The 288,358-nt window shown below is 44.1% G+C and overlaps 5 protein-coding genes and 1 pseudogene across 7 annotated transcripts; 3 read left to right on the top strand and 3 right to left on the bottom strand.

Moving 5' to 3' along the window:
- Positions 1-71,027: 71,027 nt before the first annotated feature.
- Positions 71,028-162,339, bottom strand: Otoa (otoancorin). The gene is given in 35 exon segments (XM_042054085.1): positions 71,028-71,098; positions 73,022-73,208; positions 76,002-76,099; positions 76,609-76,745; positions 77,267-77,409; positions 87,365-87,520; positions 92,033-92,220; positions 94,503-94,632; positions 97,680-97,773; positions 100,976-101,166; positions 102,118-102,253; positions 102,602-102,675; positions 104,115-104,232; positions 104,887-104,945; positions 107,712-107,855; positions 108,362-108,385; positions 108,388-108,531; positions 111,769-111,984; positions 115,538-115,661; positions 119,758-119,897; positions 123,479-123,579; positions 129,046-129,149; positions 133,751-133,986; positions 136,539-136,670; positions 139,516-139,603; positions 141,287-141,314; positions 141,432-141,462; positions 141,554-141,582; positions 142,447-142,541; positions 154,706-154,891; positions 156,538-156,741; positions 157,695-157,879; positions 158,198-158,437; positions 161,294-161,535; positions 162,039-162,339. Coding segments are annotated over 35 exon segments (4,776 nt in total).
- A 445-nt stretch (positions 162,340-162,784) lies between these two features.
- Positions 162,785-203,297, bottom strand: Mettl9 (methyltransferase like 9). 2 transcript variants are annotated; one of them, XM_038322303.1, is made up of 5 exons: positions 202,893-203,297; positions 189,904-190,094; positions 185,106-185,315; positions 182,769-182,953; positions 162,785-163,504 (listed from the first exon to the last, which is right to left on the bottom strand). In XM_038322303.1, the coding sequence occupies exons 1-5, from the start codon at positions 203,055-203,057 to the stop codon at positions 163,302-163,304; spliced, it is 954 nt and encodes a 317-aa protein (XP_038178231.1). In that variant the 5' UTR covers positions 203,058-203,297; the 3' UTR covers positions 162,785-163,301. The 2 variants fall into 2 exon arrangements, with proteins under 2 accessions (XP_038178231.1, XP_038178223.1); XM_038322295.1 differs by having other exon boundaries at positions 162,785-163,507; positions 202,893-203,295.
- Igsf6 (immunoglobulin superfamily member 6) lies at positions 165,109-176,171 on the top strand. Of its 2 annotated transcripts, XM_038322324.1 has the most exons (6): positions 165,109-165,215; positions 168,650-169,009; positions 171,050-171,159; positions 171,932-171,982; positions 172,292-172,369; positions 174,764-176,171. In XM_038322324.1, the coding sequence occupies exons 1-6, from the start codon at positions 165,128-165,130 to the stop codon at positions 174,818-174,820; spliced, it is 744 nt and encodes a 247-aa protein (XP_038178252.1). In that variant the 5' UTR covers positions 165,109-165,127; the 3' UTR covers positions 174,821-176,171. The 2 variants fall into 2 exon arrangements, with proteins under 2 accessions (XP_038178252.1, XP_038178245.1); XM_038322317.1 differs by lacking the exon at positions 174,764-176,171 and having other exon boundaries at positions 172,292-172,646.
- A 9,096-nt stretch (positions 203,298-212,393) lies between the features above and the next one.
- On the top strand, positions 212,394-212,493 carry LOC119806056 (annotated as a pseudogene).
- Positions 212,494-218,353: 5,860 nt separating this feature from the next.
- LOC119825706 (transmembrane protein 180-like) lies at positions 218,354-256,658 on the bottom strand. The gene is made up of 7 exons (XM_038346798.1): positions 256,424-256,658; positions 249,695-249,870; positions 247,190-247,912; positions 237,770-237,924; positions 234,342-234,425; positions 232,093-232,215; positions 218,354-218,486 (listed from the first exon to the last, which is right to left on the bottom strand). The coding sequence occupies exons 2-7, from the start codon at positions 249,842-249,844 to the stop codon at positions 218,354-218,356; spliced, it is 1,368 nt and encodes a 455-aa protein (XP_038202726.1). The 5' UTR covers positions 249,845-249,870; positions 256,424-256,658.
- Positions 256,659-257,201: 543 nt separating this feature from the next.
- Positions 257,202-285,477, top strand: Cdr2 (cerebellar degeneration related protein 2). The gene is made up of 5 exons (XM_038348150.1): positions 257,202-257,381; positions 269,246-269,358; positions 281,473-281,621; positions 281,863-282,027; positions 283,728-285,477. Exons 1-5 carry the CDS (start codon positions 257,306-257,308, stop codon positions 284,587-284,589), a joined length of 1,365 nt encoding a protein of 454 aa, XP_038204078.1. The 5' UTR covers positions 257,202-257,305; the 3' UTR covers positions 284,590-285,477.
- Positions 285,478-288,358: the final 2,881 nt, after the last annotated feature.

Genomic DNA, 288,358 nt, shown 5'->3' with positions numbered 1-288,358 from the left:
CATCCTGTGAAGAAGCAGTGGAGGCTGCTCTAACGCAAGACCACATTCTGAACTAGGACTACGAAAACCCAATCCACAGACCAAGTCTCAGCCACCATTGTTCTTGTAAATGAAGCTTTATGGGAGAACCAGATTCTTTCATGCCTATGGCTCTTTGCCTCTCCTGGAGCCGAGCAGAAAAGCTACAAGATCCATACGGGCTTCAGGGCCTGAAATATTACTACCTTGACCTTTGTCAGAGAGGGGAGTGTATGCCAATCCCCTGATCCTACATCACCCTGGGCATGGTTCCTCATAACTCCAGCTTCTTCAAACAGTCTGCATCCTCTCCCCTCTCACACACGCGCATGCACGCACGCACGCACACACACACACACACACACACACACACACACACACACACCTGTTCTGGTCACTGTCTGAGTCACCAGGACTCTTGCATTTCCTAAATACCCCTGGCTCCCACAGCTTGCCTGAGGAGACCCCGTCATTCCTTCTCCTATACTGGCTCTGCAGTTGAGAGGAAGTGTGGAGCTAAAGACGAGGCTAGAAGCCAGACCCTGAGTTTCTGGTGCCTTCAAGCTCAGTTTCCTGAGGGAATTAATCAGAGGACTGGGACAGGGACATTCTCCCTAAGCATGGTTTCTTGAAAAATCTGAATGTTATCTATGGAGACAGCTTTTGTTTCTACCCAAACATAGTCCTAACTATATGACATATACCACAAGTATAATTTCCTTTTTTTAATGAAAAGGTGTGCAAAGATGGAGGCCAAAGGTCACTGTTGGGCATCTTTCCCAATTGCTCTCTCTCCACCTTATTTTTTGAGACAGGGTCTCTCTCAGAAGCTGGAGCTCACAGAGCTGACCCGTGAGGGGTCTTCCAGTCTCAACCTTCCCAGCTCTGGGATACAGGCAGGTGCCACCACTTGAAGCTTTCTCACACAAATTCTGGAGGATTGGGCTCATGTCCTCACACTTGCAAGGCCAGCACTTTCCAGACTGTGCCTTTTCCCCACCACATCACTCAAGAATGATTTCTATCCCATGGCTTTTCCCTGGAAGGAACTTACAGAAACTCCACACAGCCAGGAGAAGGGGGAATGCACAGTGTTATGGTTTGGAGCTGTGCTGTCCCCCAAAGGTTGTGAGATAAATGTTTGGTCATAGCGTGCAGCTCTATAGGACTTGGTAAAGTCTTTATGAGATAGCGGGCTTATGGAGGAAAGAGAAGTCACTGGGCACTTTGCCCATGAAAGGGCTGTAGGACCCAGCCCCACCACTTTCCTTCTATGCCTTCCGGCTACTGTGGCATGAGCAACTCTGATCTTCACCATGATTCCCACTCCTGCTTCTCTGCTCTGAAACTGGCCCAAAACAATAGGGCCAAGTGGCCAGGAACTGAAGCCCCTGAAGCCTTCAGTCAAAAAGAAACAGCTCCTCCTGAAGTTGATCTCTCAGTCATTTAGTCCCAACTACTGCAGATTGCTAGGGTTATCCTAACGACCATACACTCATGCCCCAAAGCCAACAACAGATGCAGACGTCACAATCAAACACTGGAGTCCTCTGCCTGGCCAACCATTGAATTCAAACATGTCCTCTTTGCTTTCTTTTTTTTTGTTTTTGGTTTTTTTGAGCCAGGGTTTCCCTGTAGTTTCTAGAGCCTGTCCTGGAACTAGCTCTTGTAGACCAGGCTGGCCTCGAACTCAGAGATCCGCCTGCCTCTGCTTCCTGAGTGCTGGGATTAAAGGCATGCGCCACCACTGCCAGGCTTCCTCTTTGCTTTCTTTAAAAGACTACAAGTGTACCATCTATTTTTCTATTCTGCACTTCTTTTACTGGTTGGCATAGTAAAGCAAGGCAGGGAACCTGTGGAATGCTGGTCCTGAGCATAACTGCCATGATCATCTTAATCAGGGTCCCTGTGACTCTCTGCAGGAGACTCTTGGCAAGTTTGAGCCTGTTGGCATTCCTTCAGAATAAAGAAGGCTGGCGAAGGTCATGAGACCCTCTCCCCTTCTAACCACTCCTTCCAATTCCCTGTCTCCATGGCTGTTCATGTTCTCTAGGGTGCTACAGTATACAGAGAGGGGAAGGGACCCCACTACACAGTATGATGAAGTCATCTTCCATGTGGGGTGGGACTTTTCATGATGCAGCAGTCTGGGGGTCCCTCCTGCAAGTTACCCCTCACCCACACTCCTTCAAGCATGTTGGCAGAGCCTCGTCTGAGACAAACGGACATTTGTTCATGACTCTCCAGGAAACAGTCTTTGACCCACTCACCTGGCCATGACTTCTAGAACCATGCGGTGTTGTTTTAATTGTTAGAGCTTTGTAATAAACTGTTGTGTATTGCAATCCACTTTTCTCAAATTATTCTAACTGAACCATAGAGTTAATTTATTAAGCTACTCAAAATGGAAATACCACATGTTGTCTGTCGGCTATTTTTAGCATGATTTGAATCTCTAAATTCTTTATGTTCCAGTGCAGATGACTGAGCAATCTCTTTGTGGATTTAAACCGTTTCTATTGCTCGGGAAGTGGTTATGGTTTCCTTCATGCACTTGTCATGTTGCAAGCAGTCTGGTTATTTTAAATTTTGGCATTACCGCAATGGTTATCTAGTTATTGACTTGCAGGTGGCCAGCTCCTAGCCAATCACTATACTCACAATTCCCATGGAGGTTATGACAAGAAATCACATCACTTGTGAATTATATGCTGAACTCTTTTTAAAATTTGTTTATTCTTATTTGTGGGCATGTATACATGTGTGTGCACATGTATGTGCATGTGATAGTTTTTGTTTGTTGTAGGCATATTTAAGTGTAGTACAATTTGGAAAAACATTTCCTGATGGAACACAATTCCCTGTGCACAAGGAGGCATAGTTACATTGCCATTCTTCTCAAAATACATGTCAATTCTCCCATGAAGATGGGTTTTAGAGACAGGCTACATGTGCTATCTTCAGCCTAGGGGAGGATATGGTGGTGCTCTCCATCATACAGATAGCGTAGAGGTCATTTGGGCTGTTAGCCACCTCTGATCCTGGCTGTGGGAATGAGGGGGAGCCCTTGGACATATGATAACACGAAGGTCACGTAGACTCTTAGCCACCTCTAGTCCTACTGTGGGAGCTTTGTATGGTCTGACCCTACAGATAGCACAGATCCTTAACCACCTCCATTCTCAGTCTTCTGGATGAAAAAGCAGGTTATAGATCTTTTCCATAGAAGAGGTAATCCTGTGTGTTTAACATTCCTGGTTTCTCTAGGGCTTATCTGAGTGAACTGGTCTTTGGGCTCCCAACAATACTTAGGTCATCATGCTTTTACCTGCTGAGCCCATCTCCCTGACCCTTTCTGATGTCTTGTTTCTCTATTATGCCATAATTTCACTAGCATTGGGCATTGGTCAACAGTTTCACAATATGTAAATACATATATGATAGTATGTTATTTAATGTGTATGACTGTGGTAGCGATGTGGGAAGTCCTTATGCATATGTGTTGTATTTATTGGTTAACGAATAAAGCTGCTTTGGCCAATGGCAGGGCAGAATATAGCCAAGCTGGAAGAGATATAGAGAGAGAGTAGGCGGAGTCAAGGAGACACCATGTAGCTGCTGAAGGACAGAGACGCCAGTAAGCCACAGCCTCGTGGCAATACACAGATTAATAGAAATGGGTTAATTTAAGATATGAGTTACCTAGTATTATACCTAAGCTATTGGCCAAGTAGTGTTGTAGTTAATATAGTTTTTGTGTGATTATTCAAGTTTGGGGGGTTGGAAATGAAAGTACAGTCTCCAGCTACAAAATGGTGGTTCGAAAGAAAATCGCCCCCAAAGGGAGTGGCACTATTAGGAGGTATGGCTTTGTTGGAGTAGGTGTGGCCTAGTTGGAGGAAGTGTGTCACTGTGGAGGCAGGTTTTGACATCTCATATATGCTCAAGTTATGCCCAGTGTGGCAGCTCACTTTCTGTTGCCTGCAAGATGTAGAACTCTCAGTTCCTTCTTCAACACCCTGTCGTCCTGCATGGCACCATGTCCCACCATGATGATAATGGACTAAACCTCTGAACTGTAAGCAACCCAATTAAATGTTTCCTTTATAAAAGTTGCCCTGGTCATGGTGTCTCTTCACAGCAATAGAAACCCTAAGATAATACATAACAACAATATGACAACAATATACTATAACTAAGTACCATGGGCTAGAGGGTGATTAAACAACAAAAGTTTATTTTTTCATGGTTCCAGAGGCTGAAGTCCAAGATGAAGCCTAGTGAGGTTGTCGTCTCTGAGGCCTCTCTCCTGGACTTACAAATGACTGCCTTCTCCTGTGTCTCCTTGTGACCTTCCCGCCTCACATTTTGTGTGTGAATTTCCTCAACTTGTAAGGACAAAAGAGACCCTAATGGCCATATTTAACTGGATAAACTCTTTAAGCAGACTACCCCAGTCACTTACTTGGGTACTTGAGGTTTAAGACTTCAACGTATGGATTTGAGGAGCACAATTCTGTCCACAGCAGGGAGCATCTTTGTCGATGGTATAACTGCATCTTCAGTTTCCTCTTCAAGTCTGAAGTGTGCTTAGGGTTAAATGATACATTTTATCATGCTTCATTCAAATTCCTAAAAGGCTTCGTGTCAGAAATGAACCTCAGGTCTATTAAAGGCCTTTCAGAGCCTATTGACATAACCATATGAAGTATTTTATGAATAGATTTCCTGTTATAAAACAATTCTGGCTCTACACTTAAGATATATAGAGACCCTACAAAACGACAAGAAAAGAATTGTTTTAATCGGGTATAAATTAAGCTAAGACTATAAACAGACAACTTAGGCGAAAGGAAACAGACAGTAGAAAAATCTCCACTTCACTAGTAATCAAGGAACTGCAAATTAAAACGGGCATCAAAGCCCATCCCACACAAGAGTCAGCAAGGTGTGGGAGGCAGAAATACCCCCTCCTGCGGCAGGAGGCTCTCTGCTGCAGCCTCATTCACGCCGTGGGTGGGGAAGTGTACACATTTGCTCTAGCATTGTTATAACAGCAGCTAAGAAAAGAAGCAACCTACACTTCTGTCTCAGTCCACGCTGCTATAACAAAACACTGCAAACTTGGTGGCTTATAAGCAACAGAAGGAGGCTGGAAGGCGGGCGTCAGCCTAGTCAGTTTCTGCTGCGGAATTCCTTCCAGGCTGCGCACTTCTGCCTTCTCATTCTGTCCTCACATGGGCGAGATGGCTCAGGAGTCTATTTGGTAAGTGCATCGATTCCATTCGCGGGAGCTCTCCCTTCATGGCTCAGTCATATCCTGTGTCAGCTTTATGTTGCGGTAACAAAGTACCCGAGTTAAGTGACCTAGGAGGAGGAAGGGGTTTGGGGCTTGAGATGGCAAAACTTTCAAAGCAGTTATGGAGAACATAATTGTTCAGCCCCATTTCTTTGGAAATATCACACCAGGAGCATCTGGAAGAGAAGAACAGCTCATTATGGTAATCAGAAAGCAGATACAGGTCCTAATATACCTTCAGTGTCATGGCCCCAGTGGTCCACTTCCTCCAACTAGGCCCCACTTCCTGTAATTCCCAACACATCCCAATATCTGGGAATGAAGCCTTTAACACGTAAACTTTTGGACTGACCAGATCCAAACTATAAAAGCCCCAAAGTCCCCCCCCCCCCAACTCCTAATGCACTGTTAGGGCTTCAACATAGTAATTTGAAGTAGACATAAATGTTCTTGACAGAATAATGTCCACATATGCGATGGATAGCTTTAATGGGCACCGTCACACACCCCAGAGTCATCTGAGGGTCTGAATGAGAGACATCTGCACTGGATAGCCCTGTGGACATGCCTTGCAGGAACTGTCTTAATTAAACTGGTTGACATGGAAACACCCAGCCCAGTTGTGGGCAACACCATTCCCTAGGCACAGGGTTCAGAACTGTATGATAGCTGAGAAATTGGGCTTAGTACAAGCAAGGGAACAAGGGGGCATGCATGCATTCACTCTCCCTCTCCCTCTCCCTCTCCCCCCCCCCCTCCCTCCCTCCCTCCCTCCCTCCCTCCCTCCCTCCCTCCCTCTCTCTCTCTCTCTCTCTCTCTCTCTCTCTCTCTCTCTCTCTCTCTCTCTCTCTCTCTCTCTCTCTCTCTCTCTCTCTCTCCCCTCTTGACTATAAATGCAATGTGACCAATTTTCTCAAGTCTCTGCCACTGTGACAGACATTTCCATGGTGATAGAAAAAAAAATTACCCTCTTTCTCCCCTAAGTTGCATTTTGTCAGGGCATTTTATCACAGCAACATAAATAAAACTAGGGAAACATGTTTTTAAAACTAATAATTGCATAAATATGGAGTATGGATAAAATGAATTGGCTAGCTCTCGAGTCAGCATTGGTGAATCTCAAAATCATAATCCTGAGAGAACAAAGCCACGGCATACAAAATCATGCGTGGCTAGACAGTCGTGGATATTTATAAAAGTTTCAGGGACAGCAAAAAACATAAACTGGAGGGATAAATATCAGCTTCAAAGACCCGATGAGCTCTGTGTTTTGCAAGGGATGGGGAGATGAAGGGAGAAGGGAGACATAGAAGCCAAGAGCTGTTCAGAGAAGATGAATGAATTCATCTATAAGATTTTATTTTCTTTCTTTTTAAATAAAACGATCTGCAGAAGAAAGGGTTTTGCATTCCTAGGACAAATCCTACTTGGTCATGGTGAACGATTCCATTAACACATTATTGAATTGTTTGCTGCGGGTTTGTTTATGGTTTTCATCTAGTACCGTGGTCGCCTTTTCGCCCCCTTTTCCACTGTAGTCTTCAAGATTGGATTTCAGGCTTGTGCTAGGCTCGTAAAATGAATTAACGGGTTTTCTATGCTTTTCTATAATCTGGAACCATTAGCTGAGTCTTAAAAAAATATATCTTTTATTAGAAAATCCAAAGGAAAAAAATTAGAAAAATATCTATGCAAAGAGGCTGCTTCAGATTTAACACTTGTAATGTGCATTTTACATTTGTATGGTTTTTTTTTCATTCAGACTGACTCCTTTTTTATAAGTCTACTTTTGTAATTCGTATTCCACAAAGCAAATCTGTGTCATTGCAGAGAGCTGCACGTGGTAATGTCTTGGCTTTCTAATCTCTCACAGGCCTCCAAAAGCGCCTCATCGCTGATAATATTGCTTGTTTTCCCCTCTTGAGCCAGTTGGTTAGAGTACCAGCTGAGCTGTGGGGTTTCTTCCCAGAACCACCTCTCTGATACATTCTCTCTTTTCTGCTCTAAGATCTGTGGGTTTCTGCTTTGTTCCTTAAAGACTGATTGTTCCAGATTCCTTTTAAAGTTTTTGCTAATTTTCATACCTCTTGATTTTAAAGCTTGCCTCATTTCTTTATCTGCGACAGTAAACAGCGATCTGAGAGCCCTGGCTGTATCTCGCATGTTCTCGTATGTTTTATTCACGCTCTCATTACTCACTAAATGATGTTTGACTATATGTTTTATTTCTCCTTAGACTCGATAATTTCTTAAGAGATTATTCTTTTTAGTCCATTTCTGAACAGTAATGGTGTTCAATATAAGTGTGAAGAGCACAGACTAGGAGCCCAAATCAAAAGGATGTGTTTAGCATGGTGCCTGATACTCTATAAACCCTCAGTAGGTCCCTACAGTTTGGTTGGCTATAAACAGGCTGTTAACCATGAGGAATGGTACTGACTCCTTAGTTAATATAATAACCTAAAATAACTGAAAAGAAGCAATTCTCCCCCCAACTTGTGTCACATGAGGTGTCTACATGTTATTCTTAGAGACCATGATCAACAGTAGGTACTGTTGTGGTTTGAATAAGAATTGTCACCCATGGGCTCATGATCCCCAGTTTTTTGTTTGATTGGGTTTTTTTTTTTTTATGGTTATGGGACCTTTAAGAGGTGGAGCCTTGCTGGAAGGAAGTATGTCACTCTGAGGGTGGACTTATAGCCTGGCCCCAATTTCTGTTCTCCTCTGCTTCCTGAGTCCTCAAAATGTAATCCTCCAGCCTCCTAGAGAGCAGGCCAGCTGTTTTAACTTTGCTGTGCCTGTGCCTTCCCCGCTGTGATGGGTTGTATCCCCTATGGAACTGTAAGCCGGAGTTAGCCCTTTTCTCTAAATTGCTCTTGTTAGACACTCTGTCACAGCAACAGAAAACAGTAACTAATACAAAAGTATTTACGGTAATAGAGTACAGTACAACAGTAATTAATACAGGAGAAACAAAGTAACTAAAATACATTTGACTGACTGAATCCATAAGACTTGGTTTAATATTTTTTAATAATCAGGGCCAAATCCTCCCACCATCCCTAAGAGAACTACTAAGAACATAGTATATATCATTACTCACACTGAAAATGCACCTCCCCAGTGTGCCCAGCATGAATAAGGCCATTCCACCATGGCCAAGCAACATAGCTAAACTAGTCAGTAGGTGCTATTCTCAACTTTCCAAGAAACACACCTTGACAAAGACATGCAGATCAACTACAAAATTTAGGGTGCTGGGGCCACAATATGACTCAGCAGGTTAAGGAACTTGCTGCTAAGCCTGATAACCTGAGGTTAATTCCCAAAACCATACAGTAGATGTGTGCCATATGTGTATGTATATACACACACATACACCTAGGCACACAAGACACATAAATGATTCTATTTTTTAAAAGATTTAACATGCCCCTCTGTACCCTTCTAATTTCTTATGAGAAAACAGTTAAAATTTGGCATATATATTTATACTTAAAGGAAAATTCACTGCACATATATAATATATATTCATATGTGTAATGAATTTCCCTTTCAAACTGCATTGGCACTACTTGTGTTGTTACTCTAAACGTCCTCGTGCCTTCAAAGTCGCTACTATGAGGGCTGGAGAGAGAGCTCTGCAGCGAAGTGAGTGGACTGCTCTCCCAGAAGACAGAGTTAGACTCCCAGCAGCCGTGCCAGATAGCTCACAGCCACCTGTAACTCCATCTCCAGGGGGATCCGATCCCCATGGCCTCTATGGGCACCTACCATCATAGGCACATACACACATAAATGTATGTGCCCACACACATACATTTAAAAACTAAAGACAATGAACTAAAAATACAAAATAGCTAATGTCAGCTATTCTGTAGTTAGCATCTCTTGTTTTTCCTGACTTTATACGAATAGTCGTCCATGAAGAGTCACAAGGAAGATCTCCTACTTAAAACAGATTCTTCAAAATGAGGGTCATACGATACAAATTTGCTTGACAGGATAGGTCACATAGGTCTGACCTGTTCCCAATCACTGCATAAATTTTTAGAATACAAAAATACTGTGATTTCTTCAATAGTCCATGTTTTTGGATAATTTCCTTTTTTTCAGAATCTTGCAAGTTTTAGCTATTGGCAATAGATGGATTTCTATTGAATGTTTATTTTCATTTCCATCTGAGCCAAAATACACACACGTTTTGCATTTCGGGAGCTCTGTTCAGGTTTTTTTTTTTCCTTTGACAGTCTAAAACAATCCCTATTCATACCCGCAAAGGGGGAGACACTTCATTCTCTCTCAATGATCACAGTCATGATTATGAGTCATTTTGATTTGGGCCAAGCTAATGAATTTCCAGCGTGATCTCACTGTGGTTTTGATTTGCATTCCCCTTCCTCTCATAAGAACAAGCATAACATAATTTGCATATTAGCTGTTTGCATTGCCTTGTCTGAAATTGTCCACTCCTTCCCTTTGCCCATCTCTTTATTGGATTTTTTTTTTTTTTTTACATTTTTAGAATGTCTTGTAGATTGAAAGTTTAGCCCTGGAGCCCTCTGGGAATCTTCCTCAGAATGGTCTACATCAGGGTAGGTATTTTCCTGGGGTTGCTGGTATGAAAAAGCCTGGGAGGGAGCCGTTTTGCTACCCTGTGAATAAAGCTGATAAAATTAATATAGAGAAGCAAGGCAAAACAGGGTAAGACAAAGAGCTACTGATGCTGTTTAAAGACATGGATACAGCCAGACCTGAAACTCCAATGGTTTGGGCACTGACTTTTCAAGTTATAAGATCTAATAAGTTTCCTCTGCCGCTTGGGACCCAAACCTACAGTGTCGTTCTAGTGTTAGCTCTGGGTACAGGTAACATTTGAACTTTCCTTATTGTAACCCTTGGGTTTCTTATGACATGGGGACCTGCAGAGGTTTCCTGACAGAATAGCAAGCAGCAGTTCCATGGGAAGAGATCATGGGGCCATGTCTAGCCTGTAGGTCACCAGAGAGAAACTGAGTCTCTGCAGTTACTGGTTTATGAGCTGTACATAGACTGGACACACTCAGGTGAAGCACAGCAAGATAATAGGGACAGGCCCATGCTGTAAACCACAAATCACACCTGGTGTGTTTGTGAAAAATAACTCCCTAGCCCACGGGTGTGCCAGAGCACAGGCTAGCTCTCCATGGAACCGTCATAAGATTGTTTGCTGTCTTACCATTAGCCATGTATCATAGGATTAACAAACAGGGCTGCAAGGGAAAGGAGGTGCTAACACCTTGTGCATTTTAAAGCTGTGTAAACTCATCAACAGAGAGGCCTCACGGTGTCTGGTGCAGCGATTCCTAGTCTAAATAGACAGGGATCTGTTTGATATTGGGCGCTAAGAGATTAACCAGACTTTGAACGTACTACCAGAAGGTTCCAAACACCACCTCTTTTGCATGAGATAGAGACACCTAAGACCACAACAGTCTTTGCTAACATTGATCATGGGCCCCTTGTGTGCCATTCATTGGGGGAAACTCTTTGAACGTTCCTTCATTATCTTTGTCCGTATAACAACCTCTGTAACTCAGGTACCAGGGTTTATAAGACAGCCAAGCTCGTATATCCGAGGTTCTAGATAGCAAGATGAGGTATGTTATGTTGAAGTAACAACAACAAACCCTCAGCATCTCAAAGTCTTAACTAATCTTGCTTCCTCTGCATTACACAGTCGGCACAGCCAAGTGGAGATGGGTAACTACATATATATAGTTTCCTATCCATCCACTTATGGATATCTAGACTGATTCCATGTCTTGGTTCTTGTGAATAGTGCCATAATACACATGAGTGTGTGTGTCTCTATTGGTCCTGACTTGGATTTTGACAAATATCTAGAGTGGCATAGCTGGGTCTGATGGTAGTTCTAGGTGACTTTTTTTCCTTTTGGAAGAAACTTCATACTGTTTTCGGGAGTGACTGAACCAGCTCACACTCCCTCCTGCAGTCTGTCTGCTGTAGTTCAAATGCAGAATGTCCCCCGGAGGTTTATGTTTTGAGTCCTTCTTTCCACACCTGCTGGTGCCATGTCGGAGAACTGTGGGGGAGGTGTGAGAGGTAGGTCACTAAAGACGAGCCTCTGAAGGCTCCTGCCCTGCCCTGGTCCTCTGCCACATAAACAGTCGGTGCTGCCGAGGTCAGCAGCCATTAGCTGAGCAGACCATCAATGCCTTCCCACTATGACAGCCTCCAACCCTCAGAGATCATGAGCCCAAATGAAATCTGCCTCCCTTAAGATGCTTCTGTGAAATATTTTTATCGCAGTGAAGCAAAAGTCTTTGCTACAGTTCCTCTCCCTTCAGCCTCACCGCGTTTTTTGGTGTTTGTTTTCTTGATGCTGCTGTTCTGATGGCTGCTTCCTCTCGCAGTTCAGTAGACATCAAGACCCCTTGTATGTTTTCAAAACAGGAAGAGGAGAGGGATTTAATCCATCTGTGTCTGGAAAGAAGGGAGCTGGGCATAAAACAGCAACGGTACCCACAATCACAGAGTGCTGGCTGGTCTGGTCTCTTCTCCAAAGATGTCATGACTGGGAAGAATTCTGTTCCCTCTCTACCAGGTGAAACCTTGAGACTTGAGCATCTCTGCCTAACCTCACCTTTCTCCCTCTCCCCCCCCCCCATTCTGTTCTCTGATGCTCTTGTGATTCTCATCTTCTCATTTTGTTTTAGTGGAACTTTGGGCTCCCGGACACAAAGCTCTTCTAAAAGTCCATGTTTGCAACAGCGCAAGGGCAGTTTGGGCTTTCTTTTTCTTTTTCTTTTTTTTTCCAAGGAAAGTTTAAAACCCTTCATTCTGTATTCAGGAATAAATGAGAAGTGGTGTTATTTATAATTGGCTCCCTCTAATTCAGACTAAATGTAGATTAATCCTAATTGATAACACATAAAATTTAATTAAACCTTAATAAAGAACCTGGGAAAGAGTCCTCCACAGATGATATCAATGGTAATGTTGGCTGCTGCACGCTGCAGCGCGAGAGATAAAATGGCAATGTGCGCAAGTGTTTCCAGGACTTTGTGAAAGTCCAGGCGCAGGTCATTACCTCAAACCCAATGTTCATTAAAACCATGGACAGTCTGAGAGACGGTGTTCTCCGCACGGCTCTCTGGGAAGAAGTTTGGACTGCAGGAATTCCTTAGGCCTTCTTCATCACCTCCCCACTCTCCTAGGCCAGCCACAGGCTGCTCGGGTTCCTGACCTTGAAGCCACCTTGAGTCCTTTCTCCGAAGTTGCTGTCACAGCCTCCGTGTAGGCAGACAAACCCCACCCAACCACAGATCTTGTTGCAGAATTCAATTAATACAGCAGCATAAACATCGCGTTTCTGATCAATGTCCCCAGCTCTGTAACATTGTTATTTCATGTGCTCACGAAGATTTTCATGTGTTCAGGAGTGATTGAGAGCCGATCGCCGTGGTCGATCACTGCAGAATCTAATTAATTAAAACCCGAATAGAGAATGCAGCCAGAGGCAGGGCTCTGCCCCCCAGGGACAGGGCTCCTGCCTTTGGAACAGGAGCAGTCACCCCAGCAGCTAAGTGGGTCAAAAGCTAATGCAGGCTCCTGCAGAGACCAACAGGCTCCGCTGAGGAGAAGGAGGAGAGGGTGGTGCCCACAGTAGCCTGTGCAGTGTAAACCTTGCCAGGGAGACAGCCATTCTCTGCCCACAGCTGCTGGAGAGATGTCTTACTTTGCATTATAATCCCAAAAAAGGCAGTTTTTTAATTGGTGGGGGGAAAATGTTAAATACTTTTCAGGACTTTGTGTTTTAAAATTCTTCTCCTGGCTTTGAGGACTCCTTCTCTTTGGTCTATTTTTCCTCTTATTCATTCTGCTTAGGCCATGCATAGCTAAAATCCCATCGCTCAAAGTCTGAGGCAGGAGAATTTCTGTGATTTTGAGGGTAGTCAGAGCTATAACAAGACTTGACTTTTGGGGAAAAAAAATGAGCTAACAAAAAACTATGATGTCCTTTCCTTCAAAAAGTTAATTTTTAATTTTGTTAGATTTTTTTTAAATTTTATGAGTATTTGTCTACATATATGTATGTGCACCATATGTGTTCCTGATGTCCAAAGAGATCAGAAAAGTGTATCAGATCCCCTACAGCTAAAGTTGCCAACAGTTGTGAGTCACCGTGTGAGTGCTGGGAACCAAACTCAGGTCCTCTGCAAGAACGGCCAGTGCTCTCAAATGCTGAGCAGCCTCTTCCGACCCCTCTAATGAGTTCTTAATGAATGCTTACTAGGTATAAGTACTAAGTCCTAGCAGAGGAGAGAGAGAAGTAAACAAAGTGAAGACACACACACACACACACACACACAGCTTATATTCTGGGAGGAGGAGACAGGCAATCAGCAGTAACTTAACAAATAAGTTAAAAATAAAATATGGTACAAGGGGTAAGTGCTGAGCCAAGACAGGACCACACACAACAGCACCAGAAACTGGGATTTCGGAGGGATTGGCCACTGCTGTGTAGACAAGATGATCATGAAAGGTCTCCTTTTCCAATTTGTGTCCCCTTAATCTCCTTTTGGTGTCTTATTGCTCTAGCTAGGACCTCAAGAACTATATTGAATACATATGGAGAGAGTGGACAGCCTTGTCTTGTTCCTGATTTCAGTGGGATCGCTGGGAGTTTCTCTCCATTTAGTTTGATGTTGGCTGTTGGCTTGCTGTATATTGCCTTTATTATGTTTAGGTATGTTCCTTGTATCCCTGCTCTCTCCAAGACCTTCATCATGACGGGATGTTGTATTTTGTCGAAAACTTTTTTGCAGACAGTGACGAGGAAGCAGAAACTCAAAGGAGAGGAGAAACATGTGATCACCCAGGGCAGCACTGATGGAAAGAGGGACAAATGGTCAAGAGCTCTAGGCTGATAATTGCATAATGGGCTCAAGAAACAGTACATCAATCGCTGTGCTTGCAGTGGAGCAAGCAAGGGGAGATGGTGACCAGTAAGAAGGGGCAGAGCACATGGTGCCTAGGTCACTGGAGAGATGTCAGTCTGTACCTAAGCGGCTGTAGTCACTGTGTCTACAGTGGCTCCAGTAAGAGTAGCATTCATAGAGGTGGGAGAAGCAGCTAGATTCTAAATATATTTCAAAGGTAGATCTGAGAGGAAATACTTGGAATCTGCCTGTAGGGACAGAGAAGAACAGAAGTTCAAGGGCAACTTCAAATGCTTTAGCTTGAAGAACTGTGAGGCAAGAAGACACCCTACCCACCCAACCCCAAATGTGCCCAGACAACGGATGAGGGACCTGTGGCTCCCATGGAGGACTAATGACCATGCTAACAACCACTGCATTCTCATTGAGCCCTCGTTACATGTCAAAGCAGTTTATACACACATTGTTTGAGTCCTACATCTGTGAACCACATAGGGTTCCATGAGCTACAGCTACTTGGCACCACTTTCTTAACTAGAACCCTGAAGTTTTAAAAGTTAAGTGAAGGCTGAGGGAGCCTAGCTCAGTGGTAGAACACTCACCCAGCACATTCAGGGCTCAGAATTCTATCTGTCCACAGCTCTGGGGGAGGCAAAAGGTGAAACTGTCAGGTTTACACAGAGTGTACATTTAGGGTCAAGGTTTAAGCCTAAGGTTCTATGACTGCAAAGCGTGTAGCCACAACCACCAGGGTATACTTCCTCTTTGGGTCGTTGGTTTTCCACCTGCTTGTCAAATGTCAGGGATGAGCTAGGGCACTTTCATATGTGGCTTCATTTTAGCTGTATAATAATCATGAAGAACAGAAGTACTTCTCGTGTCCAAGAAATTAACCAAAACACTCAGTCCCTGAAGCTCTTATTCAGAAACTGAACTCGTGGGAGATGTAGATAGAGAATACTATGATGTGAAAGTCCTGTCCTCTTGAAAGTAACATGTTGAGTCTCTAACCCCAGTGTGGTGTTGTCTGGAGACAGGACATGTAGGATGATAATTGGGTGGGCGTTACCATTGATATCATTTATGGAGATTTTGTGCTATCAGTTGAGATTATTCTATATTTTGTTTAAATTACAGAAAGCCAAATATAAATAATACCACTTAACATTTATTCCTGAATCTGTAAACTTCAAGTTCCATGAGTGGCCCCATCTCAAAAAAAAAAACATGAATATTGATTAAGGAAGGCAAATAATATTGACTTCTGGTTTGCACATGTGAGCACACACACATGCATGCATCCATTTATGTACCTGCACATACATGTACACACACATACATAAACACACACATTTTAAAAAAGGAAAACACCTCATGCTTCTTCCCTCCTCCCTTTTTTTCTCTCTCTCTCCCTCCCTCTCCTCCCCCCTCTCTTTCCCCGTCTCTGTCTCCCACATCTCTCATATCAGGTATAGAAAGACAGCCCTCATCATCTTAATCTTGCAAATTAGGAAGAAGAGTGTTTCTGTTATTTGACCCCTGGTTCCAGGTATTTTGTTACATGAACTTGAACTGACCTTGATAGGGCAGCTGGGATCTACTCATTTGCTCCAACATTGGCTTGGGTAGAACAAGAAACTGAGCAAAGTGAGGGTGGAGGGATATAAAATGGTCTCTGCACTTTTGGAAGATGACTGTCCCTGGGACAAAGACTAATTACTAATGACAAGCTAGATGCCTTCATCAGGCATCCCATTCAATGGAAAACTCACCCTGTACCACACGCTACACTGAGGATAGAAAGATGGACAGGGGAAAGCTCCTGGAAACATCCACCAGCAATGGAGAATGTTGGAGGCATCTGCATTTTCTGTAAATGATTTTCAAAACTTATTTAAATGCATCGTAACTGCCACTGAGCCGAGTGTCTATTCCCAGTTCTTTCCCTTAAATGTTAAAACTAAAGACAGCACTTGCCATCTGCTGTAGCTTGAGCTCTTCTCCTTTCCCCAAGGCCTCCTGACATGGTGAGCCCTGTCTGCTGCCCCATGTGCCATAGCTCACCAGTCTACTAGGAGCAGCTAGAAGCAGGCAGAGCATCTGCTGGCCTTTTCTTTGCAATGCACAATGCTGTGACCTTGTAACTCACGCCTTGCTGATGACTCCAGACTATAGGACAATCAGAGACCTGGGTCCTAGGGTGCTCAGCCCAGGCATTTCCTCATCTGGGTCTTTGAACTCCTGTTGTTTAGTCAATATATATATATATATATATATGTGTGTGTGTATATATATATATATATTTACTAAGCATATTCTGTATGCTGAACATGGTTATAGATGATACAATGGTAGATAAGACAGATGCAGGCTCTGTCCCATGAAGCAAAATCTAGAGGGGAAAGACCAACCATGAATAAGGTCACTGGCTATTTAGGAGACATACAGAACACCTCCAGAATATGTAACAGGTAGATCTAGACTGTTGTGATTCTCCTGGAGCACATTGTTTTTGAGCTAGGCATGAAGTGTGTCAGCCAAGTCTATAATCCAAGCTACACAAGAGGTTAAGGCAAGAAGATTCTAAGTTCAAGCCCTATCTGGGCAACTTAGCAAGAGCCTTTCTAAAGTTGCCTTTAAAAGTAAAAAATAGAAAAAAAGAAAAAAAGGAGGAGGAGGAGGAGAAGAAGAAGAAAAAAGAAGGAGAAATAAAACAAATGGAGCTGGTAACAAGGACTGCTGACTTGTTCAGGCAGGAATAGCAGTAGAAAAAGCAACTGGATCCAGACAGTACTTGTCAGTTTAGAGGCAACGAGAGTACAAGGGAGAGGATAGATAGAGTGAGATAGAGCAAAGAAATCTAGTCATGCATCCTGTTGGGGCATTTTAAGAAGCTCATTATTTATCCTGAAGGCAGAGGAGAGTCACTAAAGGATTTATGGAGAGACCTGACTAGGTTTGCAAAATTGTAAAGCTGAGAAAGATGGAAAACAAGAAAACAAGAATCGTTAGTGCCTTGCAGTGGTACAGATGGGAGAGAGGGTAGCAGCTACACCATCCCAGAGATGGTGGAGATGGAGGGGATAGGGTCTAGATATGGGCTTAACTATTGGACGTGGTCAGAGGGTAGATGAGGTGAGTGAGAGATGCAGTAGAATAAGCCTGGTTTTACCTTGAGCTGATGCTCCTGTCCATTTTGGAGGGTAAAAAATATAGGATTATTAGGTCTGAAAAGGAGGAAGGATGATGCTCAGATGCTCACTTCTAGAAACACTGAGATGCTGAGAGACATTCAGGAAGAGCCCAGAAAGTAAAGGCAGCCCCTCCTTCCATACAGGTCATTTATTTATTCTTACTGTCATATAAAAAGGACATTGTTAGGGTGAGTGAACCCTTCCATCCTGTGAATCTCAAGTGGTTCATGTGCTACTGTTGGAGACAAAATACAAACAGATGTACTAGGTACCCAGTGATGATGCCACACTTGTGTGTAGCACCTTGGACAGCTCCCGAGCTCCCCAGCAAATCTGCCTGCATATCCTGCCTCCTCTCTTGTTTCTTACTGCCTCCTCTAACCTCCTCAGACCCTATTTTTTGTATGTCAGTCACTTGCTATATTACCTACAGTTTGGAAAGCTAATAACACAATATAATAAGTCGTCCACCCTCTGAGTTTTGTTTTGTTTTGTTTTGTTTTGTTTTTGAAACAGGATCTTGCTATGTATTGCAGGCTGGCCTTGAACTTATGATCCTCCTGCCTCAGCCAGGAGTACTAGGAATAAAAATGTGTACCACTGAGCCTGCCTACTACTTGGTTCTTGATGTGGTTTCCCATACGACTATGAGAGTCAGAGGCAGGAGATCAATGGGGACCTTCCCAGATTTGGAGAAGGGAGAGTAGGAAGATGGGAGGGATGGGAAATTAAGCATCTGAAACCACACCCTCACAGTCTCTCTCTCTCTCTCTCTCTCTCTCTCTCTCTCTCTCTCTCTCTCTCTCTCTCTCTCTCTCTCTCTCTCTCTCTCTCTCTCTCTCTCTCTCTCTCTGTGTGTGTGTGTGTGTGTGTATGCCTGAGTGCCACTACACATGTGCTGAGTTGAGAAAATACTCACCTCCCATTTTGTTTGAAACAAGCTCACTTCGTTTTGCTGTTTGCTGACCCAGAAGTCAAGCTCTGGTCCGTGAGCCGCTATACCCACCCCCCACCTCCCCACAGGTGCACTGCGATTACAGGTGGCACTTCAGCAGCCAGTTTTTACATGGGCTGGGAGATTTGAACTCTGATCTTTGCATTTTCACGGCAAGCATTTTAACCACTGAGCCATTATCCCAGCCCCAAGAGAGGAATCTTGATGTAGCTTTAAGAAGCAACACAGAGCAATGTACATTTAAAATGCAGTCTGGGTGTAAGGACAGAGCTTGGTAGTGAATAAACACTTCAATAACAGTATTGATTTAGATCCCAAACTTCTAATTAGAAGATAAAGGAAAAAGAGGGAACATGAGCTGGTTTGTGTACTCACATACCATAATGTTCATAATATGCTTCTTTTGAAAGTGGAGATTGCTGCACAGGTTCTGTCCACAATCCAGCAGGCAATGGGTTAACACCATTTCTCAGCTTTCACTCAGAAGAACTCAGTGTCCATTCTACCTGGCCAGTGGGCCAGCTGGGAAACTGTCACTTTTTAAAACATCTATTTTTCTCCTCACCAAAAAAGAAAGTTACATTCTTTCTTAAAAACAAAATATCTTGGTGTGGCTCCAATCAGAACTGTGTGATGACTGTCCTGCTGGAAGAACTTTAGAATACCGGGTCTCAATTTCTATTGTGGTCACGACTCACATGTCAAATAACATTTACATAAAAGACCAGCTCTCATACTCTCGCCCAAATTTTCAGACGCCTTCTTCTCTGTATTCTCAGCAGGTACAAGCTGCAGAATTAGGGCTCGTCCTCAGGGCTCTCTGCTTGGTGCTGTCACAAGGCTGAGGGGAGCTGCTCCTTCTTGAAGGCCTGTCTCAGCTCCCTTCTCCCCACCCGTCTTCAGGCCTGGCCTCTGTCCCTTAATATTTCTCATTATGAAGCTCTGCCACCCTGCCTGCTTCGTCAGCACTCTGGAGATGAACACGATGGCAGATGTGTTACAGTTGTTCACGCTGTATCTGGCTCCCTCTCTGGCTTGTGGTAGACTTTCCAGGATATTTATCGCTATGCTACATGTTATTTGCAAAGTGACCCTCCTCGTTGGTTGCTGTCACAACTGTGACAACTGTCTCTGCGTGGCTACTACCACAGAGGACACAAAGCTTGTGCTCGTACAGGACTGGTAAGAGAAACATTCCTCCCAGCTGAAGGAGCAGAATCCATTTGTCTGTCTGCCTGTTCCAAGGACCCTTAACTTCCACACCTCTCCATTTTTTTCTTTTAATTATAATTATTCTTCAAAAAATTGAGCATGTACAAAAAAGTATCTGATTTCCCTTGCCCCACCTTCTCTACCTCCCTTCAAGCCCCTTCTTCACATCTGTGTCTTTTGTTTTAAGTTATGACCCACTGAGTCTAACTGGGAATGTCTGCACGACCATGGGTGTAGAAGCATCCATTGGATCCTGGTGGGCCTAGCAGCTACACAGCTGAAGTCTGTGACTCCACCCTGCCCCTAGCACCCATGGTAGCCAATAGCTCCCCAGCATGTATCCATGAGCCCTTCCTTGGCTCCTGCCTGGCTATTGAAAGGTCCAGTCGTATGCAGTCCTGCACAGCTGTTCATGATTGCATGTGGGAAGACAGCTTTTCACAGTACCTTTCTAATCATCCACTCTTACATGCTAGATATTCCCCCTTCCATGCATTCCTCTGAGCCTGAGTGATATAGATTCCTGGTTAGGGCTGAGCACATAACAGTCACTTGTTCTCAGCACCCCGAGCAGCCATGAGTCTGCATTCACTGGAGTTCACCGTGAAAACAAGCCTCTCTGCTGCATCTGAGAGCAACACTTGTCTGCAATCTAAGATGAGCATTCAGAAGGCAGTTTGACACCACCAACCGTCTACTGTTCTTGGTATCTCTATCTGCTCACATCATTATTTGATAATAAATATCCTCTTATGCTTTCAAATGTTTGTCATCTAGCAAACCATCTTGAATTCCCCTGTTTGTCTCTTGTTGGATATTAAAAGGAGTCATTCTTCCTAAAGGCACCACCATGCTGAGAAGCCAGATGAAGCATCCCAGGGATGGGCCAGAGACTAATCTTAGAAGATAATTCACATGGGACGAGGGGGTAAGCCCCAAATTTTCATGCCCTAGCACAGAGAACACTTTGTCAAGGGGGTGTCTAGTTATAAGGCAATATTCTTCCATGCAGTGACCCAGGGGCCCAGGCTCTTTCTATCTTGTGACTCCACTTCCCCTAGAGCTTTGAAACTACTTTCATTTACCTGAAGGGAAGGAAAGGAAATGGAGAAGGTGCCACTTCTTTAAAAGCCAGCACCTAGCAGGGAAGCACATCATTCCTACCCTTGTCTCGTTGATAAGAACTAATCACAAATGATGGGATGCAAGCAGAGTTGAGCCCTGTGCTTCCCGGCTGGGAAGCTGCCTCCCAATGGCAACTTGACCAAAGGCGCCGCCAGCTACCACCGTCAGGGAATTAGAAGATCATCCATCTCCCCAGAGGACAAGAACACATTCTCAGATTCATTCTTTCCAAGTCTTTAAAAAAAAATCCTGATATGGGATGTGGGCTTTTATGAAATTGTGGGGTGACTGTGAACTGAAGGGCTGTACGGGGGTGAAACCCAGGTAAACGTTCAAACTAAGCTGAGTACATACGGCCCTGATGCCACAAGCCCTGTCTGCATCTGGAAGCACAGAGAGCATCCTTCATTTCTTCGAGATAAAGTGGTCTCTGTATTACTCAGCTTTCTGTTACTATGATCAAACACCAGAGGCAACTAGCTTGCGAAGAGAAAGGGTATGGGAGCCAGTGAGATATCGCAGCAAGAAAAGGCGCTTGTCACCAAGCCAGACAACCTGGGAGCTCCAAAATCCACAAGGAAAGAGAACTAACTCAGGAGGTTGGCCTCTGACCTCTGCACACACGCTGTGGCATGTTTACATTCATGCATGCATGCACTCACAGACCACGATAATTAAATGAAAACATTAAGACAATGAGAAAGGGCACTGGGGGTTCCAGTGCAAAGCCAAGTGGCCCACTGTTTGCCACCCCTGCCACAGCAGTACAGCCTGAAGGAGCAAACCTTGGGGCCAGCCCAGGAAGCAGATGAATCGGTCTCACAAATCCCTTCAGGAGCTTTCTAAAAGCCCACAGAACCCCCAATAACATCCCCCTGGGGACCAAGTTTCAAACACATGAACCTTTAACATCCAAACATCAGCGATCCCCCTTCTTCTGTGTTTCTACTGCCCTCAGAGCATCTTTCCACTTCCTTCAGTCTTGTTTCCTACCTTTGAGGCCATCATCTACCCCATCAGAAGTGCCTGAAGTAAACTCCTAGAACCTGCATCCAATAAAACTGATATAATTTTTTTCATGCAAGTGCTACCGGTACATAATGAGCATTTTTATTTTTTGAAGTATTTTCTTTCATGGAGAAAAAATATAATTCATTCTTTTCCTAAAAAAAAAAAAAATCATAAAGAAAATCGCTAGTGGGAAAGGTTTGGCATTTGAAACCTAGTGGGAGATTTCTCCAGCAGATGGTTTAGTGACAAAAAGCTTTTAAGAATTTCTGACTAGAGAGAGATGGAGAGGGAGAGGGAAAGGAGGGAGAGAGGGAGGGAGGGGGAAGACCAGGGAAAAGGGAGGGAGATGCAGAGAGAGACAGAGAGAGAGAGTTGATATGATGTTTTAAAAGAAAGCCATTCTTACTCAAGGTCTGATGGCTCAAATGGCCTATACACTGGATCGTAGACTTACTTCAAACCTCGCCTTGCATCAGAATAGCGTGGAAAGCATGTTTAAAATGCTCACAGAGTCAGCGTGTCTGTGGGTGATGACCAGGCATGAATATTTTTTAAGCTCCACCAGTGATGGTGCTGAAACCTAGTGGCCCTTGTTGGTTTAATTTTGATAAGATTTCTAAAGCGAGGTAGCTCAGAGTATCTCAGCAAACACCCTACACTCTCTGGCACTTGTTTTTGTCTTGTCTTTTTGTTTTGTTTTTTAATTTTTGTCTGTTCAAACCTGCCAGCAGCAGGTCTTTCACCTGGGCCGTCCTGTTTCCCCAGGGACCATTTGGATGCTGTTCTTGTGATTCCTATGGGTGAAGACAGCAAGGCGCTTGATGGCTTCATTAGTAAACAAGAGCAACAGCGATCCTGGCCAATTCACCCTGAGACATCACAGAGACATCGAGAGCCTCAGTCAAATGTGGCTGCCCTGGGTTGGCATGGAACACTCTGGAAAGGACACAGGCTTTGACTGATGAGCTTTAACTTGCAGTCATACCTTTTGCTAGCTGAGAGCCCAGGACAAGTCCCTCCAATCCATTTTGTTTAATACATAATATAGGACTGGATAGTATTGGCCCGACAGCATGGGAAACGTCTGAGGAAGACCCTACTACAGAATTGGAACTGGACAGTGGCACTCTCTTTATTCTACTTCTGTGGACCATTTTTTCCCTAGAAAAGGAAAACCAACCAGAAACAACCAACAGCAGATGGCATTTCGTGATTTTTATATAGACAGGTTATGGTGCACACCTGCAGTCCCCTCGGTATAGTCAGGTGGAGCCTGAGCTGTATAACAAGTCATAGGCCAGCCTGGGCCACAGAATAAGACTTTGTGATAGATAGAAGAAAGGGACAGAGAGAGAGAGAGAGAGAGAGAGAGAGAGAGAGAGAGAGAGAGAGAGAGAGAGAGAGAGAGAGAAAGAGAGAGAGAGATGGATGGGTGGGCAAGCAGAATGATAGACACATACACACACACATGTTATCTAGAATATAATTTGGAGGCAAGTGCCTTTCTCTGCTTCCCTTCGTGCAGCATAACTAGCAGTAAATGGACTGGTACCTCTAGTCCCAGATAACCCGCAAACTGGAAAGCATCTCCCAATACCCATGGCCAACGATGAAAATCACAAGGCTGGCTTTTGTAGCTGTGACTTAGGTCATAGAAATGATTTCTGTGAGTCCAACATGGTCAAATGCAAAATTATATGGAATTCAAATGAATCACAGAGACAGGCATAAAACACCAGACTCTGAATATTATTTACCCAGCACCAAGCAGATGTTTGTTTCCAAAGCTGCAATCTCCTCTAATTGGCCGACGCTGTGCTGCATAAACCCCAAAGCAAGCTTATGTTCTACAATAAATGACAAACGCTGAGAAGAATCCTCTGTGGATTGACAGCCTCCCCTCCGGCATGCAAATTACACCGAAACTCCATCAGTAGACAGAGATAGGCTCATCTGCATGATTGGCAAACTTGTGGATAAACACACCCTTGGAGTCATTGTCCAAATTCGATTTGATCGGTTCATCTCTGTTTTGAGGGATCATTTGCTTGTTAATTTATTCATTCAGCCAACATTTATTGAGCAGCTATTCCAACACAGGCACAGTCTTCTGTTTTAGGAGCACAAAGTTGAACAAAGATCTGTTTTCTTTGGTGAAGAAAGCAGAAATAAGGCAAACAATGTAAACAAGCACGAAAGTAGAGAGGGGAGCAAGCTTCTGTGGCCATCAGAAGAATGGTCAGCTCTACCCACAGGAGCTGGGGTTGGGACCCCAGGTTTTCAAGGAGAAACATGGAGAAAGATATTTGCTGGACACATGCGAGGCCCGGGAAAGGCTTCCACAGAGAACAGCGAGGACACAAGGCAGAAGGCACAGCATCCCAGAAACCAGGAGCAGCTGGGGCTGCTGGAGCGGGAGACGTATGGGCAACTCCGCTTTCATCTCTCTGATGCACCCTCAAAGGAGGTAAAAAAAAAAAAAAAATGCTGTCCCTTTAAAGGATGATACAGTTCCATCTGTTGATATTTAAACTGTGCATGTGTGCATGTGTTATTGCAGATAGAAATAGGATAGAAAAAAGTGATTCTTGACCGGGTGTGGTGGCGCGCACCTTTAATCCCAGCATTTAGGAGACAGAGACCAGGGGATCTCTGTGAGTTCAGGGCCAGTCTGGTCTACAAAGCAAGTTCCAGGACAGCCAGGTCTACTGTCTCAGTAATAATAATTATTATAATTATAATAATAATAGTAATAATTTAAAAACTGATTCTTTTAGAAGGGGCTACTTAAACTATGGTACATCAAGGTATAGAAACACTATGGGAGGCAAATACCATACTATATAAAGAGAACAAGGACACATACACTTATATGCATGTGAGAATGTTCATAGCTACAGAAAGAACTCCTGGATGTGCTGTTAAGTGAGTGTGTGTGTAATATGTTAACTCATGTAATAAGGTAGAAAATAGGGATGTGTGCCTTTGCTTTATGTTCATAAAAATACCCTGAAGGATATACAAGAACTAATAACCTCTAGGGGCAAAGAAAAAAAGATAGTTAAGGAAGAGTCAAAGGTAAAACTTTGCAGTATATATCTTGAGTGTCATTTTTTTGTTTTTATAGTTATGTGTATGTGTATGACATGTATGTGTGTATGATTTGTGTGCATGTTTGTGTGTGAATATAGGCAAACATGTGCCACCACGTGCATACTGAGATCAGAGAACAATCCAGAGTGTCACCCCTTGCCTTATATCTTACTTGAGACAAGTTCCCTTGTTCTCATTGCTCATGATAGGCTAGCTGAGATGTTCATGTCTCTGCATCCAGTCTCACCATTAGAAGTGCCAGGGTTACAGATATGTAAGTTGTGAATAAATCTTTAATATTTTCACAAAATAAATGATAAATATGTAAGGCAATAAACATGTTCATCAGCTTCACAAAACCAATGCATCCTACACCACAAATTACCCAGTCTCTCTCTCTCTCTCTCTCTCTCTCTCTCTCTGTGTGTGTGTGTGTGTGTGTGTGTGTGTGTGTGTGAAAGAGAGAGAGAGAGAGAGATTTATCCTATGAAATTTGTTTACCCAATTAAGTGGGAAAAACAGAAAGATAGAATGCCATTAATGTAAAAACACACACACACACACACACACACACACACAACACTACACTAGCTGAAAGAACTCACATCTGGTAGGCAGCTGTATCTATTCCCATCTTATCTCTATAGATAGCCTGGGGCTGTGGTCTTTTGTAGAGAGCCAGATAGTAAGTATTTAGGCCCTGCCCGTCAAGCCTCTCAGTCCTGTCTAATCAAGAATTCCATCTAAGTGTAGACACAAGTTCAGACAATGTGCAAATGAGTGATCTGTATTCCAATAAAACTTTATTCAAAGCATATGGTGAGCCATATTGGCCCTGCCATAGTTTCTAGCTCCTAATTAGAGAACTGGGTTGGGAGGTATCAGTTAAAAATTCTTTAATATTTCATTTTTTAAATTTTTATTTTATTTATTCCTTGAAAATTTCACACTTGTATACAATGTATCTTGATCTTTTCTACCCCTCAATGCCCCCTAACTCCCCGATGGCCCCAATAAACGCCCACAGTATCTCCCTCCCAACTTCATGCCCCCCCTTATATTTGTTTGCTTGAATCCATTGTGCACATGGGCATGGGGTCATCCATCTGAGAATGAGGAAGGCTTTTTTGTAAGAAGGATGGGAGTCTTTATTAATGATCCAACATAACTAAAATGTGTGTCTTCTTGGGCTGCTATTATAAAATACCAGAGAGTGGGTGGCTGAAATAGTAGATAATTGTTTTCTCACTGTCTGACAGGTACAAGTCCTAGGTGCCAGGATTGGTCTCTAGTGTGGACTTTCTCCTTGCCTTGAGGACAGCTGGCTTCTCACTGTGTCCTGCATGGCCTGTCCTCTGTGGCCAGGGAATGATGACGCATGCTGTGATATTTCCACTCCTCCTCCTCTCTCCTCTTCCTTCTCCTTCGGATGAAAGTCCTGTCAATTTTGGTCCTTTCCATTTTGACCAAATTTAGCCTAACTACCTCACTAAAAGTGCTATATCCAAACACAGTCACATTGGAAATGACAGTTTTAGAAAATGAATCAGGTGAGATGATTTGCTCTATCTTCATGAGACTCTAGAGGAGCGTGTCTCAAACTTCCTAAGGCTGCGACCCTTCAGTACAGTTCCTCATGATGTGGTGACCCCCGACCATAAAATTATTTCGTTGCTACTTCCTAACTGTAATGTTGTTACTGTTACAAATAGTAATGTAATTATCTGTGTTTTCCGATAGCCTTAGGCAAGGCCTGTGAAATGGTTGAGAAATCAGTCAAGGTGATGGTGTTCCCCCACCACACACACACCCAAATGAGGTGATACAATCTTTCTTAAAGTCTCTCCCTAGATTTTGCTAAGTTTCTCTATCTGGGACTAGCTTTTACCTATTTGTGGCTAAATCTTCAGAACTGTGTCCATGCATCCACTCCAGAGGTGAGCCGTTGCTGGAGCAGCAAGTGATGCCGGAGGCTCACAGGTTTCTGTTCTGTGATTCCCACCCATCTTTCCTCCACACAGCTATTTTCCCATCTATGCCCCAAAAATGACTGGTTTCCAGGTTCACCTGTCCTCGACACAGATCCGAGTCACGAATTCTTCCAGTGATGCTTGAACAAACAAGGAAAAGGTTCTAGAATAATGTTGCAATTTCTGTGCTGGGTGCTATTACTCAGAATAGAGAGAACAAAGGAACAGTCAGGAGCAAAGGAAAGGGAGATGTGCGTTCTCTTGAAGAGCTACGGTAAACTGAGGCATACCTAATGTGTCTCATCCATGGAAAGTGTTGAACATTAAAATTAGGAACTTGGCTGAGTGTGATGGTTTGTGCTGCGATTCCAGGTCTCAGGAGGTTGAGGCAGGAGGATTGTGAATTCCAGGCCAGCCTGGGCTACTCAGCAAGATCCTGTCTCAAGAAACATTCATCATAATCATATTCAGTTTGTCCCTAGAAAAGAACGCAAATCAAAACAAATGGGCAAAAGAAGTGATTGTTCAGTTCACAGAAAAAGAGAAATAACATCTCTTAAATATACAAACAGATGTTCAAACTCACTCGCAGCATGAGAAATGCAAGCTGGCTACCTGAACACCATTTCTCATCTCTCTACAGAAGAAAAACCTGAAAAAGGTGTTGACGCCTTTTGTTGAGAGGGGAAAAGAAGACTCCTACACTGCAGGTAAGAACTTGACTTTAGACAGTCACCGCCAGGAGCGATTTGGCATTCTAAGAAAATTAGAAATGCATGCATCCTCTGTCCCCAAATCCTACCTTGGCAAATGTATCCTATGGATATCCAGGTGCACGAGTAAGGTCAGTTAGGGCAGAGTTTCTCATCACTACATGGTGGTAATGCACGGGTGTTAGGCCAGGGTCCCTGGAGAAGCACAGTCAAGAATAGTCAATAGCCGCACATACTCACTCATGCATAGGTTTCATACTTATGGATTCAACCAATAATATATAGCAAATATTTCTAAATGCCTCTGGTGCAAACATGTCCAGATTTCTTTTCTTGTCATTGTCCCCTAAACGATACAGGCTGGTGACTAGTTTCATCCCTGACTTACTGTGACTAACTTAGAGATAACACAAAGTACACAGGAGGCTGTGCATAGGATACACAGAAATACCTGACTGTCTCATATAAGGGCCTTGAGCATCCATGGTACTTGTAGAGGCTGCTGGGAATCACACACACACATACACACACACACACACACACACACACACACACAGGAGAGAGAGAGAGAGAGAGAGAGAGAGAGAGAGAGAATAAAGATTTTGCTGACACAATTGCAGCAGCTGAGAACAGAAGACCCAGGAAAGCCAACGGTGTAAATTCCTCTCTGAGTTGTGCTCAAAGACAAGAATGATGCCCTAGTCCAAAGACAAACAGGCTGGGGAGAGAATTCCTCCCGCTTCTGTATTTGATTCAGATCCTCTATAGATTGGATGAGGCCCACCCACAATGTGGAGGGAGGTGACAATCAGCTACACCAAGCACAAAGTTAATCTCATCCAGACACACCCAGAAGAATGGTAAACCTTGTATTTGAATGCCCGCTGCCCAGTGAAGTTGACACATGACATCGATCATCCCAGCAAGTGACAGGAAGCTCCTCAGTTGCCCACCTGTAGGAATCAGCGTAAATAAATTATGGGACACCCAGACAATCAAATGCTGTACAATCATAAATTTTAAAAAAAGGAAGAAAAGAGAGGACAACGGAAGTGTTCTCTGTACCCTGTCATGGAAAAAAATCTAAATAAGAAGTAACGACTGTGTGTTTAACATTAATATTTGTGTTTTCTTATGGATACATAAAGGTTCTTTAAGAGTTGTAAGAGACGAAAAACGTGACCACTCTCCTTCAAAAGTGAGAAAAAGTCAAGTGAGGGCCATCAACACGGCAGCAGGTAAGATCCCAGGACTTGAGTGATGTAAGGAGGAAGGTGACTTATGCAGTCTGTCCCCTCCCCCCCACACACACAAGTGTGTCCCCTTCCCACACACACCAAGTGTGTGTGTTCCTATGTTGGTTCTGGGGTTGCATTATGGTTGTTGGGCATGGGGCAGGCGCTTTTACTCACTGAGTCATTTTGTAGGCTCTAACAAAGTTTTCAAATAAGCATGAAGCAGGGACTCAGAGCACTGGCTGCTCACCCTGAGGATCTGGGTTGGGTTCTCGGCATCTACATGGTGACTCACAAACATCTGTAATTCCAGTTCTAGGGGGTCCAATGTCCTCTTCTGACCTCCTTGGACACCTAGAACTCATACATACATACATACATACATACACATGTATGCATACATACGTACATACATACATACACCTGGTCCACATACAAATCTGCAGGCAAAATACTCATATATCTAAAATAAAATCAATAAATCTTTTTAAAATAAGTCAAATGCAAGACAAAGGGCTACAGAAACGGGTTTTTTTATATCATCTGGAGTTTAACTATGAAAGTATTACACAGATTTGGCAACGCTACCCTGAAAATCTGACAAAACAGTATCTCAAGTTGGAAATTTTTTGAGGGCCATCATGATACCACAAGTGGAAAAGTCCAGCCTGTGAAATGTTCATTCATGCACTATGTCACTTAAAATATAAGATTTCCTTCAGGTTATATATATATATATATATATATATATATATATATATATATAAACATGAACTTTGAGTTTAGACTTGGGTCCCTTTATCAAGATTTCATTAGATGTATGAAATATTTTCCCAAGTTCAAAACACATACAATCCCAAACATTCTGGATAAGGGTGCTTAACCTCTACCTATTCAGAAAGATTTTTAAATAACTCAGGAGAAAAGAACAAGCAATCGGTGCCAAGGTAGATAACATTTTAGAATCATTAGCACAAGGCCTGCCAGGGATAAAGTCATGAAGGTGAGGTGGCCCAGGAGGTTATGCAGAAAGAAGGGGGCAATGTGGAAAACAGACCCCGGGAAGACTCTCAGAGCCTTAAAAATAGTGCTAAGAGGTTGGGAAGAGGCAATCAGACCGGTAAAGGACAGGAGAGACGTGGGCTCCGGGATATGGAAAGGTGGCAGGAAATACAAAGTGCGGACTTAAGCATTCGGATCACTTCTGAGATGAGGTATGGAGGCAGGTAGTCTTTATTTTGTTTGCACTTTCTGCGAGAAATATATCACTTAGTTACATTTCTTCCCTGGAATTTCTTTCTCTCTTGTCAGAGCAACCTGATTTGAGATGTAAATAAACTGCAGAGATAATGCCCAAGTCTCCTCAGACTCCGAATTCTGCCACCGGCCCAGGATGGAAGCAATGATGAATGGCACGCGAGCGGCAGTGCAATCTCCTCCACCTTAATATTCGATTATCACGTCCCTCATCTTCCCCAGACCCGAGACTCCACACATTAACATTTCTTTGTTCCTTCCACAATGCTGCTATCTCCGTCCCATCTCTAGCTTTGGTTAATATTGTTCACTATTGAAATGAACACAGAAAACCAATTACCCAGGTGGCAGTAAGAGCTGCTCCCGTGCCCCACCAGCCTCACTGAAAACGGGATTCCCTGCTCAGATGCCGAGGAACCTGCACACGGATGAGGCCCTCCCTCGAGCTCCTGGGTGTGGCCACTGATGCAGTCACAAGAAGGTCAGGCAGCTTGGCCAGTCAAGTCCTTGTCAATGAAGCAGTTGAGAGCAGAGGTGCCCAGGATGCCTGAGGTCAATTGTTGAGGCTGCAGCTAAAGCTGTAACTGCATAGATCCTTAAATTCTCAATTCCTCCTGGTCTCCATTTGTAACAATAGAAACAGGCTGGGCATGGGGGTTCCCACAACTAATCACAGCTTTTTTTTGGAAGTAAGCATGAATATTTCAAGTTTAAAACCAGCCTTCAGTATATGGTAAGATCCAAGTCAGCTTAAAATACAGAGTAGGACCTGTATCAGTCAATCAATCAATCAGCCACCAAGTGGTAAATCAACACAGCGCCCAGCTGTAGGAGCACCAGTGACCTTCTACTACCAGCCAGCCCTTACAACTGCTACTAGGAGCTGATCATTTGTTCAGGATCCCATAGAGGACACGTCAGCCTCAGCCACAACGAAAAGTGATTCAGAACCAGGGCAGCTTCTAAATTCAACGGCTGGTATCCTGAAGAGAGAGAGAAGTAGAGACATAGATCTAAACACAAGAAGGAGGAAGCCACGTGATGGCAGTAGTTCCCATTGGAATGACATGGCCACAGGCCAAGGGACAGTGACCACCACTGAAAACCAGAAGAGGTAGAAAGAATTTTGCCCAGAACCCAAGAGGGGAGCAGCACCTTTCTGTCGCACTGCTTTCGGATTTCCAGGCTATACAAGCGGAGGATAAGTGTCTACTGATTCAAGCCACCCAGTGTGTGGCGTGTTGTAACAGCCACCTCCACGAAGTGTTAGGAAGATGTATGTGGTGTACAATATGTGTGACGTGTGTACTAGAGTGTGGGGCATCTCGTGGACCACATGAAAGTGTGGCACAATCACCACTGCTCGTCAGTGTTACTTCCTAGTTGGTTGCCCCATGAGCAACCAACTTAGGAGGTTGAACAACAGCAGACAGATGGGTGGATTTGTAGTCTTCTATCTTCAAGGAACATCAAGCTTCAGACTCATTAATGAGCCCAGCTCTGTCCTAAGCAGAGAGAGAGACCAGGTGCTGCAAGTGGTATGGGAGTCAGCTTTGCAGAACTAGTGAAGGAAAGGTGTTAAAGGTATATATACGAACACTTCCATAGAGTTCCAGCCCAACACAGGGAAAGAAAGCAAAATAAAAACAAATTAAAGCAGGGACTGGAGAGATGGCTCAGCAGTTAAGAGCACTTGACTGCTCTTTCAGGGGGTCTGAGTTCAAGTCCCAGCAACCATATGGTGACTCACAACCATCTGTAATGAGATCTGGTGCCCTCTTGTAGAGATACATGCAGGCAGAACACTATACATCATAAATAAATAAATAAATATTTTAAAAACAAATTAAAGCAGAAAGGAAAAGGACTTTGGGAACAACAACTAAAAAATTCTTTCCAACATTTGAAAATAATAAGCATAATTTATAACTAGATTAGGAAAGAATGTCTCTGTGTCATAGTGAAAACAGTGGATACTAGTAACACCAATAACATTTAAACATAAATCTGTCTACCTTTTGTGAATTCATACATAACCTTAATGCTGTAATGGTTGATTTAAGGACCAAGGACTGGACTGATTATCTCTTCTTAGTTTGTTTGGTAAACATTTATTTACTTTGATTTTACATATATCGATGTTTTGGCTGCATGTATGTCTGTTATAAAGGTGTTGGACCTCCTGAACAGGAGTTACAGACAGTTGTGAGCTGCCATGTGGGTGCTGGGAATTGAGCCCGGACCCTCTGAAAGAGCAGCTAGTGCTCCTAACTGCTGAGCCATCTCTCCAACCCCCATTTGTTTGTTTATTTGTTTGTTTGTTTGTTTGTTTGTTTTAAAGGAAGGTTGGCTGGCATGTAACGGCATGGGGAGGACTCAGTCACCTAAACCAATGATGGCAAGGAACTGGTAGCAGAAATGGGAGCACTCCACCTGCCTGCATGCTGTAAGCTCTTCCCTTAAAGACATCACAGCCCAGGGAGCCGTGCCCCTCCTCTCAGAAAAAACATGAACCGAAATAGACACACCAAAACTTTTGCATTTAAATTATTCTACATTGGAAATACATATCCTGTACATAAATAGAAGTTAAAAGCAATCTTTTTAAAAAGAGAGAAAGGAAAATCTTGGTCTCATTATTTTATAACTTAATTCTAAGATGCAAGGCCTATTTAAATGGGAGAGGGAGCAGATCCAAAATTGTAAATAAAAATCTTAATTCTCCCTAGCGCATCTTAATGAGAACACCGTGATCGCCTGGCGGGTAGAAGGACTGGAATTGTGGAGCCACCTTTCATGTTAGTACCAAGTCATTTTCAAAATAGCACCAAAGGTTTGGACTCTGAACCCTCTATCCAAAAGTGGTGAAATTGTCACCCCTGTTGCTCACTTTACAAAGTTAAAATGAGGCTTTATACCAGCACCAAATCCTTACACCAATGTTAAATTCATGTCCTCTGTTTTCCTTGTTTTTCTTAGATTTTTAATTTTTTTTTCCTACATGTGCGTGTACCTGGGAATACTCACACGGGTGTGCCCACCAGTGTGGGCAGACACCAGAGGGTACACCTGTGTCCTCTTGCATCGCTCGCTGCCTGCTCCTGTTCCTCAGAGGTAGGGCCTCCACATCGCAAACCAGCAACCCCTGAAAATCCTTCCGCATGTGCGGGGACCCTCCGCTTCTTATGCGGGTGCTGGGATCTGAACTCACAATGGTGGAACAAGTTCTTACCTCTGAGCGGTCTCGGCAGCAACATCTGTTTTCTCTTGTAGTTTTAATGAGGCCGAATCAGCGAGGGAAGAATTCATGAAACCATGTTCAGATTCATTTGTTTCTTTGTTTGTTTTGAGACCAGACTCACCGCGGAGCCTAGGCTAGCCAAGTACTTACTGTCCTTCTGCCTCAGCCTCCTAAGTGCTGAACTGCAAGTGTGTGCCATTAAGGCAGCATCCATTTGAAGGTGGTCTCTTGGGTGAAGCACCTCAGAGAAGTGCTTTGATGTGTCTAGGTGTCCTCAGACTCTTCACATCGAAACCCTGAGCGGGCTCTGTTGGGCTCCAATCTGTGCTAACCTTTGCTTTCCCCTCTGCTAAGTCTGAGGGGTCAGTCCCCTACAGGAAAATAATTGGGCCAAAAGAGTTTGTGACTTTTCTTCAGCAACCTTTATGGTAACTGAAGAAACTTAGGTGACAATATTTGTTGCATCCAAGTGACCATTTTTCCCCCATTATGTCCAGCAGTAACTGAATCACGCCAAATAGTTCTGGAAGGGAGTGTTTATTTCCTCGAGACAGTGCAAATTCAGGCAATATGGTATCCAGAACTTGTGGGTTTGTTCCCTGGCTGAGCCCTTATGTGTAAACAAAAAGACCATAATAGTCTGCATCCATTCTGCGACCAAATAAAATCTTCTCAAAGGGCCAGCTTTCGTGGCACTAGCCAAGACTCCTTCCAGGATTCTGGCCGAGTTTCTGTGCCAATCGTGGAAGACGCAAGGGAGCCATATGTGATTGTGAGCACACCAGCTGCGGCCAACTGCAGCCTTCCCGAGAAACATTTCCTCCAGTTAAAGCCTGAAGGAAACCAACTTCTCAGTCACTGTTTCTAAAAGGACTGAAGGAAATGGCTCCTCCAAAGCAGTCAGGATGCATTGAAAGGGTGGCTGTGGCGCCATCCTGAAAGACGTGGGTGACTTTACATCTCAGCAAACAGGGAAAGAGGAATTGCTGCCGTTCCTACTTTAAAATGGGAGTCACATATCCATCCAGAGCAGGCAAGGTTTTTTGAAAATGGTATTGCTTTGTAGGTGTCTCTACTCAAAGTCATTAACCAGGTCAGGCACCACTCGAGCGCTGGGCTTTTCGGGGCCATCTTTTAATGAGCGGATACTCTGAGGGGAGGAGAAGGGAAACACTGTAGCATGCTCCAACTTTGGGGCTAGGACTGAGGCAAGTTCAAGAGCAGCTTCATCTTTTCCTCTCAGGAGAAGCATCCATGCTTCAGGCTGCCCCTGGGTTTCTGATGCTTTTATGAGCTAACAGAGAAGCAGTTCATGTTTCGTGTAGCCTCAGTAGTCCATGAAAGAGACCTAAGTTGTGTTGTACTCTCTCATCTTGCTGCTTCCCTACTGAGCCAAGCTTGATCCGAGCACAGAGAGATTTCCATCTTCAGTTTCTGCCAATGACAAATTGATCTGGACAGGAATGAATGGCAACAATCAATTCTGCATCTAAGAGCTCACTGGGAAGGTACCCCTCCCACAGCATAATTGATTAGGATGAAACAATTCCTTAATCATGTAATTTGACTCTCAAAAACAAAAGCCTTTCCATACGTTGTTAGAGTGTGTATAGAGTATGTGTGTGTGTGTGGTGGACCAGATTTGAGGCCATAGGGTCTGGATGGGGCCTTGTTCAAGGTGAGCGCCATGAACGTTGTGAGCGGTATATCTAGTGAATGGCAGCCTTCCCCCATTCTGGGGCCATTTTCTCTTGTTCTATCTTGAGAACTGCTCCCCTGCAGACTGGTATACACTGCACACCTCTGCCCACTGGCTGGCATGCACTTGTAGGCATTCCTTGTGAACCAGCTACTGTGTGCTTCAAGCTGCATTGCTGCCTGCTGTCTATCTTGCCCTTTCAGCTGAGCTGCCTTGAACTTCTCCCAATTTCCTTCAAGTCTCCCAAACTCTACTTCACCAAACTCAACCAGAAGTTTCCATAAACAGCATTAAAGTGCAGGATGTAAGGATGGACCCTTCTCAATGGCCTTGGCCATGTGTCTTATCTTGGACCCACCTACGTTCTCAGACTGAATTGTACGTCTGGATTCCCGTACAAGCCACAACCAGCACTAGATTCAGATTGGATGGCTCAAGCTCTCTCGGTTCTTTTGTCCCTAGTCTATAGAGTTCTTAGGAAAATCTGAAAATGCTATGTCATGTTTATGACCGTTGGGTAGAGGGACATGCTGAAGACACACTGAGCACCCGGATCCTACAGAATAGTTTTACTGCTGCTGCTATCTCTGCCTATGTTGCAGTAAAGATCTTCAAACTAAAGTTACAGGGGACATACTTAGCATCCTGTACTGTGGCCAAAGGGCCACTTCCTGAAACCCAGGTGAGCAGTCATCCTGGGGAGGACCCTTCCTCTGACTAGATTAATCTGAGGCTGGATGGAAGAAGAAATTTCTAACTATAAACACCGTAGCAATACCCTTCTCAAAGCACTTATCTATGATAAAAATAAATAACTCACGAGGATACTAAAAGCTGCAACAGAGAAACCATAATTTGGCTCAACTGTAAATCTAAAGTTTGCTTTTAAAATTTATACAAAAAAAGTAAAAAGGGGTCTAGGGAGATGGCTCAGCTGGTAAAGCGCCTGCCCCCATGTAACACCCAGCTATGGTGGCATCTATCTGTAATCCCAGCATGGGGAGTGGTTGGGAGCACAAAGAGATAAGGAGATCCTGGAAACTTCCTGATGAAGGGAGCCCTTGGCTCAAAAAATACATAAAGTGGAGCTCCACCAAGGAAGACATTCAACATTGACCTACACACACACACACATACACACACACACAAGTTTAGTGGTATATTATTTGTATTTTGATAAATAAATCTTGCCTGAAGACCAGAAGCAAAGCTAAAGCCGCTAGAGGTCAGGCAATGGTGACACACATCTTTAATCCCAGGATTTGGGAGACAGAGTCAGACGGATCTCTGTGAGTTCAAGGCCACGCTGGGCTACACAAGATCATTGCAGAAACAAATCCAGGTGGTGGTGGCTCACACCTTTAATCCCAGTCCTAGGAGTCACATGTCTTTCACCTCAGCACTAGAAAGAATATAAAATGAGAAGAGAGAGGAGAGGCTTAGTCTGCTTAGTTCTCTCACGCAGCCTTGGTAGAGTAAGACTTCTTTAGTGTCTTGGCTGCTTTGCTTTTCTGGTTTCCAGGTTGAACCCCAGTTTCTGTCTCTGAGTTTTTATTATTCGAACTACACACATATGAATGCACACACACAATCAACTGAAGAGGCCACACTGGCTTCTGGAGCTCCACAGCTTAGATCCTGAAGCCTTTCACATCTACTCAGATGTGCCAGCTGGCAAACTGTCATAGCCTTCGTTAATAGAGGGTTTCAAATTATGAAATCTGTTCTGCCTTGGGACCCCACCACATTGAAACAAGGTATTCCCTATTTGAGATTTGATGAACTTTAAACCAAAAGATATCTTTCTCCTTGACCATCAGAAATATTGCCTTGCCTAAGTTCCTCATAGCTATGATGTCCTTTGCTCTGAAATATCCCTTAGTAGGGAAGGGCTATGTGGCTCCTCCTGGGAAGACATGGACAAATGTCTACCCACCCCAGATAAGGCCCTGATGACCGACAGAAGGAACCCACCCAAGTCTGCTCAATCCCAGTGCCTTTATGAGCTTACTTACAGGAGAATGGGTGAGGAAGGTTACTCACAGGCACACGGGTGACTCCAAGACAGCTGCATCACCAGAAGCATCTCACAGAGTGGGTGACAGCTCACCAAACTGCATCCCTGGAGCTTCCTGAGGAACTCGTAGACAGCTCCACACGGGAGTCTCATCTCCCTCAGCAAGTGCTTGCAGCTGATGAGGAGGGACCCCATGAGGCTTGGAACCTTGACCTGCCTGAACCTCATCGGTTTCCTCGCTTCCTGGGTCTTATAAACCTCTCTCCTCCCTCAAGAAGAAACTACACAACAGTAAGAGTTCTCTGCCTCCACTGGTGATGATCTTTGTGTCTGTCCTACTAGGGATTGCTCCTAGGCACGCTAGGCAAGGGCTCTGTGGCTTGGCTACACCTCCCTTCCCACCACACGCTAAATTACTGTTAAACTAGGTCTTTCAGGTATAAAATTGGGTTTAACCAAAACAGAGCCCCGGGGACCTCCCTGCTCCTGCTTAGAGTATTTAATAAGATCCAGTATAAGTCAAAACAAGGTATACAAAACTGCAATGCATTGTGAAGGTCTCCAGTTAGAAGCTCAACTTGACCCACTTTCCCCTTAGAAGGAAGAAATGGTGCCCCACCCTTGATCTTCACCGCTGTTCAAGGTCATGGCCACACCCATAAGCACTTAATTCATCTAACTGGCCACTGGTGAGTGCTTTGTAGTTGTATTTAGCTAAGTGTCTATTTCTCTGTGCCTATCTTAACACATGCCCAGCTAACTTTACCTTCACCATCAAAGGCATCTGATACTCTTTGCCTCGGTTACCTCAGCAGCCCTGCCATTGCACCAACTTTGCAGCAAATCTTAACCACATCCACCACAATGAATCTGCTAGAAGGCTTCTGCTCTCTGTGCCTAACCGAGGCGTCTCTCAGGAGTGAACCCAAGGCCACCACAGCCAGCCAGACTTCAGAAAGCCCAGTCAGCACAAAATGCCCTGGTCAATAGCTGGCCCCATCTGCACACTTCCCCAGACTTGCAGGGCCTCGCCAATGATCTGGTCACACAGTCTGGCCAATGGGAGGGATGTCTATCCCTCATCTAAACCTTCCTCTGGGGTAAAGAGTGCCATGAATTTCTTGCTTCATAGATGCCCAAACCAGCAACTAGCCCACTCATCCTGAATGCACTAAAGCTGTTGATGAAGTCTTGCTTCTAAGAGTCACCGGCATTGACCAGAGCTCCCAGCTCACACCTCAACACACGCAGAGCCAGCCGCTGAATGGGTCACTAAGAGGACATTTTATCTCCTTTGTCATCCTCTGGGTGTGCCTTCTAGAAAACCACAAGCTTCATTAAATGAGTTCAGGCTCAAATGGAACACAGCAAATTTGAAAACATAGGCTATGTGACTGGAAAGAAGGCTCAGTGGTCAATGCTCTGGCTGCTCTTGCAGAGGATCCAAGTTCAGCTTCCAGCACCCACATGCTGGCATACAACCACATGACTCCAGTGCCAGGGAGGCTGTGCCCTCTTCTAGCCTCCTCAGACATTGGATTCACGTGTGGTGCATATATATATGCATATATACATATACATATACATATACATGTATATATGCATATATATGCAAAAACACACTCATACATATAAAAATAGGTAAATAAATCTTTGTTTAAAAGAAAAGCTGGGCCATATTACTCAGAAAGCTCTTTCTTAGATGTCTAACCCCAAATAATTGAAAGCAGGCTCTTGAGTACACAGGGAGAGATATTTGTAATGTTAACAGCTGCTAAAGCAAGGACACAACCTCCATGTCTAAAACAGATAAATGAAAAACAAAATGGGGTATAGCAATATACAATGGAATGTATATTAAAACAAAGAACTCGCCTCTTAAAACGAAGAACTTCTACCATTATGTCCTATGTGCTGAGCTTTGAAATTGCAATACTAAGTGAGATAAGCCAGTTGGCACTGTAGCACCTGCCGCTCTTTAGCCAATGTAAATTGGCATTCTAGTTCTGAACTGAGATAACTGGATATGTATAGATATGAGAGTTCTCCTATTTATGCTTAGATACAAGGGAGGCAGATTACTTCCTGCATCAGTGGCAGATGCCTCAGACCACAGGAAGCGAAGGACCGTGATAAACAGCACTGAATGAAAACTTAGGGCATGTCCAGGTTAGTAGAGACGGTTGAGGATACTGGGTCCTCATAAACATCTGAGTACATGAATGACCTCCACTCTTTGGGAGTTGAGAACTGATCCGCTAAGAAAAGAAACACATCACAAATAATTGGGAGATCAAAAACAAGAAAGCTGCTTCCAGGTGCTTCTTCCCAACATTTGCCAAACTTTAATGATTTTAAAATAATGTTTTAAAAAGTTTTAGTAGTGAGACTTAAGGTAGACCTTTCAATGAACAGGAAGATTGGTCCTTTTTAAGACACTTTGTGGAAGAAAAATTCCAAAAAGATTAAAATTGGTGCAGAGACCAAGGAAGCATTTTTTTTCTATATCATATTGATCATTTCAAGTGGAACTGTTAGCTATCTTAGAAAAATTGTGGTTCTGAATTGCTTTCGCCTCTAACTCTGGACCTCTGTTCCTAAGGGGTTGTTTCCTAAAAGAAAACACTCAACCAGAAAATTTCAACACACCATAATCTCTCCAAAGATTCGGAAATCTCTGTGAAAAGAGCGAACGTCGAAATTGAAAAGTTTTGGCCGTGGCATTCAGGTGTGAGTGAAATCTTTCCTAGCACGTACCCCTTCTCCGTCTCTGTTCAGGCAAGTCAACTTTTCTCTCTGAAGTAAAATAAAATTCAAGTTCGCGACACGAAGCGTCTGTCCGGAGACTCAGCGACCTCCTCTCCTGCTTCCCTTTCTGGGGTGTTCCGGAGACAGCCATCAGACGCCACCCCCTGCTAGGTCGGCCGTTCTCTTCTGGTCATGTTCACATAACCTGAGTGACACCGCTGGTGTCGTTTCCAGTGGGAACTCATTAGACCGGGCCATCCCTGGGGCTTCTTTCAAGGTTCTTTTCTGAAGGATTAGTGTCCCCTCCACACTGTGTGGGGGTGATTTTCCATCTACATCAACGCCTTGTCAGTAAAGCAAAAGAAAATGGTATTCAATCTCTCAGTACGGGATCTCACTAAGTTTGCTATTTGTCCACTACGGATGGGACATTTGGGAAGCTCTCAGCCTCCCTGAGGACCTGTCTGCCACCACCACCAACCCCTCCCCGCCCCCCGCCGCTACTGACCTTGCCATTTAGTCTTCCCAAGTCCGCTGTCTGACTTCCAGACCACATCCTAGAAGGCGAGTCTGGCTCTATCTAGTCACTTAGTGATGCTGATGCAGCCAAGGGATACAGGTCCCCACATTCAGTGTTCCCCCTGGCTCCTGTGCTCTACAACACTGGGGGAATACTTTAAAGATGGCGCCCAAGTCTCCCAACTGGCTGGTCTGAGCCTGTGAAGCCGGAGGCCAGGTGCCAAGGAGAGGCCAGATGCGCTACCCTGTGATATCACACGGGAACATGGAATGCAATAAGATATGGAAAATTAGACATCTTCCCTTTCCCAACTTTCCCTCAATCTTGATTCTCCTTTAGCATCAAGGGGCTCTTCCTGCGAAGATGGGCCTTTCTGTGCAGTGGGGCACAGGACCCACCTTTCCTGAGGGCTTTTCCCATCCCACTTACCACCTTTACAGGCAGTGCCCCTTTGCTAGTTTGCTTGTGTAACTCTTCTTCTATTATTCACTTCACGTTTATTTTTCTTGGGAGGAGGAGGTGGAGTATGAATGCAAGGTTGGGGTGCAGATGACTTCTACCTTTTTTGTTTAAGAGCGTCTCTTACCGGCCTGGTCCTTCATGAGTAGGGCAGGCTAGCTGTCTAGCCAGTGAGCTCCGGGGACCTAGCTGTCTCTGCCTCTCATCTTTGTCATTGCTGGGATCACAGGTGTGTCTCACCAGTCCTGGTTTAGGAACGCAAAGGCGGAGCCTCACTCTTTCCAGACAACAGCCGTACTTCCTAGCCTCTGTTTGCTTGATGTTATTCTTCAAGCTAGCTCGTCTTTAATGGGTCTAGTCTTAACCAATAACCTGTCTGTCGTTATTCACCAGGGGAATGAATTAAATATTGCTGGGCTGATGCTGAGAGGCTGTCGGCCAGCGAGAATCCCTCCCTCCTTCTAGTCCTCCTGTGGACAGAGCATCTTGGCAGAGAAGAGAAGCAGGGTGCCTCCCCAGCACTGGAGAGCAGAGTCCAAAGTGAGCTCATGGAGAAGCAATCACTTCCCAACCAGCACACAGCACTTGACAAAATACCGTCCTAGAAGATGCCCAGGCAAGAAACGCCAGTTTGAGGAAATACACTTATGTGCGGATTTGGAGTTGGCTTTCCAGATCCCCTTAAGGCCCAACAAACAAATTATAATTTAGACAAGTCTGGGATTCTTCACAGCTCAGCTTGTGGTGCGGGTATTAGCTTCACAACTACAAACAAGCTAGGCTGTCTCTGTGAAAGCCACTCCGCGGCACCTCACTGGGAAACCTGCAGGCGCTGAAAGCACAGGGATTTCCCTGCATGTTGTCAACCAAGAGGAGCGAGTTTGACCCTCTGGGTGCTATATCATCCTCAGGAAAGGGTGCTCTTCTAGACCTTGCATAGATATCAACCAAATAACAAAGTCAGGCATGTGTTACTGAAAGTTTCCACCACAGTGGAGCAAGAATGACCTCAGCCATGGGCCCTGCTACTGCTGGCTCCAACTTACAACTCTGTGCAGTCCAATAACACATATTCCATACCTGGTTCCAAATGAATATACGCTCTCACCCATCTTGTCTCGCACTCCTTACAGTACACTCCTTCCACGGAGAGTCGGTGTAAGTCCCTCACTCCTTGCATCCAGGCTAGGTATGCAACTTGTTTAAGATAACAGAACACGGTAGAAATGATAGGTCCAGAGTGTAAGACTCAAGATCTCTCATACAGGTGTTTTCTTTTAGGATCCTAGCTCCACCTGGACAACCCTGCCCAAGCTGGCCCAGTAGAAAATGAGAGGCTACATGGAGGAGGGCCAAGGTATCACAGCCAACAGACACAGAGAGACAGACAGACAGAGACAGACAGAGTGGCAGCAGCTCTTGGATCACAGTTGGCATCACCTTGCCTTGATACTGGATCTCCCAGCTTCCACAGTTGTGAGAAATAAAGTTCTACATTTTATAATTTTACATTTTATGTCTCTGGCATTTTGTTACAGCAGCCTGTAAAAAGGGAATGAAAGAGAGTACCCAAGACCATTCTTTCTTGCCCTTATCCAGAAGACTATTAGGACTTTGTAGGTCTAGTTTAAATGCTACTTCTTCCAAGTCCTCCCTCAGTCTTCGATAAAAACTCTCTTCCCTCATGAATCTTAACGAAATGGTCTGTAATTCTTTAGCTAGCCATGGAGCTTCTTATCATCTTCCTATTCACAACTGCCTGTAATTCCAGCTCCAGAGTGCCCTCTTCTGACCTCCTGAGGTACCTGCACTCATATGGCACACAGACAGACACACACAGAGAGACAAACACACACATAGACACAAATACACAGACATATAACACAGACACAGAAGTACATACACAATAAACATATAGGCATGCATATACATACACACACACACAAACCACAAGTAAAAAAGAAAAAGAAAATCTCCCTCAAACCAATGTATGACTTCTCAAAAAAATTGCTTAATTCTTAGAGAATTTGTATTTCTATCATATCCATCCCCTCCACAGACTCCTCCTAGATCCATCTCCCCAGACCACCCAACTTTGCATCTTCTTTTTATTTGAACCCACTGAGTCAAATGTGTGCCATTCATATACTCAGGTGTATGGTCATCCACTAGGTCATGGTCAATGTAATAGGGTCACATCCTTAAAAGAAAACCTCTTTCTGTCCGTCTGTCTCTGCAACTATAAATTACAATAGGTCCTCAGCTAGGAGTGGGACTTCATGTCCACCTTCCCCCTGCATTCTGGGATCTTGTGTGGCTTGAGCTATGCAGATCTTGTGCTGTCACAGCTGCCATGAGTTCATGTGTCTAACCGTCCTCTTGTATTGAGATAATCATATTTTCCCAAACAGCACAGGAAAGAGAATATGTACCCAAAGATGTCTGGGCCTCAGCATGCAGTAACCCTCTACAGGCAGAAGGTTTAAATTGCTATCTCTTCAAAACTCCAATACAAATTGTTTCTACTCTACTCGTCTTAATATAAAATCCTATTTTTTCACTTCTTTGACATCATTTTAAGTGGTTTTTAAAGATTCAACCTCATTCGTAATAAAAGACAAGCAAAGAACTGGAGAGAAGGCTCAGCAGAGAAGAACACTTGCCGCTCTTGCAGAGGAACCGAGCTTGGTTCCCAGCACCCATGTCAGGCGGCTCATGACCACCTGTAACTCCACCACAGGCACCTGCATGTGCACATATTATTTTTTCCTCTTTTAAAAAGAAAGGCAATTTAAACCAACTATAACATGATACCTATAAAATTGGGAACAATTTTTAGTGTGATAACACACAGTTGGCAATGTTATGAAAAAATGATTCTCTGTCTTTGGAACCTTGTGGGAGGAGAAGGTAGCTGCAAAATTTGTATCCAAAATCCCAAAGAAAGTTTTCAACCAAGCCACAAGACTCTAGGAGTCCAGCTTTCTGATTCCTTGCACAGACACATGTGCAAAGATTTCCATTCCATGCTATCTGTAATAGAAAAAGACTGGACACCACTAGTGCCAATCATCAGGAGACAGGGTCCGGGAAATATTATGTGTTGACTAGGTTCTCTAAGGGCATGCAGAGACAGAATGTCAAAGATTTACTAAGATGACACCTACAAAGGAAAAAGAAAAGAAAAGGAATTGAGCAGAGTGGCCATTAAAGCATAGTGTAGATCTGCTTTTCTGGAATCAGCAAAAATTGCTTAGTAGAGAAATTGTCTCCCTGACACACACTCAGTTACTGGCTGGAGTGCCGTTCAGAGAGCACGCTGAAGCTCCACAGCTAGGCAGAACCCTGATAGATCTATCAGCTGCGGGCAGTCTGCACCCCACTCCTTATAGGGCAACTCTGAGCAAGCTCATCTCCCGGTCTGGCCCAAGAGTCACCCACAGAACAAAAATAAAAGGGATAAATATGTACTCGAAGTACTATTTGGTCGGCTGTCTGTTGCGGCAAAGAAACACATGAGGCAATCAACTTATAATGAGGAAAAGGTTATTCCGCATCACAGCTCTGGTGGGACCATTGTCCCGTTGCATTGGGGGTAACACAGGGAGAAGCAAACTGCTCACTTCATAGCTGAGAGATTAGGGTCCCATGATCCCCTTCAAGGGCACACACCTAAGGACCTACCACAAGGTCCCACCTTCTGAAGTCCCACACGTTGCTGGTGGCATCAAACACATGGACTTTTGAGGAAACACTTTTTCAAACCATAGCAATTAAGTGAGCAATAACACAAGAGAACAAAAGAGAATGCAGTATTTGGGATAAGATGGGCTGCTAATTGCAGCTGTGTGAAAACACGAGAATTGTGTGCTTTAATATGCAAATTTCACTCATAATATCAATACTAGGGAAGTGGAGACGGAAATCCCTGCCGGCCCTGGCCAGCCAATCTAGCCTACCTGGTAAACTCTGGGTCTTTGAGACACCCTGTCTCAAGAGTGGTAGATGGTATTTCTTTTTTTTCTTTTTTTTTTTTTTTTTTTTTTTTTTTTTTTTTTGGTTTTTTGAGACAGGGTTTCTCTGCAGCTTTTTTAGAGCCTGTCCTGGAACTAGCTCTTGTAGACCAGGCTGGCCTCGAACTCACAGAGATCCGCCTGCCTCTGCCTCCCAAGTGCTGGGATTAAAGGCGTGCACCACCACCGCCCGGCTCAGTAGATGGTATTTCTAAGGATGACACCCAAAGTTATCTTCTGACCTCCTCACTCACGTACACAAACACACACAAATTTCACCCACACACACATATACACACATGCATACTACATACTCATTACAAGAAAGGTCAATTTAGCATTGAGGAGATGATTCGTGCTTTTGCCAAATAAGCCTAAGGACCAGAGTTCAGATCCCTGGAAACCCACATGAAATCTTAGTGAGCATGGAGGCCCACCCACCTAGAGTTCCATCCTTAGAAGGCAGACACAGGGGATCCATAGAGCAAGCTGTCTAGTGAGACTATCCACAGCTCTGGACTTGAGACCTTGCACCTCAGGGAATAAAGGGACAGAGCGATGATCCCCAACATCAACACTGGGCCTTCACAGGCAGGCACATGTGTGCACATACACTCCCATGCTCATGTGCCCTCCCCGACACACGCCAACATGCTTATACATCCATGCACACCAAATGCACACACATGAAAAAAGGAAAGGGGAAAAGGTTAATTTTCATGTGAATTGTACCTCAATTTGTTTAAAGAAGTAGAAAATACAGGGTTACTGCTGCTTTGAAGACAAGGAAACCATGTTCAGAAGCATGTGCAGCTCTAGCGCGGACCCGTGCATGCAGCCATGAAACTCGGCGTCTGAGGTCTCCAATCAGAAGACAGCTTCATTTCCTCTGAACAGCCTCTGTGCTGCTCAAATTTCTATCCCAGTGTATAATTACACCCCCTCTTTTCAAAAACACCGCTAAAGATTTTGTTTAATTGTTCCCATGGAAGAATAAATTACTTGCCATCAAGAAAAACAAGAGATGAAAGGCTCCCTGCAAGACTGTGATTAGCAATTCACTACAGGGCTGAGCGGTCCTTCCAGGAAAGCCAGCCCCCATCAGGGTGCACTGACGGTGTCTATCACCCAAGGCTCCATCCTTCCAGGGTCAAAGCACCTCAAGGACACAGACACAGTAAAGTTCTGGAACCGCACGGCAAATATCAAAACTGGCTGGAAAGAAGAGCGTGTCTTCTTGAAATTGCCTTACCAGGTGCTGGGAGACGGCTCGGTGGATTAAGGGCTCACTGTGTGAACATCAGAGCCTGTGTTCTGAGCTCCAGCATCTACGGAAAAGCTTGAAGTGCGGCCCGAGTCTGCAACCCCAGTGTTACAGCGCGTGCACTGGTGAACTGGAGCTCACTGCCAGCCAGTCTAACCAAGGAATAAGACCCACGTTGAGTGAGAGACCCTGTCTCAAAAGCTAAGAACAATAGTAGAGGAAGACACCCAACTTCAACTTCTGCCCTCCGCATTTATGTGTATATACATGGGCGTGCACACACAAATGCATGCGCGCGCGCGCGCACACACACACACACACACAATGCTTTACCTGCTGATGATTTCTCAGCAGCAGGAGGATTGTCATGTCCTCATAGGCTGCTTTAGAGTAAGGCTCGCAAGACAGCGCCATCCTCTTTCATTAAAATATAAAGGACTGTCCGCCTGCATCTCTGCACCAAAGCACAGCTTTTGAACCCATTTGATGGTGTCACTCAATAAGGGCACCTTTTTCAACTTGGCTGCCTCTTTTTGACCCAAAAATAATTTCCACCTTTTCTCCAGCTCCAGGCTCCACCGGGTTTTTTATTATTGCATGTTCCTTTCACGGTGATTCCGAGCTGACCTTGAATGAAGAGACAGACATTTTTTTAACTGTGTTTGATTGCATTTCATATTGGACTGCTCCAAGCCCAGACTTTTCTTTGGAGTTGAAAAACTACCAGTTCTTACTTCCAAAGTCACACAAGTAGCTTTTCAATGTCTTTGCCAGTGTTTGGTTTTCTGCCGTCAGTGCTCAGATTTCTCTCGATAGAGAGACATATGGTCCGGGCCCATTTTAGCAACTCCATAATAAAACCAATTATAAAAATAAGCATCTAAGAATATCTTATGCTTTTAGGACTGACACGGCTGCTCACTCCTCAATTGCTAGTTGTGGTTGGCACTGCACTCAGCATCTCTCTCTGTGGTCAAGTGTGCCGCTGCAGACTCGGAGGCAATGTCATGTAACCACGCCGAGATTCTGAGCCGGGCGGATGGACATCCATTCATCGTGTCACACGTGATGCCAATTTCAAACTTTTGCTTTAAATTTTTATATGTTCGAGGTCAAAACGTAACTTTGACTCGGGTCATCTTTGAGAAAGCACCCTGCATAATCTTGGGGAGGCATGAAAGCAGATGGTAGAACTGCTCAGGAGGAAGAGGGGGCCAGCGTGGGGAGGGAGGCAGAAGAGGATGGCGGGTGAATGCACATGACTGAAAAGCTGTGATGAAATCCATATCTTGTATGCCAACTGAAAAACCTAATTTAAAATGATGTTAACGTCTTCAGAACTGAGGCAGGGGATTGCAAGCTCAAGGCCAGCCTGGGCTACAAAACAAGATTGTGTCAAAGAAAGAAAAGGAAGGGAAGAAGGGGGAAAGGAAAGAAGGGAAATGAAAGAAAAGGGGAGGAGAGAGAGGAGTGAAGGGGAGGGAGTATAGGAGGAAAGGGAGACACAAAAATCCACCAAGCCAGAGTTCTCAGCAATCCTATGTACTATTCATTTATTCCCTCATCCAACAAATATTCATGAAGTGGCTATTTGCACCCTCAAAGCTCTCTGAGGCCTGTAAACACAACTGCAAAGATAAAAAATAAAAACACAGTCTCTGACCTCGTGGAATTTATGATCTATTAGGGAGCTACAGATGCCAAATAAATAACCACACACATGTGTACTTTCATGCTGTGTGATGTTCCAAAGGAAACCGTGCTACCCTGAATGGGACCAGGGGCTCACTTTAATCTGGAGAGTGAAAAAAAGCAATCTTCAATGTGAAAACTGAAAGATTAGTGATTGGGTTGGAGCAAAGAGGGCGGAAATGTATTTCAAGTAGTCGGGGTGGCAAGAACGAAAACCATGAAGAAGGCAGCCAAACACGTAGTTAAGGGAATGAAAGGAGGCCCGCATGGCTCACACGGCTAGAGCACGGCAGCTGAGCATCCAAAGGACGATAGGACCAGAGAGGCCGGCAGTGCCAGCCCATGCTGGGCCTCGGCTTATGATAAGAGTCTGGGATTTTCTAGAAACTGTAAGGGAGCTTTTGAAGGTTTAATGAACACAGCAGCTTGATCAGATAAGTGTTTGTTTGAGGATTCTCTGGCTTCTGCTGAGAAAACAAACTAGGCAGGGAGCAAAAGAAGTGTGGATGTGAGCGGAGGCTAAGGACCCATCCTGTTGGGATGTTCTAGAAGCCCAGAGTGACGACAGGGTGGAGAGAAAGAAGCAGATAAACTGAATGAGGCTTGTTGGTGGTGGTGGTGGTGGTGGTGGTGGTGGTGTGTGTGTGTGTGTGTGTGTGTGTGTGTGTGTGTGTGTGTACATACACCACAACACATATGTAGAGGTCAAAGTACAACTTTATGGAGTCATTTCTCTCCTTCCACCTTAACACGGGTCTCAGGGACCAAACTCAGGTAGTCGGGCTTACACGGTAAGCACCCTTGCCCACTGAGCCACCTCACCAGTCAGAACTGGGGGTAAGCTGGTGAACTACACCACAGTTGGAAAGAGAGTGTCTGTTCAAGGGCCAAAGAGTATGGGTTAGGACGTGTGTCAAAGCTGCGAGCCCAACAGCTAACCACCGCCGTAAAGCAGTATGCCATCTGGGTATCCAGGCCTCAACTCCTCACCTCTAAAATGAGAACTCTGCTCCCTACCTTTGAAGATGGCTGAACTGACGGATAAGAACAAAGTCTGAAGACCATCACTAGTCAACACTAAGAGCCCGCACTCTTTAAGGCAGTCCATCGTCACCATCGTTGCCTTTTCCATGATGCTGCTTGCCAAATGGGCTCAATTTTTCTCTGCCTTTGTCCACCTTCTCACCCCTACCCAAATACTGTTTTCACTCCCTTCATGTGAGACTAAGGTCGCAGTCCATAAGTCCTCTGGACTGCCAACTCTTTTTGTCCAAGAGAATTTCTTCTACAACTCTGGGGAGAGCTGTGCCTCCCCATTATCAGCAAGTCTTTCAGACATTGTAGACTTTTAGTAGTTTTTAATCTCTTATTATATTACTATTATTAGTATGTATGTGTGTGTGTGTGTGTGTGTGTTTCTGTGTGTGCATATGAGTATTCATGTGTGCATGTGTGTGTGGAGGCCAGCGATGGATACCGGCTGTCTTCTCCCATTGCACCCCACCTTGTTTTTGAGACAGACTCTCTCTCACTGAACCCGGAGCTTTCTGATTTGGCTAGCCTGGCTGGACAGTGACCCACGAGTCTCAGTTCTCCAGAGATGGGACTACAGGCACCCTGGCCCCAGCTGAGCCATCTCTCCAACCTGTTTTGACTAGTATTTTGTCAACTAGACACAAGATAAGTCATTTGGGGAGAGGAACCTCAGTTGAGAAAATGCCCCCACCTATGAGCAAGCCTGTGGAGCATTTTTTGATTCATGATTGATGTGGGAAGGCATGGCCCACTAAGGGCAGTATCAGTTCTGGGCAGATGGCTCTGGGCGCTGTAAGAAAGCAGGTTGAGCAAGCCATGCATAGCAATCCAATAAGCAGCACTCCTCCATTGTATCTTCATCAGTTCCATCTTCCAAGTGTCTGCCTTGGGTTCCTTCCTGCCTTGGCTTCTTTGTAAAGAATGAGACAAAAGAAACCCTTCCCTCCCCAAGTTGCTTGTGGTTATGGTGTTTTATCACAGTATAGAAACCCTAAGGCAAATTATTTTCATCATTTTTATGGCAATATATCATATCAACTTCTTTAACTGTCTAAATTATTTAGAGTAGCATGGTTTTATCTGAGCAATTCCACACCATGAAAGTCTATAATACGTGGAGGGCTATGTATTTAATGCCTACCTCTCCCAGAAAGTGTACAAGCTTCATGTGGCCAGGGACCATTTATACTATGTTTACAGGGCCCCAGCTAGAAACCAGTGAAAAACAGAAGGCGTGGCCTCTCTGGAGCATTTTCTGGTCACCTGGTCACCGTCATGGCTGCCAGTCCAAAAATACCTGGACCTAGAGAGGTAGTTCAGTGGTTAAGAGCATATGACTCTTGTAGAAGACCCAAAGTTGGTTCTCAGCACCCATGTCTGGTTCACCACCTGTGCCTCCCTCTCCAGGGGTTGTCTAATCACTATTCTGGCCTCTGTGGGCACCCATGTACACATTGCACACACACACACACACACACACACAGAGAGAGAGAGAGAGATTAAAAGGTAATTAGTCCTCATTGCCTACACATGATTCTTAAGTAATGGTTGTTATAACAAGGCCAATCACATCAGCTACCCCACAGCAGGGAACATCATGGAAATGTCTGAAGTATGAGCTGTGGCTCTCATGGAGACAAATTGCAACTTCTTAGACCAGAAAATTCAAGGTTTGCAGTAAGCTGCTTCTGGATAACTCCTCCAGTTAAATCAATTAAAGAATTAATAAATAAATAAAGCTTAAAATCAATTGGAATAGTATTATGCCAACATCAGTTTCCGGGTTTCAGCAACATGATAGGGTTATACAAATATCACCAAGGGAAGCAGCCGGTGGGCGAAGAACATTTCTGCACTACGTTTGTATGTCCTCTGAGTTTTGGACTATTTCAAAATAAGAGATTACAATTTTCAAAACCAAATGCAGCCTTAAAAATTAATTGTGGCCATCCAACTTTGAGCACGGCAGCTTCACATCTAGATTCTTTGGGGAAGAAAGTAATACAGTTTCATATGGTATAACTGTGTCTCTGTTGATCACAGACCACAAATATGACAACAGTCCCATGAGATTGAATCACCTAGAAATATGAGAGCTGTCTTCATCAGTCTAAGTACAAGCAGTCATGTTCCGACATCTGGGACACAACCTAATGGTGCATTTCTCAGAATGGATTCTTGTCATTAAGAGATGAGTGAGAGTACTTCACGAGCCATCAAAACGGCAAAAACAGTATACAGCTCATCTGCAAAGACAGGTAGACCCAACATTATAACAGTACCTCCACTTAGAGGATCTAAGTTCCCAGCCAGTGATGGTTCATCTTGAGTGTCTGCTTTTTTTTTTTAATTGAGAAGCACCTAGAACAATGGTTCTCAGTCTTCCTAATGCTGCAACCCTCCAGCATAGCTTCATGTGTCATGCTGACCCCAGCCATAAAATTATTCTGTTGCAACTTCATAGCTATAATTCTAATACTGTTATGAATTGCAACATAAATATCTGATATGCAGGATGTCTGATATGCAACGCTTAGGGGTCGCAACCCACAGGGTGAGAACCAATGACCTAGCAGGTTAGTGAAGTATGCTCTGGGTGTATCTGAGAGGTTTTCCCAAGAGGATTAGATGCAGAGGGCACTGGCCTAATGAGTGGATTATCCCCTTGGTAGAGTCTCCTTACCATGGCCGTATTAGCAGCTGCTAGAAGATAGAAAGTGGAGTTCAGCTGGAGCAAAAAGGTTCTGGGGACTGTTCTTTGAGCACTACATCTTGGTCTGGTCCCACACAACATGGGAACTTCCCTGCTTTCCCACCGGCTCTCTGACATAGTGGATTGAACCCTCTGAAACCATGAGCAAAATAAATCCTTCCTTTAAGTTGCTTCTGTCACAGTGGTGAAACCTTAACGCACACACTGCCTATTAGTCCATTAGCAAGCATGCTGGCTGTAGTTCTCAAGTCTGTTATAGATACCGTCTCCCTGGAGTGCCCGTGCATGGCTCTTGGGATGACTGTGGGGTTTTTCCCCCAACCCATCCAGCCCCACAGTCCTCTCTGCCTTCTTCAGCCAGAACAATTCGCATCATTCTCCTATAGCCCTTGGTCCAAGTGTCCTCAAGTATATCCACGATTCTGTCCCTGCGCTTGTAACTTCCGCACCACAGTGGCACAGCAGGTGACAGAAACAACTTAGGGAAGGGAGGATTTATTTTTGCTCACCACACCAGAGGTTTTGTTTGCTGTGGCATTGGGAAGGCGTGGTAAAGCTGAGATTATGATGACAGGAATGTGTGACAGGTCCTGTTCACGTCACAACAAACCTGGAAGCAGAGAGAGGTTGACAGGAACCAGGAGCCACTATAATCCCTAAGACTCACCCCTAATGATTGACTTCCCCCATCCGGCCCCTCTTCCTGTGGGTTTGACAGCGTCCAGCTGTAGAATAATATGTGAAACACAAACCCATGGGAGACATAGCAGACTCCAGGAGGCAGTTCATACCCACAGATGACTGGAGTGGGTCGGCGCTAACACTGACGACCACGTCTCAGGCTTTCTACCCATAGTTCACTTCCTGACCACAACAGTAACCAAGCATTAAAGAGCAATAATCCTTTCTTGGACCAGCAATTCTAATTCAGGGACTCCTCTGCCAGGCTTTGCAGCATTAGGACCTGTCTCCCCCACCCTACCTTCGCTTATAACCCCACAGGAGAACCTCTCACTTCCCCCGTCTGGGGTCAGAGAAACTATAATTGAAAACGGGGTCCCTCATTTCAAGTGTTGAGGGGGAACAGTCATTTCTTCATCTACTATGGAGTGGGGAATGTTAGCTCCACTGAGCCCCAAACAAGTTCTCGAATGCTTTGAAAAAAATTATAAATCAAAGAGTGTTTGTCCATCTCTCAGCTCTTCAAAACACATGCATGCACCTGAAGCTTAAACAAAGAAATCCATTAAACAAACAAACCTAAAGTCATAAAACCCAGATTTAGAGATTTATCTCCTCACAATAATGAATATCCAATTCAGAATACCATTTTGTCTTCAAAGAGCCCTGAAGGTTCTTATCTTCGTTATCTTTCCCTGCTGTTAGCAGAAATATTACATCTTTGGAATGAATAAAAACATTATTCCCCGAGCGAAAACAGAAAGGGCTTTGAACTATTTGGGGGTTGGGGAATAAATCAACTCATAGTTACCAATAAACCAAAAAGAATAAAAAAGACTATTTCAAACCAAGTTGGCTCCTCTTACCTATATATGCAAGTGTCAGTTCTCAAATCAGCTTTAGAGTAAACAGAGACAATCAAATTCTTCGGTGTGGCACACAAGCCCCTATTCAGTTAAATGATTTAATGCTCTCTGTGGGGAGGGAGCCAAGCTGTTGATTGAGTTAACCTGAAGTGCAGCTTCTAGACTTGATGGCGGTAGACTTTACTTCTCCTATGTAATATCTTTCACCTAGGATGGCGTTCCTTATACAGTATATGCAAGCCTATCTCTACTTCATTCAAAGTTTAAAGCACTTCCTTCTACAGAATTGCTGGGTTTTATAATAAAGAATAATAGTGGATGCCCATATACTTGTTTGGTCTGGGTGTTCACTGTACAAAGGCACGGGCCAAGGTGACCAACGGGGACAAATATCCAAAGGGTCATGCTCTTTTCACAGGTTAGGCCACCTAGCCTGGCTCAGAGGTTCTTGGCCTAGAGGAAGGATGCCTTTTAATATCCATTAATCCCAGACAGAAGAGTCATTTTTTGCATTTATCTACATAATATCAAAGCAGTTTGGCAGTTCACTAAAGGAATCCTAGGTGTCTGCTATGACTGTGGGCATCACCCACCTACTGGCTGCTGCCTAAGCTTCCCACCTTCCTCTTGCAGATGGAGTCAGGCCTTGGTCCCTAGCCCTGGATGCACAGATAAAGCCTTTCCCTATTGTTATGCCTTGGGTCTCTCTCTCTCTCTCTCTCTCTCTCTCTCTCTCTCTCTCTCTCTCTCTCTTCTCTCTCTCTTCTCTCTCTCTCCTCTCTTCTCTCTTCTCTCTCTCCTCTCTTCTCTCTTCTCTCTCTCTTCTCTCTCTTCTCTCTCTCTCTCTCTATCTCTCTCTCTCTTTCTCATTCTCTCTTTCTGTGTGTATGTATGAGAGAATGTGTATGTGTGTGCATACACTAATATTTTGAAATAAGACACTCATGTTCCTGGGGTACATGTGTTAGTTCTCGCCTTCCCCCTTGATTGGCACAGGTTTCTTGTTTATTGTTGTATACAGCAGGTGAGGTGGCCCAGGAGGTCCCAGAGATTTCCTTGCTCCACTTCTTACCTGTAGAAGCTCTGGGATTCAAGATGCTCATTCTGCAAGCATGACTTTTACATGGGCTCCAGAGATTTGAACACAGGTCCTCATGCTTCCACAGTTAGTACTTGTACCACTGACTAATCTCGGACCTCCAGTATTCTTAAACTCTGGAGTTCCACTTCCAAAAATGATGAATACAAGACCCATTCTTTCTGAGTTTTCTCTTATTTAAAAAAAAATTACAGGAGAGATCATTCTCAGAATTCCCAACCCTTGACAAATAGAGGATGCTTCGCAAAATGCATTATAGAACTACAGAAAAGAGAACATCGTATTACAGCTATGCCAAAGAGCCTTAGTGTTGGCAAACTTAAAATCACATTTCTATCTTAGAGTATTATATGCAGATGACTGGAAGGATTTTTCACCTAAGTTGCAAAGTAAATTTTAGATAAGCTTGATTTTAAATATAGGACACATGGTATGTGGAGAATTGGCTTTGAGGGCTTCTAGGAGAACCTCAAAGATACAAACTGGTGTGCTTTAAAGTTTTAGAACAAATGACGATGCTCCAGAAACATGTTGTACTGCTTGCTTTTAATTGTCCACCTGACAGAGTCTATAGTGGTGACAATGATAGACAGACAGGCAGGCAGATATTGGCATTGTTAGGGATGTGGGAAGTCTACCAAGGAGCGCTGCATACATGCAGTAGATTCAGACTAGAGAGAATCTGTGCAAAGGCGACAGAGCTGAAAAGATGGGGCTACGCAAGCCCAGAGAGTTCCATTACAACCCCACGATGCTGGACATACAGCTATGGAATTTGGTTTTGGGATTTGATAGATTTGGGGTTTTGGTTTAATCATGCTTAGCCATGACCTGATTCTTCCATTTGCAATGAGAATTTTTAGCCTGTGGCATTATATATTGGAAGTGTGTAACTTGTTTTTTTATTTTATGGGAACTCACAGTCAAGAAACACTGTACTTGTTAGATTTTCTTTTAAGATTGGGAATTTTGCCGGGCGGTGGTGGCACACGCCTTTATTCCCAGCACTCGGGAGGCAGAGGCAGGCGGATCTCTGTGAGTTCGAGGCCAGCCTGGTCTACAAGAGCTAGTTCCAGGACAGGCTCTAAAAAAGCTGCAGAGAAACCCTGTCTCGAAAAACCAAAAAAAGAAAAAGAAAAAAGATTGGGAATTTCTACGGTTGGGCTGTGTTTGCATCATGAGATTCTGGGGACAAGAGGTGGAAGGTTACAACTTAAAGTGACACTTGTGTGCTGGTGTGTCAAACTTTAAAGGGGTAGAGTTGCGCTGGTTAGCTTTAATTTTCAACTCGACACAACCTGTGCTCATCCACGAAGAGAGTCTCAAGGAGGGCCTGTGTAGGTAGGTCAGGCTGGCCTGTGGGCGTGTCTGTGGAGAATAATCTTGATTCTGTTAACTGAGGTGGGAAGACTTAACTACTGTGGGTGGCACCATTCCCTAGGCAGGAGATCATGATTTGTAAAAGAGTGGGGAATACAAACATGCATGCATTAGTTCATTGTTTTTAACCGCAAACATCACAGTCACACTCCTCTCATGTTCCTGCTGCTGCTGTGACTTCCCTGGTGTGACGGACTGGAACTGGGGATTATGGGCTGAATAACGAACTCTTTCTCCATGATTTGCTTTTGTCACAGTATTTGATCACAGCAACAGAAAGAAAGCAAAGCTAGGGACACACATAGAGTACATGCCAAGATGCTGTTAACTCAGAAAACACCAGCACTTCAGAGAAAAGCCCTGAATCACTGGACTGAGTGGCAGTAGCCACACCAACTCAGGCCCTTAATTGTTTTTGTTTGGGCAACTCCACATAGTCAATCCCTGGGAGAAGTTCAGGAAAGACTCTCTTTTTAAGTGGCTTTGGAAGGAAGTGATACGTGATAAGGAAGACTGGAGAGATGGCCCCATGGTTAAGAGCACTGGCTGCTCTTGCAGGGGAATGAGTACCATTCTTGGCACTCACGCGGTGGCTCATGACCATCTGTAACTCCAGTTCCAGGGGACCCAATGCCCTCTTATGGCTTCCATGGGCACTACACACATGTGATACACAGACCAACATGCAGCAAAAGGCTCATAGATATAAAATAAAAACAAACAAAACTTCGAAGGGTGTTTTAGAAAAATAAGTATATAACATATGTTTAAGAAACCTCCTGCTAGTTATGTAAGAAGTAGAACTAAAAGTAAGGCCAGTTGTATAAAGGGATGATTGTCCTGATTTGCATAAGCCAAGAGCTAGCAGTTTAAAGGGAATTCAATTCAGCAACCTGTATGGCATCACCCTTTACTATTATTTATCAGATGTTGATATCCCCTGAACAGCTACCACAAAGTTTGTGTCCTGAACACACACAAACTTTCATTCATCAATTTCATAAGGATTTGCTGAGTATCTGTTACCACACTAACCATCCAGGTCCTGAGTATGAGCAAGGAGGACAAAAGTCTCTGTGTTTTGGAACCCAGATTCTAGGCTTGGGTGGAGGAGACACACAAGGACCCAAAAGATTAAATAAACCATCTAATAATTGATGAGGTGTGCTATGGAGAAACATAAGGCAGAAAGGAAAAACGGAATTATGTCCAGAGCACACTTTCGTATGCAGTGGTCAGAGAGATGCTGGTCCTAAAACGGGGATGAGTGAGCAAGTCCTGAGAGACCTGCTGGAAGAGCCTTGGAGGCAGAGAGAACAGTCAAGAAAGACCCAGCCCCATGGAACGAGCAGATATGAGCCATGTGAGGGACAGAGAGGAGTCTAGTATGACTGCAGAGAGATGGTATGCATTGAGTCTTGCACATAATTTTAAGAACAATAGTTCTGATTCTGAAAGCCGTGGATAGTCACTGTAAGGTTCTTAGCAGGGACCTGTTCCTTCTCCCATTTTTTCTGAAACAACACATAGTTGTCCTTGAGGGTCTGGGGGAAGGTGCAAAATAGACCATGGGTATCAAAGCCAGAGGATGCTCGAGTCCGGTGTGTACGGTGGCATGGTGACTGCATGTAAACACCTTCCCATCCTCCAGTCACCTCCAGATGGCACAGAATACCTGACAGGATGAGGATGGCCCATTCAAGTTTGCCACACCACATTAATTATGGAACGATGGCAAAGAAAAAGACTGAGCATGCTCAGTGCTGGTGTCATTCCTTGCTGCTGCTGCTGCTGCTGCTGCTGCTGCTGCTGCTGCTGCTGCTGCTGCTGCTGCTGCTGCTGCTGCTGCTGTGTGTAGCCCAGGCTGGCCTCAAACTCACTCTCCTCCTGACTTAGCCCTGCACCCTTGTGCCCAGTTGGAGGCAGTGTTTTCAAATCGTTTTCCAGCCATGACTGGTTTGCTTTGCAGATGTGAAACCCACCAGTACGGACTGTCTGATGCGCTTTGACCTTGTCATTGAGTCCAGTTTTGAAGACAGACCTCACATGAGAACAGATTGCTCTCAACTTTCTGTACCTAAACTGGATTTGTTCTCCCTTGAGACTGCTTAGGGCACAGCTAACGAGCAACACCCCCACATTCAAATTTGTCATCCAGTCTGCTTTTTAACAGCCTTAATTGAAATGCAATTTATATACGATAAAATTCACGGCGTAAGGTTTATCACTCCGAGGGTTTTCATATACTCGTGAAGGGGTACAGCTTTCAGTATAATTTATTTTAGAACATTCTCATCACCCCAAAGAGAAATTACATTCTCGTCAGCAGTCACCCCCTATTTTCTCAGCTCCTCCCCACAGCCTCTGGCAGGCAGGAGTCTATTCTTGTCTCTATAGATTAGCCTGCCATGGTCATTTCACAGAAATGGAATTGTATAACACATGGGATATATTTTGTGTCTGAATTCTTTCACTTAACATAAGGTTTTCAGGATCTACCCATTTTGTAGCCCCAATCAGTCGTTCTTTTTTAAAAACGCCTTTGCTGTTCTTAACGTGCATAAAAGCATCCGTCCATACCATCACCCTCCAAACTTCTTTTCATTCTGTAAAAACTGAAATTTTATGCCCATTAGTAAGAACCTCTATGTCATTCTCTATCCCCTCTCAAGTCTGCCTGGCTACGCTTTATACTTTTTAATTGCTAACTAATATTCCATTGTATGTCTACATCAAATTTTATTTAAAGTATCATTCCAATCTGGGATGGAAATAGGCCCTAAGGGTATGTGATAATTAGTTTCCATTACTGTTACAAAATACCCAAGAGAATCAGCTTATTAAAAACAAATTGTTCATTTTGGCTCATGTTGGAATAAGGTAACAGACCACCCTAACGGGAGCAGATGGTAGAGGGTGCCATTCACCTTATGGCCAGGAAGTGTAGAGACAAAGAACTACATCCAGGCAGCAATGGCCCCTGGGAGAAGGAGAACTAGCCTCTCCCAGGATGAGCCCCCTTATTGGCTGTCCAATGCAGAGTAATCAGCCCTAAAACCACTACACATTACCAATAAAGATAGACTCAGCCAGCTATATTTACATATATCTGTATATACACATACACACATATATATGTGTATGCACATGTATATTTATATGTATATATGTATAAATAATAACAATAAAAGAAAAAGAAGATTTTGAAGAAGGGTGGTTGGGAGGGGCAGGAGGGAGGGAAATGATAGAATTATATTTCAATTAAAAAATTTTTAAAAAGCAAAAACTTCACATAATTATTTATAATTCAGTAATATCGTCCAATATATAGTCAGTGTTCACCTTCCTCTGACTAAATGGTATATGTATGCATATATTTTTAGATAGTTAAATGCTTAAGTTATTGTTTAAATAAAGTTTATATAAAGTTTTCTTAAGTAAGAAAGAAAAAGAAAGAAGAAAAGGAGGGGTCTTACTGTCTTGGGGGATGCACCCCCAATGACTAGAAAACTGGGTCCTACCTCAAAATTCTCACCCCACCCCTACCCCCCAGTATCATCAAGCATGGACTAAGCCTTTAACACAGGATTTCGGGGGAGATTTCAGATGCAAACTGCAAGAGGCAAGACTGTGGTAGGAAAATACATAGTGTTGTTGCAGCAAGAAGCCCAAGAGAGAGCCGAGAACCTGTCACTCTCACGCGACATGGTCGGAACTGGCCACATTCTGCCGTGTGTGTGTGTGTGTGTGTGTGTGTGTGTGTGTGTGTGTGTGTGTGTGTACCCATCTCCTGGAGGTTTCTTTGCGTTCCTCTGTTTAACGGTTACTGTGATTGCTCCAGTGCACTTTATCCAACTCAGCGGCTCACAAGTTTAAAACTGTGGTGTGAAAACTTACCCCGACCCTTCTTGCAGCCTTAGGTATGTCGCAGCGCCTCTGCACTCCTGGGATCCACCTGCATGAAACGAGCCCATGAGAATCTGCACAGCAGGCACATTGCACAGAAACGCTTCTGATTCTCTGGAACAACAATTTCACAGCCTCGGTCTCTAAAATAATTCCTTCAAGTTCAACAGATACATATTCTTGGATCTCTGGCCAATATTTCCCAGAGACTTTGCCAACTAACTCTGTTTCTGCAGCAGCCTCACCTAACATGTCAGTTAAAATGCCCAGGGCTTTTTCTGTGGCTGGACCACACACGGTGTGCTGACTCGATTTTTAGCACCACACACAACGGGATGATTCAATCTTGACACCGTAAGGGCACTTGGGTTGGATTTTATTTATATGTATACTATGTTTAAGCTGTTGAGTAGTGAGATACACTAAAATTGAGAGGACTCTTTACTGAACATTTCCAGCTACCACGATTTTACATCTCTATATCACGTTCTGTCTGAAGCCGGTGGATTGTATTGACACAAAGCATGTCCCACCACTTCTGAACTTGAGGAGACTGACGGCAAGTTTGTGGGTAAAAGAAAAAAAACTTAAAATGTCAAATGGACAAAGAATCAAAAACCCAGAGAATATCACTCTTGGGCTAGGGATGTTTTCAATGTAGAGCATTTGTCTAGCATACACGAGGTCCTTGGTTCCTTCCCAGCGCTGAAAAAAATAAACAAATAGAATAGAATAGAATTCACTACTACAAGATGAAAGCCCTGCATGTTAATACATAGTGTAAGCCTACCACTCGAGGGCCTGAGGCAGAACTCAGCTACATACATACAACGACTGAATGGGAGAAAGAGAGAAATCATTCTTCAGTCTTGCCCTGTTTGACTTTACTAGGTATTTTCGCTCTGTGTTTTCAGAGAAAAGCAACGAGAGGGAGGCAACGTTTCTACAAGGGAAGAGCTAAGGGAACACAGAACTCCATGGGTTCATCAGTTGTCTCTTTGTTGTAAAGAATGCACGGTAAATTATACTTTGATTCCCATCCCCCTTGCCTCTCCCCCATGATGGACTCATTAGTAAAGTCTACACTGTGGTATCAGCTGCCAGCTTCTGTGAAAGAAATTATCTGGACACCAGCAGCCTCACACAACACCAGCGTACTGCCTCAGTCTCTGTGGGCAGGGGCTTGGAACCTGAGTCAGCTGGGCCCTCTACTTCAAGGTCTCTCGATGAGAGAGCCTCATCAAGAGACTTGACCAGGGAAAGGTCAAGCCCATCTTAGGAGACGCTGTCAGAAGCCACCTTCACTTAGGCCTTTGCCACGTGGAGACTGATCTACCAGAGTGACAAAGCAAGACAGACTGATGCCAGCAAGACAGAAGTCCTAGTCATTAGTAACCTTATCTCAGAAGTGACACTCCATCACTTTTCTACATCCTCTTGATTAAAAGCAAGTTGCTAGACCCAGCCAGAGTTACAGGAGAGCCTGAATACCAGGAGGGGAGAATGATCTAGGGCCCTCTTCAAGGCTGTCCACCACAATTACCCACCCGTGCTTTCATGTGAATAGACTGTGAGAGGACTCACTTCTAGCACAATGAGGAGCATAAATAACCTGTAATTGGGAGGTGCCCAGAGGCAGTCATTTGCAGACATCCCGGTGAGGTTTTGTTTGGGGGAACTGGGATTGTTCCCTGCTGGATCAGTTCAGGAAACACTTGGGTTAATTTGACAATTGTATTCAAAGTCATTAACTACAAGGACAGTTTCCAGTTGTCCCAGGCATAGCAGCAAGAAATTTGCATATCTATGGCATCAAAGACAAACTTAATTAGATAAAATAGGCAATATCAATTGACCTAATTTTGCTTTTATTGGGGTGGGAAGCCAGGGACATTTCCATAGTGTCTCCCTTGCAGCCTTTGAGGGTTAATTCTTTGAGGCTGGATGTGTGAAATGAAATAGCCTTCTGGAAAGAAATAGGTGTCTCGCCTCAAATTGGGTAATTGAGGGTGGTTTAGGAGGGAAACTATTTCCAGGGCTGTGGGCAAGGTGAAGAGAAACCAAGGGTGTGAAGTGCCCTGGAATTAGCAACAGCAGGGAGCTCTTGCCCACCGGGTCTGAAAGGGAAAAGGGAAGAGAGAGGGTCCTCAGACCTGGAGAGAACTCAGCTATAAAAAAAAAAGCAAGTTCTAAACCGGGCGGTGGTGGTGCATGCCTTTAATCCCAGCACTCGGGAGGCAGAGGCAGGCGGATCTCTGAGTTCGAGGCCAGCCTGGTCTACAAGAGCTAGTTCCAGGACAGGCTCTAGAAACTACAGGGAAACCCTGTCTCGAAAAAAAAAAAAAAGCAAGTTCTAGAACAACCAGGCTACACAGAGAAGCTCTGTCTCAAAACAGAGATAGATAGATAGATAGATAGATAGATAGATAGATAGATAGATAGATAGATAGATAGATAGATATGAAGGAAAGAGCTGCTCAACAAAAGAGTGACCTTCAAGGGGATCTAAGCCCCCACCCTCTCTGTCAGGGGGAAGCTGAAGGAAAAGAGACCCTGCTGTCTCCTTCTACCCTCTAACCTGCTCCTGGGTCCTGCTAGCCCATCCCAGCTGGACACCAGAAGCTAAGTAGCTTAACCAGGCTCCCTGGACAAGCAAAGGCAAGAGGGCAGAACAATTTAGAGATGTGAGGCAGGAATTATCCAAAATCTAAATAAAAAGCCAGGCAGTGTACTCGAGGCCATTTAAAATGGCAGAGGTCATAAAAACCTCTTCAAGGTATGAACAGACACTATAAGCTTCCAAAATCTGGTGTTCAAATTTGCATGGAGAAATTCAGTAGAAATTGGAGGGGCATATATATGCATGTGTGTGTGGTGTGTGTGTGTGTGGTGTGTGTGTATTTGCATGTGTGTATGTTTGTGTGTGTGTTTGCATGTGTGCATGTTTGCGTGCGTGTGTGCGCACGTGTGTGTGAGTGCGCACACGCGCACGTTGTGTGTCTGTGCCTGCCCATATGGGATGTGCAGAGGCCAGAGGTTGATGTTCAGAATCTTCCTCGGTCTCTCTCTACCTTATTTTTTGGAGACGAGGTCTCTCACTAACCCTGAGCTCACCGATTCGCCTGAGGCAGCTCTCCCACAAGCCCTAGAGATCTGCCTGCCTCTGCCTTCCCAGGACTGGTATTACAGGCACAGGCCATGCCTGGCTTTTCACGTAGGCAGTAGGAATCCAAATTTGAGTCTCCATGCTTGGACAGCAAGCACTTAACAGACAGGTCATATCCCCGACCTCCACACAAACTGCTTGTGGAATGATAATCTTCTGTGGAAAAGCTAAAGTGGCTTCCGGCAATGTTCTCAGGAGGGTCACAGTCCTATGTAAGTCCTGTGTCACCTCAGGGTGACAAAGTAAATCAGGCGGATAACTCATGGAAAGAAAGGTTCATTTGGGCTCATGGGTGCAGAGGTTTCAGTGTATGGCCACTTGACCCTTGTCTTTGGGCCTATGACACACAGCATATTATGTTAGGGAGCCCATGGCAAACAAAGCTGTTCACCACATGGTGTCTAGAAAACTAGAAGGCTCCAATATCCTCTTCAGTGGTGTACCCCCAATATCTTCTTCAGTGGCGTACCCCCACTGATCCTACCTCCTACCTCAAAGCCTGCCTTCTAAAGGGCACCACTACCTCTCAATAGCACCAGCAACTGGGAACCAAGCCTTCAGCACATGAGGACTTTTAAAGTCTAAACCATAGCAAGTCTCCACTCTCGATATCTACCCTTCCACATCTACCAAGGAAGAATTCCCAGAGCCTAGCAAGGAGCTACGCCCCAGTAAATGCTTGAAGCTGCATCATCATGTCCAAAGCGGAAGCAGAACAAACCATACATGCACTGTGTTGCTGATGCATGCACACCTGTGCAGCCAGGTTAAATCTATACATTGAACATAATATGAGGCTGACAGTAATTGATACTAATAAACTAGAACAGTTATAGAAACACAGAATAATAAAAGTCATGGCTATACTTTTTTTTTTCTTTTTTGTTCAAAATCTTTGAGCTTTTGACTTTACGGGACTTTCCATGGCTTCTCTCTGACAGATCCCATTTGCCAGCGTTGCTACTCTGAGTAAAATAAGAAATCCTTGAACACAGTCATGATGACATCACTACAATCGGTCTAGTAACCAAACTGGGTACTTGGTGAGTAATAGGTAGGTGGCATGTGCAGCATAGATACCATAGCTGGGCAAGAGGATAGTCGGCATCCTGGGCAGGAAAGAATGGGTCAGCACAAGGTCCTATGCCTCATGGAACACTAGACAATTTAAAGACTATGAATTGTTTGTTTCAGGAATTTTAAATCTCATGATTTTTGGACCATAGGTAACTAAAATCATGGGTAAGGAATTACTGTACTCCTACTCAAACCTAGAAGCATTGTTCATAGGTACAGGACTGGGCCCTAAAAGGAGAGCCTTTAGCATAACACAAGAATGATTCGAGAAGCCTGGTGTGGTGACACACGCCTTTAGTCCCAGCACTCCGGACACAGAGGCAGGTGGATCTCTGAGCTCAAGGTCTGCCTGGTCTATAGAGCGAGTTCCAGGACAGCCTTGGCTACGCAGAAAAACCCAGTCTCAAAAGGAAAAGAAAACTAAAGCAAAAATGAAAAACAAATAAGCAACAAAGACAAAAAAGATTGAAGAGTAGAGGAATAGGAAAAGAGGGGGCTGAAGAAGTCTCGTAGGATATTCGAAGGGCTCAACATCAACACTTATTAGTTCCTAGCACCGTTTTGCTTTTACTGCTTTTGCTGACACTTCACCAGCTGAGTGTGGGTGCCTGATTACAGAGACAGTCACGGGAGCTAAATTCCTGGCTGTACACCAAGGACAAAGACCACTGCGCCTGCACGAGTGCGTGAGGGGTCTTCCTGGCAAACCCCGCGGCAGGGCACTGCAGATGCCAGCTACAAGATCCGACTTGATGGTAGCGGACTGTCCTGTAAGCAAACTCCTGCCACATGAGAATACAGGCTTCTCCTGGATACCAGAATACTCACCCTTGATGATGTTAAATCAGGAGAAAGGTGAACGAAAGATGCCACTGGCTGCCCTGGGGGACTGGAAGAATCTGCCCAGCTGAGCTAGCAGACCACAGTGCAAATGTGGGTACGACTCACACCCTTGAGACCTAATTCCCAGGAAAGAAGAGCCCAGGAGAGCGGGCAAACTCACTGTCTTCTTCTGGACATGTCCAGGGCTTATTTCGCTACTTTGTCATTTGTGTGGAAATGAAGTTTGGGCCTTTTAACCCATCACAGCCTCAGATACACCAGGTCCAAATTCAAGGCCAAGATTTCCTTGGGTAGCAACCTGTGAAGCCAATCAGAGACATTCACAGAAGAAAGCTATTTGGAAGGACTGAGGCTGTGGCTCAGCAACAGAACTCTTAACTGGGGGGGTGGAGGAGGAGATGCCCCATATTCAGTATTAATTGCATTTTTTTTACTTATTTGTGTGTGTGTGTGTATTTATGACACGTACACTTACATGTTGTAGAAAAAAAACAACCTCAAGTTTAATTCCTCCTCTGGTGCTGTCTACCTTAAGTTTTGTTTTGTGAACTAAGGTCTCCATCTGGCACTCTAAAGTAGTTGGACTTGCTCTTTTTACCTGGATTCTGGGGGTCAGGCTCAGGTCTTGAGCTTGCAAAGCTAACGCTTCACTGATTGGGCCATCTAGCTAGCACTCTTGGTTCATTTCCGAATTCCACTGCTTCATATAGTTTCTCTCTCTCCATCATTTCAAGATGGCTAGCCAGCTTATTTCCCCTTTACCCTAACAGCTGAATAAAAATCAAATCTGCAGAGGCCGAGGGACTGATTGTTGGAACAGTGAGTGTTCTGCGTGGAATAGCTCAGTGGGGTTTCAGATACAAAGTCTGTGCTGGCAAAGCATGCAGAACTTTCATGTTCGAAGCATGAGTTCTAACCTAGTTTCCCTCGGGACCTGATTTCTAGGGCCCGTAGACTTAGAGATGGGAACTAATTGGGTATGGGGGGTAGTGAAGGACAGCTATCAAGTTGTATAGAAACTTTTGGAGCAGAGGAATTTAACAAGTAGGCCTCTGGTACTGAGCAGATGATGGGCGGGCAATTCAAGAGATCAAGTGTATCATTTACCCAGAAATAGGAAAGGGCCTTCCTTCCCTGTGCAAAGAACCGATACTAGAGGTATCATGGAGTTTGGGGTTAGCTGAGGCTTCATTGGACATGGCTGAGGTTACCTGAGTTAGACCTGACTGAGTTTATTTCTGTTCCATGCGCCCCTCCCCACAAAGTTACCTGAGGCATGCACATTTCAAAGTTTTACTAGACTGTGTCCTGTCTGTTCACAGCACAGTGACCAAAACTCAGATTTAGCTGGGTGAGGATATAGACTCATCTAATGAGACACTACACCTCACAGAATCCCAGTCTGGGGCCAACAGCTTGCGTGCATTATGACCCTGACAAAGGGAGCAGACAGAATGGTTGGAGCACTGTGTAAGGCACTACACAGAGGAAGTGCCAGCAGTTCTTAGAGGCTAGAAGGAACTCCCCATATCAAATCTCTCTTGACAGCTCCGAGGGGCTCCTGATGTCATTGGCGCCTCCGCCTCCGACTGCCTCATCAAAGTCCAGGAAGGGGTGAAAGTAAATACAATCAGCTTACCAGTGAGTGTAGATATGCCCATGGGTTGAAACTCAGCTCCTCTTCTGGACCAGTCAGCACCTGATGCAGTAAAGACGGGGCACATGACGAACTGCCCGTGGGGACCGAAGAGTCTCTGAAATCACCAGACATCCAAAATGGGTTTGCAGATGGGGACTCATTTCCAGGCCACACTCTAGAGATGTCCCAACCACGCATGCAGTGTGGCCTGATTTCTTATTGGTTTTTTGAAATAGGATCCCACTATATAGGCTGACCTTGAACTTAGTTCTTTTCCTTGGCCTCTGGAGTATGAGATTACAAGTGCAGGCCGTCATAACTAGCCCACAGAGCTCTTGCTTAAGTGAGACTTCAGCAGATATATATAGAGATAATGAAGTACTTTCTTAATTTTTAATTTTATGTTCTTGCATGCTTTCCCAAATAACTGTGTATCACATGTGGGCCTAGTGTCTTTGGAGGGCAGAGAGAGTGTTTAACCTTCTGCAAATAGAGTTGAAGATGCCTGTGAGTCACCAGGTGGGTGCTGGAACTGTACCTGGGTCCCCTGCCAAAGCAACAAGTGGCTCTTGTCCTCTGGGTTATCTCTCCAGCCCCAAGGACTAAGTACCTCTAAGGTCAAAGAAATGGCTACTGCTTGATATGAACTTGTCACTTTACCATGGCAGCATTTCTTCAACAAAGCCAAGTCACCCGCCCCCATACATACAGAACAACCTGTCACTGTTTCTGTGGCTGACCCCTAGGTACCAGAACTAGAGGAAAAAAGCTGAACTCAAACTCCATTCGCTGGCAGGCTGAAGCTGCAGAAGACTGCCAGCCCAGCCCAGAGCAAGCCAGGCCCAGCATCCTAGCAGCCTAAAAATGGGTGTCTGCAAAAGACCGACTGGGTGATATTAAAGATGGCTAACAACCAGGAAGGCAGGCACAGGGCCTGCCCAGTCAGAACCATGGCCAGCGGCATACCCTTCCCTGAGAGCAAACGACCTCCATCCCTACCTCTAACTACAAACCCGTTAAGAAGTGGGAGACGGGAGTCCACTGGGAAGGCTGACATTGCAAGGTGAATGGGACAGCACCTGCCAGTGTGACCTACTGCGTCCCTGCATGCGAGGGACTAGGCATTTCAGTCTGACACCCCAGGGGTCCTGCAGGGCACAAGCTAGATTTGTCTTTCTGCCTGAGGCCATCACCAATTATCTGTGCTGTGAGGCGAGCTGGCCTTCTGCCAGGAGAGGAGGTGAAGGGATTTACAGAATCTCTCTCTGATCTAACTTATTAGAGGAGTTAAAGTTGCCCATTCCGGAGGCAGCACCGCACAGAGGTGAAGAAGTCACCTCCCGGGGGCTCAGCTTCCTTGTCATGCAGAGGGGCATCATCTCAGGACACGCCCAGTCAGGTCCCGATGACAGTGAAAGAAGCTAGTAACACAGCAGAAGCCTGACGAAGTGGACTCTCCATGGGGAGTCACTATGATCATCCAGAGGGGAAGGGTGACCAGGAAGATCAGAAACCAGTGGTCAAAACTGAGGATGACTCGCAAAAGTCACAAAGTAAGCAGAGCTCAGAGAGCTCTGTGGGCAGGTGTGGTGGAGCACGCCTGTGAGCCCTGCACTCCTGAGGCAGGACTAGGAGTTTGAGGACTGGGCTACATAGCGAGACCCTGTCTCAAACACACACGCACACACACTTGCATGTATGCACAAATGCACGCACACAAATAGAGGGTGCTAGACATGTAGCTCAGTCAAGACACTGCTTGCCATGTCTTACCTGAACTCAATCCCCAAAACCCCACCTTTTATTTTTTTAAAAATAGAACCAAACGCATAGGGAGGAAATGGAAGGGAGAGTGATGGGATTATATTGTAATTTTAATTTTTAATTAAAAAAATAAGCTACAGAAATTAAAAACAATAAAATAAAATTCAGGTGTGGTGTCTCAAACTTGTAATCCTAGCTCTAGGGAGGTGGAAACAGCAGGTCTCTGGAGCTCACTTGCCAGTCATCCTGGCAAAATTGTGAGTTCCACTGAGAGACCCTGTCTCAAAAACACAGTTGGCAGCAATTGAGGGAGACACCCAAGGTTGGCCTCTGGCCTCCACATGCACATACAAGTTCACACACATGAGTGCACGCCTGCACATACATGCACCCACACACATAGAGAGATGCCAAGAGAGGGATTTTATTGTTTGTCTCTAGTTTTCCAGGATAGCCAAGGCCACCGGAAGTGGGAAGAGCTGGTAGCACCAAGGCCTTTCTGAAGAGGCTCTGCTAAGTTGCATGCCCGTGCCTGTCCACACAGCTGGTCTGACGCATTGAAACAGGGGACTGCTGCTGTCCATGAAGCAATCTATGCACAGAGAGAAGCATTTGCTCCCACTTCCCCACCAGGAGGGAAGAAAAGCAAATGGCACATCTGCCCCATGGTAGTCTTCTGGTTTACCATGTAACCATGGATGACAGTCGCCAGCATTTACAACGGCGCCCTTTGCAGGATTCCCTGGGTCTCATAGAAAACCACCACAGGCTTTGGGAGGCTCGCACTGTCTCTCCCTCCTGTCTTCAAAGGGGAATGCCTATTAAGGACTCACTAAGTAACCCAAGATAGGGGGTAGAGAGATAGCTGAGTGGTTCTGTCTTAGTTAGGGTTTCTATTGCTGTGAAGGGACACATGACTATGGCAACCCTTAATAAGAAAAACGTTTAATTGGGCCTGGCTTACAATTTCAGAGATTCAGTCCATTATCATCCCAGTGGGAAGCATGGCAGCATGCAGGCAGACACGGTGCTGGAGAAGGAGCTGAGCGTTCCACATATGGATTGGCAGGCAACAGGAAGAGAGAGTGAGCCACTAGGGTTGAGTTTCTGAAACCTCAAAGCCCACCTCCCGTGACACACTTCCTCCAACAAGGACACACCTCTAATAATGCCAAGCCCTACTCATCTATGGGGGCCTTTTTCATTCAAACCACCACAATGGCATCACAGATCCAGTTATAGGGGATCCAGTTTCCCTTTTGGCCTACCATGGGTAGTAGGAACACCCATGAGCACAGACGTACAAACAGGCAAAATATTCACACACACACACACACACACACACACACACACACACACATACACACACACAATGAAAATAAATAACTTTTAAGAGAGAGATCCAGGATGCCCCCGACTTACCACATGAGTGTTAGGAAATTTTCCTAACACGCGCTCTCTGTTGACATAAATTCCCAATCAAGTCAAATCAAAACAAGCCGAATTAAGACATATTCCCGTTTACTAGGATTCTTGTGCTCTCGGGTGACACCCCCCTATACCTCCCCCCCACCACCACCGCCCACGGGAAACCAGAAGGCCAAATGCAACCACCAGGAGGAAGGACACTTAAATACTCTGTGGGAGTGGTCCTGACCCCCACTGGGAGGTCAAGGCATGCTGGGATTTGGAGTCCAGACCAATACAACTCTCAGGCCTGGGGGCTGGGATAGATGCGAGGGGGCTGGGATCTACACTCCCAACTTAACAATGAGGAATGACAGGTTGTTGAATATTATTTTAACTAGGCAAAGATGTGTTACATTTGTTTATGCTGTGAAATATTACTTTAACTTTGTAAAGTGTTTTACATTTGTTTACGCCGCATCTGTTTAACGATGTGATGTAAGGATCTGTTACACTTGTTTGTGCTGAATTTGTTTAATTCTGTAAAGATGTGTTGCGTTTGTTTCACCTTGCCTGCCTAAGGCACCTGATTGGTCTAACAAAGAGCTGAAGGGTCGATAGCTAGGTAGGAGAAAGGATAGGCAAGGCTGGCAGGGAGAGAGAATAAATAGGAGGAGAAACCTAGGCTTGAGAAAAAGCAGAACGAGGGAAGAAGGAGGAGAAAAAGAAGGACATGCCCTGGTCAAAAATCTAGGCAGCTGCTAGCCAGACAGACACAGAGGTGGCAAGAAAGTTAGAAAAGGAAAAAAAAAAAAAAAAAAAAAAGCCCCAGCGAAAGGCAGATAAAGAGAAACAGGTTAATTTAAGTCAAAAGAGCTAGTAAGAAACATGCCTAAGCTAGGCTGAACATTCAAAACTAAGTCTCTGCGTAATGATTTGGGAGCTGGTTGGTGCCCCCCCCCAAAAAAAAGCCAACACAGCCAGTGGCTCAACAGTCACCTTGCAAATGGTATAGCTTCTAGTAGGTGGTAAGGACCAATGCTGCCCCACCCTTTCCATGGCTCTGACTTCTTGTCCGTAAGACCAAAAGAACCTGGCAATTCTAGAAATAAGTCATTCCAGAAGGATCAAGTGGGGGAGGGGAGGGGCTGAGTTTTCCACACTGATCAGAAATCGCTTCAATGATTGACACATCCAATATATTTTTATTTTTTTATTTCAACCCACTTGCCAAAGCCCAGAGCAGCTGAAAACCATGCCCTCTGCCCAAAATAAAAACATTTAAAAAGGTTAATTTAACTCCGCTGATTCCCAAGGAAACAGGAACATCTGGAAAATGTATTTAGAAATTGATTTAATGTTGAGCCATGTTAAATGTTTTAATTTCCAAGCAATGTGATGCCCACCAAAACATCAATTAGTTGCAGCAATCAGGCAGGAGTATTGGCTTCTGTTGAGAGATTCATTTATTTCAGCCCAGCTAAGTGTCAAAGGAGAACTCCATCGCACCCTGGTGCTTCAGGGAAGGGAAATCAAGCCAGACTGGAAACCAGAACATGGCCTGGCTAAAAGAGCCTCTCTCTCTCTCCCCCACTAGGGAGACGGGCTGGCTTAAGAATTTGTAAGATGATTTTTAATAATTATTTTTCTAATGCCCTGGAGTCTCCCTGCCCTCTCCGAGGCTCTTCAGGTAAAGGTCTCCCACAGTCTGAAGCAGCTTCCCTCTATATATTTCACCAGCTTCTTGCAGCAACAAACAGGTCACTCAGCATAGGGACTTGGCCATCAGAAGTAGCAGGGGACAGCCAAGCCAAAGACCCTGGGAGGTGGGCTCTCCTGAAAGCAAGCACAGGGCAGGAAGGCCTGTGAAGTTGCTGAGGACCACAGAGGATGGATGCATCGTGCCCAGCTCCCTGCATTTCTCTCTCTGCAATGGGACCTCTCGCTACAAACCTTCATTTCTTCGTCCCTTAAATGGGAGCGATGGAGGGACGGGAACAGAATGGGATCGTGTGGCTGGGACTCCGCATGTGCCAAGCCCACCTTAATCAAAGGAGTCCGAGAGCTTTTCCAAGCTACAGGTGCCTGGATGCATTGCTGGACATACTGATTCGGGAACTCTTGGGGAGGCCCTGGAATCTACATCTAAACATCACTCCCCCATCCCCCAGTGTTTAAGAAACAAGAGAAGAAGAAAGGATCAGACCCCCCAAAAAAGCGTTCACTGATTGGCTGTGGGGTAAATGGAGGAAGGGCATGTAGGGTCTTGTCCCTTTCTGATGTTGTTTCAAGAGAAAACAGGTCCCTTCCTCCCTTCAGAGGATTTGACAATGTCTCTTAACTGAGAAGTGCACTTGCCACTGGGACAGAAGCAGGCTGCATAGCTGCAGGTCTGGTTAGAGACTCAGGGCTCAGCCTATAACCAGCCTTTGTCCAGTTCCCACATAGGGTGTGGGATGCCCCTGAGGGGTATCATCAGATCCAAAATGCAGGGTGCAGAACAAGGATACAGTAAGCCTTTGAAAAAGTGCAAGGCTTGTGTAGGCTTGACTTGTTTGTGTATGAACAGACTATGTAGACAAATACACCAGGCTCTGGCAACGTCAGTTGCCCCTGGAGAGAGGAACTGGGAAACTGGGAGACGGGAGACAAAAGGGAACGGCTCGCCACACCACTCTCAGGCCTTATGTGTTTAAAGCTTACATGCTTTATCCATTTTGTGCATCATCATACAAAATGCCATATGCATTCTATGTTTCAATGAAAATCTGCAAAATATAATAAATATATCACTTGTAGCTACAGAAATTGTTAAGTCTCAAATTTGATATCCTCCGTGGAAGGAGAGGGAAAAACATGGGGTTGAAAGAAAGAGAAGGGAGGGAGACGGGGAGAGAAAGAAAGAGAAAGGAGTCCGAGTTAGGCAGCACATTCTCATTCTAGTCTGGAGTTTCAGGTGCTATTCCCTACTTGGGGTCCAGCCTACCTCCATCACCCTCTCTCTACCACACTGCCTCAGAAGCACACCCTCACTGTCTTCCCTCACCCTTATGTGGATGAATTTGTGAGGGCAAGGATGGTGCATCTGCCTTGCTCTAAACTGTCTCCCCAGAAGTACAGAGGCACAGCTAGACCAAAGGTGGTACTCACTCAAGACGAGAGTCAGGAAGATGTGAGAGAGGGAGGGCAGAGGAGAGGAGTTGGCAAAGGTCAGAAGAGAAAGCTGTAGTGTCAGGGGTAACGGCATCTGCTCTGCAGAACTGTGCCTCTCTCCCACCCTCCCTCCTCCCGATCTTGCTTAGCCCCCAGTCGCCATCATTGCCCTCCCTACTCTTATGACTTTGAGCTCTTATTGGCTAAGGCCTTGTCTGTCTTACTTGCATATCCACATTCTCAGCCCCTACTGCAGACTTAGAACACAGTAGGTACTACACAGTGGTGGATTGATACTGGACAGCAAGTAGGCAGGCGAAAGGAGCCATTGAATTTTTTTTAGTCCTGATATATTCTGATTCGGTGGATTCTGGGCCACACCCAGGGAATCTGAAGTCTTTTAAAGATCCCCTGGGTAGCTTCAAAGATGGGAGAGCTGATAGTGTTCAAAGAAAGCTTGGTGGGAGCTACGGACTGATCTTTGAAAGCAAATACCCAATGTCTATCAAACCTCCATCTTCAATCATGGAAGCCTCCCCACCTTTCATGGTAGACCAAATCTCAGAGAAGGGGACTTGAAGTGTGGCTTAGGCAAGGTCTGCTCACCTGTTGGGGACCCAGTGGAAGTAGGGCCGGCACTCACAAGATCATCCTGCCAGGAGTGAGTCTTGGCGCCATCTAGTGCCCGCTGGAGGCTCTGCAGTTGTGCTGAGCTGAGCTGCAGGCGCTGGGAGTTGGTCACCGAGGCAGCATTCTGAGGGCCCAAGGAAGCAATCTGCTCCGTGGACAGCTCCTGCAGGCAGGAAAGTCGGGACAGACCCTCTGCACACCCTCTCTGGATCTTCCAAACCTCCTTTATCTGCTCAGAGCTTCATGACTTTGTCATACCCTTGTACTGTGACCGTAAGCAAGTGTTAAACAGAAGCTGGAAGAAACGATATTGGAATCCCTGTTCGATTTGTCCACCAACAGCAGCCGAACGTCTGGCCTCTTGAAAAATACGGGAGATTATCTAAAAGTTTTCGGGGATATTAAGCCATTCTAGCTTCAAACTGAGACTTTTACCTTGAAGCAACTAGAAGTATTAAAGGGGATCTAGGTTTTCCACATGAGTGCTGTTAATGACCTTTTGCACCAGAGGAAATACTGATGAAGCCAGCTCCAGCCTGAATCCGAGCGCATAACAGTTGTGTGATCTTCAGCAAGTTATATCACCTCCCTCGGCTTCTGGACTTGCTTTGGACTGCACCCACTAAGCCCTGAGCTGAGACAAACACCTCATTCCTTAATTTGCTTCTGTCACTTTTTATTTATTTATTTTGGTCACAGCAACAGGACAAGTGACTAATGCAGCGGCCTTGGGGACAGCTGTTTATTTCCCCATGACCAGCATCCCACTGTGGTGGACAGAAAGTATCCCCATCGTTACCCAGAAAGCAAAAGTGCCAACGCTGAGTTAAGAATAGTGGCCCATGCCTGTAATTCTAGCACTCATGAGGTTTAGACGGATGGTGTTTGAGGCCAGCCTGGGCTACATACCAAGCTTAAGCAAATTGAACAATATATTAAGACATTATCTCCAAAGCAGAAAAGGCTGGGGAGTCAGCTCAGTCAGTATCCCAGCATTGGAGAGACAAAGGCGGTTAATTCCCTTGTTCATTAGCCCATCTAAGCCTTTGGCTGGACTCTAGACCAGTGTCTTAGTTAGGATTTCTATTGCTGCAACAAAAGACCATGACCAAAGAACAAGTTGGGGAGGAAAGGGTTTATTAGGCTTACACTTTAGTATTGCTGTTCCTCACAGAAGGAAGTCAGGGCAGGAACAAAAAATAGGGCAGGATCCTGGAGGCAGGAGCTGATGCAGAGACCATGGAGAGGTGCTGCTTAGTGACTTGCTTCCTATGGCTTGCTCAGTCCACCTTCTTGGAGAACCCAGGACCAGTATCCCAGGGATAGAACCACCACCCACCATGCCCTGGTTCCTCCCCCATTGATCACTAATTAAGAAAATGCCTTAAACTGAATCTCATCGAGGCGTTTCCTCAACTGAGGCTCCTTCCTCTGATGGCTCTAACGTGTGTCAAGTTGACACACAAAACCAGTCAGTACAACTCAAGATCCAGATCACAAGTGTGCCCTTCATATCTGGATTAACAAGTGAAGGATGCTGTCTCAAGGCGTGGAGCCTGGCAGCTAAGAGCATTTACTGCTCTTCCAAAGGACACAGGTTCCATTCGCAGCACCCACATGGCGGTTCACAGCTGTCTGTAACTCCAGTCTCAGGAGATACAACGCCTTCTTCTGACCTCCTCAGGCACTGCACATACGTGGTGCACAGACATACATGCAGGCAAAACATCCACACATACAAGATGAAAAGTTTTAAAAGGAAAAGGGGGAGGTCAATAAGATAGTTCAGCAAGGTAAAGGCACCTGCTGCCAAGCTTGAATACTGGAGTTGGATCCCAGAACAACATGGAAGGAGAGATCAATGGTTTCAAGTTGTCCTCTGCCTTCACATATACACCATGGTGCTCAAGCATCTGCATGTGCATGCTTTTAAATGATTAATTTTAATTTTTAAACAAAAAGGTGGACAGCAACAAAGGAACAACACCCAATGTTGTCCTCTGGTCTCTACATGCATGCACATACAAACACACACATAAAAACACCAAGGCGGCCCCCATATCATGAGAGCAGACCGTCCCCACAAACCTCTCCTCATCTTGCTCATGGGAAGGAAGTAAGAATGCTTACTGGCACTCCGCGTCCCTTCTTTCTACTGAGTCAGGCCCCTCTGGCATGTTCCATAGTAGCTCATGTGTGCCAGCATGGGCCTCCTCACACTCTTCCTCCCTTCAATAGAAACCTATCGGTATCGGCTTCTTGCAAAAGAAGTGTTCCCAGCACTGTGATCCCTGTCTGCAAATCCAAAGTCCATGAGCTCGAAAAACTGAAAGTTTAAGACAAACTAGCAGAAGTTGACCTACATTGACAGGAGGCTATTTATAGTGTATGTAGTGAGACTTGTCACAGGTGTCTTCCCAGAAAATGTGTTCGCTTGTGAATGCTCCCTCAGACACCGCTAGAGGTGTTGGGGCACTGGGGTGATCTTTACAAAACCTGGAACCTTCTGAGTTCTGAAATGTACCTGGGGGCTTTGCACAAGGATTTATGACCTAATCGCAACAGCAGAAATAGAAACTCCGTATCAGGGGCTATGAAAGGAAGGGGGCTAAAAAGAATAATGAGATAAAATGGAAATTTAAGGGGAAAAAAGAACATCTTTTAAAAAAAACACCTCAAGGTATCGTGTGAGAATCCACAGTGGACAGGCTGATCTTCTATGACTCTAAAAGGAAAGAGCTGGCTGAAAGTCCCAAGAAGCCAGGCCTGGCACCGGTTTCCCTGTAGGATCTGAAGCCAGGTTGAGCTCCCATCTATTGGGTTCTTACCTCCGAGCTTATCAGTCCTCAGGTAGCGCACAAGGCCACGCTACCTGGGTACAAAAGCCAGTACCCAAAGCTATCGGCAGAATGAGTTCCCACAACACCCATCTCTCCCTGAAGAAATGAGCACCTACTTTGAACGTCTCACCAGGCAGGCATCTTATGGCTGAGGGCTTGAAGTGAGGCATTAGTTCCTTGTCGAGCACTCGGAGCTCTGCTTTAGTTAACCCGGCTAGGGAGAAAAGAAATCACGAGTGTTGGGCTCGAGCTGCCAAAACTCCACAGTGCTGTTTTGGGTTCTGCATAACATACAGATCAGTGACTCCCAGGAAAGCACCATTCCTTAGGTCGCCAGGAAGGCAATCTAGTTCCTTAATCAACTCAGGGAAATATGTGGGTCACATTAGCCTTGACTGGCCTCCTATAGTGGGGCGTATACCAAGAAGGAGGTTCATTTACACACTTTAAGACTGAGTATAAACCTATTTAGGGGCCAGTCAAATCACATTCTAGACCAGTGTTTTTGGAACTATGGCATACACAAGAATCCCCAAGAGGGCTCATTTAAAATGTAGACTTGTGGGCACTGTTCCTGCAACTTAAGTCTTGACATCCAGATTCTACTGGAACTCCTTCTTGTTTACTTCAATGTGACCAAGGATTGTTATTTTGTTCCATTATATTTTATTTTAGTCCCGGTTTTCAACTTAAAGAGAAGGAATGTGCTCAGGGACCTCTTACCTGCGATGGTCCCAAGTTCCTGCAAGATGGAGCTGGTCCACTCAGTGGGTCTCCCAAATACAATTTCTGCTTTCTTCTTAAACCCAGCCAAGACGGGGGTGCTGCAGAGCAGCGTTCCAATTCTGGCTACCACTGTCCTGGGTAGAGAGGAGGGATCTAGTGAGTCTGGGGGATTCCCCAGTCATAAAGCAGTACACAGAGGATAAATAACCTCAGCACCTAGACGGGATCCAGTGAGTCCCACTGCCAACTTTAGCCCAGAAAGGGGGCAAAGAAAGTGGAGATCATCGATGGATGGATGGATGGATGGATGGATGGATGGATGGATGGATGGATGGATATATGGATGGATGGATGGATGGATGGATGGATGGATGGATGGATGAATATATGGATGGATGGATGGATGGATGGATGGATGGATGGATGGATGGATATATGGATGGATGGATGGATGGATGGATGGATGGATGGATGGATGAATATATGGATGGATGGATGGATGGATGGATGGATGGATGGATGAATATATGGATGGATGGATGGATGGATAGATGGATGGATGGATGGATGGATATATGGATGGATGGATAGATAGAATAGTGAATATGTAGGTAAATGGGACATTTGCCGTTTTTCACACTTGCATTTTGGTTACCTGAATTCTGAGGTCTTTATAAGTGGAATTTCAGTGGTGTCCATAGCACAAAGAATGGAACCAAGCCCGACCAGATGGAAACTCTTCAGATCCTGGATACCGTAGCCTGAATCTTCAAGGAATGCCTTCAGAATGGTCTTAGCCTATAGATAGATAGATGGAAGGAAGGAAGGGAGGAAGGAAGGAAGGAAGGAAGGAAGGAAGGAAGGAAGGAAGGAAGGGAAAGGAAAGGAAAGAAGGAAGGAAGGAAGGAAGGAAGGAAGGAAGGAAGGAAGGAAGGAAGGAAAGACAAAATATATATCTCCCAATTTCTTTATTTGGAAACCATTATGGCTTCCAGGTGACTTGGCTATCCAAGTTCTTGGGCATCCAGATCTCAATATTTCCAGTATCCAACTCCACAACTCTCCAGCAAAACCTTCTATGTCCTGCCCCTCCCTGCCTCTGCTCAAACCATCTCCTCCATATAAAACATACTCCTGTATTTCCAGCTATTAAAACCCAGACATTCCCTGTGTTTTAGTTCGATTCAAATGTCATCTCATCATGAAAAGCTCAAGCTAGAATGATTTTCCCTTCTCTCTTTTCTACAGAACTGTATCATTTTTCAATCTTTAGTTTCAGACACTAGAAATGATTTTTGCACTTAAAAATAAAATTACACAGGGTATCTCCGATGAAGTTTAAGGGTCTGATTACAGGGTCATGCATAATTCCATCAGAGAAGCTCTTCAAACCTCATGACTTGTCTCTTAGAAAACCACTCTTTCCTACTCTCCCCTCATCCCATGTAGTTCAGCTGGAGCTAGCTGCATCATGGGACCCACATGGCCTATTCTGTCCTAATCCTGTCATTTCTCTTCCTGGCCATAGTGACTGACTCTACCTACATTAGGCATATAGTTTAGCCAGGACTAAGCAAGATTTTGAATAGATTAATTTGAAAAACTTTTGGTTTTTTTCTTGAACTTGAAAAAAAATTACACAGGCATCCTTGAAATGATACATATATGTATTTTCCAGAACCCAATACCCTGAGTGAGAAGGCCTACCTATAACAGAAAGAAAAAAAAAACAAAAGAGAGTCCCTTGATATTGGGAGAGCTAGATTCCCAGCAATAGTCTTGAAGCTCCTAAATGAAGCTGTACCTGAACTCTGAATTTGAACTTTTCTGTTATGAACAATGTGGTGGTTTGAATGAGAATGGCCCCCAGAGAGTCATATATTTGAATACTTGGTCCCCAGTTGATGAAACAAGTTGGGAAGGATTAGGAGGAGTGCCCTTCTTGAAGTGAGTATATCACTGGGGGTGGGCCTTGAGGTTTCTAAAGCCCATACCATTTCCAGTTAGCAGCACCCTGCCCCTGCCTTGTGACTGTGGATCAGATGTAAGTTCTCAGCTACTATTCCAATGTCATGCCTGCCTGGTGCCATGGTCACCACCATGATAGTCATCCCCCCCACTAGAACTGTGAGTCCCCAAATTAAAAATGTTCTTTTATAAGCTGCCTGGGTTATGGTGTTTTGTCACAGCAATAGAACAGCAGCTAAGACAAACATCAATTAATTCCTGCCCTCACTCAGGTGGGTTTACGTTGAGTTTGTGGCTGCTTATTCACTTGATTTGCCTAGACTGGACCTGAAAAGGATCCAGACCAATTCCTTGGGGCTGAGCTACAAGGCTGATGAGAGCAGATAGGAAGAGATCAGAAGATGAAGATGAGGAGAAGGCATCCAAGCATGAACATCCAGCATTTCCCAGTGGGAGCAAAGGTGATGGGACATAGTCACCCTCCCTCCTTCCTCGGGGTCAGCCATCTGCATCATACAATACAAAGGTGATGCTGAGAGGAAAGGCTGAGAAACACCGCAATGCTGAAGTGGGGTCCCACTTTCCGTGTGGCTGCCGCTGTCCCATCCCTCAAGTCTATTTAATGTCTCTATTCACGGAGACAGCTATCCCTCTGGACTCCCCCACCTCAAACGGCATCCCCTTTCACTATTATTATGAACATCCCCTCTATCTTCTGTTCCCCCTGCATCACTTACTTTTTGTCTGTCTCACTAGTAGATCCCCAAAGGATCATGCCAAGCTTGTCATTGTGTTCCAAGTAACTAGCCTAAGGCCTGCTATATACTTTATGAGTGATTGAGTGAAGAAATGACCATCTAGGTGAGTGGCCCATATACATCACAGAAAAACGTATGCCTCTCTGAGAAGACATCATTTCCCAAGATGATAATGGAAGTTACAAAATAATCCCACACTAGTTCAGATTTATGTATAATAAAGGTGATTCATTTAGGGGAGACTCACAGATCGCTTTCCTAAATCACAGTCCTCTGCACAAATGAGTAACAGGTACAGAGTCTAGCAGGGGGAATCGAGAATGGGAAGCAAGAGAGCGAGTGCACACTTTGCAGCTGCATTTATAGTATAAGAGACCACGCCCAAGTAGGCTGGTATCGTAAAGGCTTTTTGCTGAAGGAACTGAAGGAGCTCCCACAGCCCCAAGACAGACTCCACTATGGTTTGAATATGAAATGTCCATATGTCAAACACTAGATCCCCAGTTGGGGCAGTAGTTTTGAAGACTGTGGAAACTTTAGAAGGCAGAAAGTAGACTACTGGGGCATGCCTTTAAAGGTTCTACCTGCTCCCCAGTGCCTCTCTTATTCTGTGCCACCAGTCTACCATGAGGTGAAGCACCTCTTTCACCACACACTACTGCTACCACCATGTTCTGCCCAAGGACATGAAGCCACATGACCATGGCCCAAACCCTCTGAAACCATGAATGAAATAAGTCTTTCCTCTTTCAAGTTATTCATATTAGATATTTTGTTGCAACAGGAAGAAACAGACAAACCAGTTGCCTATGAGTTGCCTTCAATGGTTACATAGCTTTTAGCAGCTATAGATGAGGTCGGAACACTGAATGTTGACAGCTTCAGCGGCAGCTTCAGTCTGCATGGCCCTGACTAGATGGTGATATGGGCCCAGAGTAATAAAAGCTAGCACATTGGAGATGCAGTGTTTGCTGCACCACTCAGACAGCTTTACTGTACTGCCTCGTCTACTCCCCACCACAGCCTGGTTAGTCAAATATTAAAGCTCCTTTCACAAATAACCCACTGAGGTATGAAGAGGCTAAAATGATATCCATTTGCTAGGAACTAGTAATTCTATGTCAAAAAAAAATCTGACGGAGGCTGGAGACATAGGTCAGTGGTTAAAGGTCTGCTGTGCAAGCGTGAAGATAGGAATTTGAATCTCAAGAGCCCATATTAATGTCAGGTCAGTGTGGAAGCTCACCTGTAATTCTAGCACTCCAGCACCATAGACAGGGATCCCCAGAGCAAGCTTGCTAGCTACACTAGCCAAATCAATGAGATTTGAGTTCAATTAAGAGACCTTGAATAAAATGGAGAGAGAGTAAGAAAGAGTCCCAGTGTCAATCTAGGGCACACACACACACACACACACACACCACACACCCCACAAGAAATTTTAAAACCCAGGCAATGGGACACCAAGTTGCTTGACTCTGGAAGTAAAACACAAAAATTCAACAGCACCCAGTATCTCCAGACAGTTGAGTACTAGCTAGGCAGGCCCCACCCTGCCTGGCTCCCGAGATTAGGCAAAACCAGATCATTCCGAGTGGTGTGACCATGGACTGGATTTTTCTTATTAAATCTTCACAATCAGATTTTACTAGTTGGCTCAAGGCAATTTGTGCTCCTCAAATATCATGGATGCCCATTTTCAAATGAAAGTGCAAAATTACAATTCAAATAAAATTGCCTTGAAGATGTGGTATTAAATTGTCCTTGCACCTGGAACCCAGAAAATGCAAGCTCAGCCTGCAAGGTGATAAGTCAAAATATATTTTCTTGAATGACTGGACCAGTGTATGTGTAATGATTCTGGGACAATTAATACCAACACTTGTAGGCAATATTAACCACTGAAAAATGAGTAGCTATAAGATTTCAATCTCTCTGTTCATCCCTCTGGCTTCGATAATAGTTTTTTTCCCCTTATATTAGGTTTTAAGCTGAACTATCTGATAATGTAGTTCCTCCAGGTCTGACTATTAATCTAGAAACATGCATTTAAAGGTTTGATTGGAGGCTGAAGTTGAAGAACTGACTGCAAATGATATATGCAAATGTTACGTTTTCATATCCTTTTCAAACATATTGATATATCTCGCTGCCATCCACGGGAATTAAAACTGGCGCATGGGGAGAGGGATGCTCTCACTTTTAAGTTGGATCTATTTTTTGGTTCCTTCCAGGCTGCAAATAAATTCATTTTAATATCAGGAATGGAATGTGGCGTTTCCTAAACTAGTTAAAACCAGTTTTAGAGTCAGAGAACCATGGGACTGCAGAACGTTAGTGGAAAGAACTTCAGATCATTGGGTCTCATCCTTTTCGTTCTGCAAACAATAAGATCAACTCAGAGGAAAGGAAGTGACCGTGGTTCTGGTGACCCAGGATGCTGAGGACAATGATAAAAAAGAGAAGGGACAGCAACTGCTGTTTGAATGTGGAATGTCCCTTATAGGTTCACCAGTTTGAACACTTGGTCCCCGGCTGTAGCACTGTTTGGGAAGGATGTAGAACCAATGGGAAGTGGTGCCTTGCTGGAGGAAGTAGGTCACCAGGAAGTGAGACTTGAAGCTTATAGGCTGGCCTGACTTCCTGATCTCTTTCTGCTTCCTAACCACCCATTCAGTGGGACCAGCCGGCCTCCCTCTATTGCAGATATGCCTCCTTTCAGGAAGTCACACCTTGGGAGCAAGCATAAACACATCCTTCCATAAGTAGCCCCTTGCCAGGTGTTTTGTCATAACAGTGAGAAAGGGAACTAATACAATTGTTTTCCTGACCTTTAAATATTATTGTTCGACGTGTTTTATTTTTTTTTAACTCATTTAATCCTCACGACCAGAATCTCCATATTAGCCATGCTCCAGGCAAGGCATGATTTACACCATGCTGTATTTGAAAACTGCCACTCAGAATCGTGGGGTATCACCTACAAACACCTAGTGAGAGAAGAGCCCACGCATTGGTTTTGCCTGCCCAACACCCATCCCTCTTGGCTTGACAATACCACTACTTCCCTTTCTTCAGCTACTGCGTTGGTCTTATCTTTCTGCCGTTACAAATTACTACCAACCTGGTGGTAAAAACAGATGTATTCACTTACAGTTCTGGAGGCTTTAAGTCCTAAAAAGAATCAGTAGGCTGCGTTTCATTCGAGGGCTTTGGAGAGAATGTGTTTCCTCGCTTTTTCTAGCTACTGGTTAGTTCATTCCTTAATTCAAGACCACAAAGTCCATCTTCAAAACCATGAGCCTAGCGCCTCAAAACCCATTTCCCTCTGCTTTCATTGTTGAATCATCTTCTATGGCTGTGGCATCCTGACTCCCTCTTACAAGCTCCTTATGAACACATTGGGCCCACCAGGATAATTTTATATCTCATTGTCTTTTTTAAAAAAATCTTCCTTACGTGTATGGGTGTGTGCTGGAGTATATATACATGCACCATATGTATGCAAGTGCCTGTGGATGCCCCCCCCAGAGGCATTTTCCACATCATAAGGCAGGAAAAACCAATGAATCCCAGTGATCTAGCTGCACTGTGGACATAGATCCAAGGTCAAAAAGCCAACCTTGCAAGCTACTGTCCCCACTGGTTCAAAGCTCAGCACTTACCAAATAGCAATCCACGTCTGCTGACCTCTAGAAGACGAGGGTATCTTAGCATTCATTTACTCAATACATATTTGTTATGCAATGAAACATGCATGTGTAACCATATATTTTTAAAGAAAAGAAATATGTGCTAGCCATCTTTTATGGATACAATTTCTGTACCCAGATTCTAGCCTAAGCCAGTATAAATATCACAGATATTCCCCAGAGAAATGAAATCAAACTCTTAGAATGTTTTCTCCCCATAAGAGCAGCCTCAAAGAGCTGACAATCTGGGCTTTTCTATAAATAATTATACAAAAAGATGAGAGGAGAAGCCCAAGTTCAGGAAGACCAAAACAGCTCTCATTTCAGGGGCAAAGAAAGAGGAGGAAATTGTAGAGAGAGAGTTCTAGAAATCAGCAATTATCTCTTCTTGAGTACTGAGCCCTGATTTCTATATATCAGGATGTCGGGACTGAAACCACACAGCAGGCAAGAGCCAGCAGAAGTGGTAGGCTAAGCAGTTCTTAAAGTTCATGTCAAGGTTGGAAAGAATTTTCTCTCCCGCCAGCCAGAGTGAAGAGAGACCTTGATATTCATGGGTCATAGGCAGGTTTCTTCAAAGAATCGTGTCTCAATGAAGAAGGACAGAAGGAACCATAGACAAAGATTACTTTGTCCCCAATAAAGTTCAAAAGAATGAAACAAAAAGATAAATATTACTTGCAAAAACTTATATAGATTGGAGCAAAGACTGGGTTTTTTCCCTCTTTTTTTACTGATTTTATTGTGCTCTGCATTTTTCTCTGCTCTCCTCCCTGCCTCACCCTCCCCTTCAACCCTCTCCCAAAGTCCCCATGCTCCCAATTTACTCAGGAGATCTTAAGACTGGTATTTTTTTTTAGGAACTACAACTAAGTCAAACTCTTAACAATGAGAATGTTCATATGCCCACAGTCAGTCAAATTAATAAGTGTTATTGTTTCCTTGCCTTTGGCTCAGATCAAGTGAAAAATGACGAGGTTTTCAAACACACCTAGCCCTTAATTAGGAGAAAAATCAGCCCATAGATACAGACTAAAAAGATGGTTCAATGGTGGGAGCACTTGCTGCTCCTCTGGAGGACCAGAGTTCAATTCCCATCACACACATTAGGCAGTTCATAACCCCTGTAACTCCAGCTTCAGGGAACTGATGACCTCTTCTGCCCTCCAACAGTACCTTTCTCTCTCTCTCTCTCTCTCTCTCTCTCTCCTTCTTTCTTTACACACACACACACACACACACACACACTGATGGAGGAGAGTTATCTGTCTATGTTTCTTTCATTGGTTAATTAATAAAGAAAACTGCCTTGGCCCTTTAAGAGACAGAGAGGTAGGTGGAGTAGACAGAACAGAATTGTGGGAACAAGGAAGTAGAGTTGTGGAGACGCTTCAGGCAGTCGCCATAGGAGTCTCCATGCTGCTGCTCTCCGAGATGGACGCAGGTTAAGATCTCTCCTGGTAAGCCACACCTCGTGGTACTACCCAGATTACTAAATATGGGTTAAAGCAAGATATGAGAATTAGCCAATAAGAGGCTGAAACTATGGGCCAGGCAGTGTTTTAAAAGAATACAGTTTCCGTGTAATTATTTCGGGTGTAAAGCTAGCCAGCGGCGGGTGGCGGGACGCAGCCCCGCCGATTCACACTACAGATTGGCGCCCAACGTGGTCACTAAATCCACTTAAAAACCTTGCCCGCTTGGTATCGGAAAGAAAGTACTCTGAGACCATGCCAATGGCTCACTGCTCCCTGCCTGCACCTGGGCAGATGGCGGAATCAGGCTTAGGCGAGCGGGACAGCGTTTGCGGATTCCTGCCGCCATAGAGAGAGAGGTGTTTTCAGTCTGCGCAGTGCTCTGCGCATCTGATTTGGCTGTAACTTGGATTAAAAGAGTTTCTGTGCTGCACGCTCAGTATCAAAATTAAACTGCTGAGTGCAGCTCCAATGTGGACTGCTGTGTACTGAGGCAGTAGCAGCTCTGGCTCTGCTCCGCCACGCTGAATTGTGCTGACCTCAGGCAGGAACTATCGTAATTACCATGATAACAGCGCAGTTAGGTTTGGACTTGGCTGTAAACAGGCGTACCGTATTACCCCTACCTGGCGCAACTTACGTTTTTAAGAAGTGGTTAACCTTTTTAAGAAATGCTCCTGGATAGTAAAAAATTACAGATTCACAATAGAAAAGATTCAGACATAGAAGGCCTTTAAATGGCTCACGTAGGCTTAAAAGAGAGAAAAAGAAAATATAGAGAATAAAGTTAATGCCTTCTAAAAAGGGGTAAAGTCTTTAAAGAGACAGAATAAAGTAAAGTGATAGAGTGAAAATAAGCCACGTAAAAATGGAAAATTCACAGAGAGTCTGGATATGTATTTTATTGTGTTTTCTTTGAAATTTTTGACTGTAAAGGAGCTAAAATACAGAGAGACATTTCATTATATGGGCTGCCAGTCTAGACCAGAATGGACATCTTAACGGTATGACTTCAGGATTTGGATCTAAGAACATGATGCTTTGGAAAAGAGTTTCTTCTTTTGTTTTCACAGAGGACGAGACTCTGTGGATTGCTTCTATCCCAATATGGTATGATAGACCACGCCCTCCTGAAAGGTTGCTGTGAACATCTTCAAAAAATTACTTCACTCAACTGCCAACTGAGAGGAACCTAGCACCACAGGTTTACACCATGAAAGACCTAAATAACAGCGCCCCCCATTCAGCAGGAAGCAGTTTGGAGAGAAAAACTGCGCCAATTTTCCCAAATATTGTTTATAAAATGTTTCTTTACATTTAAAGGGGGATATGATATAGAGATGAATAATTTGCAATGGTATGGATTTTAAGGTCAATTGTTATATGTATATGTATTCTGATCTTGATTAAGCTATTTGATTGTGTAGTTATTCATTTTAAAAACTGTAATGTATAATTAGGAAATATAGGTTGTTAATGGATAATCATTGATAATAGTTAAGCTTGTAGGCATGTTATTAGATTTTCTAGATTGTAGAGATATATTTCAGTTAGATAGACATTCTTCATATCTTTCAAAGACTGCAGAATATGGCATTTAATGTTTTAATAACTTAGGGTTTTTCATGACAATGAGACATGTCTGCTCCTGGCAGCACCAGTCTACTTCGAGAGGAAGATGGGCATCGAAGAGGCTACTTATTGGAGTTTGTTAGCCATTTGGGCAAGAAACTGCTCTGGCTGGACTGTTCCATAAACTGGACACAAAGAACCCGCAAGAGAGAGGACTGCTGAACTTGCCTAAAGGTGAGATGGTCTCTCAGGGTTCCTGATTCGTGAAGGATGTCTGCGAGACGTTCTGCAGGACACAGCAGAAAGTGACTGAACTGTCTTTGGAATTTTTTCTGCTTCATGGAAATGTCTGCTGGATACTGTGGGCCTGAAGCCCGAGGATGGATGCCCCAACGGTACAGGGAACTTTGGTGACTGTCCAGGCAGCGAGTTGTCTCGTCATTTCTTAGAGTTTTATAGTACTTATTTCTTGTTTACTTAGGTAGCATTGTATCCTTCTGGAGTCTTTGATGGAGTTGAAGAATAAATAGATAGTATCGGATTTCCTTAGTTATTATAAAAGATAAAATAGATTAAATATTGTAACTGTAATACTTGCTTGATAACTGTTTTGTTATATGTAATTTTGCTATGTTAAAATTGAAGCCTTTCTTTTTTGTTTAAACAGAAAAAGGGGAAATGATGGAGGAGAGTTATCTATGTTTCTTTCATTGGTTAATTAATAAAGAAAACTGCCTTGGCCCTTTAAGAGACAGAGAGTTAGGTAGGTGGAGTAGACAGAACAGAATTGTGGGAACAAGGAAGTAGAGTTGTGGAGACGCTTCAGGCAGTCACCATAGGAGTCTCCATGCTGCTGCTCTCCGAGATGGACGCAGGTTAAGATCTCTCCTGGTAAGCCACACCTCGTGGTACTACCCAGATTACTAAATATGGGTTAAAGCAAGATATGAGAATTAGCCAATAAGAGGCTGAAACTATGGGCCAGGCAGTGTTTTAAAAGAATACAGTTTCCGTGTAATTATTTCGGGTGTAAAGCTAGCCAGCGGCGGGTGGCGGGACGCAGCCCCGCCGATTCACACTACAACACACACACACACACACACAATTTTAACAATAAAAATAAATCTCTTTTTAGAAACAGACCAAGAAATGACAATAATGATGGAAGTGTTAGCAAGGACGTGAAAGAAATTATTATACACACGATAGATCCATTCAGGAATATAAAGTCGAACAGAATCAATAAAGGGGATGAGACTCTTTTAAAGATCCAGGAACATCCACCCACCTGTCCCGGGGTCCATTCCGACTGCTGACCGAGGGATGTCACAGTGTCTATAGAGCGGAGGTCCAGCTGCTCCAACTCACTCTCGTTGAGAGCCATAGCAATGTGTCCCAGGGAGACAACGTGGTGGTGCTTCCAGTGTGAGGGCACGTCCCAGACCTGTAGGCAGGAGAAACACGGACCAGGCCAGATGTTAGTGACAACACCTGCTATGGTCTATACTTAATGCCCTCCCCAAATCCATCGCTGAGACCTAATCCTGAATGTGATGGGAGTAGAAAATGGCTCAAGCCTCAGAAATAGAATTCCTGCCCCTTATAAAAGAGATCTGGAGAGCTCCCTGCCCAGTTCTACTTTATTAGGGCAAGATGCTGTAGGAAATGATTACCTAAGAGAAATTCACCCTCACTAGACATTGAATCTATCAGTGCCTTGATCATGGACTTCTTAGCAACCAGAACTGTAAGTAATAAATTCTGTTGTTTATAAATTAACCAATATAAGGTATTTTTTATATTTCAACCTCCCATAATCTGTACAAATATAAGATATTTTATAGAAGCCCAAAGAAAAAATGTATTTGAAACATAGAGTGAATCACACACACACACACACAGCTTTTTGTACCAATTCATGCCAAAAAGCCTTGCAGAAGTTGATAGTCTTTCACCAGGGAGTTTTACTTCTAAAAATTTAGCCCAAGAAAATCATGAGACCAGGGTGCAAAGCTATATGTTTAAACATGTACAAAGGCTTAAATAGGGTTTGAATATGAAGCATCCTCCCAAAAGCCCATGGGTTGAGGGCTTGGTTTCCAGCTGGTGGTGCTCCGAAGAGGTGGTTGGACCATAGTGGCATCAACCTCATTGAGAGATTAATCCATTAATGAGTTCATAGCCAAATGAACTACTATGATGTGAAAACTATGAGACGAAGAAAGTCTGGTGGGCACAAACCTTTGAAGGATAGTGGAGAGCCTCTGTCTGTCTGTCTGTCTATCTGTCTGTCTGTCTGTCTGTCTGTCTATCGTCTGTCTGTCATCACTCCCATCCCCTGGCTGCCATGAGTGAGCACCTATGCTTCATCATGCCCTCTCTACTATGATGTTCTGGTATATTTTGATCTCAAACCAAGAGCCAGCTGACCATGGACTGAAGCCTCTGAAACCATGGGCCCAAATGAGACTTTGCTCATGCTAAGCTATCTTGACTTGGGTACTCTGTCACAGAAACGGAAAGCTGGTTGGCATGAAGCATTTATAAAAATTCAAAGAACCCAAAACTAAATGACTAGCTAAATAAAGACCAGTCACAAAACACTGATGTATATTTATCTTTCTGATACGGAAAAACACATTGCTTGCAGGAAACAAGTTTCTGAATAATGAGTGTGCTATCTATCATTTTTGTAGCAGATACATGAGAACCAAGTTATCTTGTATCTGCATGTTCTGAGAGCTGCAGACACAACAACCCATACATTAAAAAAATATTCTTTTAAACATTCCATCTAGGTCTGTAGCTGGAGCTCAGTGGTAGAGTGCTTGCCTCGCTTGTACAAGGGCCCTTGTTGCTAGACCCAGCACCACCAAAGACACTGCAAATGGACTGAACGTTTCTCCCGATGTAATAGACTGCTTAGGGCTCACCTAATGATAACTACCTAAATGGAATTTACATTGTACTGTGTAGGGTGTGCTCTTCGCAAATATCACACCTTTTTATGTAGGGACTTGAGCATTCGTGGATTTTAGTACCTGTGGAGGTCCTGTAATCAGCTTTCCATAGGTACTAAGGACATCCACATGTAGTACACAAAAGAAATCTATATATTTTCCATTCATATATGTAAATCTATGTCACTTCAAATCTGACGCTAAACTATCAATGATGCCTGGTAAAACATTATCACCAGTTTTTTTCTTTATTATTTTCTGACTTTTCCTGTGTATCAGATAATAATTTTTAATCCCTGGTTATTCCACTGCCACTGATGTAATAAGCCAATCAAACCAAATTAATAAATTCAGGCTTAATGATCAGAGCAAAGCACTCCTGGGTGACCCTCAGGAGGGCGAGAAAGGTATCATACAGCAAATATACCTATGAGGTCTTAAGTAGCCTATAGCAATGATCTTGAGAAGCCCAAGGAGAGACTGACTTTAGGCAGGCTTTCTCAGTGGTGGAGTTTGAAGAGGGCAGTTCAAGGGGAGGGGCCACTGCTGGTGCCACTGAGGGTGGGGTTTTTGGAGAGGGGCAGCTCCAGGGGAGATGCTGCTCAATGTGCTGAGAGCTGGCTCTAGAATGGGGTTCCCCCAAACTGGAGAGTCTAAACATCTGTGTGTCCATGTGTTTATATGTGTGCAGACATACGTGAGTGAGCAGGTGCATATGTATGCAAGGGCAGAAGAAGGCCAGAGGTCAACCTTGATGTCTTTCTTCAGTGGCCATCCATCTTAAATGGTATGTAAGTTAGGCATTTTACAGGGTCTCTCACCCTTGCTTGAAAGTTCACCCGTAAGTTGGCTGGTCCTTGACCCTCAGGGATCCTCCTGCCTCCACTCCCTAGCTCCAGAACTACAAAGCATGATACATGCCTGACTGTTTGCCATCGATCCTGGGAATGGAACTCAGACACTCATGCTTGCATAGGAAGCTATTGCAACAGGACCCTCTCTCTTCCAGCCATAGTTTCTGACCTTTCTTTATAAGCTCAGGTTACCTGCATAAAAACCAGAAATATGTAAGAGCCAGCTATGATAAGCTAAATATGAACAGATCACCCTGCAGGAGTAGGACTCAGCCATCTATAAGTTTAATGGAGGCCTGAGTTCAGTAGTTTATCCTGAAGTCAATACTTGGTTGCAGGAAGAATCACAAGCTGAGATTACCTGAGCACCACCCAAGAACAGACCATCCAAAGGAAATGCCTAAAGTTCCAACCACTGTAGATAGGATCACCTGCCAGAACACACTCTCCAGGACACCCAAGACAAATGGTCAGGCAATCAGGGGTCCTGAACTTCAGAAACCCCTCACCTCCACCTTTACTACTATAAAAACCCAACTCTAACTGAGCTCGGGGCTCTCCATTTATTCCAGTACGTTGAACACGTGGAGAGACTGAGTTTGCAAGCTTGCATAAGATAAAGGCTCTTTTGCTTTTACATATGGGACTGGATCTCCTTGTTGGCTTTGGGGGACTTCGTGGATTTGGACATAACAAAATATAAATATAATTTTAACCATTTCTTTATCCCATGAGGGCAATGGGTTATTCTACGATCCCAACAGCTGTAATGTTCTTGGAACTTTTGAGTGTGTATGTGTGGTGCATGTGGGGGTGTTCCCAAATATGGGGGTACTGTAGGACCCAAGGCAGTGCTGCATAGAGACCAACCAGAAAGTAGACCTGAGTCTCAGTAGTTTACCCTAAGGTAATACCCAGTTCCAAGAAAGACCAGAAACTGAGACCACCCAAGCACCACCTGGGAACAGACCATCCAAAGGAAATTACTAACATTCCAACTATTGAAGATAAGGTCACGGGATGTCCCTTAGCACAGCACACACCTATCCCCTTTTCACCAGGGTACCCCTAGACAGATGTCAGCCAATCAGGGGTCCTGAACCTTAGAAATCCCTCACCCCAAACTCTGTTATTATAAAAAAAAAAACACCCCAACTGTGCTGGGGCTCTCCAATCACACCAATACGATGAACACATGGATACAAGTTCGAACTTGAATAAGAATAAAGGCTCTTTGCTTTTAAATATGGGACTCAGACTCCTTGCTGTTCTTTAGGGGACTCTGAGGATCTGGGCATAACAGGTACTTGTATGCGGTGGATGAATATGAGTGTGTGTGTGTGTGTGTGTGTGTGTGTGTGTGTGTGTGTGTGCCTGTGGAGATCAGGGGTTGGCATCAGGTGTCTCTCTCCACTGATAGAGCGAGGCAGTCTCTCACTTGAACCCGAGCTCACTGGTGTGGCTTCTTGAGCTAAACAGCTTGCTCCAGGCATCCCCATCTCTGTTTCCCAGTGGCTGGGATGACACTGGACCCTCGTACCACCAGTTTTTCAAGGGAAGTGCTTTACCCACTAAGCCGTCTCCCCAGCCCCTCAAAGGGATGTGTGTGGGTTTTTTTTTTTGTTGTTGTTGTTGTTTTTCTGGGTTTCCCTATGTAGACTTGGCTGTCCAGGAACTTGCTATGTAGACCAGGCGGACCTCCAACTCACAAAGACCTGCCTGTCTCTGCCTCCCAGTGCTGGGATTAAAGACAACATTTTAAAATGACAATGACAAACTCCTTCCAATCCTCCCCCCCCCCTTTTCCCGCTCTGGGATGAATCTGCTGCAGGCACCTTTTGGGGTTCTCCACTAGGAGGATACAAAGGCAGCGTTCTTGCAAGCAGTTTAGTTCAGAATATGCACAGACTTGATTGTCTGAGACACAGATCATCTGTGTTCTGCAGCTGCCCTAGCACAAAGGCACTAACAGTTTGCCCATTTCTCAAATGAGGAAATTATGGCCACGCCACTGAGAAGAGGCAACGAAACTTCAACAAAATGACATAGGTGCAGGGCTTCAAGTGTTCATAAGTGGAAAGAACGGGGCTGCATACAAGTGCTTGCTTGGTTTTCTATTGTTCCTCCCTGAGGCGGGCTTACCTGGATTGCCTTCTCCTTCAGGGCCATTAGCTGAGGCCTGCTGAAACCCTTCACGGCACCTAGCAGTTCCACATTCCTGATAAAAGTGTCCCCCTCCATGCAAAGAAGGGCCTCAGGGTCCCAGCAGGCATTGGCTTCAGCCAACTTGAAGATGTCATCAGAAGAGGGAGCCACAACTCCATGGCAACCTGAGGAACGTGTGCAATGTGGGGAAGTAACAAAAGAAATAGAATTGTGGGAAATGTTAGTTCTTTTTTAAACAGTAATCTTCACTAGCTGGATTCATTCACAGGAAGCAGGGTGGTGTAAAGGCTGACAGAAGGGAACCAAGGACTCGCGCCTCTGGATTTCATAGTAATGACGTGGTTAGACCCATCCTCCAAGAGGCTTCACTGTATTGCAGCTGAGCAGGTGGTATATGCCTGTAATCTCAGCGCCAGGAGAGCAGAGTCAAAAGCATCCGTGGAGCTTACCAACTCCCTAGTCTTGCCAAATCTGTGAGCTCCAGAGTCATTGAGAGAGACAGCCTTGTAGACACTCTTCCCTGGTGAGATCCAAACAAATATCTACCCTTTCTTATAGGGTTCCAACACAAAGTAGTTTGCAATTCCAGCCAAGTCCAGCTTGGGAAAGCAAAGAGTTCATTGAGTTTACAGAGTTTGAGAAAGGGGTCTCTTCCCAAAACATGGGTGGCCATGAAGAAACCATGCAACAGTGAAGTCTCACTCTGAATAAACAAGTCAGTAATAACTGCCAACCATCACTGTCTGTGACAATTAGGCTGGCCTGGCCTGTCACCTGGGCACCCTGTCCCTTTAAGAGACTGTAGAAGGAGCAGCGGAGGGCCGCTTCCCGCCACGGGCTAGCTTTACCCGAAATAATTACACAGAAACTGTATTCATTTAAACACTGTCTGGCCCATTAGTTTCAGCCTCTCATTGGCTAATTCTCACATCTTGCTTAACCCATTTTTATTAATGTGTGTAGCACCATGAGGTGGTAGCTTACCGGGAAGATCCTAACCTGTGTCTGTCTCAGAGAGGAGAGTCATGGCGACTGCCTGGGGCGTCTGCCTGACTCTGCTTTCTTTCTCCCACAATTCTGTTCTGTCTACTCCACCTACCTAATTTTCTGTCCTATCAAAGGGCCAAGGCAGTTTCTTTATTAACCAATGAAAGTAACACATAGACAAATGACCCTCCTCCATCAAGACACAAGCTCTGCCCACTCCCAATCCCCCCCTCGTCTCCATTTTCTCTCTCTCTCTCTCCCTCTCTCTCTCTCTCTCTCTCTCTCTCCCTCCCTCCCTCCCTTCCTTCTCTCTCCCTCCCCCATACCCCTTACCCTCCCAATACCCACTAAATAGACTCTCCATACCCAAGCTCTCTCCCACCTATGGGACCTGCCAGGGTCACCTCTGCTGTAAATCCTAATGCTATCCCCCATCACTATTACTGCCAGTTCTGATTAACTCTGATGCCCTTATGCCATGTCTGAGTCTGTATTTAACAAGTACTCAGTACAGATTATAAAAATGATGACACTCCTGGTAATCCTAGTGCTCAGGAGGCTGAGGCAGGAGAATTAAAAATTCAAGCCCAGCCTGGTCTCAAAAGCAGGAAGCAGAGGAAGAATTTTCCGATAATTTCCTACCATGCCAAGCCCTCTGGAGCCTGGAAGGTTTAAACTATTTCTCCCTCACAATGACCCACACAGTTCAGAATTCATATTACCCAACTTGAGAGGGTAAAACCTGAGGCACAGCTCTGCATGGTGGCTCTCACCTGCCATCCCAGCACTAGGGAGGCTGATGTAGGAGGAACAGGAATTTGAGGCTGCCTGGACCACACAGTGAGCTGCTAGCCACTGAGCTACAGAAAGAAACCCTGTCTGAGACACCGAGAGTCGGAAGAGCTTAGGGAAAGTCACACGGCCAGTAAGTCACAGACTCAGAACCCAAACAAACCTTACCAACCTGTACCATTTAGCTGCTAAGCTATGCTGATCCATTAAGATACGCCAAATTGAGGCTGTGGAGATGGCTCAGCAGTTAAGAGCACTGTCTCCTTCAGAGGATGTGGGCTCAATTCCCAGCACCCACATGGCAACTTATAACCGTCTGTGACCCCAGTTCCAAGGGATCTAGCATCCTCTTCTGTTCACTGAAGGTACTATACAAGCATGCATGCAGGCAAAATTCCCCATACATATGAAATAAAAATAAATAAATCTTTGTAAAAAAAAAAAAAAAAAAAAAAACAAAAAGCCAAACCTAATGAAAGGCCTGTCCCATGTTGACTTGTCAAACCTTCATGCCCGGCCCCTGATTTCAGATACAAGCCTGTCTTTCTTTGGCCTGTGGGTTTTGCCATTTTACCGCTGTACAAGTATTTCATCCAAGTGCCTGAGAAGGAGACACTGTTATGCCACAGGAAACAATGCCACCATAGATGCAGGGTTAAACACTCACCAAAGGTGAGGTCAGCGCTGGGGCTGTCATTACTGCTGCTCTGAACAGACTCAAAGACAGCCCAGAGGAATTCTTTGGGGGGCAACATCCCAACCATCTTGGAAGCTGTTTGTTGTAGGATATCAGGAAACTGTAGTTAAAAGAAAAAAAACACAGGAGATGCATTTAAGTCAGAGTTTAAATGGTAACACTACTTAATGCCTCAAGATGTTTTTTTTCCTTTAGAATATCTTGTTGTATAAATTTAATCCTTTACCCAACTAATATTATCTCTAATGGGGAATCCTACCAAAATGATACTTGACTTCCACAGCAACACAATAAACACTACATAACAGGCATCCATTACTTTCCACCCATCAGACTGCCAAAAATAAAATGATAATAATTAATGCTGAGCTAGATGTAGAAGGCTGTGCGTGTGAGATTTTTCCAGAACTGTTGAATGATGTGCCACCACCAAGCAATCTGATAATATCCACAAAGGCCTAAGTTTGCATGCACCTTTGCTTCAATACTATTTTAATCTTTAGCTTTCTATTTATTATTTTTTTAATGGGGGGGCAAGAAGATTGGGGGCTGACGAGAAAGCCCAGTGATTAAGAGGACTTTCAGCTCTTGTTGAAGACCCAGGTTCTATCCCCAGCACCCACATTATGGCTCACAATTATCTGCAAAAACTCCAGTTCCAGGGGACCCGGCACTCTCTTCTGACCTCCTGAGGCACAAGGCCTGCCAGTGGTGCATATACCTACACTCAGAGAAAACACTCATACACATAAAATAAAAATAGACAGAGGAGGGTTATATGTAAATTTAACTAAAGGTTAACAATGAGAGAGCTTTGGTGACCCTGGAGAAGCTTTGGTGGTGGTGCATCATTCAACAGTTCTCTTAATGGAAATAAATCACTTTGTTGAGACTGCATCAGGCTCTCTTACAAGGCCCTGCCTCACTGTTGCTCAGCCCCCAAAGAGAAAGCACCTTGCTGAGGCACCTCCCCTTTCAGAATAGTCACAGGGCACACCTGCGGCCCTCAACCCTGGACAGATGGAAGAAATGCCTATGAATTATGCAGACAATCAGGCCTGAACTCCATAGATGCTGAGTCAGACAGTCCAGCACAGTGACCACTGTAGCCTCCTCTGGGCTCTATCTGTTTATCTCTCTCTCCCTCCCTCACTGCTCCCCCATCACAGGGTCCCCAGTACAGCTCAAGCTGATCTGAAGTGTGAGATATCCTGCCTCTACCTCCAGAGTGCTGGGATTACAACCCTGAGCCACCAAGCCAGATCTCTCCAGTGCATTCAAATGTGCCCTAAGGTTCTGCAACGTTCACACACTGCAAAATCAGTCACGCTTCAGTCAAGATTGGACTACATGTACAGTAACGTTCCCACAAGAGTGAGGCAATGCTATTGGTAAGCCATTACATGCAAGCACAGCCAAGGGCCAACAAGATGGCTCATTGAGTAAGGGCATTTGCTGCCAAAGCTGAGGACTGAATTCCATCTCTGGGCTCTACATGGTGGAAGAATTGATTCCTCTATTCTCTGACCTCCACATACACACACACACACACACACACACACACACACACACACACACACACACACGCACAAGAAAAAAGAAAGGAAGGAAAGAAGGAACAGAGGATGGTTTTGTTTCTTTGTTTGCTTGTTCTTTGTTTGTTTTTGGAATGATAGCCAAGTCCTGCTGGATAAACATTTTCAGTCAAGGGGCCACATAACAACAGTGGGCCCAAGAGATGATGCCATTTGTTGCTATCAGTTTGTGTGACGTGTTCTATTCTACAGTGTTCGCTCAGTGAGAAGATCACCCAAGGATGCATGTCTCCTATGCTTCCCCAACCCTCATAACTGTATTAGTATTTGTATTATATTATATTTGTGTGTTTTTACTTTTTAAACACGTATTTATTTACTTATTTACTTGGGGGATGCCTTGCCATGGCACATGTGTGGAGGGCAGAAGACAACTTTGGGCAGTCAGGTTCTCTCCTTCTACCATGTAGGTCTCCAGGTTCAGCTCAGGTCTTTAGGCTTGGCAGCAAGTGCCTTTCGCCAATGGCCCCTGTAGTTACGATTTTTTTAATGCAAAGTGAATAGCCAAATGCTTCATATTTCTTATTATCTAGCTTTAAGAGGGATGTGTATGCACACATGGGTGGGATTTCTGAAAGGAAGCAGAGGAATCTGGGGATGGAGACTGGCGCTAATGGGGGTGGGGGGCTGGCTTTTAATCCAAGAGCCTCTGGGACATTTGGGATCTGTTTAACCAGAAGTATGTATATCTTGTCTTATTTTTAAAAGCATAGAGAATGATCCAGCAAAGCACCCACATGCCCACACTGCCTGCAGCTTCAGAAATAAAACATCACAGACATAACTGACAGGCTCATTCCTCACACTCCCACCTTGCTCCTTCCTAGATGGAACAGCGATCCCGAATTTGGCATAGACCATCCTTGTGTACGCTGCTAAACCATTCTTGCTTTGAACATGCTCAAAATTAATTTAGCTAATATTTATTCATGTGCTGCGTATCCTACCACCATAATCACTTGCGGCGTAGGGATTTTTATAACTCCATGTTGCTTCTGAGGTTTTAGCATGTTGATAGAAGGCTTTGACAACCCCGCAAGTGATTTTTTTTTAAAGATCAGATCTGCATATAACACTTGTATATCTAGTGCTTTTGATTATATGTTTGGACACCAAAAAGATGGTTTTTCTATGACTGGACAGAGGGTAGCTGACAGGTTCATGCTTGTATTGCACGCTGCTTTCTTACATTGTATCTGAAGCCCATACCATAAAGAGTGTCATTGTTTTATGATATGTATGTATGTTCATGCAACCATGCCCCTCTGGGTATCTGACCTAGAATGGATATGTGTATAAGGTGCTCACAGACTGCAATGTGTGGCATTGGCTGTCCTGACTACATCTGTGTGAGGAAGGTCTGGGGTTCATCTAGCTCAAAACTCAGCTACTTTCCTAGAGTCTTGGCCAGTTTGTGATGAAGCCAGAAACCTCTGAGCTCTCTGAGACACGGTAGACGTTTGGAGAACCACAGAGCCTGATAGGTTCTAACCAGCCACACTTTCTCTCCCTTTCAGATTCCCTCAGCCTTCTCCATACACTGCAGTGATACCTTTGTGGCCATCGTGCGCAATTCATCTCCTGAGAAAAATGCTAGGAAAGGCGCCACGTCCTTCATCGTCTCTGCTGCCCAATTCTGAGGCGGTCTAGGAAGAGACACAAGAAGCAGAGTGAAGGGCATGCCATGGGGGTATGCATGCCCTTGCATCCCATTGGCCTTCAAACCTGGAGAGGCTATCGGTTCAGTCTTCTCACATTCCTGAGCAACAAACAAACAAAAGTAGGCATTTGGCAAGACTGGCCAACCAGAATCATCCCTGGGACTTTAACTGGAACTACCACGAGGCTCTTTCTGGCTCAAAATCTATTTTACCAAGTGTCATCCCACTAGATGGATGGTAAGTTCCTGAAGGTAGGAACGACACCTGTTTTAAGAGCCACGAGCATCTCCAGTCAGTCCCCTAGGAGGAAGCTGCTGCATGCTTGGCACACGTGTGTCAGGCTCTGTCCCGGGGCCTCCACTCATGTCTGCCTCCATTCCACAGATGCCAACACTAAAACTGCTTACCCTGTCGATAACAGCAAGACGCCTGTGACAAATGACTACTGTCAAACTTTGTTCCCAGTGTTCAGTAACCGAGACAGGAGACTATGAGCTTGAGGCCATCCCGGGCTACACAGTGAGTTAGTTCCAGGCCAATGTGGACTGCAGAACAAGCTTCTGTCTCAACAACAACAACAACAAAATTGAAAACAAAAGAAATACATCGTGCTAGAGAGAGGAGTCCGCCGTGAAGAGCACTTTCTGCACTTGAGAGGGACCAGAGTTTGGGTCCCAGCACCCACATCAGGCTGTTCACAGTCACCTCTAACTCCAGCTCCAAGGGATCCAATGCCCTCTTCTGGAATCCATGGGCACCTGCACACATGCACATGCAAACATACATGTATGCCCATGAGCACATACACACACATAAAAATAAATCTTTTTATAAGCTGACATCTCAGCACTGATTGACAGCAAGGTCCTACAGAAATGTCTGGTCCACAACAGGAAATTCTACATAGGAAAGGAGAGTTCTTCTTGGCTGCAGGGAGCTCCCATTTCCCTGGATCCAGGCTTCTTCATCTTTATAATCATCAATATCAATGTCTTTTTGAATTTTGATTTCATTCATTTATTTATGGAGGGGTTGTGCCATAGCAGGCATGCGGGGGTCAGAGGACAAACTGAAGGAATCAATTCTCTCCTTCCACCAAATTATTCAGGAAATTGAATTCAGATCTTCAGTCTTAGCAACAAAACAACTTTACTCCACAAGCCACCTCCCCAGCCCATCATCAGTATCTTAACAGCAACAACAGAAAATTATGTAGAGAAACAGAACTTCTCACTCACTGATGGCAAGAGTACAAGATGGGGCAGCCTCCATGAAAGGCATTTTGATGGCTTCTTGAAAATCAAACACATCCTCAGCTAATGACTCAGCCACTGCACACTTCTACATTTACACAAGAGATCTGAAAACTTATGTCCCTAAAATATCTGCATACAAACGTTTATAGCAGCCTTAATTATAATGGCCAAAACTTGAGAGACATGGAGATGCCCTCCAGCTGGTGAATGGACAAACCAGCCCAGATACCTCCAGACAGTGGGGTATTATTCGGTGCTAATGAAATGAACTATCAAGCCAAGAAAGGACAGGAAACTTGAATGTATATTATTAGGTGAAAGAAGTCTATTTGAAAAGGTTAAATACTGAACGCTCCCACTACACGACCATCAGAGAATACAAAGCTATCAGTGGTGAGCAGAGACATGGGGATGAGGGACTGACTAGGCAGAGAAGAGGCCTGTAGAAAAGAAAAATGCTAAACATTTTTTTTGGTATTTTATCATCTTTACATTTGGGGGAAGAAAGGCCATGGCACATGTGTGAGGTCATAAAACAGCTTATAGGAGTCCATTATCTCTCTCCACCGTGTGGGTTTCATTCAGGTCGTCTGACTTGACTACAAATGCCTTTCCCCACTGAGCCAGTCACCAGCCTCAGTGTGATAGTGTGTGTGTGTGTGTGTGTGTGTGTGTGCGCGTGCGTGCGTGCGTGTGTGTGTGTGTGCGTGCGTGTGTGTGTGTGTGTGTGTGTGTGTATGTGTGTGTGTGTTTCAAGACAGGGCTTCTCTGTGTAGTCCTTGGTGTCCTGGAACTCATTCTTTTATATCAGGTTGGCCTTGAATTCGAACTCAGAGATCTGCCTGCCTCTGCCTCCCGAGTGCTGGGATTCAAGGTGTGCACCACCACTGCCTGGCTCAGTATGATATTTTAATGAGGAATATGGCATCACACATTTGCCCAAACCTAATGGATGTATACCAAGAATAAGTCCTCGTGTAAACTCTGGGCCTTGGGTGTTAATGTCAACAATGATACTAATTTGATTAGAATAAATGCATAGTTCATGGATTAGGATAAATACACAGTTCTGGTAGGGAATAATATAATACAGAAGCTATATTTAAGAAGTTGGTAGGCAGAGGAATCTCTACCTCCTCTCAATTTATCTATGAACCAAAAACTACTCTTGCCAGGTAGGGTGGTATTTACCTACAATCCTGGCACTCAAGAGGTAGACACAGGCGGATCACAATTCAAGAATAGCCTGGACTCCATAACTCAAGGCCATCTGGAACTATGTAGAAAAAAGTCTGTCTCAAAATAACAAGGACTGGGGATGTAGCCTAGTGATGGGGCACTTGCCTAACTTGAACAAGGTACTGGATTCTATCTTCAGCATTTAGAAAGAAATTCCATAATGTAATTAGTGATGTCTTACATTTAAAGTATCATATCTTGTGATTATGTGTGCATGTGTGAGTGTACCTGTGTATACATGTACACATGGGTATGAAGTCCAAAGAACAAACTTAGGTGTTAGTCCTCAGGAACTGTCCACCTCTTGTCTTTATGAGACAGGGTCTCTCAATGGCCTGCAGTTCAACAAGTAAACTCGGTAGCGTGGCCAGTGAGCCCCATTTCTCCAGTGCTGGAATTAAAGGTACATGTCACATCAAGCTGGTTTTGGTTTTGATTTTGGTTCTGAGACAGGGTCTCCCTGGAAAGCTTTGGAATCTGTCCTGAAACTCTCTCTGTAAGACAAGCTGGCCTCAAACTCACAGAGGTCTGCCTGCCTTTGCCTCCCAAGGGCTGAGATTAAAGGCTCATGCCAACACCGCCCAGCCTGCAGAGACTTCTTGTCCTTGCCTGGTGGTCTCTGTGGAAGCAACCGAGCCAGGCCACTATCATCCATCCTGCCACACCCCCGCAGCACAGCAGGCCCCTCTTACCCCCACTGCTCCAGAAGCCTGGACTTCACCGCAGCCCCCTGCTCAGAGCTGAGAGCTGTGCAGCCCCCGAGGCCGTACAGAGCAGTGGCCCAGGCTCTGGGTGAGATCCCTCTCTCAATAAAGGCGGCTGGCAGATGGCACAGGAGGTTTCCCACAATGTCCACAGTGTGCTCATCAGCAATGACACCGTCCTGAAACAACAAGGGCAAAAGATGGGAGATCCGGCTGGAGTCAGGCTGACACTCTCCATCCTCAAAACCCATTACTCTGTCTGGATCAGAATCACCTACCTTGCCACAAACCACCAAAGATGGTACTGAACCTGATGCCCTCACCCAGGGAAGCAGGCCTCCGGTGCCTGGGAACGGCAAGCTTAGCACACGCTTGGCACTCAGTAAATGGAGACTGTTGCCGTTGTAACTGCTCTAGGGATACTGTGTATTTGATAACCAAGATCAGGACACACCCCTCAGTAGAGCACTGGCCCAGAATGCACGAGGCTCTGGACTCCAGCATTAGCAACATAAGTAGGCATCTTGGTATGGCATAGGAAGCAGCACCTGAGCCTCCAGAGCTCTTTCTCGAAATGGCAAACATAGCATGTGCATGTGTTGACTGCGGGAAGGGGACTGTGGGAAGTGTTACAGACCTAGTCCACTCCATCATCATAGGACCTGTAGGTGACAAGCATTTGTGCTCTGTACAGATAGCAAAACTTCCTGGTTCCCAAGTACCGTGCCTGGGGCCCTGACACGCAGCAGTGTGCTGCCCCTTTGTGCCCGCAAGCGCTGCAGGATGCTGTGCATTTGCACCCACATTACACATGAGGATGCTGAGGTGGAGGGAGAGGCGGGTTGGCTAAAATCACGGAACCAGTTGCTGGCAAGGTTTAAAAAGAACCTAGTCCTCCACTGTAGCTGTCCAGCATTATCTCTCTGAGATGTAAGTTTCCAGTACCAACGGTCAAGATTACTCCAGACGGTAATTTCAAGGCCTGCTCTCTGAGACTCACAAGTCAGACTCCTAGCCATCACTGCAGGCTCAAGATACCACCGAGTCCCTTCCATGGCTCCCTGAGATGGCCACAGATACACCAAAGGATCAGAACAGCAGGGAAAGTGTCTCCCAGGATCTTCTCTTACCAGACACTGTTCCACCTTCCTGATGACCAAACTCCTTTTATGGGAATCTAAAACCAAGGTGTCCAAGTGTCTCTTCCCCAGGCTGATCAGAAAATGTACACAGCGAGAGGTGGGAATGGAAGCCAGGAAGCGGGACCTACAGAAAGACCAGAGGACGGTGTCTGCTCTGCACTGTCCCTGAGACCAGAGGCAACAACAGCACCAGGCACCACCCCAGGGATGTCGTGTAAGCTTGAGCACTCCAACAGACGCGCCTTGTGTCTGAGAGCAAGTCTCCTACCTATCATGCTCCAATTTAGAGACCCTGTGGAGCACTGTCTACTCAGAGCCCAGAAGTAACCCGAGACTTGCAGGTCCTGAGATGTCTGACGCGTTCTTCACCTTGTCTCTGGCTCCTTAACAGAACCCAGAGGGAAAGAATGGCAAACTTTGGGAAGCCCCTCGTCGGGTGACTGAGTCAGAAAGGGGCTCGGTGCTCACTTACGGGAGGGTAGTCAAGAGGAACGGTGGCAAGGAGGACCTTGAGACTTCCCAGTATTTCCATGCCAAACAATTGACCTACAAGGTAAGCGTGGGGAACTCAGCCAAAGAATAATAAAATCAAACACAGCTAATGCCTCACAAATGTCCATTTATGTAACAGAGTGTCTCTCCTTTAACCACTAATAGCTGAGGAAACTGAGGCAATAATAAGATGAATGTATTCATTCATGTATGAGAACAACTTCATTTATGATTACAAAAGAGTGCCATTGCATCTTAACATTCTTCAACTGTTGTGGGAATTCATGCAGCCAATAACCTTTTGGGTACCAGCCCATGAGGGCATGGTCTGAGGTGCTACGTGTAGACTGATAAATGCAGACAAAACACATGACCACTTTCTTTCTTTTTTTTTTTTTTTTTTTGAGACAGGGTTTCCCTGTAGTTTCTAGATCCTGTCCTGGAACTAGCTCTTGTAGACCAGGCTGGCCTCGAACTCAGAGATCTGCCTGCCTCTGCCTCCCGAGTGCTGGGATTAAAGGCGTGCGCCACCACCACCTGGCACATGACCACTTTCTTGGGTGGTGGTAGGAGCTCTCTTCATAGTTTCCACGGCCCACAGAGCACCACGGCTCTCTACCCTTATTGTGAGTTTTTCCTCCAGATAAATACTTGTTATCCTTCATTCTGGGCTATCATGGACCTCGTTAATTATGACTACATTTTGGCATCCAAAGTTGGGCTCGGACGCACAACCCTGAGATTAAGACTCCCATTCAACAGGTAGTCAAACATCTGGCATGTGACTAGAACAGGATATCATGTGACTATTTTTACTTTTCACTATATTTATTCATTCACGTGTGTGAGCGAGTGTGCCACAGCATGCATTTAGAGGACAGAAGACAACTTTCAGAAGTCAGTTCTCCCCTTCTGCCATGTGTGTCCCAGGGATTTGAACTCAGGTGTCCAAGCTTAACAGCAAGCACCTTTACCTGCTAAGCCATCTTCCCAGCCCTTATGCAACTGTTTTGATTTAATGATAAATATTTGTATAGTAACATACAAATACTTGTATACAGAGAGAGAGGAAACTGGTATGAATTCATGTGTTTTTATGTCACATGTATTATAAGGTACACAGGGGTCTTTGTGCTCACAGATAACTAAGGGAAACTAAAGGAAACAGCCAGGCAGTGGTGGTGCAGGCCTTTAATCCCAGCACTCAGGAGGCAGAAGCAGGTGGATCTCTGTGAGCTCAAGGCCAGCCTGGTCTACAGGGCTAATTTCAAGACAGCCAGAGGTACACAGAAAAATCTGTTTAAAAAAAATTAAAAAAAAAAAAACTAAGGGAACCTGCAATGAGATCTGTTAACTTCCAGACAACTGGAAAGGGACATGTCAATAGTACATCTGTATGATTCTGGTATAAATACCTTTAGATAGGCACAGTCAATCTAGGCCCGACCCTGGCATCAGGAGGGAGCCAGAAGCAGGAAAACACCCCCGGGTACCTGATCTGGTGAAAGCAGGGAGAAGTTGTTCTCGAAATACTGGAAGTGGGCCAGGAAGACATGGGCACTCATAGCATCGATGTGTGAACACTGCACGCCTTTCACCAGCTGCCCAGAGCTGCGAAACAAAGCAAGGACCGCTGAGAAGGGGTACGGAGGGGAGAAGGAAGGAGCCAAAGGAGGCACGCTCCACCCAACACGGACTGAGCACTAAATCGCACTAAACCATAACTTCTAACGTCCCTACAGGCTCTGAATTTCAGTATTTAGTCCCCAAAGTGTTATTTTGGAAGACTCTAGAAACAGGAAGTAGGACAGAGGCAGAGGAAGTAGGTCACTAAGGGCAGGTCTTTGGCTATATGATTACTTCTCGTCTCCCTCTTTGTTCCCTGGCCCACCATGATGTGAACATCTGTACTCCACTCTACCCTCCCTGCCATGATAGACCGAAGCCTTGGAAAATGTGAGATAAGACAAAAATATTCCTCCTTTAAGTTAAGCGCACACACACACAAACACCCATATACACGGCACACATGTGGAAGTCAGGGGACAGCTTGCAGCAGCTGGGTCTCTTCTACCACGTTTTTCTGTGGCTTGAACTCGGGTCATCAGGCTTAGCAGCAAGTGCCTTAATCCACTGAGCTATCTCACTGGCCCTTATGTGGTTTTTGGTATTTTCCCACAGCTCAGGTGTCCCTGCTTGGAAATCGGGGCTTCCCTGCAGAAGGCCTCAAAAGGCTGTTCGGACCAGGCAGCCACACCGCCCTACCTCAGGATCTCCTCGGGACTGTCCGTGGTCTTCTCCAGAAGCTCATACAGGAACAAGGCCTGGGACAAAAAAGAAGAGGCAGCAGTGGTGGGACCCAGAACACTGAGGCCCTATGTGTGTGGGAAAGTACCCTGTGGTCTCATCTCACAGAGGGGGCTGCAGAGGCCAAACACGGAACGCTGCTAAGCCAAGGTCCTCCAATCACTGAGTGGCCGAGCAATCTCAGAGATGGGCTACCACACTCTTGATGATTCTCCATACTCTATAACAGTGGTTCTCAACCTCTGGGTCGTGACCCCTTTGGGTGAGGAACTGTATTAAAGGGCCCCACCATGAGGAAGGTTGGGAACCGCTGCTCTAGGGGTTGGGTGAAGAGCAGAAGCTTAGAGTGGCAGGGTTGACGCTTTACTAGCTTAGCTTTGTGAAGCTGCTGCCCTGTGAGGGACTCTGTGTGGTCCCTCCTTGTGTGCCCATCTGCTAGCCCTGAACCAGAACAGCGACGATGATGCGCCCATCATGGACCAGAAAGTAACATGGATAAAGGAGCTCGTGCCCACAGCACACACGCCCCCTCCAACCCTCCCAGGTGAGCACTCTAGAATGCGAGAGCGCAGGCAGGGGAGTCGTTTGTTTTAAGGAATGAAATTTTACAGAATACCTAACTTGCAGAAGCGATCAAGTGCGACATTTGTCTATTTTATAGACTCTAAAACTTTGAACGTAATTCCCCAAACACAGTAAATTATGAGCCAGAGTTAGACAGAAGATTCTGGTATGTGACAGCTGAGGGCCTCAAAGCTTCCATAAAGCTGGGGAGCAGAGGAACATTACAGGTGCACTATGTACGGCCCCTGGGGTTTCCAAGGACAGTAGGCCTGGAAACCTCTCACAGGTTTCCCACTCTCAGGGGATGGAAACTCCACTAGTCCAGCTGCGGGGACAGAAATACCTCGAGGTCGTCGGCAGAAGGATGAATCTCCAAACTAAAACACCTGTTCAAGCTTCTGAACCGAAGAGTGTTTGTCACATAGCAACGGAGTGCTAGGACATTGTCCAGCCTCGTGAAAGACCCCACAGAAGATGCCCTGCTGTGTTGTTCATTTCTACATTCCTGGTCCCTGAGTGTCTGGGAACATTGTAAGTCCGTGCTTGATAAACATTCCCAGGGCCCAGAGAGATGGCTCCATGGATAAAGCGCTTCCCAGGCCGCATGAGGACCTGGGTTTGTCCCTCCCAGACCCATGTAAAAGCTGAGCCCAGAGGCACACATGTGCAAGACCAGCTCCTCAATGGGGAGATGTAAGGCAGAGACAGGGAGATCCCTGCAAACTCCTGGGCTAGGGTACTGGCTGGGTTTGTGTGTCAACTTGACACAAGCTAGAGTCACCAGAGCGGAAGGAGCCTCAGCTGAAGAAATGCCTCCTTGAGATCCAGCTGTAAGGCCTTTTCTCATTTGGTGATCAATGGGAGAGGGCCCAGCCCCTGGTGGATGGTGCCATCCCTGGGCTGCTGGTCCTAGGTTCTATAAGAAGGCAGGTTGAGCAAGCCATGAGGAGCAAGCCAGTAAGAAGTACTCCTCCATGGTCTTTGCATCAGCTCCTGCCTCCAGGTTCCTGCCCAGTTTGAGTTCCTGTCCTTACTTCCTCCAGTGAAGAACAGCAATGCTGAAGTGTGGGCCAAATAAACCCTTTCCTCCCCAACTTGCTTTTTGGTCATGGTGTTTTGTCACAGCAATAGAAACCCTAACTTAGATAGCCAGCTAGTTTGGAGTATGCCTCTGTGAACAAGAGATCTGTCTCAAATAGAAAATGAGGACTGATACTCAGGGTTGTCCTCTGACCAGCACATGCACACACCATGGCACACCACACAAACACACACACACACACAGAGAGAGAGAGAGAGAGAGAGAGAGAGAGAGAGAGAGAGAGAGAGAGAGAGAGAGAGAGATTTTAGAAGTGATCGCTGGGCTCAGTCAATAAAGCACTTTCCACATAAGCATGAGGACATGGACTTGGTCCCCAGAACCCACAAAAGTACAAAAGGAAGCAACGTGTGGTTACACTGAGTGTGAAGACAGAGGAGATCCCTAGGGCTCCCCAGACAGCCAGTCTAGATGAATCAGCAAGCTCTAGAGAGAATTGAGTCTGTCTCAAAAGGTCAAGTAAATGGTGGCCAAGAAAGGCACCTGAGGTTGACTTCTGGACTACACACACATGCACATGTGTGCATGTACACACACACACACACATTTCCCACACACATTTCCCACACACATGCAGCAGGCAAAATAAATCACTTCATAAGCAAATGAAGAGGCGTGTGTCTAACTCAACAGAAAGTCAGGGATGGTCCCATGGCCAGGGAGCAGTCTCAGTAGCACCATCTTTTCAAGCAGCCCCGACACTGGTGATGTCTACCCATAAACACATAGCGGCGGCAACATGTACAGCATGCTTCTCTCGGACTGGGCGTCCTGTGTCACCATTGTTGCCCGTAATCATCCTCATTTTGTACATGAGACAGCTGGGGTCATGTGAGGAAAAGTCCCTTCCCCTCAGCTAATAAACGGCAGTCGGGATTCATCCTCACGCCTTGTCTACCTTCTTACCACACACGGCTTTGCTTCCTGGGTTCAACAACAAGAATAGAGTGTCTTTTCAATCTGACCGTAAACAGACCATTCCCATAAAGACAAAGAGTGAGAAGTGCGTGTTCGGAGTTGGCCGTGTAACTCGCTCGCCTGTCCTGTGGGAGGCCCTGGGTTCCACTCTCCACCTCACAAAAGGAAATACAAAGTTGATCTGTGAGCCCTGCAGTCCTACCTGGCTCCTCCGCAGCTCCTTCTCCTTCAGGACTGTGGCATTGAACCGGGATCCTTTCCACAGATCAGAGAGAGACACTTCCTTAAACAGAGCTCTGGGCACCTCCACAAGGCCTGAAGCAGAGGCATCTTCTGCTTCTATCAGCTGCCAAAATTGAGAGGAAAGACAGAGCACAGACTGACTTCTGAGTGTGTCTAGACACTGCTACCCGGGCCATAAAACTTACTTGATCTGCCTAGCAATCGCATGAAGTAGGGATGGTTACTACCCCCATTTTACAAGTGATCAAACCAAGGCTTAAAATTGGTGAGTTGGAAGCTGGTCAGTGTGACTCAAACCTGAGTCTGTGTAGCTCTAAAACCCACTGTTGGAGATAGCATATGAACAGCTCCTCTAGATAGCTCGTTTGGAAAACAAGCTAGGAAAGCAAAGGGGTCTGGGGAAAGTGTAGCGTGGTTAAAGGCACTCTATCTACAAGGGAAGACACACTGCCAGGGGCCACGTGTTCTAGATTCAGAACACCCCACACACCAGCAGCTGAGATAACTCCAGCCAAAATGAACAACCCAAAGTCATGGCATATTGCCCAGACTCTGCAAAGCACATGCTCTGGTAAGCCACGTGGCCAGGATCAGACCATCACCACTCACCTTCCTGAGGATAGCTTGCTGCTTGGGCATGGTGACAGACCGGGCACATGCTGGGAAACAGGGCTTCTCAGGACCTGCCAGAGGTCCTTGTGGTCCCTGTTGTAGAAGGCGTGTGCTGACCTCCTGTGAGCAGCACACCCATCTGGCTGGCACTTGTAGAAAGACAGCACCTGGCAGAGTAAGCAGTCGTGAGGAACCAGGCATCTCTCAGACATTTCTAGGCCGCCTGATGAGGGTACTGGGATGGGTGATAGCCAAAGGGGAACAAGGTGGATGCTACACACGTGACCGTCCTTCTATCAAGAAAGAGAGTTAAATACATAATGTGAGAACCATGGTAAATTCTCTGGTGGGGACTGCTATCCTTTGCAAGTCCATATGAACATAAAAAAGTGGTGGCCCTTGGGCCATCGATGGGCTTTTGGTTTTGGTATTTGACTCTAGGCAAGAGAAACCAGCTTCTTTGTCACGGACAGCAATGGAATTGCAAACCATCTCCCTCTGCTTCCTGGAATTATCTTGCACATAAAACGTCCTCATAGACCCCCCAGAACCTCCATCAAGGTCCAGAAAAAGCCAAGGTCTTCAGAGTCCCACATAAAGTCATCGTGAACCTAGAGGAACTGAGACAAATGCTGGCCTTGGCCTTGAGTAAAAAGTTGAACATGAGTGGAACCATGGTTGTCTTCCACTGGAGTTACCCTTGCCATGATTGAAACACCGTGACCAAAAACCAAGTTGGTGAGGAAAGGGTTTATTGGACTTACACTTCCACATTGTAGTCTGACAGGGAGGAATCATGGCAGGAACTCAATAAGAGCAGGAACCTGGAAGTACGGAAGCTGATGCAGAGGTCATGGAGGGTGCTGCTTACTGGCTTTTTCCCCATGGCTTGCTCAACTCCTCCTCCTCCTCCTCCTCCTCCTCCCCTCCTCCTCCGCCTCTCCTGCCTTCCTCCTCCTTCTCCTTCCTCCTCCTCCTTCTTCTTTTTCTACCCTAAACCACCTGCCCCCCACCCACAATGTGGACCGGGCACCTCTCCCGTCAATATGGATTAATTAGAAATGCCCTACCGGCTGGAGTATGAACCGGATCCTAAAGAGGCATTTGCTTATTGAAGGGTCCCTCCTCTCTGATGACTCTAGCTTCTGTCAAGTTGACATAAAACTAAAACTAGCCAGTACAATGGCCATGGTGCCATGGTGGAGATGGCATTCACAAGCAGACTCCAAAGCAGATGTCTTGAGCTTTGCCCTCAATGTTTGCCTTCTGCTATAACTTTGGCAACTCGATCTCTACATTCTCTGTGCCCCACGTGAATAACCCCAGAAATGAAGGTTGTTAACACCATTGAGGCCATTAGGATGATAGGAAAACTAAGTTATTAAGCCACTTAGAATAAATCCCAGCATACAATAAGCACTCCATAAATGTTTGCTATTATTTTCATACTGGAATTGGTCCCAACCCAGCTGTCAAGAGCCAGTTGACATCCTAGGGAGTGACTAGGAGTGTTAACAAAAAAGCGTGGGACACCTAAGTGCTTAAGAACCAAGTCTCTGGGGCCTGGAGCCTTTTTAACTGAACCCAACATGGAGAAAACTCTCCCCACACATACTGTAAGAAGGCAGCTGCAGTGTGGATCAAGGCTCCTGCCCTCTCTACAGCCCAGGACTGAGACAAAATAGCATCACTCCTGACACCAATGTGACGGGTAATCCTACCTGCCAATCTGTTCAGAGACACCTAAGAGGTGAATAAAGCTCTGAGCATGCCTTTTAGAACATTTTCAGGGAACTTTAGCTTCCTGGCCACCAAGAGAAGAACAACCAACACTTCCACACAGTCTTTCGGCCGCGATGTTTTGCGTGCCCTCAAACTCAGAGCTAGAGAGCCAGCTGACCACAGACTGAAACCTCTAACTCCACAAAGCCAAGTAAGGCTTGCCTCCTTTAGTCTGTTTCTCTCGGGTCAGCCATGAAAATTCTGCTCTCGTGCATGCTAGGAGGTGTGTGGGCAGCCTTGAAACAAAGGAGAAAATCCTGGGGTGTGTCCAGCAAGTATCCATGGCTCCATAGCGGCTCTCCCAAAGAGCTCACAGCCTGTTACATCCCTGATGCCCTGTGTCTCCCTGTGCACTGCTCAAGTAATCTGCAGCAGTGTCGTGAGGAAGGAGCTAGTCTTAGCTCCATCTTAAAACAGGGGCACTAGGGCAGAGAGAAATTAAGCTATTGCCTAATGTCACACAACAAGTAGACGACAAAGCAAAGATTCAAACCCCGGTCACTTCCTCCACACTTCTGTAGAGTTGCTTCTGCTGGATGTGCCCATGGCTGACTGTTAAAGACAGAATGTTTGTGACCTTCCCCAAAATCCATTCGCTGACTTCTAACCCCTGTGTGATGGTAATGGGTTACAATGAGGTCACGAGATAGCTTGGTTTAGTTTTACATCAACTTGACACAAGCTAGAATCATTTGGAAAGATGAACTCTCAATTAAGAAAATGCCTCCGTTGGCCTATAGGCAAGTCTGTCTGGTATTTTATTGATTGAAGATTGATGTGGGAGGGCCCAGCCCACTGTGGGTAGTACTGCCTATAGGAAGGTAGTCTTGAGTTGTATAAGAAAGCAGGCTGAGCAAGCTCTTGGGGGACAAGCCAGTGAGAAGCATTCTCCCACTGCTCCTACGTCAGTTCCTGTCTCCCAGTTCCTGCCTTAGCTTCCCCTGATGATGGGTTGTTACCTGTAAGCCAAATAAACCCTTTCCTCCCAAGTTGGTTCAGGTAATATATTTTACCACAGAAATAGAAACCCTAAGTCATGAGATAATTAAAGTTAGACAGGGCCCTGAACTGTTAGAATTAATGCCTTTACCAGAAAAGAAAATAGGGCTGGGGAGATAGCTCTCGATAGGCAAAGGGATTTCTACACAAGCATGAGGACCCTAGTTCTGGACACACATAAAGATAACCAGGACAGTCAGCCTGTAACTCCAGCATTTGTGGTGGGAAGCAGAGACAGGTGGATCCTTGGGGCTTGCTGCCTGGCCAGTCCAGCTAAAATGGCAAGCGCTAGGTTCAATGTGAGAACCTGTCTCGATAACATAAGGTAGAGAAACGCTTAAAGAAGACATTTCAACATTCTCCTAGCCTCCACTCATATCTTCATACATAAGCATACATGTATTCACCAAGAGACAGACAGACAGACAAGCTCGTGGTCATGAAGTTCACATAAGTACATAGAAAGATGGCTGTTGTCCACAAGCCAAAACAACAGCCCTTAAGATGAGGCTTCCCAGGACTGTGAGAAGGGAAAGCCTGTTGTTTAAACCATCAGCTCTGTGGTCTTTGTTACATCACACTGACCCTCAGGCACTTGAAGAAGGGGGAAGGTTCCAGCTGACCTTTTCCTGGGCCAAGTATTTGGCAGACAAGATGCAGATCTGGCTTCTGCTCCAGCCTGTAACCTGGTTGAGGGTAGAGATGGCACTGCGCACTGCCTTGGGGGAGAGGGATTCCAGCTCACTGCTGCTCAGACCCACCACTGCATCCGACAGAGAGCCCAGGGTCTCGTTGAGGGTCTGGTTCTCTGTAGCAATGTCCAGAAGGTTGGCCTTGAGCTGGAACGATAACAAACTGGCCTGAGCCTTGACAGAAAGCAAGGCAGTGTCTCCCTCCGACCGCATCCGGATATAAGGACTCCATACCGCCCTCTCTAGATGGGGCCCAGGGACAGCAAAGCAAGGCATTCTTAGCCAGCAGACAGTTGACTGGTCCCCTGAGAATGCCTCCTCCAGGCCTGGCTATCACGTGCTGAAAATTCACTTTGGGTTTCATTTAAATATTAATGTGTTGTTAAATCAACCTCCAAGCATGGCAGGAGAAATTTTATTCCCTTGTAACTCCATCACATTTTGTGGCATCTATTTCCCTGCTGTGATCCTGAACTCTATATCCATATATTTGGTTGCTTCCCTTTTGTGAACGATCCAAGGGCTTTCTCATGGTAATACATATTCTGCATAAAAATAATTCCCAGCAATACAAGAAAAATAAAGTGAAAATCCAAACACAAGAAGGTAATTACGGAAATGAGCATAGGGCTTGGTCATAGAACAGTTTCCAAAGGTGGGAAGGAAGGGGTAGGGAAAAGGGATGGTGGAGGGTAGGAAAGAAAGGGGGAGGAAGGGAAAAGAAAGGAGGAGCGAAGTAGGAAAGAGGGAGGGGGAGAAGGAGAGGAAAGGAAGGAAGTAGGGAGAGAAAGGAAGGAAGGTGGGAGGGAGGGGGAAGGGAGGAAAGAGGGAGGGAAGAGAAAGGAAGAAAGGAGAAGGGAGGAAATGAGGAGGAGTGAAGGAAAGAGGGGGGGAGGGAAGAGAGGAAGGAAGGACATGTATATCTTTCCATTGGTCCTATGCCTTTAGAAATATACAGTGTGAAGAGCCAACAGATTTATAATAGAAACAGAACTACATAGGGCTTTATATTTCCACATGTCTGCATGCTTCTAAGATTGTCTTTTTTTAATTTTTGTTTGTTTTTTGGTTTGTGTTGTTGTTGTTGATTTAGTTTTTTAAGACAGGATTTTTCTATGTAGCTTTGGCTATCCCTGAACTTGCTCTGTAGACCAGGCTGGCCTTGAACTCATAGAGAATCGCCTGCCTCTGCCTCCCAAGTGCTGGAATTAAAGGCATGCACCATCATGGCCTGGCTTCTAAGATTGTCTTAATGGTTATTTTTATTGTAATATACTTCCCTAATTACAGTCAAGAATTCCTATCTGGTAAGGAAGGCAATAAACCCACCAATTGTATCATAGCTTCTGTAAAGAAATAAATTATTATGGTAAATATAAATAATAAATAATGATTATAATGATAATAGTAATAACGAGAGACTAATGAGGTGCTTCAGCAGGTGGAGGTACTTGGTCACCAAGCCTCATGACCTCAGCAGGATCCCTACACCCCACAGGCGGATAAAAAGAACTGACTCTCAAGTATTCTCTGACACATAAACACACACACACACACACACACACACAAACAATAAAAAAAAATAAGTAAAAATAATAAATAAATGCAGATCAAGAGGATAGCGACCTATTTTAACACTTGAGTTTGAATAAACCACACTCATTTCATTCATGCATGCATGTAGATGCAGTCTTGAAATTGCCACTGGGAGGCAGCAGAGCTAAAAGGAAGAAACCCGTTCAGGCTCTCACTTCAGCAGACTCCCGCCACCCGCTGGGCTGTTCCCAGGCCTCAGAAGGAGGTGGCTCTCAAACCTGATCCCAGGCAACAGCAGCATCGCATGGCGGCTGGAAATGCCCAGTTCCTGGCCACTACCAGACCTGGGGAGTCAGCCGTAGCGCAGAACCCAGCGGTGTGCTCTTTAAGGAGTAAGACCCCTGAGCCATCAAGTCTGCAAACTGCCGAGCTCCCTGTTCCCAGCAACCCGAAGCCCACCCCCGCCCCCGCCCTCATTCCCCCCCCCCCCGCTTTGCCCCCGCCCCCGCCTTCACGCCCCACACCTCCCACCACCCCACCCTCCCAACACCAACCCCACCCCACCCCCGCCTCACCCCATGTCTAATTGCTTTTGTCTTTCTTCTTGGCCAAAGGTGTCTCTCTCTGGTCAAAAAAATACAAGGATTTTCTTATTTTTGCTTGAGCTTAAGAATTTTTCCTTGAGCACAAAAATAGACCTTGGCAAATAGATGGCCATGGTGGGAGATGCCAAAGGTAGCAAGGTATTTGGAATTATGTGTGAATAACTGCTGTGGAATTACTGCTGCCTTTACCAAGATTTCCTTTTAATAGTGCTGTAATGTGGTGGTTCTAATTGCTTAATTAAGAAAAGGGCTATCTGAAATTTGAATGGGAGAAACAGAAATAGAAGGCTAGGATATGGTAACACAGGCTTGAAATTCCAGCCCTCGGGTGGCTGAGGCAGGAGGACAGCAAATTCACAGCCAGCCAGGGATCCATAACTAGACTTCACTGGAAAAAAAAGAATTAAACAAACTGAGAGAGAAAGGGATGGGGGAATGCAGGGGAAGCCACATGCATTTGCTAACTTGACCTGGAAACGAGTGTGGGAGCTCTGTGAATACACACTCATGCAGGGCTCCTCCATCCTGCCTGCGCTGGGATCATCTGGAGGCTTTCATTTTCATTCATTCATTCATTCATTCATTCATTCATTCATGGCGAAGTGGGTTGCTCCCGTACCACAGCACTTGTGTGGCAGCCAGGGAACAACTTGCAGGGTCAGTTTTCTGCTGCCACCATGTGGGTTCTGGGGATCAAACTTGCGTTTTCAGCCGGGCGGTGGTGGCGCACGCCTTTAATCCCAGCACTCGGGAGGCAGAGGCAGGCGGATCTCTGTGAGTTCGAGACCAGCCTGGTCTACAAGAGCTAGTTCCAGGACAGGCTCCAAAGCCACAGAGAAACCCTGTCTCGAAAAAACAAAAACAAAAACAAAACAAAAAAAAAAACAAACTTGCGTTTTCAGCTTGGTCCTTGCCCTGGTGGCTGTTTTATTGCCCCTCCGATTCTCAGGGTTAAACTTAAGGACCCACACAATGTATGCAAGGATGCTACCACTGAGCTACATCCCTAAACCATTTTCATATTTTTTTTTTAATTTTGAGACAACATCTTAGGCTGACCCTGAATTTGTGACGCTCCTGTTTCAGACTACCAAGCAGCTTGGACCACAGGTCTGTGCCACCATCCTGGGCCTCTGAAATTATTTAGACATCTGGCATGTCCCTAGACCAATAACAGCAGTCCCTGGCATGGAGTCTGACAGAGCCTTTACTCCTGTGGAGCCCCTTGACCTCCAATTGCATGGTCTGTCCTTCAGCCTCTTGTCAGCATTGCCAGCCTCACCCTGGACCTTGGAGCAGATCTGCCCTTAAGATCCCGGGGCTGTGCTCAGTACAGATGCTGAGATTCCCGGACCACCCTTCATTTCGGTTGGCCAAGGCTGTTCTGATTGTGTTTCAACACGTCCATGTTTTCTCTGCACTGTTTTTATAATTACTTCCTATGTTCCTCTCCTCCAGGACGGACGATGCCATCTGCCTGCCAGGTTGGACTCAAAGGCCAGGCAAAGAGGTGAAACTGAGGCCGAGGAGGCCCCAGTGGCCCCGCCTCTCATCTCTACCTTCTGGATGCCAGCCTGGAAGCCCTGGAGGCGGCTGCACTTGAGCATTTGGTGGAGAAGGACTTGGGCCAGGGTGGCGTCCAGCAGCTCCAGGTCATCATAGAAGCAAACCAACAGCCCCAACCTGTGCGAGAAGATAACGGGGGCTGGTGGGGTTGCTCAGGGCCGAGAGCAGTCCCGACCATGAAAGACACGTCATCACAGTGGCCCTCGCTCACCTGCTTCGTCCTGTGCCCCCTACCTGGATCCTTACCACTCAACAACCTCACAGACTAGTTTTCATTAGACCCTGGCATGGGTTGAATGTGGACTGTCACCCCAGGCACACGTGTTTGAATTCCTGGTCCCCAGCTGGTGGCAACGATGGCTGGTGGAGGTGGGATCAGACAGACATTGGAAGGGGTGGCTCACAAGGAGCAGACAGTGGAGGGGTTGACTCGCTGGGAGCAGACAGACAGTGGAGGGGGTGGATCACTGGGAGCAGACAGACAGTGGAGGAGGTGGCTCACAGGGAGCAGACAGTGGAGGGTTTATAGCCTGGTCTTGCTTCTGGTCTTGTTTTCAGTTTCCTGGTCAATCATGATGTAAAGACCTGCAGCCTCATGTCCCACCCCCATGCTTTCCTCGCTGTTATGGGCTTTACCTCTGAAACCGTGAGCCAGAATTCAACTCCCCTTTAAGTTACTTCTGTCAGGTATTTGTCACAGCAACAAGAAAAGTAACTAATACAACCCCATTTCACGGTAAGTCAGACTGAGATCCAGAGAGATCAGGGGACTTGTCCAAAAGCAAGCAATAGAGCCTGGAACTTAAATCTAGACCCATCCAGCTGAGCCACCTCATCTCCTAAGAGGAGAAACATATGGGAAGGTAGATGCCAAAGATCTCCCTCCCCGATTTCAACTTAGAAATATAAAATTGTCCACTCTGAGTGGCAGCTCTAGGCTCAGGATGCTTTACCACCTGAAAAGAAGAGAAATAGAATAACCCAGGAGTGGAGGAATGCAAACTCCAGTCTTGCTGGGAGCATTATAGCTAGTGGCTGAGAGCATAGACTCTGGCCAGCTAGAGTTTGAAGGCCAGTTCTGTGAGCTATTCGCCACAGCGCATGCTGTGGGCTACGGTACAGGATGAGCCTGTCTCTCTGAACTCTTAGTAGCTGGGTTTGCTTTTCTCAACACAGTGCATCGTGGGAACTATGACGATGAAGGAATGAGGGTGACTGGAAGTAAAGCCAGGCAGGCCCAGTGGTGAGTCTTCCTGGCGGATACTAAGAACTCACTCGTTAGCAAATGTTCTTAGTGATTACACGAAGACTATCCAACTCAACATGGCCTGACCAGCTAGTTGTCTCCAAGCAGCCTGATTCAACCTTCTTAGAGACATTGGCATAGTCTGCCACAGACACAGGAGATCACTAAGCTATAGAAAGAGTAGGGTGGTAGTTACAGGAACTGGGGGGAGCCCCGTCAACAGACACAAAGTTTCAGTTAGGTAAGAGGAGTAAGTACCGGAGATCATGGCCACTATAGCGAACAACAGAGAACACTGCTCAGACTAGGTTTCAAGCATTCTCACCACCCATACAAAACACACGTATGTATACCAGTCTACAGTATACATACGGTATGGGTTTTTTTATTCATGGGGAGGGGCATGTGTGTGCATGGGTTGTGCACACTTGTGTGTGAAGTGAATTCAGATGTGAGTGCCACAGCATGAGAAGGTGGAAATACAACCTCCTGGGCTAGTCCTCTCCTTCCACATTGTTAAGGCCACGGACATGGATGCAGTTCATGGATGTATATGCATGTGCCAGGCTTGCTGACCCACACACATCTGGGGATTCTCCTGCCTCTACTTCCCCCATCTCTCCAGAGAAGAGCTAGGGTTACAAATGCTCACACTACATCCAGATTTTATGTGGGTGCTGAGATTTGAACTCAGGTCTTCACCTTTGTATTGCTAGTGTCTCTACCCACTGAGCCATCTCCCCAACCCTGCAGTTTCAATCTTGAATGTCCCTCAAAGGTTTATATGTTGCAGATCTGGTCCTGATGATTAAATCACAGGGGCTCAGATTTCCTCAACATGTTAGCCCATTGATAGATACATGGCTTTACAGGAGGTGGTGAAGACATTGGGAGGCAGGGCCTTGCTAGAAGAAGTAGGTAACTGGGAAGGGCATGTTTTGCCCTGATACATTCATCCCCCCAACACACACAGACACACACACACACACACACACACACACACACCTCTGCTTCCTGGGTGCCACGAGTTGAACAGCTTTTCTCTGTCATTTGCTTCCACAATGATGTGTCAATGTGTCACCTCTACCAAACCCAAAAGCTACAGGACCAAGGAACCATGAGCCAAAGCAACCTTTGCTACTTTAAGTTGGTTCCCTTGGGTATTTTGCCACAGCGACAAAAACTAGCCAGCACTCTATACTATACACCATAAATAAACACAACTTTATTTGCAAAATAACTTTAGGAAAAATTCCATTTATCGAGCACATGCAATGTGTCAGATATGTATCTTTGAGAAAAGCTAATAAGGCACGGTGATTTCTGTCTCCCATTTTACATATGGAAAGGCACAGGGAGGTGATAAGATGTGGCCAAGATCACAACTTGCAAGAAGTCTAGCACTGGATCCCTGTCCTTAATTACCAGGTTAGTGCCAGGTTAGTGTGTGTGTGTGTGTGTGTGTGTGTGTGTGTGCGCGCGCGCGTGTGCACGCGTGCATAAAATAGTAAAATAGGATACATGCTAATGGGTGGAATTTAGTATGGACAGGGAAGGCTGTGACATGGTTCTAGATGAACACCCATTCTAGAAAGATTCATCTGAAAGATTTTAAGGGCCAGGGTGTGACAGCCAAGACCCTAAGAGGATGGAGAGAAGATTGTGTGCTGGTTAGTTTTTGCCAACTTGACAAAAGCTTGGGGTCATCTCAGAAGAAACTACAATTGAGAGATGTCTTCATCAGACTGGCCTGTGGGCATGTCAAGGGCATTTTCCTGATTAATGATTGGTGTGGGAGGGCCCAGTCCACTATGGGTGGTGTCATCCCTGGGCAGATAGTCCTGGGTGGTCTAAGAAAGCAAGCTGAGCAAGCCGGGGGAAAACAAAGGCAGCAGGCAGCATCCTCCATGCCTCTGCATCATTCCTGCCTCCAGGTTCCTGCCTTGAGCTCCTGCCATGGCTTCTTTCAGTGATGAACAAGTTGTAAGATGTGATAAGCCACCAGCTTGCTCTTGGCAATTATCAAAGCAACAAAACCCAAACTAGAACAGAAGGTCCTTATCACCTCCTCCCCTCCTGACTCCATCCCTCCCTCCAGGATAAGGCATCCCTGCCTGGAAATGGCTAACGATGAGGATCTTGGTGCCAAGACTAGACTCTAGAATTGACATAATCTAGAAGCTCTCCAGATGACAACCTGAAACAAGGGATTCTCTCGAACATGGGAACCCACCAGCTGCCTCCAACAATTGCCCCAACCTAATAGACACACCTTGTTCACCTTACAATGGCGCCCTGACTAGTAAAGATGGCCTAGCTCGAGCTCAGGGCTGGAAGAAGCACAGGAGAGGTGTCAGAAAATGCCTGACCTCCAGGAGATGCTCAAGAATTTGTCCCCTTTCCCTTTGCAAACATTTACAAAGGGTGATGAGCCCTTGGGAGGAAACCCCTCTCCTCACATGCACAGAGAAGTGTGGGGCTGTTATCAGGGAACCCTGGATTTACAGTCACTCCAAGGTAGCTGGTACTTAAGACTGAATGTGTGCACTGAGTAAGTGTGTGTGTGTGTGTGTGCGTGCGTGTGTGTGTGTGTGTGTGTGTGTGTGTGTGTGTGTGCGCGCATATGTATGCATCCTCATGTGTGTATACATGTGGAGGCCACAGGATGACAACAAGTGTCTTCCTAAATTGCCCTCCAACTTACTGATTGGAGACAGGGTCTCTCAGTGAACCTTGAGTCCATCAGTTACCAAGCCTAGCTGGTGCCAGTTCCCAGGATCATCCTGTCTCTATCTGGCATCCTCCCTCAGTGAAGGGATTGCTGGTATGTGCTGACACACTTAGCTTTTTACCCGGCTGCTGTGGTTTCTAATTCAGACCTTCATTCTCATTAGCCAACAGCTTTACTAACTAAGCTATCTCCCCAACCCTTGGACTAATATTGGAAGGGCTTAGGGCCACCCTTGCCTGTGGATGGTGGAGATATTCCTCATGTCGAAGCTGGAGCAGCGGATCCTCTCCAGAAATGCCTGAGCCAGTTCAGGGGTGACATCATACACCGTGTCCAGCTGCTTGGTGGCGTTGTCATAGCTGATAAACAGTCCAATCTGGTGGACAAGAGTGGGAAGGTGGGTGAGGTCAGTGAGGACGGGCAGTTGGCCCAGTGGGCATCCATCCTGGTCGTCCATTCTGTGCCTATCTCAGCCATGTGGTTATGCTACCAGTTCTCAAATTACTTTATTTCTTTTCTTTTATTATTATTATTTGTTTTGGTTTGGTTTTGCTTATTTGGTTTTTTTCTTTTTATCTTTGGTTTTTCGAGACAAGGTTTTTCTGTAGCTTTGGAGCCTGTCCTGGAACTAGCTCTTGTAGACCAGGCTGGCCTCGAACTCACAGAGATCCTACTGCCTCTGCCTCCTGAGTGCTGGAGTTAAAGGCGTGAGCCACCACTGCCCAGCCTATTATTATGTTTCAGTGTTCCATGTATATAGTCACTGTATATGACACTATGCTACAAAGATACATATATGAGTGTATATCACCTGTTGAGCAGTCTCCCCATACCCCCTTACCCCTCGTCCTTCCCACCTCCTCCCACCCATCGTTAGCCCCGTTTTTCCCCTAAACAATTTACTGCTGCTTCCATGCCTTATATACACACGAGGTTTTATGTATCTGTATAAAATCTGGGACCCACAAGTGAGAGAAAGCATATCTGTCTTTCTGAGACTGACTTAATTAGCTTGATACGATTATCTCTGGTTGCATTCATTTCCTGCAAATAACATAACTTCATTCTCCAAGGCTGAAAATTTCCATTGTGTAAAGCTGGACTCAGGGAGGAAAGAAAGAAAGAAAAAAAAAGAGATCTCAATATTGCGTGGGTGGGAGGATATAGGGGGTGAATATATTCAAAATGTGATGTATAAAGTTCTTAAGGAATTAATAAAAAATAGCATTAAAAAGTAAAAACCGCACTAATTTCAAATAAACAAAGATGAAAGGATGATAAGTTCCATTGTGCACAGAGAGTATTTTTTCCTCATCCACTCCTTTCCTGCTGGGCATCTAGGTGGCTCCATCCATCTTAGTTGTTGGAGAATGCTGCAAGGGACACTGATGGGCATGGGTGTCTCTGACCCGCTGACCTGGAGGCTGCAAGGGACACTGATGGGCACGGGTGTCTCTGACCCGCTGACCTGGAGGCTTTCGGGTAAATAGCCAGGAGTACTGTACCTGGTTCATATTGAAGATCTAGTTTGGGGTGGGGGGGACTGTTTGTTTTGAGATAGGGTCTCACTTTGTAGACCAGGCTGGCCTTGAACTAACGGAGATCCGCCTGCCTCTGCCTCCCGGGTGCTGAGATTAAAGGCGTGCCCTAGCACGCACAGCGTTAAGGCTTCCTTCTTGTCTGTATCCTCACTGACACTTTTCCAGTCCTGGGGAAGGAATTGCAGTTGCACACTCCCAGGCTGGACAGGAAGGTGTTGCTTTTTAACCTTCCAGAGGCTGAAGGGTTTTAAAGCTAGTGGTTCCACTTGTGGCCCTAGACTTATTGTGCTGAGTAAAAACAAGGCAACCCACAAATTTCCTGCTTTGAAAAGAGAAAATTATTTTTGAAACGGACGAACATGGTTATAGATGGCCCTGCGATAGAAGACAGAACATTTGTTCTCTTTGCAAGATACAAAATGTGGTCTATATTACATATAGTGCTCAGTGTATTGTGCTGACTCTTGTCCTGCTCCATTTCATCTGCATGTCCAAGGATATTGCACTAGCATGCAACAATAGGACTCATTGTGGTTTGACTTCCTTCTTATAAGAGACTTTGCTTTCTGGATGTTGTTCCGCTCTGATTCTGCATTTTAAAAAGTGCTCAGTGGACTGGGGAAATAGCTCGGTGGATAAGTCCAAGCATGAGGGAAAGGAGTGGATGATCAAACAGACATGGCAGCACCCCCCCCCCATGCTCCAGCACTTCAGAGGCAGAGACAGGAGATTCCAGGGCCAAGCTGGTTAGCTATGCTAGCCAAAAGGAGCAACCCTGGGCTCTGCTAGTCACCCTGTCTCGATAAACAAAGTGGGCTGAAGAGAAGGCTTGGCAGTTGAGAGCACTGGCTGCTCTTCCAGAGGACCCAGGTTCAATTCCCAGCACCCACATGGCGGCTCACAAGCATCTGGAACTTCAGTTCCAGGGGATCTGATGCTCTTCTCTTCTGGCCTCCATGAGCACCAGACACATAAATAGAAATGCAGGCAAAGCACTCATACAAACAAAAAAAATAGCAAAACAGTAATTTTTAAAAATACACAGAGAGCAATCAAGGAAGAAACACCTGATGTTGACTTTGGGCCTACACACCCTCCTCTGCACACATGTACAAATGTAATTACACACGTGAGCACACACACTGACCCACACCACAAACACACACACACACACACACACACACAAAGCCCATATGGAAAGGAAGGTGCTCTTAAAACCCCCTCCCTTGAGGATTATCCCCTTTGACCGTACATAACCCCCTCCCCACTTCTCTATATTTGTAAGTCACAAGAAGTTGTTCAGGGATGCCTGATCTTAGAAATCCCCCAAGAGCTCAGGTTTCTGAGAATTTAACTATAACTACTTCCTGAAAATTCACTCAGCTTTGAGAGAATAAAGAGGGAAAGGGATGACAGAGTTGCTTCAAAGGCCCAAGCAAAACAGCAAAAATGTCTGAGGGGCCCCTAGCCTCCTAGGTAAAGGAGAGGAACCAGGGCTGGCGAAATGGCTCAGCAGGCAAAGGTGCTGGCCGTGCAAGCTTCAGTTCAATCCCTTGAATCCATCTTGGAAGAAAAGAACAAGTCTTAAATCTGTCCTCCGGCCCTCAGACAGGCGCCATGGCGTATGCACCGTCACGCTCACATAGGCACACTGTGCATACAATGATACAGGAGGAACCAAGTCCTGCCTAGGTTTCTAACAACCAAACACTGTTGGGTGGGCCGCTTTCTGAAGAAGGCGGTCATTTGACGCAAGGTGAGAGACAAGGCCCATATGCTTTTTGTTTTTGTTTTAATGGGGCCCAGCCCCCTGCTCTTTAGGAACCTCTATTGGAGCATTCTTCAGAGACTGTATTTCAAAGTCACAATGCCCAAGGGATCTTAATGTCATTGAGTCAACATCAGAAGGAAAGAGACAAATTGACTGGTGAGTTAAGTAACACGAGCCACAAACATTTCCCCACTATAAACTCCAGAGTTCAGATCCAATCATTGCTCATGTTGACGCAGCTATTAATAGAAGTCACTATTAATAGAAGCAGCCATTAATCCATGCTGCCCTGGCTTGAGCTCAGGCTTCCAGGGACTGGAAGCCCCATAGTTATTGTCCTTGGCTTCTCTTGAGTACAACAATCTTCTCACATGAGTCTTGGTTCATAGTCAGTGTTCCCTTCTTATCATGTTGGTCACGTCAAAAGTCTCAGATGTCCACAGTTCCTTTTCTTCTCAGCTCTTCTGTGCTAGAATACATCCCCACCATTGGCCCCTGGGGCTTTGTTTCAAGAGTTTTGTTCAAAAGGGCAGAGATAGTCTGGGCTGAGGCAGGTGTATGATTTACCAAACATTGGGAGTTTAGAGCATGCCCTCTCAAGGCATATTAGCAATGAGAACATAAAAATATACTTTTCCAACTTACTTCTATAGGACTGATTTTCATAATTTCTTCAAATGATAGATGAACCATGTATCTGCCCAAAATCCATAACTTTTCCGCACTGACCCATGAAACTGAGCCATCTGCAAAGAGAGAGAAATAAATAAAGAATAAGTAAATGAACAAGTAACGCTTCTAAATGGGGAGGTGGTTCAGTTGGTAAAGCGCTTGCCATATAAGCATGAGAACCTGAGTTCCATTCCCCAGAACCCACATTTAAAAAGAAGAAGAAAAGAAAGGAAGGAGAGGGGAGGGGGAGGGAGGGGAGGGGAAGGGAGGGATGGAGAGGGGAGGGAAAGAACACCAGCACACTTGTACACACTTGCAATCCCAGCACTGGAGAGAAAGGGATGGGAGGATTCCTGGAGCTTGCTGGCCAGTCAGCCTAGCCAAATTAGTGTGTTCCAGGTTCCGTAAAAGATTTTGTCTCAAAAAATAAGATAGAAAGCCGGGCGGTGGTGGCGCACGCCTTTAATCCCAGCACTCGGGAGGCAGAGGCAGGCGGATCTCTGAGTTCGAGCCTGGTTTACAAGAGCTAGTTCCAGGACAGGCTCTAGAAACTACAGGGAAACCCTGTCTCGAAAAACCAAATAAATAAAAACAAAATTTAAAAAATGAGATAGAAGAGCTATAGAGATGGCTCAACAATTAAGAGCCCTAAATGCTCTTGTAGAGGACCCAAAGTCAGTTCCTAGCACCTGTGTTGGGCTGCTCACAACTATCTGGAACTCTAGCTCCAGGACATCTGACACTCTCTTCTGGCCTCCACAGGCACACGCGCATACACACACACACACACACACACACACACACACACACACACACACTAATAAAATAAACCTTTTAAATAAGCTAATAGGGTGGAAAGTGATTGAGAGAGACACGCAGCTCTGGCCTCCACATACATCCATGTGTACTTGTATCACATGACATGCGGGGATCTTTGATATCAGAACTCCTGTGGCATTCTTTCATTTATTCAGCCACCATGTATTGAGTCCCCACACTACACACAGGCCACAGCCACAGAGAGCCAGCACCTGAGACTTGCCACTCAACTGTGTGGTCCCCAGATCAGATCATCAACATTACCTGGAACTTGGTAGGTACTCAGATTATTTTTTAATACTTGAGACCAGAAAATAAAGTGATTTATTTTTAGCTCAATTCTTTAGTCAATAATCTGAAAGCTTAACATATGCTTGACTCTCTTTTATTGCTACCTTTATTTTAACCTAGTTAGTAATAACTAGCAGGTTGTCATCCTTTTTACCAGCACATTACTATATTTGAGCAAAACCAAGATTCCCTGCATGTACTCCAAGTGCCTCCAGGATCTCTGCTTGCCTGGGATGTCTTTCCTTAATTTTTACCTACCTTCAAGACTTCAAGACTGGGTTCAAATTTTCTTTTTCCTTGAAGCCTTTTTGGGTGTGTGTGTGTGTGTGTGTGTGTGTGTGTGTGTGTGTGTGTGTTAGGAGCCATTTCTCATGTACTACCAACTTCTTTTTTATTTTTTGTTTTGGGGATTGTTTGCTTGCTTGCTTTTTGAAACGAGGTCTCTCATTTGCCTAGAACTCACAGAACAGGCTAGGCTGGCTGGCCAGAGAGCCCCAAGGTTTCACCTGTCACTCCCGGCACAGACACTATAAGCACACACCACCACGTGGACTCTGGGGATTGAACTCGGGTTTTCATGCTTTTGCCAGGCAAGCACTTTACCAACTGAGCCATCTCCCAGCTCTTTGGCTTTGCTTTTCCTTTTTATTATCATGATACTAGGGTTGAATCCAAGGTGTCACACATGCCAGCATGGGCTCTACCACTAAGAAACTCTCCACCCTGTTTTCATTTACCAGGACTTACTCAGTTGCCCGGGCTGGTCTTGAACTTGCTATCCTTCTGCCTTAGCCTCCCAAGTAGCTGGGATTATATGTTGTGCTATCAAAACTAACTGAAGCCTTCCTTTATCTCCTTAGCTGGAATCTCTTTCTCTTTGCAACTCCCAGAAGAATCTCTGTGTCACTGTGTTCTGGTATTTGAAATCCCCCATCTGTGACATCTCAATAGGACTTTGAGACCAGTCAAGCCAGGATCCAACATCAGATTTCAATGAGCTGGAACTGGCTGGGTTGCCTCACCCCCAGGCTTTTGGTACGGATGTTACACACAGCATTGCATTGGTAGCATTTGGAGAAAAGAAAGAAGTGAGAGCATATAAATCTGTCACCAAGAGCTGTTTAGGGAGATGTGGACTCTGACAAAGTCTAAATGAGATAGACGAGTCACCTCTTTCTGGGATGATTCACAAAATAGTGTTATCTCCTTAAGCTTGGGAATCAGGGGTATGGGAGTTAGGGGCTAGGAAGATGACTGAGCTGGTAAAGGGTCCTGAGTCTGCATCCCTAGCATCCGCAGAAACACACATCTGTGGCCCCAGCATGCCAGTGGTGGCAATGAGGATTTAAACCAATCCCTAGTGCTTATTGGCCCGCTGGTCTAGCCAATCAGTGAGCTCCGGTTCAGTAAGAGAACCTGTCTCAAAATAACAAAGAGGAAAGTGATTGAGGAAGACATCTGATGTCTACTACCTCTAGCCATCACACACACACACACACACACACACACGAACACACACACATGTACCCACATCACACATGTGCACATGCACCCATACTATACATACACACACTACATAACTATATAAATAGCTTTAAAAATTGAAGTCTGTAGATGTCACCATTAACGTCTGGGAAGGCTGTTAAAGGAAAGTGTGGTCAAAGAGGAACAATATCCACCAACATCCAAGCTGAATTGGCTTTTTCTCAACCAATTACAAAGCAAGGGCTGCATTTTGGCAGAGCCATGATACCCAAGCATGGAGTATTTTACTAGTCAGAGTTCAGTCTATTACCTCTGGGAAGTTCATGAGCTACAAGAATACAGGGTCCAAACAGAGTGAATCTGAATTCACTGTAATTTAATGATGGGACTTGCTGCACACAGGGATTCTAGCAGGAAAATCAGTTCTTAACTAAACTGACAATAAAGACTTGAGTGACCTCCTCAGTGCTGTGTACGGTGAGGCCAGGGCTGGAGGGAACTCACCCATGTATTTGAGACATTGACTGTATGCTGTTTAAAGTTGCTCCCACGGGATCTCAGAGATTGATTCCAGGAAAAGACTAGTCGCATATCCTGTGCTCCAGCCTGTTAGCTTCTTCTGTCTTCTCAACACACTGAGCTCATTCTCACTCCAAAACCTTTGCATGTGTCTGCTGTCCCTCGCCCTTGGATGTCCTCCCTCCCTGAACCTCACATGGCAGAATCAGTCTCCTCATCTTGGATTTAACCCAGATGGCATCCACCGGAAAGGTCTTCCCTGATTTCTTAGTTCAGAGATTGACCAATCTCAGCCAACCATGGGACAAACTCAGGCCACCATCTATTTTTATATAGTCTGAAAACCAAGAACGGTTTTTATATGATTGAAAAGCAAATTAAAAAGCACTAATGTTTGGTAACACTTGAACATTATATTAATTCAAATACCACTGTCCATACAGAGTTTTCCTGGGATTCAGGCCCTCATTCATCCATCAGCTGTGACGGCTTTTACCGTGCGGTGTCTACTATACACTCAAATGGCTAAAATAAGTACTAATTTTAGGATGGGCATGTGTGTATTGATGTACCTGTGTGTATGAGTGTTTATATGAGTGTGGATACACGTGTATGTATTTGAAGGCCGGAGGCTGAATGTAGGTTATTACTCTCCCCCTTAGATGTTTAGTCAGGGTCTCTACCTTGAACCCCCAACTTGGCTAGTCTAGCTCACCAGCTTCCTCCAGGATGCTCTGTCTCCTCTTCCTGTGGGCTGTGATTCCAAACAGGCTGCCATGCTCACCTGCTGTTTACCTGGGCGCTTTACCCCCTGAGCTGTCTCCCCAGCCCTATTTCCCTTTCTTTTAAAACACTGTAGAAAGGCCTTTGCCAGCCCTGTTCTAGTCTAAATCAGTCGCCTGTCCTATGGCATTTATCCACTTTATCTTCCTTATAACAACTACAGGTATCTAAGATCCTCTCTTCTCTCTTCCTGCCCTTCCCTCATTTCTTCTTCTCTCGTCTCTTTTCTTTCTCTCTCCCTCTCTTCTCCCTCTGTACACCAAACAATGCCCCTAGAACCATGAGCCTAGGACCCCCTCGGTACCCAAATCCTTAGCTGTTCTGGTCCCTGATCACACATTAGTAAAGCGCTTGTCAAGCAAACAAGAAGACCGGAGTTTAAGACCCAGAACCCATTAAGGAAATAAAACCAGGCCAGGCATGGTAGCACATGCCTTTAATCCCAGCACTGGGAGGGTAGAGAAATACAGATCTCTATGACTTTGAGGCCTGTGAGGTCTGTGAGTTCCAGGCCAGTCAAAGCTACACAGTGAGACCCTATCTCAAAACAACAACAACTAAAACAACAACAAAAAGCCTGCTGTGGTAGACGGGCTTGGAATTCCAGTTTGGAGAAGTGGAGACAGACAGATCCATGGGGGTTGCTGACCAGCTAGCGCACCCAGCCAGCGAGTCTCGGGTCTCAGTAAGAGACCCTGTCTCAAACAGCGATGCTGACCATCTAAGGTGCAACAATTGAGGCTGACCTCTGACCTCTGCATACAAACACACACAGAAAAAGAAGAAAAACCTGAAGCTCTGCATTGGTTTCTGTCTCCACTTGGCCACTCTAGAACATAAGAAAAGTCTTAGTGCACAGCCCTCAAATAAATGCACCCCAAGGAATTGCTGCTTTGGTTGCCAAGAACCAACAGAAACTTTTCTAACAAAAATCATCTTATGTCACTTCAATGCATCCTTTTGTTGGTGGACAGGGTTGTGACAGGGTTTTTCTGTGTAGCCTTGGTAGTCCTGGAACTCACTCTCAAGACCAAGATGGCCTTGAACTCACAAAAATCCACCTGCCTCTGCCTCCCGAGTGCTGGGATTAAGGGTGTGCTCCACCACACTCTGCTAAAGCACACATGTTACACATGGGTTTTAAACTTGCAATCCCACTCTAAAGGCTGTAATCAAATGTAAGATGTCACCACAGAACAGGGATGAGAGGTCACTTGTAAGACAGACATCTCAGTGTTTGAACATCAGGTTGATGCTATGGGATGTGGTTCTACTCTACCAGCTACATGACTTAGGTTCTGGAAGTACAGCAGGGGAGGTGAGATAAAAAATCACAAAGGTAGGGGGCTGGAGAGATGGCTCAGTGGTTAAGAGCACTGACTGCCCTTCCAGAGGACCCAGGTTCAGTTTCCAGACCCCACATGGCAGCTCACAACTCTCTGTAAGTCCAAAATTTGACACCCTCACATAGACATATATGTAGACAAACATTAATTGCACATAAAGTAACAATAAATTAAAAAAAATTTTAAAGCACAAAATCAATGAAATCGATCCTGATTTTGGAAGTGAAGTACCTGTCTGGAGGGTGGAGTTCCCCTAGAACTCCATCCAACCCTCATGCCCTGGCAAGCAGGCCTCACCAGTGATGTTGAAGGGCGTCCTCAGGATTCCAGTCATCCAGGAGTAGAGAGCTCTCTGGGTGTGAGCTGAGGTTTGGTCGTAGACATCTTTGAAGACTGCAGATCTAAGACACAGGGACACAGGTGTCCATTAACAACAACAGGTGGATGCCCACTAACAACACAATGGCAGGTGCCCACCCTGAAGGAGTCATGAGAGCGCTGTACCCAGGGCTGTTGCTCTGGAACCCCCACAAGTCTCATTGACTGTGTTGACTGCTTTTCCTCATTTTCCTCTTCCCCTTCACAGCTAAACACCTTGCAAAGAGCAGCCTATGTATCTTGTCTCTGCTTCCTTAGCTCTTAATTCCTTTTGTGTGCATATAGCTTTTTTTGAGATATAACTTATGTAGTTCGAATTTTCTTTGGGCCACCAACCAGCTCCCAAATAATGACACAGAGACTTGTTATTAATTATGAACGCTCAGCCTTAGCTTAGGCTTGTCCCACTAGCTCTTTTAATTTAAGTTAACCTATTTCTACTCATCTATGTTTTGCCTCTTTGTGTTTCTGTATGTCCTACTTTCTGGCTTCCCCCATGTTTATCTGGCTGGCCCCTGGCATTTCCCTGGTATCTCCTTTTCTTTCTTCTTCTATCCTAAATTCCTCCTCCTAGTTACTCTCCCTGCCTGGAAGTTCTTCCTATACCTCCTCCCTCCATTCAGCTTCTTATTAGAACACTCAGGGGTCTTAGGCAGGCAAGGTAAAACAGTAACATATCTTTAAATTATTCAATAATGTAACACATCTTTACATAGCTAAACAAATGCAACACATCTTTGCATAGTTAAATAAAAATTCTGCACCAAACTTACATGCCCTATAATTCACTTACTTAAAGTATATAATTCACCAGCACCTCCAAAAGCAGAATCAGTTCAAGGTCAGTCTTGGGTATACAGCAAATTTGAGGCCAGCCTGGGCTGCATAAGATTGTGTCTCAAGAAAATGAAATCATGATATTTTTCAAGAAAATGGATGGGAAGTAGAAAATATTGTATTATGTAAGGTAAATCAGGCTCCAAACACAGCATACAAAGATCTTAGCTTCTGATTTTTACACATGTCTGTGTGAGAGTGGGTGTGTGATAGGTCTTCTTGGTTGTCAACTTGATTACATCTGATTCACTAAAACCCATCATCATCAACATTTCCAGCAGCTTACAAGGAAACTCCACCCCCTTAGCTGTCACCCCTCAACCCCTAGCTCCCCAGCCCCAGGAAACCACTAATCCACTTCCTCTCTATGGATTTGTCTGTTCTGGATATTGCATATAAATGGGGTCATACCATTTGTGGAGGCCCAAAAATGAGAGCCTATTGCCATTATGTCTGTTAGTCAGAGAGTTTGGAGGTTGCTCAAGATGGTTGACAAGCATAGCTACACATCCTGACTCAGGATATGGTTACTCAGTTCTCTTGACATTAAGATGGCTGATACAAGTAGATCCATTCCACCCTGACAGATGGTCAGGATATGCAAGTGTACTTCTGCTCCTTCTTTTATAATATGAGGTTACCTGGGAGTGGTTTCCTTCAGGATACTTGGTCTAGAGTGGCTTCACTGTCTAAACAATAGAATGCTAATAACTTGATGCCTCAAAGTATTAAAGCAATTAACTGTTTGAGTTGTCCTTTGTATCATGTTAAAGAAGTCTTTTGTTACCTTCTTCCCCCTTTTGTATTGAGGTATAAAAGTGTATAGAAAATTAAATGTGGGTGATTTCAGTATTCACCCACTCCCAGTACTATTCTATGGTTTCTGCTTCATTATTTTTCACGAGTCTTCATTTTACTTATATTTCTAAATCCCCACACCCCTACCCTGGCAAGAGGTGTTCTTGTCAAGGATGGTCCCCGACAGCCATTCATCATTTCTGTGTCTTGCTTCTTGCTCATGCATGATGTTTTCAAGGCTGATATATGCTGGATCATGAATCAAGCCTTCATTTCTTTTTATAAGTAAATAATATTTTATTATCTGAGTAGTCTACATTTTGATTATCCAATAACCAGCCAATGGACATTTAAATTGTCTTCACCTTTTATTTTGCTTCTTTCTCTGTTGGTGCTTGGAATTGAACCTGAGACCTCACACATGCTCTACCAGTGAGCTGAATACATAACACACACACACACACACACACACACACACACATACACACATACACACCATCCTCCTATTTAGCCTCTTAAGGAACCACCAATTGCCTCTGTAGCAACTGCCTTACTCTGTATTCCCATACAGTGTATCATCAGAGCTCATCTCTGATTTCTCTAATTGCCTTCAATACTTGTCAATATCCGGTATTTTGACAATTAATGTCCCGCTGGTGTAAAGTGGCCTTGTCACTTTCTAAACCACTATAGTCTGATCTGCCACTGCTCTATCACCCCCATGGCTCCAGTCACCATCATCTCCTTCTCACCCAACCCAGAGGTCCTGGTTGGTACAAATAGTGCTTTCCATTTCTTAGCCTCTCTGCCCATCCTTCATGCTCATCCTGAAAATCTTCCAAACCTCTGTGTCCTGGGAGCCTTCTGCCCTCATATCCACACAATAAGTACAAGTCCCACAGCCACACCATGAGTACAACTTTCTACATCAGCACCATGTGTACAGCTCTCCACATCAATACCATGACTACAACTCTCAACTTCAACACCATGAGTACAACTCCCCACATCAACACCATGAGTACAACTCCCCACATCAACACCATGAGTACCACTCTCCACATCAACACCTTGAGTACAGCTCTCCACATCAACACCATGAGTACAACTCTCCACATCAACACCTTGAGTACAACTCTCAACTTCAACACCATGAGTACAACTCTCCACATCAATACCTTGAGTACAGCTCTCCATGTCAACACCATGAGTACAACTCCCCACATCAACACCATGAGTACAACTCTCTACATCAACACCTTGAGTACAGCTCTCCACATCAACACCATGAGTACAACTCTCCACATCAACACCTTGAGTACAACTCTCAACTTCAACATCATGAGTACAACTCTCCACATCAACACCTTGAGTACAGCTCTCCACATCAACACCATGAGTACCACTCTCCACATCAACACCATGAGTACAATTCTCAACTTCAACACCATGAGTACAACTCAACTCTCCACATCAACACCTTGAGTACAACTCTCAACTTCAACATCATGAGTACAACTCTCCACATCAGTACCTTGAGTACAGCTCTCCATGTCAACACCATGAGTACAATTCTCCACATCAACACCATGAGTACAACTCCCTACATCAACACCATGAGTACAACTCCCCACATCAACACCATAAGTACAACTCCCTACATCAACACAATGAGTACAACTCTCCACATCAACACTATGAGTACAACTCCCTACATCAACACCATGAGTACAACTCTCCACATCAACACCATGAGTACAACTCCCCACATCAACACCATGAGTACAACTCTCCACATACAAAGTAATAAGCATCATTTAAGGGAAAACTTTCCCACTGCAAAAATACCTTTCCCTATGGAATGCTAGTGCTTGAGGGTGAGTCATTTAATCTCTCTGCCCTTTAATTTCCTTGTCCATAAAGAAGAGAAAGGAGAGATCAGGGTAAAGTAAGAAGGAGAGAGAAGACCTGGGGCAAATCCCCTGGGTTCTGTCACCTCAGGGTCAGGAGGTGGGGCTCTCATGAATAGGATCAGTGCCCTTGTCTAAGAGACTCCAGAGGGATCTTACAAACCTTCTGCCAGCAGAGGACACAGCAAGACGATACCTATGAACCAGAAGGTAGAAAGATACTAGATCTGACATGAACAAGATCTGACCTTGAACATCTCAGCCACTAGAAATAAGTGTCTATTGTCCAAGATGTACAGCCTATAGCTGACTAAGATACTCAGGAGAGCAGCGTAGGTAGTTAAGGTATAGTAGCACTGTTTTTCAGTGTATTTTTAGACTATTTTTTACTTAAAAAAAAATATTGGCTTTCCATTTATGGAAACAAAGCTAAATGTACCTTAATTTTTTTTCTTCTCCATGTATCCATATGTGGTGCACATGTCTGTTTGCATATGTGTGGGTACATGTGTGTGCCCATGCCTATGGAGGCGAAAGTTGATGTTGGGTATCTTCATCGCTTGCTTTTGCACCTTATTTGTTGAGTCAGAGTCTCTCAATCAAGCCCAGAGTTCATCAATATGACTAGCCTCCCTATCTGGCTTACTCTGGGGGACCCTTCGTTTTTGCCTTCCCAGGCTGGAGTTAGAGACAGACTGACACATCCACCTACCACTTACATGGACTCTGGATATCCAGACTCTGGTCTACATGCTTACACAGCAAATGTTCTACCACTGAACCATTCCCCAGGCCCTAAAACAAACATTTTTTCAGAAGGAAAGGATGAAGGTTTATAAAGAAAATCATGGAACAAATCACAGGGCAAAGGGTAGATAGATGTGACAAAAACCAGGAGAATAGTTCCCAGACACTACAATTGAGAGAGTTTTAATAAAAAGAATCTCTCGCTCTGCTTCCAAAGATGTCTGTTTATTCGTGCCCACCATCTTCTCCCTCGCTGGGTACTAACCTCCTTGGGTCAGCACAGCAACCCCTGAGCAGCACACAGAACTGAGAGTTCAGAGGAAAAAACTCACAGGTTCTTAAAGGCATCCTCACGCAGGTCCTGGGGTAGCCGCTCCGTGACATCCGGCTGCAGAAAGCTGCCCGAGGACCCTCTGAGCACCCTGCCCAGAACCTCCACACACTCCAAGGGGTTCAGCACCTGGAAACAACGCTCCAGTGTAATGAGAAACAGGCTGCGGTTCACCCCAGGGCTCTGAAGGGCCGCTTCCCAAATGGCTCCCAAGTTGATGACAGTATCCTTCAGGTCCTGGAGGAAAGAGAGAAATTAGAGTCATTGCAGCTTTGTGGCCAAAGTTCATGAGAAGACAGCTTGAAGGAGGAAATGTTTGTGTCTCCTGGTTTCAGAGGGATTGATGCAGGGTCACTTGGTCCCATGATGGGGGTGGGATCTTGTAGATGGGTTATTCACTACATTGTCAGCAGGAGAAACAAGGAAATATAGGGACTGTTTATAGTTTTCTAATCCTGCCCCCCATGACCTACTTCCTGTAATTAGGCTCCATCTCCCAAAACAGTCCCACCAGCTGGGGACCATGGGCTTATGGGGCACATTCCATATTTAGACCATTATAATCACACAAGAGCTGCCTCCTGACTCAACAGCCCTGGAAGGGGCTCACATACTGCAGCATGAAGAAACTCAGGATGACAGTTCCACATGGTGCTGCAGCCTGGAAACTTCTAAACCTTTCCATCCCCTCTGGGTCAGAGACGAGCCTTTCACCTGATCTTCTGTCCTCTGGGTGGACAGCAGGAATGCCACATCTTCTCTTCCATTAGCACAGAAGTGACTGTGGGGCTTCCTCTGGGGTGACCGTAGTGTCCAGGCTCCACAGTGGGAACAGGGTCTTTGTCACCACGGGAGTCATTTGCACTTTCACAATGCCTTACAGCTACCGCAGACATCTTGAGACCTTTACCAGCAACACTTTTTGAGAGTTCCTGAAGTCACTAGACCTGCTGCTGAGTTCTAGTCCTCAATGTGTTGAAGAAACACACAATTTACCTCTGTTTGCACTGGGCCTTTCCATAAGTGTTCTTCAAGATAATCGGCTGCCTTTGCAATCTTCGGTATTTTGTTACATAGAATTTTAAAACATCACTCTGAAATAGGCCCACAGCTTCCTCAGGCAGGAACCCATTTTCCAACCTCAGAATCAATCTTTCTAAGAAGTGTCACTAGAGGTTACACTTCAAGACTCCGTTTCCTCGCCTGAATATTAAAATGCAACATTATTTCTTATTTTTTTTACTTTGATTTCAGGCACCATGTATGGAATTTGGGATATTGTACATCCTGGGCCAGCACTCGACAACTATGCTAAACCTTCAGTCCTTTGTCGTGTGTGTGCATGCATACGTATGTGAGCATACATAGAGCTTCACTCTGTAGTCCAGTCTGGACTGAAACTTTCTAGGTAGTCCAGAACGATGTCAAAATCTCTTCCTGCCTCAGCCTCCTGACTTCCGGGATTCAAGGCATGAGCCAGCAAGCCTGACTTTAAATGGCAAAACTTATTTAATGTTGTGGAAGAGATTAAATCAGTCCATGCATATTAAACCCTTAAAACAATGACAGATGGCTATCTGTCCAATGGGCCAAAACTGACTCATTTCTTTTGTATGTGTGAATAAAGTTTTATTGGCATATACCTAATAGCAGAGTTAATTAACTGTGACTGGGGGTGTATGCCCTACAAACATTTTTAGTCACTGGTCCCTTGCTAGTCATTACCTTACAAAAACATCTCGTAAACAGAAAAGCCTCAATAGCCATTAAACAACATAATTTTAATAGATTTTGAGTTGACTCTATTTTAAAAACTGAAGTTAATTTCAAAATGAAATCTAACCATAGCAACCTAGTGGCTATTATGTTTTAATAACTAATATTAAAGTAGGAACAGATTGGGAGTTAGGGATATAGATTTCCCAACACTCATGAGGTCCTAGTTTTGATCACTAACACTACCAAAATAATTAAACAAAAAGTATATAATTATTAAAATGTTCAAATCCTCTTTAAAAAGCCTTGTGAATTAAAACTAAGAAGAATCTTAACATTTTAGAGCTGAGAGATGGGTCAGCAGTGAAGAGTGTGTGTGCTCTGAGGACCTCAGTTTAATTCCCAGCACCCACATAGGGACGCTTACATCTACCAGAACCTCCAGTGAACCCAATGCCCTCTTCTGACCTCCATGAGTACCAGACAGACACATGGTGCACATACATACAGACAGACAGACAAAACTCTCACACACATTAAAAGAAAAATAAACTAGTCTGTTTTTAAAAAAGAATAATCTTTCCATCCTGAGTTTATCTGAGGAAATTGGGGCTAAGCAAGGATTCAACCCCATTTTGGAACAGTGATCCACACCCAACTCTTCCTAATAAATGGGCACCAGCTCTCAGCTCTGGAGCCTCAGGGCATTCTGGGGCTTGGTGATCTTGCTCTTGTGGGGCTCATGTCATTAACCTTGTTTTGTAGTCAGTGTTAGCTGCTGCTTGTCTTCATCCTACACTGTAGCTTTAAGGACAGGGGCAGTTCTTTCTACACCCACTGGACACAGCAATCACCCTCAGACTCTTACCAACTCAAACTATTCGAAGGCCCTCAGTACACTTAGTGCCCAGAAGAGTAGAAAAATGTAACTTGGAGAAACTGTAGAAGAAAAGCCAGGACCTAGAGTCCCAAGTCTGGGTGGTAATGAAGAGAGAAAGGCGTCAAAGCCTGGATAGTCCCAGCAAATACCAACTGCCCCCACTCCTCCTCACGAGATGCCAAGCACGCCTCACCAGGTGATCCCACTTGTCTTCCAAAAGGCATTTCATGGCAGTACGGAACTGCTGGGCATCCGCGTCCCTCAGGTCTTCCAGAAGCTTCTGGGGCTGGTACAAATACTGCTCCAGGTGGGTTTCCATGACTGCCTGAGCATGGACGGGAGAGAGTCAGTGAGGACAGAAGCCGCGACAGTAGGTCAGCACCATGGCCAGCAGCCCACCAATTGGCAAGCAGCCTGCATGTGGGGGCTTTAGTGGTTGCAAAGACTGTAAAGTCGGGGGATTCCTTACAAAATCCAGATTTCCAACTCCACTTAGGAAATACAGAGAATGGAAAAGGCTGGGCATGCCTCCCTCTTCAGGTGACCAGCCTGATTTCCCTATTCTGCTGCCTGCCTGGTCCCTGCCCGGGCAGTGGGCCTCTGATGAGAAGCTATGTGTCCCTGGTCTCATTTTTCTTTTTTCCTTTCTGTTTGTTTTGTTTTTGTTGTTGTTGTTGTTTTCTTGAGTCAGGGTTCCTCTGTGTAGCCCTGGCTGTCCTGGAACTCACTTTGTAGACCAGGCTGGCCTCGAACTCACAGAGATCTGCCTGAGTCTGCCTCCAGAGTGCTGGGATTAAAGGTGAGTGCCACCGCGGCCAGGTGTGTCCTTAGTGTCTTACCATACAAACCCTAGTGCCGGGCAAGGAGAAAACCTAGACGGAATGAGTAAATGTGTCTGAAATGCCTTATCAGGCCACCGGCCTCCCTTGAAAGCCTTTCCTCTGCTATTTGGGGACTCATTTTTTGTTGTTGTTGTTGTTGTTGTTGTTGTTTGTTTGTTTGTTTGGGGTTTTTTTGTTTTGGGTTTTTTTTTTTTAACTTTTGGACTTGCTGCTGCTGTTCAGTTTGGGGAGTGAGGATCTCACTATGTAGTCCAGTCTGGCCCTAAATCCACACTCCCCTTGTGTCAGCTTCTCAGATGCTGAGGTTACAGTCGTACGCCAGCCTCAGTTTCTTAAATATTCCTTACACGAATATTCTCTAGGAAGGCAGTGTGAGACAATGCTTGGGGGCAAATACTGGGTGGGTACAAAAGACAGATAACATGTATGTAAATCTCCATGTTCACGTTTATCTGAACTTCAGCTTAAATAGGTATGGTATATTTGTGTGCTGTACTTTGTCTTTTGAGAGGAGTCTCATATAGTCCCAGGCTGGTTTCAAGCTCACTGTGCAGCCACGGATGATTTTGAACTTGTGATTCTTCTGCCTCCCCCTCCCTAGTACTGGGATTGTAGGTGTGTGTCAACCATGCCCGTTTCCTGCAGTGCTGGGGATCAAACCTGGGGCTTTCTGCACGCTAGGCAAGAACTCTGTCAACTGAGCTACTCCTCTAGTTCACAGACATCCTATATTTGCATTTGCCAAGTTGGCAGCCCTACACCTGGGCCTCAGAATTCACATTTGGAAAACAGACCATGATAGATAGAACCCATGCAGGGTGTCGTAAGAATTAGATGCCTACAGCGTTCTCGGTGGTACCTAGCACAGGAGTGCTCAGTAGTATCCACCATTTTTTTCTATTCATGATGAGTTTTCATCGACTTGATGTCTGTCCCTATCTCAGGATGGTGGGAGTAATGTCTAGTTCTCCACCTCGTTCTCAGTGCCTACGGCTATGCCAGCCTGCCAAGGGTGTCGAGAACCTGAGTGAAGATGGCGTGTAGCAGTAATGCACCTACCGATATGGGAAACCTTACTGCCAGACAGGAAGGGGTTACTCCTTCCTGCTGATTACATTGCCAGGAGTGATGAAGACAGGTGCAGTATGGGCCCAGCAGTCCCGCCAGCTGGAGGAGCACATAGCCAGCAGGCTGCCCTCTGGATGCAGTTCTGCTGTGAATGTCTGTTGATATTTCTGTTTTTATTAAAAACATAAGGTAAAACTGGAAATAACAAAGAACGGCTCTGCTCTTTTATTCGTCAGTCCATGATGTGACTTCATTGCTAAGCAGAGTAAACGGGGCGCTGGCACTGTATGAACCCACCCGCAGTCTCACATAGTACCATCCTGAGCCACCAGCCATGACAAGATGCCCCCCTCGCCACACCCCCCACCGTGCACTACTGACGCTCTAGCCAAATGTCTATGGCTGTCACCAACAACCGTGGACCCGTTGGATGTGGTTTATCTCCCAAGACTCGGGCGTCAGAGGTTCAGTTCCCAGGAAGGTGACAGTAAGAGATGATGCCACCTCGAAGAGGTGGACCCTGGAGTGAGGGGCTGGGATGTGGCCTTGGAAGAAGCTGAGATAGTTCCCATGAGACACTGGTTAGCTCTTAGGAGAAGTGTAACGTGAGCTTGACCATGAATCCTGCCCCAGATTCCTGTCTCCCCATGTAATCTTTCCCTCTCATGGCTGTGCCTACCATTGCAATGCCATTTACCAAGTTTAGACACGCAACTGTGTCTTTGCAGGAGCCAGCACTATACCGATGGATTGCTAGCCTCTAAAACTATGAAGTAAGTTATATTTTTTAAAAATATATTTATTTTATTTGTGTGTGTGTGTGAGAGAGAGAGAAAGAGAGAGAGAGAGAGAGAGAGAGAGAGAGAGAGAGAGAGAGAGAGAGAGAGAGAGAGAGAGAGAGAGTATAAGTGCACATGTGTGCAGAGGTGCCCACAGAGGCCTGAGGAGGACAGCAGATCCCTTGGTTATGGAGTTGCAGGTATTTGTGAGCCACCAGCATGGGTGCTGGGATCTGAAATCTTGTCCTCATGATTGAGCAGAAGCACTCTTAACTCTGATTCATTCCTTCATTCTAAACCTCTTTGCTGTCTTGGGATTTTGTTCTAGTAGAAGCACCTGGTCTTGGATACTGTGTCACAGTGCTAGAAAAGTGTCTTATACACTCCTGATGTTCTTTCATCAGTAAATCCCCTCCAGTTTCCACCCGGTGCACAGCTGGTTTGCACTAGAAGAATGTAGGAACAGGTCTCACATGCGCACCTGCAGGCTGGGGATGGTAAAGGCCACATTCCGTGAGTTCAGATAGGCAAGGACTCTTTGGGACAGGTCTGCAGTCCACACATGGGAGCTGCAAGCAAAGAAAGATGGGAGAAAGTCAATGACCAGGTCCCCCGAAAACATTCCTGTCCTGGCTGTGCGCCCTGAGGCTCAGAGGGGAGGAGGGAAATGGGCCAGGGATACCAGGAACTTTACGTTGAGAAGTAAGAGCTGCCTTCACCTGGAGGTGTGTTCATGAGTGTGTGTACAGATGTGTGTGAGTGTGTGTGTGTACACACACATATATATATACATACACAGGTGTGTGTATGTGTGTGTATACAAGTGTGTATGTACACAGGAGTATGTATGTGCATATATAGGTGTATGTTTGTATACAGGGATATGTGTGAATGTGTGTATGTGTGTTTGTATACAGGTGTATGGTTATATGTGTGTGTATAAAGGTAGGAATGTGTGTGTATACAGGTGTGTATATCTTTATATACAGGGATATGTGTGTATGTGTGTTTATCTACAAGTGTATGGGTGTATTGTGTGTGTGTATATAGGTGTGCATGTGTGTATGTAGGTGTGTATGTCTATATATACAAGTGTGTATGGGTGTGTGCATACAGGTATATGTGCATATGTGTGTATACAGATGTGTGTTTGCATGTGTGTAGGTGTGTATGTGCTTGCATGTGTGTAGATACCTAAAGATAACCTCAAGTATCATTGAGACAGATTCTCTCATTGGCCAGGAGTTCACTGATTCAGCTAGACGGCCTGACCAGCAGATCCTAGGAATTTCCTGTCTGTATTGCCCCGGCAGAGGGATTTCAAACATGTGTCACCATGCTGAAAACTTTCATGCAGGGGCCAGGGGGTCAAACTCAGGTCATGTGAGGCTCACTCTTTACTGCCTGTGCCATCTCCCCAGCCATGACAGCTTTTTTCTAATCTCTTTTTTGTTCAGATAAATAGTTGGATGGATGAACATATAAGTAAATAAATAAAATTACAGCCTGAAAGGAAACATCTAAAACCCCCATTGGAGTTCTCATGGGAAGAGGGATGTTTACAGGGCCCTCTCATCTTAATGTGATTGGCTGTCCCTGCCACGGGCCCGAGGCCCCCATTTCCTCTTCTTTATGAGAATACATATTAGGATTTAATGCTGAAAACAGTCTCTCGGCAACACTGCCACATCACCCCATCTCTCCAGTCTCTCACACGGGCCTGAGCATCACAGAGCAGAGGTGGCAGCAGGCCCTGGAGCCAGGTGCCAGGGTCACACCCCAGCTCCGCCACTCCCTAGCTGTAGGGCCTCCACTCTCTGGCCCCAGCCTGAGGGGTAGAGTAAACACAGACGTGTTTCTCTTCCCCGGCACTGGGAAGAATGTGGCCTCCTCAGAAGTGCTTCAGGCATCTCCGTCTTTTTTCTTTGGTTTTTTCGAGACAGGGTTTTCCTGTAGTTTCTAGAGCCTGTCCTGGAACTAGCTCTTGTAGACCAGGCTGGCCTCGAACTCAGAGATCCACCTGCCTCTGCCTCCCGGAGTGCTGGGATTAAAGGCATGCGCCACCACTGCCTGGCTAGGCATCTCGGTCTTAAACTACAGCAATGGAGGAATAGGGTTTGGGGGACGAGAAACACTACACTGGTGGATGCTCTTCGCAATGAGCATCCACTACTTTTCTCAAGTGAGAAACTCCATATAAGAGCTATTAGGGGGAAAAGCCCATCCCTTGCAACCCCTAGGAGGCAGATTACCTTCCAAACTGTACGAGATCCAGAAATGCTACAGTGGGGATAAAATGAAGAGAGACAGCTATGAGTGGAATCGTTCCACGACACCACATCCATATCCTGTTTGAAGGTCTCAGAAGGTACACATGGGACAGACCAGGGACATTACCATTCAGATAGTTTCCCTCTATTATTTCTTCCTAAAAGGCAAAGAGATCAAATCAAGTAAAACATTCACATTGACAGCACCAGTAGAGAGGATTTTGATTAAAATAAAAAGGGAACACTCACCGCCATTTTCTGCAACAATGGGTGTAAATCTGTAAGAAAGCCATTGGGCACGTGAGGAGAACTGAACAGGATGACCTTCATGATGGCAAAGGCAGCCACTGGCTACGTGAGGAGAACTGAACTGGATGAGCTTCATGACAGCAAAGGCAGCCACCACGGGAGCCCAGCAAAAGCCGCTCAGGTTTTCCAGGAGTTGTAATCACCACGATAACTATGCCCAGTGTGAGAAAACCTCGACTCACAGCCCCCACCGAGAACCTTCACACAGCGTCACTGGGAGTGCCAGTTTGTCTAGCCACTGTGGAGATCAGGAAAGAGGTGTCCCACAAACCTAAGCAGAGCTACTGTCTGAGGCACTCTGTGTCACTCGGAGGCAGCTAAGGTACACACCACAGAGATGCCTGCCCATCTGTTCTCGGTGATGCAATATTTCACAATTACCAGGATATGGAGCCAGTCTAGAAACCTAACGTCAAAATACTGGTGGGAAAGGTGGGGCCGATACACACAATGGAGCATTATTCTACCATAGAGAAGAAGGAAACTGTATCGTTTGCAGGTGAAACGCTGAAACTAGAGATTATTGTGTTAACCAAAATAAAAGCCAGACTCGGAAAGACAGGTATTAGGTGCTTCCCTCATGGGTGGGACCTAGTGAACCTGTGGGGGATGGGGGAAGCGAGGGTGAATGCCATCGAAGTACATTGTGTGCATGTGTGAAGATCCCTAAAAACCCTACACATACCCACGGACACACAGGTGTACACACACACACACAAACTCACATGCACGCACGCACTTCTGAATACATCATGAGCCTCAACTGACATATCCAGCTACATCCCCTAAAATGTGTGGAAGCCGTGAAAGACATGTTTCTCCTCAGGACTTACCCTGCCCGGAGCTTGGGTCTCTCTGGCACACACTTTCATGGCTCAGAAAAAGGACCAGGAGAAGGGAGAACATCCTAGGTCCTTGAGACAGTCTCCTGCAGGTAAGTCAAGCACAGAAATTATTCAGGTTTTAAATTTTTACTTTTAAAAATGTATTTAAGAATATTCAGGAGCAAAAGGAACAGACTCTAAGTCCTCAAAAATATTTTAAATGACTCGGTGATTCTGGCATGGGTCTAAGACCCTTTTATCATGCCCCCATTTCTAGTCTTACCACCACCCTATTCCACTGCACCCTGAACAAAGGAGGGCTTCAAGTGCTCACTCCTTTATCTCTCACTTGAGCTCTGGATCCAGGATGCAAGAAAATCTCACAATCCAGTAAGACAGGCCAACAGGAAAACAGAGTTGAACTTCCTTAAAATCGATATGAAAATGTCCAGTAAGCGCACAGAAGCTACCACAGCATGTGGGTCACTTTCTACAGGGCTCTGCTCAAAACAAGTTCCATTTGTGGGGTTTCTAATAAGCAGACAGGACAGATGGCTGTTTGCAAAATTTAAATCTATGCATGTCACCTTCCTTCCTAGTATCCCCAGGATAAAACAAAACATGTGAAATAAACCCACAATGAGACCTCACACAGTCACTAAAATGCCTAAAAGCGGAAGACTGACAACTTGGCAGTGTTGCGACGGGAAAACTGTTTGCCAGAGGTTTATAAGATTACATACTTGGGACTCTACAATCAAGGAATTTCAGGGGCTCGGGCTGTCGCTTAGCTGGGAGAGAGCTTGCCTAGCAAGGACAAAGCTCTGAGTTCGATCCCAAGCACCGTAAACTTGGCACTGGAGGTACACATCTGTAATCCCAGCACACAGGAAAGAAAGGCTAGAAAATCAGAAGTGCAAGGTTATCCTCAGCTACCTGGTAAGTTCAAGGGCAGCCTGGGCTACATAAGACCCTGTCTCTAAAAAAAGAAAGAAAAGGAAAAAGAAGAAAGAAAGAAAAGGAAAAGGGAACTTCAATCCTGGTTATTTGCCAAGAGAAATGGAAACATGTAGATACAAAGATTGGTATCTACAATCTTATTTGAAATAGCCAAATCTGGGAACAACCCAAAGGTTCAACACGTGCAAAGTTTAAGACATCATCTATTCAATTGAACCAGTGGATCGCCACTCAGCAATAAAAATTAAACCTATTGCCTTAAACAATTAGAAGACTTTTGTGGAACAGAATATTTGTTTAAATAAGTAAAGATGTTTTACGGCTGTTTATGCCACATTTGTTTAACTATGTAAAGATGTGTTGCATTCATTTTACCTTGCCTGCCTAAGGCACCAGATTGGCCTAATAAAAAGCTGAACAGGCAATAACTAGGTAGAGGGATAGGCAGGGCAGGCCGGGCAGGTGGGACAGACAGGGTGGGCAAACAGAACTGATAAGTAGGAAGAGGAATCTAGGCTCAAGAGAGAGTGAGGGAAAAGAAAGGGAGACCCTGGGGCCAGCCAACTGGGGGCCAGCCAGGGGCCAGTCAGGAGCCAGTCAGTCAGACACGGAGGAAGCAGGAAAGCAGGATGCACAGAACACAGATGAGGTAAGCGATCCTCGGGACAGCACACTGATTAATATAAATGGGTTAATTTAAAGAGCTAGCTAGAAACAAGCCTAAGCTAGGGCGGAGCATTCCTAATTAATAATAAGTCTCCACGTCATGATTTGGGGACTGGCAGTCCAAGGAAGCCTGCTACAGAAAGCCAGACAAAATATGTGAAACAAAGGTTTCAAGATACGGAGTGCAGGAATCAGAAGACTGAGGTCTTGGAGAGATCTGCAGACAAGCGGAGCACAGGCAGCACTCCTGTTCCCACCCTGAGTCTGCAGACAAAGGGAGCCCAGCCCAGCACTCCTGTTCACACCCTGAGTCTCCAGCCCACAGTGCAAGCTGAGGAGGCTGAACAGGAGGTCAGGAAAGTCAGGGCATCCAGATGTTCAGGGAAGGGCACTGGAAAGGAGTACACCACCCAGAGAAAGTTCTGGAGATCTGAGGAGGGGTTCCTTGAGTATTGAAGAGGCCACCTGAGACAAGAGAAACGAAAGCACAGAAGGTGGGAGCCATGTTTATCTGGGAGCAGGGGCATTCCCACAGCTAGAGCAGATGTTCTGGGACTGTTTCCCTGAAGAACCACCTCAGGAATGGCCACAGGAGGCTGCGTCACTTCCTGGATCCATGCAAGAGGAAAGGAGGGACGAGACTGGGTGAAGAACATGAGACTTCATCCCACATATTTCACTTCCTATCAGTCTGTATTTTGAAATGGGAAGCTATTGTAATCACTGTAGAGTCCACGGGAAAAAGAACAAATGACTAACACACACAGCAACAAGGATGACTGTCAGCAGCACGCCGAGTGAAAGAGTCAAGGAACGGGACTAGGAAAGGTGGCTCCACAGCTAAGCGCTCGCCACACAAGCATGAGGACCCAAGTTTAGATCCCTAGCACCCGAGTGAAAGGCAGATGGTGCATGCCTGTAATCCCAGCCCTGGGGAGGGAAAGACAGGAGGATCCCTGAGGCTTGCTGGCCAACCAATTTTGCTGAACTATTAAATTCCAGGTTCAGAGAAAGTGGGAGAGCCTATGTCAAAAAGTAAGAAGAATGACTGAGGACAGTACCCTATGTCAACATCTGGACACTACATGCATGCTTATGCACATATTCATGAATACACACCATTCATAAAAATAGAATATATATTACACAGCTCCATTTATGTGCAACTCCAAAACAGTTAAAAATCATCTACCATGACAAAGTCAGGAGTCACCTGGGAAACTCTTAGGGCATGCTGGGAAACCTTGCTGCAAAAGAGCACGAGAGACTTTCAAGGAGTCCAATAGAAATTTAATTATTTTTGTTTTGTGTATATGAGTGCCTGCATTGATGAGTGTGCAGTACCTGCAGAGGCCAGAAGAGGGCATCAGATCCTCCTGGGACTGGAGTGACAGACAGATGGGAGCTGCCAAGTAGGTGCTAGAAATCAAACTGAGTCCTCTGAAAAAGCAGCTTGTGCTCTTTAACGGCCAGGTCATCACTCCAGTCCCCGTGCTGGGAATGACTCTGTCTTGGTTGCAGTGGGTATTACACAGAATCCACACTTACCCAATCTCTTAAGAATGGCTGTTTTAAATGGGTGGGTATTACTGCATCTAAGTCATAGCTCCCAAAAGTTGCAATCAAAAGAGAAAAAGAAACCATGGGCTACAGAGTCATGCAGTCTGGTTCTGTCCCACCTCTGCCCCTCATTAGCTGTGTGATACAGGGAATTTGCTTCACCTCTGTACTTCAATTTTCCCTGTATTTCAGTTTAAAATGGGGTAGAGAGTGGTACTGTCTGAGCTTGCATTATGTTGTTGTGCTAAAATTCTGATCACAACCAACTTGGGGAGGAAAGGGTTTGACTCCCGGCTTACAGTCCATCACCCAAGGATGCCAAGACAGGAACCTGGAGGCAGGAGCCGAAGCAGAGGCATGGAGCTTGCTCCTAATGGCTTGCTCAGTCTGCTTTCTTATACAACCCAGGACCACCAGCCCAAGGATGACACCACCCACAGTGAGCTGGGTCCCCCTATATCATTAACCCCTAAAATATCCCACAGGCGGGCCTCGAGGCCAATCTGAAGGAGGCAGTTCCTCAGGTGAGCGTCCCTCTTCCCAGGTGACTCTTGTTCATGTTGAGTTGACAGAGATGAGCCGGCACAGGTGCTCACCTCACACTGTCTTTGAAGAAGTAAATCGGTCACTTTGAATGGAACTTTGCTTGGAACAAGTTCTGAGTGTGAAGGGTTTTGTTTGTTTGTTTGTTTGTTTGTTTTTGTTTATCAAGACAGGATTTCTCTGTGTTTTTGGAGCCTGTCCTGGAACTAGCTCTTGTAGAGCAGGTTGGCCTCAAATTCACAGAGATCCTCCTGCCTCTGCCTCCCGAGGGCTGGGGTTAAAGGCGTGACCTACCACTGCCCAGGTGAGTGTGAGTTTTAATAAGCAAAGAGGTCAAATGTCAAGTTTCAGCCTATGCCTGTCACTGTCACTTACTCTCTTTTTACTCCTTGAATAAAACTCTTTAGGGGTTGTCCCACCTACTTCTTTGTGCCTCGCTCCCTGAGGCTGCTACTCAATGCTCCTTTCTGTCCTTCCAAGACGTCAGATTTCCCAGGTCAAAGTCCTTTGTGAAGATTCCTCCCCCCTTCTGGCCTGGCTAACTCAACTCATTATAAATCCCGAGTCTTTCGTGCAGCCCACCGTGAATTCCCTAAGACAAGACAATTAGAGAGAACACCGATACTTCTCTTTCTGAGCACCAGGCATGACTAAGGTACATATTTATATCTGTATAATTATTTCATGCATTCATTTATCAAATGCTTATTGAGCATCACTGCAGGCCAGGCATTATCTACACTCTGAGGATCTGGCAGTTTGCAGAGTTGTGTCCCTGCTGATGTGTTAGGGAGTCAGGAGGAAAATAAATAGGCAATCTAGTAACTCTGCTCATGTCAGGGAATGATGGGTGCTACCGAGGAAAAAGAAGCAGTGAAGGAATGGGAGCCATGGTAAAACATGGAAGGGAGGATCTGAGGACAGGAAGAAATGAACCACAGGAATATCTGGGAAAAGAAAGTTCCAGAAAGAAAAAAAGAGCATGATTTGTTTGCACATTTTCCCATAAACCATGCAAGAAAGGAAGGCGATGAGGCTGGGAGCGGCTCGCCTCTCCGGTAAGCACTCACCCTTGGTTTTGAAGCAGTTGGAGTCACTGGACAGGCATTAGCATGGGGACATCTTACTCTGGCTTTTATTCTAACTGGATACTGGATGTGTGTAACTCCTTGGATGGGACACCAGCCTTGCAGAGAGGTGTGAGGAGGACTCAGTCCCAGGGAGTGGGGGTTAGGAAACTCGGCTGGTTCCGGGGATGTTCAAAGGTGCAGCCGACATGGGCATACAGGACAAGAGAGAGAGAGAAGCCATAGATGGTGACAAGGATTTGGGTTTGAGCATGTAAAAGAGTAGTAGCTTGGGGAAAGCACTGAATCACCAGGTTGTGGAAGAGTCACTGAAGCTCCATCTTGGACATTCTAATTCCAAGGGGCCGATTGGCCATATGGTACGGGTGGCATTGGGAAAAGCAGGATTTGAGTTTGCAGGCCGAGGGAGCAGCTCAGACTAAAGCTATCCACACACAGCAGTCAGTGTGTTTTTAAACTCTGGAACTAAATGAGACCGCAGAGAAATGAGCGCAGAGAGAAAGATTTTTTAAGGAATGACATCTGGTGGGGCCGGAGGAGGGCGAGACTCTGTTGTGAAAATGTCAGGTTGCCCAGGTACCAAGACCAAAGTCAAGATTGGAAAACTGTCAGAACAAACAACCTAGCTCCTTCAGTAAATGATAGTGGAAGGGGACTAAGGAGATACATCCTTCACTTGTATTGCATAATTTGAACTCTGATTCAAATATAACATTAAGAAAACAACTAGGGAGCCCCTCCCCTAGGCTTTATAGACCAGTCTACAACTTTGAACAAAGACTTTCACTTTATCAGAAACCAGGCTAGATCTAGGGACCCCAGGTAAGACACTGTGTGCCAACACTCCTGAAAGCCCACCCAACAACCCCAGACTACACCCCATCCCCTGAGCTCCATATCCTGGTCTACAAATCTTTACCAGAAGCCAGGCTGGATCTAGGGACCCCAGCCCCCCAAAACCTCAGTGGAGACACCCTACTGGAATTGAAGACTCGCTAGTCACTGGGATCCTTGGCTACTTAGGTCAAAAGATCAGAGAGGAAGGAGAAACCAAGGAACAAAACACACATCCAACAAAGACAAATGCAGGAACCAACACCTAGACCCTATAATCATCCCAAATCCATATGCCTATATGCCAGTATAAAAATACAATCAATAACAGAAAGGGTAAAATGGCACCACTGGAACCCAGCTATCCAATGACAGCAAGACCTCAACAAGCCAACATGGCTAAAGCACAAGAAAATTGCCTAAATAATAACATTATGAAGATAATAAAGGTCCTTAAAGAGAAAATTAAAATATATCTTAAAAACTGAGGAAAAGACAAACAAAAAATTAGATGAAATCAATAAATCCCTAAAAGAATGCCAAGAAAGCCAAGAAAAACAAACAGGTGAAGAAAACAGTTCAAGACCTGAAAATTGAAATATAACCAATAAAGAAAACACAGGCAGAGGGAATCTTTAAAATGGAAAATCTGAATAAGAGAACAGGAATTACAGACACAAGCATCACCAAAGAATACAAGGGATGGAAAAGAGAATCTTGGGCATTGAAGACATGATAGAGAAAATAGATTCATTGTTCAAAGAAAATGTTAAATCTAAAAATTCCTAACACAAAATAGCCAGGAAATCTGGGACACTATGAAAAGACAAAACCTAAGAATAATAGGTATAGAAAAAGGAGAATGATCCCAGTTCAAAAACCCAGAATATAGTAAACAAAACCATAGAAGAAAATTTTCTCAACCTAAAGAAGGACACACCTGTAAGGTACAAGAAGCTTACAGAATACCAAATAGATTGGATCAGAAAAGAAAATCCCTATACCACATAATAATTAAAACACTAAACATACAGAACAAATGAAGAATATTACAAGTAGCAAGGGGGAAAGGCCAAGTAACATACAAAGGCAGACCTATTAGAACCACACCCAAGTTCTCAACTGAGACCCTAAAATCCAGAAAGGCCTGGACTGATGTCTTACAGACTCTAAGAGATCACAGATGCTAACCCAGGCAACTATACCCAGCAAAACTATCAAGCACCTTAGATGGAGAAAATTTATTTCATGACAAAGTCAAATTTAAACAATATCTATCTACAAATCCAGCCCTGCCAGGCGGTGGTGGCACACTCCTTTAATCCCAGCACTTGGGAGGCAGAGGCAGATGGATCTCTGTGAGTTTGAGGCCAGCCTGGTCTACAAGCGCTAGTTCCAGGACAGCCTCCAAAGCTACAAAGAAACCCTGTCTCAAAAAAAAAAAATCCAGCCCTACAGAAGGAACTAGAAGGAAAATTCCAACCCTAGAAAGTTAACTACACCCATGAAAACACAGGCAATAGATAATATCATACCAGCAAAACCCAAAGAAAGGAAACACACACACACACACACACACACACACACTACCAAAGCACCATCAACAAATAACAGGAACTAACAATCATTGGTCATTAATATTCCTCAAATTCAAGGGACTCAATTTTCCAATAAAAAACACGGGCTAACAGAATGGATACAAAAACAGAATACATATCTTATTGTGTGCAATAAACACACCTGAACATCTAAGATAGACAGTACCTCAGAGTAAAATGTTGGAAAAAGATTTTCCAATCAAGCAGATCTAAGAAGCAAGTTGGTATAGCTATCCTAATATCTAACAAAATAGATTTCAAGCCAAAATTATTCAAAAGAGATGGAGAAGGGCATTTCATACTCATCATAGGAAAAATCCACCAAGATGATGTCTCAATTCTGAACATCTATGTCCCCAATGTAAGAGCAACCCTTTTGTAAAAGAAGCATTACTAAAGCTTAAAACACACAACACCAGGGAGGGGAGCAGAGAAAAATGTAGAGCTCAATAAAATCAATTTTCAAAAAAAAGCACAACATCCCACACAATAATTGCGGAAGACTTTAAAACCCCACTCTCACCAATGGACAGGTCATCCAGACGGAAACTAAACAGAGAAATAACAGAACTAACAGATGTTATGAATCAAATGGACCTAGCAGGTATCTACAGAACATTTCACCCAAACACAAAAGAATATACCTTCTTCTCAGTACCTCCTGGAACCTTCTCCAAAACTGACCACATACTCAGCCACAAAGCAAGTCTCAACAGACACACACAAAAAAAAATTGAAATAACCCCCTGTATCTTCTCAGACTACCATAGATTGAAGCTGGATTTCAACAACAGTCAGCCTACAAATTCATGAAAACTGAACACCTCTCTACTGAGTTACCACTGGATCAAGGAAGAAATAAAGAAATTAAAAACTCCCTAGAGCTCAATGAAAATGAATGTACAACATGCCCAAACTTATGGACACAATGAAAGCAGTTCATAGCACTAGGTGCCTTCTTGAAGAAGCTGGAGAGATCTCATACTAATGACTTAAGAACACACCTGAAAGCTCTAGAATAAAGAGAAGCAAACACACCTAAGAGGAGTAGATGGCAGAAAAAAAATCAAACTGAGGGTTGAAATCAATAAAACAGAAACAAAGAGCAATACAAAGCATCAATGAAACAAAGAGTTGGTTCATGAGTGGACTGGGGGTGGCTGAGGATGGGAACATGAGCATTCAGGTTGGAAGAGGAGAGTATTGAAAGAGACTACTGGAAACGGGGTCATTTCGGGGTCAGGTAAAAACCTGGTGCAAGGGAATCTCCCAGGAATCTACAAGGGTGACCCCAGCTAAGACTCCTAGCAATAGTGAGTACATGGCCTGAACTGGCCATCTCCTGTGACCAGACAAGACTTCCAGTGGAGGGAGTGGACACCAACCCATCCACAAAACCTTCGAGCCACCGTCTGTCCTGCTTATGATGTGCTGGGGTAAGGGTGGCCTACAGATTGAGGGAGCAGCCAACCAATGACTGCTCTAAAACCCATGCCAGGAGAGTAAGCCCACCCTGACACTGCCTGGAGTGGACCCACAGGCTGGATGACCCAGAAAGCTAGGATAGAATTAAATACAACTGGAGGGGGGGAAATGTTAATGCAACGATGCCTGACGATATTCTGCTGTGCACATGGATTGGTACCTAGCTCAATTGTCATCAGAGGGGTTTCATCTAGCAACTGATGGAAACAGATGCAGACAAACGACCAAACATTAGGTGGAGCTCAGGGAATCCTGCAGAAGAGGGAGAAAGGATTGTAGGAGTTAGAAGAGTCAAGAAGACAAGAAAACCCACAGAATCAACTAACCTGGACTTACTGGGCTCACAGAGACTGAACTGACCACCAGGGGGCCTGCATGGAACTGACCTGTGCACGCAGCATATATGTTTCAGCTGTGTGTCTTGGTCCTATTGTGGGACTCCTAACAGTGGAGCAGGGGCTGTCTCTGACTCTTTGACTGGCTTCTGGAACCCTACTCCCCATACTGGGTCTTCTTACCCAGCCTTAAAACATGGGGAGGTGCTTGGTCTTACTGTGTCTCGATATGTCATGTTTTATCGATACTCACGGGAGACCTGCCTTTTCCTGAAAAGGAATGAAAACAGAGGAGTGGATTGGGGGATGAGAACAGAAAGGGGGCAGAGATGGTGGGCTGGGAGGAGAGGAGGGAGGGGAAACTGAGACTGGAATATAAAACAAACGAATAAATAAATTAGGACTGCAAAAGTGGCCCAGTTGCCTAGCATGCACAAAGCCACAGGCTCAATTCCCAGCATCACCTAAGTCCAGCAGGCTGACACACACCTGGAATCCTAGCACTTGGGAGAGGTGTTGAGGGTCGAAGTTCAAGTCTTCCTTGGGTGCGTAGAAAGTTCAAGGCCAACCTGAGATATCTACCAGACTCTATCTCAAACAAACAAAACAAAAACAAACAAACAAAAAGAACCCTGAAAATTCTGAGCCCTGACTATGTGCATATTTCAAAGAATATTTTTAAATTTGATGACGAAACTCTTGTTACATTTTTTTCTAAAGAGCCATTATCTTTTAAAATAATTTTGCGCTCATTTATTGATCTTGAATTTATCTTGAGGAGCATGCCATAGGGTTCACGTTGAGGGCAGAGGACAACTTGTAAAAGGCAGTTTTTTCCTTCCACCCCGTGGATTCTAGGAACAAGACTCAAGCCATCAGAGCAGGCAGAAAGTCCCTCTGCTGAGCCATCTAATACTGTAATGGAAGGGTCAGCAGCACCTTTGGTCAGTTCAAATGGCTACCTGATTTATACAGCTCATGAGAGGACTAGAACTGTGGTTGAAATGGCCAATGTCCCCCAGAAGCCATGTTAAAGATTCGGTCCCCAGGATGGCACTCTTCGGAGGTGATAGAGCCTTTGAGAGGTGGTACTTTGTGTAAGGTTCTTGGGTCAGTCCTCAAAGGAGATTGTAGAATCCTGGAACTTCCCTCTTTCTCTTCTGCTTTCTGGCTGATGAGGGGAGCAGTCATCCAATAAACATGCCAGGCATAATGTGCCACCTCACCACAGATGCTTGCTCATCTGTCATGGGGGAGCCTTGAAACCTTTGCTCTTCATAAAGCTGATTGGCTCCTGTGTTTGAGTACATTGATGATGACACACAAATGTTTGTTTGAATGTTTAAAAAATAGAAGAATAAGAATGTCTTTTATAACAATATTATAATAAAAATATTATTACAAAATATTTTATATTATAATAATTGCTATGAAATAATATTTTATAATAATATAGAAATATTAGCAAATAAAATTTTATAATGATATTATTATGTTATGATTACAACATAAACATTCCACATATGGAATTTACATTTTCGCACCCAGTCTTACACATGCAAAATCAATACCTAAATGGGATTTTCAAGTATTTACTGTGAAACATTGTGTCTGCCACAGAAACCTCACACAACACATTTTTACCAGAATTGACTGCGAACAACCACCTGGTAGGACTGACCTGTAGCATTTGGATTGCAGAAGTATGCACAATGCTTTTACACAACGGGATTCCCAACGCTGCAATCCCAGACACCGTTTCCACCGTTGAGCGATGCACGCTCTCATTTCTTGGTGTAAAGGTTCGCAGTTTTGACCATCTCAGCTTCTTTTAAACACATCGGTAGAAGTTGTTTTTGTTTGGGGTTTTGGTTTAGTGGTTTGTTTGTTTGTTTTTGTTTGTTTTTAAGTTAAAAGGTTGTTGGACAGATGTAGAGGAAGCAAGAAAGAGAACTGAGAAGAGTGGCCACAAGGCTGGGGAGTCCTGGGGAAGAAAGGTGACCAAGAGGAAGCACACAGGATGCTCAGGGGACAAGTAGGATGAAGACCGGAAATTACACTTTGCTTCTGCTGACTCCCAGGCAAGCCACACCCCAGAGAGGAGAGTAAGGGGAGTCAGGACTGAAAAAAAGCTAGGCTAGACTAACATAAAACAAGCCAGTTTCCACCGGGCGGTGGTGGCACATGGGAGGCAGAGGCAGGCGGATCTCAGTGAGTTCAGGGCCAGCCTGGTCTACAAAGCAAGTTCCAGAATAACTAGAACTGCTACATAGAGAAACCCTGTCTTTTTTTTAAAAAAAAAAAAAAAAAAGTATGAGGGCATGGACTAGAGAGATGGCTTAGAGGTTAAGAGCATTGACTATTCTTCCAGAGGTCCTGAGTTCAATTCCCAGCAACCACATGGTGGCTCATAACCATCTTTAATGAGATCTGGTGCCCTCTTCTGACATGCAGGCACACACGGAGGCAGAATGTTGTATACATAATAAAAATAAAGAAATAAGCCAGCTTGCAGAGGAAGACTTCCTCATCCTGGCTTTATCTAACGAACACAGCACATGTGAAAGCAAGCCCCAGAACCACTGAGAAAGGGTGCCACTAGAGACCACAGCATGGCCGGAGCGTTTAGAGCTCTTTCCTAGGCTCTCTGGTCCATTCACATCCTCAGGGAAGCTTGTCCCTTCTGGATAAGCTATTTGCAACTTAAAAGCACAACTTCTCTATCTCTCATGGTGGCTGCTGGGATTTTTCACCTCCCCTTTTCTATATGTTTTTCTCTTAAACTCCAGTATAATTGTTTTTTTAACCTTCCTTCTGAATCCATTTATAAATTGTTTTATTTATGAAACTAAGAACCTTAAAAGGGAACTTCCCTCAGTAATTCCAGTAACGAGGTAACAACAGCACCCTCTTCCAGTATTAGAAGGAACTTCTGGAGGTAAAGAAAATCCCATGGTGGGTTGGTGCTATCCAGAAATTACAGGCACCCAGCATTCTCTAGTCCAACTCTCATCAGCACTGCCTAACTTATTACATTAATGGATTGTTTTGTCCCTCAGGGAACCTCCACAACAAACATTAAAAAAAAAAGCTATTGTGCTTCTTTGACTTTCCAGGGCCAAGACAGACCATGACACTTTCGAAACACCAGGCACCAAGACCCTTAGTTCTGGTAGGATCTGAACAAACCAGGGCTCACCAGCTGTTCCTCAGAGCTGCTATGCTCAGCTCTAACAACTTCCTGGATCTGAGCGGTTGGGGAACCTCTCGCCTCCTTCCCTGTCCTCTCTGGTCACGTGCCCCTGGGCCCTCAGCCTCATTCTCGGTCCTCCAATTTCCCAGACAATGACGCTTCTTGTGCCTGACCACGCTGATCCTATTACCGCTGCGAGAGGGTTACAATAATGAAATAAGCACTCCTCTTTCTGGGGGACTGAATGTCTTCAGTCTGGTGAAACCTAGCTCACTGCCAATTGCGGATTTGGTTTTAATTAAAAGCCCTTTGGGGTACTCTCTTGGAGAGGGCTGGTCAAAAGGATTGAAAGAACTAGGCAAGGCATGGACCATTTGGTGGTGGACAGCTGATAGCTTTCTCTGTGGCCCTGTCCTTTCTCCACCAAACCACCCTGCAGAACCTCAGATGACCACAGCGGCAGTCATTGCAGACCTCAGAGCTCCTTGGGACGAAGGTTGCCTGAGGGAGCGGTCAGAGGTCTGGTCGACTAGAAGAGGTGCTCCCAACTTAACATCTCAAAACTTACAAGTCACGGGTGAGCCAGAAGCAAGTTGTTCTTCTACGAAATGAGAAGCGGTGCTCGGAGGTTCCTTCAAGCTGAGACATGCCACCCAGACAACTAACAGTCTGCCACTGCTGTAAGGCAGCTCCATTTAAAGTCTGGGGCATGAGCTCCACACATGGGCCCGTGTACACACACACACACACACACACACACACACACAAATAAAAGGTATCATTTCATAGTTGAGTGTGATGGCATGTGCCTGTAATCCAATCTTAGTACTCTGGAGGGTGTTAGAGTCAGGAGGATCACTGCCAGTTCAAGGGCAGCCTGGTGTATATATCAAATTCCAGGATACCCTGGGCTACATAGTGGAACCCTTTCTCAAAACTAAAAACAAAACAAAGACAGCTCATGGCTAAGGCAAAGGAAAACCCACATGAGTTAGTGAGCTTGCATTTACTTCAGTACGTCATATTGGGACCCCCTAGCTTAGGACTGCAGAAGTCAGAGAGAGGTACAGGGGCTTCAGAACCTGCCCCCTTGACCAGAACACAAACTCTCAGTGTCTGCCTTGACTACCATCAAAAGGCTCTGACTTCCAAAATGCAAGGAAGAGGAGGAGAGAAGGGACTTGCTGGGTACTCTCTTCACCGGTGTCCTTCCCTGCTTATTCTAGCAGCCCTGAGTTTACCCGACTGTGTTTCACAGGTGAGTTCATATGCTTGAAAAGCTCACACAGCGAGCAAATGGCAGTGTGCGCTCTAAAGCTGCAGAATCCCCAAGATTCATGGCCCTCGAAAATACTGAAGGAGGCCAGCCCTAGTGCGTGCACGGCCACACTGAACACTTGCAGAAACTTGGAGGTGAACACCCCCGTTGTGCCTACTTCACCCATGAGAATGGTATGTCTCAGAAGCCAAGTGAGCAGATCAAGGCCTTGCAGCTACTAGGTGACAGAGCCAGGTCTGGACTAAGGGATTGCAAACACCAGACATGCTCAACAGTCCCAAATCCCAATCCCAGGGACCCAGCAGCAACCCAGGATAGGATCACAGCTTTAAGTTGAACCGCCAGTTCCTACCTGCGTGCTACTGAGCAAATCCCTTAACCTCTCTGACCGTTTCCATCTTTATATATGAGGGCAGCATGTAAACATGATTTTAGGCATGCATAAATGTATTGTGACAGGTTAGATAGCTCAGTGGGAGAGCTTGCTCGCCAAGCATGGGTGTGGGGATTGCATTTACGTCCCAGTGCAAAATAAACTAAGTATGTATCCAGTGCATACTGGCCCCATCTTTTCACAAGAGCCAGGCAAGCATTAATTAACACCTCCTCGCCTTTAACATCCCCGAAGCTCCCAGCCCAGCCTGGAGAGCAGAACTCAAACAGCAATAGTTGTTCTGTGACTGGCACTATTGTTGCTGCAAGGGTCCTTAAAATGGTATCTGTTATTGATGTGACTGTTAAGTAGGTCCTGATGCCTTCTGTTCTGTGAAGGGTCAACACACACACACACACACACACACACACACACACACACACACACACACACCCTCCTGCCATCCTGAGAATATCTAGAAGCATATAAGGCACCCACACTCTGCCTACTGTCTGTCCACTGCTTTCCCCAACGTCTGGTCCGCGGGTCCTCACCTGTTAAGCTGCAGACTCCAAGGCTCTGAGTCCAGCCACGGTGGTGCTGCGACAGCCACAACTTTCAGGACTGCACCAGAGCACGCAGCTCCTCCGCCCCCTTCCCTGCCTAGGTCCTATTGCCTGGGATCTCCCAAGCCTGGACGGTTAGCTTCCCTAAAGACAGTGGCCAATGACAATGCAGGGAATTTATTTGGGTCCGGATTCAAAGACACCATTCAAACTCCAAAGTCGAGCTGGGGGGAGAGATGCTCGGCCGTCGCTGCAGCACGTGGGACGCTGAGACGAGAGAACTACGAATTAGAAACCAGCATGGGCGACAAGGTGAGGGTCCAGTCCTAAAACACGAGACTGCAAAATTACAGTGGGAGTCATGTGACCGCTAGATGCTTGGTAGCCTGGCTGTTTCAAGCTGCGATCACTGTAGCAGACTCTTTAGGAGTACCATCTTAGCCAGCTGTGGTGGGCACAGACCTCTGTGAGTTTGAGGCCAGCCTAGCCTATGAATTCTGGGCCTGCCGGGGCTGCACAGAGACCCCTGTCTCCAAAACCACAACAATAACAAAAGAGGTCTCTCGTTTTTACAAACACAGTTACAAACTGTAAGGCTGAGGTGGGCATGAGGATGGGATCCAGGAGTGGCAGGTGAATGGATGGGGTAAGACTGGCATGTCTCTAGTTACTGAAGTCGATGTGAAAGTCTCCTTACTTTAGCACCATGCATAAAAACAAAACAAAAACCACGTTTGGAGCGTTCCAGAAAAACTCCATTCTTACCAGCAAGGCTACAACTGATGCACACGGTGATAGTAGGGAGAGATCCGTCTTAGGTGCTCAGCGTCAAGTTCAAGTCCGTGGCTAGACGACCATCCATCAACGGCATGAGTATACTTCCCATAAGAATAGCCTTGTGCTGCCGGTGCAGCCCAGTGGTAGAGGAGCCTAGCACGTGCCAGCCCTGGGTCCCATACCCACTGGAAGAACAGTCTCTTAAGAAAGATCATATAATAAACACACACACACACACACACACACCCAAAAAAAACCTTTCATCTCCAAAAGAGCCAACTCCTAATATATGTGCTTTTATTAAAATGAGATACAAATACATTAAAATAACAGGTTTGTGCCAGTGAGATTATGCATACCTGTTTTTCATCTTACCCAGTGAAAATACAATTATGGATCTGGGAGGCTCTCTTGCAATTCTCTCATTTAATGAAACATCTCAATCATCCTAATTTTAATTATTGTCAAAATAAAATTAAACATTCTCTTCGGAAAGAACCCACGGAGGTGTTCTGATGCCCATCAGTGGACTTTGATATTCTTTCTCCAACATCCTCAAAACCATCCTTTTGTCCCCAGGCTTTGGTTCCGTTCTCAAGCCCTGAATGATAGGAAAATCTTGCATCTTCTGTCAGCTTCTGATTAGACACCTGTGAGCTTTGCACGATTTCTTCTAGAGAAGTAAAAGCATCTATCACAGCATGTAGAGTCGTGTGAATGGGCACATACACGCACTGGGGAGCCTGGCAAAGACACCAAAATGTCACCAGTGGTACGCTCCGCTATGAGTCAGACAAGTGACGCTCATTTTCATTGCCTTCTTCTGGGCTGTTTTTCTTTTCTCTAGTTAGCGTGATATTTGGAATGCAAAAGCTCCGCTTTGTGACCCATCGGCGTGTCAAACACAAGTGCTGAGAAACTAACATTGCAAGCTTAACGTCCTGGTCACTTCAACCCACCGCTGGGAGACGGCTGGGGGCTCACAGGCATTTAAACATGCAATACTCCAGCCAAGGCAGTGGCACAGAGCTACAGTTCCCTCCACTACAGGAACTGGAATACAAGGATCACTCCAAATTCTTTGAGTTTGAGACCAGCCTGACCCCCATCTCAAAAAAGTAAAAATATACTGTGTCATATCCTAACAGGGAATCTGACAATAGCATCTGGGCATCCTATCTATCCTTATCTATGCTCTTGAACAGAAGTGCAGATATCCAATGTTGTTACCACCTTACAGGTATTGAAAGTAGTTCAAAAATGACTTTATACTGAAGGCATTCATTCATCTGAATAGGTCAGACTGACTTCCAAACCCAGGGGGACTCTTAAATTCTAGTTATGTAACAATATTCTCCCAATTCTCCAGAGGTCTAAGATTTCATAGAGAAAAGGGATTCTGTTGTTCAGCGGTACCAATGGATATTTACAAAGTGCACTTTACCAGGAAATGAAGCCAAACGCCCCGGGTTGAACTATAAAAGTATGATGCATTGATCCTTAGGGAATGAGAACCAAGCAGAACCAGCTCGTATACATTAGACAGCTGATATCTAAAATAAGTGTTGGCAAGGATGTGGGCAAACTGGAACTCGGGGCACTGTTGGTGGGCATATAAAAGTTTCATTATTGTAGTTTCTCAAAAAAAAAAAAAAAACACTAAAATTAGAATGAGTTACAGTGTGATCCAGCAGTTCCACTTTTGGTATCTTCTCCCAGAAAGTGAAAACAGTCTTGAAGAAATATTTATACAGTCATAAACACAGCAGCATCGTACACATCTGAAATGTGGAGTGCTCTGAGCGTCTATCAGTAGACAAATGGATGAGCCCTCCACTTTCAGGAGTCCACGTCCCTTGCAGACATAGAGTCATGGTCTTTTTTTGTTTGTGTGTGTGTATGAGAGGGAGAGGGAGGGAGGGAGGGAGGGAGGGAGGGAGGGAGGGAGAGAGAGAGAGAGAGAGAGAGAGAGAGAGAGAGAGAGAGAGAGACTGATTTATTTCACTTAGTATATACTAGGGTGGAACCTGGATATGGAGTTGGTTAATAGGAAGTCTCCACTCTGGCAAAACGAAGTGTTCTAGAGACAGATGAAGGGAAAGATTGCACTGTTAGACTACAAACATCATTGAAAATGGTTGGTGGTCAATCCGTTACATGTATTTGACTACACAATGATGGGAAAAGAAAAATGATGGCATTCTATGTCAGTCAGCATTGGTAATTAAAAAATGAAATCAGCTGGAGAGGGCTCAGTGGGTTAAAGCACTGGCTGATCTTCCAGAGGTCCTGGGTTCAGTTCTCTGCAATCACATGGTGATTCACAACGGACCACAAGACCTGGAGCCCCCTCTGACCTCCACTTGCACCAGCACATGTACACACGCCAGCAAAACACTTATACACACAAATCTTTGAAGGGGGGGGGGGTAAACAGCTGCTGGAGTGGGGCATCCTGAATGGGAACGGAGGACAGGAAAAGACTATTAGGAAAAGAAGCGAATCTTGACAGCCCAGAACCTGGGATGGGCCCCTCAGACAGGAGCACCAGGGCCACTAGATAGAATTCTCATTTTTACAAACCTAGAATTAGTCCCAAGTCAGTTCACTTTTAAAACCGTTCAAAATTAAAGACACCACTGAAGTTTTAGAATTTCTACCTCGAAGGTAGACAACACAATACACTGAACTGATGATAAAGCAGTGTGCACACTGAACTGATAAAGCAGTGTGCACACTGAACTGATAAAGCAGTGTGCACACTGAACTGATAAAGCAGTGTGCACACTGAACTGATGATAAAGCAGTGTGCACACTGAACTGATAAAGCAGTGTGCACACTGAACTGATAAAGCAGTGTGCACACTGAACTGATAAAGCAGTGTGCACACTGAACTGATAAAGCAGTGTGCACACTCAACTGATGATAAAGCAGTGTGCACACTGAACTGATAAAGCAGTGTGCACACAGCTGCCGTCTGTGAGTCTCACCGCCTCACCACCCACACCCCCTCATCACTTAGTTACAAGAGGCCTACAGAATCCGAGCGCTGTAATTTCAGGATGGAGTCTTCACATTTACATCATAAGTATTTCTTCAGGCGCATACAATGTCAATTTCTTCTGTGTGTATGTGTGTGCTGATTTCTGGTCGCTTCTTCAATTGCTCTCCACTTTATGTACTGAGGCAAGATTTCTCACTGAACCTGGAGCTTACCTGGGGAGCCACCTTGCTCCAGAGATGTCTGACTCCCACATGCTAGGATTCCAAGGTCTTCATGTACCTGGGGAATCTATATTCCAGCCCTCGTGCTTGCTCAACAAACATTTATTCAACTATCTGCCGATCCATTCTATCTTTGATACATAGGCTTTAAGTCTGTGAGCGTTCTGATTGTTTCGAGCCAATTATGAGCCCAAGTTTGTGATCTGTGGTGTCAATGCCCAAATTTTGTACAGTGTTAATGACTGGGAACACCTACGTTTCACTTACTTCCCAGCTCAGCTTGTTTCCTGTTGCAAGTTGGCTACAAACAAAACAAACAAAAAACTGACAGTTCAAACAGGATGGTGGGAAATACAGTACCGACTTTAATGACCTCATCCAAAAGGGAAATGACTAGGGGCCTTGTGTCCTCCCCTCCCTTCTCTGTAAACAGTGCTCTCAACACTCGGGGGTTTGGAATGCAGGTGCAGAGCACCAGAAATCCCAGGTGCAAGCTGTGTTTCCTTTCTCCATTCACCTTTAGGGTCAACTGGCAAGCCTGCCTACCTACAGATGGAGCTCTTGGTTTCTCAGACATGACCTTAACTGGGTTTGAAGCACTTAATGCCAGGAATGCTGCACACAAGGCCACATTATTATACTTGGGAAGAAAAGCACTGCCCGTCAGTGAGCAACAGTACCATCTAGTGGCCAGTGGTGACATGCGCCGAGGCTTCCCAGCCCAGACAGCAAACATAAACACCTGGTTTCCAAGCCAAAACCCAGCATTTCTAATAAACTGATCTTTGGAGAACCTCAGATTTTCTTGAAAAATTGTCTTGAACGCATAAACACACGTACTTCCTCTGCTTCTCTGTGATATTTTTCAACAGACCTCAACTTCAACAACAGAAGCTGCTTGGGGGCCGCTTGCCTCTGAATGCCCTTCCCTGGCTTGGCAGGATTAAAACAGCAGCCCCTCAAGTGATGCCAGTTAGCTAAAAAAGCAAGTTTCCACCACAGAACTAGTATGTTAGGGTTGCTCCGTTCCTCTGTTCACAATCTAGGGTGCTACCTGTACCTCATTTACCTTGTGTCCTGAAAAACTGAATAATAAACACAGCACCTACACCACCGACCGCTTGCATGACCCCTCTGAGAATACAGTAACAGCGGGGTGGCTGCTGGGGTGTGGCCCTTTTGCCCAGGTGTTGTCGTTAAATGTGATTGAGTTTCTCTGTGTAAATCTGAATAGTTAATGAGCACATGGATAAGTGTGACTTCCCTCATTCGCGCTGTCTTTGCTGTGACCACTGGAACTTTAGGCTCTGGGGTAAGCAGTCTGCTCTTCGGAATATCCACAATGGTTATTGATCTTGCTAAAGAGGTCTCCCTAGCACCGTGTTTGAGTTTATTGGAGGCACTCCCAGATTCTAGCATGTGTCTGCTATGGTCATCAGCAAACATACATATTCTTGACAAATACTGAGCTCAGTTAAGGACTTGGGGATAAGTCATGTTCTGGAAAGGAGGCCTGAGGAAGAGGAAGAAGCTGAATTTTAGGCTGCATCCAGTCAGTCAACGCAATGGAATGCTTCAACCCTGAGGACACAGGTAGACCAGGAGAACAGAGCTGTGGGAGAGGCTGGTCAGAGCTGCGGATGGTGCTTCCTAAAGCACTCTATCTAAATGAAGCTGGTCATTCTAAGGATGTCAAGACCGCCAGAGGTTCTCTGCAAGCTTCATGCTCCACCATGCCTAAGCTGAAGCCTGCCTTCCCTGTTCGGCCTGCATGTTTCAAATCAGGCTTCAACTGAGCATCCTGAACCCAAAGCTGTATTAGGCTACAAGAAGAGTTTCAAAGTAACTTAAATGTGGGGCAGAGTCATCTCCAAAAACGTTTATTAGCATGATTAAAAACATTTTTTTGAATAGCAACATAAGGAGTTTCTAAACATGAAAGAGTTATCAGTGGCTCTACCTTATAACCAATATTTGGAATTGAATGGACAGCTTTATTGCCAGTCTTCATTTATTAAAAACAATCCATTTATTGGTTCCATGACGTCATGACTATTGCTTTGTCTGGGAATGAGTCCCTACAGCAATTAAGTATAAAAAATATCTTCCATCATAATTGGAGAGTGACTTGCATTTGAAGCGTGACTCTGAGTAAAGACTTGATTAAAAATACACAAAGAGTTGGGTTTTTGTTTTTAAAAACACTCCTTTACACACTACAAAGAAAGAATTAGTATTTTGGCTTTTAAAATTCCTACATGATACTGAGAATGGCAGCCTCCAGAGGTAGTCCCCTCACATCACTGGGCACAGCCCCTCTTCTGGGGGGGGAGGGGGGGCAGAGTCCAGGGGTGGACTCTGAAGGCTCGGCCTGCACATGTTTATACTGGTCTGAGAACAAAGACAGCGTCGTCCAGAACATAGTAGTCATTGTACATGTCGCCTTCACACAGGTATGGCAGTCTGGTGAAAGCTTCGATGACAAAGCCAGCTTTCCTGAAGACTTCAGGCAGGCTGTTCACTTGTTCTTCCCAATTCTGTCCCTTGATTTCCAAAATTTCTGATGGTTTCTCCCACTTGCCACCTACTAGAACAAATAAAAACATAAAGTTAAATCCTTGAACAAATGGTTCACTAAGAGGGAAGGGAAGGGAGCGCTAGTATTCTGGGTGCTAAACACCCTTGGTGAACACAGTCTGGAAGAAGCGACAGAATTTGCCCACAGTGATGCTCTCAAGCTGTCTGCATCCAGATCCTACACTGATGGAGCTTCTCTTGTGGCTCAGAAAACTAGCCAGTAAATACTCAAATATGGGGTCAGAGATTAACTGCTAGTATTTGAAAGGAAGTTTTGGTCAGTACAAGGAACCACATATACAGAACACTTACTCAACTTCCAGTCTAGAAAGTTACCTGCATGAAAATTAAAATAGGCTCATGAGGAATTTAATTTACAGACACGCACAGACTTTTCAAGAGATGCTGACCCATTCCATAAGTCATCTGTCAAACACTTCCAAACCTATAAACGTTAGGAGCCTAACGTTTCCTGGGGTAAGGAAAGCAGGCAAGGTTACACTCTCCTTCAGCCACACCCTGACTATACAAGGACAAAACCAAGAGTATGTTTGAATGTGGGGCGCTTTTAGGGGCTATGGTGATACGCCACTGAATTCAGAGTGAGGCTTCTGATGCTAAATAGATCTACCACCAGCAGGTGACTAGAGCACACCGGATCCTGGGGAAAGACTGTATGTACCTTCAGTGGCCAGCCCGTCTGGGGAATTAATCCTTCGTTGGGTGGGGGTGAGGGAGCTGCTTTTCTGGCCTTCCTTGCAGCAGGGAACTGCTGCAGCACCTTGGTCTGTTGCCAAGAGTGGAATGACCCAAAAGAACAGGAGGCTTTTTGCTAAGTGCAGGCATAGACACCAAGTGGCTAGGGCAGTAGACCGGTACGTGGTGGGTGCATTATGACGAGTGTGCAGCACTGAGTGCCCGGAGGGAGCAGCCCAGCACAGCATCACACCAGTGTACAGTTGACTCAAGCACCTCCTGACTCTGAGCTCACATGGCTCTCCAGGCGCCACCTCAAACCTTCTTAACAGGTCTCCTTTTGCTGAATCAGCCTGAGTCAGTTCCTGCTACTTATGGAGAACCACCTGATTGACAGGCTGAGTGTGTGTGTTGACAGTGGGGGCTGTGTGTGACTCATACCCAGAACACAGACCAGGGGCACACTCAATTTGCTTGTCACCACTAAGGAGTCCAGATTAAAGCCAGGTGGACATGCTTAACAGCAGCCACACACTTCTTCACCATACTAGGATGTGCTGACCACTGGGTTTTCTCCCAAGCCTACAGGAAACATGGCCTGCGGCTGTCGGGTTTAGCAATTTCTGCCCTGAGAGGCTCTCCACACATGACCACAGCAGCAACAAGTGCACTCATGAGAACCACATGACTGCCTGGGACACGGCTAGGTATAAGGCGAACCTCCACACACAACGTTAAATGCCTATGACAATTTCTAAAATACACATGTTTAGAAAAACACTCCCAACCAAAATCTCAACTTTAAATGGTGAAACTTGTTAGAAACCATGTTTACACAATTTCTAAAAGTTCCTGCTTGTGCTTCCTTAATAAGAGTTCCTCTTTACTTCTTCCTTTCTGAAAAAGGAGGAAAAGGAAGCATCCTCTTGAGTACATGCCCAGAACATGCAGAGTGATGGGCCCTGTAAGTACAAGCAAGATCGGCCTCCCGCTGGAAATCAGCCTGATCCTACTTCATGTCGGTAAGGAGGGTTCTTTCTCTTCTCCATTTCATTTAAATGAATTGTTGCTTCCTGACTAATAAATGTATACTTACGCTCTTGCCAGATAATTTAAAATGTGTAGCACTACAGTAAGGTGGTGGGGTTTCTTCTTCCCCACAGCTGAAGGAAGGTTTCCTGCTAGTCTTGACAGGATCTGCTCAGCACCACATGTGCTAACGAGTCAATTCCCACACGGGCAAGCTTGCTCTGGACTAGTGCACACTGCACAAGAATTGCCTAGTATCCCATAGGACAGTGTTTCTAAAGGCCGAAAAGAATTTTAAAGCTACTGTACCCTGTTCTAGAGAAAAGTCACCCTATAATATAACTAATCTCCAAATTCTGCCTGTACCTGTTCTAACTCTATAAAAGTTATTTCTTTCATCATAGTTATAAATAATCTCAGATTTACCCATAAAATTTAGACTGCAAGGAAAGAAATGGAGCAGAAGTTCTTGAAATTAGTATGTTTTCCTCATCTGTAAAGAAATATAGGGTAGGTCTACCATCTAGCAGTGAGCCACTTGCCCAGCATACGCAAGGCTCTGGGTTCACACACAAGAGAAGGAAAGCAGGCTGCAGGGAGGGGAAGAGAACGAATACTAGAATGTTAACTAGTTTTTCTGGTTAAGGAACCACGGTGATCTCTTACACGGCTCTACTGTCTGCAATGAGTTATACACTACTTTTACACATTTTAGCTGGTTAAAGAAAAGCCTTACCTCTCCAGCTGTACTATGAAACGTTTGCAGATACAGTAACAAAGGGTACAAGGGAGAGACAGTAGGGAGAGATGAAACAAGACTTAGGGAAAGCCAGGCAACGGTGGGTCTGCTGTGCTAGGTACCTACCTTTGCATCCTTGACATTCTCCACAATAATAAAATGTTGGGATGGGTGGTGGTGGCACATGCGTTTAGTCCCAGCACTCAGGAGACAGAAGCAGAGGCAGAGGCAAAGGCAGGTGGTCTCCGAGTCTGAGTGAAGCTAGTCTGGTCTAAAGCGCGAGATCCAGAACAGCCAGAGCTATATAGTCTTGTCTTGAAAAGTCTATGTCTTGAAAAGCCATAATAACAATAATTTATTAATAATAATAAATGTTGGTGCTAGAGAGATAACTCAGTAAAGTGCTGGTTGTACCTCCATGTGGTTTCTAGAACCCATGCAGCCTGGTGGCGCACACAGCATCAGTGATGGGAAGGCAGAGCTGGGCAGATTCCCCAGGGCTCACTAGCCAGCCCAGTCTACTCAACCACCGAGTCCATCGAGAAAAACAAAAGTAGACAGCTCCCAAAAACACAACTGAGGTTATCCTCCGGCCTCCATATGCACCTCGGCATTCACGCATGCACGCCCACCAACACAAGTGCACACACTTGAACATACGCACAAAGTAAGTTTACAGTATTCCTTAGTTTTCAAAAAGTAGTAAGGTGATTTTATTTCCTCCCAAGATAAGCTTTCAACATTTTCAGTGGAAACTGATTTAAAAAACAAAGTAAAACTATAGAACCTAAGAATTCCTAAAAGAAAAACTTCACAGGAGAGGGCTTTGGTGAGACACTATCCAGAATTCTTGTTTTGGCTAACATTGCTCAACTGGAGGGGGAGGAACAGCACTGCCCCCTCCGTTGGCCTGTCTCGTGATTTCTTCCACCCTGAGGCTGAGATAGGAAACTCCTAAGTTGTAAGTACTTTTTACTGCGTTAGAGGTTGGCTCTACTTTCAAACTCTCTACCCGAAAGTCATCTGAGACTCGGGCTCTGTCTGCAGTGCTGGAACCTGACAGGACTGATCCATTTCAAATCTGCATGTAGAGGACTTCTAAGATGACTGTCCCTGGGCTGAGGGAGGGGCTCAGTCAACAGGCGCAGATGAGCCCACTGCCCTGGGCACACAAGAAGCCAGGAGGTACTCCCAGCTGGCAGCTCCTCTCAGCAAGTCTCACAGAGCCTCAGCTTCCATCAGCGTACACACAGCTCAGAGTGAAGCGTGAGCACAGCCTCTCACAAACGCTGGACTAACTTCCCTGCCTCCCGCTGCTCTGGGTGGGAACCTGCAGGACAAAATGTGAGAAAGAGCCCCAGCCCCTAAATCAGCAGCTCTCAACCTGGGGGTTGAACACCTTTGGGGGTCAAATATCAGCTATTTACATTATGATTCAAAACAGCAGCAAAATTATAGTTATAAAGTAGCAATGAAATAATTCTATGATTAGAGGCCACCACAACAGGAGGAACTGCATTAAAGGGTCCCAGCATATAGGAAGGTTGAGAACCACTGCTAAATGAATATAAGCACCGGAGGACTTGGACTGACCCCCGCCCCATTCTTAGGAGTAAAGTAGGATAAGTAAGACCATTTGGCCCATTATTTTTTCTGAGACCATTTGGCACGTAGAACTAGGCAGAAGTTGAACTGAAAACTCATATAAATTCCCATCTGCCTGCACTATTCTTCATGTGACACAGTCAAGATAGGAACCCAAACTCCAAGCAGCTCCACACAGTGGAGAGTAGTAATGGCACGGGGCAGCAACAGAAATGGCTGCCTTCTATTACATACATCACTTAAACCATATGAACTGCACAAGGGAGCAGCATCCCTACCATCACAGGAGACCCAGGCGGCACTCAGAGCCACAAGTGCAGAGATGGGTTCCAACGCCCGTCCGTGTTCTCCAGGTCCCTCCCTGACCTCTGCTCTACAGTAGTCAGACCAGCATTTTCTCATAGGCACATCTTTTCCCATTATCCTAATTCCCAAATGGACACCAGATTCATCCCTAGGCAATCCAGCCCCCAACAGGCAGAAAACCTGGTGGTGCTCATGTGCTCAATCAAACCCCAAATCAAGGGGTGTGTAGGAGGAAACAGGCTCTTCAAGATTATATGGATGGTCTGAGATCAAGGAAATGCTTGTAGGCATTAAGAATGTCTTTCTGGGGGCTGGAGAGATAGCTCAGAGGTTAAGAGCACTGGCTGCTCTTCCAGAGCTCCTGAGTTCAATTCCCAGCACCCACATGGTGGCTCACAACCATCTGTATGAGATCTGGTGCCTTCTTCTGGTATACAGACATACATACAAGCAGAACACTGTATACATAATAAATAAATCTTAAAAAAAAAAAAAAAGAATGTCCTTCTGGCTTCAGACACACCACCTCCACTAGCCACACTGATCCCGTGAGCAGCTCTCTGAGGTTGTCCTCAGGTAGCCGGGTGACATGGCAACAACCACCAGGTAAAGACCAGCAGCAGTGAGTTAGCGCAGGTGAGTCTCACTGTTGTCTTTACGGTCTTGTTTGGAATGGGAGTAGGACAAGAACCAGAGACTGACTGGTCCCTCACTCAATAGGGCCAGAAGCAGCGACAGCGAAGAAGCTCCCCAACATTCACGTGCTTCCTCACACAGGTGTGGTGGGTGCCTGCACTGTCTCTGTGGTGCAGCCACGTTACCTAGAGGTGGACTCCACTTCTGAGACTGTCACCTTGGAGTGCACCTTTTCCACAACTGGATGCTCTTCAAAGCAACCAAGAAGCCTGTGGTTTCGCTGTGGCGCTCAACAGCCTGAGGCTCTGTGCTTGGATGGATGCAGGAATAAGGCAGACAAGTTCACAGTGGAAGAAACCCTGGACCAGAACCGAGTCTCCCTCACTGTCAATAGGGTGTCATCAAATGACAGCGCAATTTACATCTGTGGAATAGCATTTCCCCACGAGCCAGCACCGAGAGCTAAACAGACTGGAAGCGGGACTACACTGGCGGTGAGAGGTCAGTCCACAGGGCTGCGACACACTTGCTAATGCGTATGTGGTTGTCAGCTTCAAAACTATGTAAAGCCTTTTGATTTTTTTTTTGTTATTGTTCATTTCTCTTTTTTTTAATCAACTCTTTAAAAGAAATCAAGCGTTGCTACAGTGTTCTAGGCTGGTATTGACCTCTCGCCTCAGCTTCCCAAGAAGCTTGCGTTGCAGGCATGTGCTGCCAGTCTTATCTCAGACTGCTCACGGGACTGGCCTGGTGAATTACTGCTTGCTGTTTATATGTAGGTTTGATGTCCTCGTGTGAGGGAGCGATTCTCGGGGATCTTTTCAGGAGGCCACAGCCATCAGTTTTTCTTCTTTGATATTCAGGCAGAATGACAAAGGCCAAGGATCTACTGGTGGCTTCTCTCCAAATTAATGGTTAATACTCTTTATTTCTAAGTCCAATTTTTGGTCACTTCTGCTTCTCTTACAGGATGGTATTCTAACTGGTGCAATACTAAACCAGTTTCTGAGAAAGCTGGTAAGACACATAGGCCTCCCTGTGTTACACTAAGACATTGAACATGCAAGCATGTGTTACACCTAGCCACTGCACACACAGGCACACATCCCCGTGTTACACCTAGACACTGCACACACAGACCTCCCCGTGTTACACCTAGACACTGCACACACAGGCCTCCCCATGTTACACTTAGACACTGCACACAGACACACATCCCCATGTTACACCTAGATACTGTGCACACAGACCTCCCTGTGTTACACCTACACATTGCAAACACATAGTCACCCCCCCCCCCCCCGTGTTACACCTAGACACTGCAGCAGAGGGACAAAGAGTAGCTGCTCATCAGTGAGGTCTGGGGATGGAAAGAGAACTGAGAAGGGCCTCCATTGTCTCTGTGTCTGTGGATATCAAATGGAGTCAATCAGGAAGGTTCTAGAAACTATCAGCTTGTGTCAAGATATTATATTTCCAGATTTATAACATAATTTGTGCTTATGAAATAAAGGTTTAAAGATCTGAGCAAAATGTTATGACAATTTACAAAAAAAAAAGTGCATTGTACAAACTGAGTCAATGGGACAGGACCTATGGTATATTTAGCTGGAACCATAGGTTAGTGGGAAATAATTTTTTATCTAGTTGTATTTCATGTTCCATATACTCAGTACAGAAAGACACACAAGTTACTTAATCCCCTCTTTGAACACAGGACACTTCCTGCCCAAAAGGAAAATTCAGAATGTGAAAAAGCATCCAGTATTAGTCCATGGAGGGCTTCACTAGGGGACAACACATGCCACAACTGCCTTTAAAGCAAAGGGTGGCTCTTAGCTCCTCAGGACTCCACTTCCTCCAGTTTTTACCAGATAGCACTGGTCAGCTTCAAACAGCTGCACCAACAAATACCAAGAAAATATCTGCACTGCAGCAACAGGCTTGGTGACACCTGTTGATCACTTCTAACAAAAAGAAAACGTCAATGTCCATGTATTTCAGGAGTGTTTATAAAAAGTAATTCTTGGGCTGGTTGTAGTGCAGTGGTAGAAGGCCTAAGCATGTTGAGGCACTAGGTTCAATCAACAGTAGAAGAAAGGGGGGAAATATCAAAAACCAAAAAGGTAATTCTTAGCCCTACAACAGATGTTCAACTCAATTTATTTGTTTGGGACAAAGTCTCACTATGTAGCCCTGGCTGTCCTAGAACCTGCTATGTAGAGCAAGCTGGTTCCAAACTAAGAGTCCATCTGCTTCTGCCTTGCAAGTGCTGGCATTAAAAGTATGAGCCACCATGGCTGGCTCTTCAATTTAATTTTTAATGTTTTTATTGTATGAAGAAGCATATCTGTTGTAATGCATTTCAAGGCCACGACTTAGCCCATTCTTGAGCATCTTCTCCCCATGGAGCCCCAGGCAGACACTGCTGGGAGGGTGAGCACAGCAAGCTCAGGCTCCACCTCTAAATGATGTAAGTGACGCTTCCTATGCCTGCCAGCACATGCTTCAACAGTGCCTCTTTCTGTCTCCACCATGAAGAAGGACTTCTCAGCAGGGAGGTGCACAGTCTCCTGATAGTGATCATAGCGCTCTTCTCCGTCTACATCACCGGGGTGTGTGTCATCTTCACAGTCCTCTTCAGAGTAAGAGTAAGTCCAATGTTCTCACCTTGAATGCTACCACACAAGTTATTTTCATCTGTCCGCCTCAGAACCACTTGGCCCAGCAAACACCTGGTTCTCATCTTCAGGGGCCTCCACTTGGAAGGAGGCTGCAGTCCCTTGAGCCTTCATAACTGAGACTGCTAGGCAGAGCCCACAACTAGGGGATTCAGTAACTGTGATGGCTCTCTACTCCAAGGGCAAGGGGTGGAGAGGGAGAGGCTACTAATATCTAGGAAAACCAGAAGAACAATTTTTTTTTTGGTTTTTTGAGAACAATTTTTAAGAGCAGAAACAGTTAATAAAGATATTAGAAGTTGCCTTAAAATATTCCAGACCTAGGGGCTGGAGAGATGGCCCAGGGGTTAAGAACACTGGCTGCTCTTCCAGCAGCACATGGTAGCTCAGAACTGTCTGTAACTCCAGTTCCGTGGGATCCAACACCCTCATACAAACATACATGCAGGCAAAACACTAATGAACATAAAAATAAATTTTAAAAAAAATCAAGTCCTAAATGTACCAAAAAGGACTATCTTTGATCTGTACATATGTTAAATAGTGGGGGTATAAATATCTATTAGAATTCTTTCATATGCTGTAATAGATTCATTAAGTCATTAATTCATTTATTAATTAAACAAAAGCATCCAAAATGTTATGAAAATTATCTAGTGTGTCATTCAAACACTGAATTAGCTCAGTTCTCTTTCAGCATAAAATATCACAAAATGTTCACAGATTTTCTTATTCTTGACAGTCAAAATCTAACAGTTCAAGAAGCAGAGAAACCAAAGAAGACTCACAAAAGGTACTGCTAGTACTTGTATTCCAACACAGTAGCAGGCGGGAACCAGTTCAAATGTGAGCTGTGCTAGGAAACCCAGAGAATGCAGTAACTTCCACCCTAGAGGCTTCTGATCCCTATTAGGAATCTTCTGCAATCATCTGGGGAGGAGTTGCCATCCAATATAATAGATCTCAGCCATACATTCTACTGAATGCACTCAAAGCACAAGAGTTAATGTGTGGCTGCAGAGGGGTCCCCACTGCTGAGTCCCCTGCAATAAAGGTGGAGCTTATGCTCCTGAAGGATAAACCTTCCCTTTTGATTTTACAGAAGAGTGCTCGGCGCATCTTTCGGGAAATTGCTCAAGAATTATACCATAAGAGATATGTGGAAACATGCCAACAACCTGTAAGTATAAAACAGCAAAGGGCACAATGCAGATCTAAGGATATAAAGAAAGTACTGCCAACAAGCTGTCAAGAACCAAGTTTTCCTTTAGCAGACTCTTTCACAAAGTGTCTCTATCAGAGAACCTCTTTAGCCCAAAGTATCACAGAAGGCATTTGATACAGTGTTTAACAGCCAGAGGCCTCCATCTTAGTGATGTGGTTTTCTTTTTATTTTTTCCCCTCTTGAGTCAAGGTTTCTCTGTGTAGCAGTTCTAACTGTCCTGGAACTAGCTCTTGTAGACCAGACTGGCCTCAAACTCACAGAGAGTCTGTCTCTGGTCCCGATTAAAGTCGTGCGCCACCACTGCCCGGCTCATAATGTGGTTTTCAATACAGGCAAGGGGCTTTTATGGACTAAAAGCTATTTCGTGCTGCAGCCAGTAAGCAGTAGGCCCAAGTCAATGCTACAAATCTGTGCATATAAAATAATATATTTAAATCACTTGTTACCAGTAAGGAAAAAAATAAATTTGCTAATGATACGAAAGCAGCATCTTGCTAGCTCTAGGACTGGACATTGGGGACAGGATGGGCTAGGCAACTTCCTGACAGAATACCTCTCAAGCCACAGTCAGGATTCCGATGGAATGCAGTTTTATGGGTAGTAGGATACCTGGTTCCAAAACACAAGGCTCAAATGCTAAGCCTTCTATAACAATGCACACAGAGAACAAATAACTAGGAAAGAGGCAAACACAACAGGATGATGACTATGAAGTGTGATTTTTTTTCTTTTTTGGGCTTTTGGGAGGGTGGCAGGATAGGAAAGAGTCATCTGGTTTGTAAGGGGCTTTTCAAGGGCTTTTCATGGGCTGGGAATATAGCTCCATGGCAGAACATTTGCCCAATATTCATTAAGGCCCTGGGTTCCATCCCCAGCATCAGTTTTAAAAATAGAAATCTAAACTTTTTTTAACCAAAAGAGAATATCATCCACATATTCAATTCACCCTCCTGTGATATTAAAAAAAAAAAAAAAAAAACAAAGACAAAAACTGTCTGTTCACACTTTTTCCTGTTGCAGCTAAGGCTTATTTTATCTTATTTTTTAAAAAATGGTCTCCCTTGTAGTCCTAGCTGGCTGGGAACTTGCTATGTAGACCAGGTTGGCCTGAAACCCACAAAGACACACCTGCCTCTGTCTCCTGAGTGCTTTTTTACAAAAGCAAAAGTAAATAGTCTGAAGGAAGATTGGAACCAAGAACTGTAAAGTTCTGAGTCAAAGATTTGACAACAGCATCATGACAGATTTTATTTCAGTTCCTATATCGTACTTTAAAAGGAAGGAAGAATGAAGCCAGGTGAAGTAGCGCACATCTTTGATCCCAGCACCTGGGAGGCAGAGGCAGGCGGGTCTCTGAGAGTGAGAGGTCGACTTAGTCTCTGTAGCAACTGAAAGTTAGACAGGATTACACAGTGAGAAACTATCTTTTAAAAAAGAAAAACTGAGCCAGGCAGTGGTGGTGGCGCACGCCTTTAATCCCAGCAGAGCCAGGCGGATCTCTGTGAGTTCCAGGCCAGCCTGGTCTACAAGAGCTAGTTCCAGGACAGGCTCCAAAGCTACAGAGAAACCCTATCTCGAAAAACCAAAAATAAAAAAGGAAAACTGGTAACTAGACTTAGAAGAACCGGAATGGCCAGGCAAGATGGTACACACCTGTTATCCCAGCCCTCAGAGACTAAGGCAGAAGAACTATCAGCTTCATAGCAAGCCGCTGAGCCATGTTTCAGAACAAACCAAGATGAGCATGGTAATATATACTTGTGTTTTGCTGTTTTGGCCCCACAACACCACTTTTGTTGTTGTTTTGTTTTGTTTTATCCCCAAGACAGGGCTTCTTTATGTAACAGCTCTGGCTGACTAAGAACTCACTTTTTAGACCAGGCTGGCCTCGAACTCACAGAGATCTGCCTGCCTCTGCCTCCCGAGTGCTGGGATTAAAAGTGTGTGCCACCTCATCTGTCAGCAACATATACCTATAATCCCAGTATTTACTTGGTAAAAGCAGAGGATCTAAAGCTAAAGGTCATCCTGGACTACATACACAGTGAGTTCAAAGTCAGTCTAAGGATTACTTGTCTCAAAAGATCACACAACACTAAAGCAAAGGGTGGATTTTTTTCTCACACAAAAAGAAAATTCAAACTGAAAGTACATATGCACATACCCTCATGAGGACATGCATGTACATACACGCTGCGCGCATGCACACACACACACACACACACACACAAGATGATTTATAGTGTACACAAGACCAAAGCTGCATGGTGGCAAAGTAGCTCCTATGTAGCTGTAGGATGACGTCACTGGTAACATAATGATAAGCACAGCTCTCGTTTACTGTCGCAGGAGAGAGACGGCACTTATGAAAACAGAAGAGCACTCCCCACCTCTGGAAGACCATAGAGGTACTTACTCTCTACCGCAGCGTGAATGGATACAAATCAATCAAAGCACCCAAGAGAACTGGGGCACAGCTTAGGTGGCGGAGTGCTTGCCTAGCAGGCACAAAGCCCTGGGTCTGATCCCCAGCACCACGTAAACTCAGCAATGTGACACAAGGCCATAATCTCAACATTTTAAAGGTCGAATAAAGAGGATCAGAGGTTCAAGGACATACTTGAGTACTGGATGAATTTTAGGCCAGAGATAAATGTCACCCTGTCCCCAAACCACTGCCACCATCAAAAGAAAAAGAACAAGTGGAAAAGACGCCAGCCACACCAGAAGGCAGAGCGTAAGAAACTGACACAACAAAAGGAAAACCTCAAACAATTCCAACTGGAGGATCTTTTTCTACTTTTCCAGGAACAGTCTAAGAAGCCTCATTTTAAACACACACACACACACACACACACACAACTTCATCTTAACAGTCTTTTAAAATTGTTATGTATATCCTGTCAGTTCACCCAATGTAGCAGATATGTGACTGCCATTAACCTGGAGAAGGCTTAGAGTTAAACCACAGATCTGAATTCTGAGGGAATAAGTGTCTTCCTGAGCTGTGGGAATGAGAAACAATGAGAATCAAGTGAGAGGGGGCAAAAAGAGGGAGGAGAAGGTCAATTTTTGAGTAACAGAAATTCACTGTAAAAAGTATCTTGGAACAAAAACCATGTCTTCTGATATTGAAATGGCGTGATGGGCAGTGCACATTCTCCTGCTGAAGTATGCAGAAAAACCAACAAAAGCAATACCAAAAGAGAGACTAGAGGAAAAATACAAATAGGGAAACCCAAAGCAGATCAGAAAATGACTCAGAACAAATGCATACTACTGACTCTAGATGTCAGTATGGTAACAAAGACTTCAGACCCAGGGAGTGCCAGGACCACTAGATGTTTAGATGGAGGGCCTGGTACAGCAAGGTCCTTGCTCTCTCACTAAGAGGTATGCCATGGATTGTTCTTTGAATATAAAGTACTAACAAGCTCACATTGCTCACTAAACTTAATCACAGTGTATTCTATCAGTAGTTTCTTTTAAACAGGTACTAAATGCCACACCCTCTTCTTAAAACACAGATACAGTCAGTCCTCACACACTTCAAAGTTTCTTTGGAAGAGTCTGACCCTGGTGGCTCAAATCAGTGCTATCTTGATAACATGTGTCCCAAAAACAGGAAAGAGCAGGTGACCTCACTTTACTTGTGCACACACGCACACACACGAGTACATGTATTGTGTGTAGTATATACATATGTATATGTGTGTTAGCAACTGCAAAAGGAATAAAACAGTGGCATATACAGCAACACTTTTGTTGGCTGCTTAGTTGTCTGAGATTTTCATTTTTTCATTTATATGTGTGCATGTGTCTGCAAGTGTCCACGGAGGCCAAGCGAGGGTATCAGATTCTCTGCAACTGGAATGAGAGGTAGTTGTGATCTGTCCAATGTGGGTGATGGGAACAGTACTCTTTTTTCTTGTGTGTGTTTGTTTGTTTGTTTGTTTGTTTGTTTTTTATTTCTCAAGACAGGGTTCCTCTGTAGCTTTGGAGCCTGTCCTGGAACTAGCTCTTGTAGACCAGGTTGGCCTCAAACTCACAGAGATCCACCTGCCTCTGCCTCCCGAGTGCTGGGATTAAAGGGGGACAGCACTCTTAACCACTGAGCTATTCTCCTCCCTTCCTTTCTGACACATGACTCCACATAGCCTATGAACTCATCATCTTTCTGTTACCATACTCCAAAATGAACGTCCTATAGACTCCAAGAGGCAAACCCCCTCACTCTGAAACTACCAGTTTAAGCAAAATAAACAAACTTCTAGACCAAAATACAGAAAGGGGCAAATATTAACTCAATTAAGAGTAGAGTACTGGATGCAAGTATCATTCATTTCTGCCAGTGACTGTGCTCTTGTATTGTTTCCAGGAGACAAATTCCTGTATTAGGACTGACGTCTAATATGCCTTTCCTGAAGAATGAATGCAACTGCCTCCAAGTTGAACTTTAAACTGAAACTGGAAAGGTATTTTCAGAGGAAGTATATTACACATCTATTCCCGACATTACACACAAGACAGCCCAACACTCAATGCGCTGGCTATTCTACAAGGCCTGCCCTGCACTTTGTCCTTGGCTTACACTGTTTGCTCTCTCCCAACCTCACCATGTCTGCATCTTCATGCTCCCACACACACACTTGTGTGAGTTTGTGACAGCTATGAAGATACAGCTCAACAGAATGAGCAAGGTCCTGAGTTCAACCCCAGGACTGTAAAAACAAGACAACAAACACAACAGCTCAACAACGCACACACAAAGCCTTCCCTAAGTCCCAGCTAATGAGCTCTCCTTCTCTAGTCCCACCATATTTACCCTGTCTCTTTACATTATCCCAACGTTGCCTGTTACAGCTACAATCTATAATAGAATCACAACAGTGTTCATTTATCTTGGTATTTCCACTGCCTGGCTCTTCCCAGCACAGAGGCCTTCAAATGACTTTGTATGAATATGAATGAACAGTAATTCTATTTTAAAACTTCTTTCATTTCAAATGAGATGAGAAACACTTCACTTCCTTGCCACCACTGACCTTTTTCCAGAAGCTACTAGCTGAATCCTTTCTTGTTCTCTGGGCATCCAGAGAATTTTCCCTGTTACATAGTAAACTGTAGCCTCCCAAGTGACTGGCGTCTCCCATGACAGCGAAGATGGACGATGACAAGATGCACCTTGGTCGGCTGCTGTCACTGTGACAAAACATCACAGGCTTTGTAGCTTACAAGCAGCAGAAATGTCTTTCTCAGAGTTCTGGAGGCTGAAGTGGAATCAGAGTCCTACAAGGTGGGTTCTAATTAGGTCCCTCCTCCAAACTGATGAAGGCAGAGCGTGGGTTCTGGAACCTCTAGCACAGGACAATGACCTAGTGAACACCATCACCTGCCAAAGGGGCCACCTCGTAGACCCCACACAATGGAGGAGAAGCTTAACATAGAAAAAGCGAAATGATCCAGAAGTCTCCTATCTATATCCTCTACCCTGAATTGCCTGCCAAGACATGCCAATGAGGTTTTCAAAAAAATTAATTCCCAGGCTGGGCAGTGGTGGCGCATGCCTTTAATCCCAGCACTCGGGAGGCAGAGGCAGGCGGATCTCTGAGTTCGAGGCCAGCCTGGTCTACAAGAGCTAGTTCCAGGACAGGCTCTAGAAACTACAGGGAAACCCTGTCTCGAAAAACCAAAAAAAAAAAATAATAATAATAATAATTCCCTTTTCATCTCTGTAAGAAATCTCAAACCTGTGACCACTGGGAATGTAACTGCAGAGTCACACTCACCAATAGAGAACTCACTTTGAAACAGTTAAAATAAAGCCTTCAGATTCTGAATGCCTTTGTTATGAGTTTAAGGCAGACTAAAAGACACTGACAAATACTTCTATGAAAGGAATTGTGAACAAGTATGATCAATAATCACAAATAAAAAAAAGAGTAGAATAGGACAGACTAGAATAAATCTAGCATGGATCAAATACCAGAAACCAGACCCATACAGTTGGCCACTGTTTAATAATACATGACTTAACCCTCATAATAAACCCTGATGTGGGTATTAGCCACTCTGGGCAGGAGAATCTCTCAGATTTTTAAGAGGTCAGGCTAACCCAAATTTCAAGTTCAAAGAGGGGCTATCCCTCTGACACTAAGCTCTTTCCACAAAATAGACTAGGAGTCCTGCATGTTTCTATCTGGGTGAGTGCGTTTTAGACTGAATGTCTAACCAGAAGAATGGGCATGCCTATAAATCCTAGCATTCAAGAAGCAGAGGCAGAAAGACAAACATAAATTTGAGACCAACCCAAGCTACATAGGAAGTTCCAGACCAAGACTACAGAGCAGGACACAATAATAATAACAATAATAACAACAACATAATAGTCTAATTCAATCAGACCATGACCTTATAAATGAGTAAGAAAGTTGCTAACAGGCTATTTCTTAAAAGCACAGACCTCACGCAACAGTTTCACAAAATAACGTTATCAAATTTTTAAAGAATAAAACACAGAGTAGAACATTCCCAATTATTTTCTACAAAATCAGCAGGACAATGATATAAAACCAAGATAACACCCTCCACAGACATAAAGACCACCTAAAGGTAATTTATTCATCGACAGTATTAAGGCTATCTATCTATGAGGTGCTGTGGTCAACTCTGTAATCTTATCTCCTCAGGTTAAGAAAGGAATACCCTGAGTTCAGGGCCAGCCTAAATAACCTAGTGAGACCCTATCTCAAATAAAAATTAAAGAGGTGTGGGGGGAGCTGAAGAGGTGTTAAGAGCAGTACGAGTAGTTACTGCTCTAACAGGGATAGGAGTTTGGCCCTCAGCCCCACGTCAGATGACTCACAACCTCCTGTAATCCCAACTCCTGGTCTTTTGGCACCTGCACTCACACAACCCAACGCATGCACATAAATCAATTTTTAAAAATTAGGAGCCAGCAAGATGGGTCAAAAGATAAAGGTGCTTGTTTCCAAGCTTGAAGACCTCAATTCCTGGGACCCAACAATGGAAGGAGAGAACCAAGTCCCACAAGCTGTTCTCTCACCTCCACATCTCCCAACACACACACACACACACACACACACACAAAGCCATTTAAAAAGGTAAATGTGTGAAGGTAAGTTGCAGTGTAGAGCACTTGTGTAGCACATCCAAGATTATGGGTTCAGTCCCTAGAACTGAAAAAAATAAATGGTAGAAATATTAATGTTCACGGCATTTTCTTTTTTGGTTTGTCAAGACAAGGTTTCTCTGTATAGCCCTGGTTGTCTTGGAACTTCCAGGCTGGCATCAAACCCAGAGATGTGTTTGCCTCTGCCTCCTGAGTGCTAGGATTAAAAATATGTGCCACCAACTGTTTATGGCATTCCCTCTCTCCCTTTCTCTCTCCCTCTCTCCCTCTCCCTCTCCCTCTCCCTCTCTCTCTCTCTCCCCTTTCCCCCCTCTCCCCCCTCTTCCTCTCCCTCTGAGACAGGATTTACATCTGTAGACCAGTCTTGCCTTGAACTCACAGAGATCTGCCTGCCTCTGCCTCCTGAGCGCTGGGATTAAAGCCTTGCACCACCATGCCTGGCGTTTGTAGCATTTCATTTAGAATGTTTACAAGTACTGCAGACCAGAGTGGCCTGTCTTAAAGAGGCCTCTCAGAGACTGTCTTCAATATGATCATCCCCAGAGACTCTGAATACTCAGATATAAATTTCAGTATTAACTCCTAGATTTGTAAACTCTTGATTTAAAAAAAAAAAAGATTTTTAAAACATATCAACCAAGCAGTGATCTGTGTAAAGCAGACCAGGCTAGGCCAGAATTGCTCCTGCAGCTCCTGCCTTGGTCTCTCAAGCACTAGGCTTACCAGCATAAGCCATCACACCCACATTTTTGTTGCTGGTGGTGTAAAAGCAGACTGCTAATGTCTGGCCTCTTTCTTCCAACAGTAAATGCTAACAACCATATTGGAGAAGGAGAAAATAATCTGTAGTTTATTAAATTCCAGGTGTCAATGTTTCCACCACGCTCAGCAGCAACAACACTGCATCTACTCCATGTAAGGGTCGGGTCCCATGAGTCAGTCTGAGCCAGTCCAGCTCACCACTACTTACACTCAGGTAGTGTTAAAATGTGTTCCTAGATATATTTCAAGGGAAAATTAAAGTATTCCTAATGGCTTCTATCTGCATACATGTACAGTAAGATTTGAAGAATGTTTAAGATGATCAAAAACCAAAAACGGATTGGAATAAAACAAAGATTTTCATTATATACTCTTTGCAAGCAGCCTTAACAATTTTTACCATAAATGATTTTGCATAAAATTATGATTTTAAGAAATTAGTCATGTTATTAAATGTATTTGTACAACATTATTCTCCTAAATGACATCTTTTTCCCTGAACAGGTTTTACCAGATAACCAACTCCGATTGAAGACTAGGTGAGGGAACCGAGTAAAGAGACTAAGAAGAAACACAAGTGGAGCTGGAGACATAACTCAGAGGTTAAGAGCACTGGCTGTTCTTCCAGATGACACAGGCTCAATCTCAGCACCCACATGGCAGCTAACAACTGTCTGTAACTCTAGTTCTGGAGGATCCAACACCCCCACATAGACATACGCGCAGGAAAAACATCAATGCACATAAAATAAATAAATCTTTAAAAGGAACAAAATACAAGACCACTTCTTCTAAGTTAGCCTAAACAACAAAACTGTAGTTAAATACATGGCACTGACTATCCTCCCCAAAAAAACATCAAGAGTAATCATTCCGCCTTTAACTGCTTTTGTTAATTAATTAAACCAAGCAGGCTAAGCACACTCAGGCACCCTCACAACAAGCCCATTCTGCGCCTTCAAGTCTCCCGTCCTCTCACAGTTTCCCATGGAAATCATCAGGATTTAATTAGAGCCTTAGAGAAAGGAAGCAGGAACAGCAACAACAGAGTGCTCCAGACAATCTGCAGAAGCTACAGGTCAATAAAGGTCACCCCTAGCAACAAGGCTTTGTCTCAAATTTGTAATGTGTCACAGGCCAGACTCCTTAGAGTCCACAGGCAGCTCTGGACACCCACAATCAAGAAGCTTGTTCTAAGTCTTAAGTGAAAACTGCGCTCTTGTTTAGCTTGACTTCCTTTCAATGCTTCTTGTCAGAAACACAAGGAAATGAAATTTGTGGTTAGACTGATGTTTCTTCCTCCTGCTCTTCCACCTCCTGCTATGCCAGGAAGCAGCATTAAAGCTCTATCATGTGGTTGCCCATCAGAACACAGGAAGCCAGAACCTTACAACTTAGTGTCTAGTGAGTGAGTGCAGAGAGGGAGCCAAGGCTTAGTCACAGAGACTGGCACTGCAGCAAGGTCAGATCAGAAAACATATGATAAATATGATATGGACGGCACTCACACAGCAGGGTGAAAAGCCATTCAACAACAGGAATTTAATGTACACAGAAAAAAGACTGGAGGGGAACATAATTTTCAAGTTGACCTAAAGTGCAAATGACAGCAGCTTAAAGTATGAATTATTGTGATATTAAGTTACAGTCAGAAGTCACAGTAAACTTACTAAGGCCAGGAAACAGCCCATCTCTTCTAGTACACTCTTCAATCAATATTAATGAAGACCAGCACCATTAATTTACAAAATCACATTACAAGGCTTGGAGAGATAAATGGCTTCAAGGTTAAGAACATGCACAGGAACCAAGTTCAGTTCCTGGAACCCAAGCAGAGCAGCTCCAGTCCCTAGGGATCTGATGCCATCTTCTAGATCCTGCAGACGCTGTACTCATATGCACACACACACACACACACACACACACACACACAGTCAGTTCTAAAAATGATAGTAAAATTATTTTTTAAAAAAATCTTGTTACTCAAAAAAAATGATACAAATTGGAGCATAAATATCTTCAAAAGAGAACACTCATCATTTTTATTAGAGTCTGGGACAAAAATGTCAAAAACGTAAAAAACAAAACAGCTATGACATTTAGCAAGTATCTATTAGCAGATTAAAAGATACAATTCACCACTTGACTTGACCTATATATGCCACTAAATAAATGGCTCAAGTGTCATTTAAAGCTAAGTGCAGACACAGACGCACTGACCCAGCTGAGTACAAGTACGAATAGTACCAGGGGTACCAGAGTGCTATAAGGTCTGTATTAAGATAAGCATTAACCAAAGTGATACTATATATGTTTAATTGTATTATTTTAAATTCTAGATGACTAAAAAACTCTAGGCTGTGTTTAGTTTCTCATAACACAAAACCAAAAATACCAATAGATAGTCATGCTGAGAAGAGCTGGCCTGTCCACTCTTACCGTTTTCCACATACGGGTGGAAGGGCAGAACTAAGGCAAGAACGACCCTGCCTTGGGTGGGCTCCAGGACACTTCTGATGTCTTTCAACAATGTCAGAGGCTGATCACAACGATCCAGCAGATTTAAGCAGCTGATGACATCATACTGGAACCCTGTATTCTGCCACTCATTTATACCAAGCACTCTGGAAAAAAAAAATCAAAAAGAACTTGGTTAGTATTTCTCTGATTTAGAGCCAGCTTTAAAAATAACTATAAGTAGAGAGTAGGGGGACACACCAAGAAAACTTCTCACTTAATCTACCTCAAAATCAGCTGCAGGTAAGTAGTTTCTGCGCTAGTAATTCTAGAAAACAGAAATACTCTCTCTGAACCAAAACCTACTCTGACAGCAGATCAAGCTCATCCTTACTTCATTTTTAAATTCTATCTGTAAGCTCAGTTCCACTCTTTAAGATGCATTAGTAGCTGTCCTCAAATGTTCTCCAAATGTTCAACCTGGCCCTGCTCTGCCAAAGCTGCAAAGAGGCTAAGACTAGGGTTGGCCTAAGTTAAAACATGTGACGGAGAATAAATGGAGACACAATTTCTGTCCATGGCCTCCAAATATTACAGAGGCAGGTGCCACCTCCACACTGTGTAAGCAGTCGATACACAGAAGTCTCTGAACCCACAGACTTTCTATCTAATAAAACTCTTCCTAAGTCTCTCAAGCAGCAGGCAGTTTACAAACTGAACCTGACACTTTATACCCATCATTACTGTCAGCTGTTTGGGTAGGGGGTGGAATCCAACTTCTGTCAGAGACATAAAGAAGTTAGTTAGTGCGGATGTAATTGGTATAGGTGCTATGGAAAAGACACAGTGAATTCTCAAAGAATTACACAAAGACTTAGAGGGCAGAGAGATGGCTCAGAAGTCTGCACTTGTAGAGGACCTGGGGTTTGATTCCAAGAACCCACATGGTGGCTCCAGTTCTAGGGAATCCCAACACCCTCTTCTGGCCTTCGTGGGTACCAGTTGTGCACTTGGTACACAGACATACATGCAGATAAAGTATTATACACATAAAATATACTTTAAAAAATTAAAAACCATAGACTTAACATGTGATCTAGCAATTCCACTTTTAGGCATATACCTAAGGGGGGGGAGGGACTTAACAAGCATTTATATAATTCGTTCATGTATTACTCACAATGGCTGTGGTGGCTTGAATCGGCATTGCTCCCAATAGGCTCATACATTTGAATACTTGGTCCCCAATTGGTGAACTGTTCAGGAAGGACTAGGAGGTGTGGTCCTGTTTAAGGTGGTCACTGGGGGTAGAATCTGAGGCTTCTCAATGCTTACACCATTCCCAGTTCTCTCCCTCTGCTTCAAAGCTGTTATCTCAACACGTGAGCTCTCAGCTACTGCTGCAGTGTCATGCCCACCAGAAAGGTTGCAGACTCACCCTATGAACCTGTAAGCCCTATTAACTCTTTTTTTTATAAGTTGCCTTGGTCACCATCTCTTAGTTCAGCAACAAAAAGTAACTAAGACAAATGTTAGAAGCAACCCAAACGTCCGTAAAATAGTGTGGAGTAACTGTACAATTGTGTTATTCAGTACTAAGAAAATTGAAGTACAAGCTACGACATATATGAACCACCAAAACAATATGCTAAATGAAATAAGCCAGTTAAAGGACTTTCATGGGTCCTCCTATGATTCCTCCAAGATAAAGTACACGGAATAGTCAAATTCATACAAAGCAGAAAGGTCATCATGAACTGGAAAGAAGGACGAATCAGAGATGACTATTTGAGAGTGTTGTTAGGGAAGATGAAAAAGCTATGAGGACAGACGATACAAATGAACCACTGACCTAATTAGAAACTTAAAAATTATTAAAATGATACATCTTACATTACATGTATTTTTACCAAAAAAAAAAAAAAAACCATTAAAGCATACAAAATATCTGGACATGCCAGATCCTATCTAGAGGACAGGCCCTCATATGTGACTGCCCGCTCCACGCTGTCTCTCACTCATGCTATGTTCCCTGTGCTGACAAGTCCTCTGCTTCAGAAAAATGCTGCCATGGAAAATTCCTTTTCTCTGGTTTCCCAATAATTCGTGTTTAATTCTTAACCATGGAAAACTGTTCCTGATTCTTATCACTAGGATATGTGCAGAGGTAAAGTGCTGGCCTAGCAAGCACAAGACCCTGCGTCCAATCCCCAGTGAGACACACACACACACACACACACACATACATACACTTTAAAGAAGAAATCGATCTAAAACCACGATACACCCAATACCCCGGCACACCTCTAGAACCGGTACCTGTATTTCTTCTTCTGGAGCTGCCAGATCATCGTTTCAGAAAGCTCAGTGGCATAAATTTCTTCAAAATGAGGGCTCATGATTTTTGTGACTTCTCCATCTCCAGCACCTAAGTCAAGAAGTCTGTGAGTTTTCCAGTCGGGATTAATTTTAAGCAGTCTCTGAAACTGATCTGGTGAAAACACAAACATCGAGCCTCTTCCTAGCAACCTGGGGAAAAAGGGTAAGAGCTGAAGTCTACACATATTAATACTTCTACATACACACAGAACAAACAGCACCAAAAATTTCTGACTTTGTGCAATTATTATATGATTAAAATATAGTTTATCTTCTATGACTAAAAAGCAAATTCACTAACATATCATATAACGATATAATTTTCAGTTGCAAATGATATTCCAACATGCATGGTAAAGAGAAGTAAAGAAGAAATGAAATAATGGAAGTGAGAACTGAAGTCAGAATAGGAAGAAAAGAAGGAAGGAAAGGCAGAGATGCCAGGCCAGGGGAGTCAGACCGCAGTACTAGGCAGGAGTCAAGCGGCCCTTCTAGGATGATAGATTCAACAATGGGTGAAAGGAAAAAATAAATAGCCTTATGTAAAAGAGTTTAAGATACACTAAAAATACAACCATTTTAAAAGAGGAAAAGAGAAACCCTTGCAAGATCAGCCAACTGGCATTAAGAAAGTGAATCCATATTCAGGTAGGTTGTTTTACAATTAGCTGAGACCTATAATTTATTAAAGGTCCTAAAAATAAAAAACTTCAAACAGATAGTATTGACTGAAAAGATAAAAATGAAGAGAGACCGACAGAAGCTAAGTGGAGACGGAAAGAGCCCACAGAGAAGCAGGCACAGCTCAAGCAAGCCTCACAGACATGCACTCCCTAACCCTTCTTGCTCTTAAATCCTGATTTGTCTGGGGCAAAAATTCTCCAACTTCCTTTAAACAAAACAACCTTTTCTTCAAATGCAGTGAAACTCAGACTTACAAAATCTAAGGAGCTATTACTGCTGCAACAAGGCTAAAAGCCTGCAACTGCCAGCAGCCTGATGCAGCTCCTCCTCAGATCATGAAAAACCACTGGTACCAGAAGCAGAGAAATCTGCAGCATTTTGTCACTTTCTGGAAATAATCAGAATGTAAACTAGGCTTACTGTTCAATGACTGTGAAAATACACACAACACGGTGCTTGCAGTAAGACCAGCTTCAAGAACAGTAATAAAAATGGAGCTGATGTAATAAATTCCTTCTCTTCTTTTGCCATTAAGGCCATAAGAGCGCTGAACAAAATTCAATAATATATTTACAGTAAATCTTCTGTCTCACATAAATGCTGAAAGACTGGGGAGCAGGAACCGAGAAGACCCCAGAGACCGCTAAGCATGTTGTTGAGAACTTTTTAGCAAAGAAAGTCATATCTCATAAGAGACATAACTAATCCCCATTGTTTTCACTGCTAGAGGGAAAACAAGCACATGTGAGAAAAGGGGCTAAACTTGCTGAAATGGCTGTGCAAAATCCACGCAGGATCCAGTCAAGTAGAAGGGCTCCAGGAAGCCTGATGCTGACTTCATGCCACAGAACCAAAATAAGTCACAAAGTACTTTGCCTAAAACTTTCCCAGCTATAAAACATGTTCCCAAGCTGTCTCCCTGGGATGTGAAGAAGCCTGTCATGTTACTATAAAATTAAAGGGCCAGAGATCATCTGAGGTCAGAGCTCACAAAATTAATGCACGAAAGTCTACGTTTAAAGGCACCAAAAAGAAATGAGGGAAATACTACCCTATCTGCAAAGAACATGAGCAAAGGGGGCTCCATAAAAAAAAAAAAAGAGTGTCAAAAAGAGTCAACTAACTCTGCCCTTTGAGAAGTTCAACATGACCTAAGAAGCTAAATGCCCTACACTGTTTAGCAAGCACAACAGAATTATCCAAGTATACATGGAGACACTGCACTACTATGACATCAGGCCTCCAGGAAACACTGTGGAGAATGTTCTCCACTCTTTCCAGTCCTTCATAATCATCCTGGGTTCTCTAGCCAAGTCTCTCTAGACATAAGTCTACAGAGGAGCTGTGCTTCTTATAAAATAAACTGAAAACAAGCTGGGCATGGTGGTACATGCCTTTAATTCCAGCACTTGGGGGCAGGAGGCAGGCAGGTCTCTGTGAGTTCAAGACCATCCTGGTTTACAGAGCAAGTTCCAGAACAGTCTAGGGCTACACTGAGAAACCATGTCTTGAAAAACCAAAATAAATAAATATAAATAAACTGAAAACAGCTATCAAGTTTCTCAAGGGATATAACTTAGTAGGAGATTAAAAAGAGTCCTTGCCCCAATTGTATAAGGGAATAAAGTCCCCAGTACCACCAATTTTTTTAAAAAAAGGAAAGAAAATCTTTTAAACTGGGTGTGGAGGCACATATCTGTTATCCCAGCAGTCAGGAGGCAGAGGTAAGAGGGCTGCTACAAGTTCAAGACCAGCCAGAGACACATAGCAAGACACTACGCAAAAACAAAACCAAACAACACAAACCTACTCTCTCTTTGCCTTCTTTCTACCATGAAGAACTTTGATAAGCATCTTGGTTCAAGAAAGTTTCACCATAACTATGTAGTTATTTCTATTGCAGAGAGTACCACTGCATAATGGAAAATACCAGTGGGTTCAAAACTGAGTTCTGAGTAGAGGACAAAAGACACTAAGTTTAACAAGGGGTGGGGACAGGGTGTGGCAGTGATATGGCTCAGTAGGTAAAGGGCCAAACCTGACTACTTAAATTCAACCCCCTGACCACACGGTGGGACAGAATCAAGTCCCACAGTCTGTCCACCACCTCCACACTGTTATGCCCTGGCAATGCACATTCACATGCATACACACAATAAACAATAATAATAACTGTAGAATGAGCAAGGCAAACAGAACAGTATGTATCCGGGGTATATCATTGAGCTCAGGAGTACAGGAGTTTGAGGCCAATCTGGGCAACATACCAAGGCTACACAAAAAACAAAAGGGTGGAAGCAGAAGAGTTACAGTAATGGAAGACAATGGCATTTACTATTATGCTGCCTCTTTGGTCAAACTGCCAAATTCTACAGTAAGGAATTTGAAGTGGGTTTCAGCAGGTAGAAGAAAAAGGAGGTAATTTTAGTTTGAAATGTCCAGAAACAAAGCACTGACGCAAGCGCTTTTTTTAAAAGTTATTTCTTTGTTTTATGTGCACTGGTGTTTTGCCTACAGGTATGTCTGTGTGAAGGTGTTGGATCCCCTAGAACCGGAGCTCCTTGTGGGTGCTGGAAACTGAGCCCAGGTCCTCTGGAAGAGCAGCCAGAGCTCAACTGCTAGGCCACCTCTCCAGCCCGAAAGCACTTTTTAAAGAAAAGACTCCACCTTCTATCACTTTCAAAGAGTAGAGAACCCCCATAAAGGGTCTCCGCATGCCAGGAGGTGGTGGCACACACCTTTAATCCCAGCACGCGGGAGGCAGGGGCAGGCGGATCTCTGTGAGTTCGAGGTCAGTCTGGCCTACAAAGAGAGCAAGTTCCAGGACAGCCAGAGCTACATAAAGAAACTCTGTCTTGAAAAATAAAAAGGAAGGAAGGAAGGAAGGAAGGAAGGAAGGAAGGAAGGAAGGAAGGAAGGATCTCTGCAATAGTGCCACACTTGATTTCCCCAAAAAAGAATGAATGGCATAGGAAAGAAAATCAGTGTAACCAATTTTAGGACAAAATAGAAATAGGCCAGGCTGTATAAATTCAACTCCCAATACAAAATCTCAAATGTTTGCTGAAGCAAACATAAACCAAGTTCATATAAACAAGGGAGAAAATTAAGCAAAAAACCCTGGCGGATGGCTTGTGTGCCTGAAAACATATTTAAGAACTAGATGATAGACTGGGGATCCAGACATTTAGCAGAAATTTGATCCAAACCTCAAGGGAAAAAGAAAAGCATCATGACCGATTGCCAAAATTTGGCTTTCTTCATTGTAAGGCCTTGGGCACGTTTAAAAATCTAATGAAGAAGTGATAAGTGATACTTATGAAAACTTTTCTGTAGATATTTATGAAGGAACCAAACTTCCTGGTAAGCCTAGACATTATATAAGGACAAATGCCAGATCCTTTAAACAGTTGTTGCCTACTATTTGGGCTGGATAGTCAGATCCCCTCAAAAACTTGTCTGTGGGATGTGGGCTTAAGGCCTTCCTTGAGCATAAGGGCCTCCTCCAGTTGAGGGCTTGGTCTCAAGTCTTTGCTACTCCAAAGCCCACAGTTAGCAGAAATTTGTTAAAAACACAGACCCTCAGTTGGGTGAGGTGGTACATGTCTTTAATCCCAGAACTTGTGGAGGTAGAGGCAGGAGACTCTCTGTGAACTTGAGGTCAGCCTGGTCTACAGAGTGAGGTCCCAGACAGCTAGGACTGTTACACAGAGAAACCGTCTCAAAATAAAAAGAAGAAAAAACAAAACAAAACAGAAAACATAGACTCTCAGAAGCAACCAACTCATAACCTACCTTTTAACACCATCTCCTGGTGGTTCCTATGTCCATCAGAGCAGGAAATGAACTGAAGTCTCCCACCATAGAAATACAGGCTAATAAAGCTACTTGCACAGTTACAATGAATTTTAAAAATCTAGGTACGCAAGGCTTCAATAGCAATTTTAACAAGCAGGAGTATTGTGGTTAAGGTAGTATCTAGAACAAGGTAACTTCCCTCTTTCCTTTTTTAAGCCTGAGAATAAAAGGGGTGGAAATTCTAATATTCACTTACCCGTTGATAGATGTTCTAGACATAAACAGGCTAAAAACAGATGATACAAAAGAATGATAGAGTTGGATAAATAGCCAGCCAGATTTCTCAATGCTGTTGTTTAAGAAGATCTGTGTTCCTTGATCAAGATAACTCTGAACAAAGACAGACTGAAGTGATTCACATAACTTCTCTCTGTTGCACACATACCACTAGGGGGAAAAAAAGGTAAGATTAAACACAGTTGAAGTAATGCTTAAGAAATCTAAAAAAACAAAACAAAAAACCCAGAAGCCTAAAATCTAATCTAAGATCATCAAATGCAATCTCATGACTCTGCAGGCGATCATCAATCATCTTTCCTGCCCACATGACCCTCAAAGTTCAGGTGACCTCTCACTTCATTTTCATCACCCAGCCTGCGGGGTAGAGGGGAAGGTGAGAGGGTTTCCAGGTCATGCAGCACAGCAGCTGGCAGAACCAGGTCACCGAACCCTAACGCAAGGCCTCAGTCACAAAACAGTCAAGTCAGAAAACCTTCCTTGGCCAAGACTGACTCAGCATCACAGGCGGATGGCTAGCACTCCGTGTTTAAGTGAAGCACTGTATAATCCAGAGATGCACCTGGACTCTGCCAGCCTGATCAGCAGCAGAGCAAACAACAGCTAGTGCTCTGGAGAGCAGAGCAGCGGCCTTCGGAGGTGTAAGGAAAGGGGACCTTTGGACATCCTGGGTGTGCTTTAGCAATACGCCCGCCTCAACTCTCATGAGCACAGGAAAGCCGAACAAGTTACTTGAGTTCATTCTGTAATTAAGATGACCAAGTGATTACACACTAAGGAAAGATTTCTAAGAATAGGTTCTAGCGCCAGGCTGTGGTGGCTCATGCCTTTAATCCCAGCACTCAGGAGGCAGAGGCAGGCGGATCTCTGTGAGTTCAAGGCCAGCCTGGTCTACAAGAGCTAGTTCCAGGACAGGCTCCAAAGCTACAGAGAAACCCTGTCTTGAAAAATAAAACAAAACAAAAAACAAAACAAACAAAAAACAAACAAGAATAGGTTCTAGCCAGATAATATTTTTTAAAAACAAAATTCCATAACTACAGATATACCTTCAAAGGCTAATGTTTAAAAAACACTGGCTGGCCCTGCAAAGGACCCAGATTCTGTTTTCTAGCACCCACATGGCAGCTCACAACCATCTGTGACTCCAGTGTTAGGGAATCTAGTGCTCTCTTCTAGCCTCCCCAGGCACAGTATGCACATGGTGCACGTATATACATACATGTAGGCAAAACACCCACAGGCATTAAAGTATCTTTATATGTTTATTTAGCAAGCCTTCCAAAACAAACACTTCCCATCTTCCTAGAGTTAGTGTAGCAGGAAAGCCGGAGAGGAGGTTGCACAACAGCTTCAGTGTAGCCCTATGTGAGCTCAGACAGTGACTCTCCTTAGCTCACAAGTGTGATGCCATGGTATCTATCCTGGAGGACAGACAGCCTACTATGAGGATTAAACAAATACAATGCGGACAAGTCAGTACAGCACAAAGCAGCAGTCATAACTCCTCTAATACAGACACCCTCAAGTCCCTTATACACAGTGGGAAAACTGCAGACGGTTACTTTTAGTGCATTATTTATTAGGAAATTACTAATTTTTCCAAATAAGGAGTCTACTAGCCCAAAGTGACTTGCTTAACCTTGACAAATCTGACCACTTACTAGCAATAAGTGTCCCATAACTTCCTGCACCATTAACGAAGCAATTTTATAGTCATCCTACACTTAGTAAATGCTGAGTGCAATCAGTCTTCTTGACACTAACATTAAAAGAAACCAAATGGAAACCAGCAAAAACATGCAAAAGGTCACAGTAAATGTCAATGATTCATCCTTCGTACACTCTACATACTCCAAAGTTTCTCGCTCTTGACTACTTTGTACTAACTTGCTGTTTAACCACTGCTAACAAAACTTCCTAGACTTTACCTAAAACTCCTTGTTGTCTCTGCCCTATAATGACAAGCTATAAAATGGCTTGAAATTCACAGCCTACACTTCTCTCCTTGGTCTGGAAATGTTCTTGCTTAATCATTTACTGTTTACTAATCCTTAAAACTTACTGAGCCTGAAGCTATGCCCAGTACAGCTCATAAACCATTTTTATTATATGCATGACCTTGTGCACATTCTGAACTCTACAACCGAGTTACTCTGACTTGTATTTATTTTTTATTCTGAAATGGCTAATCAAGTTGAAACACAGCCCCTTGCTAACAGGCAATCAGAAGCATTCTGTTAACGTGGGCAAGAAGTCATCCAACTGAAAACCAGGAGCTAAGAATTTCTTGGCATCTATTTGTAAACAGACAAGAGTAACAATGGATCCTGACTTTCAGAAGAAAGAAGTGGCATCATCAACTGCTATTATTGTTTTCAAGCTCCATGAAAAAAATCTCAAATTTTAATAGCGTATTTCTCCATTCATAAATACTAACACATGTATTGGACCATTACTGCCACAAAAGTTTTCTTAGAAAAAAAAATCTGTGGTGTTTTGAATAAGAATGGTCCCCACAGGCTCATATATTTGAATGAATAGTCACCAGAGTGCGACACTATTTTAAAGAACTGGGGAGGGGGGGGGTAATTAGGAGGTGTGGCCTTGCTGGAGGAACTGTGACACTACAATGTGGGCTTTGAGGTTTTTAAAATCCATGCCAAGCTTACAGTCCCTCTTCTCAGCCTGCAGACCAGGATGCAGTTCTCAGCTACCACTAGAGCACCTGCCTGCCACCATATTCCCTGACATGACGATAATGGATTATGTGGAAAATACTAGAAACTTTGAATTTTTTGTGTGGACTGTGAAGATACCTCAGTTGATAAGATGCTTGCTTTTCAAACATGAGGGCCTGAGTTCAATGTCCAGAACCCATAAATTCTGAAATTCTAAGTACGCCTTCAATTAAATATTTTCTTTCCTAAGAGTTGCCTTGGTCACGGAGCCTCTTCACAGCAATGGAGTGACAGGCAGTGTTTAGTAAATGGAATATACTGCAAAATAAAAAGGAGTAAAGCTCTTCTCTGTGAAGGCTTCCATGTCCCTCTGGGCCAGTGATGTGACATGAGCCTCATGTCCACAACAGCACCAGCCACCATGCCCGTCAACTGATGAGTAAAAACCCTAAGGGACGCATGCAAGGGAACAGTGTTCAGGCATAAAAAGAATACAGTACAGGCTCATGCTCCAGAAGATGCACCTTGACAACACACTAAGTAAAATAAGCCAGTCATAAGAGATCACAAACTGTATAGTTCAGCTTATTCTATGATACAGAAATCCAGAGACAACAAGCAGATTCTGTGGCCCAGGCCTTGGGCAAAGAGATAGTAGATAGTAGAAACAGGCTTATTAATGGACATAAGGTTTCTTTTGGAGGTAGTAACAAATTCCAAAATTAGGCATTAGTGATGGTTGCACAGCTCTGAAAATACTAGAAACTATTAAATTATATATTTTAAATTTTTTGTGAACTGCAAAGGTAACTCAGTTGATAAGGTGGTTGCCCAGAACCCATGTAAATGAAGAAGCCAGGCATGTGGTGTTAAATTTATAATCCAGTGCTGGGAAGGTAGAGACAGATAAAGTCCTAGGGCTTGCTAGATGGTCAGCCTCGCCCTGCATATTTGGCCAGTGATTGACCATCTCAAAGAGAACAAAGTGGACAACACCTGAGGATGACACCCAAGGTTATTCTGAGTGCCATTTACACTCACAAACATGAATACATATATATTCACACCATTTTCACAGCAAACACACCTACATGTAGGTAGGCAGTTTGATCCTATAGAAATTAAGCAATCAGGAAACACATATGACCTAGTAAACTTCTTAGCATGTAAAATGCAATAATACATAACTGTAATAACAGTCCAAGTGCTCACCATGGTTTCCAAGGCCTTACAAGATTACTGTTCTTTCTTGTCCACAGCCTCACCTCACAACCTGTGCTACCATGATGCTGGGCTCCTCTCTTCTAAAGGCTCCCTTCCCACAGAGATTCCACACAACATTTGTCACTGCCCACTGTGCTCCCTCCTAGTCAGTGTAGCCCAACTTGAGCATTTCTTCCATTTCCCTAAACTTCTAGAATAACTTAAGAGTTCCCTGTACTAATCCCCTTTCATACATCCCATGTGTCTCCTTGGCAACACGAATGCCAGCTGAATAGTGACTGTACACAATTGCATGTTTAACATCTATCCTCACAGACTAAGATTCATAAAGACTGGGAGAATAGCTGACTTCAAAGGAAGACAGAGACAAATGATTTATTTGCCTCTGGCTCTCAAAACAATTACTTCTAAGACTCAGGAAATCTAAATAGGTAGAATCTGGTATCTTTAACAAACTCATGGAGAAAACAAGGATAACCACAGAGACATTCTGTTACTCAGTTGCCAGTTGCTCAAAATCCAGGGTTTCTACAAGAATTTACTTAACCCTATCTTTGCAAACGGTTGTTAAGAGTTATCTACCTACCTACCACAAAACTGCATTATCACACACAAGCAAATATGGAAGGTAGACAGTAAGCACACACAGGTGTCAAGCACCTGACAAATCTTTATGTTGCAATTACACCATAGAACTTTTCATTTTGTTTTTTGAATGGTGTCTTACCCTGTAGTGACCTTTTTTGTTTTAACAAATAAAACTTGCCTGAAGATCAGACTGCAGAGCTAAATCACTAGAGGCCAGGGAGTACTGGCACACCCCTTTAATCCCAGGACTCGGGAGACAGAGGGATCTCTTAGTTCAAGGTTATACCGGGCTACACTGACCCAGTTTAAAAGAGAAACAGAGATAACACAAAGGTGATCCCAGCACTTGGGATCCCACACCTTTAATCCCAGCACTAGGGAGGTAGAGACAAGAATGATATGGCTGGGCAGAGAGAGGAATATAAGGTGGGAGGAGACAGGAGCTCAGTGCAGTCAGAGGCAACAATCTGAAGCAGTCAGGCTGAGGATGCAGACTGAGGATAGGGTCGCCCTCTTGGTCTGAGAATTCTGTAGAGGTAAAAGGTCTCTCTAGTGACTGGCTGCACTGCTTCTCTGATCTCTCAGCTTTCACCCCATACTATCTGACTCCAGGTTTTTATTAAGAACAATTAGAATTTGTGTAACATACCCTGTAGCACAGGTTGGTCTAGAGCTCACTATGTAGCTCAGACTAGAGGCAACTGCCTGCCTCAGCCTCCCAAGCTCTAGAATTACAGACATGAGCCACTTCATGTGGGTTAAACCTCCTCTTTTGAAGAGACAGGAAATCCAGAGACCCAGAGTGCCTTCAGCTGGTTCTAGATCCTATTCGTGTGACTGTGCCAAGAGCATCTTTTACAAAGGGTTCTTGCTTTACTCTACCCAGTGCTGCTTGAAAATAAGCAGGGCTATTCTCCAGTGAAGCTGGTCTGGACAAGTTTGAAGAAATTAATAACTCAATCCAGGCAGTGTATTCCTTTGGGCTGGTGTTTCTCAATCTTGGCACTGCCACTTGGGCCTGGTAACCCTTTGTTACAGATTACCTTTACACATCAGATGCCACTAGCATCACCCCAGTGAACAAAATGTAGCCAGAGAGCAACTGTCACTGCTTGAGAACCTATGAGAACTGGATTTAGCTAGGATGGGAAAATGTGGTCTAAGACTGCTACTGATTACAGGAGGGGCTCACTGGTCTCAAAGCTTGAATTCCAGAAGCAAAAATAAGTTCTGAAACCAAAAGGAACAAGTAGCAATGAGACTAGGATCTGGATTCCAACCTGCAGAGCCCTCAATAAGAAAACTTGCTGAGAAGCCAACAAGAGCCAATCAGTGAGAAGCTACTGCATGCAGTGCTGCACTCCAAACAAGCAGGCTTAAGTGAAAGCTCTACAGAGCTCCTGACCCGGGTGGCCGCCTAGAGGTCAAATTCTTTGCATGCATGTTCCTCAATGGCTACAGAGACAAAGGTGCATTGGGCAAGAATAAAATACTACCCTTAATACATTTCATGGTGGAAAGGCTATGCACCAATGTTGAGACCACAATGGCTAAAAGGGCATTTCATTATCACCCTCCTTTAAGGGTCTGTGATCTTACTAATCAAGTAAACTTTGAAATCCAACCAACCCACCAATGCCAGGCACAGTAGACTGTGATAACAACACCTCTGTAAAACTATAGTAACTAGCAATATTGTCATTACTCGCACAAGACTGCCAGGACAGTAATAACTTGACAAATAATAAAGAGCCAAATTGGATAGGTGACAATAGCATGGTGGGGTTTCTGACAATATTACTAAATCAAGATAATGAGACATGAGGTCATACGGTCTTTCAAAACGTCTTCATGGTAGGAGAGATGGCTCAGTGGGGAAGAGCAATTGCTGTGCCCACATGAGGTGAAACCCCAGGCCCACATATAAGAAGCCAGGCAGTCCAGCCACACCATGGTCTTGAGGGTCAGTGAGAGGCCCTGTTTGTTCAAGGACACAGGCAGAGTGACAGAAGAATATGCCAATGTCCTCCAGCCTTCATGACTACACACTGCATATACCACACACATACACTCACTACACACACAAAAAAGCTTCACTAAGCACATGTACATTTCTTAATATTTATATAACCTGGTTGATGAGTCACTATTAGAGTAAAGGAAATGCAGCTTCTCTGTGAAACTACAGCTAATTGTCAAGGCTAATGGACACAGTTAAAAGTTTCTCTAAAATTGTTTTCTGGAATTTCCACCAACCAAATACATGCTATACAATGAATAGTCTTTTCTTTCAAAATACAAAAAAATTGAACACACCAAAAGAACTTGAAAATTATAAAACATGGCTTATTGACTTTATATAGTGTGACAAAATAAAATATCTGGTCTTTTCCCCCATATTCCTGGTATAGAGCTCCTAAAACTTCTGAGAAACCTTCCTGGTGATAAGAATGTCTTTTTGAGACTGGAAAGATGGCTCAGTGGTTAAGATCACTTACTGCTTTTCCAGAGAACCTAGGCTGGATTCCCAGAACCCAGAAGGTGGCTCACAGCATCCTGTTATAGTTACAGAGGATCCAATACCCTCTTCTGGTCTCCGTGGGATATAGACACACACATGGTACCCAGACACACATGTAGGCAAGACACTCATACACATTAATTAAAAACAAAAATATTCTTTTGTTCATAAGTAAGATGAGAAGGAGGTAAAGTTATGACTAGACAGCTGGAAAATTTTGGTTCTATCCTACATCCCCAAGAACAGAAAAACACTGAATTGAGGTTGGCTAACCATGGTCAATGATTCAATCCATTATGCCTAAGTATGGGAATCATTACAGCAAATTATGAAACCCAGGAGATGGGGTTGCAGGATCCTCTGAACATACAGTCAAGGTGAGGAAAGGCTGAGGACCTGGAACTTGCTGCTGGCCTCTAAAGTGAGTGGCAGTCTGAGAGAACTAGATCCTAAGACCTGTGACTTCTGCCCTTGTGTTGTTGGGCACACAGTGAGTGGTGAGAAATTGAAAAATTGCGAGGCAGGTGGATCTCTGTGAGTTTGAAGCCAGCCTGGTCTACAAGAGCTAGTTCCAGGACAGGCTCCAAAGCTACAGAGAAACCCTGTCTCGAAAAAAACCAAAAATAAACAAAAAAAAATTGAAAAACTGCTTGTTATCAGACACTGAAGGTAAGGAGCCCCCATGCCCGCGCTGTTTTACCAAAGCAGGTCAAACTGAGCAGTCCTACAGCTGTCCAACTCACAGACCACAAATCTTCAAACACAGTGACTCCACAGAGGCCCACTAGAGTGGACGAATTTTCCATTTTCACACAGCCTTCAGAGAACACATGGTTTCCTGGAAGGAGTGATATGAGGTAATGGGACATGCTTGGGGCTCTTACTGAGGCAAAGCTTGATCCCAAACCCAGTACTCCCCAACAACTGACTCTAGTCTCTCACAAGTCTATGAAGAAGAGCTGTAACAGGATTATAAAGCACAACTTACTTAGAAGTTACCAGGTACATGATAATAGCCCTAGTAAGTGTTCATGTCAGAAGGAAACGGCTGGCTGGCCAGGAAGGGGGAATAGGACACAGTTCATACTAATTGTCTGGGCACCCAAATCATTCTCAAAAGAAGTGGGACCCATGAATTTAATGAATAAACATTCTTTCCAATTAGAGAGGTGGTCAGGAAAGGCCCATGAATTACAATCTTTAACGTTAAGGACTCAGAAATTCCATTCCCAGATGCAATGCAATCAGTCTCAAAATTTCACAAATGACACACTCTAAAAGACAGCTCAGGAGTAAATCCAAAACCCACTCACCATTTTTCTAGAAATTTATAACAAGTCAGTTATCTCTTTACCTGAGATGTGTAATGGGGCCGTAGGAATTAGGATACCTCCAAGATATATCAACAATGAGTAAAGAAAGATAGCCCCATGAGGCTGGAGAGTTGGCTGGAGAGTTAAGAGCACTGACTGCCCTTCCAGAGGTCCTGAGTTCAATTCCCAGCAACCACACGGTGGCTCTCACCATCTACAACGAGATCTGTTGTCCTCTTGCGGCATGCAAGCATATATGCAGACAGAACACTACATATATAATCAACAAATAAATAAAAATCTTCAAAAAAGAAAGAAAGACAGAAAGACAGAAATCCCCAAAAGCACTATGGAACAGGAGAAAGATTTGTTTAAGATTCTGGTAATTAAGGCCCATAATTAAATATGTACATGCATATGTCCTGGTTTTAGGTGCATCCTTCTATGAATGATAGCACCTGGTAAGGCCAAGACTGACTGAGAATTTCCCTCTCCCCAATACTGGCCAAAGCTTGTGAGTAAACCTCTGTCCTTCCATCCATTCCTGTCTGCAGAGCACCCAGCAGCATAAACATTAGGCTCCACTAACAATCTCAATGCGCACAATGAAAGGTGCCCACACTTCATAGTGGAGAGCCGTTTATACAGATTAGATCAAGTTGCTTTAGCTTGGACTTAATAAATATATAACTGGCAGTCCTCATTCCAAATACTCTCTCATGATTAGTGTTTTATAATCCTAAAATTTTAACAAAACTCCTGATGGGCGCAACAACAGACTCTTTTTAGTACAGGTTACAGGGTCCTGTAGGGCACTTTCAAAGGGGAACATAATGACCCTTGGCACATTCAGGGAAGGAAGTAATCTTAGTGTTCCATGAAACTGAGGCACGCACTTGTTTAAGGGCTTTAGTAGAGGGTGCAAAGAGGAAAGAAACAGTCTTTAGTATTCGGCTGCAAAGGCTCCCAGCATGGAAGGCAGAGCAGAGACACCAATTCATCAGTCTGTTGGCTAGCTGGCTGATACCCTGAAGCATGGTTAACTCATGCCTGACTTCTGCCAACCTCCACAAGGCAAATGAGGAATAAAGGGACAGGAAACTCAACCTGTCCTTTAGCACATCCGACTCTGGCTGTGACATTCAAGTACTTTTTCATTTGGAAATATATGTTCCAATTCTCTCTTGACTCTATTGTAGAGGCTGGCACAGCAGCTCTGAGCTTATATAAGAAGGTAAAAATAGACTCTTTTTATATGTAAACACTAGGCTTACATGTAACTTGTAATATTAAGTGACTTCTAAATAATTCCACACATTAAATGTTATATGCGAAAAACAAATACAAGTTTTCCACCTGGAGAAAGTGCCGTGGTTTGGAACCAACAAGTTTTATGACAACCTTTCGATCCATCAATTGAGAGGCTGTGGATGACTGTTATTACTAAGAATCTAGTTATTGGGGCCTTGAGAAGCCTTTCAAGTTTCAATAGCTCCATAATGGTTCTTTAACTTTAACACTAGGTAGAATGCACCAAAAAGACTACATCCAAAGGGTTTTATGGTTTCCTATGCTCTGAGTATACTGATAATGAGTGACATCTAGTTCTTGCTGCTTTCTTCTTCTCCCCCAACAAGTCCATCCTCCCATGCTGTGGTTGAGAATCCCACACCGTTGATCAACAAAGCTGGGAATGGGGTGGGGGGGAGACAGACTTTTAAAGATTGGGCAGAGAAAATACTGTTGGATGGTGATTACTTCTTTACCCAAACACACACAAAAGTCCATAGCTGAACCAATGTGGTGGCTCTGTTTCAACAAAACTTGAAGACTCTGATGTTTGAATTTCATGTGAAATTTTTATGTTACAAAATACTATTTTGTACCCCCATTGACAACCATTTAAAAACATGAGGCTATTCTTATTTCACAAGCTACCCAAGTCAATAAAACCAGTTCAGCCTGCTGGTTATGTCCCTTCTCCAGAAGAAGTCCTTCTTCTTGCCAAAGTAAATCATAATCTAGTTCTGCAACTAGCACACCGAAACAAATAATTAGTTTTCAAGCTAAGCCCAACAACTAAACAGCAATTTTTAATGAGTAAACTTCACTCCAGATCTCTCTTAACCAAAAAACCCTGCACCATAAATCCTTTATAAAACACCACCAAGAAAACCTGTGCTAAGATGGTTTAGCCCGAAACTCCTCTTTCATGCAACTCCAAAAGAACCAGATGCGGCTGGCCATGGAACCCACACACCCAAATGAACACCAGAAAACCTCTATAAAACTATTAATTTGAAGGGGAAAACCATTAAAGTTACTTCACAAGCAACAAAGTCATGCAGCAAACCAGGATTCTGAAATATAGAAGAAATAAGTCATGCACTCTGCAGAGACGCAAAAAGGACAGCCTCTCTCTGTTAGCTCATGGTGGCTTCTAGGGGCACCTCCTGGTCATCTTCATCTTTACTCCTGGTCATCTTCATCTTTACTCACAGACATTTCTTTTTCATAACACAAATGTATTCACCTCAAAAATAATGTCTGGCCGGGTTTAGCAGTGGGCACTTAAAATTACCCCAATACTCAGGTCAGTGTAGGATTGTGAAGCTGAGGCCATCCTAAACTACTCAAAACACTAAGGATGGCCAGGCAGTGGTGACGCACCAAACCAAAACAAAACCCTGAGAGCAAGCCAGATGTAATGCTGAACACCTGTAATCCTAGCATTCTGGAAGCTGAGACAGAAAGATTGCTTTGGGTTCAAAGCCAGCCTGGACTACATAGGATTACTAGGACTGCCAGAGCTACAAGGCCGTCTCAAAATTAAATACATAAATAAACAAGGACTATGGATGTGCCTGTGGTACAGTGGTTGCCTGGCATGTACAGGTCCTGGGTTCGATCCTCGGCACCACAGAAATAAATGAATGTATGCAATTAGAAAATGCTCTCTGCTAGAAATACAGAGACAGTGTCCACCAACAGAAACCAGTTTTCAGTTTTTAAAATAAATACAATTTTTTTAAAGATTTCTTTTAAATATCGGTGCGCGCGCATGCGCACGCACAAAGACAGCCAGAGGCATCCAATCCCGCGGGAACTAGAGTTACAAGAGTTGTGAGTTATCTGGCATGGGTGCTGGAAACTGAACAGCACATTCTTTAACTACTGAGCCATCCCATAAGCACAATTTTTATGAGCACTTAAATCAAGTCGCTGCAGTATTCACAAGTGTGATCAACAACTGGGAGACTCAGTCATAATTCTTCATCAAAGAGAATGATTCTTTTTCTATCCAGTCCTTGTTAAAAACAGCATATCCAATTCCTTGTTCCACATGGACATGAGGCATCCTGGTACCTATACAATTTACAGGGTAGTATGTCTATGACACTGAGCTAGAAGAAAGTAGCCCATGGCGATAAATATGGCTATACAACGTAAGATTGTACACTAACTTTATATACACTCAACACCACGAGTGGTCAACTAAAACACCACAATCACTAGGGCATTTTTTTAAATGTAAATCTAGGAATACTTCCAAAAGGGGTCTGAGTATCTATCACCAGTAGAACCGTTTCCGGGATCTGAGTTCCGTTCCAGCATCATAAAAAAAAAAAAACAATGTATCCTAATAGTCAGTAAACAAAACCTAATGTTGCTTTTATACATGAAAAGGTGAGGTCGAAAATAACACGAATAATTCCTTGTTTCTCTCTGTAAAAGCAAGATGTACTAAACTCTGGCTTTTAGAAGCCCAAAGTTTGTCTAAATTCCAAGGCCTCTCTCTTCAATGACTGCAAGGTTAACCGCAAACTACTTACGATCAAATATGGAATACCTCCCTCTTAATTCAACAGCTGACCCATGCATACTTCTTTAAGAGGTACAAACAGATAATTAAAAGACCGTCCAGCCGGTAGAATCCCACGGCTCACGATCTATTAACTACAACAAGAATTCAGCGCTGCACAATTCTGACTTTAAAAACCTCTCACTTTAAACCCTCCTAGTCCTAACCTTTCTGGTCAGCTAACTAAACCCAAGTTTAAAGAACACGTCTCTTAGGCAGAAGAGGAGGGAGGGTTCCTAGGCTGGGAGCCCAGACCTGTCAAACACATTTTTTTAAGTGCTTCGGGAAAATGTCAGCCGAATGGTTCACGAGGCCCGGTTGAATTTCTTTACAACCCTTTGTATGTTCAGAGATTCGGTTAGACAAAAAGAGGGACCGGCTTTCGGTTTTGCTCCTCGAGGGAGGGAAAGGCTGGCCCGGGTGATGGTGGGGGCTGTTTTCTGCTCGGGCCCCGGTGCCAGTTGGGTGGCCCACCCCAAAGTTGCACGGATCCGGAGGCCGGGCGCGGATGCCGCCGGGGGCCTGGGAACAATGCGGGGCTCCGGGGCGCCCACGCTGGGGCCTGGGGAGCTGGGGCAGCGGAGGCCGTACTCTGCCCGCGCCACCGAACAAAAGGCGCCGCGGGGCCAGCGCCCGGGCCGGTAAAAGTTTGTGCGAGGCTGGGGCCGAGGCCCGCGCGCGCCGCCCCGCACAATGGCCCGGGCGAGCGCGGGAAGGCCGAGCGCCACGCCCCCGCTCCGCAGGGCTGCGGCCCAGTACCTGGTGCGTGTCCTTCCCGCCGCCCGCGGCCGCCGCTGGCCCGCCGGGGCCGCTCGTCATGTTCACGTACAGGGAGCGGGAGAGCGGGCTCCGCAGCGTCCACATCCTCCGCGCCAGCCACACGGACGCCAGGCTCAGGCACAGCCAGCCCGCCAACAGTCTCATCGGGGGGCCGCGGCCGCCAGCTCGGATCACCGCCGGGCCCAGGCCCAGGAGGAGGAGGAGGAGCCGCCGCCTCCGGCCACCGCTGTCGCCGCCCGAGCTCGAGCCATCGCCGCCAAGTCGCCCGTGCAGCCCCCTTCGGGGCCGAGGCGGGGGTGGGGGGGAATGGGGGTGTGGGAGGAGCGGCGGGCGGGCGTGCGGCCTTCTCGAGTCCCCCACGGCCCTTCCCTGTCCGGAACGCCAACGCCCCCAGCTCCGGTTTCCACCCGGAGCACGTAAAGACGCAGGAGGGGCGTTCTTCCCCTACCCAATGAGCGGAGGCGGGCCGGCCGGGGAGGCGGGAGAAAGACTCCCTTTCCGCACGCTCCCCGTGGCGGCCGCCTGGGCGCCTAATGGCGGAAGATCTGGGGAGACTTCTGAAAGGGGTTACGAGATTCTCGCCAATCCGAGGTGGGAACCTGCAGGACTTCCGGTCTTTTCTTGCCTTAGTAGTTGCCGATGGGTGCCTCGACCACACCCTGGCGGGATTTTTTACCTAATCGTTCAGATGGACTCCGGGAAGAAGAGACCTCCGTCCCTTTCTTTCCCAAGTCCAGACACACTCAGACCCAGGTCTGTCCGATAGACCAGGCTTTCCCTTCTTGTTACGGGCTTGACTGTCTTGTTAATGATTTCCATCTGGGACCGGAGAGCCTGACTCCCAACTCCAAAAGCCACCCAGTAGCTGTAAAGCAGAGAATCTAGGGGAAAGGGATCCCAGCGCTACTCCCGGCCCCAGGATTCCCAAGCTGAGGAGCTGCTGTCACACGTTTCTTTTTGTGAAGCCATTGTGGGTTGAAACCTCTACCTTTGTTAGAAGCTGATGCTGCTGGAGCACCCAACGAAACATGGGAAATAACACCCTGTTCGACAACGAAGGCCACAAGTTAACCCCTGTCAGGTTTCCTTGAGCTAACAGATGTTGGACCTGTCAAAGTGAGCTCGGGCCCAGGAGAGTTAGCCGGATGTTTCTTTTATCATTTATAGCAGGAAGAAACCTAACAGTGTTTCCAAACTGAAGGGTCATGAGGATTTCCTGTGGCTCAGCTTCCTGCTGCCACACTACAACTAGAGAATGGCCTTTCCTGGGTCTGCTACTCAGACCTTCTTGGGTTTGAAGAAACATGCTTTTCATGTGGTAGCTCCAGAGATTCTGTACATTAATTTTAAGACAATTTTTTTCATTAATTTCATATTACACTAAAGAGATTTTCATTTATGAAAGTGTCGCAAAGATGAGAAGTAAATCATTTCTTACCCACAAACATGTTAGGTGCTAAAGAATGTCTACTTGCCATCTTTCCTTAATTAAGGTATTTTCTTGCCTCATGTGCATAGAACATAACAACAAAAATTGGCCAAATATGAGAGTATACTTTGTAATCTCTCGTTCTAGTATATTCCCTAACATCTCCTTTTTGGGTGTAAAACCAAAAGACCATGCTTTATTAAATTGAGCTCAACCTTCTAGTAGTCCTGGTCCAACATACATGAAGGGAACTATGGCAGTGAGTGCAAATGATTGTATTACATCACCTCTTTGAAGTTCAATAAACTCTTCTATAGCAAAACAGTCTTCATCTTTTTTAAGTAAAGGGGGAAATGTGAGCAACAGGAGTGTGTAAACGGGCGTACATCATTTCTGAAGACAAAGAATACAGAAAACCATGCCCTAACAGTAGATTAAACTTAACTAACTAATCACAGCTCCAAGACGTCAAAATGTGTCATATAAACAAGAAGCAAGGATACATCTGATAGGATCTGAAGTATTAGGGGTCAACTGACAGCTAAGAGAAACCTAACAATTTTTGCTTTATGCCTAAGCAGCTCACCTAGAAAAACTAAATTACCCTCACATTCAAACTACTCAATAATCACAAACTGACCATGTAGGAGTTATCTACATTTGGGAAGCATGGGGAAAAAGCAAAGCACAGCATAATGAAATGAAAAGCAAGTTTGATAGCAAACCTTTTCATAGAAGGTGGTATCCCAGCTCCTGGTTGTTTTAGCCATTCAAGAAGCTTTGCTGTCTCTCCGCTCAGCTTCTTGAATTACAAATCAGGAGGAAGGAAAGCTGCAAGAATAAAATATACTAAGCAGAAGTTCAGATATGCTTCTGGGACAGCCCCCTTACTAGGATTAAAACCTCAGTTATCTGTGATGGGAATAGGAAAAGGCAAAGTTAATACAAAAAGTCAAATATGAGCCAATATCTTTCCAATGTGGTTTTGAAATGCCATCAGTGATATTCAAGGGTCACATATCTGCTATCTCATACTTGCTCACCTCGGGTGTCTAGCCTGGGTTTCTGTTATATCACCAGAAATTGTGGCCGGATTACTTTCCAAATATCCAGGCAAGGGGCTTGTTTCTTAAGCAATAGTTCTCGTCCCCCAACTCTTCCCTTACCTCCCCCTCCCTTTCCCCTCCTTCCTCTAGCCCTTCTCTCCTTTTATCAGTTCTTGCTATTTAGGCTAAGCTGGCCTTGAACTCACAATCATCCCACCTGTGCCTCACAAACACAGAGATCACAAGCATGTGCTGCCACACCTAACTTCATGTTTGCTTTTCAGTTTCAAAACACAATGTGAAAAAAAACACAGAGACTTGGATTTGCAGAAGACATAGAACTGCTGTAGCCTCCCTGTAGAGCTAATGGTCTAAAAAACTCTTGTAATTGAATATTTTGACAGATTTTTGTGAGTGCATATGTATGTGTGTGCATGTGGAAGCAAGAGGTTGACTTTGTCCTCCCTATCATTCTCTCTCTCTCTCTTTTTTTTTTTGAGACTGGGTCTGTCATGTACTGAGTCCAGTACACATGAGTTAGATAGATCGGGCTGACCAGCAATCTCCAGTGATCTCTCTCTTTCTCCCCCGCCTCTCTCTCTGTCACACACACACACACTAGGCTTACATACACTCACTCAATGCTGGGAATCTGAATTGGTCCTCATCTTTGCAGAAGTCACTTTACCCACAGAGCCGTCTTTAGCCCATAGATAAATGTTTTTAAGCTTCTTAATATTTGGTATACCATCAGGGAAAGGTGTGTTTGGCACAAATGTTGTTGTTGTTTTGAGACAGGGTTTCTCTGTGTAGCCCTAGCTGTCTTTAAACTCAGAGATATGCCTGCCTCTGCCTTCTGAGTACTGGGATTTAAAGTGTGCGCCATTACCACCTAGTTATGGCCCTATATAGTAAATTAAATGTATCCTGTGGTTATAAGACTCTCTAAGAACTAAGATAGGCTTAGTAAATGATTTTTTTATGGTTCAGATCTTTTTTTTCCAGGACAGGGTTTCTCTATATAGCCCAGCTGTCCTGGAACTCACTCTGTAAACCAGGCTGGCCTCAAACTCTGAAATCTGCCTGCCTCTGCCTCCTGAGTGCTGCAATTAAAGGCGTGCGCCACCTCCACCCAGCCTTATGGTTCAGATCTTAAACATCCCCCTAAGGAACATATGTTAAAGCAACAGTCACAGTCTGTGGTGCTATTAGAAGGCAGTAGAATCTTTTGGAAATGGGTCCCGGAAGGAAGTTAGGCCAGTAGTATGTGCTTTTATATGAGTGTGTGTGTGTGTGTGTGTGTGTGTGTGTGTGTGTGTGTGTGCGCGCGCGCATGTATTTCTCTCCTCTCTTCTTTTTCCCTCCCTTCCTCCCTCCCTCTTTGCTTCCTTTTCTCTCCCTTTCTCTCCCCACCTCCAGCCTCCCTTCCTGGCTGTCACTAGGTGAGCACTTTTGTTCTCCGCTCTCCCCATCATGGTGCACCCACTACAGAACAACAAACTAGTGTCCAGGCACTAAAACAAGCCTTTCCCTTATTAGCTTCCTCAGTTCTCTAATCACAGGAATGGGACAACAACTAATATGGTATCCAACCTTTTTTATTAGTAGTAATAAGTGTGGCCTTTTTTTTCTAGAAACTTCAGTCATTTGCGGTGGAATCATTCTGATCTCAGATAAATTCATTTAAGGTGACACTGAAGACAGGTTTTTGTATTTTTGTTTTTGTTTTAAATAGCAGCCAGGGCCCAGTGGTTAAGAGCATCTGCAGCTCCTCCAGAGGACGTGGGTTTGATTCCCACATGGTGGCTCACAAATATCTGTAACTCCACTTCCAGGGGATCTGACACCATCTTTGACCCCAGCCAGCATCAGGCAGACATATGGTATACACACATGTATGTAGGCAAAATACCCATACACATAAAACTAATTTAAAACTAAAGACCTGAAGACCCATGGTAGCAAACACAAATCATGCGACATGCTTCACTGGAGACCTCCCAGGACAGCTCACCTGGGAGTTGCAGTACCTTAGCCACTGCACCTGAGACACTTCATGGTATGAAAGTCTAGCTGTGTCTTCTTGTGTAATCTGACCTTTACCGCTGGACCCTGATCATTTGAGCTCTCTGTGTCCGTCTCCTCCAAATACAAAAGGCTTATTACAGCACTTTAACACATAGTAAGGACTCGCTCTGGTCTTCTCTTTAACTTGGCTAACTCATCCTTTTCTCAGCAGCCCTTTCTTTACATACACCTGGCCAATTTTATAATTCGTCTATGGCAGTCAGATGATCTGAAATTCCTATCGACTATAAAACATCACTCTCATAATTATGCTTATCCTAACATGATTTATGTCTCTCCATAAAATATTTGCTTAAAACTCAGAGTGGTTGTTTCTTTTAACTGCCATGTCTGGAATGGTCTCACAGCTGTGCTAGTGTTCTGAATGCTTGTTCTGCAGTTGATGATGCTCTTTATGTTAGGGGTTGTTGGGGGAATGATGACTATGAAACCTCTGAGGGATGGGGCCTGGCTGACAGAAGTAGAATTGGAGCCAGTCCTTTGAAGGTTAGAGCCCAGCCCTGATGTAGGTCTAGCTCCTGCTTCCTGGTCAGCAACAGTGTGAACAACCAGTTACTGCCTCATACTTATGCCGCCTGCCTTTGCTGCCATGATGGATGGAAGCGGGACTCGAAACAAACCTTCCCTCCCTTAGACTGTTTCTGTCGCGTATTTTGTCATAACAATGAGCAACATATTGTCATGTCTAATCTTAAGAGACTTTTATCTTGAGAGAATGAAGATGTGAGCAGAGGGTGAGGATTACAAAATTCAAAGCCATAAAACATTCGAACAAAATCACATTTCAGGCAGCAAAGTCAAGTTATCCACATCTCAGAGATGCTTGTCTCTTCAGCAAGAAAGTCTCCTGCCTCTCTGGTGTATGTAACTTTGCCCACCTGGTTCATCTTTTTGCCTCTGTGGCAGGCATGACACTTCGCCTATTTCAAGAACATTCTGAACTGGCTTAGCCCCTCCCCGAAATGACAATCTCATACCTACCTCGGTTTATGTCAGCAATGTTAGTAGAAATACAAAGGAGGGAAACTTCCACATACTTGGTAATACTTGCTGAGCACATCAGCATGCCAGGCCCTGGACTAGAAAGCTAGAACTCAAAACAAGCATAGCTCTTCACGTCCCTCAAGCTTGCAGTCTCGTGTGGAGGTGGACCCAATTGGCAACCATGAAATGAGTGGGTAATTGCAAAACGCTGAGTACTAAAACTGAATTGTGTATTGTTAGAAAGCCTTAGAAAAACACGGTCTAACTGGGAGTGGGAAGCAGAGCTCTTCAGAGCAAGCTGCTCTCAGGAAGTATGGCTTTGTGGCCCTCCTTTGTCACCCTCCGAGCTGCCAAGCTGCCCAAGTTTCTGCTGGGCTATAGGTGCACCCTGATTTACTACAGAAACGGAACTGGGGTGTTTCACGGAACCTTTTGCAGTGTGAGCAATCATGGTTAGACAGTTTTGAAGGAAACGATAAAGGTTAGCACCATGCCCTACAGTCTCTTAGCAACCAAATGATGATGATGACTGGACCATCTGAAATCGACCTCCCTGTCCTCAGATAAGGCCAGTAAGCAGTCCCGGGACGCGGAGTCACCACTTTCAACTTAGCCACCTACGAGAAGAGTCCGCTGAGATACCTATCACCTTAATACTCAGGGAAGTCGCAGGCTGTGCCAAACGGATCAGTAAAATTCTCAGTATGTATACTGCGCTGAGTTACCCTTTTAAAGATGATGTCTCAAAAAAAAAAAAAAAGGAAAAAAAAAAAGAAAAAAAAATAAAGATGATGTCTCTATGATATGAAGGGCTTCAATTCGATGGGTCATAAATAAATCCATTCTGATGGTCAAATGAGAATCATAGAAACTTCAGGAAATTTACTATTTCAATTTACCTCCCATGTCACTCAGGTTTCCGCACCTACTCTTACACCACATTGTGAAAGACTACTTCTGGAACTTTTTCCTTTGGCAATGCTGGAGGTTAAATCCAGAGCCTTGTACATACTAGGCAAGTACTCTACCACTGAGCTCTATCGCCAGCCCTCGGTTTTTGAATAGTGTCTCACTATGTAGCTCAAGATGATCTTCCAGCCTCTACCTCCCGAGTCCTGGGTTTATAAGCTTGTACCACAATGCCTAGCTTCTTCTGAGATTCGAAAAAGACTGAACATAAATGGTCTAAGCATGAAGGGATACATGTGGCTTATACATATGTGTGCATGTGTTATATAAAGTAAATATGGACCTTTCAAGTGGGTTTATGAGTCAGAAGTCTGATAAAAGGAGAAAGCTCTTGTTTTCATTGTTTCTGGGGCATTTTCAAAGGTCCAGAGATCTTTCATCTTGTTTTAAATGCACTTTCAAAGCAACTCTCCTGGCTGGCCTCTTAATTGCTCTCTCCTGTACACATGTGGGCTTGGTCTTCTGAGCAACTGAGCAATTGCTCCCTCTCCTCCCAATTCGCACTATAGCTTTATGATACCTCATTTTGATACGTTTACTTTGAAACTATAAAACCTGATTTTGTGAGTATAAAACACTCAAACTTATGTTTCCTATGAGACAGAAAAAAAATGTTGCACTGGACCATGAGAATGCTTCCTTAAAAATAAGTATTTTCTAGTCCAGCAATTACACATGTACAAAAATAAGCCGGAGGTCACACAAAAACAAGAGCTATCTAGAGGAGTTTGTATGCCGTGCCGCCAAATAGCCACTTGTCTGCTGGCATGAGAGAGGCCACCGCTTTATGTTAGCACAGCGAAAAGGTGGTCAGCAATAAGGAAGATCATTTTGATGACATGTGGGTAATCCACCAACCCAGAAATCAGACAGAACCACCTCCCTTCTCTGGAGAAAACTGTGATTCATTTTTAATAGTCACATACAATCTGGACTTACAATAAAGTCTAGGATCTTCCTCATGCTTATTATGAGTACAATTCATTGTTGGGGGTGAGGGAGAATGAAGGGGATGAAGTTTAACTGGGGCTTAAGCTGGGGCTGGAGTACAGTGCTCACCTAGAAGGCATGAAGTGCAAGGTGCAGTCCTCGACACCACATAAACTGATCATGACTAGGGATGCAGCTCAGTGCTTGCCCAGAATACATGAAGTGCTGGTTTAGAGCCTCAACACTACACACACAGGACCTGGCAGTGCATACCTGATGGCAGTGCATACCTGTAACCCCAGCACACACAGGACATGGTAGTGCATACCTGATGGCAGTGCATACCAGCATACACAGGACATGGTAGTACATACCTGTAACTCCAGCACACACAGGACATGGTCATACATACCTGTAATCCCAGCACACACAGGACATGGCAGTGCATACCTGTAACCCCAGCACACACAGGACATGGCAGTGCATACCTGTAACCCCAGCACACACAGGACATGGCAGTGCATACCTGTAACCCCAGCACACACAGGACATGGCATTGTATACCTGTAACCCCAGCACACACAGGACATGGCAGTGCATACCTGTAACCCCAGCACACACAGGACATGGCATTGTATACCTGTAACCCCAGCACACACAGGACATGGCAGTGCATACCTGTAACCCCAGCACACACAGGACATGGCAGTGCATACCTGTAACCCCAGCACACACAGGACATGGCAGTGCATACCTGTAACCCCAGCACACACAGGACATGGCAGTGCATACCTGTAACCCCAGCACACACAGGACATGGTCATACATACCTGTAATCCCAGCACACACAGGACATGGCAGTGCATACCTGTAACCCCATCACACACAGGACATGGCAGTATATACCTGTAACCCCAGCACTCAAAGGGGAAGGTGAGAGGATAAGAATCTCAAGGTCAGACTGAGAAGATTGAAATGCTTTCCTTGCAACCACGAGCCCCTAACTCTAATCCCCAAAACCCACATAAAAAAAACTCACAAAGACTCATGCTTATAACATCATCACTAGGGAGACAGAGACACTGGTCCCAGGTCAGTTTGAGACCACATCTTTAAGAAAAAAAAACAAAAAAAAAAAAACAAAAAAAGGCAGACAATGCCTGTATCAGAATAACAACACCCAAGGTTTCTCCCCCCCTGACCTCCACAAACATGCATGGAACCTACAACCACACCATAAAATTCAGGGTCATTAGCCGGGCGGTGGTGGCGCACGCCTTTAATCCCAGCACTCGGGAGGCAGAGGCAGGCGGATCTCTGTGAGTTCGAGACCAGCCTGGTCTACAAGAGCTAGTTCCAGGACAGGCTCCAAAGCCACAGAGAAACCCTGTCTCGAAAAAACCAAAAAAAAAAAAAAATTCAGGGTCATCCTTGGCTACATAGAAAGTTTGAGATGGGCTACATGGCTACATGAGATCCTGGCTCAAGCACACAACATACACACACACACACACACACACACACACACACGGGGAAAGAGAGAGAGAGAATATCAGAGAATCAGAAAACTAAAACCGCCATGAACCAGAAATGGTGGTGCATCCCGAAACCCCAGCACTTTCAAGCCTGAGGCAGATGATCGTAAGCCAAAAGCCATATGAGCTGTATAATGCGTTCTAATCCAAGGTGAGCTAAATAACAAGACTTTGTCTCTTTTTAAAAATTAAACACAGAGCTGGGTGGTAGTGGCACACACCTTTAATATCAGCACTTTGGGAGGCAGAGGCAGGTAGATCTCTGTGAGTTCGAGGCCAGCCTGATCTACAAAGCGAGTTCCAGGACTGACTTCAAAGCTACAGAGAAACTCTGCCTTGAAAAAAATTAAACAGGGAGGAGGAGGGAAGGAGATGGAAATTTTTAAATATAAATAAAAAAAAAGAAAGAAAAAAATTAAACATAGGCTGGGTGGTAGTGACATATGTCTTAAATCCCAGCACTCAGAAGGCAGAGGCAGGCAGATCTCTTGAGTCTGAGGCTCACTTTGGCAGCACATACACTAAATTGAAACAAGAAAGGATTAGCAAACTCCCCTTACAAGGATGACATGAAAATCTGAGGAGTGCCCCATATTTTTTAACTTTAAAGAGGCAATACATGGCCTTTTCTCAAGAAGGAGAACAAAGAGGAGACAATTTATTATATTATTATTATTATTATTATTATTATTGATGTTGCAATAATATTATTATTTCAGACTAGATAGATGGCTCAGCAGATGAGCGTGTGCCACCAAGCCTGGCCTTTAGAGTTTAGCCCCCACATGGTGGAAGGAAAGAACCAGCTTCTACAAACTGTCCTCTGCCCTCCCACGTACCTCACAGTATATGTACACACAGACTTAAGACACAGACACGTGCACACACAGAACAAGGCCTTCTTCAAGAGAGAACATTTGCACGTGTGACCCCTCCCACCACCCATCGCTGTGACTTTCCATGCTCTCAGACTGAAACTCTCTCGCTGTCGAGCACTCACCTGACATCTTTCCTCCCCTCACACCCTGACGACTGTCATTCCACTTTCTGTCTCTAGGAGTTTGACTCCAAGTCTCTTACTTAAATGGTATCAAAGTGTTCTTCTACGGCTGGCATTTCACTCAGTATAATGTACTTAGAATTTATCTATATTGTAGCATGTGTCAGAATGTCATGGCTCAGGCTGAGTAAAATTCACACACAAATATGTAGATATACATTTGAATAAACATTTTGTCTATCCATTTATCTGTCTACCTCTCTACTCCGTGCCAATTTACCCTGCCCTATCGCACCTTTACCATCGAAAACAATTGAACATTTGCACCAGGACACAGGAGACCTAAAGTCTAGTTACTTCAGTTATGCTTTTCAAATGCTCATGGGAAATCTATAACCCCAACAATTTTATTTGTATAAATGATAATGAGGGGCTAGAGAGATGGCTCAGTCGGTAAACTATTCACCTTGCAAGCATAAGGATCTGAGTTTGAGCCCTAGGACATACACAAGAAGTCAGGTACCGCAGTACATGCCTGGGACCCAGCACCAGGGAAGCAGAAGATCTCTGAGGTTTACCAGCCAGCTAGGCTAACTGAAATGACAAGCTCCAGGTTCAGTGAGGCATTCTGTACCAAAAATAGATGATCGGTTAGATAGATAGGTAGATAGGTAGGTAGGGAGAGAGAGAGAGAGAGAGAGAGAGAGAGAGAGAGAGAGAGAGAAGGTAGACAGATAAATAGATAGTAGATAGGTAGGTAGGTGGGTAGATAGATAGACAGACAGACAGATAGTAGGTGGATAGGTGGATGGATGGATAGATAGATAGATAGTAGGTAGACAGATAAATAGATAGTAGATAGGTAGATAGGTGGGTAGATAGACAGACAGACAGACATCTAGTATATAGATAGATAGATAGATAGATAGATAGATAGATAGATAGATGATAGATAGATGGGTGGGTGGGTGGGTGGTAGGTAGGTAGGTAGATAAATAGATAGATAGATAGATAGATAGTAGGTAGACAGATAGATAGTAGATAGGTAGGTAGGTGGGTGGGTGGGTGGATGGTTGGTTGGTAGGTAGATAGATAGTAGGTAGGTAGACAGATAAATAGATAGTAGATAGGTAGATAGGTAGGTAGGTGGGTGGGTGGGTGGATGGTAGATAGATAGATAGATAGATAGATAGGTAGAGTGAAAGGTGGCAAGCAATGGAGGAAGACACTCAATACTGACCCCTGGCCTCCACAAACACATGCATGTGTACCCTCACACACATGTACACACACATCCACACAAAATGGTAATTAATAAAACCACTCATGCACAAAGGTAGAGGACTGCATGTTTGCTTTCATTAGTGAATCATGAATCCTTAACCATTTCCTCAAATTCTAATATGTGTGTACCTGCACTTACACAACCCACAAGAGAAGTGGAAAAGCATTTTCCCACATACCTTGAAAATAAGCCTCACCATCTCAGAGCTCCATAACACTCATAGAATGGGAACTAATCAACTCCAAATAGCACATAACTGTGACGAAATTTGCAAGTGGAGATGTTGTTGTTATAAGAACTGCATAGAACAAATCATCAATTTCTTATGACACAAAATAAAATCCTTTGCCTTTGCCATTCATGCATGCCGCATACAAGCGGGAACACATGCGTGCATACTCCATCCGCTGTTTCATAGTCTGAAGTTTGCCCAGTCCATTGTGAAGCATCCTGGAGGAACTCAAGACATGAACGTGGGAAAAGATATATTTCTGCCTCACAGAATTTTAGATCTAGGTCACAGCCTACTCATGCAGAGAGTTCCTTCCCACATCGCTGCGTGGGTACCACCTGTCACTTAAGACAATGGCAGCATGTACTTGGTGCCAGCCACTGTGCTGAGTGTCTTACATGTGTCCTTTCTTTTAGTCCTCATAACTGTGGTGAAACTGTTTCTTATTCCCACCTTTTTCCTGTCTCGACCTGCAAGGCGCCCCAGTTTCCACTGCAAGCGGGGTGAAGCAAGACTTTAAACCTGGCAGTCCTACTGAATACTTTCACCGCCTCGTGCTCTGCTGCCTCCTAGTGCTTGTGGACAGGCCTCCACACGCTCGCACCACCCTGGTGTTGGCTAAAGTGCAGCTTTGCAGGACTCTCCCAGGCAAACTACTTCAGAGTTCCATACACGTGGAGCTTCCAATATGCTTCACAGAGAAGACAGGGGGAGGGTCTCCAACAGAAGCAATGATGCACCTATCAAAACATCTCTGAGAGTCATGAGATATTTTATACGGTCTGCTGCCGTAATTCAGAAGAAAAAGAGACATTTCCTGATGGCTCTGTAACCTTCTAAGAATACAATGAGAGCAAGTGTCACCATCAACTTGCAACTTGCTGTCTTTTGTGTATAATTCGTGAATTTTGGCAAATAGATACAACTGTGTGACCACCATCAAAATTAAGATACAAAATACCCTGAAACAAAAAAAAAAAAAAATCATGTGCCCCTTTGCAGTCAATATCCAGTTCCGGGCTATAGCAGCCACTCCTGTGTCTTCTGCACTAACATACTTGCCTTCTCCAGGGTGTCCTGCAAATGGAATTACACAATACATAGCCTTTGGCATCTGGTTTCTTGTACTTAGCTTTATGTGCTTGACATTCAGTAAATATCCTTCCTTTTACTGCATAGTAATCCATGATGTAGATGAACCACAATTGTGTATCAATTTACCTGTCAGAGAGTTGTTTCTGTTATTTTTGGGTATATGAGTGAAGCTGCCATTAAGATTTACATACATGTTTTGTGTGAACATGAATTTTCATTTCTCTAGGGCAAGTTAACAATGAGATTTCTAGATCAAATGTGAAATGTTTATTTCCTTACAAGGAAACGTCCCATTTTTTTCAAGCAACTATAGCACCTTAATTCATACCAAGAATGTGTGTGTTGGGGAAACCCAAATCCTTCTCAGCATTTGGTTTATTGTTAGCTTTTATTATTTATTATTATTAGCATTGTTACACAGGGCTATCTTTTGGTATTATTGTTTTGTTTCACATTTTCATAATGGCCAATAATGTTACACACCTTTCCAGGTACTATGTGTCTTCTTTGATGAAGTGTCTATTCAAATCTTTATGTTTTTAAATTAAATTTTCACTTTCAATTGCGTTTAGAGCCTTTTATTGTTCAAAAAAGTCCTTTATCACTAGGCATTTTGTAAACATTGCCTTGTAGTTTGTAGACTGCATTTTTGTTTTCTTAACATTGTCCAAAACAGTCTTGACTGTGTGATTGTTTTACGGGTTATAAAAGCCTACAGTGGGGCCAGGGGAAATGGTGCAGACATTGAAACTACTTGCTTTCAAGCTGAGAGTCTGAGTTCAATCTCACACAAACTTTAAAAAATTTAGAGCAGTATCTGTAAGAAAAAGCGGTTCACCGTAAAAGTATCTGTGTGTGCAATTTACAACAAATGATACAGTCGTCGTCCAGGTGTGATGGCTTAAGCCTCCATCCCAGTACTCAATAGGCTGTTTGAGGACACATTGTACTACAGGGCAAGTTCCAGGCCAGTCTGGGATACAAACTAAAACCCTGTCTCAAAAAAAAAGTTACATCCAACTGAATTAATGCGTGTGTTGGAGAAGTCAGGAGGACCTCATATATACTACTAAGTCTAGCACTGACCTAGACCCCTCCCTCACAACCCCTGATAAATTGTATTATTTGTTATAAAGCATGTTGCGAAATCTTCATCATGTTTCATTGATGGTTTACTTTTCCTGATGCTATGACCAAATATCTAACAGGAAGCAGCTTACTGGCTGAAAGGTTCTATTGACTGACAGTTTGAGAGGGCAGAGTCCTGGCCGAGAGGGACTGTGAGGTAGCTGGTCACACTGTGCCACCTCAGGGAGCAGAGATGAATGACGGTGCAGTAACCCTTATTTTTCCCTTTGTCCTCAGGCTGGGAATCCAGACTGGGATGGTGCTGAGCCCACAGTCAAGGTGGTTCTTCCTCCCCCAGTTACACCCCTCCAGAAACACCCTCACAGAGCCACTGAGAGGCTTGTCTCCTAGGTGACTCCTAATCCAATCAAGATGACAGTGAAGATAACCATCACATGTTCATATTAAATATGAATTTCTCTCTCTCCTCTCTCTCTCCCCCATCCCCCCCCCTCTCTCTCTGTGGCCATTGCTGGCCTAGAACTTGTTTTGTAGAGCAGGCTAGACTTGAACTCACAGAGATCAGCCTGCTTCTGTCTCTGAGTGCTAGGATCAGAGGTGTGCATCACTACATCCAGCTCCTTTGTCCATTTTTATATCAGTATGTTTGGTTTTGTCCATTAGGTTGAATTTGTTCCATGTTTTAGATATCAGCCCCCTTCTTGGGTGTATGTCTGCAAATATTTTCTCCCAGAGTGTGTGATGTTTTTTCACTCTGTGCCCTTGGGTGTGCAGAAACTTTTCAGTTTTATATAATCCCATTCCTTTATCCTCCATGTTTTTTTTTTCTTCAGTGGTTTTACAGTACTGAATCTTGTATTTGAGTCTTTATTTTTACCTGATTTCTATATTTGGTGTGTGATGAGGGTCAAATTTCATTCTTCTGCATGTAGCCATTCTCAGCATCTATTATTGAAGACACTTTGTTTCCCCAGTGTATGTTTTTTGGACCCCTTGTTGAGAAATCAGTTCACTGTAAATGTGGTGGTTCTTTCTGGGCTCTTGGTGCTGTTCTAATGGTTGATGTATCTGCTTCTGCACCAGCACTATGCTTGTTTTCACGCTAGTAGTTTTGTAACACATTTCCAAACCAAGGAGTGCAGTGACCTTCATTGCTTTTCATCACAGGACGGTATGCAGGCAATGGTGATAGCGTGCTGCTGGGGAAAGGTGTGGAGGAGGCCTGTTCCTGGTGACACGGACCTGTAATCCCAGCTGTCTGGGAGGCTGACGTGCCTGCCAGAGTTCCAGTGTGAGTTCAGAGCGAGTCTCGACAACTGAATGAAACGCAGACACAAAATAAAAAAACATTTTTACAATGTGGCTCAGCGGTAGAACATTTGCCTACACGCAAAAGAGTCCCAGAAAGGAGGAGAGGAGAATGCTGTCTTTCACAAAATTTGCCAAAGAGGCAATATGAGGTCTGAAGAACTTTTACGGGTGGTGGGTACTGACCAACCTGCTCGGGGAACACGAGGCGATGGTCTGGGGGTGAAGAGTTGCAGGTCCCAGGCTGCTGAATGCCAAGAAACAGCCCACAGAGAGGCCATAACTCAGAGAGTAAAAAAATCTCCCAAAACACGCTGTTTTATTTGCTTTGGTTTTTAAACAAACGGGAGGGTGTAAAGATCACTTCTGCCTTTGAGCGCAGCACAGCCTCTAAGAACTGACAAGCCCTTGAAGGAGTGCTGCAACCGCTGCCCAGCATGGCTGCTGAGCTTACATAGTGCCTGAGTAGTCTGTTCTGTTCCTGATGGAGAAGGAGCTCCAAGTCAGAATCTGCACTGTTGCGATGCCCAGCGGGACCACACACACCAAACTAAACATGGTGTCTTGAAGATCTAAAAGTATTCTAGGGGAAAAGATGTACAACAGTTAATTTTCCCCCAGAAGCTTCTTTTCTTATTAATTCAAAGCTAGTTAACACATGGCATTCAGTAACATTTTTCTCTAGTAGCTCATTTAACAAGAAAAAGACATTGTGTTGTGTAGTTTTGGTTCTGTCAAGTCCCTGAGTAATTTCTTCCTCCTAGCTGCACATAGGAAAGGAAGGCAACATGTGAACTTGTGATTGGTCCCTGATGACAAGTAATGCCTCTGCGATACAGAACCACACGCCATACATGGGTGGACAGAGAACAGAGTCCAGGACACAACAAAGACTTTCAGTGTACCCTCAGGCTAGGCCTGGTAGTATATGCTTGCAGTCCCAGCACTCAGAAAGCTGAGGTAGGAAGACTGTGGGTTTGAACTACATAGGAAGTTCCAGGCCAACCTAGGACTGCACAGCAAGCAAGACTAGTCTGAAAGAAAAACAGTGGAGAATTATATTCCTGGGCCTGATGGTCCAGTAGCTCACAGCTACTGGAAAGCTGGGGCAAGAGGATTGGAAGTTCAAGGGCAAGGTCTGACTAAGCTACAGAGATACGGGCTTCCTCAAATGCCTCAGTCTTGAAATATCTGAGAAGCTTTAAACAAAGTGGGTGGGTTTGGACATTCACTTCTAGTTCATATGATGGCTATAAAAGTGGCATGATGGAATTTCTCAGGGTGACAGACAAGAGCCCTCTTTCAGAAGGTTTACCTGTTCTCGGCAAGTGGAGTCTAGAAAAGGCTTCTCAGAGAAAGTATATAAACAGTTCTGGAAAACCCAACATGTCGGCGAGAAGGCTTCTGTCTAGACTAGCAGATGCAAACAGTGCAGCCGTATCTGCCTCCCCTCTGAGAGCCCTGTCATAAGATGTTCTTGGTTCTCTGGTCTGGTTACTCTTGTTAGGTGTGGCTGTCCCTCTGAGCCCTCATGATTAGCCCTGCCCTTCACCTCAACTCCACCTGATCCAAACACTGACTGCTACCCACCTACTTCCACTCTTCCTCTGTTTCTCCTAGGGTACTGAGACAACCACCAGGACCAAGGTCAGCAGCTAGACTGCTTACTGCATCCGGGTAGTGGTCTCATTGTTATTCTGCCCAAACACTCTGGGAAAAACTTCATTCCTAGAACCATGTGGTATTTTATTGTCCCAGAATTCCCTCATTTAAGAAAAATCCTCTGTGAGCCGGGCGGTGGTGGCACACGCCTTTAACCCCAGCACTCGGGAGGCAGAGGCAGGCGGAGCTCTGTGAGTTCAAGGCCAGCCTGGTCTACAGAGAGAGTTTCAGGACAAGCTCCAAAGCTACACAGAGAAACCCTGTCTCAAAAAAACAAGAAAGAAAGAAAGAAAGAAAGAAAGAAAGAAAGAAAGAAAGAGAGAGAGAGAGAGAGAGAGAGAGAGAGAGAGAGAGAGGAAAAGAAAAGAAAAGAAAAGAAAAAGAAAAATTCTCTGTGGAGTCAAAAACCAAGAATTAAATGCAGAAACTCAAGACCATTCTTCCAGTTTCACAGACTTTAAGTGGTGTAACTTAATTTTATAATGATTACATTACAAACCAACAAAAATATATTTTTTAATTTAAAGAATACTCTATATCCAGGTATAATAAATGCCAAAATAAAACACAATTGACGAATTAAAAAAGAAAGAGAGAAAAGAAAAGAAAAGAAAAGAAAAGAAAAGAAAAGAAAAATTCTCTCAGGCTGGAGAGCTTGTTCAGTGATTTAAACGCAAAGGCTTACAACCAAAAACATAAGAACAGGAGACCTGTCTCTGTCCTTAAGACTTGGTGGGGTCTAACTGCGCCACTCCAGCCCCAACAGCCTCAGTAATATCATTCAAACCTCATCAGAGAAGTCGTGCTTATGTGATCCCTACAGCCTCAGCGATAGGCGTGTGAATCCCATGGCGCCTCTCAGGATCTGCCTGAGGACTTTGGATGTACTGCTCTATCAAAGGTGCTCATTTTTTATTATGTATACAATATTCTGTCTGTGTGCATGTCTGCAGGCCAGAAGAGGACACCAGACCTCTTTACAGATGGTTGTGAGCCACCATGTGGTTGCCGGGAATTGAACTCAGGACCTTTGGAAGAGCAGGCAATGCTCTTAACCACTGAGCCATCTCTCCGGCCCCCAAAGGTGCTCATTTATGCACAGCAGGAAGCTGCTCAATCAATCAGTAAACCTGGGAGCTACATTGCCACCGAGTGGTAAAAGCTGGAAGTCAAAACAGAGAGGTCAAAAGATCCTGACAGTATTTGAGATCCAGTTCTACTGGATCTACTGCTAGTAGGGACCAGGAGGTCCCTGTTCTATTGAGGCTAGCCTGCACAACATCTCTGCCACTGTAGCCACAGTGGCCTGAAAACCATGGCTCTCCAGCTGGCACTTGTGCCCGCGTTACTATAAATTAGCTGCTTCGATCAGGCTGGGTGAAGGTGCTATGTAATTGGCCACAACCGATTAAGACAAAGAGGTTTGAAATAGCTGAGCATGGATTTCCAGAATGGGAGCATGAGGTCATGACTGCGCTTTTGAACTTGAGGCAGTAGGTGCTCATAAACGTGAGGCATCGCTTACCAGCCTGGACTGTTAATTGATTTGAACCACATGACACACTAGACGGGAGACAATGGGTGCAAAATGCCAAGAGGTAATGGAAACCTAAGCTCCGCTTTGAAACAGAATCACGTCTCTAATAAAAGAGAGAAAGGAAGTGGCCTAATCAAGCCTTTACAGAGGGGGGCACAGCTAAGAGCTGCTTGCTAGTCACAGAATTATTACAATATGTGCTTTATGAAAAGGCCAGTTTCTGCTTGGCAGAGGCACCTCTGTGTTCTGATCTCAGTCTTTCATTAGCAACAGGAGCCCATTATCCTTCAGCATTCTCTAGTTATAACAGATTCCAGCTTCAGAATTATCAAGAAATTGGACTCCAGTGGCCAGGGCCTCTCTCTAGGAGATTTTCCACTTCTGCGATGGACCTGTCTTTTTTCCCTGGGGAGAAGGGTCTGGAGAACACCTGCGATGGTTTGCACAGTCAAAGCCTCTCATGAGCATGCTGACTTGGGCTCAGAGATGCTGGAGAGATGGCTTTGCAAGCAATGAGCACGTGCTGCTCAAACATGGGGACCTAAATTTGCATGTCAGTACCATGTAAAAAGAAACAAAAAAGCTGGGCATAGCCGGGCGGTGGTGGCGCACGCCTTTAATCCCAGCACTCGGGAGGCAGAGGCAGGCGGATCTCTGTGAGTTCGAGGCCAGCCTGGTCTACAAGAGCTAGTTCCAGGACAGGCTCTAAAAGAGCTGCAGAGAAACCCTGTCTCGAAAAACCAAAAAAAAAAAAAAAAAAAAAAAAAAAAAGCTGGGCATAGCCACTCACACCTGTAACCCAGTGCTGAGGCTTGGATGGATGGGGCTTTCTGGCTGCCAGGTTTAATGAGAGGCTCTCTCTCAAAGAGTATAGAGTGATACAGAAGGACAGCCAATAGCCTCCTCTGGCCTTTGTGCCTGTACCTGCACACACATGCATATCACACACACACACACAGAGAGAGAGAGAGAGAGAGAGAGAGAGAGAGAGAGAGAGAGAGAGAGAGAGAGAGAGAGAGAGAGAGAGAGATATCTTAGGCTACATGCTCAAAGGCAGCAAAGGAACAATCATTCCAGTGAATCTCACAACATGACAACTATCCTGCTGCTGCTGCTGCTGCTGCTGCTGCTGCTGCTGCTGCTGCTGGAGGTGGTGGTGGTGGTGGTGGTGGTGGTGGTGGTGGTGGTGGTGGTGGTGGTGGTGGTAGGTGGTCTATGAGGAACACTTAAGCTTTGGTTGCAGTCATTAAATGGCTTCACACTTTCCAAAGTACCTGTGAGTTGCCCATTACTTCACAGGCTCCCTTGAAGCTCTTCAAAGATTTGTCTTTCAGGTTCTTTTATTTTCTCAAAATGGGGTTTTACTGCAGCTGGCTTAGAGCTTGCTACATACATAGATTTGCCTCAAACCTGAGGCAGTCCTGAGATTACAGGCATCTACCATGCCCAGCTTCTTCTACTTTCTCAAGATTTCTTCTTTCTCCTAAAATTTTATTCCAAGTCAAGGACATGATTTTAGAGAATTTATTGAGCTCTCTCTACTGGAATATGGATGAACCCATCGACTAATTAGGCTAGTGTACCGTCAGAATGACTTCACCTCTCCTTTCCACCTTACTGACTGTGGTTTGAATGAAAATGGCCTCCACAGGCTCATACATCTGGTTTCCAGTTAGTTGGTGGACTGTCAGGAAGGACTGGGAGGTGGGTTTGTTGGAGGAGGTATGTCATAGGGGGTGCTTTGAAGTTTCAAAAACCCATGCCAGGTCCAGTGCACGCTCTCTCCTCTCTCTCTCTCTCTCTCTCTCTCTCTCTCTCTCTCTCTCTCTCTCTCTCTCTCTCTCTGCCTCCATCTTGGAGATCAGATGTAAGCTCTTGGCTACTGCTCCAGCAACATGCCTGCCTACCTGCTGCTATATTCCCCATCATATTGATCATGGACTCACCCTCTGAACTGTAAAAAAGCCCCCAATTAAATGTTTCCTTCCATAAATTGCCTTGGTCAGCCGGGCGGTGGTGGCACACACCTTTAATCCCAGCACTCGGGAGGCAGAGGCAGGTGGATCTCTGTGAGTTCGAGGCCAACCTGGTCTACAAGAGCTAGTTCCAGGACAGGCTCCAAAGCTACAGAGAAACTCTGTCTCGAAAAACAAAATAAAATAAAATAAAATAAAATACTTCTTAAGGAAAGCAACATAGCTCAGGGAGTCACATTTGATCCTGGGGACACACACAGTGGAAAGACATAACTGACTCCCACAACTTGTCCTCCGCCCTCCCCACTTACACCATGGCACATGCGCTCATTCATTTATTCATTCATAAGCTGTGTTCATGCTTTTTTTCACCAAATATTTATAGCACATTTGCTGCATTAGGTTCTTGGGATACAGAGCAAATAATAATCTTGGCACACAATAGGCCTTACCTTCTAGCAGAATCAGAGAAACCATAAACAAATGTATTTAATTTTAGTGTGTAATTATAATGGCATTTCTCCATATGAGAAAATTTCATGTGCTCCATTTTATCTCATAATTTTCTCCTTTCAAGAGAAAATAACTACCTAACTGTAGCTAATAACATTCCAAAACATTACCATCTGGTACGCCTTGCTCTCTTAACTTACGCCTGCTGAGTCATTTGCAGAGTCAGCTTTATGAAGTAAAGGGGGCATACTGCAAGCTATCACGCTGGCACCTCCAATTCTGTTACAATTAGACCCTTCCTAATCACAAAGCTTAAGTGAAGCCTGCTTCCTCTTTGCTCTCCCTTTCCCTGTTAATATCATCTCTAAAGGCTGCATCCATGAAATAACTTTTATTGCCAGTCATTAAAAACAGGCAGTCCTATCAAGGGAGCTGTAAGTTGAATCAGTATCAATGCTCATCCCTGCTAAGGAAAGGCGTGCTCAGGTTGGAAAGGGCCAAAGAGACATCAGGTCCACCAGGCAAGATAGTCTGTTTAGACTTAGAGTCAGGAAAACTCACAGATATATAAACTGTTGCTACTGTAAGATCAGAGAGGAAATATCCCCTTTCACTAGGTCAATTTTCCAAGAAGAATAGTTGTCTTAAGGGTGGGCATGGAAGTACAGGCCTGTAATCTCAGTACATGGGAGGTTTAAGCAGGAAATCACAAATGAAGGCTGGTCTACATCACATAGTAAGACCTACATCAAAAGTAGAGATAAGAATAGGGAAGGGGGGGGGCTGGAGAGATGGCTCAGTGGTTAAGAGCATTGCCTGCTCTTCCAAAGGTCCAGAGTTCAATTCCCAGCAACCACATGGTGGCTCACAAGCATCTGTAATGAGGTCTGGTGCCCTCCTCTGGCCTGCAGGCATACATGTAGACAGACTATTGTATACATAATAAATAAATAAATATTTTTAAAAATCATTAAAAAAAGAATAGGGAAGGGATCTAGAGACTAGGAACCAATATCTCAGATTTTTTCCCCACAGTTCTAGAAGGTAGAAGTCCAAGACGAGAGAGTCAGCTTGGTTAGACTTTAGTAAGAAGCTTTCTACTTGCTTGCAGACAGTGAATATTGAATATTGTCCTATGAATATTGAACTTAGAATCTTACATGTGCTAGGCAGGCATTCTACTGTAGGCCACATTGACAGCCCCCGGAATCCATGTCCTTGCATGGTAGAGATGTATGGCAGACACGTGCACATGCGTGCTAACTAGGGATCAAACCTAGGCCTTCACATATGCTGACGATGCACATGTTGTTTATCAGTGAGCAATGACCAGAACCCCTACCTCTCTTCTTTTCAGGGCATTTATCCTGTCACACAGGCCCCACACTCATGACCTGCTCTAAACTTATTCACTTCCCAAAGACCCTATCCCCAGATATTGACCATTGTGAGTTGGGACTTTAGAATATGAACTTTGAGCAGACTCAGTTCAGTACACAGTATCCTGTTCAACATGCTTCTTGCATTGCTGCTAATTTCCCCAACATTATACACTAAGACACAGACATGATAAAGTTACATAGATAGTGAGTTTGGACCTGGAACTGAAATTTCTACCTACAAAAATTTATCTCAGGGGGCTGGAGAGATGGCTCAGAGGTTAAGAGCATTGTCTGCTCTTCCAAAGGTCCTGAGTTCAACTCCCAGCAACCACATGGTGGCTCACAACCATCTGTAATGGGGTCTGGTGCCCTCTTCTGGCCTGCAGAAATACACACAGACAGAATATTGTATACATAATAAATAAATAAATATTTAAAAAATTATCTCAACTAAAAAGTCTCTCCAAGGAAAGGAATGGTACCTCTACTCTATTTTTAAGGAAAAGAACAAATTAACCAGTTTTTAAGATGGTTGTGCTTTTTCTGTGGAAATGAGTTAAGATATTCTTGAGTACCAAGGATCTCACAGCTGGTTATGATCATAGTACAGTCTTGAAAGTGGAACTGAGCCAGACGGTAGTGGCACACGCCTTTAATCCCAGCACTCGGGAGGCAGAGGCAGGCGGATCTCTGTGAGTTCAAGGCCAGCCTAGTCTACAAGAGCTAGTTCCAGGACAGGCTCCAAAGCTAAAGAGAACCCCTGTCTCAAAAAACCAAAAAGAAGAAAAAATAAAGAAAAGAAAGAAGGAAGGAAGGAGGAAGGGAGAGAAGGAAAAAAGAAAAAGTATATCTAATGCACTGCACACCTACTTTTCCCTTCCCAGAGGTTGAGAGATTTTTTTTATGCTTCCATCTATGCAGACTATAGGAGACAGGGGTTGGGAGGTGGAATAACCTAGTATTTCTCCAGAAAACACCCTAAGGTTGATACTCCCTACTTTGGATTAAATAATTTCCTCAGGTAACCCCTTTGCAATGGAACACTAGGTCAATTTACAGAAGTAAATAGGAAATGCTATGGGTGAAAAATATTGGCCATAATTCTATGGAAAAAAAACAAAGTATATATATTTCTGTGGTTCTAGAATTCTCCCCCCCAAATTTCTCTGACATGGTATCAGTAAACAAATGCAGCCTTTACTGTAATCTTCTTGACCAGATGTTCTTAATTTAAAACGATGCAAACACTTGTGTCTACTATAGTTAGCACCTAGACCTAAACAACACTGGCTCAAATTAAGTGCTTATATCTATGTTCCTAAACACACATGTGTTCATATGTACTTCATATGTATTTTGCCAACTTTCAGTGCTGTCTTTCCAATGCACAATGCTGAGAAAGGGTAAGGGAGTTGTCTCACCAAAATACAAAACCTGAGGCAATGCATGGTATGTTCTAACTCCTGGGTCTGTCACTTCTTTTTGTGTACCTATAATAGTTATACAGACTCTACAGAGGAAGGTATTGGGTTTTGTGGGTTCTTCTTTCTTTTCTTTTTCTTTTTTTTTCCTTGCCAAGATTGTATATATTGGCTGGGTATGCTGACATATACTTTTAATCCCAGCACCTGGGAGGCACAGGTAGAAGGATCTCTGTGAGTTTGAAGCCAGACTGGTCAGGGCTACATAGAAAAAAAACCTATCTCAAACAAACAAACAAGGATTATATGCACCAACAAACTCAAGATTAATAACATGAAAAAATATTAGTAAACCCATGTGGTCTAGGAAGATAGTTTGGTCAATAAAATGCTTGCCATATGAGAATGAGGACCCAAGTTCCAGACCCAGAAACCACATAAGAAAGTTTGACATGATGTGCAACTGCAGCACTGGGGAAGTGAACATTAGGGAAGATCCCTGGGACTCACTGGCCAGCCAGTCTAGCTTACATGCTGAGCCTCAGGCCAGTGGCAGACCCTGTGTAAAAACTGAACTAGCACCTCAAGAATGACATATGAGGTTGACCTTTGCACTCTACATACATGTGCATATATGTACATGTGCATGTGCACACACACACACACACACACTACATAAGTAAGTAAATAAGAAATGTATTTTTTTTGTTTTTTGAGACAGAATTTCTCTGTGTAACAGTCCTGACTGTCCTGGAATTCACTCTCTAGACCAGGTTGGCCTCCCAACTCACTGAGATCTGCCTGCCTCTGCCTCCCAAGTGCTGGGATTTAAGGCTTGTGCCGCCACCGCCTGGCAAGAAATATTTTAAAATACAAACCTTGAGGCTATTTTGAATCTGTATGTGAATCACTCTGAGATGATTAATTTTGCATCTGAGTCCTGGCTATTGTTGTCTACTATGCCATTGAAAGAAGAGAAAGTCATGTAGGTGAGCCACTCTGAGATCTCATTTTGTATATGAGTTCTTGCTATCATCTACTGCGTAATTGAAGGAGGAAAAATTACTTCCTAAATATTCTTCATGAATATAATTTTGGAGGTATCTATTATGAAACTTCAAGATAAAAACCAGCAAAAAAATGGGAAATATAGAGCCAGGCGGTGGTGGCGCACACCTTTAATCCCAGCACTTGGGAGGCAGAGGCAGGCGGATCTCTGTGAGTTCGAGACCAGCCTGGTCTACAAGAGCTAGCTCCAGGACAGGCTCTAAAGCTGCAGAGAAACCCTGTCTCGAAAAAACAAAAAAAAATGGTAAATATATATAAAACATTTATTATTTTATTTTGGGTTTTTTAGACATGTTTTATATAGCCTTATATGGCCTAGCACTCTCTATGTAGACAAGGCTAGGCTTAAATTCATCAAAATCTTGTCTCTGCCTTCCAAGTACTAGAAATAAAGCATGTGTGGGGTCAAAAACATGTTCTACTATACCTGGTTATTTCATTTTTCTTTAGAACCAAATAATATTCATATTATTTTATATATGTATCAGACTTTCATTATCCATTTATTTGTAAAAAGAAATACAAGTTGGTTCTAACTCATTGCTATATATAGTAAATAGAGCAGCAATAACTGTAGATATGCAAATATCTCTATGGTAGGATATATAGTTCACAGGGAATGTTGCATATGTAACCTTTTTTGTTTTTGTCTGTTTTGTTTTGTTTTGTTTTGTTTTGTTTGTTGAGACAGGGTTTCTCTGTGTAGCTCTGACTGTCCTGGAACTCACTCTGTAAACCAGGATGGCCTTGAACTCACAGAGATCCACCTGCCTCTGCTGTAATGAAAGGCATTCCCGTGCATCGCCTGGCTCATTTATAATTTTTAACAACACGCTTGTATGACTTGGGGTGGACCTCAATGGTAGAGCATTTACCTAGCATGTCCCAAGCTCTGGGTCACATTTACATCATTGAGAAGAAAAGGAAGAAAGAAACATGTTGGCAGAGGTTTCTGTCCCACCTGGTCCCGCAGACATTCAGTCCCAAAGAAACACACAGAGGTCTGTGTAAATTATAAACTGGCTAGCCTATTAGCTTAGGCTTCTTATTAACACTTATACTAGCTCATAATTCTTGTCTGTGTGTTAGCCATGTGGTTTGGTACCTTTTATCAGTGAGGCAATCTCATCTTGCTTCCTCTGCATCTGGGTTAAGACTGCAAACTGACCTTTTCCTCTTGCCAGAATTCTTCTGTTTTTGTTGTCCCACCTCTATTTCCTGCCTGGTCACTCTGACTATACTTCCTGACTGGCTACTGGCCAATCAGCGTTTTATTAAATTAATACAAGTGACAGTGTACAAGAACATTGTCCCACAACAGAAACATGCTTGTATATAAACCAGTTTGATCACAAAAAGCCATTATCCCTTTTTGACTTGGTTTGGTTTGCATTTTTAGATAGGCTCTTACACTATAGCTCAGACTTGCCTGGAACTCACTATGTAGTACAGGCTGGCTTCAAACACATGGCAACACCATGCTTCTACCTCCTGTGAGTTAGTATTACAGGTATGAGCCATCACACCTAGCAAAAGCTATTTCTTAAATAATAAATTTTATTAACAAATTATCTACAACATGCCAGTAGATGACAGTGTAATCCAGTGAACAGAGCTGGCATCCTATGACCCGTGGTGAAATGAACCTTTGAATTCCTAATGTCCCGTGGAGCATCAGGAGCTCAGCCAGGACTGCAGGGTACTCCTGGCACATGGAGTAGGTGTGGTTACACATCCAGTGCTAGTAGCCAATCACAAGGCTGTGTTCCTTTGCAGTTGCTGCTTTTCTAACCTCTGGACTTGGCTGAGTGTACTAGACTTACCCTTCTACTCCTTAATGCCATGTAAGCAGAGAGGGATCAGACCTTAGGACTCTAGCTCCTAGCTCAGTATTAACATGGCAGAAATTCCATAAATGCCTGCCAAGAAAGAACACAAATCTACTTAGTTGAGCAAATGGAAGGAGAAGGTCTTTTCTACAAAATCCCATTGTATTGAGTAATCTCTTGGGTAATACGAGGGTGACTTATTCTATAATTTCAAAACTATCTCTTTATGTTTGTAATGCTAGGGATTGAATCTCACACATACTTGGCAAGTAATTTACCACTGAACCATATTCCCAGAGTTCACATAATTTTTTTAGTAGCAGTTACACACACACACACACACACAAATGTAATAAAAAAAAAGAAGCAAATTTATACACTAAAAATATAGTAAAATAATTTGTCTGGCATAAAGTATTTTTATTTTCTTTTTCTTTGACAGGTCTTACTGTAGTCTAGGCTGGCCTGGAACTCACTATGTAGCCCAACCTGCCCTAAAGCTTATACAATCTCCTGCCTCAGCTTCTAAAGTACTGGCATTACCACCACATTTTGCTCAGAAATAACACTTCTTTAATTCCATCGAGGAATTCAGAATATCTTTTAAAGGGGGTCAAGGGAAAAGTACTAGCCCTAAGTAAACTGGTTCTATACACCGGAGCAGTTGGCAAAGAATTAGATGCTATATTGGGTGTAGTGGCATACACTTTTAATCCCAGCACTTAGGAGGCAGTTGAATCTCTGAGTTCAAGGCCAGCCTGGTCTACAGAGTAAACTCTAAGACAGGTACACAGAGGGACCCTGTCTCCAAAAAAAGGGGGAAAAACAAAAGAAACGAAGAAAGAAATAAAGGAAGGAAGGGAGGAAGAGAGGGAGGGAAGGAGGGAGGGAGGGAGAAAAGAATCAAATGCTAGGAAGCTTATCTGCTAGAGTGACATTTATTTCAACAGACATATTTGCTCAATTCTTCACTCTGGTGGAGCTTAATAGGTTTAGTGACCCCACACACACTTATAGGTTTCTCCACCGAGGCAGTAAGTCAGATCAAGCTGATTTGAAAAAGTAAGCAACTGATTTATTTGAGCAAAGCAGTTCCCAGGCAGGTTCTCCAGTCCCAGAGATCGAGCCCAGAGACACTACACCCACAAATGAAAGCAAGGAGACTTTATAGATTGTAGGTGCAGCACAATGACATGTCCGCCATAAGCTGGGTTCGTGTCCAAGTACAGTCAAAATCTGAGCACTTGGGCGACTGGCAACCTCAGGAGAGGAAGCTGCAGTAGACTCTAAGAATGCAGAACTGGACTTTCTGGCACCTTTCCTTTGTTCAGAGACTCTATGAATAGGCAGGATTTGGAGAGAGAGACAGAAAATGGGGCTTTCTGGATCATGCAGGGATAAACTGAAGGTTCCAATCCAACAGGGACTGCAACTCAGCAAGGTACACCTGCTAAGTGCTACAGTTAGTGTCTGGACTTTGAGGTCGCATGAGCCTCATGAGGCCACGAGGGGCCAAGGTTTTGTTATCGCTTAAAAGATAAGAGATATTCAAGTGCCTGTATGAGCTTGTATCTCTGGGAAAGCTTACAGTATCACAAAACTGGTTTGCCAACATGTCAGGCTGCCAGCGTGTCAGTTGCTGAGCCAACAAGAATTAGTGTTCCCAAGGCTATAAATCTCCAGGTTCCTCACCTTGACTGCACAAGGGGAAAGGTGGGGAGCTTTACAAGGTGCTGGTGGCTGTATCACACCTTCCGAGCTCCTGGCTGACCTGGTCTGGGGTGTGACCTGGCCATTGGAACTTGTGCTTCTACACATGGGCGCTTGAGAAGTTTGACTGTGGGGCCTTTGTGGTTTTTGAGAACACAAATATAATTCAGAGCAAGTTAAACACATCTATTCTTCCTCCCTTGCTGTCACAACTCTCTAAGAATAAGCTAATATAGGAGATACATGGCCTTGAGACTCATCAACATAGTCTGTCTTCTCCCCATTGCGGTCACTGTAGCTTCCTACCATGAACTTGCTTGAGGCTTTTAATGCTACCTACGTTTACAGCAACTCTTCCAGTAAGAAAAACAGTCACTTAGTATATGGAGAAGCTGAGATTTATGCATGTATTCTGTTCATTCTACAGAAAAGATAGGAATGTTACTCGAAGTCCTGAGTTCAATCCCCGGTACCACAAAAACAAAAGCTACCAGATTATACCAACACCACAGAAAAAGTACCATATAGAAGTGTGTGCTCATCTCAGCAAGCCCAGCACTTGGGAAGCCAAGGCAAGAAGATTAAGAAGTCCAGGTCAGAGGCCAGAAAGATGGCTCAGTAGGTAAAGGTGCTTGCTGCTAAGACTAACAAGTTCAATTCCTGGTACCCACATAAAGAAAGAAGAATAAACTCTGGTCATAGAATGTGTACATATGGCTGCTGGTATACACACACACACACACACACTCACATTCATTGAATAACCAAATGTACAAAGTTTTTAGAAACAAATATGTACAATATTATTTAATCTAAAAGGTGACTTTACAAATTTTCTCTGTACTTTAATTACTATTTTGTGTCTTGAAATTTTTTTGTTATTGTTTTTGTTTTTTGAGACAGGATTTCTCTGTAGCTTTGGAGCCTGTCCTGGAACTAGCTCTTGTAGACCAGGCTGGCCTTGAACTCACAAAGATCCACCTGCCTCTGCCTCCCGAGTGCTGGGATTAAAGGTGTGCGACACCACCGCCCAGCCCAAGACAATTTCTAATAGCTAATAGGAACGGGTGAATTTGCTTGCATGACAGCAAATTTTTTTGTTGTGTTTTTGTTGTTTTTTTGTTTGTTTGGTTGGTTTTTTTTTATACTACCTGCTGTTTGGATCTCCATATCCATACTGGTTTAGCTTTGACAGTACCAACATAGGAGCTAAAGACTGGGCAGGTCTGGTAAACAAAGCACTGATGCCAAAAACCATCAAGGAAAGGGGAGACCTGAAACAGACAAAAATAGCATTGGTCTTAATATAAATCACATCTGTTGCATTTCTTCTCCTTCTTCGAGACGGTATGTCTCACTATGTAGCTCTGGCTTATTGTCTAGACTTCATTCAGTAAACCAGGCTGGCCTTGAACTCACAGAGACCCACCTGCTCTGCCTCCCAAGTGCTGGGAATACAGGTGTGCTCCACTGTCCAGCACATCTATTGTATTTCTGTACTCAAGTATGTATGCATATGTATGTGTGAAGGGCCTCTTCATGTATGAAGTTCCCTTTGACTTAAGTAAACAACTATAGAAATAGCTTAGTGATTATAAAATAAATTCCTTAGTTTAAGGGATAATAGAATTCAGCTACTTTATTGTTATTCTTTTGTTGTATTTATTTATTTATTCATTTATTGGTTTTTCGAACAGGGTTTCCCTGTAGTTTCTAGAGTCTGTCCTGGAACTAGCTCTTGTAGACCAGGCTGGCCTCAAACTCACAGAGATCCGCCTGCCTCTGCCTCCCGAGTGCTGGGATTAAAGGTGTGTGCCACCACCGCCCAGCTGTTGTTTTTATTTGTTTGAAACAGGCTGAACTTCAACTCACTATGTACACAGTCGGATCCTGAACTTGAGGTGATCCTTCTGCATCAGTCTCCACATTGCTAGGGTTACTGGTGTGAGTCACAACACACAGCTATTTACTGAGCAAGATCTTGCTGTATGGCTGGCCTAGAGCTCAAGTGATCACCCTGCCATAATCTACTGAGTGGCTGAGTCTTCAGGAAGGTGCCACTATGCTTATCTGATAGTAGGCAGCCATATGGTACTCATACATGTTGGCATTTGGTAAATGTTGCTGCATTACAATTCATACAACATAAAACAAATGAAGATTTCACTTTGATTCCTTAGTTTTAACCCTGATGTAGAAGTGGCTGTGTGAACCTAAGCAGTAAAAATTATGATGTTCTTTCACAACTATGAAAATATTGCCAGGGGCGAGCGGTGGAAAAGGTAGAGCACTTGTCTAGCATGTTCAAAGCCCTGAGGTTCAAACCACAGCACTGCAAACCAGGAAAAGAAAAGGCTGCCCAGGATGGATAAGCATGAACAAACATCCTATGATATTCTGTTCCCTTGGTCCCAGCGACGGTCATTAGGATCATCACGCTGGTGTTGTAGAATATTAGTTTCAGGTGTGTTCCATTTGTTTATGCTGTGGAATATGTGTTTAATGATGCATTTTAATGATGCAAAGATGTGTTGCATTCTTTCATGTTACATTTGTTTAACACTGTAAAGCTGTGTTACTTTGCCTGCCTAAAACACCTGACAGGTCTAATAAAAAGCTGAATGGCCAATAGCTAGGCAAGAGAGAGAAATAGACAGGGCTAAACAGGCAGAGAGAATAAATAGGAAGGGAAATCTAGGGAGGAGCAAGGAGCAAGAAAAGGAGAAGGAGAGGAGGACACTATAGACCAGTCACCCAGCCATACACCTAGCCATGGAGTAATGAGGAAAGAAAGATATATAGAATAAAGAAAGGTAGAAAGCTCAGAGGCAAAAGGTTGTTAAAGAGAAATGGGATAATTTAAGTTAGAAAAGTTGGCTAGAAACAAGCCAAGCTAAGACTGGGCATTTATAAGTAAGAATAAGTCTTCACGTATTTATTTGGGAGTTGGGTGGTGGGTCCTCAACGAGCGAAAGAAAGAAAGAAAGGAAGGAAGAAAGGAAGGAAGGAAGGAAGGAAGGAAGGAAGGAAGGAAGGAAGAAAGAAAGAAAGAAACTACACTCTGGTATGTATTCATGGTGTCAACATAACTGAGCTACAGGGACTCTGGTAAGTCCTGTCTGTGTGACATTTTGTACTTAAGATCTGAATAAATGCCACGGGGTGGTGGCGCACACCTTTAATCCCAGCACTCGGGAGACAGAGGCAGGTGGATCTCAGTGAATTTGAGGCCAGTCTGGTCTACCAAGCAGTTCCAGAACAGCCAGGACTGTTACATGGAGCAATCCTGTCTCAAAATATCAGAAAAAAAAAAGAAAGGAAGGAAGGAAGGAAGGAAGGAAGGAAGGAAGGAAGGAAGGAAGGAAGGAAGGGAAAAAAGAATAAATATAAATATACTCACTGCCTGTTAAACTTCAGTAAATCTGCATCAACCATGTCAGCCAGTGGCAAGTTAAATAAGCAAAAAGAGGCTTGTACAATCACCCTAGAAAAAAGTTAAAATACCGTATACATATGAACATTCTACATTTACACAGATTTTACTATTAAAACAAAACAAAACAGAGTCTGGAGAGATGACTCAGCAGTTAAGACAATTGGCTGTCCTTTAAGAAGACCCAGGTTCGATTCCCAGTACCCACACAGTGGCTCAGAACTATCAGTTCCAGGGTTACACACTCTTCTGGCCTCTGTGAGCACCAGGTACACACATAGAGAGAAGTGAAACATTCATATACATAAAATAATTTTAAAACATTAATCAAAGCTGGGCACAATAGTACATGCATGCAGTCCTAGCACATGGGAGGTTGAAGCAGTGGGATCGACTGTGCAAATCCACTTTAGTTACACAGTGAGTTCAAGGCCAGCCTGGGTTATGTAAGACCCTGTTTCAAACAAACAAAAACCAAAATAGAAGAAGGCATAGGCAAAACACTTTAAGAGATTGGATAAGTCTAAGAGAAATAGGAAGCTTTTTAAGTTGCTCAGTAAATGAATTTATGTATGTTTTTATTTATTTGTTTTTTGAAACAGTTTCTCTGTAGCTTTGGAGCCTATCCTGGAACTCGTCTGTTAACCAGGCTGGCCTCGAACACACAGAGATCTGTCTGCCTCTGCCTCCTGAGTGCTGGGATTAAAGGCGTGTGTTACCACTGCCCAGCTTGACTCACAATCATCTTAACTATAGTTCCAGGGGATCTTTTGCCTTTTTCTGGCCTCCACTGCCACAAGTACACATGTGGTGTACAGATATGCATGCAGGCAAACCACCCACACACATAAAATAAAATTTTTAAAAATATATACAAATGGCATAAGTATATGCTAAATTGGTCATTGGGAAATATCAGATATTATTTCACTCCAGTTAAAATAGTTATTATCAGCTGGGCATAGTGTCTCATTGCTTTAATCCCAGCACTCAGAAGGTAGAAGCAGGCAGATCTCTGAGTTCCAGAGCAGCCAGGTCTACACAGTGATACCCTATCTTTAAAACAGGGAATGGCTATTGTCAAAAACACAAAACCCAAAAGTCAAGTGTGGGTAATATAGAGAAGGCTCCCACATACTGCAGGTGGGCATGCATATTAGAGAAGCCACTGGGGAGGAGGAGGTCTGAAGGCTCCTCCAAGGCCTGAATTAATGGATGAACAAAGAAGGGAAATATGATATGTATATAATAGAAGATTATTTAATCATAAAGAAGAATGAAATCCTGACCTAATAGCAAAGTGGATAGAACTGCAGAGCACTTGGTTCAGGGAAAAAGGCAGACTCAGAAAGACAAGTACTACTTCTTCTCTCTCGCATAGAAGGGTTAGTTGGTTGGTTAGTTAGTGAGTGAGTTAATTAGTTAGTTTCTTTGAGTAAGCCTTAATGTAGAATAGTGAGGAGTAGCTAAAAAGAAGCTAGACATGGAAAATACACATGCAGATGTACTGGGATATCACACTCAACTCCAGCAATACATGAAACATCCCTTGGTTTGCTTGCTTCTAAGATGGTCTCACACATCTAAGGCTGGCCTTGAACTTACTATGTATACAAGGAAGAGCTTGAACTTCTGATCATCCTGCCTCCACCTCTGAAGTACTGGAATTACAAGTGTGCACACACCTAGATTTTGTATTTGTTTGTTTGGTTGTTGTTGTTGTTTGTGAGGCAAGGTTTCTCTGTGTAACTGCCCTAGCTGTCCTGGAACTCATTCTTGTAGACCAGGCTGGCCTCGAACTCACAGAGATCTGCCTGCCTCTGCCTCCTGAGTGCTGGGATTAAAAGCGTGCGCCACCACCGCCCAACTCTTGTTTTGTTTTGGTTTTGGATGCCTGGAGTTTTTTCGTCTTGTTTTACTTTTTCTTTTTACACATACGTGTGTAGTATGTATTCATGTAGGTATGTGTGAATAAGCATGTTGTATGCACGAAAGTGTCTTCCTCAAACACTCTCCATTTTTGGTTTGTTTGTTTCCAGACAGGGTTTCTCTGTGTTTCTCTGGCTGTCCTGGAATTCTCTCTGTAGACCAGGCTGGCCACTCTTCATCTTTTTTTTTCCTTTGTTTTTTGTTTTTTCAGGACAGGGTTTCTCTGTGTAGCTTTGAAGCCTGTTCTGGAACTGCTGCGTAGACAGAGTGGCCTTGAACTCACAGAGACTCTCCTGTCTCTGCCTCCTGAGTGCTGAGATTAAAGTGTGCTAAAGTGTGCGCCACCACCACCCGGCTCTCCATCTTTCTTTAAAAAATTATTTGGTTAGTTAGTGTGTATGTGTGTATGCCTGTATATTTGTATGTGTGCCGTGTGTGTGTGTGTGTATAGGAGCCCACAGAAGTCAGAAAAGGACATCAAATCCCCTGGGACTGGAGTTACAGACTGTTGTGAGTCACCATGTGGGTGACAGAAACTAAAAGGAACTGAACCTGGGTCCTCTGCAAGAGCAGTAAGCTCTCTTACTGCTGAGCCATCTCTCCAGCCCTCCATCTTATTTTTTTTTTATTATTTATTTTTTGGTTTTCGAGACAGGGTTTCCCTGTAGTTTCTAGAGCCTGTCCTGGAACTAGCTCTTGTAGACCAGGCTGGCCTCGAACTCAGAGATCCGCCTGCCTCTGCCTCCCGAGTGCTGGGATTAAAGGCATGTGCCACCACCACCCGGCCCTCCATCTTATTTTTGAGACAAAATCTCTTGTTGAACCTAGGTTGACTGACCAGGGATCAATGAGCTTGTTGTCCCTACTCCATGGCCCATTCCCCATGCCCCACTCCCAAGCTCTGGGGTTACAGACACATGCTATTGAGTCTGGCTGACTCTCACACCTCTGAGTAGGGCAGTTTACCAACTGAGCCATCTCATAGTCCCTTGTTGGGGCTTTTTGTTTGGGGGGGGGTTGTTTGTTTGCTTGTTTGTTTGTTGTTGTTGTGTTTTGTTTGTTGGTTAGCTGGTTTTATTTTCTTTTGGTTTTATTTTCTTTTTGAGACAGCGTCTTACTCATAGCCCAGGCTCATCTAGAATTCATGGCAATCCTCCTGCCTCAGCCTCCAGCATGCCAGATTACAGAGGTGAGCCACCTAGCGATTAAACACAGTTTATCTTTGCTACAAATCTACTATATAAAATGTTTTCAAAACACAAGCTGTTAATATTCAAACAATTTCACTGGCAGGTACAGTGCCCTAGCCTACAAATGGGAATTAAACTTCATTCAGATTAAATATGTTAAGCCTGGTGTGGTGGCTCATGTTTATAACTCCAGCTACTCAGATTAAAGATATCTCGATGTTTAGAAGGTTCTGGAAAGCGTAGTATAATGTTGAAATGGTGCTGGCATTTACTTACATGATAACAGTGAGGTAAACAGCCAAGCAGTAATAGTATTCCTGTCCCAAAAGTAACATGGCAATGGCAGCTGCTCCTTCTAGGTAGAAAGAAATTAAGATAATCTTATAGTAACCATATTTCTTCAGCCAGGACTGACCTAGGAGTACCAGGAACTGCAAGGGAAAGAGATTGACACCACATTAAGAAGGAACCCACCCCACCCATTAATTCTGCTTACCTGTGATGACAAAACCTGCCTCTCCTTATGAAAGTAAGTTGTTCTGAATTACAGCATCTGTTACATCACAGCTTAGACTGTCTTGACCGGGGAGGTGTTTATGGGTTTAGTTTGATTTTGAGATGGAGTCTCTCCATGTGGTCCCCTCTGGCCTGGAGTTTACAGTGTAACCCAGGCTAGCCTTGAACTCTCAGTAATCCTCTTGCCTCAGCATCCCAAATGCTGGGATTATAGATGAGTCACTACAATCAGCAGTTAATCCAAATACATAAAAAAATGAAAGGCTAGGGACGTATCTGGGTGCCCAGAAGCACACACACGAAGCTCTGAGTTCCACCCCCAGCACTGCCAGAAAGGGGAAAAGAAGAGGAAAACAACCGTAGGCATTAATGCTGTGTGAATATTAAAGAAACTGCAACTGTTTCCATAAAACATACAACTTCCCAGAAAGTGAAAGGGTCAACCAAACCTAAAACAAATGCAAAGGGGACAGTTGGAGTTAGTTAGAGCCCAGCACTGACTCAAGATAGGTCCTTACTAAGCATCTCATCGTCCACACTGTGAGGTAAATCTGAAATGCCCCTTATCCTGAAATCAGAAGTCGAGGACACAATATCCAGGCATCCTCCCGTTTCTTCTGGTTAAGTGTTATGTATTTGAATCATTCCAACAGATTCACACTAGGAACTTGGGGGTTTTTCCTCTCCCGGTTCTGAAGCTGTTCGTTGTTCTAGACTGAGAAGTCTGCTACATGTACACGCTTGTGCATTCACAAAGATCAGAAGACACTCTTTGTTTTCTACATGAAAAGTGCATTTGTTTAGCCCAGAGAAGTTTCCACTAACCAAACGTACGTACATTGCAGTAGAAGAGGATTTCGAACAATGTAAGTCGAATACAAATGTCCTTTAATAAACAGAAGGTTTCCCCTCCAGCCCACTCTTTGGCTTAGTCCTCTGCTTTCAAGGAACAAGAGCTCATTTTCTAGAGACTGAAGACAGTGGCCCCGTGGTTGACAAGGTCCAAGGCATTTCTCAGAGGGGATGTACATAAAGCACCCAGCGAGCTCCAGGACGCTCCTCTGTGCAATTATAGTCACTCATGTCCAGTTACTGAAATGAAGCTGCTTTGTATCAGTCTCTAATACAGAAATATGCAAGACGTCAGTAAGGCAAGAAATATGACAGAGTGCAAATGTAGTATTTGGAAATCAGAGCCTTACATCTGAATCCCAGCTTTGCCACTTTTAATATCCTGTGTGTTCAAAGACAAGTTACTTCACCCAAGAGACATTTTCTAATGTCTAACTCCTCTCCCCTCCCAACTTTTTAGTCTGTTTTATTGCAGTCTACCACAGAGCAATATCCCTATCATTCCCCTTTCCCTCATTTAGGTTTTATAGTCAATGTATAAGGCATTCAATAATTTCTAGCTATTATTCTTGTGTCCAATATGTAGAGAGACATGGGCCAACGATATTATTACAAAAGCTCATAGTAACAGAGAAGAGAAAGACTATGTCTAAAAGTAAAGCCTTCCACAAGACAGAATTTGGCTTCTCTTTCACATGTCCACCTGAGTAGGAAACTTCACACAGCTTGTCCCACCTACGTGTTGGCAAAGTCACCCACAGAAACCAAAAGCAAACCAGAGCAGGGACGGCAGTGTTCTGGTCTTGGTGTCTTGTCTGAGCTGCTCTTGTGTGCTATCAAGAGCCAGCATCTCCTGAGGGCTCCCTTCATGCTAGTTATCTTTATGCTTGGAGTCATCGGTGTGTCTTCCTTTAGTCAGTCTGCGTAGTGACTGCATTAGACCGGTTCCATTTTTATTTTCATTTTGTAAATGATGATAAGGAGATACAGAGAAACTGAGTAACTTGCTGAGGATCACACAGTTTAAAAAATAGGGGAGCCAAACATGCTCCCTTGGAAGGATTCCAAACTAATCTGCTTCTCCTAGGAAAGAGGGAACAGCTACTGGAGAGAAAGACCACTTGGCATCCTTAGCTGCACCACCCCACACACACATGATTTCAGAAGCTAAGCTGGGTTGGGCCTGGTTAGGACTTGGATGGGAGGAAGACCACTTGCATGCTGGGTTTTTTTTTTTTTTTTTTTTTTTTTGGTTTTTCGAGACAGGGTTTCCCTGTAGTTTCTAGAGCCTGTCCTGCAGCTAGCTCTTGTAGACCAGGCTGGCCTCGAACTCACAGAGATCCGCCTGCCTCTGCCTCCCGAGTGCTGGGATTAAAGGCATGCGCCACCACCGCCCGGCCTGCGTTTTTTTTTAGTATAATTCTTAATCTATAACCCAGACTGGCCTGGAATTCATGCTAATCCTCCTGCTTCAGCCTCATGAGTCACCAAACCTGGATTGTTCCTTCTTTTCTCCTTCATTTATTCAATCTTTTGAAATGAATGTCACTGAGCAGTCAGCCTCAGAAAAGGCAAACAGTGTCACCTCATGACTGTGCCCAATGATTTAAAGGGGTTAAAGTCATTTAGCCAAACAATGACAATTATCATGAGCTAGTAGATAGTTCTCTTAGTCTTATCCTAGCTGTTAGATGTTAAAAGAAATGTGTTCGAAAGATTTCAATGGCCCTCTTCCTTAAGCCCTCACAAGAACATATGAAATACAAAGCTGCTTTAATGTATTCTTCATTTCTAGGTAAATGACAATTGTATAAAATACGATATTAAAAATGACAGTGTTCGGGGCTGGAGAGATGGCTCAGAGGTTAAGAGTATTGCCTGCTCTTTCAAAGGTCCTGAGTTCAATTCCCAGCAACCACACAGTGGCTCACAACCATCTGTAACGGGGTCTGGTGCCCTCTTCTGGCCTGCAGGCATACACACAGACAGAATATTGTATACATAATAAATAAATAAATAAATAAATAAATAAATAAATAAATGTTTTTTTAAAAAATGACAGTGCTCTACCACTATGCAAGGCCCAGGTTCAATCCACAGTACTATGAGAGACAGAAAGAGTCATTTGTTGAACATATATTTGATGAAGGACATATATCCAGAACATACAAAGAATTTATGCAACTCAATAATATGAAAATTAAATAATGCACCAATTAAAATTTTGACAAAATAGTTGTCAAGGTATGGTAGCTCACACTTGTAATCCCAGAACTCTGTAGGCTGAGGCAGGAGGATTGCCACAAGCCTGAGAGCAGTCTGGACTACATAGAAAGTTAAGGGCTGACCAGGGCTATGTGTGAGACTCAAAAACAAATGAAAAACAAACAAAAATTTGAAAAGTAAGCACTTGAGAAGATGCTCAACATCATTATTAATCACACAGAAAATAAAAAATATAATATGTCATGGAATGTCTTCTAGCATAGTTAAAGTGAAAAAGATTCATTATATCAAGAGTCAGTGAGAATACCAAGCAACCAGAACATTTGCACACTACTGACATAATATAAAAGGTGGATGACTGAGTAAAGTGCCTGGTTACACAAGCATGAGGACCTGAATTTAGATCTGCAGCACCCACATAAAAGCCCAACATGGAAGTGAGTATCAGAAACCCCAGCACTGGACATAGGCAAAAAGAGACAGAGCTTGGAGGCTCACTGGCCACTCAGTCCAGCCAAAATGGCGAACTCTAGCTCGGTAAGAAACCTCACCTCAAATTATAAAGGGGAGAGCAACAGAGGGAAATACCTGAAGTCAGACTCTAGACTCCATGCACACTTAGACAAACACACACACACACACACACACACACACAAATGTAAGACGGTACAACCACTTTGGAAAATCTTTTGAGTATCTTTGTAAAATAAACATATGCTTAAAATGTTAAAATGGAAAGGGGGGGAGAAAGATGAGGAGAAAGCAAAGCTTTGCAGACCCATGCACATCTGGTCCAACCCTAAGTTCCTGGAGCATAGCAGTCACTAGAGACAATAAAAAGGTTAAGGTCATAATGGTACATACTTAAAATCCTAGCACTCAGGGCCAGCTATTCTACCCACAGGTATTTAAAAAAAAAAAAGCTTATGTCCACACCAAATATCTAAACTATACATTTTGATATGTGTATGCACCAGGAAATTGCCACTACAATTTAGGTAGTTAACTTTCCTATGGGGAGCAGGATTCAAATGAGTGTATTTATTATGAATATAGTAAGCAAAAGTAAAACAACAATTTTCAGACAGCAGATCTCCACAATATTCTGTAGTGCATACAAATGTACACTGTAAATAAATACCTTTTAATTTAAAGAGGTTTCTTTGTTTGTTGGTTGGCTTTCTTTTTGTTTTCAAGATAGGGTTTCTCTGTGTAGTCCTGGCTGTCCTCACTATGAAACTCACTATGTAAACCACGTTGGCCTTAAATTCACAGAGATTCATCTGCCTCTGCCTCCCAAATGCCGGGATTAAGGGTGTGTGTCACTACCCCTTCTAAAGAGTTTTGTAAAGTGTATGTAGGGAAAAGGTTACGCCTCGCCCTGAAGCAAGGCAATCTCTGTCCCTGTCAGATTTCAACTGCCTAGTGCTCTCTATCCAGGATATAGATAAAAACTAAGAGGAAGCAAAAGTATAATGGGAATTACCAATATAAAATCACTTCATCGTGTTTAGCAAAGCTCATGTACTTTACTAATTGAAGCCCTTTAGGTCCTCACTAAATAAACATCTGTGTAAATACTGAGTAAGAAATTTAACTAAAACTTGGGAGTTGAAAAACCTGGGCTGGAAACCGTGTCATTAAACACACACATACACACACACACACACACACACACACACACAAATAAATATATTTAAATGGAAGAGGAGACTACAAAACAGTGTTAAATCTTTAAAAATCTAGCTGGGGGACTGGAGAGCTGTCTCAGAGGGCAGGAGCCCTTGCTACTCTTGCAGAGGACCCGAGTTTGAGTCCTAGCACTTACATGTTGGCTCATAATCATCTGTAACTCCAGTTACAAGTGATCTGATACCATCTTCTAGCCTCCACAAGCATTAGACATGCATGTGATATACATATATGCATGCAGGCAAAAATTCATACATGCAAAAATAATTCTTTAAAAAAAATCCATCTGGGCTGACGAGATGGCTCAGTGGTTAGGAGCACTGACTACTCTTCCAGAGGACCCGAGTTCAATTCCCAGAAACCACATGGCAGCTCTCAGGTGTCTATAACTCCAGTTCCAGAGAATCTGACATCGCTATACCAATGCACATGAAATAAAGTTAAATAAAGTTTAAAAAAAAATCCGTCCAGCATATGCCCAAAGGATTGGACTTCCTATCCCACAGTTTGCTCAGCCATGTCCATTGCCATTGTATTCACAATAGGTAAGAAATGGAAACAACCTCAATGTCCTCCAACTAAGGAGGTACATATATACTATGGAATATTATTCAGCAGTAAAGAAAAAGGAAATCATAAAATTTGCAGATAAATGGATGGGATTAGAATAAGTCATATTGAGTGAGGTAACCCAGTCCCAGAAAGACAAACATGACATGTTCTGTCTTATCTGAGGTTCCTAGCTCCAAGTCTTCAGATGTGCATATGTAACCTAGAGTAACTAAAGAAACCAGGAAAGCAGAAGGGGCCATGAACTGGGGTATGAGCAACAGAAAAGGAGTAACAGGGTACAAAAGGGGAACTTAAGGGGGGAAATGGGGAAAGGAGAGGCTTCAATTAAGGAAGGGAAAGGAGATGAATACAGAAGAGGGAGGAAGGCAAAGTAACAGGATTCCTGAAGAAGCCAAAAGACATCATATTATCTATCCAAAATTACAAATAACACTGCAGAGACTGAGACAGGGGGACTGTGTTTCATCCCAACTAATGTCTGTATAGAAATGGGCAGACCAACCCTACAATTCATATAGATGTTCAAGGGACCAGAGTAACTGGAACAATTTTGACTCACCCTTTCTGTGCCATCAAGAAACTGGGAAAATATAAACAATCTATCTGATAACAGATTATACCTAAAATTTTTAAAAATTGCCAGTATAACTCAGTAATAAAAATAGAAGAGCTGGGTGTGGGGTACAGTGTTAATCCCCCACTTGGGATGCAGAGCAAGACAATCTTGAGCTTTAAGTCAGTCTAAGCAATGTAGCAAGACTCCAACTCAATAAAAAAACAAAACTTAGTACTGGAGAAGACGCAGGCCAATGGGGATTGTTGACCAGCCAGTCTACTTGGCAAGTTCCAGGCCGGTAAGAAACCCTGTTTCAAAATAAAGGGTATGTACTTGAGAAGAGACGCTCAAGGTTGTTCTCTGGTCTTCACACACTCTTGTACACATACACAAACATGAATACACACACAAAATAAAATAGAAGATGGACAAAGTGTGGTTTTAAAATATATAATGAACAAAAATTAGATAACAACTTACTTAAAAACTGGGCAAATAAAGATAGCTAAAAATTTTTCCAAAAACACATCATTTCTTTCATAGTCATCAGGGAAATGCAAGCCCAAGCATGACAGAATGTTAGCCATTCTTAAAGATTCCTGTAGGAAAGAAGGCAGATAATAGCACATGTGGGTGAAGTCTGGAAATCCTCCACTATCTCAGAATGTGAAGCACAAGATCCCCATACAGGGCAGCCTGCCTTTCTTTCTTTCCTTTCTTTCTTTCTTTCTTTCTTTCTTTCTTTCTTTTCTTTTCTTTTTTTTTTTTTTTTTTTTTTTTTTGATTTTTCAAGACAGGGTTTCTCTGTAGCTTTGGAGCCTGTGCTGGAATTACCTCTTATGCGTATACCCAGGCCTGCTATCTCTTGCCTTGCAATGATCTGCATGATCGTAAGATTCTACTAGCAAGAGCATTACAAAATACAGCTCTTCTTCAACCTTGAATCTTGAGCAAAATAAACCTTTCCTTCTTCTCTTTTCAGGGCTGGGGATGGGCCCACAGCCTTCCACATGAGAGGCAGGCACACTATCTCAGAGCTGTATCCTCAGTCCTAAAATCTCTTTTCTTTAAAATATATCTGCTGCACTGTTGACAAAAAAACAAAAATCCTGGCTGGGCCAGTAGTTCGTGCCTATAATCCCAGTTCTTGGGAGTCTGGAGAATTGTAGTGATATTGCTGTCACACACCTCTGGGTGTACCTTGGGGCCTGAGAGAAGACTCATCCTAACTGTGGTCAGCAATGAGACCATGGGCTGAACAGCTGACTAGAACAAAACGGGGAAAGAGGAAAGCCAACAGAGCACAGCCATCCCCTCCATCTGCATCCCATCCAGTGAGGTTCAAATCAGCCACCTCCACCACTGTTTCCACTACCGGGCAGTGATTTACTTGGCCCAAGTACATGTGGCCAGGCAAACACAGCCTGGACCCTCTGAAACTATAAAAGAGAAGAAACCTTGACATTGTTTATGTCAGACATTCTGTCATGGTACTAAGAAACATATGCAGAATAAGCTATGCAGAATAGCTTATTCCTTAATCCTGGAAGAGTCTAAATACCAGGTTTTACCTATTATTTAATTGCAAAATAAGAAGAAATCTGTATCATAGGCTAGGTTAAGTCATAGATTTAGAAGACACCATTAGCTTAAGGTAGCAATATGTCAGCGCTCCAAATTGTTAAGAAGGAACACACCATCATCCATAAGGGTCATGGCCGTGGAATTTTAATACTGCTCTGAGTCTCCAGAACTCAGGCTTTTAGACAAGTATTCTGAAACCCTGCTCCATGAATTCTTGGTCAAATTGACCCTTCGGGGTTTTTCTGTTTTGTTTGTTTTAATCAGAGTCAGCGTTTACGAAGAAGTGATGGGGAAGGTGTGAAAAAAAGGATAGTACAGCTGTGGGCCTCTCAAAAGAGTCACACTTAAGTGTCTTGTTGTTGTTGTTGTTGTTGTTGTGTACTTTGTTTTGCTTTACTTTGTTTTGGGTTTTGGTCTTTCTTTGTAGCCAAGGCTAGCCTCAAACATGCAACAGTCCCCCTACTTTAGCCTCCCTAAGTACTAGGATTCCAGGCATAAGCCATCATGCCCAGCTACAGAGAAGAGTCCTAATAATAGCTACCTATAGATGGTTTTGATGGTTTCTGCAGTTATATTGATAATGAGGTTAAAGGTTAAGCATGCTGGGTGTGTCAGCTCATATCTGTAATCCTAAGACTTTACCAAGGCTAAAGTAGGACTGTCATGAGTTTTATTTAGGCCAGCCCAGGCTACAGAGTGATAATGTCTTAAGAAAGAAAGAAAGAAAGAAAGAAAGAAAGAAAGAAAGAAAGAAAGAAAGAAAGAAAGAAAGAAAGAAAGAAAGGAAAGAAGTACAGACTGTTTTAGTGTGTTTACTAAATGAGATTATAGGGTAGTTATTGAGAGGATGGTAGAAAAGAAACATAGGTCAAAGGTTAAAGGGATCCTCAAGCTACATGGGTCATAAGGAAATCTAGGCCTAAACTCTTGACTCCAGATGTGACTCATAATCTTGTTCATAGGGTCGTTGACTCTCAGCCAGCAGAATTTCCCATGTCTTGATTTTCCATATCATTTTTCTGCCCCTTCTAAGATTTATTCCATGAAGACAAAATTTTAAATGCCTGAACAAAGCAAAAACACACACTCACTGGAAGCCATTCACTTCTTCCACAGCTTTGCTGATGCTTAGATTCAAAGCCAAACATTTGAAATGCCGGGCCATAGACATGACTTGACACAAAGCTTAGCCACCTGAGTCCAATCCCTGGCACCCACAAGCTGTAAAGAGAGAAACCACGCCTCTAAACTGTCTTCTGACCTCCACAGACCACCCTGACACACAAATATACACATGCACACAATTGTCTAGGCTTGGTGACTCTCAAAGTTCAAAGCTAGCTAGGTGTACTTAGAAAGTTCCAGGCCAGCCAGGACTATACAATGAGACCCTGTCTCAAAACAAACACATATATCCACACAATAGACAGATAAACATAATTTTAAAAATAGTGGGGTTTTTTTATCATGCTGCTTGGGCCTCACCATGCTTGGCCCTTGCTTGTTTTTTATTTCCTTTTCCCATCATTTCTATAGGATCCTGTACAGCATCTGAGCGCTTGCTCTTATTCAGAGTTTGTTAGTAAATATGTGTCAATTAGTAACACTACTTATTTAGTCAATTTTTTTCTCTCCTCAAACAACTGAGTGTTAATCTTTAGTCCCGCTAGGTAGACACATGGAGAATCTTCACATACCTGAGGGCAGATGAAGCCAGCCCCGTACATGATGCTCCTTGCAGAAGAAGAGAAAACCTCGGCGGGAATGAGGTTATCTGCAAAGATCATCATGAAGTTACTGAAGAAGGTCAAGTGAAAGACTTGAAAGAAATTCATGATGAGGAAAAGGTGGAAGTTCCTCTGAGACAAGATTTGTCTCATCGATGAGATGGTGGAGGTCCACGGCAGTTCCTGCTCACTCTCTGCAAGGAAGGTTTCCTCTGGGTTTCTTTTACATTCAAGAGGTCTCATCTGGAGCATGCCACAGTAAAGGCTGGTAACTGCCAGGAAGGCAGTGATGACAGCAACGACCTGAAAATTGGGCAGGATTTCCATGTTGTGAGAGATGAGGCCGCAGAAGAGGACGCTGGTGGAGCCCAGCAGGGATGCTACCTGGTTAATTTTCATCAGCTTCAGCCTGCTCTCATGCCTGGGGAAAGTCTCTGCAAACAAGCGGCACTGGGCTTGTTGCACCCAGGCGAAGGTGCTGTCAAATGCACACAGGGAGACCACCAAATGAAGTCCATTAAGCCAGTCACCATCTTGATAGTGCTTCCAAGGGAACCAAGGGAGCAGGAAGGCCACTACATGCAAAAAGGCTCCAAATAGGGAACAGTGGTAACTTAGACAGCAATCATACTGAGAGTTCATCCGAAAGTACCCACTTAGGTCATTCAGAACATTCCAGATCATTAAAATTACCTAAAGAGAAAAAAAACACACATAGGATTATTTTGTACAGTTGTTAGCAGTAAGGACTACTTCATTCAAGAGGAGAATGACTCCCGAGGCTGAGCATGGTGGCAGGTGCCTATAATTTTAGCACATGGGAGACTGAAGAAGGAGGATCATTGAGTCAGACCTGCCTGTGCTACAGGGTGACCCAGAGAGCAAAAGGAAGCGAGGGGAGAAGAGGGGAGGCAGGAAACAAGAAGGAATAAATCCCAATCTTTTTGTTTGTTTTTACTAATGAGAAGTATCTAAAGCTGAAAAGTCTTTGTTTTCGGAAACAGTCATTGGCATCAAGGATGGGGCAGTATGCCACTCAAAAGCCCATGCATTCAGGTATAGTACAAGTGGTGACATGTATTATTTTATCAAATCCTTTTTTAAAAAAACTATAACCTTCTGAGATGGGCATTGTTATTCCTCCCATCTAATTACAAACTTAGATGCTTTGGACAGAGAAAATAAGCAATTCATCTAGCTAACTGAACAGAGCAACTTTTTGGAACCAAAGCAGTGAACACAGAGTATGTCTTCCACTGTGGCACACAGGGCCATATTTCCTCATGAAATTCAGGCCCTTCTTCTTGTTAAAAATTTTTATCTATTTATTTTATTTTATGTCTATGAACGTTTTGTCTACATGTATATTTGTGTACCATGTGCTTGTCTAGTACCCATGGAGGCCAGAAGAGCATCAGATCCCTTGGAATTGGAGTCACAGATGGTTGTGAGCCACCATGTGGATGCTGAGAACTGAACCCAGGTTTTCTAGAGGAGCAAAAAGTGTTCTAAATCAATGAGCCATTTCTCTACTCCTCCAAGACATCATTTTGCATATCTACATTTAAAAAGTTAAGATAACAATAATAATAAATCAATTCAAAATCAACATACTGAATATTTAGTTCTGTAATAAGCAACATCATAAAGCACAAGGGAAAATGTAAAAACATATCTATTCATTCAGTTCATGTACGATAAGTTAAAATACAATTTGTTGATAACATCAAGCTTTTCAAGGTAAAGCTTGCTATACTAGGTAGTTTTGCTGTGTTAGGTAATTTTATGTTAACTTGGTACAAGTTGGGGTCATCTGAGAGGAAGAAACCTCAATTGGGAGAATGCTCTCATAAGACTGGGCTGCAGGCAAGACTGCAGGGCATTTTTTAATTAGGATTGATGTGGAAGGGCCCTGTCCCTGTTGGTAAGGATACCCCTGAGCAAGTGGTCCTATAAGAAGGCAGGCTGAGGAAGCCATGGGGAGCAAGCCAGTTAGAGGCACTCCTCTATGGCCTCTGTATCAGCTCCTGTTCCAGGTTTCTGCCCTGTTTGAGTTCCTGCTCTGACTTCCTTCAGTGATGGAGGAAGTGTAAGCCAAACCTTTTCTTCCCCAACTTGTTTTTGGTCATGGTGTTTTATCACAGCAATAGAAACCATGACTAAGACAGTATCTCTTCCTTCCCTCTCTCCTCTCCTCTCCCAACCCATCCCCTTTGCCTTTCTCTTTCCCCTCCCTCCCTCTCTTTTTGAGATAGGATCCCTCTATATAGCCTGGACCAGTCTTGAATTCTCAACAATCTTCCTGCCTCAGTTTCTTAAGTACTGAGATTACAGGTTTGCATACCCTAGCACACACATTTTTCTTGATAACTCTTGCAGGTATATACAGAATCCACTCTTCGGTAAAAACAGTAGGATAGCTCTATAAGGAAGAAAATTCTGTCCTACATTTAAGGAATAAAAATTGCATCCCACCTGGGATTGATAGAAGGCCAACTCTGAAATCTTGTACAGTTCCAAGAAAAGTTTCACACAGTAGAAACGGAAAAAAGAACTTAACATTTCAGTCCCTAGTGTAATCAGAGAGTACGCCCAGGCTGTGGAATTGATATTCCAAAGTGTCATTTTCCATGCAGAGGAAGTTTTCCTCCCTGAAGAAAAAAAAAAAAAGGTTAGAATTTAGAATTCATTATTTACATACAGTAGTTGATCGGCAATAAAATTCCAATAACGTTAGTAATTTTAGTTAAAATTCAAAAATACTTGCTGTAAATATCACCAGATTTCTTTATTTTATTCTTACTCAACATTTTGAGATGTTGCACGAGCCCCAATTTGCATAAATCACAACTCTAGTTATGTTTGTGTGCATACGCAGAGACCATATGTCAACATCGAGGATCTTCTGCTATTGCCTTTCACTTTATTTTTCTGAGCCAGAGTCTTTCACTGAGCCAGGATCTCACCTACTCAAGCAAGGCTAGTGACCAGAAAAGACCCAGGGATCCTCCTGCCTCTGCATCCCCAGAGCTAGGATCACAGGCATGCGCCAACACACCCGACTCTTGTTTTCTCACATGGACGCTAAGGCTTGAACTGAACTCCTCATGCTTGCACAGTTGGCACTTTAACAACTGAGCCATCTCCCCGGTCTCTACTTAGACTTTCATGTGTCTTCTAAATTATAAAGTTTGATTTAGGCAAGGATTTAGACAGGCTTATCTGGTGGTCAAGGAGATAGAGTTCTGCATCAACCTCCCTAGTTGAAAAGGAGGAACAGAAAATGAATAGCGAGATGACAGCTAGAATCAGAGGAGGAATAGCAGGCCCTTATCTGTGATAAGCTGCTCATTCCCCGGCACACACTTGTAGTGCAATCACTGTGTGACGTTCTCTTGATGGACTATGTAGTTTGTGTCATGGGATAGTTGTATGTTGTGAAGATGCGTTGCTGTGAGTGGTGTAATAAAAAGTTGACCGGCCAATAGCTAGGCAGGAGAGATAAGCCTGACTCCAGGCAGACAATGAGGAGAGAAAGAAAGGCAGAGTCACCAGTCAGACACGGAGGAAGCAGGATGGGCAGGACAGAGTAAAGGTAATCAAGCCTTGTAAAAGAATGTAGATTAAAAGATACGGGATAATTTAAGTTATAAGAACTAGTTAGGAACAAGCCTAAGCTAAGGCCGAGCTTTCATAATTAATAAGCTTCCGTGTCATTATTTGTGAGCTGGCAGCCCAAAGAAAAATCTGTCTAAGGCTTTGATCCAAAACCATACCTAAAAGGAACCAGAAATAACATATTCTAATCTGGGTGGTAGTGGCGCACGCCTTTAATCCCAGCATTTGGGAGGCTGAGACAGGCGGATTCTCTGAGTTCAAGGTTAGCCTGGTATACAAAGTGAATTCAAGGACAACCAGGACTGTTACACAGAGAAACCCTGTCTCAAAAAGAAAAAAAAAAATGAAACAACTTGTTCTTGTTCTAATTTAGATGTCGCTCTTAAATATAGCCTATCAACTTATCTTTTGATCTGTACAACTGGAAAATTGGGATATTTAGCTTTTTTTGTTTTGTTTTCCTAGACAAGGTCTCATTAGCTCACAGGCTGACCTCAGACTTGCTGTGTAGCAGAGGCTGGCCCTGAACTGCCTCCACCTTCCAGATTGTGTGGCGCTGGGGATCAAGTCCAAGGTCTCATGTCTGCTAGGCAAGCATAGCAGCACCAACTGAGCTACATCTCCAGCTCAGATTAACTTTTTAAAACTTGATTTATTGATTATATATTTAAGATAATGCTCAGGCTGGCTTGGAATTATAAATCTTCCTGCCTCATCTTCCTGCATGCTGGAGTTAGAGGGGTATCCTATTGCACCCCACCTCATCTTCCTGCATGCTGGAGTTAGAGGGGTGTCCTATTGCACCCCACTGATCTTCATTATCCTTGGCTTACTAGGCAATTTCACCAGCTCTCTATAGACTTGCTGACCTGGGGAAGAGATGGATTTCCACATAACCTGAGGCTGTGACTTGATTGAATAGTCTTTGGGCTTCTATTTTAATCTTAGAGGATCAGGAGCAACATTGTAGATCAGTCTACAATGCCCAATTTGTTAGAAGACAACAGGCAAATTTGGAAGGGAACTGGCATCACAGATGACAAAATTATTGGTTCCCCCCAAACACAGAGAAAACCAAAACTGATAAAAGTTGGGCATGGTGGTGCAGACTTGTAACCCCATCATCACTCTGGAGGGTTGAGGTAGGAGGTTCAAAGAAGTGAATTTAGGACCAGCCTCGCTAGGTTCTGTAAAAATTTGTGTCAATCTGCCCCTTCAATGATTGTCTTCCAATCCTTACGTCTGGTAGACCTAGACCCAAGAAGTAGTTTAATTATATGCACCAACGAGCTTCAGAGTTACCAAATAGGGCTATTAAACTGGGCATGCTAGTGCATACCTGTAATCCTAGCACTCTGGGGCTGAGGAAGGAAGATCATGAGTTTAGAGCCAGCCTGGGCTAAACCTTGAGGCCTTGTCTCACAGATAGAAACTAACAAAAAGCACTACTAAATCCATATGAAACACTATCAGTTGATTAATAATGCTATGCTCAGCCTGCAGCTCGTTGGAAGAGCGCCTGTGTAACATGAGGATGATCCTGGGTACAATCTCCAGTACTGCAATAACAGCAATGACAATGTTTATCAGTGTGTATCTGGGGTTTTTGTTTGTTTGATTGGTTGGTTTGGTTTGGTTTTTGTTTTTTCGAGACGGGGTTTCCCTGTGTAGCCCTGGCCATCCTGGAACTCACTCTGTAGACCAGGCTGGCCTTGAACCTGGAGATCTGCCTGCCTCTGCCATCCAACTGCTGGTATTAAAGATGTTTGCCACCACCTCCTGGTTGTGTGTTTCTGTTTTTAGTTATGGGGGTGGGTGGAGCTGGTATGTGCATATGAGCGTAGGTGCCTGTGGAGGACTTAGCTGTCAGATCAACCGGAGTAGCAGTTAGCCAATGTAATTGTATCTTTTAAATACACTAAGATGTTTCTTAATGATAAAATATACAAATATGTTTTTCATTTCATCATTATGCAGTTCTGAAGGCTTAAGGAATCCAAGTACTACAGTATCACAAGGGAAGCCAACATTTTTGGCTTTAAAAGGTAATTCTCAAACTAGAAAATCTGGAAGAACTGGTGAAGGCTTCACTCTAGGGATTTACTTTTGGTGTAAGCTCAACTGAAAACTGAGGCTAGAGGTCACCTTGTTACTTAGTCCAAAAAAAAAAAAAAAAAAAAAAAAAAAAAAAGGGTGGACGGAGTTGGTAGAGCCCAAAGCCAAGAGACAAATTTAGCCCATGGAAATCTAAGCATGTTTTTCTTATTTCAGGCTCTCTAGCACAAGCACTCTGTGCCTTTCTGAACTGTTCTTCTATTATTAAGCCTGAAGGAAGACATTCACGGACCTCAATTTTTTAATATTTATTTATTATGTATACAATATTATGTCTGTGTGTATGCCTGCAGGCCAGAAGACGGCACCAGACCCCATTACAGATGGTTGTGAGCCACCATGTGGTGCTGGGAATTGAACTCAGGACCTTTGGAAGAGCAGGCAATGCTCTTAACCTCTGAGCCATCTCTCCAGCCCCACGGACCTCAATTTTTGAAAAGTATCATAAGTATCAAAAGAACTTTTCAAAGAACATCCAGCCTGTCTGAAGTGAAGAATACAAAGTTTTAATAGCATTATAGAAAAACTCTGAACTCTTTACTTATAAATATTGAGGAAAAACATCATCTTTAATTCACACATACACAAATCACATCAATATTTCCCTTTCAATTATATCTAGTCATGCTTTATTTCAGTATCAAACTGGAAATCACTTCTCATCTTTTAAAAGCTGCTATTACTTTCTAACACTCCCTTAATGTGATTTTACTATATGATGCGGAGTGCTTCATCTTTACAGCCAAGAACAAAGGATTCCAGAAGCCAACTTGTCTTTACTACAAAGTGTTTCTTTTTTTTTTTTTTTTTTTTTTTTTTTGGTTTTTCGAGACAGGGTTTCTCTGTAGCTTTGGAGCCTGTCCTGGAACTAGCTCTTGTAGACCAGGCTGGTCTCGAACTCACAGAGATCCGCCTGCCTCTGCCTCCCGAGTGTTGGGATTAAAGGCATGCGCCACCACCGCCCGGCTACAAAGTGTTTCTACAGAAGAGATTAGAAGCATCAGGATGCAGTCATGGTAAGGTTGAACGAGCACACTGTACACTGGCAAATTATTAAGTAAACTCCGAAACCTTCTGTTTAGCATCAACTTGCATAGTTATTCACTAACCCTCTTGTAGGCCAAGTGATATAACTGCAGATGCTATTTATGATTGCCTCGTGGAAACCCTTGTAAGACAGAGTTTTTAGCTCCAAGGGCTTTTCTCAATACACTTTTTGTTCAGGATTTTGCAGAACACACACACAGGTGGTCTCTGAAAACAGCACCCCTAAAAGTGAACCCACAGAGCCACCCCAAAATAAAGTCCGTAGGATTTGTTACTTATTTTTTTTTTTCGAGACAGGGTTTCTCTGTGGCTTTGGAGCCTGTCCTGGAACTAGCTCTTGTAGACCAGGCTGGCCTCGAACTCACAGAGATCCGCCTGCCTCTGCCTCCCGAGTGCTGGGATTAAAGGCGAGCGTCACCACTGCCGGGCTGTTCCTTATTTCTTCTAAAAATTGTTAAAGAACATTCTAATACACCCCCAAATTTGGAAATGGTATGTGTTTGTCCTGGAGAAGACAGCCACCACATGGTCTTCCAGATCAGTGACGGAGGTCATTTGCATAACTCCGGGCCTTCAGCTTCCACAGATCTGCAAGCCCTAAACGGATATTTCTTTCTCTCCACAGGGTTCTGTCTGATTATGATAATTGGTTCTACACTGTCTCGTTTTGTGTCTGGACTGATATACTGAAATTTCTGGAATCAGAGGCTTTACAGGAGACCTAGTTTTCTGGTTTAGAAACATAGCAATAAAAAGCAGACCAGTGACATCTTGCCTTTTAGTGTGCTTGTACTGAGAAGGGATTTGTGAGTCTACCATTTCTGTTAATATTACTACTTGCTTAAGATTATACTCATTTACTTATTGTGTTAGGAAAGAGTGTGTGTCACAATATTTATGTGGAGGTCAGAAGACAACTTGCAGGAGTCAGTTCTTACCTTGCACCATGTGGGCTCCTGGTATCAGACTCAGCTTGTCAGGCAGGGAAGCAGGCACCTTTACCCACTGAGCTATCCGCCTGCTCTGTTTTGTTTGTTGTTTTGTTTTCTGAGACCAGGTCTTGTTATGTAGTACAGGCTGGTATCAAACTTATAACCCTCCTGTCTATACATTCCCATTTCTTATTTCTTTATATCACCATGGACTCATCATTAACAGGTTGTAATCTGTTACTATTGCTGCTTATTTTGATACCAGTGGGCTAGGACTATGGCTCAGTACCTTCCTTGCATGTGAGTGGCCCCTCAGTACCATAAGGGGAAACAAAGAAAAGGAAGGAAGGAAGGAAGGAAGGAAGGAAGGAAGGAAGGAAGGAAGGAGGCAAAAAGAGAAGAAAGTGTATTTTAATGCTAACTGTTGTTCTTAATACCTTCACAATAAGTGTTAGAAACAACACAGCTTTATTGGGAACAGTTTCTTTGATTCTCACAACTCCATAGAGCAAAAAAGTCATCTCTCCCCTAAGTGGTGCGCTAAAGCCTTCTTTGCTAGTACAGACTGTGGCTAGACGCCTAGAGTTCTAACTCTATCCTTGGTATTTCTAGTCTATTAAGAAGACTTCCTTAAGGAACAAAAAGGAAAACCTCCCAGAACAACTACACTGTGGGGAAAGGATATATGTCGCTTTTATGCCAGCACTCAGGAGGCAGAGTCAGGTAGATCTCTGTGAGTTCCCAGCCAGCCTAGTGTAAATAGCGAGTGCCAGGCCAGCTGGGGCTCACAGTGAGATGCTGTGCAAATAACAAAAACAAACCTCACACTGGGGAGGCTTTCTAGTCCTTCACCAGACCACTATCCCAGGAGCAGGTGCTTAAAGTGAAACTGAGTTGAACAAGGTACATGGGTAGTGATTGACTGCCAGGCACGAGGCAGGCACTAGGTTCATCCATAGCACTGAAAAAAGAAATTAGGGTGACGTTTTCCTTCCTCTAAATTACCCAAGGTCTTATTCGTTTACATGGAGAAACTAAAGTAACTGAGGATCTGTAACTTCTTCCTGGTTAATTTTTCCTATTTTTAACCATAGTAATTTGTGTACTTTTTTTAAGGCTACACGAGACTTTTTTGGGGGTAGGGGGGGATAAGGCAAACTTATAACTGCTTTCCATTTTAGTTCTGGTGACACTCCGGATCTGTAGAGGCGTTACTAACTTCAGATCTCTAGCGACTCACTACTGCCAAAGCTGAGCATGTAACTTTTCTCTCCTCATTTGCTACAATTCTCGTGTCCTCCGTATTCATCAGCTCTAACATCCTAACAGTTGCGCCGACCTTTCTCTGTCTGAGAGTTTTCACGTGTGAGGTAAGGTATCCGAAGGTGCTAAAAGCCCAAGCCAAGAAATAACTGTGTCAACAAGCGGACCCTGCCCTACTGGCCTCAAGTGCAACGCCTGCTCCCTGGTGTTTATATTGGGCTCTACGAACCTTTAAACAAAATTCTACGCAAAGCTGCTGGCAACTTTTCCCAAGGGAGGCGGCTCCCACGGGCCGGTCCCAGCCTCCGAACGACAAGTGTGGCTAGCGACCGCCGTTTTAGGAGTTAATTTCCTTTCCCCGGGAGGCCAGGGCTCAGACGTTCAGGAGCAGATTTGGCTCAATAGCGTTCTCCCGGCCTTAACCTTGCGACGGACCCCGAATCTCCCTCCGAGCATCACCGAGGGCAAAGCCGACGACGGCTGGCCCGCTTCCGAAACCTTCGGGAGGGAAAATGACGCCCACTGCCCGGAGCCGGGAGTCCTTCGCAGTTGGGTGCAAGACACGCCAGGGAGCCGACCTGGTCGCCGCAGCCGACTCCACACTCCGGAACTGGAGTGCACTCACTGAGAAGCCGCGACGCTGACAAAGGGGCGGGGCTGCCGGCCGCACCCTCTCCGCCTTCACCCGCCTCCTTTGTTCCTTCCTGGGCCTCTATTGGCTAATGATACCCGGGCCCGCGACCTTCTTTGAGACGCTATTGCCTAGAGTCGCTGCCACTCTGCCGGGGGCCCATTCGCAATTGGTCAAGGCGCTGCCCGGGTTTGAATCGTCTCCCCGGCCTGGGAGGGCTCTGCCGAAGTGCCACGTTGGGCCGGTCAGCGGGCGTGAGGAGCCGGCTCCGGGCGCCACCCCGGGGTGCGCTCGCTAGGGCGCTGGCCGTTGGGCGGCGCGGGGTGGCCGCGGGCCGGCGGCGGGAGCTGCGGCGGGGCCGGTGCGTCCCGCCCGAGGGCGGCTCTGGCTGAGGGCGGAGGGGCCGGAGGACAGCCCGGGGCAGCGGCCGAGACGGCACGGCGGCAGCAGAGCCCGCTGCCCCCGGACGCCCCCGGCGACATGCTGGCAGATAACCTGGTGGAGGAGTTTGAGATTGAGGATGAGCCGTGGTACGACCACCGGGACCTCCAGCAAGGTGAGGGCGAGGTCGCCGGGGTTGGGGGGTGGGGAGCCCGGGAGGCGGCTGGTGTGGAAAGTGCTAGAAAGTTCCTAAGGGTGGTGGTCTGGGACCCGCGGCCGGGGGCTCCTCACGCTCACCTGGCGGCGGATCCGCCCATCCCGGCGGCCGGGAGCGAGCGCGCGGCCCAAGGCCCTGCGGATGCGCAACACTGGCTATTGATGGTCGGCGCTTTAAGAAAGCGCTTCCTCGGAGGATGAGCGGATCTGTCTCCTTCGGGGACCTCTGAGGTGGGCAGGGGTGAACCAGCTTGTCCCGCTCTAGAAGCAGGCTGCTGACTGGGCTCCGGGTCCTGCTGCCCTGCCCGCCCTCGTCCGCTTTTCATGGCCCGCAGAGTCTGCAAGCCGCTGCAGGTGGTGGTGGGGCAGTACTGCGGTGCGGTTACCCGCGCCATCACTTTGTGAGAGTAATGTTTTGTTATCCGGTTTTCCAGAAAGCAGATGCTAAAAGAGTTAAGCGGACTCCCTAAAGCCGAATTAGGAGCCAGTAATTCTCATCCCACACACTCGGGATGAGGAGCCTGTAGACACTGTTGAGACCTTAGCATCCCGGTTTACAACTTACTCAATTGGATGTCAAACTGTTTTATTACTTAGGCATCGTTCATCGGGTGCCAGGTGAAATTATTTGAGAAGAGTTCTAGCATGCCCTTCTTTCTTTTTTTCTCTTTCTTTTCTTTTTCTTTTTTTCTTTTTGCATTTTGGGTTTTCAATTAAAAATTATCCTGCCTTGGTTTTCTTAATTGATTGCGGCATCTCCAGAGAACAGTCTCAGAGTGCCCTCAGTCAGAAACCAGTGGCACATTTTCTTTCACATTCGTAGCAAGGTTTTGCGCTTAAGGACACTGATAGGCCCCTTTTATTCTCCCAGTAACATCAAGTGTTGCCATAGGTTACCTCTGACTCAAGTAGATACTGTTGGGGGAACGGTTTTCACTGCAGACTTCAAAGCAAGCATTCTTAACCACCATGCAGAGTGATCTTCAGTAATTCTTTCAAGCATCCTGTTTGTGCTATTCTATAGAATTTTTTTCATTCTAAACTTGCAGTGAAAAAATATCTGAGTTGGCTATTAAACACAATTCCACTGAATTTGAAAGAAAAAAGAAAATGTGGACTTGAATGACCCATACTTAGAAAAGAGAAAAAAAAAAAAAACAAGTACCTCTTTGGAGAGGTGGTAATTTGTTAATTTCTGTCAGTGTTGATCCCTTAATGTGCAACGACTTAAGCCCAAATGGCTATCTGTCCTTTTATAATTGAAGCTACCTAGCAGTTACAGAGCCTGTTGGCCATCACATTTCCCCATAAGACATATTTGTCATACATTTAGCCTATTTCAGATTTGTCCCATAAGGACTGATGACCTACTTTGATACTTCAGGACTGAAGGAATCACCATGCAAGTCAACATTTTACTATATGAAAGCAATTCATGTTATCCGAGCAAGATAAATTTTTCTTTGCCATATTTAAGAAACATCCAAAATTTTCAAGGGCAGCTTGATCTCTCATATCTAACTTCATATTTAACACTTCATAATAAAAGTTTGATTTCATTTTTTTGATTGAACTGAAGCGCGCTCTCTCTCTCTCTCTCTCTCTCTCTCTCTCTCTCTCTCTCTCTCATTACTGTTTTCACAGCTCTCCCCTCTCCAGAGCCCTAATCCATCTAACAGCCAAACCCACCTCCCCTGGAGCTTATCAGGACAACCAATTGTAATATCTAGATCTGCTGAGCAGTACACAAAGCACATTTGGGGCTGTGTGTGAGATTCTTAACTTCTGATCAAAATGAAGTTGTCAAATCTTCAAGTTTAACAAATCCTAACCTCTGAACTTACTGTCAAATTCCACTTGGAATGTCTTCTATACTTTCCAAAGACTTTTTGTTTTGTTTTGTTTTGTTTTGTTTTTCAAGACAGGGTTTCTCTGTAGCTTTGGAGCCTGTCCTGGAACTAGTTCTTGTAGATCAGGCTGGCCTCGGACTCACAGAGAGTCGCCTGCCTCTGCCTCCCGAGTGCTGGGATTACAGGCGTGCGCCACCACTGCCCGGCTTTCCGAAGACTTTTCCGTCTTTTGTACAGTAGACTTTGCCATAACTTCTATCATAAATAGTCATGTAGAGTACAAATGGAAGATGTGAAATCCCAACTGTTCACTTGTCAGTGTGTCCCTGAAAGAATGGTGGCTGCTCTTTTGAACATATTTTCTTCAGTTTTGTTGACTTGCATGTTATAAACGGTTTTGTGTATTTGGTGTGCTGGGATTGATCCCAGGGCCTCAATGCATGCTAGGCAAGCAATGTACCCTTCAGCCAGCCAAGAACTAAACTTGGAACAGAGTTTATGACTGTTTCTCAAAAACATACTGCTTTCTCTATACTAAGGTATTCATGTAGGCAGAGACCCACTGTCCTAGCCAGCTCTCTGTTAGGAAGGCAGGACTCCCCTCACTGGGGTGCTGTTCATGAATCCATTCATTAGAGACATCTGGAGATGCTAGTAAACGGAGACACTCAGCATTTGATGCTAAGTAGTTTGGGACCAGCACTGTCTCTTTGGGTAGATTAAGGAGCTCTAGTCAGATTTTATCAGCTTCATTGTTACCTTAGGGAGATCCGTATTGAATAGATGGCCTAAAACACTTTACAAAAAAATTGAGACTTGTTTAAGATAAGTTCTTGCTCTGTAGCCCAAGCTGGCTTTGAACTCCTGGCAGTCCTTCTACCTCAGAATCTTAGTTATGGTTATGATTGCTATGCTGAAACACCATGACCAAAAGCAAGTTAGGGAGGAAAGGGTTTGTTTGGCTTGCACTTTGACAGTAATAGCCCATCACTGAAGGAATTCAGGACAGGAACTCAGGCAGGGCTGGAACCTGGAGTCAGGAGCTGATGCTGAGGCCGAGGGGCTTCCTCCTCTCTGATGTCTCTACCTTATGTCAAATTGACAAAAAACTAGCCAGCACACTCAACCTCCCATTGAGCTCAAATGTTTAAGCCATAGAGCCTAACTTTTTTTTGTAGTGCGGGGTGGGACATACCATGGTGTGTATACGGAGGTCAGAAGACGTCAGTTCTCTTGTCCCACCGTGTAGGTCCTGGGAATTTGACTCGGGTTATCAGGCTTAATGGCTGGTGCTCTTACCCACTGAGCCATCTTACCAGTTCTTATTTACTTTTTGAGATAGGATTTCAATGTGTAACCCAGGCTAACCTCAAATTCATGACAGTCTTCATGCCTCAGCCTGCTGAACAATCAATTAGATCACTGTGCCTAGTTTTCCTAACATTTTCTAAAGCATTAGGACTATTAATTTTTTTTTATTTATAAATGTATGCCACTATCAAAGTAGGCTATGTCAATGTTTGTTAGAGCCTTCCTTTCTATTCAAATTAAAATGGAAACATTCTAACCTCAGTCAACTCTGATCTCCTATTCATATCTTGTTACGTGTAGAGCTGAGCAGACACAGAAATGCTTTGACGAATAGACTTTTGTTAGAGGACTGAGTTGGCACGCTAAGAATACTGACAGTAATCCCTGGGCACGGTCTTTTCTGGGACAGCAGGAGCCTTCTATGTAGGTAATGATGGTGCTTGCTTTGAAATGTGCCCCCAAGAACAAGGTGGAAAGGCTTCAAAGACTGGTTTTCCTTTAGACCAGCTGTTGTGACAGTTGTCATTTGTGGAGTGACGCAAGGTTTAGAATAAGTGTTCAGTTCAAAGTTAAGGTGTATAGATCACCAAATGAAGTCGTAGTTGAAAGGAATCCTGAAATGCCATTGCAAGATGAGTACATCTTTCTAAATTTCAGTATGAGCTCATCTCTGAATTCCTAATGTGCACTTAATTACTGAGTCACTGTTTAGAGAGTCATTAAAATTGACACCATCCTTTTTTTGATGTTTATGTTGAGGTAGTGTGTGTCTGTGTGTTCTCTATTATAGCAATGTTGGCAACAGATATTGCATAGAAACATCACCAGATGACGCACTTGACTTTGTAATAGGAAAAGCTTTCAGCCTTCATGTTACTGAATTACTGCTGCAGATTGCAACTAAAAAAATGCTATCCTCAACTTTTTTTGTTAGTTCATGTTTAGAAACAAGTAAAATGAGAAGAATGTAATAAATTCTGTAAGAAAGTATCACTCAGGTACTATTGCTCATGTTTTTGCCCGAGTACAGGGCTGAGTGAGTATCTCTTTAAAGCTAGCAGCCTACCCTGTGAAAGTAGAGCAGATTAGGGCCAAGGACGTAACTCAGTGGTAGAGCACTTGCTTATTGTATGAGGTTCTGGGTTTGACCCCAGAATTAAGAAAAATTTGCCTGACAAAACTGATCAATGAAAAAATATCAAACACTTAGAGCACCAATACATTGTAAATCTATGATATTTATAGTGACTGCCTAAGCCAGACCAATTCGGTAGGATTTAGAAAAGACAATGGAAATCCTTACTGTAATAGCAAGATAAGCAGGTGTGCAAGGCCTTGGAACTATATGGTTTCCTTTCCTTTTGTGCCTTAATTAAAAAACAAAATTAAAGGACATTCAGCATTCTCCTGTTTCTCTCTACCAATTACTTAGAAATGTTTCTTGGGCTTCCTGCCAGCTTTTGGCTCTTTTTGGTTATAGAGGCGAGATGCTACACAACAGGAAATGACGCTTTTTAAAAGACTGAAGCAGTCTGTTGTCTTTACACTATCAGATGAAGTAATGTCCCTTTTATACAGTGTGACTTCACAGGTGCTTTCTTGTAGTTAAGCTTTGACTCACTAGAATTTTAAACATTTCATGAAATATTCAAAAGACTGAAGCTTCAGGTTGCTGAGCCTGGTGGGGACTCTGTTTAACTGAAACTAAGGTTTGAGATAAAGACGAATCTCAAGTTCTTGCTATTTGCTGTTGGCTGATGGGAAACAAACAGAGGCTATATTTGACCTCTGTTGAAGCAGGAAACTTGCTGCTGGCTGTTGACTGGCTTACGCAGTGCATAGCTGCATGGGAGAGTGCGAGGCCCTCAACGATCAAGCCTTGATTCCTGAAGACATTTCAGCACAGATGGTTTTGTGGCTTCAGTTGGCTTAGTTCAGTTTGATTGTTTGAAGTTAGTAAGAATCGGCCTTTATTTTGTGAGAATTGGTTTTTTGTTTGTTTTGTTTGTTTGTTTTTGCTTTTGGTTTTTAGAGACAGGATTTCTCTTTGTAACAGTCCTAGCTGACCTGGAACTAGCTCTTGTAGACCAGGTTGGCCTCAAACTCACAGAGATGTACCTGCCTCTGCCTCCCTAGTGCTGGGATTAAAGGCATCGCTGCCACCTAGTGAGAATTGATTTTTGTTTTCTGTTTTTTATATTTTCCATTATGTATATTCATTGCATATGGTACTGTGCTATGTACAGACAGTCTCATGTAAGTATATAATGCATGATGAGAATATTCCTTCCAGATCTCTTGTTTACCTTTTGGTCTCCCCCCCGCCCATTAGTCCTTTTTGTTCCCTTAGACAGTTTTGCTTACTACTTTATGATATACATACATACATACATACATACATAAATACATACATACTGGTTTTATGTATCTGTGTCAGCTCAAGAGTTGGTTAAGTTTCTGGCCATCCCAATGAGGTGTTGCTGCTCTACAGCAGGCCAGAGGAAAGGCTTAGGGACTTTTTAGGAGATGCTGATCTTTCATGCTATATCTTTAGTGGGGTGTTTTCAGTTTTGTTTTTGTTATTTGTGTGGTTTATATTTATATATTTTATTTTCTATGTATGGATGTTTTGCTTGCATGTATATGCACTATGTGTGTGCCTAGTGCCTATGGATTCCTTGGAATGGAATTATGGATGGCTACCAGCCACAGTATGGGTCCTGGGAATTGAATCTGGGTCCCCTACAAGAGCAGCTTGTGCTTTAAACCACTGAAGCCATCTTCCAGCCTCCTGATGTCTTTAATAGTGTGATGGTTTCTATGTGGGCTATACACATACAGTACATATGCCGTGAGGAGAAAATGATTATTGTGTTGGGCGGTGGTGGCGATGCCTTTAATCCTAGTACTTGGGAGGCAGAGGCAGGCAGATCTGTGAGTTCCAGGACAACCAAGACTGTTACACAGAGAAACCCTGTTTAAAAAAAACAAATGAACAAAGAAAAGAAAATAACTATTGCACTTTTAACCATATGTATTTTTTTGGTTTTGTTTGTTTGGGGTTTTTTGTTGTTGGTTTGATTTTTTGAGACAGGGTCTCTCTAAATAGCCCTGTGTGTCCTGGAACTCACTAGGTAAACAAGGCTGCCTTGAACTCACAGAGATCTGCCCTTTTTAATTTTTTATTCTATTTATTTACTTATTTTGGGACAAGCCTCACCATGTAGGCCTATCTGGATTGGAACACATGTAGACCAGTCTGTCCTCAAACTCACTAGGTAGACCAGGCTGCCTTGAACTCACAGAGATCTATCCTTTTTTATTTTTTATTCTATTCTATTCTATTTATTGACTTATTTATTTTGAAGCAAGCCTCACTATGTAGGCCTAGCTGGATTGGAACACATGTGTAGACCAGTCTGTCCTCAAACTCATCAAGATCCACCACCTGCTTCTGCCTCCATGTTGGGATTAAGTCATACATTGCCACTCATGCACAGTGAATGGATAAAGTTCTTTTTGTTCTCGTTTTGCTTTTGAAATGGGATCTTGCTTTGTACATACATAATCCTGGCTGGCCTGGAACTTGCTTTGTAGACTAAGGCTAGCTTTAAACTTGTGGCAATCCTCCTGTCTCTGTCTCCAGAGTGCTGGAATTACAGGTGTCCTTCACCATGTCCAGTTTTAATTCTTTTTCATTCAGTAAAAAAGATGGTAACTTGGCTGAGTGTGGATGTTCTTGCAATTGGCCGAACTGGCCACAGATACCCTTCATTTCTCCTTGCTGTCGCTTGCAAGTGATTATATTAGGGAGCTTTGTGATCTCCTCCTTAGTGTATGGACATCACTTTCTTCAGCCTGTACAGACATGGGTTTGAGGATTTTAGTTCAGTGGTGAGTGCTTGCTTAGAATGTACAGAGCACTGGGTTTTTTGAGCTCCAGCACCAAAGAAGGGAGAAAAGCAACCTACTTCATAGCCAGGTATGGGGGCACGTGCCTGTTGTTCTACCACTGACAATATAAGGCAGAAAGATTAAGACCAGCCTGAGTTATGTGATGAGACTGTATGTGAGGGGAGGAGAGGGAAGGTGGTTAGGGATGTTACTTAGGACACTTGCCTTGTGTGTGCAATGGGAAGAAAACATTACATAGATGTAGGTGATTGAGAGCCCTGGTGCTGTGAGTTAGAACCTGCTGACTGTAGTTTCTGCCTTGCCTGTGATTCACCATGTGTAGTTTGTTGATGATATTAATAGTTTTGTGCTTCAGGGTGTCTCATCTGAAAAAGTAGGTTTGGTATCCTATAAAAACATATCAAAATTGATGTCTCTTAAATGCTTTGAGTTGTTGGTAAAGGTTCTAGCTTATAAATACAAGATAGCATTTGACTGGCTTCTTTATTAGCCTTAATGTAGTAATAGTAATATATACATTTAATATTGTTAAAATTGAAATCATCAAAGAATGTATTTTGGCATCTATCAATACTGCTTCGTTTTAATAATCTTGACTGCTTGGGTTGTGAATCAGAGGCCAGCCAGGTCAACAGTGGGACCTTCATCAAGTTTCCCTTAGTTAGGTCCATGGCCCATCCAGTCTCAGGTTCTTGGCCAGTTTAACAGTGTCAGATATAGATTCCAGCTCATGAAATGGGCCTTAAGTCCAATTTTTTAAAAAAGTAACTGGCTACCCCCTTAACATTTGTGCCACTGTTGTACCAGTTTATCTTGCAGACAGGTCATTGTTGCAGGTCACAGGGTTTATAGCTAGGTGATAATAAGTAATGTTCAAAGTACCTTCCGTTACCATGGACACGAGTCAGTAGGAGTGGAGGGGCTAGTTAAGCACCAGCTCTTATTTCGGGTTCAGTGACATAACTATCTTCAGCAATAGTGCCTTACCATTAGGTTGTGAAGAGCAGCCAATAGGCTGTGAGGTTTGGGGGCTTCCGAGGAACCCCTTTTTGGCCATGACTCAACAAGATGCAACCCAAGCTCGGCACTGGAAGTTTTACTTAATGGCATAAGATGTCTAGTTGGGGAGTTGTTTCCCCTATTATTTGGTGACTTCATTTAGATGCCTTTTATTTTTGTATATACTTATTTACATATATATTTGTATATGTGTCTGTGTGTTTGTGAATAAAAGCTTCTACAGTTGATTTCCATATGATTTTTCAAATGGCCTTTGTGTTAGTTGCCCCTCCCCATGTTTCCTCCTTTACCCTTCTTTTCAATCCTGAGGAGAAGATGGGAAAGGAAAGAAACATAATCAAGCAATATTGTATGAAAAAAGCATATATGTGTGCACATGTACATGTCTGTGTGTTTTTGAGCTGTGTGTAGTGGGTTTTGTTGCTTTTGTTGTTTTGTTTTTGTTTTCCTTAGTAAGGAAAAATCAACCAAGCACAATACTAATTATGTTGTTTGGTGGGCATTACCATATAACAAAGTTTGGTTTTTTTCTATTACCATTTATTCTAGGTTGACTTTTACTGCCGTAGTGATGCGTAAATGTTTAATAGACTGATATTAAATCTTATTTGTCAACCTTTAAAAATTAAGCTTAGAATCTTGTGGGGCTTTTTCATGATACATATTTGTATTTTAGTAGCTGAAGTGACTTGCCAACACAGAGAATACAATTTAAAATTTCTCTGTCATGGCTGTAACGTCTTAATATGATTGCTCTTTCGCTGCTTCTCCCATTTCAACTCAATTCATTCTCTTTTCTTGCTTTCTTTTTACCGGCTACTTGCCAGATTGTAGAATATGATGAGTTATTTCCTGGCTCTCCCATGATGACTTCCCATCTTTCAAGCCATAGCTAAAATTAGATTCCTCCTTACATAATTTAACTTTTTCCCTCTTATAGTCAGTATCAAATTAATCAACAAATCCTTACAGCTTTTACTTTCAAGTCATATTTAAGTCTGTTCCTTTTCTCCATTTCCAGTGTCTGGTCCAAGCCACTCTTCTTTCTCCTAGACAATTACTGTGCCTTACCACTGTGCTCTATCTTTGTACCATTCAGTGTGTTTGCACAGCAGGCAGCCAGAATGATCCTGACAAGCCTTCCTGGTCTCTCCACCTACTTCGATTCTCTAGTTTAGTCCTACCACTGCCCAGCCTCTATTATATATTTTATCATGCTGCTTTCTCCCCATTTTTAAAAATCTGAATTCCCTATAGTCCTAAAACATAATCCAATACTACTGAATATATATGTGAGTGTCCGTGAATACAATCGTCAAAGCAGAATCTGGGTAGTGTTATATGCTTTCTAGCTTCTCTATTAGCCTAGGGAAGTCAACAAAGCAAGACCTTCACCTGTTCCGGGTAGTATTTTGTAGCAACAGATATCTAAAGGCATCTAAACCAATACCTGCTAGACATGCTTTGTGTATTGCAACTTAGTTTGGAAAGGGCTTCCTATTATTGTGTTTTATTGTTACACCGTGATATTAACAAAATAGTCACTTCTCCAGATGAGACAGTTAGGTGTAGGGACCTTTAAAATCACTATTTGGGGACTGGAGGATGGCTCAGGAGTAAAGAGGATGCACTGCTCTTGCAGAGAGTCAAAGTTAGTTCCCAGCACCACACGGGACAGCTTAAACTGCCTGTAATTCCAACTCTGGCTCTGTGGGCAGCCACACTCCTTTCCCATGCCTCCGCACAGAGACAGACACACAATCCAAAACAAAAAATGAAAGCGCTTAAAATCACTGTTCTAGAAAACGTTAGTCAGAACTGGACCTCGTACCCTCCTGCCCAGACTCGTCACATTTCCCACTGTCATAGGCCGGGCCACAGTCAGTTACTTGTGTCACTGTAAATGTTGGGATTTTTAAAGGAAAAACTTGTGCTCTGGCAACACCTGCAAGCTAAGCTCAGCTACCTATCTCCAGTACACCCTAAAGAGAAAGGTGATGGTGGAAACCGGAAATAGTGAAAAGCAAGAGATTGCTACACTGGGAAGAGGAACAGAAATGGGGGCTAATGACTATACCCATGTCCATTTAAGGGAGTGGTATTAGCATGAGATGTGGGTGAAAATAGAGCACAAGAGGTATATATATTAAGCAATGCTGGCTATGATGTGGTCCTGCCTACCATTGTCTCGGCTCAGGTCTGTCCTGAAGGGTGGGCTCATAAGTTGTCAGAACTGTGTGAAACAGCCTTTGCTTTTCCCTGGTGGAGGGTTCCTGGGGAGAGTTTAATTATTTGAGAAATGGGTACAGGTGTCTCCTGAGAATACCTCTCCTGACAGGGTATTTACATTGCCAGCATTTTTTTCTTTTGGTTTTTGGTTTGGTTTGGTTTTATGTTATTACTAAGCTTTTAATCCTGTGATTATAATATAATATAAACAAAACCTGTCTTATTTGCACATATGCTTAAGAAGATAGTTAACAAGTAAGCTTTAAAGCAGGAAGCCAGATGTGGTGACTCATATTTGTAATCCTAGCATTTGGGAAGCTGAGGCAGAAGAATTGCTGTGACTGGGACAGCCAGAGCAATGGAGTAAAGCCCTGATTCAAAAGAAAGAATTACCTGGCTCTGTGTTTTTTGTTTTGGTTTTTTTGTTTTTCCTTCGAGACAGAGTTTCTCTGTAACAGCCTTAGCTGTCCTGGAACTAGGTCTTGTAGACCAGGATGGCCTCAAACTCAGAGAGATCTGCCTGTCTCTGCCTCCTGAGTGCTGGGATTAAAGGCATGCAGCATCACCACCTAGCTCCTGGCTCTATGTTTAAGGGACATATGAATTAAACCATATTATTGCTTTGCTTAAAAGATGTGATGGAAATTTGGTTAGGGGGAATGAGAGCAAAAGACAGACTTGTGAAGCAAGTGTCTTGCTGTGTACGCTCCATTTCTTGCATTAATATTTAGTTGCTTTAAGGCTAGGGGTGCTGGAGAGATGGGTCAGTCATTAAGAACATGTACTGCTTTTGTGGAGGACCTGGATTAGGTTCTTAGCACCTATACCAAGCAGCTCACAGCTGCTTGTAACTCAGTTCCAGAGGATCCAGTGCCTGCTTCTGAAGTTTACTGCTGCACAAACTCTCATAGGCACACACATACACATAAATTAAAAAAAAAACAAGTCCGGACGTGGCTGGGAGGCAAGTGGTTCTCTGTGAGTTCGAGGCCATCCTGGTCTGCTTAGTGAGTTCCAGGACAGCCTGGACTAGACAGAGAAACCCTGTCTTGAGTTGGGGGAACAAACAACAAACTGCTTTGACAGTTGTGTTCACAGCAACTTGATGGGAATTTTAGAGGCTGCTGAGAGACCTGCCTGTGCTTTGGCTCAAGGATCCATCTTAGTGTCGGGGTTTGAATAAGTCTGTTACCAAATGCTATTGTAGAGCTATAATACTAAATGATCTTTCCCAAACTAATGCCCACATCTTTCTCTATAAGTAGACTGCTTTCTTTCGTGTCTGACTAGGGTGCATGAGCGAGTACTTCACCTGCTAGCAGACCCCAATTCAACTGAATTTTAAATAGCACTCACATTTCTTTCTAGGCCATTCTGCATTCCATTAGGATCTAACTTGCATGTGTTGGGACTTGCTTTGTTTATTTTAAGAGCTGGGTTATGTAAAACGTTGACGTGAGCTCATACTTGCCACATTCTAAGATATTTGTTGTGCTAGATCTCCAGCTTGCTGCTGAACTTGGAAAGACGCTACTGGATCGGAACACAGAGTTGGAGGATTCTCTTCAGCAGATGTACACAACCAATCAGGAGCAGCTACAGGAAATTGAGGTAATTGACTCAGTGAGAGAGTTACATCCTCCCCAATGGGTGGCACTTTAATGTTGAACCAGTCATATCCTGCACGCCTTTAAATCTGAGGCAGAGACAGATGGATCTCTGTGAGTTCAAGGCCAGCCTGGTCTACAGAGCGAGTTCCAGGACAGGCTCCAAAGCTACAGAGAAACCCTGTCTCAAAAAACCAAAAACAGAAAAAGAAAAGAAGAAACCAATCTAGTATTTGTCATTATGAAAAGCAAAATGAAGCTGTACTTAGCTTCTTAAGCTTTTTTCTTTCAAAAATGAGTTATGCACTATGTCACGTATACAGAAAAGCAGTGCAGAACTGCACATACAAAGGCCCCTGCATACACCCACGCTGAATGAAGAGAGCCACCTACTCTGACACCCTGGTGTTCCTGGTGGCTCCTCCCTCCCTCCAGCTATCAAGCACCATTCCAGTTTAGAGTTAGGTAAAAAGTTTTGTTTTGTGTTGATGCAGTATCTGATTTTATAGTGTGTTTAAACTCCTGTGCCACTCTTAAATTCTTGTTTGTTTGGGAACTTGTTTGTTCTGTAATCTGGGTGGGTTTCAGACTTGCAGTCCCCCTGCCTCAACCCCTGTGAATTTTTATGAAGTAAACACACCCCTGCAGCCAACACTCAGATAAGGTGTAAAAATGTTATCCACCCATCCAGGCGCCACCCAGGAGCCTGCTCTCACCCGGAGGCCTAGATAAGCCTCAGTTGGACCTTCACAGGAGTGAAATAACTTGAACAAACTGTAAATTTTTTTCTTCAGCATCGTTTGGTGCTGTGCATTGCACATGCTGATTACACATTCTACCGCTGAATTACAGCTCCTCAGTGCTAAGCTTTGCGCAGTGTTTACTGACAGTGCTGCTCATCAGATAAGTAATGAAAACACGGGGAAGGGGGTGTTGGCACAGTGAGTGCCAGGCCAGCTAGGGCTCCATAGTTGAGAGAGACTTTGTCTCAAAAGTAAGTACGTTTTTAAAGTTTCTTTTCTTTTTATTTCTAATGTGTGTGGATGTCTTTTTCTGCATGTGGTGTAGGAAGCACTTTGTCCATTGAGCCATTTCTTCAGCCCCCATTCCCTGGGAATTTTAAAGTATTTTGTATTTTTACTACATTTATTAATATTGTATTTTATATTGTATTTATTTTTTAGTTGACTTTTTTCTACTTTCTCAATTTCCATAGTGACTGTTGCTATGTGTTGAAAGGAGCGCCACCCGGCTAGCTTTACCCAAAATAATTACACAGAAACTGTATTCATTTAAATACTGGCCCCTGGCCCGTTATTTGTAGCTTCTTATTGGTTGATTCTCATATCTTGCTTTAACTCATATTTAGTAATTTATATAGCACCACGAGGGGTGGCTTACCAGGAGAGATCTTAACCTGCCTCCATCTCGGAGAGGAGAAGCATGGCAACTGCATATGGTGACTGCCTGAAGCGTCTCCCCAACTCTGCTTCCTTTTTCCCACAATTCTGTTCTGTCTACTCAGCCTACCTAATTTTATATCTCTTAAAGGGCCAAGGCAGTTTCTTTATTAATAATGAAAGTCACTCCATCACTTCCCCTTTTTCTGTTTAAACAAAAAAGAAAGGCTTTAACTTTAAAGTAGTAAAATTACATATAATAAAACAGTTATTAAGCAAGAATTACAGTTACAATATTTATATCTACTTTGTCTTTTATAATAACTAAGGAAAACTGTAACTACCTATTTATTCTTCAACTCCATCAAAGACTCCAGAGGGATATTATACTACCTAAGTAAACAAAAAATATGCAACTTTCAAACTCTAGAAATGACAGAGACAACTCGCTGCCTGGACAGTCACCCAAAGTTCCTCTGTACTGTTGGGGCATCCATCTTCGGCCTTCAGGCCCATAGTGTCCAGCAGACATTTCCATGAAGCAGGAAATTCCAAAGACAGTTCAGTCACTTTCTGCTGTGTCCTGCAGAACGTCTCACAGACTCCTTCACGAATCAGGAACCCCGAAAGACCATCTCACCTTTAGGCAAGTTCAGCAGTCCTCTCTCTGTGGGTTCTTTGTGTCCAGTTTATGCAACAGTCTAGGCAAGAGCAGTTTCTTGCCCAAATGGCTATCAAACTCCATAAGGAGCCTCTTCGATGCCCATCTTCCTCTTGAAGTAGATTGGTGCTGCCAGGAGCAGACATGTCTCATTGTCATGAAAAACCCTAACTTATTAAAACATTAAATGCCATGTTCTTGTAGTCTTTGAAAGATATGAAGAATGTCTATCTGAAATATATCTATGCACATCTAGAAAATCTAACATGACAAGCTTGACTATTACTGATGATTATCCATTAACAACCTGTATTTCCTAATTATACATTACATTTTTAAATGAACTACACAATCACAATACCTTAATCAATATCAGAAATACATATAACAAATTGACATTAAAATCCATACCAATGCAAATCATTCATATCTATATCATATCCCCCTTTAAATGTAAAAGAACATTTATAAACAATATTTGGGAATATGGGCGCAGTTTTTTTCTCTCCAAACTGCTTCCTGCTGAATGGGGGTGTTGTTATTTAGGTCTTTCATGGTATAACCTGTCTGCTAGGTTCATCTCAGTCGGCAGTTGAGCGAAGTAATTTTTTGAGGGTGTTCACAGCAACCTTTCAGGAGGGCATGGTCTATCATACCATATTGGGATAGAAGCAATCCACAGAGTCTCGTCCTCTGTGAAAACAAAAGAAGAAACTCTTTTCCAAAGCATCATGTTCTTAGATCCAAATCCTGAAGTCATACCGTTAAGATGTCCATTCTGGTCTAGAATGGCAGCCCATATAATGAAATGTCTCTCTGTATTTAGCTCCTTTACAGTCAAAAATTTCAAAGAAAACACAATAAAATATATAATCCAGACTCTCTGTGAATTTTCCATTTTTACGTGGCCTATTTTTACTCTATCACTTTACTTTATTCTGTCTCTTTAAAGACTTTACCCTTTTTTAAGGCATTAACTTTATTCTCTATATATTTTTTCTCTCTCTCAAGCCTACGTACAGTCATCCAACATTGTGACCCATTTAAAAGTCTTTTCTGTCTGAATCTGTCCTATTGTGAATCTGTAATTCTTTACTATCCAGGAGCACTTCCTAAAAGGTTAAGCACTTCATAAAAACTTAAGTTGTGCCATGTAGAGGTAATATGGTACCGCCTGTTTCCAGCCCAGTCTAAACCTTAACTGCGCTGTTATCATGGTAATTACAATAGATCCTGCCTGAGATCAGCACAGTTCAGCGTGGCGAGCAGAGCCAAAGCCTCTCCTGCCTCAGTCATTTGGTGCCCCTGAGCTGCACACTCCAGGCACACAGCAGTCCACATTGGAGCCGCAATCAGCAGTTTAATTCTGAGACTGAGCATGCAGCACAGAAACTCTTTTCATCCAGGTTACAGCCAAATCTGAGACACAGAGCACTGCACAGTCTGAAAACATCTCTCTGTATGGCGGCAGAAATCTGCCATGTTCTCCCGCTCGCCTAAGCCTGATTCCGCCATCTGCTCAGGTGCAGGCAGGGAGCAGGGAGCCATTGGCACGGTCTCAGTGCACTCTCCTTCCTATCCCAAGCGGGAACACAAATATCCAGGCCCATAAAAGCCACTGAAATACTTTATAGCCAGAGTTTGCACTGGCGGCACAGCACCAGGAAGCCGCGTTTTAAAATGACTCAGCTTTTTCTACTCAGCTTTTTCTCTGCCGCTATTGCCGAAACAGGAAATCTCTCTACGGCACGTCCAGGCAAACAGCAGAAAGCTGTGTTAAACTCTCTCTCTCCTTTATTTAAAGCCCTCTCAGGTTTTTAAGTGGATTTAGTCACCACGTTGGAGCGCCAATCTGTAGATGGAGCGGCGGGGCTGTGTCCCGCCACCCGGCTAGCTTTGCCCAAAATAATTACACAGAAACTGTATTTATTTAAATACTGCCTGGCCCCTTATCTGTAGCCTCTTATTGGTTGATTCTCATATCTTGCTTTAATCCATATTTAGTAATTTATATAGCACCATGAGGGGTGGCTTACCAGGAGAGATCTTAACCTGTGTCCATCTCAGAGAGGAGAAGTATGGCTACTGCATATGGCGACTGCCTGAAGTGTCTCCCCAACTCTGCTTCCTTTTTCCCACAATTCTGTTCTGTCTACTCAGCCTACCTAATTTTATGTCTCTTAAAGGGCCAAGGCAGTTTCTTTATTAATAATAAAAGTCACACATAGACTCTCCTCCATCAGCTATGTTTATTCATGGTCTTTCACACATAGTCAATAACTGGTTAATATTTTTGAAGGTATGGAGGGAGCACTGGCCTTTGTATTCAGAGACTTTGGGCATCATAAGCCTTTGATTATATTTGCAAGTAGAGTTCAGCCATGTAAATCATCTCTTAGATCTGTCTGCTCCATCATGTAATGGTGATAAATGTTGGCACTACATTGGTGCAGGGTGCTCTGAGGGGATGATGAGATCATAAGAATATGTTTTGGATTTCTATAATTACTACATCATTATCTACTCATTTCAGAATATTTATAGGGAACAGTCTTAATTTTGAAAAAAAATCCTGTCTATTTAGTGGACAGTAAATCTTAAAAACTTGGCAAGCTAGGGCTGGGAAATGGCTGTGTTGGTAAAGTGACTGCCATACAAACACAAAAACCTGAGTTTGTATCTCCAGAACACACCCACATGAAAGCCAATCATGATGGTGTACATCTGTAATGCATTGGGAGCAGAGACAGGTGGGTCCCTGACTACCTCTCTGTAGGGCTATGGGTGAACTCCATATTCAGAGAGAGACCCAGTCACAGTAAAAGGGAGACACCTAATGTCAGCCTCTGGCCTCCACACATAACATGTACTACACATAATAAACACAAACCAACTTGGTAAGCTTTTAATAGTGTGATGATATGTGACTTTTAGTTTCATATTCGTACTTCTCCACCCCTGTATGTCCTATGACAGAAACATATTACTATAATCAGGGAAAATGGACTTTCAGTGTTTAATAGGAATTATTTTTTCACTATTACTAAAAATTATTTTATATTAAATTTAAAAGACTTGGCTGTAGTCCTTGATTAAAGGTTAACTCTCACACTGCTGGGCAGCTAAATTTCCTTTGTTGTTGTTTTGAGACAGGGTCGCTCTCTGTAGTACTGACTGGTCTGGAACTCCCTGTGTAGACCTGGCTGGCAGGGACTCACAGAGATCCACTTGCTTATGTCTCCTGGGGCTGGGATTAAAGGCATGTCCCGCTATGCCTGGCTCCTGGCTTTTTTAAACATGAGTTCTGGGGATTGAACTCAAGTCCTCATGTTTGCAAGGTGAGCACTTTACCAGCTGAAGCGTCTTCCCAAGCCTGATGTTCTTGTTGGCATTTTCATCTACTTTGCTGCTACTCTCATGTCCCCCAATGTGGCAGTCAGACCTGAAGTAATGTCCCAGATTCTCAATTGAGAAAATGAGAATATTAGAAGTATGTATGGACTTTGAGGTGAATAGTGGGAAAGATAACCTATTTCCTTCTGTATGAAGTGAAGAAAAAAAAACTAATTTAGAGATCTAGGCTAACAGCATACATAGTTTGGTGTCTGCCATACACAGCACTTACTTAGTCAGTAGTTTTTCTTTGCAGTTGCTGAACAAATGAGACTCCCTTGTTGGTTGTCTGTGACTGAGTCTTGAAGAATTAATGGCTTTTCTGATTATTGGTGGCTTAATATAATTAAACTAAACTCCTACCGCATGAAAACAAGCTCCTTGGTGTGCTTGGGTTATCCTCAAAGCCAAACCGTCTAAGGCTGAGATATCACAAGTTCTTCAATGGCTACTTTGTGTTTTTAATCACAGATTTTCATATAGCAAACAAGAGGCACTTTTTGTAGGTTTTAGTAGCCATTTTGTACTTATCTGCATGTTGATTTATTTTTTGTAAGTTGGTCACAAGCCTAAGTTGTCAATTTTTTTAAAAGGCTTAACTTGGGCTCTATGCAATATGTGGTATGTATTATAAATATTTCCCCTTCAGGTTTCTGAGCCTCTGAGTGATGTTGGGTCATGAGAATAGAGTGTCAAAATGGGAATTAGTGGTTAATAGGCTTTTCCCCAGGTCTAGAGCCAAGCCCATCACAGAAGCTTTCAAATTAGACCTTTCTAATTGACATGTGTACTCTGAATTTGTGGTACTGAACACAGCTATTGTAAACAGAGGTCTAGAAATGAATATTTAGCTAATAAATTGTAATTCCTACTAAATATGTAAGAAATGAGCTAGATAGAGAACAGTATCCCAGAAAGAGAGGGCAGTAAGAGTCAAGCGGTTGAGTGGATTGTTGTGTTGTCTGGAGAGGAGTGCGGGTCCTCGGGTGCTGCTGTAGATAAGAGCAGGTGCTCTGGCGAAGAGGCCAGGCGAAGAGGCCAGGAGAGGATGCCGGAGAGGGGCCAGGAGAGGGTGCCGGAGAACCTAGACACACGGGTGCTGGGAACTAAAGCTGGGTCCTGTGCAAGAGTGGCAGGTGCTAACTGCTAAACAGCTTCAGCCCCTGGCGCAGGTTGCAAAGAGCTTATGCTGAAAATGAGGCCTCAGGATAACTAAAGTGCTTGGCCACGTTTATGCCATAGATCCTGCTAGCTGTCTGTCAAACAAAGTCTGGTGAGCCTTTTCAAATGCACTATAGCACCAAATGTGGTTCAGTCTCAGAATCTCAGCATTTAGGGGCTGAGGCAGGAGGATTGTCAGCTTAAGGCCAGCCTACATAGCCAGACCTCACCATCTCAACTAAACACTGAATTATAAATGAAATGTCATATTTAGATAGCCAGAAAATATTGTAGAAACAAATTCACGATATACTAATACAGAATATATAGGCATCCTGAGAACTATCGTAATTTCAAATAGTGACATATCTAAGTAAAATGCCAGCATTTCTGTAAACCCTACAGTATGATATGAAATACTTGTGATTTCTATTGGTGGTAAATGCCCCTGGTACTGCTGTAGTTTGTAACTTTCATTCATAATTGAAGGAAATGCCTTCCAGTTTTCAGTTAGAATTTTTCAAATAGCTGTCTTCCCCATCAGTGTTCACAGACCCATTCTAAAGGCTGTCTGTGAGCCCCAGGTGAAGAGCTGCTGGGTTAGATGGAACCAGCCAGAAGTACCACGGAGAGGGCTCAGCTGTTGAGAGTTTAACAGTATATGATGCCCTGACAGAGGGCTGGAGTTTGGCTCCCAGCTCCCATATCAGGCAACTTATAGCTGACTATAACTCTGCCTCTAGGAGGAATCTGACACCTCTGGCCTCCACAAACTCCTGCATCTATGTGTCCATATGGTATGTGTTTGCACACACACACACAATTAAACATAATAAAAGTTATGTGTATGGGTTTATCTGTGCACATGTATGCAGTGCCCAGAGACACCAGAAGAGGGCATCAGACTGGAGTTACAGACAGTTGTGAGCAGACATATGGGTACTAGAAATTGAACTCCAGGTCATTTGGAAGAGCAGCCAGTGCTCATAACTGCTGAACAAATCTCTCTGGCCCCATACAAAATAAAAGAGATAAAAAAAAATGCACCTGCCTTTAATCCCAGCACTTGGGAGGCAGAGGCAGGCAGAACTCTGTGAGTTCAAGGGCAGCCTGATCTACAGAGCGAGTTCCAGGACTGGCTCCAAAAAACCCAGTCTTGAAAAACCAAAAATAAATAAATAAAAAATAAAAAAAACCCGGAGACGCCATAGCTAACACGTGGAGCTGACGGGAACACGGAGGTGACTGGGGAAGTGGTGGAGCCCGGTGGACACTAAGAGTGTGCGGGCTCCCTTTCGTCACTGTGACTACTCTGCAGTCAGCACTCGGGCACTGGGTGGCGATGCTGTGACTCTGTCCTGTGATGACCAAGGGTGACGGCAGTAGAGGTGAAAAGTTTTTCTCTGTATTGTAATGGTTGAAATTTTATTATTTGTATGTTTAAAATTATAGTTTAAAAACACGTTGGGTAGGATTTAGTTATCTGTAAAAATTCAGAATTTGAGTGGATTGAGAAGTCATAAAGTAATACAAAGTTAAGATGACTAGCTTGTAGTGCTGAGGAATTATATATTATTATATACATATAATTATATATATATAATATAGTAGGAATATATGGGAATGTAATGCTGCAGTAAACATGATGTGTCAGACAAACTGTAACTGACTCTAGTGAGTGACAGCAGCTGTGTGGTGTAAAGGGGAACAGTAGCCATTAACCTAGCTTGGTACTAGAGTTACAGCTTACAGGTAGGACACTTGCCTAGCTTCAAAACATGCATGTACATGCACGTGTCAGAGTTTGTCTTGGTACATGCTAGACCCCAAATAAAAAGCCACTGAGCTGTTTCCTGCATGCCCTGATGCTGTGAACCTGACTGAGGTGACAGGGCAATATAGAAAGGAAGATACACAGACACATGTCAGAAAAGCTGAGATTAGGTGGGCCGGCTCGCTCTGATGGAGGGTACCAAATGTAGCAGCAGCAGCCGGGAACTTAAGTGTTTATTTTGTACACCTCGATGGAAGAGACAGGTTTTTTGTATACAGCTGATAAGGTGAGTTTATGGTCTATAGCTGAACAAGGAGACAGGTTTAGCTGATCGTGGTGAGAGGTTTCTGCAGGGGAACGGTTTCAGGTGTAACCGTCAGGAGAAAGCTGTGGTGTTTGGTAGTTTCCATATTTACTGATCAGTTCATATATAACTGATCATACTTAAGACTGAATATGAGGAAGTCTTAGCCATTTCTGTGGGTCTGAGGCATCAGGAATCCTTGACATGGCTATGCCCTGTCAACCATGTACAGGACTTAATCTCCTGGCACAGTCATTCAGGGCTTCCTCGGCTCCCACACCACTGGGTCAGGAGAAGGGAACTTCCAATATTTTCCATGTTGAAGATCTGCATTTCTCTACTAAGTACACTCATGCACATGTTAGTGTGCAGATGTGCCACCACACACAGCGGGGGTAAGTACACTCATGCACATGTTAGTGTGCAGATGTGCCACCACACACAGTGGGGGTAAGTACACTCATGCACATGTTAGTGTGCAGATGTGCCACCACACACAGTGGGGTCAGAGTTAGCACTCGTCTTCTACCATACGAGTTCTGCGTTGAAATCTGGTCCTCAGGCTTGGTAGCAAGTGCCTTTACCCCGAGCTATCTTGCCACCACGATCACATACATTCTTTTGACCCTAAACTCTTTACCCACTTGAGTATTCCTAAGAAATGAAACACATTCCTGCAGATGACAGGAAACCACGTGTCATGACTAGCCGGGGGCAGAACCCAGAGCTTTCTCCTACAGGTCTGAAAAGGCTTCCTGTAAGAAGTTGAGTGGTTGTTTTCCAAGGGACCAAGAGAAACTTGTGGAGATGTAGACAGTGAAAAATAAGTGGACTTTCATAGATACCCTGCTTCGTGCTAACTTAGTTACTTAGCTCATTTAATCACGTCAGTTCTAGCAGCTACTAACATCTACAACCCTTACCACTGCCGAACCCCAGTTCTGAGGTCTTAATCCCTTAAGTTTACATCAATTTAAGTGCTAGCAAATTTTTAACTGATCTGAGGCTGTTTGTAATCTTTATACTTTTTTTTTTTTTTTTTTTTTTTTTTTTTGGTTTTTCGAGACAGGGTTTCTCTGTGGCTTTGGAGCCTGTCCTGGAACTAGCTCTGTAGACCAGGCTGGTCTCGAACTCACAGAGATCCGCCTGCCTCTGCCTCCCGAGTGCTGGGATTAAAGGCGTGCGCCACCATCGCCCGGCCCTCTTTATACTTTTTGATGTGAAAGTTCCAATGCTTAATTACAGAGTCCTGCCCGAACCTCACAGGAGTGTTAATAAAGCATAAGTTATAAGTACTATAGTTTGCTTGGGAATGGTGATGGTGGTGTTAGTTCAAAGAATTTTCAGAATATTTTTGACCCCGAGAGGTTCATAGGAGAAAGTTGAAGCCAAAGAGGGGTTGTTTGTTCTGTGCATATGTTATGTAAACATCCCAAAAGTTACATGTGATACCACTGAATACCACTGAGCTCTGTTTATTCAAAAGAAGACTGTTGAAAGACAGCCACAGTGGTACACACATGTAATCCCAGGACTAGGAGGCAAGTCAGAAGGGCCAAAGACCAAAGCTGGCCTCTCTGGAGGTATATAACAGACTTTATCTCAAAAAAGCAAAGGTCACCCAGCAGTGGTGGCGTGGTGGTCCACACCCTTAGTTACAGCACTCGGGAGGCAGAGGCAGATAGATCTCTTGAGTTCAACGATAGCCAGGGCTACACAGAAAAACCCTGTCTCGGGGAAAAAAAAAGTCACTTGGCTCTGATGGTACTTGAATAGTTCTGTAAAATACCTCAGGAAGAGTTTTTGTTTTGTTTTGTTTTTGTTTTTTCAAGACAGGGTTTCTCTGTAGCTCTGGTGCCTGTCCTGGAACTAGCTCTTGAAGAGACCAGGCTGGCCTCAAACTCAGAGATCCGCCTTTGCCTCCCAAGTGCTGGAATTAAAGGCATGCTCCACTACTGCCCGGCTAAGAAGGGTTTTTAAAGTCAAGTCTGCTACCATAGGATTATATTTAAAACCTCTTTTTTTTTCCTCTTTGGGTCATATCCAGTAGGAATGTTCAGTTTGGAATATCTGCTACACTTTAGTATGCTGGGTGGAACTGAGTAGGGAGGGAATCCAGATGACCTAACTCTGGCATTAAGATTGTGCTTATTGGGGCTGGAGAGATGGCTCAGAGGTTAAGAGCATTGCCTGTTCTTCCAGAGGTCCTGAGTTCAACTCCCAGCAACCACATGGTGGCTCACAACCATCTGCAATGGGGTCTGGTGCCCTCTTCTGGCCTGCAGACATACACACAGAATATTGTATACATAATAAATAAATAAATAAATATTTTTTTTTGAAAAGATTGTGCTTATTCCCCTATTCTTGGTCTTCAGAAAGCAGTCTTAGCAGGATCAAGATGAATAACCTGGTAAGTAAGTTGAGAAAGATGGTGGAGACGGCATTCTTGTAGAGTAGAAGTAACGAGGATTTGATATCTGTTAAAGTATCTGGTAAAATCAACGTATTTCAACTAGTGTTTGTCTGAAACATCTCACTCAGGAAAAAAAAGATTGATTTTTTTTTTCCAAGTGAAAACCATCAAAATTTTTTTTTCACGTTAAGCTTTTCTTTCTTTTCCTTTCGGTTAAACATTTTTTAAAACTTTTCTGTTCTTTAAAGATATTATTTTTTATATGTGTGAATCTTATGCCTGAATATATATATGGCACTGAATATATCAGGCACTGTATGTATTCCTGATACCTGCAGAAGTCAGAAAGACCAGGTCCCCTGGGTGCTGAGTGGGTGCTGGGAACCAAACCCATGTTCTCTGCAAGAACAAGTTCTCTTGACCACCGATCCATCTCTTCAGCCCCTATTAGACATATTTTGTTTACATTTATATTGTTTTCCCAAACTTTTCTTCTTGTGGGATTATCATATTTCACTTTGGGTTTTGCTTTTGAATGTTAAGCATATGTTTTATAAAATTAGACTAACCTCGTGTACGTAGGAGTATTGTCAAGCAGTAATGGAGCTAAACACATCAAGGATAGCTTGTGACTGTCTCTTATTAAAACAGGTAGTTTTTATTGGAATTTAACTTCTCTTTTCCATTAAATAAACCAACAACACTGGTAGAATATAAAGTTCACATTTGGTCTCTGTCCCTCATTCTGGTATAAAACTCCTCCAAAACCCCTGTTGTCCTGAATACTAGGATGAGGAATGGCATTAGAAGGCTGCAGCATGCAGACCATCAAGGCTATGGGAGTCTCTGGGCTGGGCAAACATCACCATGCCGGGAGGGTGCTGAGCCCACACGTGGAAGCCCTAAGCCCTCAGCTGGCATTAGTTGGTGTTGGGGAGCCCGACAATCCGTGTTGAAGCGTGCGGGCTATCTTATCTGTGTGCTACCTGCTGTCACTCTTCTTTCACAGTACCTGACCAAGCAGGTGGAGCTTCTGCGGCAAATGAATGAGCAGCATGCAAAAGTTTATGAGCAGTTAGATGTCACAGCAAGAGAACTGGAAGAAACCAACCAGAAGCTTGTGGCTGAGAGCAAAGCCTCGCAACAGAAAATCCTAAGGTAAAATCTGTTACTGAGGGAAGTCTACAAAGGAGTTATTTAGTATAATTTGAAGAATGTGTCTGTAGAGGGGTTGAGCCGTATAGGATAAGGGTTCATTATTTTAGGGGACTGAGGATTAACTGTAAGTCTTTTCCAATTAAGAAAGCCAAGTTTGAGTGGGTCACATCTAATCCTCTTTCATTGGTTTTGATCTTAATTTAATGTGATAAGCAGCAACCAGCTTGTGTCTTATTTACAGCCTGACAGAAACAATTGAATGCCTACAAAACAACATTGATCACCTCCAGAGCCAAGTGAAGGAGCTGAAATCTTCCAGCCAAGAAAGAGAGAGGCAGAAGATAGGTGACCAGGAGAAACCAGCACCCAGCTTCTCCTATCTGAAGGAGCTGTATGACCTCCGCCAGTAAGAGCCTACCTTTCTGTGGGTGTGCAAGCTGGGGACACCCCATGGCGTGACGCATTCTGGATTACAGGAGATGAAAAGCTCCATTTCAGGATGTGCCCTTTGCCTGTTAAGCCCAAAGCCACTGAACTTAAACATAACAGTGAGAGCTTATGGGTATCAGTCATTCTTTTCATTTTAATTTGTTAAATATTAGTTTAAAATTAGTAATACTTCTGCTACAGTATAGATTTGGGGGATATATTTCACATTAGAATGAAAGAAAAAAACAGAAATTTTGGAAGCTGGGTGTGATGGTGCATGTCTCTACTTCCAGCACTCAGGAAGCAGGGGCATGCTCTGTGAATTCCAGGCCAGAACATAGCAAGTTCTGGGACAGCCAGGACTACAGAGAGAGACCTGTCACCAAAAAAAATAAATAAATAAAAATAAAAAATTGATAGCACAAAAATTGGCAAATATTTTCACCTAAAGAAATGCCTTTATAATTTGTAGTTATGAGTTTGAGTCTTTAATAATTGCTTACTAAACACCTGTTACACTACAGTTGATGTGCCAGTCGTCAGGAATAATGACCCAAGTAGACATGACCTGTGTCTTCATGACCTTCCATAAAGTCAGATGCTCCACAGCCAAGAAATAAATACGCAAGCTGCCTGTGCCCGGGCAGGAGAGGCGGTTAATGTTTCTCGTCCTTTACTTTTTGTCACGTTACCTATGGAGATTCGAGCGGTTTGAAATAAGGTCTCATACAGCCCATCTGGCCTCAAACTCCTGATCCGCCTGCCTCCACTTCCCAAGAGCTGAGATTACGTGTGTGCACCCGGCACTATGAATGTTTTCCAAAGACAGATACTAAGTCTCTCGCAGGTCAGAATTTCTTGGCATGAACCTAAAGCTGCTCCGGTGGTTCTGATGTGTATTCTAAGTTAAAAGTCCAAACATCATGTTCCATAGCCTTGGTCTGACATTATGGAGAACATTTAAAACCCTGTAGGTCCAGATAGCAGACCAATGAGGATCAATGGAGTGAGCTCCAGGTTTTCAAGACTACCCAACTGGTTGTGATCTGCAGCTGGAGATGAGACTGTCTGGTCCATTATATTTCCTAGTAAGCCACTGTCATTCTGCTGATCTGCCAGTGAGTTTTCTACACTACTTTTACTATTAGGAGGAAAAATTGGTCACAAAAACTGTGTTTGCTTTCAAGAATTTTCCAGGGGCTGGAGAGATGGTTCAGTGGTTACTTCCAAAGGTCCCGGCAACCACATGGTGGCTCACAACTATCTCTAATGAGGTTTGCTGCCCTCTTCTGGCCTGCAGGCATATACACAGACAGAATATTGTATGTATAAATAAATAAATAAGAATTTTCCAGCCTCATATAGCTTCATTTTAGCCACTGCTTGTAATATTGAGTGGGCTAAAAATTGGTGTCACTGCTCCTTTAAAAGATTTGGTTGAGTTGGGCGATGGTGGCGCACGCTTTTAATCCCAGCACTCAGGAGGCAGAAGCAGGCGAATCTCTGTGAGTTAGAGGCCAGCCTGGTCTACAAGAGCTAGTTGCAGGACAGCTATGGCTGTTACACAGAGAAACCCTGTCTCAAAAAAACAAAACAAACAAAAATTTAGTTGAAAAACCCCAGCAGCCTCCTTTGCACTGTAAGTTGACCTTTAAATATTTCCATGTTCCCTCATAGACACTTTGTATATGACCACGTGTTTGCTGAGAAGATCACTTCCTTGGAAAACCAACAAAGCCCCGAAGAAGAAGCAAACGAGCACCTGAAAAAGACAGTGAGGATGTTGCAGGCCCAGCTGAGCCTAGAGAGGAAGAAGCGAGTGAGCGTGGAGGCGGAGTATAAGGTGGTGCTGAAAGAGAACAGTGAGCTGGAGCAGCAGCTGGGGGCCACAGATGCCTACCGAGCCCGGGCACTGGAGTTGGAGGCTGAGGTGGCCGAGATGCGGCAGATGCTGCAGGCAGAGCATCCTTTTGTGAATGGGGTTGAGAAGCTGGTGTCCGACTCTTTGTTTGTTACTTTCAAGGAGCCCAGCCAGAGCCTGCTGGAGGAGTTGTTCCTAGCTGCTCCAGAAGCACAAAGGAAACCACTCAAGCGCAGCAGCAGTGAGACGGTGCTCAGCAGCATGGCAGGGGGTGACATTGTGAAGGGCCATGAGGAGACTTGCATCAGGAGAGCTAAGGCTGTGAAGCAGAGGGGCATCTCCCTTCTGCATGAAGTGGACACTCAGTACAGTGCCCTGAAAGTGAAATATGAAGAGCTACTGAAGAAGTGCCAGCAGGAGCAGGACTCACTGTCACACAAGGCCGTCCAGACCTCCAGGCTGCTGGCCAGGGACCTGACAGGACTGGTAACCCAGTGTGAGGCTGGAGCCAGTGGCTGGGAACCCACCCCTGTCACCCCAGAGCCCACCACTTCCCCCACCACTACACCTCCAGAATACAAAGCACTATTTAAGGAGATATTTAGTTGCATCAAGAAAACAAAGCAGGAAATAGATGAACAAAGAACAAAATACCCATCTCTCTCCTCTTACTCTTAACGAGACCTCCAGTTCTAATCTGCTTGTTTTCTCTCCCCGCCTCCTATTCAGACACATAAACGCAATTTCAAAAGCTTGATGTTGCTAAAGGTATCTGCCTCATTGCTTTGCTTAATTGGCAACAGCAGGAAGCGAGGTGGCTGGCAGTGTTTATCTCATGGTAAACTGGCCTTTGGTTGGTGCACTGATTATCTGATTTCCAGGAAAAGCCCTGGAACCAGTGGAGGGGGATCCATGTAAATGGGGTAGGCTACAGTACCTACAGTGCGGGGCAAAGGACAGAATTGGAACAAAACTAGGCTATTCCTATAGCTTCCATACTCAGCTTTCAAACTACTTGGAACTCCAAGGTCTGTTTAAGTAAAAATGCTTTCCACAGACATTCGATAGAATGTTGAGAAAGCAGGAATTAATCTGAAGTAGATGGTATTAACAAGCTTCTTAAACCCCTAAGTTTTGTTGCATCTGCTACCAGTTGAACGATGACTGACAGGTAATCCTAATATTTATAAATTTTAAATGAATACCAGTTGAAGTGGCAAGTTTTGGTTTGATAATGCCTGTTGGTATATGCCCAGCATTCGACTGTTTTACTCAGAGTCAGACATGTAGTATTTTGTTTTCAAATAGAAACTAAAGGAGAAATCTTAGATGTGATCAGCGCTGACCACTTGGCAGCCACAAGCTGCTCCTACTCGGTTCTTAATTCCTAGACTTGCAGAAGTTCCTGTCTACTTCATTACACAGTATTGATGTTCTGACTGTGGAAACTCTTTCTCTCACTTGTATACTTTTAATTTAAAAATATTTAAGAGAACCATGGTTCTGATTATTGTATATATTTTTCTAGAAGCTGAATAAAGCTATCTATGAATGTGAACAAACAGATCTACTGCCTGTTGTTTTAAGCTTAATGCCTTTTTACAGATGAAGCCAACTGTCCTTTTCCCAGTAGATAACTCTAGGGAATTTGACAATGATTTCCACTCATTTTCTTTTAAGCAGGAAATCCTTAGGATTGTATTACTTAACAGAAATTCTGTACATGTTGTTAAATATTATGATTGAAAGCATTTTTCACTATTTTAGAAGTTCTGGCTTAGTTCTGAATTCATAGCACTTAACTAGTTGGTTGTTAAAAACATCTGATCAGCTAATGGTTAAAAACTTTAATGTGTGACTGTTGGGCTGGAGCAAAGGCTCAGATGAGCAAAGCACTTGTGCAAGCACTAAGACTTGAGTGCACAGCACAGCACCCACGTAAAATATGAGCATGGCAGCATGCACATGCAATGCCTACCACTGTGGAGACAGACACCAGCAGATCCCCAGGACGCACTGGCCCTACCCAGTCAGTAAAGTCCAAGTTAAGTGAGAAACTGTTTCACAAAATGAGAGCAAGGGCTAGAGCTATGTCTCAGTGGTTCATTGGTTAAGAGACCACTGCTTACCCAGCAGTGGTGGAGCATGCTTTTAACCCCAGCACTCGGAAGGCAGAGGCAGGCGGATCTCTATCAGTTCGAGGCCAGCCTGGTCTGCAGAAGGAGTCCTCCAAATCTACACAGAGAAACCCTGTCTCAAAAAAAAAAAAAAAAAAAAAAAAAAACCAAAAACAACAACACTGCTATTGCAGAGGACCTCAGTAAGTCCCCAGCACCCACATCAGGCAGCTCACCACTGCCTGTAACTCCAGCTCCATCCAGGTGATTGGGATGCTTCTGACCTTGATTGAGCACATGCACATACATGTGCTTGCCTGTACAAATACAGAATTTCTTTTCTGAAAAGAGTGATGATAAAGGAAGACATTTGATATCAACCTCTGGCCCATAAATACATCAACACACACACTAACATTAGTCAGATATGATGAGTATTGATTCTAAATTACATATGCCTTTAAATTAGCTCTTTTTTTTCTCGGTTTTTCGAGACAGGGTTTCTCTGTAGCTTTAGAGGCTGTCCTGGAACTAGCTCTTGTAGGCTAGCCTCAGACTCACAGAGATCCACCTACCTCTGCCTCCCGAGTGCTGGGATTAAGGGCGTGCACCATTACCTCCCAGCCACCTTTGAATTAGCTCTTAAAGTTTTATACCAGTAGCATGGATAAATGACCTGAGTTCACCCGGGCAGTGGTGACAGACGCCTTTATTCCCAGCACTTGGGAGGCAGAGACAGTACAGGCGGATCTCTGTGAGTTCAAGGCTAGTCTCGTCTACAAGAGCTAGTTCCATGGTAGACTCCAAAGCTACAGAGAGACCCTGTCTCAAAAAACAAAAACAAAAATTAAAAAAAAACCTGAGTTCAGTCTCCAATCTCCAGAATCCACATGGTAGAAGAGAACCAAGTGCCATGAATTGCCCTCTGATCTCCACACTGATGGCAGTTACATGCCCCTACATATACACTCACAAACACAATGTAAAAAGCAAAAAATTTAGTTTCAATTTTTGTCTTGGTTTGAGAGGGATTTTACTATATAGCTGTGGCTAACCTAAAACTCACTTTGACCAGACTGGCCCTGAGCTTGCAGCCCTTCTACCTGTCAAGTGTTAGGATCTGAGTACCCACACCAGCCTCCAGTGTTTTTTTATTTTTGGGTTTTGTTTTTTTGTTGTTTTTTTGTTTTGTTTGTTTGTTTGTTTTGAGGTGGGGGTTTGTAGTGAAGAGGCGAGCGGGCAGGTCTGCTTTGCATCCTGCTCGGATCCCACACGGCTAGCTTTACACCCGAAATAACAACACACAAATTGTATTCATTTAAACACTGCCTGGCCCATTAGCTCTAGCCTCTTACTGGCTAACTCTCACATCTTGTTTAACCCATTTCTAATAATCTGTGTATCACCACAAGGTGGTGGCTTATCAGGAAAGATTCAACATGTCTGACCTGGTGGCTGGCTTCATGGCGACTGACCCAGAGAGGAGAGGCATGGCGATTGCTTCACTTCCCTCTTCCTCCCAGCATTCTGTTCTGTCTACTCCACCCACCTAAGGGCTGGTCTATCAAATGGCCAAGGCAGTTTCTTTATTAACCAATAAAATCAACACAAAACAGAAGACCCTCCCAGGCTGGAGAGATGGCTCAGAGGTTAAGAGCATTGCCTGCTCTTCCAAAGGTCCTGAGTTCAACTCGCAGCAACCACATGGTAGCTCACAACCATCTGTAATGGGGTGCCCTCTTCTGGCCTGCAGAAATACAGACAGAATATTGTATACATAATAAATAAATAAATATAAAAAAAGAAGACCCTCCCACAATTTGAGGGGTTTGACCTCAAATTGGTGATCTTGCTGCTTTAGCCTTTCAAGTGCTGGGATTACAGGTTTGTTTGTACTGCTACCTCCAGCTTTCTTTCCTACCAACCTGTTCTATGCCCAAACCAGCCAACCAGTTTCCTCCGTATTCTTCCCAGACAGGCACACACTAGCACAGCAATGTTTGCCACCCACATTTAAAAACAATGCTGTATTGTAACTACTGTGTCTTAATGAAGCTATATAGCATCACAGCCTCAAGGAGATGATTTCTAGCCTCCAGTTATTGAAAATGTAATGCCCACATATGTACATACATTTGAACATGACTGAGAAGTGAAGGTGAAAAGATGGGCGCACTTTGGCATCACTGAACTGTCATTCTTCAGCTAACTGCACATAAGGCTGCCTGGTTTCTCACACCCATGCCAGTGAGCTTTTGCTTTTCTGAGAAAGGGTCTCATGGATGTTGCTTAGGCTGTTCAATAAACTTTCCTATTAAACTAATAGGAGG

The sequence above is a fragment of the Arvicola amphibius genome, chromosome 1, assembly GCF_903992535.2.
Source record: "Arvicola amphibius chromosome 1, mArvAmp1.2, whole genome shotgun sequence".
Lineage (NCBI taxonomy): Eukaryota > Metazoa > Chordata > Mammalia > Rodentia > Cricetidae > Arvicola > Arvicola amphibius.
Note: the sequence above shows the minus strand (reverse complement) of the source record. Positions and strands in the feature narration are given on the sequence as shown.

What these genes read in the sequence shown, in the direction of transcription:
- Igsf6 (XM_038322317.1), top strand. Translation starts at nt 165,128, where the DNA reads ATGCCCAGAACATGCAGAGTGATGGGCCCTGTAAGTACAAGCAAGATC. An exon ending in GACTACACTGGCGGTGAGAG is followed by an intron (nt 169,010 to 171,049) that starts GTCAGTCCACAG and finishes TCCACCATGAAG; the next exon opens with AAGGACTTCTCAGCAGGGAG. An exon ending in CAGTCCTCTTCAGAGTAAGA is followed by an intron (nt 171,160 to 171,931) that starts GTAAGTCCAATG and finishes TATTCTTGACAG; the next exon opens with TCAAAATCTAACAGTTCAAG.
- Mettl9 (XM_038322295.1), bottom strand. Translation starts at nt 203,057, where the DNA reads ATGAGACTGTTGGCGGGCTGGCTGTGCCTGAGCCTGGCGTCCGTGTGG. An exon ending in CTCCAGAAGAAGAAATACAG is followed by an intron (nt 182,954 to 185,105) that starts GTACCGGTTCTA and finishes TTTTTTTTCCAG; the next exon opens with AGTGCTTGGTATAAATGAGT. An exon ending in CCACCCGTATGTGGAAAACG is followed by an intron (nt 163,508 to 182,768) that starts GTAAGAGTGGAC and finishes TATTTGTTCTAG; the next exon opens with TAGGTGGCAAGTGGGAGAAA.
- LOC119825706 (XM_038346798.1), bottom strand. Translation starts at nt 249,844, where the DNA reads ATGACACTTTGGAATATCAATTCCACAGCCTGGGCGTACTCTCTGATT. An exon ending in TGGCCTTCTATCAATCCCAG is followed by an intron (nt 247,913 to 249,694) that starts GTGGGATGCAAT and finishes TTTTCTCTTTAG; the next exon opens with GTAATTTTAATGATCTGGAA. An exon ending in GTTTACCTCACTGTTATCAT is followed by an intron (nt 234,426 to 237,769) that starts GTAAGTAAATGC and finishes ACTTTTTTCTAG; the next exon opens with GGTGATTGTACAAGCCTCTT.
- Cdr2 (XM_038348150.1), top strand. Translation starts at nt 257,306, where the DNA reads ATGCTGGCAGATAACCTGGTGGAGGAGTTTGAGATTGAGGATGAGCCG. An exon ending in CCACCGGGACCTCCAGCAAG is followed by an intron (nt 257,382 to 269,245) that starts GTGAGGGCGAGG and finishes TTGTTGTGCTAG; the next exon opens with ATCTCCAGCTTGCTGCTGAA. An exon ending in TCGCAACAGAAAATCCTAAG is followed by an intron (nt 281,622 to 281,862) that starts GTAAAATCTGTT and finishes TCTTATTTACAG; the next exon opens with CCTGACAGAAACAATTGAAT.